Source organism: Taudactylus pleione, unplaced genomic scaffold (assembly GCF_031769625.1).
Source record: "Taudactylus pleione unplaced genomic scaffold, aTauple2 ptg002751l, whole genome shotgun sequence".
NCBI classification, from domain to species: domain Eukaryota; kingdom Metazoa; phylum Chordata; class Amphibia; order Anura; family Myobatrachidae; genus Taudactylus; species Taudactylus pleione.
The window spans coordinates 2,509,196-2,769,697 of NW_028287126.1; the positions used below are offsets into that span (position 1 = coordinate 2,509,196).

General features: G+C 52.6%; 1 protein-coding gene across 1 annotated transcript; it reads right to left on the reverse strand.

Annotated features, from left to right (window-relative positions):
• Positions 1-9,577: 9,577 nt before the first annotated feature.
• On the reverse strand, positions 9,578-128,407 carry CAMK2N1 (calcium/calmodulin dependent protein kinase II inhibitor 1). The gene is made up of 3 exons (XM_088466267.1): positions 128,306-128,407; positions 126,905-127,211; positions 9,578-13,935 (listed from the first exon to the last, which is right to left on the reverse strand). The coding sequence occupies exons 2-3, from the start codon at positions 127,089-127,091 to the stop codon at positions 13,868-13,870; spliced, it is 255 nt and encodes an 84-aa protein (XP_088322393.1). The 5' UTR covers positions 127,092-127,211; positions 128,306-128,407; the 3' UTR covers positions 9,578-13,867.
• Between the last annotated feature and the right edge of the window lie 132,095 nt (positions 128,408-260,502).

Consider the following 260,502-nt stretch of genomic DNA (forward strand, 5'->3'; position numbering starts at 1 on the left):
TTACTGCAGACACCCTTCTTGGCAAACTGGCCACAAGTTCCTGGATAACAGCAGCAGGAGGTATGTTCTGCCATTATTCCGCCTTATGTACAGTGACCACTGTGACACTGAGGAAGGTGGAGTCGGCCTAGAACGCAACCGTCACTCCAATTTGGCCCAGAGGTTCTCAATGGGGATAAGATCTGGTCTCTGAGCTGGTCAGTCCATCTGGGTTACCGAGTTTTCTGTATACATGCCACCACTGGGTGATATAATCAGACGTTATGGCCTGGTCTACCACTGCTAAGCAGATGATACACAACTGTACCTGTCCTTTGCTCCAGGTACTGAGAACCCTATAACAACCCTAGATGGCTGCCTAGCTGAGCTTCAGGAGTGGATGATGCCAGTTGGCTGTGCATGAACCCTGATAAAACAGAGGTCCTTATGATAGGTCACAGGATAGGGCTACAGCATAGCCAACCAACAGGACTTACACTTGGGGAATCTGAATTACAAAACATTGAACATGTGCGGAGTCTTGGTGTTGTCCTGGATGGTGGCCTCTGACACTTACACATCAGGTATCAGCCACAATCACAGCCTCATTCTTTCATCTGAGGAACATAGCCAGAATCAAGCACTTAATTCCCTCAGAAGATCTGCCTAACGTCATACATGCATTTATATCATCACGCCTAGACTACTGCAATGTGCTCTCTCTGCAAAAGAATTGCACCGCTTGCAGATGGTACAAAACGTAGCTGCCAGGCTATTAACCAACCAGCCCCTTTCCAGCCACATAACACCCATTCTCTACTCCCTTCACTGGCTGCCTGTCAGATGGCGAATTGCTTTCAAGATCGGCTTACTAACTTACAAAGCCCTACATGACCAGGGCCCAAGGTACCTGACGCAGCTTCTGTTCTCTTATTGTCCCAATCAATTACTGCGATCCATTGACGAAAAACTATTAACAGTACCTAGACTCTAGTTATGTGCGGTGAGGTCAATGGCTGGGGAGGCACATGTATAAAAACAGTTTTTCTATCAAAACTCTGGAGCAGGACAGGGAGCATGATAGGGGAGGAAGTATGACTGGTGAGGCTCTGCCTCCCCTGACCGCACGTCCCTGCTAGAATCTCACGGAATTCGTCTGGGCGTTGAGCTTTCAGCTTTGTGTCTCCGATACTATGGAACTCGCTTCCCAGCACAGTTCGAGAGGCCTCCACTTTAGAATCCTTCAAAAATAGACTAAAGACTCCCCTATTCACCCAGCATTTCACTATTGTCCCTTGTTAAGATTGTTTTGCATCTTTTGCTGTAAAGGCAAATGTAAAGCACTTGGGGCTCTATTTATTAACATTATTTTGACTATAATAAAGTGAAAAAGGATGTTTTGTGTAGTTATTACAGGGCAATTGTAGTAGAATTCGTAAAAATTCTACTCCAACCCCTAAGTATCACTTATTTTTAGTAAGCAATGGGAAATGTGATCCGACCAGAGTTACTAAAAATAAATTGCAAAAAAATATCGGGGAAAGCCCTGTGATAATAACGCCACCTGGAGGTGGCGTTATCGAGGGTCTCCCCCGGTTACCGGACTCCTGCCCTGCTCTAACGGGCAGAGCAGAGCCGGGAGTCGGTCCCTGTAATCAGCTGTGTGGTCTAAACAGACCGCAAGCTGATTACTGTAAAAAAAAATAAAAAAAAATTGTCAACATTTTTTTTACTTACCTGATTCCAGGGACCGGTGATCGGGGCTCTGGTGATGTCTCCCCTCCGGTCAGCTGGTCTCCCATAGTGCACTGCGGCCCGATCATCAGGTGATCGGGTCCCAGTGCAGTATGGGAGATCACCTGATCGGAGACATGGAAGACATCACCGGAGGCCCGGATCATGCAGGTAAGTGTAATTAAGGGAGGGGGGGGGTCGCGGAGGGTCCGCGATCACGGGGAGGTTGGGCTTAGCACCGGGGGCAGGGCTTAGCGCCGGGGGGTAACAGCGGCGGCCGGTCGGCGCATGCGTGAGCACTTTGACACGGTATTTTTTGCAAAAATACCGTGACTAGAGTGCGGAGGGGATTCGCAGGGACAGAGCTTTATCGCAAGCTCTGTCCCTGTAAGGGATTTGTAGTAAATCCCTGTGATATTGCCTGAATTCACAATGCGAATTCAGTCGATAATATCACACTACAATCTGCATTCAATTTGCGGATTGTAGTAAATAGAGCCCTTTAGGAGAAAAGGTAGTTTTTGTTTTACATTTCCTGCAATAAAATATACTATGGGCTCTATTTACTACAATCCGCATATTGAATGCGGATTGTAGTGTGATATTACCGAGTGAATTCGCATTGCAAATTCAGGCAATATCACAGGGATTTACTATAAATCCCTTGCAGGGACAGAGCTTGTGATAAAGCTCTGTCCCTGAGGATCCCATCCGCACTCTAGTCGCGGTATTTTCAAAAAAATACCGCGACTAAGAGCCCGCGCATGCGCCGACCCACCATTGCTGCTACCCCCACGATGCTAAGCCCCGCCCCCTGCGATCGCAGACCCCTGCAACCCCCCCTCCCTTCATTACACTTACCTGCATCCTCCTGGCCTCCGGTGATCTTCTCCGGGCTTCCCGATCAGGTGATCTCCCATACTGCACTGGGACCCGATCACCTGATGACCGGGCCACAGTGCACTATGGGAGACCAGCTGACCGGAGAGGATCAATCACCGGAGGCCCGATCACCGGTCCCTGGATTCAGGTAAGTAAAAAAAAATTTTTAATTTTTTTTTTCTTTTTTTTACAGCAATCAGCTTGCGGTCTGTTTAGACCACACAGCTGATTACTGGTACCGGCTCCCGCCTCTGCTCTCCCCGTTAGAGCCCGGTAACCGGGGGAGACCCTGGATAACACCACCTCCAGGTGGCGTTATTATCACAGGGCTTCCCCCGGTATTTTTTTACAATTTATTTTTAGTAACTCTGGTCGGATCACATTTCCCATTACAGTTATGGGAAATGCGATCTGCTTTACTAAAAATAAGTGATACTAAGGGTTGGAGTAGAATTTTACTAATTCTACTCCAATTGCCCTGTAATAACTACAGGTGAAACTAAAATAATGTGAAAAGGGTGTGAAAACACCCTTTTTCACTTTATTTTAGTAAAAATAATGTTAATATATAGAGCCCAAAATGACAAAGGATGAAAAAATTGTTATAACTTATTGCCGAAGGTTTCCTTTACCGTAACACTTGTGTAATAACATGCTTAGTATAATGCTAAGTTCTGCACTTAGTGTACGCCTTCCTGACGGTTCCCTTTACCGTAACACTTGTGTAATAACATGCTTAGTATAATTCTAAATTCTGCATTTAGTGTACGCCTTCCTGCCGGTTCCCTTTACCGTAACACTTGTGTAATAACATGCTTAGTATAATTCTAAGTTCTGCACTTAGTGTACGCCTTCCTGACGGTTCCCTTTACTGTAACACTTGCGTAATAACATGCTTAGTATAATTCTAAGTTCTGCACTTAGTGTACGCCTTCCTGCCTCCAGCATTCATCAAGTTGTACCTCAAAGTGCTTGCGTTACTTATAGGCAGCACCCGCCCCATGGTGACAGACCCCTACCACTCGATGTTGGGGGAAGAGGTTGTTAGAGTATAAAGTAAGTTCTGGATGGGGCTCTTGTAGATATATATTCGCACTGGCAGAGTTCCTAGAACAAGTATTGTTCAGGATGACAGTCGGAAGTCTCGACGCATTAAATAAAGACGATGAGAACTCAACTGTATCAACATTTTATTGCGATAAAAACAGCAGTAATATATAATAACCATTTCAAGTGCCTCTCCATCCCGACCCTCCCCGTACAGTTACACATTTTAACCCCTTCAACGGCATACGTTTGCCGCAAAACACATTTCAGAGGTACAGTACGAAAGAAAATAAATAAAGCGGAAATATAACGGCCAGACCCCAAAGGCGTGTAGCTGACTCTGTCCCTGCCCCCTCCTGCAATCATCCCCGGTAGATGTCTCTGTGCGTCGCTCCCGCGCAGTGTAAGAAATGAATGCGAGCACCAAAGTCTTTGGGAAAAGACTAAAAAAAAAAGTGCTCATCCTTCATTTTACCTTGTGCAATAATCGGTGCCATTTCCAAAGTATCTGGCAGGACTTTTCCAATTTAGGAATAACTTTATCCGTATAACAGGCCTGCTTAGACATAAAAAGCAGCCAGGAATAGTACAGTGAGTTCAAAAAGTTCCTCCGCAGTGTCTGTACGCTAAGTGTGCTTAAAGTAATAAAATAAAAAGTAGACAAAATAAAATAATAAACAATTGCGGGGAGACTTGCTTAGCGCACAGCCACTGCGGGGAGACTTGCTTAGCGCACAGTCACTTCGGGGAGACTTGCTTAGCGCACAGTCACTTCGGGGAGACTTGCTTAGTACACGGTCACTGCGGGGAGACTTGCTTAGTACACGGTCACTGCGGGGAGACTTGCTTAGTACACGGTCACTGCGGGGAGACTTGCTTAGTACACGGTCACTGCGGGGAGACTTGCTTAGTACACGGTCACTGCGGGGAGACTTGCTTAGTACACGGTCACTGCGGGGAGACTTGCTTAGTGCACGGTCACTGCGGGGAGACTTGCTTAGTACACGGTCACTGCGGGGAGACTTGCTTAGTACACGGTCACTGCGGGGAGACTTGCTTAGTACACGGTCACTGCGGGGAAACTTGCTTAGTGCACGGTCACTGCGGGGAAACTTGCTTAGTGCACGGTCACTGCGGGGAGACTTGCTTAGTACACGGTCACTGCGGGGAGACTTGCTTAGTACACGGTCACTGTGGGAAACTTGCTTAGTACACGGTCACTGCGGGGAGACTTGCTTAGTACACAGTCACTGCGGGGAGACTTGCTTAGTGCACAGTCACTGCGGGAAGACTTTCTCAGTGCACAGCAACTGTGGGGAGACTTGCTCAGTGTACACTCAATGGGGGGAAACTTGCTTAGCGCACAGTCACTGCGGGGAGACTTGCTTAGCGCACAGTCACTGCGAGGAGTCTTGCTTAGAACACAGTCACTGCGAGATTTGCTTAGCACACAGTCACTGCGGGGAGACTTGCTTAGCGCAGTCACTGCGAGGAGACTTGCTTAGCGCACAATCACTGCGGGGAGGCTTGCTTAGCGTACAGTCACTGCGGAGAGGCTTGCTTAGCGTACAGTCACTGCGGAGAGGCTTGCTTAAGCGCACAGTCACTGCAGGAAGGCTTGCTTAGCGTACAGTCACTGCAGGAATGCTTGCTCAGCATACACTCATTGCGTGGAGATTTGCTTAGCGCACAGTCCCTGCAGGGAGGCTTGCTCGGCATACACTCACTGTGGGGAGACTTGCTCAGCACACAGTCACTGCGGGGAGACTTGCTTAGTGCACAGTCACTGCGAGGAGGCTTGCTTAGCACACAGTCACTGCGGGGAGGCTTGCTCAGCACACAGTCACTGCGGGGAGGCTTGCTTAGTGCACAGTAACTGCGAGGAGGCTTGCTTAGCGCACAGTCATTGCGGGGAGGCTTGCTTAGCGCACAGTCACTGTGGGGAGACTTGCTTAGTGCACAGTCACTGCGAGGAGGCTTGCTTAGCGCACAGTCATTGCGGGGAGGCTTGCTTAGCGCACAGTCACTGCGGGGAGACTTGCTTAGTGCACAGTCACTGCGAGGAGGCTTGCTTAGCGCACAGTCATTGCGGGGAGGCTTGCTTAGCGCACAGTCACTGCGGGGAGACTTGCTTATCGAACAGTCACTGAGGGGAGGCTTGCTTAGCACACAGTCACTGCAGGGAGGCTTGCTTAGCGCAGTTACTGCGGGGAGGATTGCTTAGCGTACAGTCACTGCGGGGAGGCTTGCTTAGCGCACAGTCACTGCAGGGAGGCTTGCTCAGCACACAGTCACTGCGGGGAGGCTTGCTTAGTGCACAGTAACTGCGAGGAGGCTTGCTTAGCGCACAGTCATTGCGGGGAGGCTTGCTTAGCGCACAGTCACTGTGGGGAGACTTGCTTAGTGCACAGTCACTGCGAGGAGGCTTGCTTAGCGCACAGTCATTGCGGGGAGGCTTGCTTAGCGCACAGTCACTGCGGGGAGACTTGCTTAGTGCACAGTCACTGCGAGGAGGCTTGCTTAGCGCACAGTCATTGCGGGGAGGCTTGCTTAGCGCACAGTCACTGCGGGGAGGCTTGCTTAGTGCACAGTCACTGCGGGGAGGCTTGCTTAGTGCACAGTAACTGCGAGGAGGCTTGCTTAGCGCACAGTCATTGCGGGGAGGCTTGCTTAGCGCACAGTCACTGTGGGGAGACTTGCTTAGTGCACAGTCATTGCGGGGAGGCTTGCTTAGCGCACAGTCACTGCGGGGAGGCTTGCTTAGTGCACAGTAACTGCGAGGAGGCTTGCTTAGCGCACAGTCATTGCGGGGAGGCTTGCTTAGCGCACAGTCACTGTGGGGAGACTTGCTTAGTGCACAGTCACTGCGAGGAGGCTTGCTTAGCGCACAGTCATTGCGGGGAGGCTTGCTTAGCGCACAGTCACTGCGGGGAGACTTGCTTAGTGCACAGTCACTGCGAGGAGGCTTGCTTAGCGCACAGTCATTGCGGGGAGGCTTGCTTAGCGTGCAGTCACTGCGGGGGAGGCTTGCTTAGCGTACAGTCACTGCATGGAGACTTGCTTAGCGCACAGTCACTGCGGGGAGACTTGATTAGCGCTAAGTCACTGCGGGGAGGCTTGCTTAGCGCACAGTCACTGCGGGGAGGCTTGCTTAGCGCACAGTCACTGCGGATGGACTTTTTGAACGCACTGTACAATTTGTGTATGTAAGGGGTGACATCGGGAATAAAGATGGATGTGCAGAACTGAACATATGGAGACTATGAGGAGCCTAAGGGAATTATGTAATAGATTGTGAGCTGCAGCCGATGCAGGAACTCCTGCGAGTTTGCAGCTTGCAACCTATTACATAAGCCCCTACTTATTAAAATGAGAACAGTCTGGTTCAGGGGAGGAAGAGACGTCATAATAATTTCCCTTACAGCGCAGATTCTGGACGTCAAAGCTAATTGTGACTTAAATGGGAACCTACTGAAACCTTCCAGTGGCCACTCAATAAATGTCCCCCCATTCCTTAGAACTCACATTGTGCGCGCTTAATGCGGGGAGCAGATTCTATAACCCTTACAGCTGCGTGGTCGGCAGAACAACCTTCCGCCATGCTTTGTAATCATGAACTTGTTTCTTATTTTGAAATGTCATTTATAGGAATTATTGCCAAATTTGAAGCACATTGCTGACCTTGCTCAGAAGGATAATTTTCATAATTTCACCTTCTCAAAAATGTTTAAGAGATTAAAGAAACAGCCAATTAATATACCATCCACCCAATGCCGGCTTTCCTTTCTGAATCCCTCATAACAAGGTGCTTCCATTCCCGATATTTTAGTTATCGTGAGGCTGCTCAGGAATGAAGCTTAGCGTTAAATGGCTCCACCCTGCTTGTTGATATCACTAGCATAGCCCTAATAACATATTCGGCACGTGAAAACACGATATTGCAGATTTATTATATTTTAACAGATTTTACGAAAATTGTTTACAAATAAATAACACTTCAGAGTCTCTAATCAAGTGTTTGATAATTAAAAAAAAATTGATACAAGATGGCGGGAAAACACCACAGAAATGACATAATGGCGAGGAGGGAAATACACGTGAACGTGCCTCACTATCCTCTATGACAGTGCGCAAACATTGCTATTAAAGAGAGGGACTGCTCGGAAGGGATTAAAACAAGTATATGCCTTAGATAAGCTTTAGTCCATTTTATATGTAAAAACATTGTATATCACAAACACGTTCAAGAGTTAAGTAACACAGCTAACTTCTGTGGAAACACAAAGTATGCCTTCTTCTTAACCCTCACACAGTTACCCGCCATCTTTCTATTATTAGGTGGTTTACTAGCAGCCATTTTGTATAGTCGGTCAGTCACATAGCATCCATTTTGAAATCTTTGAAATCCCATAGTCTGTTACATAGCAGCCATTTTTGAAATCCTATTTCTTACACCATTGGTTGCTAAGTGACCATTTTTAAATCCTATTTCTTATACTGTTCATCACTCAGCAACCAATTAAAAATCTGATTTCTTATACAGTGTGTCACATAGCAGCCATTTTGAAATCCTGTGGGAGATGTATTACATCTTGGAGATAAAATGGAAAGAGATCTAAGCCTTGAAGAGACATGAAGTGGATGGAGATAAATTACCAACCAATCAGCTCCTAACTGTCACTTTACAGACTGTGTTTGAGGAATGACTGTTGGGAGCTGATTGGTTGGTCGTTTATCGCTCTCCACTTTATCACTTAGCAGAGCTTCATACCTCTGCCCGTGTTTGAAAAATATCAGCAGCTGATTGGTTGGTACTTTATCTCTATCCACTTCATCTCTCTCCAAGGCTTAGTACATAGGGGTCAAAGGGGGGTATTCATGAAAACTTGGAGATAAAGTACCAACCAATCAGCTCCTTACTGTTATTTTTCAAGCACAGCCTGTAAAATGACAGCTAGAAGCTGGTTGGTTGGTACTTTGGGGTCTATTTACTAAGCAGTATTAGGAGACAGAGTGAAAAGTGATAAGAAAGTGATAAGGTACCAGCCAATCAGATCCCAACTGTCATCTCACAGGCTGTGTTTGAAAGATGACAGTTGGGAGCTGATTGGCTGGCACCTTATCACTTTCTTATCACTTTTCACTCTGTCTCCTAACACTGCTTAGTAAATAGACCCCTTTATCTCTCTACAATCTTTGATACAGTACATCTCCCCAAAAGTACCAACCAATCAGCTCCATTTTGAAATCCCATTGCTCATACAGTTTGTCACATAGCAGCCATTTTGAAATCCTATTCCTTATACAGTTTGTAGCTTAGCGACCATTTTGAAATCCCATTGCTCATACAGTTTGTCACATAGCAGCCATTTTGAGGTCCTATTTCGTATACAGTTCATCACATAACAGCTATAATCGATTCCTGGCTATTTATTATTCGGGCCATCGCATAGCAACAGGTATTGGCCAAATACATGGCAGCCATTTTAAAAACATGACTATATTCGTCCACATAAGACTCTACCATAAGTGAGCAAGACTTAAAGGGGTCTATTCATGTAGCTGTGAAAATCCCTTTATCAGTGATAACACCTCATTCAGAGAAGGGGTTACTGTGGGGAAATCTCAGCTTTCCCCAGCGGTGCCCCAATTAGTGTAGCTATCACTTCTCCATACACTAGTATTGGGAGAGTGATTCATAGGAGCATGGCTTTCCTGTCACCATCTCAGGATGGCATAAGGAGACCGCCAGCAGCCAATCAGAAAAGCCTAGGGCATATGCTGGGTCACCTCCTCCTTACTGCCCGCTGCCCCAGTGCCCCCTCTCTGCCCCTACCCCCGCTGCTGCTATAGTAAGGTTGCCTGACATATGCATATGCCGTGTCACCTCCTTCTTACTGCCCGCTTCCCCAGTGCCCCCTCTCTCTGCCCCTACCCCCGCCGCTGCTATAGTAAGGTGACGACACATGCATACACCTCCTCCTGACTGCCCAATGCCCCCTCGCTCTGCTCCTACCCTTGCTGCTGCTATATATTTGTAAGGTGACCTGATATATGCATATGCCGAGTCACCTCCCCCTGACTGCCCCAGTGCCCCCTCGCTCTGCTCCTACTCCAGCAACTGACCTGACCAACCTGAGGACCCAAGGAGAAGACTGGATCGCCAGAGCCCTGGTTACCGGATCGCCGGGGGCCCTGGTTACTGGATCGCCGGAGCCCTGGTTACCGGATCGCCGGAGCCCTGGTTACCGGATCGCCGGGGGCCCTGGTTACCGGATCGCATCGCAGGAAGGGTAAGTATACATGAATTTCATATAAACATATATTTCTCATCAAAGTGATGCGTTATACAGTGCAACCTTTTCATCATTTTACATGAATAGACCCCACAATACCAATTTCTAACGGCAGGTTTGGGCCACCTAACGTTGGCCAGTTGTTATCTCCTGGTGAGCGGCTGGGAGGTGCAGTGTATTCAGAGCCACACGTTACTTACCCCTGATTAAAGCTTGGATAGGAATGCACCATTCAAAACAATAACAACAGTAATAATCGCAGCAAACTCCCAATTATCTACACAGATCCACTTATAAAATACGCCAGGAAATTCAGCACAACAGCCATATATTCCGGCATAAGTGGGATAACGCCTTTTTTTTCCAATTGATATAACAAATCTGTACCCACAGGACGTTTGCAAAAACCTGAGCCATGCAGATAACATATTCAGTGATATATAAAGTGCACGGGACGCCTGCACACAGAAGAGGCGGCCATTTTGTGAGCCGAACCGTTATTTATGGAAATTCAGTTCACCAGGACCAATGCGACAGTCAATAGATTCTAGCGACCAAGTAGGCAGAATCGCGGTTACTGCGAACAAAATGCCGCCATTGCGTGCGGGTGGCGGATACAGCTAACGGAAAATGGAACCAGCATTGTGAACACGTTAATACAGTCCTGTCTGCCTCATTCTCCAACAGAGTAAAAAGATAAAAGTACACGATCTAGATCGTTAAGGAAGAACGTAAGCGCGCCGGGTATTGTTATCCCCCGAAGCTCTGTATAACAGATATACACAAGACACAACTCAGAATAATTAAATCACAGACACAAAACGCTTTGTAGAAACCAGATAGCAATGAACGCTGGGCGAGAGCACTTTTTAGACTGTATCACCCTGACCATGCCATCCCCACGGGATCCGACCAACTCCAGAGCGAATCCAGCTATTCCTCTGACATAAGTCATATAGGGGGACATTTATCAAACCTAAAGAGGCCAATCAGATTCTAGCTATCATTTATCTAGTACATTTCATGAAATAGCTATAATGTGATTGGTTGTTATGGGCACAACACCACGGCTTGTCCTCTTTAGAGGGACTGATGAATCGTCCCCCCATAGTCCTTTACCACCACGTGCAAAATGTAAACAAAATCCGTCACAGACGTCAACAACCTATCGCCCACTAGCCACCGAGGAACTAAAAGTCTCAGCATGCTTATGCTTGCAAAGTTCCACGGTAGCTAGAGAACCCCAGGTTGTCTCCCTGTGCGCTACTGCAATGCATTCTGGGACTTTTCACACAGAAAATAGGAGGAAATTGGCATCAGGTCCCAGAATGCACTGGGAAGAATGTCAGCGCTGTGTCTAGAATAGCTGAACCTTTCTAGAACTGGTTGACTGGCTGTGGAGCTCCTGGATAAGTCTATGTAGAAATTTGGCACTCACTGTGGAAGAACTGGGGGCCACCTTCCCCCCCTCTATATTTATTTTTTTTATTACTATTTTTTTTTTTTTTTGCATGTAACCCGTTCAGCACCGATGCGCTAACGTCCCAGAAGTCAGTGGTATTGCCAAGTCAGGCCAAAGGGTGGAAGCAAACGTTGGGACCTTTACGATGAGCGCCGCGCGGTACCAGGGACACCCCTGTCCGTCAGCACGGAACCTTTAACTCTTTCCCTCGCCGAGACGGCGCCCCCACTTGGAGGGAATAGGTATAGGAGCTTATTGGACACACATACATACACACGCACACAAAATAAAAATATTTGTGAAAAAACACAATTCCCTGCCACAGGAAACGAAACAAAACAAAAAAAACCCCAAAAATAATACAATAATTTCTGTTCCTTTAAAAAAATACAAATGATAATCCTCTCTCCTTTAAGTTCCTTTTTTTTTTTTTTTTTACGTTTTAAACAAATAGTCGAGGAAAACGCCAATATTGCACGGCTAAAAATAATTCCATTCGATCAAAGAATGTCACATGTTAAAACGATATTTTTGCATGCAAAAGGTGCAGAGTTCATCACATATATATGTATATATAAATATATATATATGTATATCTTTTTTTTTTTTGCAAGATTAAATCATGTAAACAGTATTTAGGACACAGCGAGATGGACTGAGGGGGTCCGAGCTCTCTGTTAGGAATTCAGACGTATGTTGAAACAGCAATTTTTTTTTGTGTGTGTGTTTTTGTCCCAAAGAAAACTGGGCTAAGATTAAAATCCTTCGCCAGCCCGAGGAGGCAGTAATGGGATTATACACAGCCGCCTGATACACGTCAATCTTAGGACAACAAGGGTTGTGAGTGTACCCCGCTGTATAACACAGTGTTACTGGGAATCCCCAAAATGATATAGAGTCATACAGACTAGGTTTAAAGAGACACTAAAAACGGAAGACATGCCAGCCTACACTGCGGGGACTGTTAAAAGGTATTAAAATACATTTGCAAATATATGTATATAAATAGCCTCACAGGAGATAATATCTGCTATAAATGATTACTATCGTATCTAACTTACTGCAAGCTATTGTCTTCTTTTATCAGCCAATTTAGGCTCAGAAAGAAGAGCATCAGTGTGCGTCAGGAAGCAGAACGACTGCGGAAAAGCATCATATAAACTGACTATTTCTGCGTTAATGCAAGTGTATGGGAACATGGGACGTTGTCGAGATCAGTGTCCTGTTTTGGCCACACAAGCGGGTGTCACAATGGGATGCAAGCCCCCCATTCTTGTGCACACATCACATAATAATAGTCTTCTGACCGCTTTTGGGAAGATCTGATTGATTGCATCTGAATTAACATTGCTACTGTTATGGGCCCACATTCAAACGAATAGCAGCCCCAATTGCCCTGACATGGTCACGTGTTGGCACGTCGGGCGTGAATTTGATCGAGCCAGGTGCTAATTACCATCAGCCAATTTGTGCGTGCGCATATCCTGGTGTGCCTTGCTGCCGAAAAATCAACAGGCCGCAGCGATTGTGGGCCGGATGTTTTGTTCTTAAAACTTTTGCACTTATGTGTCAATATGTTATTTTTTTCAATGCGTCCCGTGTTCCTTAAACACTGCACGGCCCTACAGCTATCAATGCACCCTGACGTTCCTGTACAGCTGGAAGGCGGCAGCGTGCATAATCCTAATATATTATTTCACGTGTGCGACGTTCCAGCTGTCACAGAGAAGGCTATGGAATGGAATCGCGTTCCCTGCTGGCTGTCGGGAAAGTGACGCACTTGGGGATTCTCTGTCTCACCGTATCATGCAGCGCGACTAGCCCTGGATGGACACAGCAACGCCTTCCAAGCATGTAATCATTAAAGCAGTTACCTGAAGCCATATGGGGCGCATACGCTGATGCGTCTGCGATTTACGCAATTCACTTTATTATGACTGGCAAAGGGTATTTATGCCCAAATATATTTTGTAAAGTTCATGAATAATGAATATGGAGATAAAATGCCAGTGTCGTCCTCTTTTTTTAGTGATTTAGGAATAAAAGCTGACGGGTGACCCCCATAAGGGGCCCGGTAACTGTTAACCACCCCCCTTTCATTTACTAACAAAATAAATACGCCAGCAAGAAATAAAGCAACCTGCCGAAAATGTATGAAACAGCCCCTCCCCAATTATTACAGAAGATGAAAGGGGTACTTAGGACACCCCCCCCTCCCCTGAATCGGGAGCTCAGCCCTGCCTCGAGTTTGGTGTCTTCCTAATCAATGTTCGTTGTTTTTCTTGGTACGTTTATGAAATTCCCCATCGCTTATTGCTCCAACTTCCGAGACGGGCCTGAGCCCCCATTGGTGGAGTCTTCCTGTGGTCGGGGTTGTAATGAGTTGCGGTGTTACTGATGGCAGCCGGAGACCCAATTTATTGGATTCTTAATTTTGTTGCTTGATTCAGAAGATCCTTTGAAGGGTTTAGACCGCTGGAGGGGCCTTCTCCGACAGGTTAAGAACAGCTTCGATCCTCTCGTCTTCAATAACTACTAGAAACAAAAGGACAGAGTTAGGAGGCCGTTTCCTATCCCCCCGTGCAGGATTGCTGCGGTTAGCGTGGAAAATTGCCGCGCCTGTTGTACTGCGCCCTCTGCGCGGCTTTACCAGGGGCCCGATAATGACTGGGGAAATGTAGGCACATCTCATTCAGGTTTATTGTGACGCCATGTTTATGGATGAGGTACCCGTGTAGCAGACGTTACAGTAACACACATGAATAATTCACTCCGTCTCATTCCTGTGCTAATGACGTGCCAGTCAGGCCAGGCTGGCAGAGGAACGGAGGGGAGGGCATTCGGCATTCCTGGCCTAGGGCACAATTACAGCAACAGTTCACTTTTAGCTGGAGTTATTATTTATATCTACATCTAGATACCCTATAAAAAGGAAGAAGCCGCATTTCACAGGGATGAATATAAAACTTTAGCAATTACCGACGTTTCAAGACCTCTGTGGGTCTATATCTCGGGCGTATAAAGAAAAGACTCATAGAGGGCTTGAAGCGTCGCTAATTGCTAATACAGGTTTATATTAAATTCTATATCCATGGAGAGCTGCATCTTCTATAGGATATTTACATGCTGTTACTTCACTAGGAGGTCACACGAATATATGTATGTATGTATATATATGTGTGTGTGTGTATTTATATAAAATGCACTACGGCTTTTCTCCGTGACTGTGAATTTTAGGCAGGAGCTCTTACATCAAGGGCTTAATAGAATTCCAAGGCAACTTCTAATATGGGCAATAATTTACAGAGAGGTAGGTAATGAGAACAGGAGGGAGGAGGGCCCTGCTCAGTGTAAGGGGGAGGTGTAGAGCGCAGCTGGTGTGTAAGAGAGGTAAGTAATGAGAACAGGAGGGAGGAGGGCCCTGCTCAGTGTAAGGGAGAGGTGTAGAGTGCAGCTGGTGTGTAAGAGAGGTAGGTAATGAGAACAGGAGGGAGGAGGGCCCTGCTCAGTGTAAGGGGGAGGTGTAGAGTGCAGCTGGTATGTAACAGAGGTAAGTAATGAGAACAGGAGGGAGGAGGGCCCTGCTCAGTGTAAGGGGGAGGTGTAGAGTGCAGCTGGTGTGTAAGAGAGGTAAGCAATGAGAACAGGAGGGAGGAGGGCCCTGCTCAGTGTAAGGGGAAGGTGTAGAGCGCAGCTGGTGTGTAAGAGAGGTAGGTAATGAGAACAGGAGGGAGGAGGACCCTGCTCAGTGTAAGGGGGAGGTGTAGAGTGCAGCTGGTGTGTAAGAGAGGTAAGCAATGAGAACAGGAGGGAGGAGGGCCCTGCTCAGTGTAAGGGAGAGGTGTAGAGTGCAGCTGGTGTGTAAGAGAGGTAAGCAATGAGAACAGGAGGGAGGAGGGCCCTGCTCAGTGTAAGGGGGAGGTGTAGAGTGCAGCTGGTGTGTAAGAGAGGTAAGCAATGAGAACAGGAGGGAGGAGGGCCCTGCTCAGTGTAAGGGGGAGGTGTAGAGTGTAGCTGATGTGGAAGAGAGGTAAGCAATGAGAACAGGAGGGATGAGGGCCCTGCTCATGGAGCTGTTCAGCCGGGTCTTAGTTGGAGTCAGCTACAAGTCGGGGAGACGCTGACGTCCTGCTTGGAGTGGGTTTTAGTATAAAGTGGACTCACAGCTGAAGTGACTATAGGAGCGGGGTGGAACACTGAGCACTAACCAGAGTGAATATAAGGATAAGGATAATCATTAGTAGTAATGACAATAAGGAGGGGAAGGATAAGGAATCGGTATGATTTACCGCCGGTTCAAATCCCGATAGCGGCAGCCCCGACAAGGATGAAAATCCTGATCGTCCCTAAGGTAAGTATTCACTAACCTATTCTACCCCCTAACCCTAACCCTCCCTTAGGGGTGCCTAACCCTAACCTTCCCCCCCAGTGCCTAACCCTAATCCCCCCTCTAAGTGCCTAAACCTAACCCCCCTTCCCCGCCACCTAAGTCCCCGGGGGGCTGTCTAACCCTAAGTCTCCCCCGGGAGCCTTAAACCTAACCCCCGCCCGCTGCTGTCGGCGCTCGGCATCTCTTCGATCGGGATGCTGGGCGCCGGTCTCCCGACGTCGGTAAAATGACAGGCGTCTATATTTAGATACCTGTCATTTAACCCTCGCCAGGATTAAGGAGTCGGGAAGCCGGCTGTCGGGATTAGGTCCGCCGGCTTCCCGACTGCATACCATGGATAGTTGACCACAGGTGGACAATTGGGGGCCGATTCATAGTTTAATGTAACTCTGTTTTACAGACGGACCTGGCAATTCTCACACTTTGCATGCTGAGCACAAGCACCTACAGGTAATTCAGAGTCCTGCCGCATTCTAGTCACATGATTCAGAGCTGTCCGCATAAATGCCGCTGCCCAACCCCTGTGCGTCCCCCATCATTACTATCAGCGTCCATTTGTACAAGGCCTATACCTGAAGCCTGCAATGACGTCTACACGGCCATGAAACGCCCCCAGCCTGCGTGCGCACACCCACTGACACTCACTGGCCTCACCTCTGACTAGCCTATGATCAGACTGGGACTCACATGAGAAGGATAGACAGGATGGACATGTAGCTGTAATGGAACTACAAGAACTAGCATACCTTGCAAATCTGTATTCTTTCCACAATACCTGGAAATCTACAGGTGTCTCTAGAGTACACATAAACGTGCATACGCATGTATATAAACATGTTTACACACACAGGATACACATGTGTCATCTAGTGGTATGCATGTAAGTAACTGCAGGTTCAATGTTGTGGTACAGAGGAGTGTTTCAAGGGTATAGACAGGTAATGAATGGTTACAGGTAGCAGGTAATACATCAGCATTTACTGACGGCAGGAATAAGTACATATATTAGTATTTGTAGGGTGAAGGTGGTACTTATAGGTCAGTGATTATAGAGTGTAGGCAATACAGAGGGGTACACATAGGTCAGTGAGTGTAGGTATCAGGTAATACAGAGAGGTACACATAGGTCAGTGATTATAGGTAACAGGTAATGTAGAGAGGTACACATAGGTCAGTGATTATAGGTAACAGGTAATGTAGAGAGGTACACATAGGTCAGTAATTATAGGTAACAGGTAATGTAGAGAGGTACACATAGGTCAGTGATTATAGGTAACAGGTAATATAGAGAGGTACACATAGGTCAGTGATTATAGGTAACAGGTAATGTAGAGAGGTACACATAGGTCAGTGTTTATAGGTAACAGGTAATACAGAGGGTTACACATAGGTCAGTGATTATAGGTAACAGGTAATACAGAGGGGTACACATAGGTCAGTGATTATAGGTAACAGGTACTACAGAGGGGTACACATAGGTCAGTGATTATAGGTAACAGGTAATACAGAGAGGTACACATAGGTCAGTGATTATAGGTAACAGGTAATACAGAGAGGTACACATAGGTCAGTGATTATAGGTAACAGTTAATGTAGAGAGGTACACATAGGTCAGTGATTATAGGGAACAGGTAATGTAGAGAGGTACACATAGGTCAGTGATTATAGGTAACAGGTAATACAGAGGGGTACACATAGGTCAGTGATTATAGGTAACAGGTAATACAGAGGGGTACACATAGGTCAGTGATTATAGGTACCAGGTAATACAGAGGGGTACACATAGGTCAGTGATTATAGGTAACAGGTAATACAGAGGGGTACACATAGGTCAGTGATTATAGGTAACAGGTAATACATAGGGGTACACATAGGTCAGTGATTATAGGTAACAGGTAATGTAGAGAGGTACACATAGGTCAGTGATTATAGGTAACAGGTAATATAGAGAGGTACACATAGGTCAGTGATTATAGGTAACATGTAATGTAGAGAGGTACACATAGGTCAGTGATTATAGGTATCAGGTAATACAGAGGGGTACACATAGGTCAGTGATTATAGGTAACAGGTAATACAGAGAGGTACACATAGGTCAGTGATTATAGGTAACAGGTAATGTAGAGAGGTACACATAGGTCAGTGATTATAGGTAACAGGTAATGTAGAGAGGTACACATAGGTCAGTGATTATAGGTAACAGGTAATACAGAGGGGTACACATAGGTCAGTGATTATAGGTAACAGGTAATACAGAGGGGTACACATAGGTCAGTGATTATAGGTAACAGGTAATACAGAGGGGTACACATAGGTCAGTGATTATAGGTAACAGGTAATACAGAGGGGTAAACATAGGTCAGTGATTATAGGTATCAGGTAATACAGAGAGGTACACATAGGTCAGTGATTATAGGTAACAGGTAATGTAGAGAGGTACACATAGGTCAGTGATTATAGGTAACAGGTAATGTAGAGAGGTACACATAAGTCAGTGATTATAGGTAACAGGTAATGTAGAGAGGTACACATAGGTCAGTGATTATAGGTAACAGGTAATGTAGAGGAGTACACATAGGTCAGTGATTATAGGTAACAGGTAATACAGAGAGGTACACATAGGTCAGTGATTATAGGTAACAGGTAATACAGAGGGGTACAAATAGGCCAGTGATTATAGGTAACAGGTAATACAGAGGGGTACACATAGGTCAGTGATTATAGGTAACAGGTAATACAGAGGGGTACACATAGGTCAGTGATTATAGGTAACAGGTAATACAGAGGGGTACACAAAGGTCAGTGATTATAGGTAACAGGTAATGTAGAGAGGTACACATAGGTCAGTGATTATAGGTAACAGGTAATACAGAGGGGTACACATAGGTCAGTGGTTATAGTTAACAGGTAATACAGAGGTGTATACATAGGTCAGTGATTAAAGGTAACAGGTAATACAGAGGGGTACACATAGGTCAGTGATTATAGGTAACAGGTAATACAGAGGGGTACACATAGGTCAGTGATTATAGGTAACAGGTAATACAGAGGGGTACACATAGGTCAGTGATTATAGGTAACAGGTAATGTAGAGAGGTACACATAGCTCAGTGATTATATGTAACAGGTAATGTAGAGAGGTAAACATAGATCAGTGATTATAGGTAACAGGTAATACAGAGGGGTAAACATAGGTCAGTGATTATAGGTATCAGGTAATACAGAGAGGTACACATAGGTCAGTGATTATAGGTAACAGGTAATGTAGAGAGGTACACATAGGTCAGTGATTATAGGTAACAGGTAATGTAGAGAGGTACACATAGGTCAGTGATTATAGGTAACAGGTAATGTAGAGGAGTACACATAGGTCAGTGATTATAGGTAACAGGTAATACAGAGGGGTACACATAGGTCAGTGTTTATAGGTAACAGGTAATGTAGAGGAGTACACATAGGTCAGTGATTATAGGTAGCAGGTAATGTAGAGAGGTACACATAGGTCAGTGATTATAGGTAACAGGTAATGTAGAGAGGTACACATAGCTCAGTGATTATAGGTAACAGGTAATGTAGAGAGGTAAACATAGATCAGTGATTATAGGTAACAGGTAATGTAGAGAGGTACACATAGGTCAGTGATTATAGGTAACAGGTAATGTAGAGAGGTACACATAGGTCAGTGATTATAGGTAACAGGTAATGTAGAGGAGTACACATAGGTCAGTGATTATAGGTAACAGGTAATACAGAGGGGTACACATAGGTCAGTGGTTATAGGTAACAGGTAATACAGAGGGGTACACATAGGTCAGTGATTATAGGTAACAGGTAATACAGAGGTGTATACATAGGTCAGTGATTAAAGGTAACAGGTAATACAGAGGGGTACACATAGGTCAGTGATTATAGGTAACAGGTAATACAGAGGGGTACACATAGGTCAGTGATTATAGGTAACAGGTAATACAGAGGGGTACACATAGGTCAGTGATTATAGGTAACAGGTAATGTAGAGAGGTACACATAGCTCAGTGATTATATGTAACAGGTAATGTAGAGAGGTAAACATAGATCAGTGATTATAGGTAACAGGTAATACAGAGGGGTAAACATAGGTCAGTGATTATAGGTATCAGGTAATACAGAGAGGTACACATAGGTCAGTGATTATAGGTAACAGGTAATGTAGAGAGGTACACATAGGTCAGTGATTATAGGTAACAGGTAATGTAGAGAGGTACACATAGGTCAGTGATTATAGGTAACAGGTAATGTAGAGGAGTACACATAGGTCAGTGATTATAGGTAACAGGTAATACAGAGGGGTACACATAGGTCAGTGTTTATAGGTAACAGGTAATGTAGAGAGGTACACATAGGTCAGTGATTATAGGTAACAGGTAATGTAGAGGAGTACACATAGGTCAGTGATTATAGGTAACAGGTAATACAGAGGGGTACACATAGGTCAGTGTTTATAGGTAACAGGTAATGTAGAGGAGTACACATAGGTCAGTGATTATAGGTAGCAGGTAATGTAGAGAGGTACACATAGGTCAGTGATTATAGGTAACAGGTAATGTAGAGAGGTACACATAGCTCAGTGATTATAGGTAACAGGTAATGTAGAGAGGTAAACATAGATCAGTGATTATAGGTAACAGGTAATGTAGAGAGGTACACATAGGTCAGTGATTATAGGTAACAGGTAATGTAGAGAGGTACACATAGGTCAGTGATTATAGGTAACAGGTAATGTAGAGGAGTACACATAGGTCAGTGATTATAGGTAACAGGTAATACAGAGGGGTACACATAGGTCAGTGGTTATAGGTAACAGGTAATACAGAGGGGTACACATAGGTCAGTGATTATAGGTAACAGGTAATACAGAGGTGTATACATAGGTCAGTGATTAAAGGTAACAGGTAATACAGAGGGGTACACATAGGTCAGTGATTATAGGTAACAGGTAATACAGAGGGGTACACATAGGTCAGTGATTATAGGTAACAGGTAATACAGAGGGGTACACATAGGTCAGTGATTATAGGTAACAGGTAATGTAGAGAGGTACACATAGCTCAGTGATTATATGTAACAGGTAATGTAGAGAGGTAAACATAGATCAGTGATTATAGGTAACAGGTAATACAGAGGGGTAAACATAGGTCAGTGATTATAGGTATCAGGTAATACAGAGAGGTACACATAGGTCAGTGATTATAGGTAACAGGTAATGTAGAGAGGTACACATAGGTCAGTGATTATAGGTAACAGGTAATGTAGAGAGGTACACATAGGTCAGTGATTATAGGTAACAGGTAATGTAGAGGAGTACACATAGGTCAGTGATTATAGGTAACAGGTAATACAGAGGGGTACACATAGGTCAGTGTTTATAGGTAACAGGTAATGTAGAGGAGTACACATAGGTCAGTGATTATAGGTAACAGGTAATACAGAGGGGTACACATAGGTCAGTGTTTATAGGTAACAGGTAATGTAGAGAGGTACACATAGGTCAGTGATTATAGGTAACAGGTAATGTAGAGGAGTACACATAGGTCAGTGATTATAGGTAACAGGTAATACAGAGGGGTACACATAGGTCAGTGTTTATAGGTAACAGGTAATGTAGAGGAGTACACATAGGTCAGTGATTATAGGTAGCAGGTAATGTAGAGAGGTACACATAGGTCAGTGATTATAGGTAACAGGTAATGTAGAGAGGTACACATAGCTCAGTGATTATAGGTAACAGGTAATGTAGAGAGGTAAACATAGATCAGTGATTATAGGTAACAGGTAATGTAGAGAGGTACACATAGGTCAGTGATTATAGGTAACAGGTAATGTAGAGAGGTACACATAGGTCAGTGATTATAGGTAACAGGTAATGTAGAGGAGTACACATAGGTCAGTGATTATAGGTAACAGGTAATACAGAGGGGTACACATAGGTCAGTGGTTATAGGTAACAGGTAATACAGAGGGGTACACATAGGTCAGTGATTATAGGTAACAGGTAATACAGAGGTGTATACATAGGTCAGTGATTAAAGGTAACAGGTAATACAGAAGGGTACACATAGGTCAGTGATTATAGGTAACAGGTAATACAGAGGGGTACACATAGGTCAGTGATTATAGGTAACAGGTAATACAGAGGGGTACACATAGGTCAGTGATTATAGGTAACAGGTAATGTAGAGAGGTACACATAGCTCAGTGATTATATGTAACAGGTAATGTAGAGAGGTAAACATAGATCAGTGATTATAGGTAACAGGTAATACAGAGGGGTAAACATAGGTCAGTGATTATAGGTATCAGGTAATACAGAGAGGTACACATAGGTCAGTGATTATAGGTAACAGGTAATGTAGAGAGGTACACATAGGTCAGTGATTATAGGTAACAGGTAATGTAGAGAGGTACACATAGGTCAGTGATTATAGGTAACAGGTAATGTAGAGGAGTACACATAGGTCAGTGATTATAGGTAACAGGTAATACAGAGGGGTACACATAGGTCAGTGTTTATAGGTAACAGGTAATGTAGAGGAGTACACATAGGTCAGTGATTATAGGTAGCAGGTAATGTAGAGAGGTACACATAGGTCAGTGATTATAGGTAACAGGTAATGTAGAGAGGTACACATAGCTCAGTGATTATAGGTAACAGGTAATGTAGAGAGGTAAACATAGATCAGTGATTATAGGTAACAGGTAATGTAGAGGTACACATAGGTCAGTGATTATAGGTAACAGGTAATGTAGAGAGGTACACATAGGTCAGTGATTATAGGTAACAGGTAATGTAGAGAGGTAGACATAGGTCAGTGGTTATAGGTAACAGGTAATACATAGGGGTACACATAGGTCAGTGATTATAGGTAGCTGGTAATGTAGAGAGGTACACATAGGTCAGTGATTATAGGTAGCTGGTAATGTAGAGAGGTATACATAGGTCAGTGATTATAGGTAGCTGGTAATGTAGAGAGGTGCACATAGGTCAGTGATTATAGGTAACAGGTAATACAGAGAGGTACACATAGGTCAGTGATTATAGGTAACAGGTAATGTAGAGAGGTACACATAGGTCAGTGATTATAGGTAACAGGTAATATAGAGAGGTACACATAGGTCAGTGATTATAGGTAACAGGTAATATAGAGAGGTACACATAGGTCAGTGATTATAGGTAACAGGCAATGTAGAGAGGTACACATAGGTCAGTGATTATAGGAAACAGGTAATGTAGAGAGGTACACATAGGTCAGTGATTATATGTAACAGGTAATGTAGAGAGGTACACATAGGTCAGTGATTATAGGTAACAGGTAATGTAGAGAGGTACACATAGGTCAGTGGTTATAAGCATCAGGTGATGCAGAAGGGTACAGATAGCTCAGTGATATGATCTAGCCAGTGATGTAGAGGGGTACACATAGGTAATTTATTATAGCATGTAGGTGATGTAGAGGGGTACACATAGGTAATTTATTATAGGGTGTAGGTAATGTAGAGTGGTAGACATAGGATTTGCAACAAAGTATTAAAAAGTGAAAGTTAGATTTAGGATTGTTTAGTTTGTCCCATTACTTTTGGCCCCTTAAAAAGTGGGAGGCACATATAGAAACCGTTGTATTTCCTACACCGTTCCCCTAATTTGGATGTAAGTACCCTCAAATTAAATCTGAAAGTCTGCAGGTAAAGCACATCTTGTTTGTTTCATTTCAAAGCCATTGTGGTGGTGAATAGAGGTCAAAATATGAAAATTCTGTCATTGTCCCAATATTTATGCACCTGACTGTATAGGTAATTTATTATAAGGTGTAGGTGATGTAGGGGGGTACATATAGCTCATATATTATAGGGTGTAGGTGATGTAGAGGGGTACACAAAGGTAATTTATTTTAAGGTGTAGGTGATGTAGAGGGGTACATATAGATCACATATTATAGGGTGTAGGTGATGTAGAGGGGTACATATAGGTAATTCATTATAGGGTGTAGCTGATGTAGAGGGGTACACATAGGTAATTTATCATAGGGTGTAGGTGATGTAGAGGGGTACATATAGGTCATTTATTATAGGGTGTAGGTGATGCAGAGGGGTACACATAGGTAATTTATTATAGGGTGTAGGTGATGTAGAGGGGTACATATAGGTAATGTATTATAGGGTGTAGCTGATGTAGAGGGGTACATATAGGTAATGTATTATAGGGTGTAGGTGATGTAGAGGGGTACATATAGGTAATTTATCATAGGGTGTAGGTGATGTAGAGGGGTACACATAGGTAATGTATTATAGGGTGTAGGTGATGTAGAGGGGTACACATAGGTCATATATTATAGGGTGTAGGTGATGTAGAGGGGTACATATAGGTAATGTATTATAGGGTGTAGCTGATGCAGAGGGGTACATATAGGTCATTTATTATAGGGTGTTGGTGATGTAGAGTGGTACACATAGGTCATTTATTATAGGGTGTAGGTGATGTAGAGGGGTACATATAGGTCATTTATTATAGGGTGTAGGTGATGTAGAGGGGTACATATAGATAATGTATTATAGGGTGTAGCTGATGTAGATGGGTACATATAGGTAATTTATTATAGGGTGTAGGTGATGTAGAGGGGTACATATAGGTAATGTATTATAGGGTGTAGGTGACGTAGAGGGGTACACATAGGTAATTTATTATAGGGTGTAGGTGATGTAGAGGGGTACATATAGGTAATGTATTATAGGGTGTAGGTGATGTAGAGGGGTACATATAGGTAATTTATTATAGAGTGTAGGTGATGTAGAGGGGTACACATAGGTAATTTATTATAGGGTGTAGGTGATGTAGAGGGGTACATATAGGTAATGTATTATAGGGTGTAGCTGATGTAGAGGGGTACATATAGGTAATGTATTATAGGGTGTAGGTGATGTAGAGGGGTACATATAGGTAATTTATTATAGGGTGTAGGTGATGTAGAGGGGTACACATAGGTAATGTATTATAGGGTGTAGGTGATGTAGAGGGGTACATATAGGTAATGTATTATAGGGTGTAGCTGATGCAGAGGGGTACATATAGGTCATTTATTATAGGGTGTTGGTGATGTAGAGTGGTACACATAGGTCATTTATCATAGGGTGTAGGTGATGTAGAGGGGTACATATAAGTCATTTATTATAGGGTGTAGTTGATGTAGAGGGGTACATATAGATAATGTATTATAGGGTGTAGCTGATGTAGATGGGTACATATAGGTAATTTATTATAGGGTGTAGGTGATGTAGAGGGGTACATATAGGTAATGTATTATAGGGTGTAGGTGACGTAGAGGGGTACACATAGGTAATTTATTATAGGGTGTAGGTGATGTAGAGGGGTACATATAGGTAATGTATTATAGGGTGTAGGTGATGTAGAGGGGTACATATAGGTAATTTATTATAGAGTGTAGGTGATGTAGAGGGGTACACATAGGTAATTTATTATAGGGTGTAGGTGATGTAGAGGGGTACATATAGGTAATGTATTATAGGGTGTAGGTGATGTAGAGGGGTACACAGGTAATTTATTATAGGGTGTAGGTGATGTAGAGGGGTACATATAGGTAATTTATTATAGGGTGTAGGTGATGTAGAGGGGTACACATAGGTAATTTATTATAGTGTGTAGGTGATATAGAGGGGTACATATAGGTAATGTATTATAGGGTGTAGGTGATGTAGAGGGGTACATATAGGTAATGTATTATAGGGTGTAGGTGATGTAGAGGGGTACATATAGGTAATTTATTATAGGGTACAGGTGATGTAGAGGGGTACACATAGGTAATGTATTATAGGGTGTAGGTGATGTAGAGGGGTACACATAGGTAATGTATTATAGGGTGTAGCTGATGTAGAGGGGTACATATAGGTAATTTATTATAGGGTACAGGTGATGTAGAGGGGTACATAAAGGTAATGTATTATAGAGTGTAGCTGATGGAGAGGGGTACATATTGGTAATTTATTATAGGGTGTAGCTGATGGAGAGGGGTACATATAGGTAATTTATTATAGGGTATAGGTGATGTAGAGGGGTACATATAGGTAATGTATTATAGGGTGTAGGTGATGTAGAGGGGTACATATAGGTAATTTATTATAGGGTATAGGTGATGTAGAGGGGTACATATAGGAAATGTATTATAGAGTGTAGCTAATGGAGAGGGGTACATATAGGTCATTTATTATAGGGTGTAGCTGATGTAGAGGGGTACACATAGGTAATGTATTATAGAGTGTAGCTGATGGAGAGGGGTACATATCGGTAATTTATTATAGGGTGTAGGTGATGTAGAGGGGTACACATAGGTAATTTATTATAGGGTGTAGGTGATGTAGAGGGGCACATATAGGTAATTTATTATAGGGTGTAGCTGATGTAGAGGGGTACACATAGGTAATGTATTATAGAGTGTAGCTGATGGAGAGGGGTACATATCGGTAATTTATTATAGGGTGTAGGTGATGTAGAGGGGTACACATAGGTAATTTATTATAGGGTGTAGGTGATGTAGAGGGGCACATATAGGTAATTTATTATAGGGTGTAGCTGATGTAGAGGGGTACACATAGGTAATTTATTATAGGGTGTAGGTGATGTAGAGGGATACATATAGGATATTTTTTTATAGGGTGTGGGTGATGTAGAGGGGCACATATAGGTAATTTATTATAGGGTGTAGGTGATGTAGAGGGGTACATATAGGTAATTTATTATAGAGTGTAGGTGATGTAGAGGGGTACATATAGGTCATTTATTTTAGGGTGTAGGTGATGTAGAGGAGTACACATAGGTCATTTATTTTAGGGTGTGGGTGATGTAGAGGGGCACATATAGGTAATTTATTATAGGGTGTAGCTGATGTAGAGGGGTACATATAGGTCATTTATTTTAGGGTGTAGGTGATGTAGAGGAGTACACATAGGTCATTTATTTTAGGGTGTGGGTGATGTAGAGGGGCACATATAGGTAATTTATTATAGGGTGTAGCTGATGTAGAGGGGTACATATAGGTCATTTATTATAGGGTGTAGGTGATGTAGAGGGGTACATATAGGTCATTTATTATAGGGTGTAGGTGATGTAGAGGGGCACATATAGGTAATTTATTATAGTGTGTAGCTGATGTAGAGGGGTACACATAGGTAATTTATTATAGGGTGTAGCTGATGCAGAGGGGTACACATAGGTAATTTATTATAGCGTGTAGCGGATGTAGAGGGGTACACATAGGTAATTTATTATAGGGTGTAGGTGATGTAGAGGGGTACATATAGTTAATTTATTATAGGGTATAGGTGATGTAGAGGGGTACATATAGGTAATGTATTATAGGGTGTAGCTGATGTAGAGGGGTACACATAGGTAATTTATTATAGGGTGCAGGTGATGTAGAGGGGTACATATAGGTAATTTATTATAGAGTGTAGGTGATGTAGAGGGGTACATATAGGTCATTTATTATAGAGTGTAGGTGATGTAGAGGGGTACACATAGGTAATTTATTATAGGGTGTAGGTGATGTAGAGGGGTACATATAGGTAATTTATTATAGGGTGTGGGTGATGTAGAGGGGCACATATAGGTAATTTATTATAGGGTGTAGCTGATGTAGAGGGGTACATATAGGTCATTTATTATAGGGTGTAGCTGATGTAGAGGGGTACACATAGGTCATTTATTATAGGGTGTGGGTGATGTAGAGGGGCACATATAGGTAATTTATTATAGGGTGTAGCTGATGTAGAGGGGTACATATCGGTAATTTATTATAGGGTGTAGCTGATGTAGAGGGGTACATATAGGTCATTTATTATAGGGTGTAGGTGATGTAGAGGGGTACACATAGGTAATTCATTATAGGGTGTAGGTGATGTAGAGGGGTACACATAGGTCATTTATTATAGGGTGTAGCTGATGTAGAGGGGTACACATAGGTAATTTATTATAGGGTGTAGATGATGTAGAGGGGTACATATAGGTAATTTATTATAGGGTGTAGGTGATGAAGAGGGGTACACATAGGTCATTTCTTATAGGGTGTAGCTGATGTAGAGGGGTACACATAGGTAATTTATTATAGGGTGTAGCTGATGTAGAGGGGTACACATAGGTAATTTATTATAGGGTGTAGGTGATGTAGAGGGGTACATATAGTTAATTTATTATAGGGTGTAGGTGATGTAGAGGGGTACATATAGGTAATGTATTATAGGGTGTAGCTGATGAAGAGGGGTACATATAGGTAATGTATTATAGGGTGTAGGTGATGTAGAGGGGTACATATAGGTAATGTATTATAGGGTGTAGGTGACGTAGAGGGGTACACATAGGTAATATATTATAGGGTGTAGGTGATGTAGAGGGGTACATATAGGTAATGTATTATAGGGTGTAGGTGATGTAGAGGGGTACATATAGGTAATTTATTATAGAGTGTAGGTGATGTAGAGGGGTACACATAGGTAATTTATTATAGGGTGTAGGTGATGTAGAGGGGTACATATAGGTAATGTATTATAGGGTGTAGGTGATGTAGAGGGGTACACAGGTAATTTATTATAGGTTGTAGGTGATGTAGAGGGGTACATATAGGTAATTTATTATAGGGTGTAGGTGATGTAGAGGGGTACACATAGGTAATTTATTATAGTGTGTAGGTGATATAGAGGGGTACATATAGGTAATGTATTATAGGGTGTAGCTGATGTAGAGGGGTACATATAGGTAATTTATTATAGGGTACAGGTGATGTAGAGGGGTACATATAGGTAATGTATTATAGAGTGTAGCTGATGGAGAGGGGTACATATTGGTAATTTATTATAGGGTGTAGCTGATGGAGAGGGGTACATATAGGTAACTTATTATACGGTGTAGGTGATGTAGAGGGGTACATATTGGTAATTTATTATAGGGTGTAGCTGATGGAGAGAGGTACATATAGTTCATTTATTATAGGGTGTAGCTGATGTAGAGGGGTACATATAGGTAATTTATTATACGGTGTAGGTGATGTAGAGGGGTACATATAGGTAATTTATTATAGGGTATAGGTGATGTAGAGGGGTACATATAGGAAATGTATTATAGAGTGTAGCTAATGGAGAGGGGTACATATTGGTAATTTATTATAGGGTGTAGCTGATGGAGAGGGGTACATATAGGTCATTTATTATAGGGTGTAGCTGATGTAGAGGGGTACACATAGGTAATTTATTATACGGTGTAGGTGATGTAGAGGGGTACATATTGGTAATTTATTATAGGGTGTAGCTGATGTAGAGGGGTACACATAGGTCATTTATTATAGGGTGTAGGTGATGTAGAGGGGTACACATAGGTCATTTATTATAGGGTGTAGGTGATGTAGAGGGGTACATATAGGTAATTAATTATAGCGTGTAGGTGATGTAGAGGGGTACACATAGGTCATTTATTATAGGGTGTAGGTGATGTAGAGGGGTACACATAGGTAATTTATTATAGGGTGTAGGTGATGTAGAGGGGTACATATAGGTAATTTATTATAGAGTGTAGGTGATGTAGAGGGGTACATATAGGTCATTTATTTTAGGGTGTGGGTGATGTAGAGAGGCACATATAGGTAATTTATTATAGGGTGTAGCTGATGTAGAGGGGTACATATTGGTCATTTATTATAGGGTGTAGCTGATGTAGAGGGGTACACATAGGTAATTTATTATACGGTGTAGGTGATGTAGAGGGGTACACATAGGTCATTTATTATAGGGTGTAGGTGATGTAGAGGGGTACATATAGGTAATTTATTATAGCGTGTAGGTGATGTAGAGGGGTACATATAGGTAATTTATTATAGGGTGTAGGTGATGTAGAGGGGTACATATAGGTCATTTATTTTAGGGTGTAGGTGATGTAGAGGGGTACATATAGGTAATTTATTATAGGGTGTAGGTGATGTAGAGGGGTACATATAGGTAATTTATTATAGGGTGTAGGTGATGTAGAGGAACACATATAGGTAATTTATTATAGTGTGTAGCTGATGTAGAGGGGTACACATAGGTAGTTTATTATAGGGTGTAGCTGATGCAGAGGGGTACACATAGGTAATTTATTATAGCGTGTAGCTGATGTAGAGGGGTACACATAGGTAATTTATTATAGGGTGTAGGTGATGTAGAGGGGTACATATAGTTAATTTATTATAGGGTGTAGGTGATGTAGAGGGGTACATATAGGTAATGTATTATAGGGTGTCGCTGATGGAGAGGGGGTACATATTGGTAACTTATTATACGGTGTAGGTGATGTAGAGGGGTACATATAGGTAATGTATTATAGGGTGTAGGTGATGTAGAGGGGTACATTTAGGTCATTTATTATAGGGTGTAGGTGATGTAGAGGGGTACATATAGGTCATTTAATATAAGGTGTAGCTGATGTAGAGGGGTACACATAGGTCATTTATTATAGGGTGTAGGTGATGTAGAGGGGTACACATAGGTAATTTATTATAGGGTGTAGGTGATGTAGAGGGGCACATATAGGTAATTTATAATAGGGTGTAGCTGATGTAGAGGGGTACATATAGGTAATATATTATAGGGTGTAGGTGATGTAGAGGGGTACACATAGGTAATTTATTAGAGGATGTAGAGGGATACATATTGGTTATTTTTTTATAGGGTGTGGGTGATGTAGAGGGGTACATATAGGTAATTTATTATAGGGTGTAGGTGATGTAGAGGGGTACATATAGGTAATTTATTATAGAGTGTAGGTGATGTAGAGGGGTACATATAGGTCATTTATTTTAGGGTGTAGGTGATGTAGAGGGGTACACATAGGTCATTTATTATAGGGTGTGGGTGATGTAAAGGGGTACATATAGGTAATTTATTATAGGGTGTAGGTGATGTAGAGGGGCACATATAGGTATTTATTATAGTGTGTAGCTGATGTAGAGGGGTACACATAGGTAATTTATTATATGGTGTCGGTGATGTAGAGGGGTACACATAGGTAATTTATTATAGGGTGTAGGTGATGAAGAGGGGTACACATAGGTCATTTATTATAGGGTGTAGCTGATGTAGAGGGGTACACATAGATAATTTATTATAGGGTGTAGGTGATGTAGAGGGGTACACATAGGTCATTTATTATAGGGTGTAGCTGATGTAGAGGGGTACACATAGGTAATTTATTATAGGGTGTAGCTGATGGAGAGGGGTACACATAGGTAATTTATTATAGGGTGTAGGTGATGTAGAGGGGTACATATAGGTAATGTATTATAGGGTGTAGATGATGTAGAGGAGTACATATAGGTAATTTATTATAGAGTGTAGGTGATGTAGAGGGGTACATATAGGTAATTTATTATAGGGTGTAGGTGATGTAGAGGGGTACATATAGGTAATGTATTATAGGGTGTAGCTGATGTAGAGGAGTACATATAGGTAATTTATTATAGAGTGTAGGTGATGTAGAGGGGTACATATAGGTCATTTATTATAGAGTGTAGGTGATGTAGAGGGGTACACATAGGTAATTTATTATAGGGTGTAGGTGATGTAGAGGGGTACATATAGGTAATGTATTATAGGGTGTAGCTGATGTAGAGGGGTACATATAGGTAATTTATTATAGAGTGTAGGTGATGTAGAGGGGTACATATAGGTAATTTATTATAGGGTGTAGGTGATGTAGAGGGGTACATATAGATCATTTATTATAGGGTGTAGGTGATGTAGAGGGGTACATATAGGAAATTTATTATAGGGTGTAGGTGATGTAGAGGGGTACATATAGATACTGTATTATAGGGTGTAGGTGATGTAGAGGGGTACATATAGGTAATTTATTATAAGGTGTAGGTGATGTAGAGGGGTACATATAGATAATTTATTATAGGGTGTAGGTGGTGTAGAGGGGTAAATATAGGTAATGTATTATAGGGTGTAGCTGATGTAGAGGGGTACATATAGAACATTTATTATAGGGTGTAGGTGATGTAGAGGGGTACATATAGGTAATGTATTATAGGGTGTAGGTGATGTAGAGGGGTACACATAGGTAATTAATTATAGGGTGTAGGTGATGTAGAGGGGTACATATAGGTAATGTATTATAGGGTGTAGGTGATGTAGAGGAGTACATATAGGTAATGTATTATAGGGTGTAGGTGATGTAGAGGGGTACACATAGGTAATTTATTATAGGGTGTAGGTGATGTAGAGGGGTACATATAGGTAATGTATTATAGGGTGTAGGTGATGTAGAGGGGTACACATAGGTAATTTATTATAGGGTGTAGGTGATGTAGAGGGGAACACATAGGTAATGTATTATAGGGTGTAGGTGATGTAGAGGGGTACACATAGGTAATGTATTATAGGGTGTAGGTGATGTAGAGGGGTACATCCTCATTATTATTTTGCATCTGTCTAATACTAGGTAGAACCCTTACTGCTCCCAGGACAGCCTGGTATCTCGCTGGCATTGGACAGGAGAAGGTGGAGATGTTCCTCAGAGACTCAGGCCATGGTGACATGATGGCGTCACGCTGTTGCTGCAGAATTATGTTCCCAATCTCTAGTTCCCCCACATCCCAGCGGTGCCCTATTCATACCTGTGACTGTCATGTGCTGTGTGACATGTCGCGTTATCCTGCTGGAAGCAGCCATTATACAGACTGTGGCCATGGAGGCATTCACGTGGTCAGCAGCAATACTCAGGGCGGCTCTGGCAGTTCAATGATACTCAATATAGTATTTAGGGGACTAATGTGCCCCTAGGAACTATTCCCCCCTCTATTACACCACCACCACCGCCGGCTTTATCCACTTACAGAAAGTAACATGGATCCATTCCCCGCTCTATTACACCACCACCACCACCGGATTTATCCAGTTACTGAAAGTAACATGGATCCATTCCCCGCTCTATTACACCACCACCACCACCGGCTTTATCCGCTTACAGAAAGTAACATGGATCCATTCCCCGCTCTATTACACCACCACCACCACCGGCTTTATCCGCTTACAGAAAGTAACATGGATCCATTCCCCGCTCTATTACACCACCACCACCAGCTTTATCCACTTACAGAAAGTAACATGGATCCATTCCCCGCTCTATTACACCACCAACACCACCACCGGCTTTATCCACTTACAGAAAGTAACATGGATCCATTCCACGCTCTATTACATCACCACCACCACTGGCTTTATCCGCTTACAGAAAGTAACATGGATCCATTCCCCGCTCTATTACACCACCACCACCACCGGCTTTATCCGCTTACAGAAAGTAACATGGATCCATTCCCCGCTCTATTACACCACCACCACCACCGGCTTTATCCACTTACAGAAAGCAACATGGATCCATTCCCAGCTCTATTACACCACCACCACCATCAGCGGCTTTATCCACTTACAGAAAGCAACATGGATCCATTCCCAGCTCTATTACACCACCACCACCACCACCACCGGCTTTATCCGCTTACAGAAAGCAATATGGAACCATTCCCCGCTCTATAACACCAACACCACCACCGGCTTTATCCACTTACAGAAAGTAACATGGATCCATTCCCAGCTCTATTACACCACCACCATCACCGGATTTATCCACTTACAGAAAGCAACATGGATCCATTCCCAGCTCTATTACACCACCACCATCACCGGCTTTATCCACTTACAGAAAGCAACATGGATCCATTCCACGCTCTATTACACCACCACCACCACCGGCTTTACCCACTTACAGAAAGTAACATGGATCCATTCCCCGCTCTATTACATCACCACCACCACCACCGGCTTTATCCACTTACAGGAAGCAAAATGGATCCATTCCCCGCTCTATTACACCACCACCACCACCGGCTTTATCCACTTACAGGAAGCAAAATGGATCCATTCCCCGCTCTATTACACCACCACCAGCACCGGCTTTATCCACTTACAGGAAGCAAAATGGATCCATTCCCCGCTCTATTACACCACCTCCACCACCGCCTTTATCAGCTTACAAAAAGTAAAATGGATCCATTCCCCGCTCTATTACACCACCAACACCACCAGCAGCTTTATCCGCTTACAGAAAGCAACATGGATCCATTCCCCGCTCTATTACACCACCACCACCACCAGCTTTATCCGCTTACAGAAAGTAACATGGATCCATTCCCCGCTCTATTACACCACCACCACTGGCTTTATCCGCTTACAGAAAGTAACATGGATCCATTCCCCGCTCTATTACACCACCACCACCACCACCGGCTATATCCGCTTACAGGAAGCAAAATGGATCCATTCCCCGCTCTATTACACCACCACCACCACCGCCTTTATCAGCTTACAAAAAGTAAAATGGATCCATTCCCCGCTCTATTACACCAGCAACACCACCAGCAGCTTTATCCGCTTACAGAAAGCAACATGGATCCATTCCCCGCTCTATTACACCACTACCACCACCAGCTTTATCCGCTTACAGAAAGTAACATGGATCCATTCCCCGCTCTATTACACCACCACCACCGGCTTTATCCGCTTACAGAAAGTAACATGGATCCATTCCCCGCTCTATTACACCACCACCACCGGCTATATCCGCTTACAGGAAGCAAAATGGATCCATTCCCCGCTCTATTACACCACCACCACCACCGCCTTTATCAGCTTACAAAAAGTAAAATGGATCCATTCCCCGCTCTATTACACCACCAACACCACCAGCAGCTTTATCCGCTTACAGAAAGCAACATGGATCCATTCCCCGCTCTATTACACCACCAAGACCAGCTTTATCCGCTTACAGAAAGTAACATGGATCCATTCCCCGCTCTATTACACCACCACCACCGGCTTTATCCGCTTACAGAAAGTAACATGGATCCATTCCCTGCTCTATTACACCACCACCATCACCGGCTTTACCCACTTACAGAAAGTAACATGGATCCATTCCACGCTCTATTACACCACCACCACCACCGGCTTTACCCACTTACAGAAAGTAACATGGATCCATTCCCCGCTCTATTACACCACCACCACCACCGGCTTTATCCACTTACAGAAAGTAACATGGATCCATTCTCCGCTCTATTACACCACCACAACCATCGGCATTATCCACTAACAGAAAGCAACATGGATCCTTTCCCCGCTCTATTACACCACCACCACCACCAGCTTTATCCAATTACAGAAAGCAACATGGAACCTTTCCCCGCTCTATTACACCACCACCACCGGCTTTATCCGCTTACAGAAAGTAACATGGATCCATTCCCCGCTCTATTACACCACCACCACCACCGGCTTTACCCACTTACAGAAAGTAACATGGATTCATTCCCCGCTCTATTACACCACCACCACCACCGGCTTTATCCACTTACAGAAAGTAACATGGATCCATTCCCCGCTCTATTACACCACCACCACCACCGGCTTTATCCACTTACAGAAAGTAACATGGATCCATTCCCCGCTCTATTACACCACCACAACCATCGGCATTATCCACTAACAGAAAGCAACATGGATCCATTCCCCGCTGTATTACACCACCACCGCCACCACCACCAGCTTTATCCAATTACAGAAAGCAACATGGAACCATTCCCCGCTCTACTACACCACCACCACCGGCTTTATCCACTTACAGAAAGCAACATGGATCCATTCCCCGCTCTATTACACCACCTCCACCACCACCGGCTTTATCCACTTACAGAAAGTAACATGGATCCATTCCATGCTCTATTACACCACCACCACCGGCTTTATCCACTTACAGGAAGCAAAATGGATCCATTCCCATCTCTATTACACCACCACCACCGCCTTTATCAGCTTACAAAAAGTAAAATGGATCCACTCCCCGCTCTATTACACCACCAATACCACCAGCAGCTTTATCCGCTTACAGAAAGCAACATGGATCCTTTCACCGCTCTATTACACCACCACCACCACCAGCAGCTTTATCCGCTTACAGAAAGCAACATGGATCCATTCCCCGCTCTATTACACCACCACCAGCACCAGCTTTATCCGCTTACAGAAAGTAACATGGATCCATTCCCCGCTCTATTACACCACCACCACCACCACCGGCTTTATCCACTTACAGAAAGTAACATGGATCCATTCCCCTCTCTATTACACCACCACCACCACCGGCTTTATCCACTTACAGAAAGTAACATGGATCCATTCCCCGCTATATTACACCACCACCACCATCGGCATTATCCACTAACAGAAAGCAACATGGATCCATTCCCCGCTGTATTACACCACCACCGCCACCACCACCAGCTTTATCCAATTACAGAAAGCAACATGGATCCATTCCCCGCTCTATTACACCACCACCACCACCGGCTTTATCCACTTACAGAAAGTAACATGGAACCATTCCCCGCTCTACTACACCACCACCACCGGCTTTATCCACCTACAGAAAGCAACATGGATCCATTCCCTCCACTATTACACAACCACCACCGGCTTTATAAACTTACAGAAAGTAATATGGATCCATTCCCCACTCTATTGCACCACCACCACCACCGGCTTTATCCGCTTACAGAAAGCAACGTGGATCCATTCCCTGCCGTATTACACCTCCACCACTGGGTTTATCCGCTTACAGAAAGTAACATGGATCCATTCCCCGCTCTATTACACCACCACCACCGGCTTTATCCACTTACAGAAAGCAACATGGATCCATTCCCCGCTCTATTACACCACCACCACCACCACCGGCTTTATCCGATTACAGAAAGCAACATGGATCCATTCCACACTCTATTGCACCACCACCACCACCACCGGCTTTATCCACTTACAGAAAGCAACATGGATCCAATCCCCGCTCTATTACACCACCACTACCACCAGCATTAACCACTTACAGAAAGCAACATAGAACCATTCCCCGCTCTATTACACTACCACCACCACCGGCTTTATCCACATACAGAAAGCAACATAGAACCATTCCCCGCTCTATTACACCACCACGACCACCGGCTTTATCCGCTTACAGAAAGCAACATGGATCCATTCCCCGCCATATTACACCACCACCACTACCACCGGGTTTATCCACTTACAGAAAGCAACATGGATCCATTCCCCGCTCTATTACACCACCACGACCACCGGCTTTATCCGCTTACAGAAAGCAACATGGATCCATTCCCCGCCATATTACACCACCACCACTACCACCGGGTTTATCCACTTACAGAAAGCAACATGGATCCATTCCCCGCTCTATTACACCACCACCACCGGCTTTATCCACTTACAGAAAGCAACATGGAACCATTCCCTGCTCTATTACACCACCACCACCACCAGCTTTATCCGCTTACAGAAAGCAACATGGATCCATTCCCAGCTCTATTACAGCACCACCACCACCCGCTTTACCCACTTACAGAAAGCAACATGGATCCATTCCCAGCTCTATTACACCACCACCGGCTTTATCCACTTACAGAAAGTAACATGGATCCATTCCCCGCTGTATTACACCACCACAACCGGCTTTATCCGCTTACAGAAAGTAACATGGATCCATTCCCCGCTCTATTGTACCACCACCACCGGCTTTAACCACTTACAAAAACCAACATGGATCCATTCCCCGCTCTATTACACCACCACCTCCACCGGCTTTATCAGCTTACAGAAAGTAACATGGAACCATTACCCGCTCTATTACACCGCCACCACCACCACCGGCTTTATCCACCTACAGAAAGTAACATGGATCCAATCAAATCTCTATTACACCACCACCACCACCAGCTTTATCCACTTACAGAAAGCAACATGGATCCATTCCCAGCTCTATTACACCACCACCGGCTTTATCCACTTACTGAAAGCAACATGGATCCATTCCCAGCTCTATTACACCACCACCGGCTTTATCCACTTACAGAAAGTAACATGGATCCATTCCCCGCTCTATTGTACCACCACCACCGGCTTTATCCAATTACAGAACGTAACATGGATCCTTTCCCCGCTCTATTACACCACCACCACCGGCTTTATCCGCTTACAGAAAGTAACATGGATCCATTCCCAGCTCTATTACACCACCACCACCACCACCGGCTTTATCCACTTACAGAAAGTAACATGGATCCAATCAAAGCTCTATTACACCACCACCACCACCACCACCGGCTTTATACACTTACAGAAAGTAACATGGATCCATTCCCCGCTCTATTACACCACCAACACCGGCTTTATCCGCTTACAGAAAGTAACATGGTTCCATTCCCCGCTCTATTACACCACCACAACCGGCTTTATCAGCTTACAGAAAGTAACATGGATCCATTCCCCGCTCTATTGTACCACCACCACTGGCTTTACCCACTTACAGAAAGCAACATGGATCCATTCCCCGCTCTATTACACCACCATCACCGGCTTTATCCGCTTACAGAAAGTAACATGGTTCCATTCCCCGCTCTATTACACCACCACAACCGGCTTTATCAGCTTACAGAAAGTAACATGGATCCATTCCACGCTCTATTGTACCACCACCACTGGCTTTACCCACTTACAGAAAGCAACATGGATCCATTCCCCGCTCTACTACACCACCACCACCACCCGCTTTACCCACTTACAGAAAGTAACATGGAACCATTCCCCACTCTATTACACCACCACCACCACCGGCTTTATCCGCTTACAGAAAGCAATAGGGATCCATTCCCAGCTCTATTACACCACCACCACCACCAGCTTTATCCACTTACAGAAAGCAACATGGATCCATTCCCAGCTCTATTACACCACCACCGGCTTTATCCACTTACAGAAAGCAACATGGATCCATTCCCAGCTCTATTACACCACCACCGGCTTTATCCACTTACAGAAAGTAACATGGATCCATTCCCCGCTCTATTGTACCACCACCACCGGCTTTACCCACTTACAGAAAGCAACAAGGATCCATTCCCCGCTCTATTACACCACCACCACCACCGGCTTTATCAGCTTACAGAAAGTAACATGGAACCATTCCCCGCTCTATTACACCGCCACCACCACCACCGGCTTTATCCACTTACAGAAAGTAACATGGATCCAATCAAAGCTCTATTACACCACCACCACCAACAGCTTTATCCACTTACAGAAAGCAACATGGATCCATTCCCAGCACTATTACACCACCACCGGCGTTATCAACTTACTGAAAGCAACATGGATCCATTCCCAGCTCTATTACACCACCACCGGCTTTATCCACTTACAGAAAGTAACATGGATCCATTCCCCGCTCTATTACACCACCACAACCGGCTTTATCCGCTTACAGAAAGTAACATGGATCCATTCCCCGCTCTATTGTACCACCACCACCGGCTTTATCCTATTACAGAACGTAACATGGATCCTTTCCCCGCTCTATTACACCACCACCACCGGCTTTATCCGCTTACAGAAAGTAACATGGTCCATTCCCAGCTCTATTACACCACCACCACCACCGGCTTTATCCACTTACAGAAAGTAACATGGATCCAATCAAAGCTCTATTACACCACCACCACCACCGGCTTTATACACTTACAGAAAGTAACATGGATCCATTCCCCGCTCTATTACACCACCATCACCGGCTTTATCCGCTTACAGAAAGTAACATGGTTCCATTCCCCGCTCTATTACACCACCACAACCGGCTTTATCAGCTTACAGAAAGTAACATGGATCCATTCCCCGCTCTATTGTACCACCACCACTGGCTTTACCCACTTACAGAAAGCAACATGGATCCATTCCCAGCTCTATTACACCACCACCACCACCGGCTTTCTCCGCTCACAGAAAGTAAGATGGAACCATTCCCCGCTCTACTACACCACCACCACCACCACCGACTTTATCCACTTACAGTAAGCAACATGGAACCATTCCCCGCTCTATTACACCACCACCACCACCGGCTTTATCCACTTACAGAAAGTAAAATGGATCCATTCCCCGCTCTATTAATCTACCACCACCACCGGCTTTATCCACTTACAGAAAGCAACATGGATCAATTCCTCGCTCTATTACACCACCACCACGGGCTTTATCAACTTACAGAAAGTAACATGGATCCATTCCCCGCTCTATTACACGACCAACACCATTGGCTTTATCCAATTACAAAAAGTAACATGGATCAATTCCCTGCTCTATTACAACACCAGCACCACCAGCTTTATCCACTTACAGTAAGTAACATGGAACCATTCCCCGCTCTATTACACCACCACCATCACCACCGGCTTTATCCACTTACAGAAAGCAACATGGATCCATTCACCGCCGTATTACACCACCACCACTACCACCGGGTTTATCCGCTTACAGAAAGCAACATGAATCCATTCCCTGCTCTATTACACCACCACCACCACCACCGGCTTTATCCACTTACAGAAAGCAATATGGAACCATTCCCCGCTCTATTACACCACCACCACCGGCTTTATCCGCTTACAGAAAGCAACATGGATCCATTCCACACTCTAATACACCACCACCACCACCGGCTTTATCAACTTACAGAAAGTAACATGGATCCATTCCCCGCTCTATTAAACAACCACCACCACCGGCTTTATCCACTTACAGAAAGCAACATGGATCAATTCCCCGCTCTATTACACCACCACCGGCTTTATCCACTTACAGAAAGTAACATGGATCCATTCCCCGCTCTATTACACCACCACCACCACCACCGGCTTTATCCGCTTACAGAAAGTAACATGGATTCATTCCCCGCTCTATTACACAACGACCACCACCACCGGCTTTATCCGCTTACAGAAAGTAACATGGATCCATTCCACACTCTATTATACCACTACCACCGGCTTTATACACTTACAGAAAGCAACATGGATCCATTCCCTGATCTATTACACCACCACCACCACCGGCTTCATCCACTTACAGAAAGCAACATGGATCCATTCCCCGCACTATTGTACCACCACCACCGGCTTTACACACTTACAGAAAGCAACCTGGATCCATTCCCCGCTCTATTAAACTACCACCACCACCGGCTTTATCCGCTCACAGAAAGTAACATGGAACCATTCCACGCTCTACTACACCCACCACCACCGGCTTTATCCACTTACAGAAAGTAACATGGATCCATTCCCCGCTCTATTACACCACCACCACCACTGGCTTTATCCACTTACAGAAAGCAACATGGATCAATTCCCGGCTCTATTACGCCACCACCGGATTTATCCACTTACAGAAAGTAACATGGATCCATTCCCCGCTCTATTACACGACCACCACCATTGGCTTTATCCAATTACAGAAAGTAACATGGAACCATTCCCCGCTCTATTACACCACCACCACCACCGGCTTTATCCGCTTACAGAAAGTAACTTGGATCCATTCCCAGCTCTATTACACCACCACCACCACCGGCTTTATTCACTAACAGAAAGTAACATGGATCGATTCCCCGCTCTATTAAACCACCACCACCACCGGCTTTATCCACTTACAGAAAGCAACATGGATCCATTCCCAGCTCTATTGTACCACCACCACCAGCTTTACCCACTTACAGAATGCAACATGGATCCATTCACCGCTCTATTACACCACCACCACCACCGGCTTTATCCGCTTACAGAAAGTAACAAGGAACCATTCCCCGCTCTACTACACCACCACCACCACCACCACCGGCTTTATCCACTTACAGAAAGCAACAAGGAACCATTCCCGCCTCTATTACACCACCACCACCACTGGCTTTATCCACTTACAGAAGGTAACATGGATCCATTCCCCGCTCTATTAGACCACCACCACCACAACCGGCTTTATCCACTTACAGAAAGCAACATGGATCCATTCCCTGCTCTATTACACCACCACCACTGGCTTTATCCACTTACAGAAAGTAACACGGATCCATTCCCTGCTCTATTACACCACCACCACCATTGGCTTTATCCAATTACAGAAAGTAACATGGATCCATTCCCCGCTCTATTACACCACCACCACCACCACCACCAGCTTTATCCGCTGACAGAAAGCAACATGGATCCATCCCCACTCTATTACACGACCACCACCATTGGCTTTATCCAATTACAGAAAGTAACATGGATCCATTCCCTGCTCTATTACACCACCACCACCACTGGCATTATCCGCTTACTGAAAGTAACATGGATTCATTCCCCGCTCTATTACACCACCACCACCACCAGCAGCTTTATCCGCTTACAGAAAGCAACATGGATCCATTCCGCGCTCTATTACACCACCACCACCGCCGGCCCTATCCACTTACAGAAAGAAACATGGATCCATTCCCCGCTCTATTACACCACCACCACCACCAGCTTTATCCGCTTAGAGAAAGCAACATGGATCCATCCCAACTCTATTACACGACCACCACCATTGGCTTTATCCAATTACAGAAAGTAACATGGATCCATTCCCCGCTCTATTACACCAACACCACCGGCATTATCCGCTTACAGAAAGTAACATGGATTCATTCCCCGCTCTATTACACCACCACCACCACCACCAGCAGCTTTATCCGCTTACAGAAAGCAACATGGATCCATTCTGCGCTCTATTACACCACCACCACCGCCAGCTTTATCCACTTACAGAAAGAAACATGGATCCATTCCCCGCTCTATTACACCACCACCACCACCGGCTTTATCCACTTACTGAAAGCAACATGGATCTATTCCCCGCTCTATTGCACCACCACCACCGGCTTTATCCACTTACAGAAAGCAACATGGATCCATTACCAGCTCTATTACACCACCACCACCACCGGCTTTATCCGCTTACAGAAAGTTACATGGAACCATTCCCCGCTCTACTACAACAGCACCACCACCACCGGATTTATCCACTTACAGAGAGCAACATGGATCCATTTCCTGATCTATTACACCAGCACCACCATCTCCGGCTTTATCCACTTACAGAAAGCAACATGGATCCATTCCCCGCTCTATTACACAATCACCACCATCACCGGCGTTATCCACTTACAGAAAGCAACATGGAACCATTCCCAGCTCTAATACACCACCACCACCAGCTTTATCCGCTTACAGAAAGCAACATGGATCCATTCCGCGCTCTATTACACCACCACCACCACCGCTGGCTTTATCCACTTACAGAAAGCAACATGGATCCAGTCCCCGCTCTATTACACCACCACCACCACCATCTTTATCCACTTACAGAAAGTAATATGGATCCATTCCCTGCTCTATTACACCACCACCACCACCGGCTTTATCCACTTACAGAAAGTAACATGGAACCATTCCCCATTCTATTACACCACCACCACTACCGGCTTTACCCACTTACAGAAAGCAACATGGATCCAATCCCCGCTCTATTACACCACCACCACCACCGGCTTTATCCGCTTACAGAAAGTTACAAGGAACCATTCCCAGCTCTACTACACCAGCACCACCACCACGGGAATTATCCACTTACAGAGAGCAACATGGATCCATTCCCCGCTCTATTACACCACCACCACCATCACAGGCTTTATCCACTAACAGAAAGCAACATGGAACCATTCCCCGCTCTATTACACCACCACCAGCACCACCGGCTTTATCCACTTACAGAAAGAATCATGGATCCATTGCCCGCTCTATTACACCACCACCACCACCGGCTTTATCCACTTACAGAAAGCAACATGGATCCATTCCCCGCTCTATTACACCACCACCACCGGCTTCATCCACTTACAGAAAGCAACATGGATCCAGTCGCCGCTCTATTACACCACCACCACGACCAGCTTTATCCACTTACAGAAAGTAACATGGATCCATCCCCTGTTCTATTACACCACCACCACCACCGGCTTTATCCACTTACAGAAAGTAACATGGAACCATTCCCCGCTCTATTGCACCACCACCACCGGCTTTATCCACTTACAGAAAGCAACATGGAACCATTACCCGCTCTATTACACCACCACCACCACCGGCTTTATCCGCTTACAGAAAGTTACATGGAACCATTCCCCGCTCTACTACAACAGCACCACCACCACCGGATTTATCCACTTACAGAGAGTAACATGGATCCATTCCCTGATCTATTACACCACCACCACCATCTCCGGCTTTATCCACTTACAGAGAGCAACATGGATCCATTCCCCGCTCTATTACACAACAACCACCATCACCGGCTTTATCCACTTACAGAAAGCAACATGGAACCATTCCCTGCTCTAATACACTACCACCACCACCACCACCTTTATCCGCTTACAGAAAGCAACATGGATCCATTCCGCGGTCTATTACACCACCACCACCATCGCCGGCTTAATCCAATTACAGAAAGAAACATGGATCCATTCCCCGCTCTATTACACCACCACCACCACCGGCTTTATCCACTTACAGAAAGCAACATGGATCCATTCCCCGCTCTATTACACCACCGGCTTTATCCACTTACAGAAAGCAACATGGATCCATCCCCACTCTATTACACCACCACCACCGGTTTTATCCAATTACAGAAAGCAACATGGATCCAGTCCCCGCTCTATTACACCACCACCACCACCAGCTTTATCCACTTACAGAAAGAAACATGGATCCATTCCCTGCTCTATTACACCACCACCACCACCGGCTTTATCCACTTACAGAAAGTAACATGGAACCATTCCCCGCTCTATTACACCACCACCACTACCGGCTTTACCCACTTACAGAAAGCAACATAGATCCAATCCCCGCTCTATTACACCACCACCACCACCGGCTTTATCCGCTTACAGAAAGTTACAAGGAACCATTCCCCGCTGTACTACACCAGCACAACCACCACCGGAATTATCCACTTACAGAGAGCAACATGGATCCATTCCCCACTCTATTACACCACCACCACCATCACAGGCTTTATCCATTTACAGAAAGCAACATGGAACCATTCCCCGCTCTATTACACCACCACCACCACCACCGGCTTTATCCACTTACAGAAAGTAACATGGATCCATTCCCTGCTCTATTACACCACCACCCCCACTGGATTTATCCAGTTACAGAAAGTAACATGGATCCATTCCCCGCTCTATTACATCACCACCACCACTGGCTTTATCCGCTTACAGAAAGTAACATGGATCCATTCCCAGCTCTATTACACCACCACCACCGGCTTTATCCACTTACAGAAGGGAACATGGATCCATTCCCCGCTCTATTACACCACCATCTCCACCACCACTGGCATTATCCACTTACAGAAAGTAACATGGATCCATTCCCCGCTCTATTACACCACCACTACCATCACCAGCTTTATCCACTTACAGAAAGCAACATGGATCCATTCTCCGCTCTATTACACCACCATCACCGGCTTTATCCACTTACAGAAAGCAACATGGAACCAGTCCCCGCTCTATTACACCGCCACCTTCACCGGATTTATCCAGTTACAGAAAGTAACATGGATCCATTCCCCGATCTACTACATCACCACCACCACCACCGGCTTTATCCACTTACAGAAGGTAACATGGATCCATTCCCCTCTCTATTACACCACCACCACCACCACCGGCTTTATCCACTTACAGAAAGTAACATGGATCCATTCCCAGCTCTATTACATCACCACCACCACCAGCTTTATCCGCTTACAGAAAGCAACATGGATCCATTCCCCGCTCTATTACATCACCACCACCACCGGATTTATCCACTTACAGAAAGTAACATGGATCCATTCCCAGCTCTATTACATCACCACCACCACCACCACCGGCTTTATCCACTAACAGAAAGTAACATGGATCCATTCCCCGCTCTATTACAATACCATCACCGGCTTTATCCACTTACAGAAAGCAACATGGAACCAGTCCCCGCTCTATTACACCGCCACCATCACCGGATTTATCCATTTACAGAAAGTAACATGGATCCATTCCCCGCTCTACTACATCACCACCACCACCACCGGCTTTATCCACTTACAGAAGGTAACATGGATCCATTCCCCTCTCTATTACACCACCACCACCACCGGCTTTATCCACTTACAGAAAGTAACATGGATCCATTCCCAGCTCTATTACATCACCACCACCACCAGCTTTATCCGCTTACAGAAAGCAACATGGATCCATTCCCCGCTCTATTACACCACCACCACCACCACCGGATTTATCCAGTTACAGAAAGTAACATGGATCCATTCCCCGCTCTATTACATCAACACCACCACCATCACTGGCTTTATCCACTTACAGAAGGGAACATGGATCCATTCCCCGCTCTATTACACCCCCATCTCCACCTCCACTGGCTTTATCCATTTACAGAAAGTAACATGGATCCATTCCCCGCTCTATTACACCACCACCACCACCAGCTTTATCTGCTTACAGAAAGCAACATGTATCCATTCCCCGCTCTATTACACCACCACCACCACCACCACCAGCTTTATCCGCTTACAGAAAGTAACATGGATCCAATCCGCGCTCTATTACACCACCACCACCGGCTTTATCCACTTACAGAAGGGAAAATGGATCCATTCCCCGCTCTATTACACCAACACTACCATCACCGGCTTTATCCACTTACAGAAAGCAACATGGATCCATTCCCCGCTCTATTACACCACCACCACTACCGGCTATACCCACTTACAGAAAGCAACATGGATCCAATCCCCGCTCTATTACACCACCACCACCACCGGCTTTATCCGCTTACAGAAAGTTACAAGGAACCATTCCCCGCTGTACTACACCAGCACAACCACCACCGGAATTATCCACTTACAGAGAGCAACATGGATCCATTCCCCGCTCTATTACACCACCACCACCATCACAGGCTTTATCCATTTACAGAAAGCAACATGGAACCATTCCCCGCTCTATTACACCACCACCACCACCACCGGCTTTATCCACTTACAGAAAGTAACATGGATCCATTCCCTGCTCTATTACACCACCACCACCACCGGATTTATCCAGTTACAGAAAGTAACATGGATCCATTCCCCGCTCTATTACATCACCACCACCACTGGCTTTATCCGCTTACAGAAAGTAACATGGATCCATTCCCAGCTCTGTTACACCACCACCACCACCACCGGCTGTACCCACTTACAGAAGGGAACATGGATCCATTCCCCGCTCTATTACACCACCATCTCCACCACCACTGGCATTATCCACTTACAGAAAGTAACATGGATCCATTCCCCGCTCTATTACATCACCACCACCGGCTTTATCCACTTACAGAAGGGAACATGGATCCATTCCCCGCTCTATTACACCCCCATCTCCACCACCACTGGCTTTATCCACTTACAGAAAGTAACATGGATCCATTCCCCGCTCTATTACACCACCACCACCACTGGCTTTATCCACTTACAGAAAGCAACATGGATCAATTCCCGGCTCTATTACGCCACCACCGGATTTATCCACTTACAGAAAGTAACATGGATCCATTCCCCGCTCTATTACACGACCACCACCATTGGCTTTATCCAATTACAGAAAGTAACATGGAACCATTCCCCGCTCTATTACACCACCACCACCACCGGCTTTACCCACTTACAGAATGCAACATGGATCCATTCACCGCTCTATTACACCACCACCACCACCGGCTTTATCCGCTTACAGAAAGTAACATGGAACCATTCCCCGCTCTACTACACCACCACCACCACCACCACCGGCTTTATCCACTTACAGAAAGCAAAAAGGAACCATTCCCACCTCTATTACACCACCACCACCACTGGCTTTATCCACTTACAGAAGGTAACATGGATCCATTCCCCGCTCTATTAGACCACCACCACCACCACCGGCTTTATCCACTTACAGAAAGCAACATGGATCCATTCCCTGCTCTATTACACCACCACCACTGGCTTTATCCACTTACAGAAAGTAACACGGATCCATTCCCCGCTCTATTACACCACCACCACCACCACCAGCTTTATCCGCTTACAGAAAGCAACATGGATCCATCCCCACTCTATTACACGACCACCACCATTGGCTTTATCCAATTACAGAAAGTAACATGGATCCATTCCCCACTCTATTACACCACCACCACCACCAGCATTATCCGCTTACAGAAAGTAACATGGATTAATTCCCCGCTCTATTACACCACCACCACCACCACCAGCAGCTTTATCCACTTACAGAAAGCAACATGGATCCATTCCGCGCTCTATTACACCACCACCACCAGCAGCTTTATCCGCTTACAGAAAGCAACATGGATCCATTCCGCGCTCTATTACACCACCACCACCACAGGCCCTATCCACTTACAGAAAGAAACATGGATCCATTCCCCGCTCTATTACACCACCACCACCACCAGCTTTATCCGCTTAGAGAAAGCAACATGGATCCATCCCCACTCTATTACACGACCACCACCATTGGCTTTATCCAATTACAGAAAGTAACATGGATCCATTCCCCGCTCTATTACACCAACACCACCGGCTTTATCCACTTACAGAAAGAAACATGGATCCATTCCCCGCTCTATTACAACACCACCACCACCGGCTTTATCCACTTACAGAAAGCAACATGAATCCATCCCCACTCTATTACACCACCACCGGCTATATCCACTTACAGAAAGCAACATGGATCCAGAACCCGCTCTATTACACCACCACCACCTTTATCCACTTACAGAAAGTAACATTGATCCATTCCCCACTCTATTACACCACCACCACCACCACCACCGGCTTTATCCACTTACAGAAAGTAACATGGATGCATTCCCCACTCTATTACACCACCACCACCACCGGTTTTATCCGCTTACAGAAAGTAACATGGAACCATTCCCCGCTCTACTACTCCAGCACCACCACCACCGACTTTATCCACTTACAGAAAGCAACATGGATCCATTCCCTGCTCTATTGCACCACCACCACCGGCTTTATCCACTTACAGAAAGCAACATGGATCCATTCCCCGCTCTATTGCACCACCACCACCGGCTTTATCCACTTACAGAAAGCAACATGGATCCATTACCAGCTCTATTACACCACCACCACCACCGGCTTTATCCGCTTACAGAAAGTTACAAGGAACCATTCCCCGCTCTACTACAACAGCACCACCACCACCGGATATATCCACTTACAGAGAGCAACATGGATCCATTTCCTGATCTATTACACCACCACCACCATCTCCGGCTTTATCCACTTACAGAAAGCAACATGGATCCATTCCCCGCTCTATTACACAATCACCACCATCACCGGCGTTATCCACTTACAGAAAGCAACATGGAACCATTCCCTGCTCTAATACACCACCACCACCAGCTTTATCCGCTTACAGAAAGCAACATGGATCCATTCCGCGCTCTATTACACCACCACCACCACCGCCGGCTTTATCCACTTACAGAAAGCAACATGGATCCATCCCCACTCTATTACACCATCACCACCACCAGCTTTATCCACTTACAGAAAGTAATAAGGATCCAACCCCTGCTCTATTACACCACCACCACCACCAGCTTTATCCACTTACAGAAAATAATATGGATCCATTCCCTGCTCTAATACACCACCACCACCACCGGCTTTATCCACTTACAGAAAGTAACATGGAACCATTCCCCATTCTATTACACCACCACCAATACCGGCTTTAACCACTTACAGAAAGCAACATGGATCCAATCCCCGCTCTATTACACCACCACCACCACCGGCTTTATCCGCTTACAGAAAGTTACAAGGAACCATTTCCAGCTCTACTACACCAGCACCACCACCACGGGAATTATCCACTTACAGAGAGCAACATGGATCCATTCCCCGCTCTATTACACCACCATCACAGGCTTTATCCACTAACAGAAAGCAACATGGAACCATTCCCCGCTCTATTACACCACCACCAGCACTACCGGCTTTATCCACTTACAGAAAGAAACAAGGATCCATTCCCCGCTCTATTACACCACCACCACCACCGGCTTTTTCCACTTACAGAAAGCAACATGGATCCATTCCCCGCTCTATTACACCACCACCACCGGCTTTATCCACTTACAGAAAGCAACATGGATCCAGTCGCCGCTCTATTACACCACCACCACGACCAGCTTTATCCACTTACAGAAAGTAACATGGATCCATCCCCTGCTCTATTACACCACCACCACCACCACCGGCTTTATCCACTTACAGAAAGTAACATGGAACCATTCCCCGCTCTATTGCACCACCACCACCGGCTTTATCCACTTACAGAAAGCAACATGGATCCATTACCCGCTCTATTACACCACCACCACCACCGGCTTTATCCGCTTACAGAAAGTTACATGGAACCATTCCCCGCTCTACAACAACAGCACCACCACCACCGGATTTATCCACTTACAGAGAGCAACATGGATCCATTCCCTGATCTATAACACCACCACCACCATCTCCGGCTTTATCCACTTACAGAGAGCAACATGGATCCATTCCCCGCTCTATTACACAACAACCACCATCACCGGCTTTATCCACTTACAGAAAGCAACATGGAACCATTCCCTGCTCTAATACACTACCACCACCACCACCAGCTTTATCCGCTTACAGAAAGCAACATGGATCCATTCCGCGCTCTATTACACCACCACCACCACCGCCGGCTTTATCCAAATACAGAAAGAAACATGGATCCATTCCCCGCTCTATTACACCACCACCACCACCGGCTTTATCCACTTACAGAAAGCAACATGGATCCATTCCCCGCTCTATTACACCACCGGCTTTATCCACTTACAGAAAGCAACATGGATCCATCCCCACTCTATTACACCACCACCACCACCGGTTTTATCCACTTACAGAAAGCAACATGGATCCAGTCCCCGCTCTATTACACCACCACCACCACCAGCTTTATCCACTTACAGAAAGTAACATGGATCCATTCCCTGCTCTATTACACCACCACCACCGGCTTTATCCACTTACAGAACGTAACATGGAACCATTCCCCACTCTATTACACCACCACCACCACTACCGGCTTTACCCACTTACAGAAAGCAACATGGATCCAATCCCCGCTCTATTACACCACCACCACCACCGGCTTTATCCACTTACAGAAAGTTACAAGGAACCATTCCCCGCTGTACTACACCAGCACAACCACCACCGGAATTATCCACTTACAGAGAGCAACATGGATCCATTCCCCGCTCTATTACACCACCACCACCACCACCGGATTTATCCAGTTACAGAAAGTAACACGGATCCATTCCCCGCTCTATTACATCACCACCACCACCACCACCGGCTTTATCCACTTACAGAAGCTAACATGGATCCATTCCCCGCTCTATTACACCACCACCACCACCAGCTTTATCCACTTACAGAAAGTAACATGGATCTATTCCCCGCTCTATTACACCACCACCACCGGCTTTATCCGCTTACAGAAAGTAACATGGATCCATTCACCGCTCTATTACACCACCACCACCACCACCGGCTTTATCCACTTACAGAAAGTAACATGGATCTATTCCCCGCTCTATTACACCACCACCACCACCGGCTTTATCCACTTACAGAAAGCAACATGGATCCAGTCCCCGCTCTATTACACTACCACCACCACCGGCTTTATCCACTTACAGAAAGCAACATGGATCCATTCCCCGCACTATTACACCACCACCACCACCATCACCGGCTTTATCCACTTAGAGAAAGCAACATGGATCCATTCCCCGCTCTATTACACCACCTCCACTATCACCGGCTTTATCCACTTACAGATAGTAACATGGATCCATTCCCCGCACTATTACAACACCACCACCATCACCGGCTTTATCCACTTACAGAAAGCAACATGGAGCCATTCCCCGCTCTATTACACCACCTCCACCACCGACTTTACCCACTTACAGAAAGCAACATGGATCCATTCCCCGCTCTATTACAACACCACCACCACCGGCTTTATCCACTTACAGAAAGCAACATGAATCCATCCCCACTCTATTACACCACCACCGGCTATATCCACTTACAGAAAGCAACATGGATCCAGAACCCGCTCTATTACACCACCACCACCTTTATCCACTTACAGAAAGTAACATTGATCCATTCCCCACTCTATTACACCACCACCACCACCACCACCACCGGCTTTATCCACTTACAGAAAGTAACATGGATGCATTCCCCACTCTATTACACCACCACCACCACCGGCTTTATCCACTTACAGAAAGTAACATGGAACCATTCCCCGCTCTACTACTCCAGCACCACCACCACCGACTTTATCCACTTACAGAAAGCAACATGGATCCATTCCCCGCTCTATTACACCACCACCACCACCACCATCACCGGCTTTACCCACTTACAGAAAGCAACATGGATCCATTCCCCGCTCTATTACACCACCACCACCATCGGCTTTATCCGCTTACAGAAAGCTACAAGGAACCATTCCCCGCTCTACTACACCAGCACCACCACCACCACCGGATTTATCCACTTACAGAAAGCAACATGGATTCATTCCCCGCTCTATTACACCAACACCACCATCACCGGCTTTATCCACTTACAGAAAGCAACATGGATCCATTCCCCACTCTATTACACCACCACCACCATCACCGGCTTTATTCACTTACAGAAAGCAACATGGAACCATTCCCGGCTCTATTACACCACCACCACCGGATTTATCCACTTACAGAAAGCAACATGGATCCAGTCCCTGCTCTATTACACCACCACCACCAGCTTTATCCACTTACAGAAAGTAACATGGATCCATTCCCTGCTCTATTACACCACCACCACCGGCTTTATCCACTTACAGAAGCTAACATGGATCCATTCCCCGCTCTATTACACCACCACCACCGGCTTTATCCACTTACAGAAAGTAACATGGATCCATTCCCCGCTCTATTACACCACCACCACCGGCTTTATCCGCTTACAGAAAGTAACATGGATCCATTCCCCGCTCTATTACACCACCACCACCACCGGCTTTATCCACTTACAGAAAGCAACATGGATCCAGTCCCCACTCTATTACACTACCACCACCACCGGCTTTATCCACTTACAGAAAGCAACATGGATCCATTCCCCGCACTATTACACCACCACCACCATCACCGGCTTTATCCACTTACAGAAAGCAACATGGATCCATTCCCCGCTCTATTACACCACCACCACCACCGGCTTTATCCACTTACAGAAAGTTACAAGGAACCATTCCCCGCTGTACTACACCAGCACAACCACCACCGGAATTATCCACTTACAGAGAGCAACATGGATCCATTCCCCGCTCTATTACACCACCACCACCACCACCGGATTTATCCAGTTACAGAAAGTAACACGGATCCATTCCCCGCTCTATTACATCACCACCACCACCACCACCGGCTTTATCCACTTACAGAAGCTAACATGGATCCATTCCCCGCTCTATTACACCACCACCACCACCAGCTTTATCCACTTACAGAAAGTAACATGGATCTATTCCCCGCTCTATTACACCACCACCACCGGCTTTATCCGCTTACAGAAAGTAACATGGATCCATTCACCGCTCTATTACACCACCACCACCACCACCGGCTTTATCCACTTACAGAAAGTAACATGGATCTATTCCCCGCTCTATTACACCACCACCACCACCGGCTTTATCCACTTACAGAAAGCAACATGGATCCAGTCCCCGCTCTATTACACTACCACCACCACCGGCTTTATCCACTTACAGAAAGCAACATGGATCCATTTCCCGCACTATTACACCACCACCACCATCACCGGCTTTATCCACTTAGAGAAAGCAACATGGATCCATTCCCCGCTCTATTACACCACCTCCACTATCACCGGCTTTATCCACTTACAGATAGTAACATGGATCCATTCCCCGCACTATTACAACACCACCACCATCACCGGCTTTATCCACTTACAGAAAGCAACATGGAGCCATTCCCCGCTCTATTACACCACCTCCACCACCGACTTTACCCACTTACAGAAAGCAACATGGATCCATTCCCCGCTCTATTACAACACCACCACCACCGGCTTTATCCACTTACAGAAAGCAACATGAATCCATCCCCACTCTATTACACCACCACCGGCTATATCCACTTACAGAAAGCAACATGGATCCAGAACCCGCTCTATTACACCACCACCACCTTTATCCACTTACAGAAAGTAACATTGATCCATTCCCCACTCTATTACACCACCACCACCACCACCACCACCGGCTTTATCCACTTACAGAAAGTAACATGGATGCATTCCCCACTCTATTACACCACCACCACCACCGGCTTTATCCACTTACAGAAAGTAACATGGAACCATTCCCCGCTCTACTACTCCAGCACCACCACCACCGACTTTATCCACTTACAGAAAGCAACATGGATCCATTCCCCGCTCTATTACACCACCACCACCACCACCATCACCGGCTTTACCCACTTACAGAAAGCAACATGGATCCATTCCCCGCTCTATTACACCACCACCACCATCGGCTTTATCCGCTTACAGAAAGCTACAAGGAACCATTCCCCGCTCTACTACACCAGCACCACCACCACCGGATTTATCCACTTACAGAAAGCAACATGGATTCATTCCCCGCTCTATTACACCACCACCACCATCACCGGCTTTATCCACTTACAGAAAGCAACATGGATCCATTCCCCACTCTATTACACCACCACCACCATCACCGGCTTTATTCACTTACAGAAAGCAACATGGAACCATTCCCGGCTCTATTACACCACCACCACCGGCTTTATCCACTTACAGAAAGTAACATGGATCTATTCCCCGCTCTATTACACCACGAACACTGCCGACTTTATCCCCTTACAGAAAGCAACATGGATCCATGCCCACTCTATTACACCACCACCACCACCGGATTTATCCACTTACAGAAAGCAACATGGATCCAGTCCCTGCTCTATTACACCACCACCACCACCAGCTTTATCCACTTACAGAAAGTAACATGGATCCATTCCCTGCTCTATTACACCACCACCACCGGCTTTATCCACTTACAGAAGCTAACATGGATCCATTCCCCGCTCTATTACACCACCACCACCGGCTTTATCCACTTACAGAAAGTAACATGGATCCATTCCCCGCTCTATTACACCACCACCACCGGCTTTATCCGCTTACAGAAAGTAACATGGATCCATTCCCCGCTCTATTACACCACCACCACCACCGGCTTTATCCACTTACAGAAAGCAACATGGATCCAGTCCCCACTCTATTACACTACCACCACCACCGGCTTTATCCACTTACAGAAAGCAACATGGATCCATTCCCCGCACTATTACACCACCACCACCATCACCGGCTTTATCCACTTACAGAAAGAAACATGGATCCATTCCCCGCTCTATTACACCACCTCCACTATCACCGCCTTTATCCACTTACAGAAAGTAACATGGATCCATTCCCCGCACTATTACACCACCACCACCATCACCGGCTTTATCCACTTACAGAAAGCAACATGGACCCATTCCCCGCTCTATTACACCACCTCCACCACCGACTTTACCCACTTACAGAAAGCAACATGGATCCATTCCCCGCTCTATTACAACACCACCACCACCGGCTTTATCCACTTACAGAAAGCAACATGAATCCATCCCCACTCTATTACACCACCACCGGCTATATCCACTTACAGAAAGCAACATGGATCCAGAACCCGCTCTATTACACCACCACCACCTTTATCCACTTACAGAAAGTAACATTGATCCATTCCCCACTCTATTACACCACCACCACCACCACCGGCTTTATCCACTTACAGAAAGTAACATGGATGCATTCCCCACTCTATTACACCACCACCACCACCGGCTTTATCCGCTTACAGAAAGTAACATGGAACCATTCCCCGCTCTACTACTCCAGCACCACCACCACCGACTTTATCCACTTACAGAAAGCAACATGGATCCATTCCCTGCTCTATTACACCACCACCACCACCATCACCGGCTTTACCCACTTACAGAAAGCAACATGGATCCATTCCGCGCTCTATTACACAACCACCACCATCGGCTTTATCCGCTTACAGAAAGCTACAAGGAACCATTCCCCGCTCTACTACACCAGCACCACCACCACCGGATTTATCCACTTACAGAAAGCAACAAGGATTCATTCCCCGCTCTATTACACCACCACCACCATCACCGGCTTTATCCACTTATAGAAAGCAACATGGATCCATTCCCCACTCTATTACACCACCACCACCATCACCGGCTTTATTCACTTACAGAAAGCAACATGGAACCATTCCCGGCTCTATTACACCACCACCACCGGCTTTATCCACTTACAGAAAGTAACATGGATCTATTCCCCGCTCTATTACACCACGAACACCGCCGGCTTTATCCCCTTACAGAAAGCAACATGGATCCATTCCCCGCTCTATTACACCACCACCACCACCGGATTTATCCAGTTACAGAAAGTAACATGGATCCATTCCCCGCTCTACTACATCACCACCACAACCACCACCGGCTTTATCCACTTACAGAAGGTAACATGGATCCATTCCCCGTTCTATTACACCACCACCACCACCGGGTTTATCCACTTACAGAAAGTAACATGGATCCATTCCCAGCTCTATTACACCACCACCACCACCAGCTTTATCCACTTACAGAAAGCAACATGGATCCATTCTCCGCTCTATTACACCACCAACACCGGCTTTATCCACTTACAGAAAGCAACATGGAACCAGTCCCCGCTCTATTACACCGCCACCATCACCGGATTTATCCAGTTACAGAAAGTAACATGGATCCATTCCCCGCTCTACTACATCACCACCGGCTTTATCCATTTACAGAAGGTAACATGGATCCATTCCCCTCTCTATTACACCACCACCGGCTTTATCCATTTACAGAAAGCAACATGGATCCATTCCCCACTCTATTACACCACCACCACCACCGGATTTATCCACTTACAGAAAGTAACATGGATCCATTCCCAGCTCTATTACATCACCACCACCACCACCGGCTTTATCCACTAACAGAAAGTAACATGGATCCATTCCCCGCTCTATTACAATACCATCACCGGCTTTATCCACTTACAGGAAGCAACATGGAACCAGTCCCCGCTCTATTACACCGCCACCATCACCGGATTTATCCAGTTACAGAAAGTAACATGGATCCATTCCCCGCTCTACTACATCACCACCACCACCACCGGCTTTATCCACTTACAGAAGGTAACATGGATCCATTCCCCTCTCTATTACACCACCACCACCACCGGCTTTATCCACTTACAGAAAGTAACATGGATCCATTCCCCGCTCTATTACATCACCACCACCACCAGCTTTATCCGCTTACAGAAAGCAACATGGATCCATTCCCCGCTCTATTACACCACCACCACCACCGGATTAATCCAGTTACAGAAAGTAACATGGATCCATTCCCCGCTCTATTACATCACCACCACCACCACCACTGGCTTTATCCACTTACAGAAGGGAACATGGATCCATTCCCTGCTCTATTACACCACCACCACCGGCTTTATCCACTTACAGAAGCTAACATGGATCCATTCCCCGCTCTATTACACCACCACCACCGGCTTTATCCACTTACAGAAAGTAACATGGATCCATTCCCCGCTCTATTACACCACCACCACCGGCTTTATCCGCTTACAGAAAGTAACATGGATCCATTCCCCGCTCTATTACACCACCACCACCACCGGCTTTATCCACTTACAGAAAGCAACATGGATCCAGTCCCCACTCTATTACACTACCACCACCACCGGCTTTATCCACTTACAGAAAGCAACATGGATCCATTCCCCGCACTATTACACCACCACCACCATCACCGGCTTTATCCACTTACAGAAAGCAACATGGATCCATTCCCCGCTCTATTACACCACCACCACCACCGGCTTTATCCACTTACAGAAAGTTACAAGGAACCATTCCCCGCTGTACTACACCAGCACAACCACCACCGGAATTATCCACTTACAGAGAGCAACATGGATCCATTCCCCGCTCTATTACACCACCACCACCACCACCGGATTTATCCAGTTACAGAAAGTAACACGGATCCATTCCCCGCTCTATTACATCACCACCACCACCGGCTTTATCCACTTACAGAAGCTAACATGGATCCATTCCCCGCTCTATTACACCACCACCACCACCAGCTTTATCCACTTACAGAAAGTAACATGGATCTATTCCCCGCTCTATTACACCACCACCACCGGCTTTATCCGCTTACAGAAAGTAACATGGATCCATTCACCGCTCTATTACACCACCACCACCACCACCGGCTTTATCCACTTACAGAAAGTAACATGGATCTATTCCCCGCTCTATTACACCACCACCACCACCGGCTTTATCCACTTACAGAAAGCAACATGGATCCAGTCCCCGCTCTATTACACTACCACCACCACCGGCTTTATCCACTTACAGAAAGCAACATGGATCCATTCCCCGCACTATTACACCACCACCACCATCACCGGCTTTATCCACTTAGAGAAAGCAACATGGATCCATTCCCCGCTCTATTACACCACCTCCACTATCACCGGCTTTATCCACTTACAGATAGTAACATGGATCCATTCCCCGCACTATTACAACACCACCACCATCACCGGCTTTATCCACTTACAGAAAGCAACATGGAGCCATTCCCCGCTCTATTACACCACCTCCACCACCGACTTTACCCACTTACAGAAAGCAACATGGATCCATTCCCCGCTCTATTACAACACCACCACCACCGGCTTTATCCACTTACAGAAAGCAACATGAACCCATCCCCACTCTATTACACCACCACCGGCTATATCCACTTACAGAAAGCAACATGGATCCAGAACCCGCTCTATTACACCACCACCACCTTTATCCACTTACAGAAAGTAACATTGATCCATTCCCCACTCTATTACACCACCACCACCACCACCACCACCGGCTTTATCCACTTACAGAAAGTAACATGGATGCATTCCCCACTCTATTACACCACCACCACCACCGGCTTTATCCACTTACAGAAAGTAACATGGAACCATTCCCCGCTCTACTACTCCAGCACCACCACCACCGACTTTATCCACTTACAGAAAGCAACATGGATCCATTCCCCGCTCTATTACACCACCACCACCACCACCATCACCGGCTTTACCCACTTACAGAAAGCAACATGGATCCATTCCCCGCTCTATTACACCACCACCACCATCGGCTTTATCCGCTTACAGAAAGCTACAAGGAACCATTCCCCGCTCTACTACACCAGCACCACCACCACCGGATTTATCCACTTACAGAAAGCAACATGGATTCATTCCCCGCTCTATTACACCACCACCACCATCACCGGCTTTATCCACTTACAGAAAGCAACATGGATCCATTCCCCACTCTATTACACCACCACCACCATCACCGGCTTTATTCACTTACAGAAAGCAACATGGAACCATTCCCGGCTCTATTACACCACCACCACCGGCTTTATCCACTTACAGAAAGTAACATGGATCTATTCCCCGCTCTATTACACCACGAACACTGCCGGCTTTATCCCCTTACAGAAAGCAACATGGATCCATGCCCACTCTATTACACCACCACCACCACCGGATTTATCCACTTACAGAAAGCAACATGGATCCAGTCCCTGCTCTATTACACCACCACCACCACCAGCTTTATCCACTTACAGAAAGTAACATGGATCCATTCCCTGCTCTATTACACCACCACCACCGGCTTTATCCACTTACAGAAGCTAACATGGATCCATTCCCCGCTCTATTACACCACCACCACCGGCTTTATCCACTTACAGAAAGTAACATGGATCCATTCCCCGCTCTATTACACCACCACCACCGGCTTTATCCGCTTACAGAAAGTAACATGGATCCATTCCCCGCTCTATTACACCACCACCACCACCGGCTTTATCCACTTACAGAAAGCAACATGGATCCAGTCCCCACTCTATTACACTACCACCACCACCGGCTTTATCCACTTACAGAAAGCAACATGGATCCATTCCCCGCACTATTACACCACCACCACCATCACCGGCTTTATCCACTTACAGAAAGAAACATGGATCCATTCCCCGCTCTATTACACCACCTCCACTATCACCGCCTTTATCCACTTACAGAAAGTAACATGGATCCATTCCCCGCACTATTACACCACCACCACCATCACCGGCTTTATCCACTTACAGAAAGCAACATGGACCCATTCCCCGCTCTATTACACCACCTCCACCACCGACTTTACCCACTTACAGAAAGCAACATGGATCCATTCCCCGCTCTATTACAACACCACCACCACCGGCTTTATCCACTTACAGAAAGCAACATGAATCCATCCCCACTCTATTACACCACCACCGGCTATATCCACTTACAGAAAGCAACATGGATCCAGAACCCGCTCTATTACACCACCACCACCTTTATCCACTTACAGAAAGTAACATTGATCCATTCCCCACTCTATTACACCACCACCACCACCACCGGCTTTATCCACTTACAGAAAGTAACATGGATGCATTCCCCACTCTATTACACCACCACCACCACCGGCTTTATCCGCTTACAGAAAGTAACATGGAACCATTCCCCGCTCTACTACTCCAGCACCACCACCACCGACTTTATCCACTTACAGAAAGCAACATGGATCCATTCCCTGCTCTATTACACCACCACCACCACCATCACCGGCTTTACCCACTTACAGAAAGCAACATGGATCCATTCCGCGCTCTATTACACAACCACCACCATCGGCTTTATCCGCTTACAGAAAGCTACAAGGAACCATTCCCCGCTCTACTACACCAGCACCACCACCACCGGATTTATCCACTTACAGAAAGCAACAAGGATTCATTCCCCGCTCTATTACACCACCACCACCATCACCGGCTTTATCCACTTATAGAAAGCAACATGGATCCATTCCCCACTCTATTACACCACCACCACCATCACCGGCTTTATTCACTTACAGAAAGCAACATGGAACCATTCCCGGCTCTATTACACCACCACCACCGGCTTTATCCACTTACAGAAAGTAACATGGATCTATTCCCCGCTCTATTACACCACGAACACCGCCGGCTTTATCCCCTTACAGAAAGCAACATGGATCCATTCCCCGCTCTATTACACCACCACCACCACCGGATTTATCCAGTTACAGAAAGTAACATGGATCCATTCCCCGCTCTACTACATCACCACCACAACCACCACCGGCTTTATCCACTTACAGAAGGTAACATGGATCCATTCCCCGTTCTATTACACCACCACCACCACCGGGTTTATCCACTTACAGAAAGTAACATGGATCCATTCCCAGCTCTATTACACCACCACCACCACCAGCTTTATCCACTTACAGAAAGCAACATGGATCCATTCTCCGCTCTATTACACCACCAACACCGGCTTTATCCACTTACAGAAAGCAACATGGAACCAGTCCCCGCTCTATTACACCGCCACCATCACCGGATTTATCCAGTTACAGAAAGTAACATGGATCCATTCCCCGTTCTACTACATCACCACCACCACCACCGGCTTTATCCATTTACAGAAGGTAACATGGATCCATTCCCCTCTCTATTACACCACCACCACCACCGGCTTTATCCACTTACAGAAAGTAACATGGATCCATTCCCAGCTCTATTACATCACCACCACCACCAGCTTTATCCGCTTACAGAAAGCAACATGGATCCATTCCCCGCTCTATTACACCACCACCACCACCGGATTTATCCACTTACAGAAAGTAACATGGATCCATTCCCAACTCTATTACATCACCACCACCACCACCACCGGCTTTATCCACTAACAGAAAGTAACATGGATCCATTCCCCGCTCTATTACAATACCATCACCGGCTTTATCCACTTACAGAAAGCAACATGGAACCAGTCCCCGCTCTATTACACCACCACCACCACCGGCTTTATCCACTTACAGAAGGTAACATGGATCCATTCTCCTCTCTATTACACCACCACCACCACCGGCTTTATCCACTTACAGAAAGTAACATGGATCCATTCCCAGCTCTATTACATCACCACCACCACCAGCTTTATCCGCTTACAGAAAGCAACATGGATCCATTCCCCGCTCTATTACACCACCACCACCACCGGATTAATCCAGTTACAGAAAGTAACATGGAACCATTCCCCGCTCTATTACATCACCACCACCACCACCACTGGCTTTATCCACTTACAGAAGGGAACATGGATCCATTCCCCGCTCTATTACACCCCCATCTCCACCACCAGTGGCTTTATCCACTTACAGAAAGTAACATGGATCCATTCCCCGCTCTATTACACCACCACCACCACCAGCTTTATCTGCTTACAGAAAGCAACATGGATCCATTCCCCGCTCTATTACACCACCACCACCAGCTTTATCCGCTTACAGAAAGTAACATGGATCCATTCCCCGCTCTATTACACCACCACCACCAGCTTTATCCGCTTACAGAAAGTAACATGGATCCATTCCCCGCTCTATTACACCACCACCACCACCGGCTTTATCCACTTACAGAAGGGAACATGGATCCATTCCCCGCTCTATTACACCACCATCTCCACCACCACTGGCTTTATCCACTTACAGAAAGTAACATGGACCATTCCCCGCTCTATTACAACACCACTACCATCACCGGCTTTATCCACTTACAGAAAGCAACATGGATCCATTCTCCGCTCTATTACACCACCATCACCGGCTTTATCCACATACAGGAAGCAACATGGAACCAGTCCCCGCTCTATTACTCCGCCACCACCACCGGATTTATCCAGTTACAGAAAGTAACATGGATCCATTCCCCGCTCTACTACATCACCACCACCACCACCGGCTTTATCCACTTACAGAAGGTAACATGGATCCAGTCCCCGCTCTATTACACCACCACCACCACCGGCTTTATCCACTTACAGAAAGTAACATGGATCCATTCCCAGCTCTATTACACCACCACCACCACCAGCTTTATCCGCTTACAGAAAGCAACATGGATCCATTCCCCGCTCTATTACACCACCACCACCACCGGATTTATCCAGTTATAGAAAGTAACATGGATCCATTCCCCACTCTATTACATCACCACCACCGGCTTTATCCACTTACAGAAGGGAACATGGATCCATTCCCCACTCTATTACACCCCCATCTCCACCACCACTGGCTTTATCCACTTACAGAAAGTAACATGGATCCATTCCCCGCTCTATTACACCACCACCACCACCAGCTTTATCTGCATACAGAAAGTAACATGTATCCATTCCCCGCTCTACTACACCACCACCACCCACCAGCTTTATCCGCTTACAGAAAGCAACATGGATACATTCCGCGCTCTATTACACCACCACCACCACCGGCTTTATCCACTTACAGAAAGCAACATGGATCCATTCCCCGCTCTATTACACCACCACCACCACCGGCTTTATCCACTTACATAAAGTAACATGGATCCATTCCCCGCTCTGTTACACCACCACCACCACCACCGGCTTTATCCACTTACAGAAGCTAACATGGATCCATTCCCCGCTCTATTACACCACCACCACCACCGGCTTTATCCACTTACAGAAAGCAACATGGATCCAGTCCCCGTTCTATTACACCACCACCACCACCGGCTTTATCCACTTACAGAAAGTAACATGGATCCATTCCCCGCTCTATTACACCACCACCACCCACCAGCTTTATCCGCTTACAGAAAGCAACATGGATCCATTCCGCGCACTATTACACCACCACCACCGGCTTTATCCACTTACAGAAAGTAACATGGATCCATTCCACGCTCTATTACACCTCCACCACCGCCGGCTTTATCCACTTACAGAGAGCAACATGGATCCATTCCCTGCTCTATTACACCACCACCACCACCAGCTTTATCCACTTACAGAAAGTAATATGAATCCATTCCCTGCTCTATTACACCACCACCACCACCTGCTTTATCCACTTACAGAAAGTAACATGGAACCATTCCCCATTCTATTACACCACTACCACTACCGGCTTTACCCACTTACAGAAAGCAACATGGATCCATTCCCCGCTCTATTACACCACCACCACCACCGGCTTTATCCGCTTACAGAAAGTTACAAGGAACCATTCCCAGCTCTACTACACCAGCACCACCACCACGGGAATTATCCACTTACAGAGAGCAACATGGATCCATTCCCCGCTCTATCACACCACCACCACCATCACAGGCTTTATCCACTAACAGAAAGCAACATGGAACCATTCCCCGCTCTATTACACCACCACCAGCACTACCGGCTTTATCCACTTACAGAAAGAAACATGGAACCATTCCCCGCTCTATTGCACTACCACCACCGGCTTTATCCACTTACAGAAAGCAACATGGATCCATTACCCGCTCTATTACACCACCACCACCACCGGCTTTATCCGCTTACAGAAAGTTACATGGAACCATTCCCCGCTCTACAACAACAGCACCACCACCACCGGATTTATCCACTTACAGAGAGCAACATGGATCCTTTCCCTGATCTATTACACCACCACCACCATCTCCGGCTTTATCCACTTACAGAGAGCAACATGGATCCATTCCCCGCTCTATTACACAACAACCACCATCACCGGCTTTATCCACTTACAGAAAGCAACATGGAACCATTCCCTGCTCTAATACACTACCACCACCACCACCAGCTTTATCCGCTTACAGAAAGCAACATGGATCCATTCCGCGCTCTATTACACCACCACCACCACCGCCGGCTTTATCCAATTACAGAAAGAAACATGGATCCATTCCCTGCTCTATTACACCACCACCACCACCGGATTTATCCACTTACAGAAAGCAACATGGATCCATTCCCCGCTCTATTACACCACCGGCTTTATCCACTTACAGAAAGCAACATGGATCCATCCCCACTCTATTACACCACCACCACCGGTTTTATCCACTTACAGAAAGCAACATGGATCCAGTCCCCGCTCTATTACACCACCACCACCACCAGCTTTATCCACTTACAGAAAGTAACATGGATCCATTCCCTACTCTATTACACCACCACCACCACCACTGGCTTTATCCACTTACAGAAAGTAACATGGAACCATTCCCCGCTCTATTACACCACCACCACTACCGGCTTTACCCACTTACAGAAAGCAACATGGATCCAATCCCCGCTCTATTACACCACCACCACCACCGGCTTTATCCGCTTACAGAAAGTTACAAGGAACCATTCCCCGCTCTACAACAACAGCACCACCACCACCGGATTTATCCACTTACAGAGAGCAACATGGATCCTTTCCCTGATCTATTACACCACCACCACCATCTCCGGCTTTATCCACTTACAGAGAGCAACATGGATCCATTCCGCGCTCTATTACACCACCACCACCACCGCCGGCTTTATCCAATTACAGAAAGAAACATGGATCCATTCCCTGCTCTATTACACCACCACCACCACCGGCTTTATCCACTTACAGAAAGCAACATGGATCCATTCCCCGCTCTATTACACCACCGGCTTTATCCACTTACAGAAAGCAACATGGATCCATCCCCACTCTATTACACCACCACCACCGGTTTTATCCACTTACAGAAAGCAACATGGATCCAGTCCCCGCTCTATTACACCACCACCACCACCAGCTTTATCCACTTACAGAAAGTAACATGGATCCATTCCCTGCTCTATTACACCACCACCACCACCACTGGCTTTATCCACTTACAGAAAGTAACATGGAACCATTCCCCGCTCTATTACACCACCACCACTACCGGCTTTACCCACTTACAGAAAGCAACATGGATCCAATCCCCGCTCTATTACACCACCACCACCACCGGCTTTATCCGCTTACAGAAAGTTACAAGGAACCATTCCCCGCTGTACTACACCAGCACAACCACCACCGGAATTATCCACTTACAGAGAGCAACATGGATCCATTCCCCGCTCTATTACACCACTACCACCATCACAGGCTTTATCCATTTACAGAAAGCAACATGGAACCATTCCCCGCTCTATTACACCACCACCACCACCACCGGCTTTATCCACTTACAGAAAGTAACATGGATCCATTCCCTGCTCTATTACACCACCACCACCACCGGATTTATCCAGTTACAGAAAGTAACATGGATCCATTCCCAGCTCTATTACATCACCACCACCACCAGCTTTATCCGCTTACAGAAAGCAACATGGATCCATTCCCCGCTCTATTACACCACCACCACCACCGGATTAATCCAGTTACAGAAAGTAACATGGAACCATTCCCCGCTCTATTACATCACCACCACCACCACCACTGGCTTTATCCACTTACAGAAGGGAACATGGATCCATTCCCCGCTCTATTACACCCCCATCTCCACCACCAGTGGCTTTATCCACTTACAGAAAGTAACATGGATCCATTCCCCGCTCTATTACACCACCACCACCACCAGCTTTATCTGCTTACAGAAAGCAACATGGATCCATTCCCCGCTCTATTACACCACCACCACCAGCTTTATCCGCTTACAGAAAGTAACATGGATCCATTCCCCGCTCTATTACACCACCACCACCAGCTTTATCCGCTTACAGAAAGTAACATGGATCCATTCCCCGCTCTATTACACCACCACCACCACCGGCTTTATCCACTTACAGAAGGGAACATGGATCCATTCCCCGCTCTATTACACCACCATCTCCACCACCACTGGCTTTATCCACTTACAGAAAGTAACATGGACCATTCCCCGCTCTATTACAACACCACTACCATCACCGGCTTTATCCACTTACAGAAAGCAACATGGATCCATTCTCCGCTCTATTACACCACCATCACCGGCTTTATCCACATACAGGAAGCAACATGGAACCAGTCCCCGCTCTATTACTCCGCCACCACCACCGGATTTATCCAGTTACAGAAAGTAACATGGATCCATTCCCCGCTCTACTACATCACCACCACCACCACCGGCTTTATCCACTTACAGAAGGTAACATGGATCCAGTCCCCGCTCTATTACACCACCACCACCACCGGCTTTATCCACTTACAGAAAGTAACATGGATCCATTCCCAGCTCTATTACACCACCACCACCACCAGCTTTATCCGCTTACAGAAAGCAACATGGATCCATTCCCCGCTCTATTACACCACCACCACCACCGGATTTATCCAGTTATAGAAAGTAACATGGATCCATTCCCCACTCTATTACATCACCACCACCGGCTTTATCCACTTACAGAAGGGAACATGGATCCATTCCCCACTCTATTACACCCCCATCTCCACCACCACTGGCTTTATCCACTTACAGAAAGTAACATGGATCCATTCCCCGCTCTATTACACCACCACCACCACCAGCTTTATCTGCATACAGAAAGTAACATGTATCCATTCCCCGCTCTACTACACCACCACCACCCACCAGCTTTATCCGCTTACAGAAAGCAACATGGATACATTCCGCGCTCTATTACACCACCACCACCACCGGCTTTATCCACTTACAGAAAGCAACATGGATCCATTCCCCGCTCTATTACACCACCACCACCACCGGCTTTATCCACTTACATAAAGTAACATGGATCCATTCCCCGCTCTGTTACACCACCACCACCACCACCGGCTTTATCCACTTACAGAAGCTAACATGGATCCATTCCCCGCTCTATTACACCACCACCACCACCGGCTTTATCCACTTACAGAAAGCAACATGGATCCAGTCCCCGTTCTATTACACCACCACCACCACCGGCTTTATCCACTTACAGAAAGTAACATGGATCCATTCCCCGCTCTATTACACCACCACCACCCACCAGCTTTATCCGCTTACAGAAAGCAACATGGATCCATTCCGCGCACTATTACACCACCACCACCGGCTTTATCCACTTACAGAAAGTAACATGGATCCATTCCACGCTCTATTACACCTCCACCACCGCCGGCTTTATCCACTTACAGAGAGCAACATGGATCCATTCCCTGCTCTATTACACCACCACCACCACCAGCTTTATCCACTTACAGAAAGTAATATGAATCCATTCCCTGCTCTATTACACCACCACCACCACCTGCTTTATCCACTTACAGAAAGTAACATGGAACCATTCCCCATTCTATTACACCACTACCACTACCGGCTTTACCCACTTACAGAAAGCAACATGGATCCATTCCCCGCTCTATTACACCACCACCACCACCGGCTTTATCCGCTTACAGAAAGTTACAAGGAACCATTCCCAGCTCTACTACACCAGCACCACCACCACGGGAATTATCCACTTACAGAGAGCAACATGGATCCATTCCCCGCTCTATCACACCACCACCACCATCACAGGCTTTATCCACTAACAGAAAGCAACATGGAACCATTCCCCGCTCTATTACACCACCACCAGCACTACCGGCTTTATCCACTTACAGAAAGAAACATGGAACCATTCCCCGCTCTATTGCACTACCACCACCGGCTTTATCCACTTACAGAAAGCAACATGGATCCATTACCCGCTCTATTACACCACCACCACCACCGGCTTTATCCGCTTACAGAAAGTTACATGGAACCATTCCCCGCTCTACAACAACAGCACCACCACCACCGGATTTATCCACTTACAGAGAGCAACATGGATCCTTTCCCTGATCTATTACACCACCACCACCATCTCCGGCTTTATCCACTTACAGAGAGCAACATGGATCCATTCCCCGCTCTATTACACAACAACCACCATCACCGGCTTTATCCACTTACAGAAAGCAACATGGAACCATTCCCTGCTCTAATACACTACCACCACCACCACCAGCTTTATCCGCTTACAGAAAGCAACATGGATCCATTCCGCGCTCTATTACACCACCACCACCACCGCCGGCTTTATCCAATTACAGAAAGAAACATGGATCCATTCCCTGCTCTATTACACCACCACCACCACCGGATTTATCCACTTACAGAAAGCAACATGGATCCATTCCCCGCTCTATTACACCACCGGCTTTATCCACTTACAGAAAGCAACATGGATCCATCCCCACTCTATTACACCACCACCACCGGTTTTATCCACTTACAGAAAGCAACATGGATCCAGTCCCCGCTCTATTACACCACCACCACCACCAGCTTTATCCACTTACAGAAAGTAACATGGATCCATTCCCTACTCTATTACACCACCACCACCACCACTGGCTTTATCCACTTACAGAAAGTAACATGGAACCATTCCCCGCTCTATTACACCACCACCACTACCGGCTTTACCCACTTACAGAAAGCAACATGGATCCAATCCCCGCTCTATTACACCACCACCACCACCGGCTTTATCCGCTTACAGAAAGTTACAAGGAACCATTCCCCGCTCTACAACAACAGCACCACCACCACCGGATTTATCCACTTACAGAGAGCAACATGGATCCTTTCCCTGATCTATTACACCACCACCACCATCTCCGGCTTTATCCACTTACAGAGAGCAACATGGATCCATTCCGCGCTCTATTACACCACCACCACCACCGCCGGCTTTATCCAATTACAGAAAGAAACATGGATCCATTCCCTGCTCTATTACACCACCACCACCACCGGCTTTATCCACTTACAGAAAGCAACATGGATCCATTCCCCGCTCTATTACACCACCGGCTTTATCCACTTACAGAAAGCAACATGGATCCATCCCCACTCTATTACACCACCACCACCGGTTTTATCCACTTACAGAAAGCAACATGGATCCAGTCCCCGCTCTATTACACCACCACCACCACCAGCTTTATCCACTTACAGAAAGTAACATGGATCCATTCCCTGCTCTATTACACCACCACCACCACCACTGGCTTTATCCACTTACAGAAAGTAACATGGAACCATTCCCCGCTCTATTACACCACCACCACTACCGGCTTTACCCACTTACAGAAAGCAACATGGATCCAATCCCCGCTCTATTACACCACCACCACCACCGGCTTTATCCGCTTACAGAAAGTTACAAGGAACCATTCCCCGCTGTACTACACCAGCACAACCACCACCGGAATTATCCACTTACAGAGAGCAACATGGATCCATTCCCCGCTCTATTACACCACTACCACCATCACAGGCTTTATCCATTTACAGAAAGCAACATGGAACCATTCCCCGCTCTATTACACCACCACCACCACCACCGGCTTTATCCACTTACAGAAAGTAACATGGATCCATTCCCTGCTCTATTACACCACCACCACCACCGGATTTATCCAGTTACAGAAAGTAACATGGATCCATTCCCCGCTCTATTACATCACCACCACCACTGGCTTTATCCGCTTACAGAAAGTAACATGGATCCATTCCCAGCTCTATTACACCACCACCACCACCACCGGCTTTATCCATTAACAGAAGGGAACATGGATCCATTCCCCGCTCTATTACACCACCATATCCACCACCACTGGCATTATCCACTTACAGAAAGTAACATGGATCCATTCCCCGCTCTATTACACCACCACTACCATCACCGGCTTTATCCACTTACAGAAAGCAACATGGATCCATTCTCCGCTCTATTACACCACCATCACCGGCTTTATCCACTTACAGAAAGTAACATGGATCCATTCCCAGCTCTATTACATCACCACCACCACCAGCTTTATCCGCTTACAGAATGCAACATGGATCCATTCCCCGCTCTATTACACCACCACCACCACCACCGGATTTATCCACTTACAGAAAGTAACATGGATCCATTCCCAGCTCTATTACATCACCACCACCACCACCACCGGCTTTATTCACTAACAGAAAGTAACATGGATACATTCCCCGCTCTATTACAATACCATCACCGGCTTTATCCACTTACAGAAAGCAACATGGAACCAGTCCCCGCTCTATTGCACCGCCACCATCACCGGATTTATCCAGTTACAGAAAGTAACATGGATCCATTCCCCGCTCTACTACATCACCACCACCACCACCGGCTTTATCCACTTACAGAAGGTAACATGGATCCATTCCCCTCTCTATTACACCACCACCACCACCGGCTTTATCCACTTACAGAAAGTAACATGGATCCATTCCCAGCTCTATTACATCACCACCACCACCAGCTTTATCCGCTTACAGAAAGCAACATGGATCCATTCCCCGCTCTATTACACCACCACCACCACCGGATTTATCCAGTTACAGAAAGTAACATGGATCCATTCCCCGCTCTATTACATCACCACCACCACCACCACTGGCTTTATCCACTTACAGAAGGGAACATGGATCCATTCCCCGCTCTATTACACCCCCATCTCCACCACTACTGGCTTTATCCATTTACAGAAAGTAACATGGATCCATTCCCCGCTCTATTACACCACCACCACCACCACCAGCTTTATCTGCTTACAGAAAGCAACATGGATCCATTCCCCGCTCTATTACACCACCACCACCACCACCAGCTTTATCCGCTTACAGAAAGTAACATGGATCCATTCCCCGCTCTATTACACAACCACCACCACCACCGGCTTTATCCACTTACAGAAGGGAACATGGATCCATTCCCCACTCTATTACACCACCATCTCCACCACCACTGGCTTTATCCACTTACAGAAAGTAACATGGATCCATTCCCCGCTCTATTACACCACCACTACCATCACCGGCTTTATCCACTTACAGAAAGCAACATGGATCCATTCTCCGCTCTATTACACCACCATCACCGGCTTTATCCAGTTACAGAAAGTAACATGGATCCATTCCCAGCTCTATTACACCACCACCACCAGCTTTATCCGCTTACAGAAAGCAACATGGATCCATTCCCCGCTCTATTACACCACCACCACCACCACCGGATTTATCCAGTTACAGAAAGTAACATGGATCCATTCCCCGCTCTATTACATCACCACCACCGGCTTTATCCACTTACAGAAGGGAACATGGATCCATTCCCCGCTCTATTACATCCCCATCTCCAACACCACTGGCTTTATCCAGTTACAGAAAGTAACATGGATCCATTCCCCGCACTATTACACCACCACCACCACCAGTTTTATCTGCTTACAGGAAGTAACATGTATCCATTCCCCGCTCTACTACACCACCACCACCCACCAGCTTTATCCGCTTACAGAAAGCAACATGGATACTTTCCGCGCTCTATTACACCACCACCTCCACCAGCTTTATCCACTTACAGAAAGCAACATGGATCCATTCCCCGCTCTATTACACCACCACCACCACCGGCTTTATCCACTTACAGAAAGTAACATGGATCCATTCCCCGCTCTGTTACACCACCACCACCACCACCACCACCGGCTTTATCCACTTACAGAAGCTAACATGGATCCATTCCCCGCTCTATTACACCACCACCACCACCACCGGCTTTATCCACTTACAGAAAGCAACATGGATCCAGTCCCCGTTCTATTACAACACCACCACCACCGGCTTTATCCACTTACAGAAAGTAACATGGATCCATTCCCCGCTCTATTACAGCACCACCACCCACCAGCTTTATCCGCTTACAGAAAGCAACATGGATCCATTCCGCGCACTATTACAGCACCACCACCGGCTTTATCCACTTACAGAAAGTAACATGGATCCATTCCACGCTCTATTACACCACCACCACCGCCGGCTTTATCCACTTACAGAAAGTAACATGGATCCATTCCCCGCTCTTTTACACCACCACCACAACCGGCTTTATCCACTTACAGAAAGCAACATGGATCCAGTCCCCGCTCTATTACACTACCACCACCACCGGCTTTATCCACTTACAGAAAGCAACATGGATCCATTCCCCGCACTATTACACCACCAACACCATCACCGGCTTTATCCACTTACAGAAAGCAACATGGATCCATTCCCCGCTCTATTACACCACCACCACCACCGGATTTATCCAGTTACAGAAAGTAACATGGATCCATTCCCCACTCTATTACATCACCACCACCACCACCACCGGCTTTATCCACTAACAGAAGCTAACATGGATCCATTCACCGCTCTATTACACCACCACCACCGGCTTTATCCACTTACAGAAAGTAACATGGATCCATTCCCCGATCTATTACACCACCACCACCGGCTTTATCCGCTTACAGAAAGTAACATGGATCCATTCACCGCTCTATTACACCACCACCACCGGCTTTATCCACTTACAGAAAGTAACATGGATCCATTCCCCGCTCTATTACACCACCACCACCACCGGCTTTATCCACTTACAGAAAGCAACATGGATCCAGTCCCCGCTCTATTACACTACCACCACCACCGGCTTTATCCACTTACAAAAAGCAACATGGATCCATTCCCCGCACTATTACACCACCATCACCGGCTTTATCCACTTACAGAAAGCAACATGGATCCATTCCCCGCTCTATTACACCACCTCCACTATCACCGGCTTTATCCACTTACAGAAAGTAACATGGATCCATTCCCCGCACTATTACACCACCACCACCATCACCGGCTTTATCCACTTACAGAAAGCAACATGGAGCCATTCCCCGCTCTATTACACCACCTCCACCACCGACTTTACCCACTTACAGAAAGCAACATGGATCCATTCCCCGCTCTATTACAACACCACCACCACCGGCTTTATCCACTTACAGAAAGCAACATGAATCCATCCCCACTCTATTACACCACCACCGGCTATATCCACTTACAGAAAGCAACATGGATCCAGAACCCGCTCTATTACACCACCACCACCATCACCGGCTCTATCCACTTACAGAAAGCAACATGGAACCATTCCCGGCTCTATTACACCACCACCACCTCCACCATCACCGGCTTTATCCACTTACAGAAAGCAACATGGATCCATTCCCCGCTCTATTACATCACCACCACCACCACCACTGGCTTTATCCACTTACAGAAGGGAACATGGATCCATTCCCCGCTCTATTACACCCCCATCTCCACCACCACTGGCTTCATCCATTTACAGAAAGTAACATGGATCCATTCCCCGCTCTATTACACCACCACCACTACCACCAGCTTTATCTGCTTACAGAAAGCAACATGGATCCATTCCCCGCTCTTTTACACCACCACCACCACCACCACCAGCTTTATCCGCTTACAGAAAGTAACATGGATCCATTCCCCGCTCTATTACACCACCACCACCACCACCGGCTTTATCCACTTACAGAAGGGAACATGGATCCATTCCCCGCTCTATTACACCACCATCTCCACCACCACTGGCTTTATCCACTTACAGAAAGTAACATGGATCCATTCCCCACTCTATTACACCACCACTACCATCACCGGCTTTATCCACTTACAGAAAGCAACATGGATCCATTCTCCGCTCTATTACACCACCATCACCGGCTTTATCCAGTTACAGGAAGCAACATGGAACCAGTCCCCGCTCTATTACTCCGCCACCACCACCGGATTTATCCAGTTACAGAAAGTAACATGGATCCATTCCCCGCTCTACTCCATCACCACCACCACCACCGGCTTTATCCACTTACAGAAGGTAACATGGATCCAGTCCCCGCTCTATTACACCACCACCACCACCGGCTTTATCCACATAAAGTAACATGGATCCATTCCCAGCTCTATTACACCACCACCACCACCACCAGCTTTATCCGCTTACAGAAAGCAACATGGATCCATTCCCCGCTCTATTACACCACCACCACCACCACCGGATTTATCCAGTTACAGAAAGTAACATGGATCCATTCCCCGCTCTATTACATCACCACCACCGGCTTTATCCACTTACAGAAGGGAACATGGATCCATTCCCCGCTCTATTACACCCCCATCTCCACCACCACTGGCTTTATCCAGTTACAGAAAGTAACATGGATCCATTCCCCACACTATTACACCACCACCACCACCAGCTTTATCTGCTTACAGGAAGTAACATGTATCCATTCCCCGCTCTACTACACCACCACCACCCACCAGCTTTATCCGCTTACAGAAAGCAACATGGATACATTCCGCGCTCTATTACACCACCACCTCCACCGGCTTTATCCACTTACAGAAAGCAACATGGATCCATTCCCCGCTCTATTACACCACCACCACTACCGGCTTTATCCACTTACAGAAAGTAACATGGATCCATTCCCCGCTCTGTTACACCACCACCACCACCACCGGCTTTATCCACTTACAGAAGCTAACATGGATCCATTCCCCGCTCTATTACACCACCACCACCACCGGCTTTATCCACTTACAGAAAGCAACATGGATCCAGTGCCCGTTCTATTACAACACCACCACCACCGGCTTTATCCACTTACAGAAAGTAACATGGATCCATTCCCCGCTCTATTACAGCACCACCACCCACCAGCTTTATCCGCTTACAGAAAGCAACATGGATCCATTCCGCGCACTATTACACCACCACCACCGGCTTTATCCACTTACAGAAAGTAACATGGATCCATTCCACGCTCTATTACACCACCACCGCCGGCATTATCCACTTACAGAAAGTAACATGGATCCATTCCCCGCTCTATTACACCACCACCACCACCGCCTTTATCCACTTACAGAAAGTAACATGGATCCATTCCCCGCTCTTTTACACCACCACCACCACCGGCTTTATCCACTTACAGAAAGCAACATGGATCCAGTCCCCGCTCTATTACACTACCACCACCACCGGCTTTATCCACTTACAGAAAGCAACATGGATCCATTCCCCGCACTATTACACCACCAACACCATCACCGGCTTTATCCACTTACAGAAAGCAACATGGATCCATTCCCTGCTCTATTACACCACCACCACCGGATTTATCCAGTTACAGAAAGTAACATGGATCCATTCCCCGCTCTATTACATCACCACCACCACCACCACCGGCTTTATCCACTTACAGAAGCTAACATGGATCCATTCCCCGCTCTATTACACCATCACCACCGGCTTTATCCACTTACAGAAAGTAACATGGATCCATTCCCCGCTCTATTACACCACCACCACCGGCTTTATCCGCTTACAGAAAGTAACATGGATCCATTCACCGCTCTATTACACCACCACCACCACCACCGGCTTTATCCACTTACAGAAAGTAACATGGATCCATTCCCCGCTCTATTACACTACCACCACCACCGGCTTTATCCACTTACAGAAAGCAACATGGATCCATTCCCCGCACTATTACACCACCACCACCATCACCGGCTTTATCCACTTACAGAAAGCAACATGGATCCATTCCCCGCTCTATTACACCACCTCCACTATCACCGGCTTTATCCACTTACAGAAAGTAACATGGATCCATTCCCCGCACTATTACACCACCACCACCATCACCGGCTTTATCCACTTACAGAAAGCAACATGGAGCCATTCCCCGCTCTATTACACCACCTCCACCAACCACTTTACCCACTTACAGAAAGCAACATGGATCCATTCCCCGCTCTATTACAACACCACCACCACCGGCTTTATCCACTTACAGAAAGCAACATGAATCCATCCCCACTCTATTACACCACCACCGGCTATATCCACTTACAGAAAGCAACATGGATCCAGAACCCGCTCTATTACACCACCACCACCTTTATCCACTTACAGAAAGTAACATTGATCCATTCCCCACTCTATTACACCACCACCACCACCACCGGCTTTATCCACTTACAGAAAGTAACATGGATGCATTCCCCACTCTATTACACCACCACCACCGGCATTATCCGCTTACAGAAAGTAACATGGAACCATTCCCCGCTCTACTACTCCAGCACCACCACCACCGACTTTATCCACTTACAGAAAGCAACATGGATCCATTCCCCGCTCTATTACACCACCACCACCACCATCACCGGCTTTACCCACTTACAGAAAGCAACATGGATCCATTCCCCGCTCTATTACACAACCACCACCATCGGCTTTATCCGCTTACAGAAAGCTACAAGGAACCATTCCCGGCTCTATTACACCACCACCACCGGCTTTATCCACTTACAGAAAGTAACATGGATCTATTCCCCGCTCTATTACACCACGAACACCGCCGGCTTTATCCCCTTACAGAAAGCAACATGGATCCATTCCCCGCTCTATTACACCACCACCACCACCGGATTTATCCAGTTACAGAAAGTAACATGGATCCATTCCCCGCTCTACTACATCACCACCACGACCAGCTTTATCCACTTACAGAAGGTAACATGGATCCATTCCCCGCTCTATTACACCACCACCACCACCGGGTTTATCCACTTACAGAAAGTAACATGGATCCATTCCCAGCTCTATTACACCACCACCACCACCAGCTTTATCCACTTACAGAAAGCAACATGGATCCATTCTCCGCTCTATTACACCACCAACACCGGCTTTATCCACTTACAGAAAGCAACATGGAACCAGTCCCCGCTCTATTACACCGCCACCATCACCGGATTTATCCAGTTACAGAAAGTAACATGGATCCATTCCCCGCTCTACTACATCACCACCACCACCATCGGCTTTATCCATTTACAGAAGGTAACATGGATCCATTCCCCTCTCTATTACACCACCACCACCGGCTTTATCCACTTACAGAAAGTAACATTGATCCATTCCCAGCTCTATTACATCACCACCACCACCAGCTTTATCCGCTTACAGAAAGCAACATGGATCCATTCCCCGCTCTATTACACCACCACCACCACCGGATTTATCCACTTACAGAAAGTAACATGGATCCATTCCCAGCTCTATTACATCACCACCACCACCACCACCGGCTTTATCCACTAACAGAAAGTAACATGGATCCATTCCCCGCTCTATTACAATACCATCACCGGCTTTATCCACTTACAGAAAGCAACATAGAACCATTCCCCGCTCTATTGCACTACCACCACCGGCTTTATCCACTTACAGAAAGCAACATGGATCCATTACCCGCTCTATTACACCACCACCACCACCGGCTTTATCCGCTTACAGAAAGTTACATGGAACCATTCCCCGCTCTACAACAACAGCACCACCACCACCGGATTTATCCACTTACAGAGAGCAACATGGATCCTTTCCCTGATCTATTACACCACCACCACCATCTCCGGCTTTATCCACTTACAGAGAGCAACATGGATCCATTCCCCGCTCTATTACACAACAACCACCATCACCGGCTTTATCCACTTACAGAAAGCAACATGGAACCATTCCCTGCTCAAATACACTACCACCACCACCACCAGCTTTATCCGCTTACAGAAAGCAACATGGATCCATTCCGCGCTCTATTACACCACCACCACCACCGCCGGCTTTATCCAATTACAGAAAGAAACATGGATCCATTCCCTGCTCTATTACACCACCACCACCACCGGCCTTATCCACTTACAGAAAGCAACATGGATCCATTCCCCGCTCTATTACACCACCGGCTTTATCCACTTACAGAAAGCAACATGGATCCATCCCCACTCTATTACACCACCACCACCGGTTTTATCCACTTACAGAAAGCAACATGGATCCAGTCCCCGCTCTATTACACCACCACCACCACCAGCTTTATCCACTTACAGAAAGTAACATGGATCCATTCCCTGCTCTATTACACCACCACCACCACCACTGGCTTTATCCACTTACAGAAAGTAACATGGAACCATTCCCCGCTCTATTACACCACCACCACTACCGGCTTTACCCACTTACAGAAAGCAACATGGATCCAATCCCCGCTCTATTACACCACCACCGGATTTATCCATTTACAGAAAGCAACATGGAACCATTCCCCGCTCTATTACACCACCACCACCACCACTGGCTTTATCCACTTACAGAAAGTAACATGGATCCATTCCCTGCTCTATTACACCACCACCACCACCGGATTTATCCAGTTACAGAAAGTAACATGGATCCATTCGCCGCTCTATTACATCACCACCACCACTGGCTTTATCCGCTTACAGAAGGGAACATGGATCCATTCCCCGCTCTATTACACCACCATCTCCACCACCACCGGCATTATCCACTTACAGAAAGTAACATGGATCCATTCCCCGCTCTATTACACCACCACTACCATCACCGGCTTTATCCACTTACAGAAAGCAACATGGATCCATTCTCCGCTCTATTACACCACCATCACCGGCTTTATCCACTTACAGAAAGTAACATGGATCCATTCCCAGCTCTATTACATCACCACCACCACCAGCTTTATCCGCTTACAGAAAGCAACATGGATCCATTCCCCGCTCTATTACACCACCACCACCACCACCGGATTTATCCACTTACAGAAAGTAACATGGATCCATTCCCAGCTCTATTACATCACCACCACCACCACCACCGGCTTTATTCACTAACAGAAAGTAACATGGATACATTCCCCGCTCTATAACAATACCATCACCGGCTTTATCCACTTACAGAAAGCAACATGGAACCAGTGCCCGCTCTATTACACCGCCACCATCACCGGATTTATCCAGTTACAGAAAGTAACATGGATCCATTCCCCGCTCTACTACATCACCACCACCACCACCGGCTTTATCCACTTACAGAAGGTAACATGGATCCATTCCCCTCTCTATTACACCACCACCACCACCGGCTTTATCCACTTACAGAAAGTAACATGGATCCATTCCCAGCTCTATTACATCACCACCACCACCAGCTTTATCCGCTTACAGAAAGCAACATGGATCCATTCCCCGCTCTATTACACCACCACCACCACCACCGGATTTATCCAGTTACAGAAAGTAACATGGATCCATTCCCCGCTCTATTACATCACCACCACCACCACCACTGGCTTTATCCACTTACAGAAGGGAACATGGATCCATTCCCCGCTCTATTACACCCCCATCTCCACCACCACTGGCTTTATCCATTTACAGAAAGTAACATGGATCCATTCCCCGCTCTATTACACCACCACCACCACCACCAGCTTTATCTGCTTACAGAAAGCAACATGGATCCATTCCCCGCTCTATTACACCACCACCACCACCAGCAGCTTTATCCGCTTACAGAAAGTAACATGGATCCATTCCCCGCTCTATTACACAACCACCACCACCACCGGCTTTATCCACTTACAGAAGGGAACATGGATCCATTCCCCACTCTATTACACCACCATCTCCACCACCACTGGCTTTATCCACTTACAGAAAGTAACATGGATCCATTCCCCGCTCTATTACACCACCATCACCGGCTTTATCCAGTTACAGAAAGTAACATGGATCCATTCCCAGCTCTATTACACCACCACCACCACCACCACCAGCTTTATCCGCTTACAGAAAGCAACATGGATCCATTCCCCGCTCTATTACACCACCACCACCACCACCGGATTTATCCAGTTACAGAAAGTAACATGGATCCATTCCCCGCTCTATTACATCACCACCACCGGCTTTATCCACTTACAGAAGGGAACATGGATCCATTCCCCGCTCTATTACACCCCAATCTCCAACACCACTGGCTTTATCCAGTTACAGAAAGTAACATGGATCCATTCCCCGCACTATTACACCACCACTACCACCAGCTTTATCTGCTTACAGAAAGTAACATGTATCCATTCCCCGCTCTACTACACCACCACCACCCACCAGCTTTATCCGCTTACAGAAAGCAACATGGATACTTTCCGCGCTCTATTACACCACCACCTCCACCGGCTTTATCCACTTACAGAAAGCAACATGGATCCATTCCCCGCTCTATTACACCACCACCACCACCGGCTTTATCCACTTACAGAAAGTAACATGGATCCATTCCCCGCTCTGTTACACCACCACCACCACCACCACCACCACCGGCTTTATCCACTTACAGAAGCTAACATGGATCCATTCCCCGTTCTATTACAACACCACCACCACCGGCTTTATCCACTTACAGAAAGTAACATGGATCCATTCCCCGCTCTATTACAGCACCACCACCCACCAGCTTTATCCGCTTACAGAAAGCAACATGGATCCATTCCGCGCACTATTACAGCACCACCACCGGCTTTATCCACTTACAGAAAGTAACATGGATCCATTCCACGCTCTATTACACCACCACCACCGCCAGCTTTATCCACTTACAGAAAGTAACATGGATCCATTCCCCGCTCTATTACACCACCACCACCACCGGCTTTATCCACTTACAGAAAGTAACATGGATCCATTCCCCGCTCTTTTACACCACCACCACAACCGGCTTTATCCACTTACAGAAAGCAACATGGATCCAGTCCCCGCTCTATTACACTACCACCACCACCGGCTTTATCCACTTACAGAAAGCAACATGGATCCATTCCCCGCACTATTACACCACCAACACCATCACCGGCTTTATCCACTTACAGAAAGCAACATGGATCCATTCCCCGCTCTATTACACCACCACCACCACCACCGGATTTATCCAGTTACAGAAAGTAACATGGATCCATTCCCCGCTCTATTACATCACCACCACCGGCTTTATCCGCTTACAGAAAGTAACATGGATCCATTCACCGCTCTATTACACCACCACCACCGGCTTTATCCACTTACAGAAGCTAACATGGATCCATTCACCGCTCTATTACACCACCACCACCGGCTTTATCCACTTACAGAAAGTAACATGGATCCATTCCCCGATCTATTACACCACCACCACCGGCTTTATCCGCTTACAGAAAGTAACATGGATCCATTCACCGCTCTATTACACCACCACCACCGGCTTTATCCACTTACAGAAAGTAACATGGATCCATTCCCCGCTCTATTACACCACCACCACCACCGGCTTTATCCACTTACAGAAAGCAACATGGATCCAGTCCCCGCTCTATTACACTACCACCACCACCGGCTTTATCCACTTACAGAAAGCAACATGGATCCATTCCCCGCACTATTACACCACCATCACCGGCTTTATCCACTTACAGAAAGCAACATGGATCCATTCCCCGCTCTATTACACCACCTCCACTATCACCGGCTTTATCCACTTACAGAAAGTAACATGGATCCATTCCCCGCACTATTACACCACCACCACCATCACCGGCTTTATCCACTTACAGAAAGCAACATGGAGCCATTCCCCGCTCTATTACACCACCTCCACCACCGACTTTACCCACTTACAGAAAGCAACATGGATCCATTCCCCGCTCTATTACAACACCACCACCACCGGCTTTATCCACTTACAGAAAGCAACATGAATCCATCCCCACTCTATTACACCACCACCGGCTATATCCACTTACAGAAAGCAACATGGATCCAGAACCCGCTCTATTACACCACCACCACCATCACCGGCTCTATCCACTTACAGAAAGCAACATGGATCCATTCCCCGCTCTATTACATCACCACCACCACCACCACCACTGGCTTTATCCACTTACAGAAGGGAACATGGATCCATTCCCCGCTCTATTACACCCCCATCTCCACCACCACTGGCTTCATCCATTTACAGAAAGTAACATGGATCCATTCCCCGCTCTATTACACCACCACCACCACCACCAGCTTTATCTGCTTACAGAAAGCAACATTGATCCATTCCCCGCTCTATTACACCACCACCACCACCACCAGCTTTATCCGCTTACAGAAAGTAACATGGATCCATTCCCCGCTCTATTACACCACCACCACCACCACCGGCTTTATCCACTTACAGAAGGGAACATGGATCCATTCCCCGCTCTATTACACCACCATCTCCACCACCACTGGCTTTATCCACTTACAGAAAGTAACATGGATCCATTCCCCGCTCTATTACACCACCACTACCATCACCGGCTTTATCCACTTACAGAAAGCAACATGGATCCATTCTCCGCTCTATTACACCACCATCACCGGCTTTATCCACTTACAGGAAGCAACATGGAACCAGTCCCCGCTCTATTACTCCGCCACCACCACCGGATTTATCCAGTTACAGAAAGTAACATGGATCCATTCCCCGCTCTACTCCATCACCACCACCACCACCGGCTTTATCCACTTACAGAAGGTAACATGGATCCAGTCCCCGCTCTATTACACCACCACCACCACCGGCTTTATCCACTTACAGAAAGTAACATGGATCCATTCCCAGCTCTAATACACCACCACCACCACCACCAGCTTTATCCGCTTACAGAAAGCAACATGGATCCATTCCCCGCTCTATTACACCACCACCACCACCACCGGATTTATCCAGTTACAGAAAGTAACATGGATCCATTCCCCGCTCTATTACATCACCACCACCGGCTTTATCCACTTACAGAAGGGAACATGGATCCATTCCCCGCTCTATTACACCCCCATCTCCACCACCACTGGCTTTATCCAGTTACAGAAAGTAACATGGATCCATTCCCCGCACTATTACACCACCACCACCACCAGCTTTATCTGCTTACAGGAAGTAACATGTATCCATTCCCCGCTCTACTACACCACCACCACCCACCAGCTTTATCCGCTTACAGAAAGCAACATGGATACATTCCGCGCTCTATTACACCACCACCTCCACCGGCTTTATCCACTTACAGAAAGCAACATGGATCCATTCCCCGCTCTATTACACCACCACCACTACCGGCTTTATCCACTTACAGAAAGTAACATGGATCCATTCCCCGCTCTGTTACACCACCACCACCACCACCGGCTTTATCCACTTACAGAAGCTAACATGGATCCATTCCCCGCTCTATTACACCACCACCACCACCGGCTTTATCCACTTACAGAAAGCAACATGGATCCAGTGCCCGTTCTATTACAACACCACCACCACCGGCTTTATCCACTTACAGAAAGTAACATGGATCCATTCCACGCTCTATTACACCACCACCACCGCCGGCATTATCCACTTACAGAAAGTAACATGGATCCATTCCCCGCTCTATTACACCACCACCACCACCGGCTTTATCCACTTACAGAAAGTAACATGGATCCATTCCCCGCTCTTTTACACCACCACCACCACCGGCTTTATCCACTTACAGAAAGCAACATGGATCCAGTCCCCGCTCTATTACACTACCACCACCACCGGCTTTATCCACTTACAGAAAGCAACATGGATCCATTCCCCGCACTATTACACCACCAACACCATCACCGGCTTTATCCACTTACAGAAAGCAACATGGATCCATTCCCCGCTCTATTACACCACCACCACCACCACCGGATTTATCCAGTTACAGAAAGTAACATGGATCCATTCCCCGCTCTATTACATCACCACCACCACCACCACCGGCTTTATCCACTTACAGAAGCTAACATGGATCCATTCCCCGCTCTATTACACCACCACCACCGGCTTTATCCACTTACAGAAAGTAACATGGATCCATTCCCCGCTCTATTACACCACCACCACCGGCTTTATCCGCTTACAGAAAGTAACATGGATCCATTCACCGCTCTATTACACCACCACCACCGGCTTTATCCACTTACAGAAAGTAACATGGATCCATTCCCCGCTCTATTACACCACCACCACCGGCATTATACACTTACAACATGGATCCAGTCCCCGCTCTATTACACTACCACCACCACCGGCTTTATCCACTTACAGAAAGCAACATGGATCCATTCCCCGCACTATTACACCACCACCACCATCACCGGCTTTATCCACTTACAGAAAGCAACATGGATCCATTCCCCGCTCTATTACACCACCTCCACTATCACCGGCTTTATCCACTTACAGAAAGTAACATGGATCCATTCCCCGCACTATTACACCACCACCACCATCACCGGCTTTATCCACTTACAGAAAGCAACATGGAGCCATTCCCCGCTCTATTACACCACCTCCACCACCGACTTTACCCACTTACAGAAAGCAACATGGATCCATTCCCCGCTCTATTACAACACCACCACCACCGGCTTTATCCACTTACAGAAAGCAACATGAATCCATCCCCACTCTATTACACCACCACCGGCTATATCCACTTACAGAAAGCAACATGGATCCAGAACCCGCTCTATTACACCACCACCACCTTTATCCACTTACAGAAAGTAACATTGATCCATTCCCCACTCTATTACACCACCACCACCACCACCGGCTTTATCCACTTACAGAAAGTAACATGGATGCATTCCCCACTCTATTACACCACCACCACCGGCATTATCCGCTTACAGAAAGTAACATGGAACCATTCCCCGCTCTTCTACTCCAGCACCACCACCACCGACTTTATCCACTTACAGAAAGCAACATGGATCCATTCCCCGCTCTATTACACCACCACCACCACCATCACCGGCTTTACCCACTTACAGAAAGCAACATGGATCCATTCCCCGCTCTATTACACAACCACCACCATCGGCTTTATCCGCTTACAGAAAGCTACAAGGAACCATTCCCGGCTCTATTACACCACCACCACCGGCTTTATCCACTTACAGAAAGTAACATGGATCTATTCCCCGCTCTATTACACCACGAACACCGCCGGCTTTATCCCCTTACAGAAAGCAACATGGATCCATTCCCCGCTCTATTACACCACCACCACCACCGGATTTATCCAGTTACAGAAAGTAACATGGATCCATTCCCCGCTCTACTACATCACCACCACGACCAGCTTTATCCACTTACAGAAGGTAACATGGATCCATTCCCCGCTCTATTACACCACCACCACCGGGTTTATCCACTTACAGAAAGTAACATGGATCCATTCCCAGCTCTATTACACCACCACCACCACCAGCTTTATCCACTTACAGAAAGCAACATGGATCCATTCTCCGCTCTATTACACCACCAACACCGGCTTTATCCACTTACAGAAAGCAACATGGAACCAGTCCCCGCTCTATTACACCGCCACCATCACCGGATTTATCCAGTTACAGAAAGTAACATGGATCCATTCCCCGCTCTACTACATCACCACCACCACCACCGGCTTTATCCATTTACAGAAGGTAACATGGATCCATTCCCCTCTCTATTACACCACCACCACCGGCTTTATCCACTTACAGAAAGCAACATGGATCCATTCCCCGCTCTATTATACCACCACCACCACCACCGGATTTATCCAGTTACAGAAAGTAACATGGATCCATTCCCCGCTCTATTACATCACCACCACCGGCTTTATCCGCTTACAGAAAGTAACATGGATCCATTCACCGCTCTATTACACCACCACCACCGGCTTTATCCACTTACAGAAGCTAACATGGATCCATTCACCGCTCTATTACACCACCACCACCGGCTTTATCCACTTACAGAAAGTAACATGGATCCATTCCCCGATCTATTACACCACCACCACCGGCTTTATCCGCTTACAGAAAGTAACATGGATCCATTCACCGCTCTATTACACCACCACCACCGGCTTTATCCACTTACAGAAAGTAACATGGATCCATTCCCCGCTCTATTACACCACCACCACCACCGGCTTTATCCACTTACAGAAAGCAACATGGATCCAGTCCCCGCTCTATTACACTACCACCACCACCGGCTTTATCCACTTACAGAAAGCAACATGGATCCATTCCCCGCACTATTACACCACCATCACCGGCTTTATCCACTTACAGAAAGCAACATGGATCCATTCCCCGCTCTATTACACCACCTCCACTATCACCGGCTTTATCCACTTACAGAAAGTAACATGGATCCATTCCCCGCACTATTACACCACCACCACCATCACCGGCTTTATCCACTTACAGAAAGCAACATGGAGCCATTCCCCGCTCTATTACACCACCTCCACCACCGACTTTACCCACTTACAGAAAGCAACATGGATCCATTCCCCGCTCTATTACAACACCACCACCACCGGCTTTATCCACTTACAGAAAGCAACATGAATCCATTCCCCGCTCTATTACAACACCACCACCACCGGCTTTATCCACTTACAGAAAGCAACATGGATCCATTCCCCGCTCTATTATACCACCACCACCACCACCGGATTTATCCAGTTACAGAAAGTAACATGGATCCATTCCCCGCTCTATTACATCACCACCACCGGCTTTATCCGCTTACAGAAAGTAACATGGATCCATTCACCGCTCTATTACACCACCACCACCGGCTTTATCCACTTACAGAAGCTAACATGGATCCATTCACCGCTCTATTACACCACCACCACCGGCTTTATCCACTTACAGAAAGTAACATGGATCCATTCCCCGATCTATTACACCACCACCACCGGCTTTATCCGCTTACAGAAAGTAACATGGATCCATTCACCGCTCTATTACACCACCACCACCGGCTTTATCCACTTACAGAAAGTAACATGGATCCATTCCCCGCTCTATTACACCACCACCACCACCGGCTTTATCCACTTACAGAAAGCAACATGGATCCAGTCCCCGCTCTATTACACTACCACCACCACCGGCTTTATCCACTTACAGAAAGCAACATGGATCCATTCCCCGCACTATTACACCACCACCGGCTATATCCACTTACAGAAAGCAACATGGATCCAGAACCCGCTCTATTACACCACCACCACCATCACTGGCTCTATCCACTTACAGAAAGCAACATGGATCCATTCCCCGCTCTATTACATCACCACCACCACCACCACTGGCTTTATCCACTTACAGAAGGGAACATGGATCCATTACCCGCTCTATTACACCCCCATCTCCACCACCACTGGCTTCATCCATTTACAGAAAGTAACATGGATCCATTCCCCGCTCTATTACACCACCACCACCACCACCAGCTTTATCTGCTTACAGAAAGCAACATTGATCCATTCCCCGCTCTATTACACCACCACCACCACCACCAGCTTTATCCGCTTACAGAAAGTAACATGGATCCATTCCCCGCTCTATTACACCACCACCACCACCACCGGCTTTATCCACTTACAGAAGGGAACATGGATCCATTCCCCGCTCTATTACACCACCATCTCCACAACCACTGGCTTTATCCACTTACAGAAAGTAACATGGATCCATTCCCCACTCTATTACACCACCACTACCATCACCGGCTTTATCCACTTACAGAAAGCAACATGGATCCATTCTCCGCTCTATTACACCACCATCACCGGCTTTATCCACTTACAGGAAGCAACATGGAACCAGTCCCCGCTCTATTACTCCGCCACCACCACCGGATTTATCCAGTTACAGAAAGTAACATGGATCCATTCCCCGCTCTACTCCATCACCACCACCACCACCGGCTTTATCCACTTACAGAAGGTAACATGGATCCAGTCCCCGCTCTATTACACCACCACCACCACCGGCTTTATCCACTTACAGAAAGTAACATGGATCCATTCCCAGCTCTATTACACCACCACCACCACCACCAGCTTTATCCGCTTACAGAAAGCAACATGGATCCATTCCCCGCTCTATTACACCACCACCACCACCACCGGATTTATCCAGTTACAGAAAGTAACATGGATCCATTCCCCGCTCTATTACATCACCACCACCGGCTTTATCCACTTACAGAAGGGAACATGGATCCATTCCCGCTCTATTACACCCCCATCTCCACCACCACTGGCTTTATCCAGTTACAGAAAGTAACATGGATCCATTCCCCGCACTATTACACCACCACCACCACCAGCTTTATCTGCTTACAGGAAGTAACATGTATCCATTCCCCGCTCTACTACACCACCACCACCCACCAGCTTTATCCGCTTACAGAAAGCAACATGGATACATTCCGCGCTCTATTACACCACCACCTCCACCGGCTTTATCCACTTACAGAAAGCAACATGGATCCATTCCCCGCTCTATTACACCACCACCACTACCGGCTATATCCACTTACAGAAAGTAACATGGATCCATTCCCCGCTCTGTTACACCACCACCACCACCGGCTTTATCCACTTACAGAAGCTAACATGGATCCATTCCCCGCTCTATTACACCACCACCACCACCGGCTTTATCCACTTACAGAAAGCAACATGGATCCAGTGCCCGTTCTATTACAACACCACCACCACCGGCTTTATCCACTTACAGAAAGTAACATGGATCCATTCCACGCTCTATTACACCACCACCACCGCCGGCATTATCCACTTACAGAAAGTAACATGGATCCATTCCCCGCTCTATTACACCACCACCACCACCGGCTTTATCCACTTACAGAAAGTAACATGGATCCATTCCCCGCTCTTTTACACCACCACCACCACCGGCTTTATCCACTTACAGAAAGCAACATGGATCCAGTCCCCGCTCTATTACACTACCACCACCACCGGCTTTATCCACTTACAGAAAGCAACATGGATCCATTCCCCGCACTATTACACCACCAACACCATCACCGGCTTTATCCACTTACAGAAAGCAACATGGATCCATTCCCCGCTCTATTACACCACCACCACCACCACCGGATTTATCCAGTTACAGAAAGTAACATGGATCCATTCCCCGCTCTATTACATCACCACCACCACCACCACCGGCTTTATCCACTTACAGAAGCTAACATGGATCCATTCTCCGCTCTATTACACCACCACCACCGGCTTTATCCACTTACAGAAAGTAACATGGATCCATTCCCCGCTCTATTACACCACCACCACCGGCTTTATCCGCTTACAGAAAGTAACATGGATCCATTCACCGCTCTATTACACCACCACCACCACCACCGGCTTTATCCACTTACAGAAAGTAACATGGATCCATTCCCCGCTCTATTACACCACCACCACCACCGGCATTATACACTTACAACATGGATCCAGTCCCCGCTCTATTACACTACCACCACCACCGGCTTTATCCACTTACAGAAAGCAACATGGATCCATTCCCCGCACTATTACACCACCACCACCATCACCGGCTTTATCCACTTACAGAAAGCAACATGGATCCATTCCCCGCTCTATTACACCACCTCCACTATCACCGGCTTTATCCACTTACAGAAAGTAACATGGATCCATTCCCCGCACTATTACACCACCACCACCATCACCGGCTTTATCCACTTACAGAAAGCAACATGGAGCCATTCCCCGCTCTATTACACCACCTCCACCACCGACTTTACCCACTTACAGAAAGCAACATGGATCCATTCCCCGCTCTATTACAACACCACCACCACCGGCTTTATCCACTTACAGAAAGCAACATGAATCCATCCCCACTCTATTACACCACCACCGGCTATATCCACTTACAGAAAGCAACATGGATCCAGAACCCGCTCTATTACACCACCACCACCTTTATCCACTTACAGAAAGTAACATTGATCCATTCCCCACTCTATTACACCACCACCACCACCACCGGCTTTATCCACTTACAGAAAGTAACATGGATGCATTCCCCACTCTATTACACCACCACCACCGGCATTATCCGCTTACAGAAAGTAACATGGAACCATTCCCCGCTCTACTACTCCAGCACCACCACCACCGACTTTATCCACTTACAGAAAGCAACATGGATCCATTCCCCGCTCTATTACACCACCACCACCACCATCACCGGCTTTACCCACTTACAGAAAGCAACATGGATCCATTCCCCGCTCTATTACACAACCACCACCATCGGCTTTATTCGCTTACAGAAAGCTACAAGGAACCATTCCCGGCTCTATTACACCACCACCACCGGCTTTATCCACTTACAGAAAGTAACATGGATCTATTCCCCGCTCTATTACACCACGAACACCGCCGGCTTTATCCCCTTACAGAAAGCAACATGGATCCATTCCCCGCTCTATTACACCACCACCACCACCGGATTTATCCAGTTACAGAAAGTAACATGGATCCATTCCCCGCTCTACTACATCACCACCACGACCAGCTTTATCCACTTACAGAAGGTAACATGGATCCATTCCCCGCTCTATTACACCACCACCACCACCGGGTTTATCCACTTACAGAAAGTAACATGGATCCATTCCCAGCTCTATTACACCACCACCACCACCAGCTTTATCCACTTACAGAAAGCAACATGGATCCATTCTCCGCTCTATTACACCACCAACACCGGCTTTATCCACTTACAGAAAGCAACATGGAACCAGTCCCCGCTCTATTACACCGCCACCATCACCGGATTTATCCAGTTACAGAAAGTAACATGGATCCATTCCCCGCTCTACTACATCACCACCACCACCACCGGCTTTATCCATTTACAGAAGGTAACATGGATCCATTCCCCTCTCTATTACACCACCACCACCGGCTTTATCCACTTACAGAAAGTAACATTGATCCATTCCCAGCTCTATTACATCACCACCACCACCAGCTTTATCCGCTTACAGAAAGCAACATGGATCCATTCCCGGCTCTATTACACCACCACCACCACCGGATTTATCCACTTACAGAAAGTAACATGGATCCATTCCCAGCTCTATTACATCACCACCACCACCACCACCGGCTTTATCCACTAACAGAAAGTAACATGGATCCATTCCCCGCTCTATTACAATACCATCACCGGCTTTATCCACTTACAGAAAGCAACATGGAACCATTCCCCGCTCTATTGCACTACCACCACCGGCTTTATCCACTTACAGAAAGCAACATGGATCCATTACCCGCTCTATTACACCACCACCACCACCGGCTTTATCCGCTTACAGAAAGTTACATGGAACCATTCCCCGCTCTACAACAACAGCACCACCACCACCGGATTTATCCACTTACAGAGAGCAACATGGATCCTTTCCCTGATCTATTACACCACCACCACCATCTCCGGCTTTATCCACTTACAGAGAGCAACATGGATCCATTCCCCGCTCTATTACACAACAACCACCATCACCGGCTTTATCCACTTACAGAAAGCAACATGGAACCATTCCCTGCTCAAATACACTACCACCACCACCACCAGCTTTATCCGCTTACAGAAAGCAACATGGATCCATTCCGCGCTCTATTACACCACCACCACCACCGCCGGCTTTATCCAATTACAGAAAGAAACATGGATCCATTCCCTGCTCTATTACACCACCACCACCACCGGCTTTATCCACTTACAGAAAGCAACATGGATCCATTCCCCGCTCTATTACACCACCGGCTTTATCCACTTACAGAAAGCAACATGGATCCATCCCCACTCTATTACACCACCACCACCGGTTTTATCCACTTACAGAAAGCAACATGGATCCAGTCCCCGCTCTATTACACCACCACCACCACCAGCTTTATCCACTTACAGAAAGTAACATGGATCCATTCCCTGCTCTATTACACCACCACCACCACCACTGGCTTTATCCACTTACAGAAAGTAACATGGAACCATTCCCCGCTCTATTACACCACCACCACTACCGGCTTTACCCACTTACAGAAAGCAACATGGATCCAATCCCCGCTCTATTACACCACCACCACCACCGGATTTATCCATTTACAGAAAGCAACATGGAACCATTCCCCGCTCTATTACACCACCACCACCACCACCGGCTTTATCCACTTACAGAAAGTAACATGGATCCATTCCCTGCTCTATTACACCACCACCACCACCGGATTTATCCAGTTACAGAAAGTAACATGGATCCATTCCCCGCTCTATTACATCACCACCACCACTGGCGTTATCCGCTTACAGAAAGTAACATGGATCCATTCCCAGCTCTATTACACCACCACCACCACCACCGGCTTTATCCACTTACAGAAGGGAACATGGATCCATTCCCCGCTCTATTACACCACCATCTCCACCACCACCGGCATTATCCACTTACAGAAAGTAACATGGTTCCATTCCCCGCTCTATTACACCACCACTACCATCACCGGCTTTATCCACTTACAGAAAGCAACATGGATCCATTCTCCGCTCTATTACACCACCATCACCGGCTTTATCCACTTACAGAAAGTAACATGGATCCATTCCCAGCTCTATTACATCACCACCACCACCAGCTTTATCCGCTTACAGAAAGCAACATGGATCCATTCCCCGCTCTATTACACCACCACCACCACCACCGGATTTATCCACTTACAGAAAGTAACATGGATCCATTCCCAGCTCTATTACATCACCACCACCACCACCACCGGCTTTATTCACTAACAGAAAGTAACATGGATACATTCCCCGCTCTATTACAATACCATCACCGGCTTTATCCACTTACAGAAAGCAACATGGAACCAGTCCCCGCTCTATTACACCGCCACCATCACCGGATTTATCCAGTTACAGAAAGTAACATGGATCCATTCCCCGCTCTACTACATCACCACCACCACCACCGGCTTTATCCACTTACAGAAGGTAACATGGATCCATTCCCCTCTCTATTACACCACCACCACCACCGGCTTTATCCACTTACAGAAAGTAACATGGATCCATTCCCAGCTCTATTACATCACCACCACCACCAGCTTTATCCGCTTACAGAAAGCAACATGGATCCATTCCCCGCTCTATTACACCACCACCACCACCACCGGATTTATCCAGTTACAGAAAGTAACATGGATCCATTCCCCGCTCTATTACATCACCACCACCACCACCACTGGCTTTATCCACTTACAGAAGGGAACATGGATCCATTCCCCGCTCTATTACACCCCCATCTCCACCACCACTGGCTTTATCCATTTACAGAAAGTAACATGGATCCATTCCCCGCTCTATTACACCACCACCACCACCACCAGCTTTATCTGCTTACAGAAAGCAACATGGATCCATTCCCCGCTCTATTACACCACCACCACCACCACCAGCTTTATCCGCTTACAGAAAGTAACATGGATCCATTCCCCGCTCTATTACACAACCACCACCACCACCGGCTTTATCCACTTACAGAAGGCAACATGGATCCATTCCCCACTTTATTACACCACCATCTCCACCACCACTGGCTTTATCCACTTACAGAAAGTAACATGGATCCATTCCCCGCTCTATTACACCACCATCACCGGCTTTATCCAGTTACAGAAAGTAACATGGATCCATTCCCAGCTCTATTACACCACCACCACCACCACCACCAGCTTTATCCGCTTACAGAAAGCAACATGGATCCATTCCCCGCTCTATTACACCACCACCACCACCACCGGATTTATCCAGTTAGAGAAAGTAACATGGATCCATTCCCCGCTCTATTACATCACCACCACCGGCTTTATCCACTTACAGAAGGGAACATGGATCCATTCCCCGCTCTATTACACCCCCATCTCCAACACCACTGGCTTTATCCAGTTACAGAAAGTAACATGGATCCATTCCCCGCACTATTACACCACCACCACCACCAGCTTTATCTGCTTACAGAAAGTAACATGTATCCATTCCCCGCTCTACTACACCACCACCACCCACCAGCTTTATCCGCTTACAGAAAGCAACATGGATACTTTCCGCGCTCTATTACACCACCACCTCCACCGGCTTTATCCACTTACAGAAAGCAACATGGATCCATTCCCCGCTCTATTACACCACCACCACCACCGGCTTTATCCACTTACAGAAAGTAACATGGATCCATTCCCCGCTCTGTTACACCACCACCACCACCACCACCACCGGCTTTATCCACTTACAGAAGCTAACATGGATCCATTCCCCGTTCTATTACAACACCACCACAACCGGCTTTATCCACTTACAGAAAGTAACATGGATCCATTCCCCGCTCTATTACAGCACCACCACCCACCAGCTTTATCCGCTTACAGAAAGCAACATGGATCCATTCCGCGTACTATTACAGCACCACCACCGGCTTTATCCACTTACAGAAAGTAACATGGATCCATTCCACGCTCTATTACACCACCACCACCGCCAGCTTAATCCACTTACAGAAAGTAACATGGATCCATTCCCCGCTCTATTACACCACCACCACCACCGGCTTTATCCACTTACAGAAAGTAACATGGATCCATTCCCCGCTCTTTTACACCACTACCACAACCGGCTTTATCCACTTACAGAAAGCAACATGGATCCAGTCCCCGCTCTATTACACTACCACCACCACCGGCTTTATCCACTTACAGAAAGCAACATGGATCCATTCCCCGCACTATTACACCACCAACACCATCACCGGCTTTATCCACTTACAGAAAGCAACATGGATCCATTCCCCGCTCTATTACACCACCACCACCACCACCGGATTTATCCAGTTACAGAAAGTAACATGGATCCATTCCCCGCTCTATTACATCACCACCACCGGCTTTATCCACTTACAGAAAGTAACATGGATCCATTCACCGCTCTATTACACCACCACCACCGGCTTTATCCACTTACAGAAGCTAACATGGATCCATTCACCGCTCTATTACACCACCACCACCGGCTTTATCCACTTACAGAAAGTAACATGGATCCATTCCCCGATCTATTACAATACCACCACCGGCTTTATCCGCTTACAGAAATAACATGGATCCATTCACCGCTCTATTACACCACCACCACCGGCTTTATCCACTTACAGAAAGTAACATGGATCCATTCCCCGCTCTATTACACCACCACCACCACCGGCTTTATCCACTTACAGAAAGCAACATGGATCCAGTCCCCGCTCTATTACACTACCACCACCACCGGCTTTATCCACTTACAGAAAGCAACATGGATCCATTCCCCGCACTATTACACCACCATCACCGGCTTTATCCACTTACAGAAAGCAACATGGATCCATTCCCCGCTCTATTACACCACCTCCACTATCACCGGCTTTATCCACTTACAGAAAGTAACATGGATCCATTCCCCGCACTATTACACCACCACCACCATCACCGGCTTTATCCACTTACAGAAAGCAACATGGAGCCATTCCCCGCTCTATTACACCACCTCCACCACCGACTTTACCCACTTACAGAAAGCAACATGGATCCATTCCCCGCTCTATTACAACACCACCACCACCGGCTTTATCCACTTACAGAAAGCAACATGAATCCATCCCCACTCTATTACACCACCACCGGCTATATCCACTTACAGAAAGCAACATGGATCCAGAACCCGCTCTATTACACCACCACCACCATCACCGGCTCTATCCACTTACAGAAAGCAACATGGATCCATTCCCCGCTCTATTACATCACCACCACCACCACCACTGGCTTTATCCACTTACAGAAGGGAACATGGATCCATTCCCCGCTCTATTACACCCCCATCTCCACCACCACTGGCTTCATCCATTTACAGAAAGTAACATGGATCCATTCCCCGCTCTATTACACCACCACCACCACCACCAGCTTTATCTGCTTACAGAAAGCAACATTGATCCATTCCCCGCTCTATTACACCACCACCACCACAACACACTTTATCCGCTTACAGAAAGTAACATGGATCCATTCCCCGCTCTATTACACCACCACCACCACCACCGGCTTTATCCACTTACAGAAGGGAACATGGATCCATTCCCCGCTCTATTACACCACCATCTCCACCACCACTGGCTTTATCCACTTACAGAAAGTAACATGGATCCATTCCCCGCTCTATTACACCACCACTACCATCACCGGCTTTATCCACTTACAGAAAGCAACATGGATCCATTCTCCGCTCTATTACACCACCATCACCGGCTTTATCCACTTACAGGAAGCAACATGGAACCAGTCCCCGCTCTATTACTCCGCCACCACCACCGGATTTATCCAGTTACAGAAAGTAACATGGATCCATTCCCCGCTCTACTCCATCACCACCACCACCACCGGCTTTATCCACTTACAGAAGGTAACATGGATCCAGTCCCCGCTCTATTACACCACCACCACCACCGGCTTTATCCACTTACAGAAAGTAACATGGATCCATTCCCAGCTCTATTACACCACCACCACCACCACCAGCTTTATCCGCTTACAGAAAGCAACATGGATCCATTCTCCGCTCTATTACACCACCAACACCGGCTTTATCCACTTACAGAAAGCAACATGGAACCAGTCCCCGCTCTATTACACCGCCACCATCACCGGATTTATCCAGTTACAGAAAGTAACATGGATCCATTCCCCGCTCTACTACATCACCACCACCACCACCGGCTTTATCCATTTACAGAAGGTAACATGGATCCATTCCCCTCTCTATTACACCACCACCACCGGCTTTATCCACTTACAGAAAGTAACATTGATCCATTCCCAGCTCTATTACATCACCACCACCACCAGCTTTATCCGCTTACAGAAAGCAACATGGATCCATTCCCGGCTCTATTACACCACCACCACCACCGGATTTATCCACTTACAGAAAGTAACATGGATCCATTCCCAGCTCTATTACATCACCACCACCACCACCACCGGCTTTATCCACTAACAGAAAGTAACATGGATCCATTCCCCGCTCTATTACAATACCATCACCGGCTTTATCCACTTACAGAAAGCAACATGGAACCATTCCCCGCTCTATTGCACTACCACCACCGGCTTTATCCACTTACAGAAAGCAACATGGATCCATTACCCGCTCTATTACACCACCACCACCACCGGCTTTATCCGCTTACAGAAAGTTACATGGAACCATTCCCCGCTCTACAACAACAGCACCACCACCACCGGATTTATCCACTTACAGAGAGCAACATGGATCCTTTCCCTGATCTATTACACCACCACCACCATCTCCGGCTTTATCCACTTACAGAGAGCAACATGGATCCATTCCCCGCTCTATTACACAACAACCACCATCACCGGCTTTATCCACTTACAGAAAGCAACATGGAACCATTCCCTGCTCAAATACACTACCACCACCACCACCAGCTTTATCCGCTTACAGAAAGCAACATGGATCCATTCCGCGCTCTATTACACCACCACCACCACCGCCGGCTTTATCCAATTACAGAAAGAAACATGGATCCATTCCCTGCTCTATTACACCACCACCACCACCGGCTTTATCCACTTACAGAAAGCAACATGGATCCATTCCCCGCTCTATTACACCACCGGCTTTATCCACTTACAGAAAGCAACATGGATCCATCCCCACTCTATTACACCACCACCACCGGTTTTATCCACTTACAGAAAGCAACATGGATCCAGTCCCCGCTCTATTACACCACCACCACCACCAGCTTTATCCACTTACAGAAAGTAACATGGATCCATTCCCTGCTCTATTACACCACCACCACCACCACTGGCTTTATCCACTTACAGAAAGTAACATGGAACCATTCCCCGCTCTATTACACCACCACCACTACCGGCTTTACCCACTTACAGAAAGCAACATGGATCCAATCCCCGCTCTATTACACCACCACCACCACCGGATTTATCCATTTACAGAAAGCAACATGGAACCATTCCCCGCTCTATTACACCACCACCACCACCACCGGCTTTATCCACTTACAGAAAGTAACATGGATCCATTCCCTGCTCTATTACACCACCACCACCACCGGATTTATCCAGTTACAGAAAGTAACATGGATCCATTCCCCGCTCTATTACATCACCACCACCACTGGCGTTATCCGCTTACAGAAAGTAACATGGATCCATTCCCAGCTCTATTACACCACCACCACCACCACCGGCTTTATCCACTTACAGAAGGGAACATGGATCCATTCCCCGCTCTATTACACCACCATCTCCACCACCACCGGCATTATCCACTTACAGAAAGTAACATGGTTCCATTCCCCGCTCTATTACACCACCACTACCATCACCGGCTTTATCCACTTACAGAAAGCAACATGGATCCATTCTCCGCTCTATTACACCACCATCACCGGCTTTATCCACTTACAGAAAGTAACATGGATCCATTCCCAGCTCTATTACATCACCACCACCACCAGCTTTATCCGCTTACAGAAAGCAACATGGATCCATTCCCCGCTCTATTACACCACCACCACCACCACCGGATTTATCCACTTACAGAAAGTAACATGGATCCATTCCCAGCTCTATTACATCACCACCACCACCACCACCGGCTTTATTCACTAACAGAAAGTAACATGGATACATTCCCCGCTCTATTACAATACCATCACCGGCTTTATCCACTTACAGAAAGCAACATGGAACCAGTCCCCGCTCTATTACACCGCCACCATCACCGGATTTATCCAGTTACAGAAAGTAACATGGATCCATTCCCCGCTCTACTACATCACCACCACCACCACCGGCTTTATCCACTTACAGAAGGTAACATGGATCCATTCCCCTCTCTATTACACCACCACCACCACCGGCTTTATCCACTTACAGAAAGTAACATGGATCCATTCCCAGCTCTATTACATCACCACCACCACCAGCTTTATCCGCTTACAGAAAGCAACATGGATCCATTCCCCGCTCTATTACACCACCACCACCACCACCGGATTTATCCAGTTACAGAAAGTAACATGGATCCATTCCCCGCTCTATTACATCACCACCACCACCACCACTGGCTTTATCCACTTACAGAAGGGAACATGGATCCATTCCCCGCTCTATTACACCCCCATCTCCACCACCACTGGCTTTATCCATTTACAGAAAGTAACATGGATCCATTCCCCGCTCTATTACACCACCACCACCACCACCAGCTTTATCTGCTTACAGAAAGCAACATGGATCCATTCCCCGCTCTATTACACCACCACCACCACCAGCTTTATCCGCTTACAGAAAGTAACATGGATCCATTCCCCGCTCTATTACACAACCACCACCACCACCGGCTTTATCCACTTACAGAAGGCAACATGGATCCATTCCCCACTTTATTACACCACCATCTCCACCACCACTGGCTTTATCCACTTACAGAAAGTAACATGGATCCATTCCCCGCTCTATTACACCACCATCACCGGCTTTATCCAGTTACAGAAAGTAACATGGATCCATTCCCAGCTCTATTACACCACCACCACCACCACCACCAGCTTTATCCGCTTACAGAAAGCAACATGGATCCATTCCCCGCTCTATTACACCACCACCACCACCACCGGATTTATCCAGTTAGAGAAAGTAACATGGATCCATTCCCCGCTCTATTACATCACCACCACCGGCTTTATCCACTTACAGAAGGGAACATGGATCCATTCCCCGCTCTATTACACCCCCATCTCCAACACCACTGGCTTTATCCAGTTACAGAAAGTAACATGGATCCATTCCCCGCACTATTACACCACCACCACCACCAGCTTTATCTGCTTACAGAAAGTAACATGTATCCATTCCCCGCTCTACTACACCACCACCACCCACCAGCTTTATCCGCTTACAGAAAGCAACATGGATACTTTCCGCGCTCTATTACACCACCACCTCCACCGGCTTTATCCACTTACAGAAAGCAACATGGATCCATTCCCCGCTCTATTACACCACCACCACCACCGGCTTTATCCACTTACAGAAAGTAACATGGATCCATTCCCCGCTCTGTTACACCACCACCACCACCACCACCACCGGCTTTATCCACTTACAGAAGCTAACATGGATCCATTCCCCGTTCTATTACAACACCACCACAACCGGCTTTATCCACTTACAGAAAGTAACATGGATCCATTCCCCGCTCTATTACAGCACCACCACCCACCAGCTTTATCCGCTTACAGAAAGCAACATGGATCCATTCCGCGTACTATTACAGCACCACCACCGGCTTTATCCACTTACAGAAAGTAACATGGATCCATTCCACGCTCTATTACACCACCACCACCGCCAGCTTAATCCACTTACAGAAAGTAACATGGATCCATTCCCCGCTCTATTACACCACCACCACCACCGGCTTTATCCACTTACAGAAAGTAACATGGATCCATTCCCCGCTCTTTTACACCACTACCACAACCGGCTTTATCCACTTACAGAAAGCAACATGGATCCAGTCCCCGCTCTATTACACTACCACCACCACCGGCTTTATCCACTTACAGAAAGCAACATGGATCCATTCCCCGCACTATTACACCACCAACACCATCACCGGCTTTATCCACTTACAGAAAGCAACATGGATCCATTCCCCGCTCTATTACACCACCACCACCACCACCGGATTTATCCAGTTACAGAAAGTAACATGGATCCATTCCCCGCTCTATTACATCACCACCACCGGCTTTATCCACTTACAGAAAGTAACATGGATCCATTCACCGCTCTATTACACCACCACCACCGGCTTTATCCACTTACAGAAGCTAACATGGATCCATTCACCGCTCTATTACACCACCACCACCGGCTTTATCCACTTACAGAAAGTAACATGGATCCATTCCCCGATCTATTACAATACCACCACCGGCTTTATCCGCTTACAGAAATAACATGGATCCATTCACCGCTCTATTACACCACCACCACCGGCTTTATCCACTTACAGAAAGTAACATGGATCCATTCCCCGCTCTATTACACCACCACCACCACCGGCTTTATCCACTTACAGAAAGCAACATGGATCCAGTCCCCGCTCTATTACACTACCACCACCACCGGCTTTATCCACTTACAGAAAGCAACATGGATCCATTCCCCGCACTATTACACCACCATCACCGGCTTTATCCACTTACAGAAAGCAACATGGATCCATTCCCCGCTCTATTACACCACCTCCACTATCACCGGCTTTATCCACTTACAGAAAGTAACATGGATCCATTCCCCGCACTATTACACCACCACCACCATCACCGGCTTTATCCACTTACAGAAAGCAACATGGAGCCATTCCCCGCTCTATTACACCACCTCCACCACCGACTTTACCCACTTACAGAAAGCAACATGGATCCATTCCCCGCTCTATTACAACACCACCACCACCGGCTTTATCCACTTACAGAAAGCAACATGAATCCATCCCCACTCTATTACACCACCACCGGCTATATCCACTTACAGAAAGCAACATGGATCCAGAACCCGCTCTATTACACCACCACCACCATCACCGGCTCTATCCACTTACAGAAAGCAACATGGATCCATTCCCCGCTCTATTACATCACCACCACCACCACCACTGGCTTTATCCACTTACAGAAGGGAACATGGATCCATTCCCCGCTCTATTACACCCCCATCTCCACCACCACTGGCTTCATCCATTTACAGAAAGTAACATGGATCCATTCCCCGCTCTATTACACCACCACCACCACCACCAGCTTTATCTGCTTACAGAAAGCAACATTGATCCATTCCCCGCTCTATTACACCACCACCACCACAACACACTTTATCCGCTTACAGAAAGTAACATGGATCCATTCCCCGCTCTATTACACCACCACCACCACCACCGGCTTTATCCACTTACAGAAGGGAACATGGATCCATTCCCCGCTCTATTACACCACCATCTCCACCACCACTGGCTTTATCCACTTACAGAAAGTAACATGGATCCATTCCCCGCTCTATTACACCACCACTACCATCACCGGCTTTATCCACTTACAGAAAGCAACATGGATCCATTCTCCGCTCTATTACACCACCATCACCGGCTTTATCCACTTACAGGAAGCAACATGGAACCAGTCCCCGCTCTATTACTCCGCCACCACCACCGGATTTATCCAGTTACAGAAAGTAACATGGATCCATTCCCCGCTCTACTCCATCACCACCACCACCACCGGCTTTATCCACTTACAGAAGGTAACATGGATCCAGTCCCCGCTCTATTACACCACCACCACCACCGGCTTTATCCACTTACAGAAAGTAACATGGATCCATTCCCAGCTCTATTACACCACCACCACCACCACCAGCTTTATCCGCTTACAGAAAGCAACATGGATCCATTCCCCGCTCTATTACACCACCACCACCACCACCGGATATATCCAGTTACAGAAAGTAACATGGATCCATTCCCCGCTCTATTACACCACCACCGGCTTTATCCACTTACAGAAGGGAACATGGATCCATTCCCCGCTCTATTACACCCCCATCTCCACCACCACTGGCTTTATCCAGTTACAGAAAGTAACATGGATCCATTCCCTGCACTATTACACCACCACCACCACCAGCTTTATCTGCTTACAGGAAGTAACATGTATCCATTCCCCGCTCTACTACACCACCACCACCCACCAACTTTATCCGCTTACAGAAAGCAACATGGATACATTCCGCGCTCTATTACACCACCACCTCCACCGGCTTTATCCACTTACAGAAAGCAACATGGATCCATTCCCCGCTCTATTACACCACCACTACCGGCTTTATCCACTTACAGAAAGTAACATGGATCCATTCCCCGCTCTGTTACACCACCACCACCACCACCACCGGCTTTATCCACTTACAGAAGCTAACATGGATCCATTCCCCGCTCTATTACACCACCACCACCACCGGCTTTATCCACTTACAGAAAGCAACATGGATCCAGTGCCCGTTCTATTACAACACCACCACCACCGGCTTTATCCACTTACAGAAAGTAACATGGATCCATTCCACGCTCTATTACACCACCACCACCGCCGGCATTATCCACTTACAGAAAGTAACATGGATCCATTCCCCGCTCTATTACACCACCACCACCACCGGCTTTATCCACTTACAGAAAGTAACATGGATCCATTCCCCGCTCTTTTACACCACCACCACCACCGGCTTTATCCACTTACAGAAAGCAACATGGATCCAGTCCCCGCTCTATTACACTACCACCACCACCGGCTTTATCCACTTACAGAAAGCAACATGGATCCATTCCCAGCACTATTACACCACCAACACCATCACCGGCTTTATCCACTTACAGAAAGCAACATGGATCCATTCCCCGCTCTATTACACCACCACCACCACCACCGGATTTATCCAGTTACAGAAAGTAACATGGATCCATTCCCCGCTCTATTACATCACCACCACCACCACCACCGGCTTTATCCACTTACAGAAGCTAACATGGATCCATTCCCCGCTCTATTACACCACCACCACCGGCTTTATCCACTTACAGAAAGTAACATGGATCCATTCCCCGCTCTATTACATCACCACCACCGGCTTTATCCGCTTACAGAAAGTAACATGGATCCATTCACCGCTCTATTACACCACCACCACCACCACCGGCTTTATCCACTTACAGAAAGTAACATGGATCCATTCCCCGCTCTATTACACCACCACCACCACCGGCATTATACACTTACAACATGGATCCAGTCCCCGCTCTATTACACTACCACCACCACCGGCTTTATCCACTTACAGAAAGCAACATGGATCCATTCCCCACACTATTACACCACCACCACCATCACCGGCTTTATCCACTTACAGAAAGCAACATGGATCCATTCCCCGCTCTATTACACCACCTCCACTATCACCGGCTTTATCCACTTACAGAAAGTAACATGGATCCATTCCCAGCACTATTACACCACCACCACCATCACCGGCTTTATCCACTTACAGAAAGCAACATGGAGCCATTCCCCGCTCTATTACACCACCTCCACCACCGACTTTACCCACTTACAGAAAGCAACATGGATCCATTCCCCGCTCTATTACAACACCACCACCACCGGCTTTATCCACTTACAGAAAGCAACATGAATCCATCCCCACTCTATTACACCACCACCGGCTATATCCACTTACAGAAAGCAACATGGATCCAGAACCCGCTCTATTACACCACCACCACCTTTATCCACTTACAGAAAGTAACATTGATCCATTCCCCACTCTATTACACCACCGCCACCACCACCGGCTTTATCCACTTACAGAAAGTAACATGGATGCATTCCCCACTCTATTACACCACCACCACCGGCATTATCCGCTTACAGGAAGTAACATGGAACCATTCCCCGCTCTACTACTCCAGCACCACCACCACCGACTTTATCCACTTACAGAAAGCAACATGGATCCATTCCCCGCTCTATTACACCACCACCACCACCATCACCGGCTTTACCCACTTACAGAAAGCAACATGGATCCATTCCCCGCTCTATTACACAACCACCACCATCGGCTTTATCCGCTTACAGAAAGCTACAAGGAACCATTCCCGGCTCTATTACACCACCACCACCGGCTTTATCCACTTACAGAAAGTAACATGGATCTATTCCCCGCTCTATTACACCACGAACACCGCCGGCTTTATCCCCTTACAGAAAGCAACATGGATCCATTCCCCGCTCTATTACACCACCACCACCACCGGATTTATCCAGTTACAGAAAGTAACATGGATCCATTCCCCGCTCTACTACATCACCACCACGACCGGCATTATCCACTTACAGAAGGTAACATGGATCCATTCCCCGCTCTATTACACCACCACCACCACCGGGTTTATCCACTTACAGAAAGTAACATGGATCCATTCCCAGATCTATTACACCACCACCACCACCAGCTTTATCCACTTACAGAAAGCAACATGGATCCATTCTCCGCTCTATTACACCACCAACACCGGCTTTATCCACTTACAGAAAGCAACATGGAACCAGTCCCCGCTCTATTACACCGCCACCATCACCGGATTTATCCAGTTACAGAAAGTAACATGGATCCATTCCCCGCTCTACTACATCACCACCACCACCACCGGCTTTATCCATTTACAGAAGGTAACATGGATCCATTCCCCTCTCTATTACACCACCACCACCGGCTTTATCCACTTACAGAAAGTAACATTGATCCATTCCCAGCTCTATTACATCACCACCACCACCAGCTTTATCCGCTTACAGAAAGCAACATGGATCCATTCCCCGCTCTATTACACCACCACCACCACCGGATTTATCCACTTACAGAAAGTAACATGGATCCATTCCCAGCTCTATTACATCACCACCACCACCACCACCGGCTTTATCCACTAACAGAAAGTAACATGGATCCATTCCCCGCTCTATTACAATACCATCACCGGCTTTATCCACTTACAGAAAGCAACATGGAACCAGTCCCCGCTCTATTACACCGCCACCATCACCGGATTTACCCAGTTACAGAAAGTAACATGGGTCCATTCCCCGCTCTACTACATCACCACCACCACCACCGGCTTTATCCACTTACAGAAGGTAACATGGATCCATTCCCCTCTCTATTACACCACCACCACCACCGGCTTTATCCACTTACAGAAAGTAACATGGATCCATTCCCAGCTCTATTACATCACCACCACCACCAGCTTTATCCGCTTACAGAAAGCAACATGGATCCATTCCCCGCTCTATTACACCACCACCACCACCACCGGATTAATCCAGTTACAGAAAGTAACATGGATCCATTCCCCGCTCTATTACATCACCACCACCACCACCACTGGCTTTATCCACTTACAGAAGGGAACATGGATCCATTCCCCGCTCTATTACACCCCCATCTCCACCACCACTGGCTTTATCCACTTACAGAAAGTAACATGGATCCATTCCCCGCTCTATTACACCACCACCACCACCAGCTTTATCTGCTTACAGAAAGCAACATGGATCCATTCCCCGCTCTATTACACCACCACCACCACCACCAGCTTTATCCGCTTACAGAAAGTAACATGGATCCATTCCCCGCTCTATTACACCACCACCACCACCACCAGCTTTATCCGCTTACAGAAAGTAACATGGATCCATTCCCCGCTCTATTACACCACCACCACCACCGGCTTTATCCACTTACAGAAGGGAACATGGATCCATTCCCCGCTCTATTACACCACCATCTCCACCACCACTGGCTTTATCCACTTACAGAAAGTAACATGGATCCATTCCCCGCTCTATTACACCACCACTACCATCACCGGCTTTATCCACTTACAGAAAGCAACATGGATCCATTCTCCGCTCTATTACACCACCATCACCGGCTTTATCCACATACAGGAAGCAACATGGAACCAGTCCCCGCTCTATTACTCCGCCACCACCACCGCATTTATCCAGTTACAGAAAGTAACATGGATCCATTCCCCGCTCTACAACATCACCACCACCACCACCGGCTTTATCCACTTACAGAAGGTAACATGGATCCAGTCCCCGCTCTATTACACCACCACCACCACCGGCTTTATCCACTTACAGAAAGTAACATGGATCCATTCCCAGCTCTATTACACCACCACCACCACCAGCTTTATCCGCTTACAGAAAGCAACAAGGATCCATTCCCCGCTCTATTACACCACCACCACCACCGGATTTATCCAGTTATAGAAAGTAACATGGATCCATTCCCCGCTCTATTACATCACCACCACCGGCTTTATCCACTTACAGAAGGGAATATGGATCCATTCCCCGCTCTATTACACCCCCATCTCCACCACCACTGGCTTTATCCACTTACAGAAAGTAACATGGATCCATTCCCCGCTCTATTACACCACCACCACCACCAGCTTTATCTGCATACAGAAAGTAACATGTATCCATTCCCCGCTCTACTACACCACCACCACCCACCAGCTTTATCCGCTTACAGAAAGCAACATGGATACATTCCGCGCTCTATTACACCACCACCACCACCGGCTTTATCCACTTACAGAAAGCAACATGGATCCATTCCCCGCTCTATTACACCACCACCACCACCGGCTTTATCCACTTACATAAAGTAACATGGATCCATTCCCCGCTCTGTTACACCACCACCACCACCACCACCGGCTTTATCCACTTACAGAAGCTAACATGGATCTATTCCCCGCTCTATTACACAACCACCACCACCGGCTTTATCCACTTACAGAAAGCAACATGGATCCAGTCCCCGTTCTATTACACCACCACCACCACCGGCTTTATCCACTTACAGAAAGTAACATGGATGCATTCCCCGCTCTATTACACCACCACCACCCACCATCTTTATCCGCTTACAGAAAGCAACATGGATCCATTCCGCGCACTATTACACCACCACCACCGGCTTTATCCACTTACAGAAAGTAACATGGATCCATTCCACGCTCTATTACACCTCCACCACCGCCGGCTTTATCCACTTACAGAAAGTAACATGGATCCATTCCCCGCTCTATTACTCCGCCACCACCACCGGATTTATCCAGTTACAGAAAGTAACATGGATCCATTCCCCGCTCTATTACACCACCTCCACTATCACCGGCTTTATCCACTTACAGAAAGTAACATGGATCTATTCCCCGCTCTATTACACCACCAACACCACCGGCTTTATCCCCTTACAGAAAGCAACATGGATCCATTCCCCGCTCTATTACACCACCACCACCACCGGATTTATCCAGTTACAGAAAGTAACATGGATCCATTCCCCGCTCTACTACATCACCACCACCACCACCACCGGCTTTATCCACTTACAGAAAGTAACATGGATCCATTCCCAGCTCTATTACACCACCACCACCACCAGCTTTATCCACTTACAGAAAGCAACATGGATCCATTCCCCGCTCTATTACACCACCACCACCACCACCGGATTTATCCAGTTACAGAAAGTAACATGGATCCATTCCCCGCTCTATTACACCACCACCGGCTTTATGCACTTACAGAAGGCAACATGGATCCATTCCCCGCTCTATTACATCACCACCACCACCACCACCACCGGCTTTATCCACTTACAGAAGGGAACATTGATCCATTCCCCGCTCTATTACACCCCCATCTCCACCACCACCGGCTTTATCTGCTTACAGAAAGCAACATGGATCCATTCCCCGCTCTATTACACCACCACCACCACCACTGGCTTTATCCGCTTACAGAAAGTAACATGGATCCATTCCCCGCTCTATAACACCACCACCACCGGCTTTATCCACTTACAGAAAGTAACATGGATCCATTCCCCGCTCTATTACACCACCACCACCACCGGCTTTATCCACTTACAGAAAGCAACATGGATCCATTCCCCGCACTATTACACCACCACCACCATCACCGGCTTTATCCACTTACAGAAAGCAACATGGATCCATTCCCCGCTCTATTACACCACAACCACCATCACCGGCTCTATCCACTTACAGAAAGCAACATGGAACCATTCCCGGCTCTATTACACCACCACCACCTCCACCATCACCGGCTTTATCCACTTACAGAAAGCAACATGGATCCATTCCCCGCACTATTACACCACCACCACCATCACCGGCTTTACCCACTTACAGAAAGCAACGTGGATCCATTCCCCGCTCTATTACAACACCACCACCACCGGCTTTATCCACTTACAGAAAGCAACATGGATCCAGTCCCCGCTCTATTACATCACCATCACCTTTATCCACTTACAGAAAGTAAAATTGATCCATTCCCCACTCTATTACACCACCACCACCACCACCGGCTTTATCCACTTACAGAAAGTAACATGGATGCATTCCCCACTCTATTACCCCACCACCACCACCGGCTTTATCCGCTTACAGAAAGTAACATGGAACCATTCCCCGCTCTACTACACCAGCACAACCACCACCGACTTTATCCACTTACAGAAAGCAACATGGATCCATTCCCCGCTCTATTACACCACCACCACCACCATCACCGGCTTTACCCACTTACAGAAAGCAACATGGATCCATTCCCTGCTCTATTACACCACCACCACCATCGGCTTTATCCGCTTACAGAAAGCTACAAGGAACCATTCCCCGCTCTACTACACCAGCACCACCACCACCGGATTTATCCACTTACAGAAAGCAACATGGATCCATTCCCCGCTCTATTACACCACCACCACCATCACCGGCTTTATCCACTTACAGAAAGCAACATGGATCCATTCCCCGCTCTATTACACCACCACCACCATCACCGGCTCTATCCACTTACAGAAAGCAACATGGAACCATTGCCGGCTCTATTACACCACCACCACCACCACCACCACCGGCTTTATCCACTTACAGAAAGTAACATGGATCAATTCCCCGCTCTATTACACCACCAACACCACCGGCTTTATCCCCTTACAGAAAGCAACATGGATCCATTCCCCGCTCTATTACACCACCACCACCACCGGATTTATCCAGTTACAGAAAGTAACATGGATCCATTCCCCGCTCTACTACATCACCACCACCACCACCACCGGCTTTATCCACTTACAGAAGGTAACATGGATCCATTCCCCGCTCTATTACACCACCACCACCACCGGCTTAATCCACTTACAGAAAGTAACATGGATCCATTCCCAGCTCAATTACATCACCACCACCACCGGATTTATCCAGTTACAGAAAATAACATGGATCCATTCCCCGCTCTATTACACCACCACCGGCTTTATGCACTTACAGAAGGGAACATGGATCCATTCCCCGCCCTATTACATCACCACTACCACCACCACCACCGGCTTTATCCACTTACAGAAGGGAACATGGATCCATTCCCTGCTCTATTACACCCCCATCTCCACCACCACCGGCTTTATCTGCTTACAGAAAGCAACATGGATCCATTCCCCGCTCTATTTCACCACCACCACCACCAGCTTTATCCGCTTACAGAAAGCAACATGGATCCATTCCCCGCTCTATTACACAACCACCACCACTCGCTTTATCCGCTTACGGAAAGCAACATGGATCCATTCCGCGCTCTATTCCACCACCACCAGCTTTATCCACTTACAGAAAGCAACATGGATCCATTCCCCGCTCTATTACACCACCACCACCGGCTTTATCCACTTACAGAAAGTAACATGGATCCATTCCCTGCTCTATTACACCACCACCACCGGCTTTATCGACTTACAGAAAGCAACATGGATCCATTCCCCGCTCTATTACACCACCACCACCACCGGATTTTTTCAGTTACAGAAAGTAACATGGATCCATTCCCCGCTCTATTACATCACCACCACCACCACCACCGGCTTTATCCACTTACAGAAGCTAACATGGATCCATTCCCCGCTCTATTACATCACCACCACCACCGGCTTTATCCACTTACAGAAAGTAACATGGATCCATTCCCCGCTCTATTACACCACCACCACCACCACCGGCTTTATCCGCTTACAGAAAGTAACATGGATCCATTCCCCGCTCTATTACACCACCACCACCAGCAGCTTTATCCGCTTACAGAAAGCAACATGGATCCATTCCCCGCTCTATTACACCACCACCACCGGATTTATCCAGTTACAGAAAGTAACATGGATCCATTCCCCGCTCTATTACATCACCACCACCACCGGCTTTATCCACTTACAGAAGCTAACATGGATCCATTCCTCGCTCTATTACACCACCACCACCACCGGCTTTATCCACTTACAGAAAGTAACATGGATCCATTCCCCGCTCTATTACACCACCACCACCACCACCGGCTTTATCCGCTTACAGAAAGTAACATGGATCCATTCCCCGCTCTATTACACCACCACCACCCACCAGCTTTATCCGCTTACAGAAAGCAACATGGATCCATTCCACGCTCTATTACACCACCACCACCGCCGGCTTTATCCACTTACAGAAAGTAACATGGATCCATTCCCTGCTCTACTACACCACCACCACCGGCTTTATCCACTTACAGAAAGCAACATGGATCCATTCCCCGCTCTATTACACCACCACCACCGGATTTATACAGTTACAGAAAGTAACATGGATCCATTCCCCGCTCTATTACATCACCACCACCACCGGCTTTATCCACTTACAGAAGCTAACATGGATCCATTCCCTGCTCTATTACACCACCACCACCGGCTTTATCCACTTACAGAAAGCAACATGGATCCATTCCCCGCTCCATTACACCACCACCACCACCACCGGATTTATTCAGTTACAGAAAGTAACATGGATCCATTCCCTGCTCTATTACATCACCACCACCACCACCACCACCACCGGCTTTATCCACTTACAGAAGCTAACATGGATCCATTCCCCGCTCTATTACATCACCACCACCACCGGCTTTATCCACTTACAGAAAGTAACATGGATCCATTCCCCGCTCTATTACACCACCACCACCACCACCGGCTTTATCCGCTTACAGAAAGTAACATGGATCCATTCCCCGCTCTATTACACCACCACCACCAGCAGCTTTATCCGCTTACAGAAAGCAACATGGATCCATTCCACGCTCTATTACACCACCACCACCACCGGATTTATCCAGTTACAGAAAGTAACATGGATCCATTCCCCGCTCTATTACATCACCACCACCACCGGCTTTATCCACTTACAGAAGCTAACATGGATCCTTTCCCCGCTCTATTACACCACCACCACCACCGGCTTTATCCACTTACAGAAAGTAACATGGATCCATTCCCCGCTCTATTACACCACCACCACCACCACCGGCTTTATCCGCTTACAGAAAGTAACATGGATCCATTCCCCGCTCTATTACACCACCACCACCCACCAGCTTTATCCACTTACAGAAAGCAACATGGATCCATTCCGCGCTCTATTACACCACCACCACCGCCGGCTTTATCCACTTACAGAAAGCAACATGGATCCATTCCCCGCTCTTTTACACCACCACCACCGGATTTATACAGTTACAGAAAGTAACATGGATCCATTCCCCGCTCTATTACATCACCACCACCACCACCGGCTTTATCCACTTACAGAAGCTAACATGGATCCATTCCCCGCTCTATTACACCACCACCACCACCGGCTTTATCCACTTACAGAAAGTAACATGGATCCATTCTGCGCTCTATTACACCACCACCAACACCCGCTTTATCCACTTACAGAAAGCAACATGGATCCATTCCCCGCTCCATTACACCACCACCACCACCGGCTCTATCCACTTACAGAAAGTAACATGGATCCATTCCCCGCTCTATTACACCACCACCACCACCACCACCGGCTTTATCCACTTACAGAAAGCAACATGGATCCAGTCCCTGCTCTATTACACCACCACCACCACCGGCTTTATCCACTTACAGAAAGCAACATGGATCCATTCCCCGCACTATTACACAACCACCACCATCACCGGCTTTATCCACTTACAGAAAGCAACATGGATCCATTCCCCGCTCCATTACACCACCACCGGCTTTATCCACTTACAGAAAGCAACATGGATCTATCCCCACTCTATTACACCACCACCACCGGCTTTATCCACTTACAGAAAGTAACATGGATCCATTCCCCGCTCTATTACACCACCACCACCACCAGCTTTATCCACTTACAGAAAGCAACATGGATCCATTCCCAACTCTATTACACCACCACCGGCTATATCCGCTTACAGAAAGCAACATGGATGCATTCCCCCCTCTATTACATCACCACCACCACCACCGGCTATATCCGCTTACAGGAAGCAACATGGATCCATTCCCCGATCTATTACACCAGCACCACCACCACCGGCTTTATCCACTTACAGAAAGTAACATGGATCCATTCCCCGCTCTTTTACACCACCACCACCACCGGCTTTATCCACTTTCAGACAGCAAAATGGATCCATTCCTCGCTCTATTACACCACCACCACCACCGGCTTTATACACTTACAGAAAGCAATATGGATCCATTCCCCGCTCTATTACATCAACACCACCACCGGCTTTATCCACTTACAGAAAGCAATATGGATCCATTCCCTGCTCTATTACACCACCACCACCACCACCGGCTTTATCCACTTACAGAAAGCAACAAATTGTGAACCTGCTATTTCCGCCCTTGTGACTATATCTCCTCAGACGAAATATAAGGTTATTTGGTTATGTGAGTTACTATCAGTGTCGCCTTCCTGTCAGCCTGAACCAGTCTATTAATTTCCTCCGAGCTTTACCATGAACAAGGCATTCTCACCCACAGAACTGTAACCTATAGAGCACAAGTTCTGAAACTCTGCCCTCAGGACCCCAAACAGTGCATGTTTTCCAGGTCACCTCACAGAATCACATGTGAAATAATTAGCTCCACCTGTGGACCTTTAAAATGTGTCTGACAGTAATGAATAAGGTAATGTTGGGGGAGAGATATTGGTCAGAGAATATAGTTAGCAGGCAGTCTAGAGGGGTACACACAGGTCAGTGATTATAGGTAGCAGGTAATACATAGGGGTACACATAGGTCAATAATTATAGATAACAGCTAATACAGTGGGGTACACATAGGTCAGTGATTACAGGTAGCAGGTAATACATAGGGGTACACATAGGTCAGTGATTATAGGGAGCAGGTAATACAGAGGGGTACACATAGGTCAGTGATTATAGGTAAAAGGTAATGTAGAGAGGTACACATAGGTCAGTGATTATAGGTAACAGGTAATGTAGAGGGGTACACATAGGTCAGTGATTATAGGTAACAAGTAATATAGAGAGGTACACATAGGTCAGTGATTATAGGTAACAGGTAATGTAGAGAGGTACACATAGGTCAGTGATTATAGGTAACAAGTAATATAGAGAGGTACACATAGGTCAGTGATTATAGGTAACAGGTAATACAGAGGGGTACACATAGGTCAGTGATTATAGGTAACAGGTAATACAGAGGGGTACACATAGGTCAGTGATTACAGGTAGCAGGTAATATAGAGAGGTACACATAGGTCAGTGATTATAGGTAACAGGTAATGTAGAGGGGTACACATAGGTCAGTGATTATAGGTAACAGGTAATGTAGAGGGGTACACATAGGTCAGTGATTATAGGTAACAGGTAATACAGAGGGGTACACATAGGTCAGTGATTAAAGGTATCAGGTAATACAGAGAGGTACACATAGGTCAGTGATTATAGGTAACAGGTAATGTAGAGAGGTACACATAGGTCAGTGATTATAGGTATCAGGTAATACAGAGGGGTACACATAGGTCAGTGATTACAGGTAACAGGTAATACAAAGGGGTACACATAGGTTAGTGACTACAGGGAGCAGGTAATACAGAGAGGTACACATAGGTCAGTGATTATAGGTAACAGGTAATGTAGAGAGGTACACATAGGTCAGTGATTATAGGTAACAGGTAATACAGAGGGGTACACATAGGTCAGTGATTATAGGTAACAGGTAATACAGAGGGGTACACATAGGTCAGTGATTATAGGTAACAGGTAATGTAGAGAGGTACACATAGGTCAGTGATTATAGGTAACAGGTAATACAGAGGGGTACACATAGGTCAGTGATTATAGGTAACAGGTAATACAGAGGGGTACACATAGGTCAGTAATTATAGGTAACAGGTAATGTAGAGGGGTACACATAGGTCAGTGATTATAGGTAACAGGTAATACAGAGGGGTACACAAAGGTCAGTGATTTTAGGTAAAAGGTAATGTATAGAGGTACACATAGGTCAGTGATTATAGGTATCAGGTAATACAGAGAGGTACACATAGGTCAGTGATTATAGGTAGCAGGTAATGTAGAGAGGTACACATAGGTCAGTGATTATAGGTAACAGGTAATGAAGAGAGGTACACATAGGTCAGTGATTATAGGTAACAGGTAATGTAGAGAGGTACACATAGGTCAGTGATTATAGGTCAGGTAATGTAGAGAGGTACACATAGGTCAGTGATTATATGTAACAGGTAATGTAGAGAGGTACACATAGGTCAGTGATTATAGGTAACAGGTAATACAGAGGAGTACACATAGGTAAGTGATTATAGGTAACAGGTAATGTAGAGAGGTACACATAGGTCAGTGATTATATGTAACAGGTAATGTAGAGAGGTACACATAGGTCAGTGATTATAGGTAACAGGTAATACAGAGGAGTACACATAGGTAAGTGATTATAGGTAACAGGTAATGTAGAGAGGTACACATAGGTCAGTGATTATAGGTAGCAGGTAATACAGAGGGGTACACATAGGTCAGTGATTATAGGTAACAGGTAATACAGAGGGGTACACATAGGTCAGTGATTATAGGTAACAGGTAATGTAGAGAGGTACACATAGGTCAGTGATTATAGGTAACAGCTAATACAGAGGGGTACACATAGGTCAGTGATTATAGGTAACAGCTAATACAGAGGAGTACACATAGGTCAGTGATTATAGGTAACAAGTAATACAGAGAGGTACACATAGGTCAGTGATTATAGGTAACAAGTAATGAAGAGATGTACACATAGGTCAGTGATTATAGGTAACAGGTAATGTAGAGATGTACACATAAGTCAGTGATTATAGGTAACAGGTAATGTAGAGATGTACACATAAGTCAGTGATTATAGGTAACAGGTAATACAGAGAGGTACACATAGGTCAGTGATTATAGGTAACAGGTAATGTAGAGATGTACACATAGGTCAGTGATTATAGGTAACAGGTAATTGGGAGAGATACACATAGGTCAGTGATTATAGGTAACAGGTAATACAGAGGGGTACACATAGGTCAGGGATTATAGGTAACAGGTAATACAGAGGGGTACACATAGGTCAGTGATTATAGGTAACAGGTAATACAGAGGGGTACACATAGGTCAGTGATTATAGGTAACAGGTAATACAGAGGGGTAAACATAGGTCAGTGATTATAGGTAACATGTAATTCAGAGGGGTACATATAGGTCAGTGATTATAGGTAACAGGTAATGTAGAGGGGTACACATAAGTCAGTGATTATAGGTAACAGGTAACACAGAGGGGTACTTATAGGTCAGTGATTATAGGTAACAGGTAATACAGAGAGGTACACATAGGTCAGTGATTATAGGTAACAGGTAATGTAGAGGGGTACACATAGGTCAGTGATTATAGGTAACAGCTAATACAGAGGGGTACACATAGGTCAGTGATTATAGGGAGCAGGTAATACAGAGGGGTACACATAGGTCAGTGATTATAGGTAACAGGTAATGTAGAGAGCTACACATAGGTCAGTGATTATAGATAACCGTAATACACAGGGGTACACATAGGTCAGTGATTATAGGTAACAGGTAATGTAGAGAGGTACACATAGGTCAGTGATTAAAGGTAACAGGTAATACACAGGAGTACACATAGGTCAGTGATTAAAGGTAACAGGAAATACAGAGGGGTACACCTAGGTCTGTGATTATAGGTAACAGGTAATGTAGAGGGGTACATATAGGTCAGTGATTATAGGTAACAGGTAATGTAGAGAGGTACACATAGGTCAGTGATTATAGGTAACAGATAATGTAGAGAGGTACACATAGGTCAGTGATTATAGGTAACAGGTAATGTAGAGAGGTACACATAGGTCAGTGATTATAGGTAACAGTTAATATAGAGAAGTACACATAGGTTAGTAATTATAGGTAGCAGGTAATACAGAGGAGTACACATAGGTCAGTGATTATAGATAACAGGTAATACAGAGGGGTAAACATAGGTTAGTGATTATAGGTAACAGGTAATACAAGGTGTACACATAGGTCAGTGATTATAGGTAACAGGTAATACAGACGGGTAAACATAGGTTAGTGATTATAGGTAACAGGTAATACAAGGTGTACACATAGGTCAGTGATTATAGGTAACAGGTAATGTAGAGAGGTACACATAGGTCAGTGATTATAGGTAACAGGTAATGTAGAGAGGTACACATATGTCAGTGATTATAGGTAACAGGTAATACAGAGGGGTACACATAGGTCAGTGATTATAGGTAACAGGTAACACAGAGGGGTACACATAGGTCAGTGATTATAGGTAACAGGTAATGTAGAGAGGTACACATAGGTCAGTGATTATAGGTAACAGGTAATGTAGAGAGGTACACATAGGTCAGTGATTATAGGTAACAGGTAATACAGAGGAGTACACATAGGTCAGTGATTATAGGTAACAGGTAATACAGAGGGGTACACATAGGTCAGTGATTATAAGTAACAGGTAATACAGAGTGGTACACATAGGTCAGTGATTATAGGTAACAGGTAATACAGAGGGGTAAACATAGGTTAGTGATTATAGGTAACAGGTAATACAAGGTGTACACATAGGTCAGTGATTATAGGTAATAGGTAATGTAGATGGGTACACATAAGTCAGTGATTATAGGTAACAGGTAATACAGAGGGGTACACATAGGTCAGTGATTATAGGTAACAGGTAATACAGAGGGGTACACATAGGTCAGTGATTATAGGTAACAGGTAATACAGAGGGGTACACATAGTTCAGTGATTATAGGTAACAGGTAATACAGAGGGGTACACAGAGGTCAGTGATTATAGGTAACAGGTAATGTAGAGATGTACACATAGGTCAGTGATTATAGGTAGCAGGTAATGTAGAGAGGTACACATAGGTCAGTGATTATAGGTAACAGGTAATGTAGAGAGGTACACATAGGTCAGTGATTATAGGTAGCAGGTAATGTAGAGAGGTACACATAGGTCAGTGATTATAGGTAGCAGGTAATGTAGAGAGGTACACATAGGTCAGTGATTATAGGTAACAGGTAATGTAGAGAGGTACACATAGGTCAGTGATTATAGGTAACAGGTAATGTAGAGAGCTACACATAGGTCAGTGATTATAGATAACCGTAATACACAGGGGTACACATAGGTCAGTGATTATAGGTAACAGGTAATGTAGAGAGGTACACATAGGTCAGTGATTAAAGGTAACAGGTAATACACAGGAGTACACATAGGTCAGTGATTAAAGGTAACAGGAAATACAGAGGGGTACACCTAGGTCTGTGATTATAGGTAACAGGTAATGTAGAGGGGTACATATAGGTCAGTGATTATAGGTAACAGGTAATGTAGAGAGGTACACATAGGTCAGTGAATATAGGTAACAGATAATGTAGAGAGGTACACATAGGTCAGTGATTATAGGTAACAGGTAATGTAGAGAGGTACACATAGGTCAGTGATTATAGGTAACAGTTAATATAGAGAAGTACACATAGGTTAGTAATTATAGGTAGCAGGTAATACAGAGGAGTACACATAGGTCAGTGATTATAGGTAACAGGTAATACAGAGGGGTAAACATAGGTTAGTGATTATAGGTAACAGGTAATACAAGGTGTACACATAGGTCAGTGATTATAGGTAACAGGTAATACAGACGGGTAAACATAGGTTAGTGATTATAGGTAACAGGTAAAACAAGGTGTACACATAGGTCAGTGATTATAGGTAACAGGTAATGTAGAGAGGTACACATAGGTCAGTGATTATAGGTAACAGGTAATGTAGAGAGGTACACATATGTCAGTGATTATAGGTAACAGGTAATACAGAGGGGTACACATAGGTCAGTGATTATAGGTAACAGGTAACACAGAGGGGTACACATAGGTCAGTGATTATAGGTAACAGGTAATGTAGAGAGGTACACATAGGTCAGTGATTATAGGTAACAGGTAATGTAGAGAGGTACACATAGGTCAGTGATTATAGGTAACAGGTAATACAGAGGAGTTCACATAGGTCAGTGATTATAGGTAACAGGTAATACAGAGTGGTACACATAGGTCAGTGATTATAGGTAACAGGTAATACAGAGGGGTAAACATAGGTTAGTGATTATAGGTAACAGGTAATACAAGGTGTACACATAGGTCAGTGATTATAGGTAATAGGTAATGTAGATGGGTACACATAAGTCAGTGATTATAGGTAACAGGTAATACAGAGGGGTACACATAGGTCAGTGATTATAGGTAACAGGTAATACAGAGGGGTACACATAGGTCAGTGATTATAGGTAACAGGTAATACAGAGGGGTACACATAGTTCAGTGATTATAGGTAACAGGTAATACAGAGGGGTACACAGAGGTCAGTGATTATAGGTAACAGGTAATGTAGAGATGTACACATAGGTCAGTGATTATAGGTAGCAGGTAATGTAGAGAGGTACACATAGGTCAGTGATTATAGGTAACAGGTAATGTAGAGAGGTACACATAGGTCAGTGATTATAGGTAGCAGGTAATGTAGAGAGGTACACATAGGTCAGTGATTATAGGTAGCAGGTAATGTAGAGAGGTACACATAGGTCAGTGATTATAGGTAAAAGGTAATGTAGAGAGGTACACAAAGGTTAGTGATTATAAGTAGCAGCTAATACAGAGGAGTACACACAGGTCAGTGGTTATAGAGAGCAGGTAATGTAGGGGTTACACACAGGTCAGTGGTTATAGAGTGCAGGTAATGTAGGGGTTACACACAGGTCAGTGGTTATAGAGAGCAGGTAATGTAGGGGTTACACACAGGTCAGTGGTTTTAGAGTGCAGGTAATGTAGGGGTTACACACAGGTCAGTGGTTATAGGGTGCAGGTAATGTAGGGGTTACACACAGGTCAGTGGTTATAGGGTGCAGGTAATGTAGGGGTTACACACAGGTCAGTGGTTATAGGGTGCAGGTAATGTAGGGTTACACACAGGTCAGTGGTTATAGAGTGCAGGTAATGTAGGGACTACACACAGGTCAGTGGTTATAGGGTGCAGGTAATGTAGGGGTTACACACAGGTCAGTGGTTATAGAGTGCAGGTAATGTAGGGGTTACACACAGGTCTGTGGTTATAGAGTGCAGGTAATGTAGGGGTTACACACAGGTCAGTGGTTATAGAGTGCAGGTAATGTAGGGGTTACACACAGGTCAGTGGTTATAGGGTGCAGGTAATGTAGGGTTTACACACAGGTCAGTGGTTATAGAGAGTAGGTAATGTAGGGGTTACACACAGGTCAGTGGTTATAGAGTGCAGGTAATGTAGGGGTTACACACAGGTCTGTGGTTATAGAGTGCAGGTAATGTAGGGGTTACACACAGGTCAGTGGTTATAGAGAGTAGGTAATGTAGGGGGTACACACAGGTCAGTGGTTATAGGGTGCAGGTAATGTAGGGGTTACACACAGGTCAGTGGTTATAGAGTGCAGGTAATGTAGGGGTTACACACAGGTCAGTGGTTATAGGGTGCAGGTAATGTAGGGGTTACACACAGGTCAGTGGTTATAGAGAGTAGGTAATGTAGGGGGTACACACAGGTCAGTGGTTATAGAGAGTAGGTAATGTAGGGGTTACACACAGGTCAGTGGTTATAGAGAGTAGGTAATGTAGGGGTTACACACAGGTCAGTGGTTATAGGGTGCAGGTAATGTAGGGGTTACACACAGGCCAGTGGTTATATGGTGCAGGTAATGAAGGGGTTACACACAGGTCAGTGGTTATAGAGAGCAGGTAATGTAGGGGATACACACAGGTCAGTGGTTATAGAGTGCAGGTAATGTAGGGGTTACACACAGGTCAGTGGTTATAGGGTGCAGGTAATGTAGGGGTTACACACAGGTCTGTGGTTATAGACAGCAGGTAATGTAGGGGTTACACACAGGTCAGTGGTTATAGGGTGCAGGTAATGTAGGGTTACACACAGGTCAGTGGTTATAGAGAGCAGGTAATGTAGGGTTACACACAGGTCAGTGGTTATAGAGTGCAGGTAATGTAGGGGTTACACACAGGTCAGTGGTTATAGAGAGCAGGTAATGTAGGGGTTACACACAGGTCAGTGGTTATAGGGTGCAGGTAATGTAGGGGGTACACACAGGTCAGTGGTTATAGGGTGCAGGTAATGTAGGGGTTACACACAGGTCAGTGGTTATAGAGAGTAGGTAATGTAGGGGGTACACACAGGTCAGTGGTTATAGAGTGCAGGTAATGTAGGGGTTACACACAGGTCAGTGGTTATAGGGTGCAGGTAATGTAGGGGTTACACACAGGTCAGTGGTTATAAAGTGCAGGTAATGTAGGGGGTACACACAGGGCAGTGGTTATAGGGTGCAGGTAATGTAGGGGGTACACACAGGTCAGTGGTTATAGGGTGCAGGTAATGTAGGGGTTACACACAGGTCAGTGGTTATAGAGAGTAGGTAATGTAGGGGGTACACACAGGTCAGTGGTTATAGAGTGCAGGTAATGTAGGGGTTACACACAGGTCAGTGGTTATAGGGTGCAGGTAATGTAGGGGTTACACACAGGTCAGTGGTTATAAAGTGCAGGTAATGTAGGGGGTACACACAGGGCAGTGGTTATAGGGTGCAGGTAATGTAGGGGGTACACACAGGTCAGTGGTTATAGGGTGCAGGTAATGTAGGGGTTACACACAGGTCAGTGGTTATAGGGTGCAGGTAATGTAGGGGTTACACACAGGTCAGTGGTTATAGGGTGCAGGTAATGTAGGGGTTACACACAGGTCAGTGGTTATAGGGTGCAGGTAATGTAGGGACTACACACAGGTCAGTGGTTATAGGGTGCAGGTAATGTAGGGACTACACACAGGTCAGTGGTTATAGGGTGCAGGTAATGTAGGGACTACACACAGGTAAGTGGTTATAGGGTGCAGGTAATGTAGGGAGTACACACAGGTCAGTGGTTATAGAGAGCAGGTAATGTAGGGGTTACACACAGGTCAGTGGTTATAGAGAGCAGGTAATGTAGGGGTACACACAGGTCAGTGGTTATATGGTGCAGATAATGTAGGGGTTACACAGGTCAGTGGTTATAGGGTGCAAGTAATGTAGGGAGTACACACAGGTCAGTGGTTATAGAGAGCAGGTAATGTAGGGGTTACACACGTCAGTGGTTATAGGGTGCAGGTAATGTAGGGGTTACACACAAGTCAGTGGTTACAGAGAGCAGGTAATGTAGGGGTTACACACAGGTCAGTGGTTACAGAGAGCAGGTAATGTAGGGGTTACACACAGGTCAGTGGTTATAGATTGCAGGTAATGTAAGGGTTACACACAGGTCAGTGGTTATAGAGTGCAGGTAATGTAGGGGGTACACACAGGTCAGTGGTTATAGGGTGCAGGTAATGTAGGGGTTACACACGGGTCAGTGTTTATAGAGTGCAGGTAATGTAGGGGTTACACACAGGTCAGTGGTTATAGGGTGCAGGTAATGTAGGGGTTACACACAGGTCAGTGGTTATAGGGTGCAGGTAATGTAGGGGTTACACACAGGTCAGTGGTTATAGGGTGCAGGTAATGTAGGGGTTACACACAGGTCAGTGGTTATAGAGTGCAGGTAATGTATGGGGTACACACAGGTCAGAGGTTATATGGTGAAGGTAATGTAGGGGGTACACACAGGTCAGTGGTTATAGGGAGCAGGTAATGTAGGGGGTACACACAGGTCAGTGGTTATATGGTGAAGGTAATGGTTGAGGGTTACACACATGGAGCAGCAGATGATGTAGGGGCTACATACAGGGTACAGCACGTGATCTTGGAAGGTTACACACTGGGTGCAACAGGTGATGCTGGGGGGACATATAGGCAGCAGGTGATGTAAAGGGGTACACACAGGATGTAGCAAGTGATGTAGGGGTACACACAGGGTACAACAGGTTATGCAGAGGGGTACACAGGGTACAGGTGATGTTGCGGAATTCATACAATGCAGGTGATGTGGTAGGTACACATAGGCAGCAGGTGATGTATGGGAGTTCAAACAGTGCAACAGGTTATGTGAGTAAGGGCTATACAGAGTGCAGCAGGTGATGTAGAGGGGTACACATAGGGTGCAGCAGGTGATGTGGAGGGGTACACGCAGGGTGCAGCAGGTGATGTGGAGGGGTACACGCAGGGTGCATCAGGTGATGTAGAGGGGTACACACAGGGTGCAGCAGGTGATGTGGAGGGGTACACACAGGGTGCAGCAGGTGATGTGGAGGGGTACACATAGGGTGCAGCAGGTGATGTGGAGGGGTACACACAGGGTGCAGCAGGTGATGTAGAGGGGTACACACAGGTAAGTGGTTATAGGGTGCAGGTAATGTAGGGGTTACACACAGGTCAGTGGTTATAGGGTGAAGGTAATGTAGGGGTTACACACAGGTCAGTGGTTATAGGGTGCAGGTAATGTAGGGACTACACACAGGTCAGTGGTTATAGGGTGCAGGTAATGTAGGGACTACACACAGGTCAGTGGTTATAGGGTGCAGGTAATGTAGGGACTACACACAGGTAAGTGGTTATAGGGTGCAGGTAATGTAGGGAGTACACACAGGTCAGTGGTTATAGAGAGCAGGTAATGTAGGGGTTACACACAGGTCAGTGGTTATAGAGAGCAGGTAATGTAGGGGTACACACAGGTCAGTGGTTATATGGTGCAGATAATGTAGGGGTTACACAGGTCAGTGGTTATAGAGAGCAGGTAATGTAGGGGTTACACACAGGTCAGTGGTTATAGGGTGCAAGTAATGTAGGGAGTACACACAGGTCAGTGGTTATAGAGAGCAGGTAATGTAGGGGTTACACACGTCAGTGGTTATAGGGTGCAGGTAATGTAGGGGTTACACACAAGTCAGTGGTTACAGAGAGCAGGTAATGTAGGGGGTACACACAGGGCAGTGGTTATAGGGTGCAGGTAATGTAGGGGTTACACACAGGTCAGTGGTTACAGAGAGCAGGTAATGTAGGGGTTACACACAGGTCAGTGGTTATAGATTGCAGGTAATGTAAGGGTTACACACAGGTCAGTGGTTATAGAGTGCAGGTAATGTAGGGGGTACACACAGGTCAGTGGTTATAGGGTGCAGGTAATGTAGGGGTTACACACGGGTCAGTGTTTATAGAGTGCAGGTAATGTAGGGGTTACACACAGGTCAGTGGTTATAGGGTGCAGGTAATGTAGGGGTTACACACAGGTCAGTGGTTATAGGGTGCAGGTAATGTAGGGGTTACACACAGGTCAGTGGTTATAGGGTGCAGGTAATGTAGGGGTTACACACAGGTCAGTGGTTATAGAGTGCAGGTAATGTAGGGGGTACACACAGGTCAGAGGTTATATGGTGAAGGTAATGTAGGGGGTACACACAGGTCAGTGGTTATAGGGTGCAGGTAATGTAGGGGGTACACACAGGTCAGTGGTTATATGGTGAAGGTAATGGTTGAGGGTTACACACATGGAGCAGCAGATGATGTAGGGGCTACATACAGGGTACAGCAGGTGATCTTGGAAGGTTACACACTGGGTGCAACAGGTGATGCTGGGGGGACATATAGGCAGCAGGTGATGTAAAGGGGTACACACAGGATGTAGCAAGTGATGTAGGGGTACACACAGGGTACAACAGGTTATGCAGAGGGGTACACAGGGTACAGGTGATGTTGCGGAATTCATACAATGCAGGTGATGTGGTAGGTACACATAGGCAGCAGGTGATGTATGGGAGTTCAAACAGTGCAACAGGTTATGTGAGTAAGGGCTACACAGAGTGCAGCAGGTGATGTGGAGGGGTACACACAGGGTGCAGCAGGTGATGTAGAGGGGTACACACAGGGTGCAGCAGGTGATGTGGAGGGGTACACACAGGGTGCAGCAGGTGATGTGGAGGGGTACACACAGGGTGCAGCAGGTGATGTGGAGGGGTACACACAGGGTGCAGCAGGTGATGTGGAGGGGTACACACGGTGCAGCAGGTGATGTGGAGGGGTACACACGGTGCAGCAGGTGATGTGGAGGGGTACACGCAGGGTGCATCAGGTGATGTAGAGGGGTACACACAGGGTGCAGCAGGTGATGTGGAGGGGTACACACGGTGCAGCAGGTGATGTGGAGGGGTATACACAGGGTGCAGCAGGTGATGTGGAGGGGTACACATAGGGTGCAGCAGGTGATGTGGAGGGGTACACACAGGGTGCAGCAGGTGATGTGGAGGGGTACACATAGGGTGCAGCAGGTGATGTAGAGGGGTACACACAGGGTGCAGCAGGTGATGTGGAGGGGTACACACGGTGCAGCAGGTGATGTGGAGGGGTACACACAGGGTGCAGCAGGTGATGTGGAGGGGTATACACAGGGTGCAGCAGGTGATGTAGAGGGGTACACACAGGGTGCAGCAGGTGATGTGGAGGGGGATAGATGATGTAGTGGTACTCACACTCACCTCTCTTGCTGCGGCCGATCTGGCCGAGTTTGGGGGGTCTCTTGCCGCCCCCCTGCCCGGAGCTGCCGTAGAAGTTGCCGGTGTCCTGGAGGCGGCATGTGAGGGGAATCTGTCCGGCCATGTCCCCCCCTCCGTCCGCGTAATGCCCCCGCTGCTCGGCCTCACTGAACGGCAGCACCTCGGACATGGTGGCGCTGGGATTCCGGGAACAAGGACACCGATCACAGCCCACTCCGGAGGACGCTGATCACTCGCCGGGTGGGAGACCCCCGATCACATCCTCGGCTGGGGGAGCAAAGAGCGGTATCTGCGGGGACAGCAGAGCCCGGGGGTCAGTGACTGGAGGGGTAAGAACAGTCTGGGGGTCAGTGACGGGGGGGGGACAGTCTGGGGGTCAGTGACGGGGGGGGGGACAGTCTGGGGGTCAGTGACGGGGGGGGGGGGACAGTCTGGGGGTCAGTGACGGGGGGGGGGACAGTCTGGGGGTCAGTGACGGGGGGGGGGGACAGTCTGGGGGTCAGTGACGGGGGGGGACAGTCTGGGGGTCAGTGACGGGGGGGGTTGGCAGGACAGCACGGGTGTCAGTAATGTAAGGGGGGGGGGTCAGTGACTGTGGGGAGGGGGATGACTGTGAGGAGGGGACATACAGCACAGCCCGGGGGTCAGTGACTGAGGGTAGAGGAGGACACAGCAGAGCCCGGGGGTCCGTGAATGGGGTGGTGGGAGGGGGACAGCACAGCCCAGGTTTCAGTGATGAGGGGTTGGGGGATACGATACAGCACAGCCATGGGTTCAGTGGCCGAGGAGAGGGGAAAGGGAATAGCACAGTCTAGGGGTCAGTGACTGGGGAGGGGGACAGCACAGCCAGGGGGTCAGGGGCTGAGGAGGGGGGTAGAGCACAGCCTGAAGGTCAGTAAGGGGGGGGAATTGGGCAGCACAGACCAGGGTTCAGGGCACAGCAGGAGAATTAGTGACTGGGGGGGGGGGGTTGTAGACAGGACACCTGTGTGAAGGAGGAGGGGAGGATACTAGGGGGCTCTGAGTGAGGGAGGGATTGCAGAGACAGGTGGGGTGGGAGAGAAGTGTGTGTGTGTGGGGGGGGGGGGGCGTTAAAGAGGGGAGAGGGGTTCGCCAAAGCTGTCAGGAGCAGGGGCTGCTGCTGGGGAGAGAGGGGGGTCTCTGGCTGCAATGTGAGCTGGCAGAGGGGGATACCTGAGACCCCGGACAGGGGGTAGATAAGGGATGCGGACAGCATCGGTGTATGTTACGGGGGGTTTGATCCCGGCAGGGGGCAGATGAGGGGCGCAAGCAGCAGCTGTGTATGTGGGGGGTACACAGGAAGGGGCTGTGTGTTGGGTGGGGGGTACATGAAGGGTACAGGGGACGGCAGAGAGAACCTACCAGAGGGAGAGAGCGGCGCGGAGACGGCAGATGCTGCTGCTGGGAGCGGAGAGACAGAGGCAGGAGGAGGGGGAGTGACAGAGACAGAGAGGGGGCAGGAGGAGGCTCTATCTGGGGGAGAGGATGGGAGGATGATGCTGCTGCTGTGTGCGGGCTGGAAATAGGGGTCTCTGTGCTGTGTATCCCAACATTCCTACATCATGATGTGTGTGGCGGGGGAGGGGGTGTGATATGGGGCAGGGGGTACATAGAGCCCTCCACCCTCCATACACCTGCTGCAGAATAGGTAGGGGGATATACAGTGCAGGGTTGTCTTAACAGCAGTGTGGGCCCTGGGCAAATGTAAATGGTCAATAAAATTAAACCCTCCTGCATGGCCATCAGACCTCCCACACATGCAGAGAGTCTCTGTCTGACTGGTCTGAAGACGGCGGATTACGTGAAACTGGGACTGAGGTGAGTACTTGCGGCTGAAGGGGGTAGGCTGGTGGGCCCCTACAAGCTTCGGGCCCTTGGGCAACTGCCCAACAAGCCCAATGGAAGAGATGGCCCTGATACAGTGCTGTGTGAGTGATATTCTCTACATCTGTGGCTGTGATATACAGCTGGGGGGGGACGTGTGCTTACCTTGGTGTTGATAAGAGATGAGCTAAGTGTCAGTTTTGTGTAGCATGTAGGTATATAGGGTATATGTGTGTGTAGTATGTAGGTATATAGGGTATGTGTGTGTTTAGTATGTAAATATATAGGGTATATGTGTGTGTAGTATGTAGGTATATAGGGTATATGTGTGTAGTATGTAGATATATAGGGTATGTGTATGTAGTATGTAGGTATATAGGGTATGTGTGTGTATGTAGGTATATAGTAGGGGTGAGCGGGTTCGGATTTCTGAAAACCGAGCCCCCCCAATCCAAGTGAGGCTCGACTTTTCCCGCCTGACTCGGATCTGAAATCGAGGCAAAACGTCATCATCCCGCCTTCCGGGTCTCGCGGATTTTGGATCCTATATAAGGTACCCCCGTCGGCGCCATTTTCTCACTCGGCTGTGGACAGTGAAGAGGGAGAGTGGGAGTTATGGCTGGCTGGGCTGTGTAGTGTAGTGCAGTGTAGTGTTGTGCTGTGCTGCGCTGTGCTGCTGTTGTCCATAGGGGCTGTGTCCACTCCTCCAAAGTCCATAGGGGCTGGCTGGACTGTGTTGTGCAGTCAGTTGTCCATAGGGGCTGTGTCCACTCCAAAGTCCTGTGCAGTGTCCCAGTTCTAAAGGGGTGCTGTAGTGTTGTCCAAGGGGTGCTCTGTCCATCAGGGGTGCTCCCCCCAAGTGCAAAAAAAATATATATTTTTTTCTGTGTTTGTGAATTGTGTGCACAGTAGCCGCACGTGCATCAACAAAGTAGTGCCAAGCGTGCGCCTGTGTCATAAGTAAAGGGCCGGCTGGCTTGACCGTTAAAGGGTGCTGTAACCCCCAAAGTGCACTCCAAACAAAATAAAAAATATTTTCTGTGTTTGTGAATTGTGTGCACTGTGGCTGCACGTGCATCAACAAAGGAGCAGCGCCAAGCGTGCGCCTGTGTCCCATAAGTAAAGGGCCGGCTGGCTTGTACGTTAAAGGGTGCTGTAACCCCCAAAGAAACACTACAAACAAAATAAAAAAATATTTTCTGTGTTTGTGAATTGTGTGCACTGTGGCTGCACGTGCATCAACAAAGGAGCAGCGCCAAGCGTGCGCCTGTGTCCCATAAGTAAAGGGCCGGCTGGCTTGTACGTTAAAGGGTGCTGTAACCCCCAAAGAAACACTCCAAACAAAATAAAAAATTATTTTCTGTGTTTGTGAATTGTCTGCACTGTGGCTGCACGTGCATCAACGAAGGAGCAGCGCCAAGCGTGCGCCTGTGTCCCATAAGTAAAGAGCCGGCTAGCTCATTTCTTAAAAGGTGGTGTAACCCACAAAGTGCACTACTCTCCTGCAAAAATAAAAAAAAAATTTCTGTGTTTGTGTGCGCCTTAGCCGCACGTATATATCAAATCAATATAACATAAATGATGGACCAAACTTTCTCCGATAAAAATAAAATAGGGAAAGATCAAGAACCACTTCCTCCTAGTGCTGAAGCTGCTGCCACTAGTCATGACATAGACGATAACATGCCATCAACGTTGTCTGCCAAGGCCGATGCCCAATGTCATAGTAGAGGGCACATACAATCCCAAATGACAAAGTTCAGGAAAATGACCTTAAAAATTTTTTTAAATCATCTGAAGAGAAACGTAAATTTGCCAATATGCCATTTATGACACGGAGTAGCAAGGAACGGCTAAGGTCTTTCCCTATGTTCATGACTAGTGGTTCAGCTTCACATGACGATGGAAGCCCTCCTCCCGCTAAAAAAATCAAACGAGTTAAGCTGGCAAAAGCACAGCGAATAACTGTGCGTTCTAAGAAGATATCACAAATCCCCAAGGAGAGTCCAAGTGTGGTGGCGGTTGCGATGCCTGACCTTCCTAGCACTGGACGAGAAGAGGTGGCTCTTTCCACCATTTGCACACCCCCTGCAAGTGCTGAAAGGAGCACCCACAGTCCACTTGCTGATATGCAAATTGAAGATGTCACTGTTGAAGTACAACAGGATGAGGATACTGGTGTAGCTGGCGCTGAGGAGGAAGTTGGCGAGGAGGATTCTGATGGTGATGTGGTTTGTTTAAATCAGGCTTCGGGGGAGACAGTTGTTGCCTGTGGGATGAAAAAGCCCATCACGGTCATGCCTGGGCAGAAGACCAAACATTCCACCTCTTTGGCCTGGCAATATTTCTATCCAAATCCGGACAACAACTGTCTTGCCATATGTACCATATGTAAAGGTGAAATAAGTAGGGGTAGGGATTTTAACCACCTAGGAACATCCTCCCTTATACGGCACCTGCAGCGCGTTCATAAAAAGTTACTGTCAAGTTGAGAAACTTTGGCTAAGACCGTAAGCAGTCCAGGGACACCTAAATCCCGTTGTCCTGTTGTATCCAAGCGCCTGCAAACCACACCGTCAACTCCCTCCTCGTCAATTTCCTCCTTAGTCAGGATCGGAAGTAGTCCTTCAGGCCATGTCTCTAGCATGACTGACTCTCCTATCCGGGATTCCTCCGGAGGATCTTGCATTGCTACGCCTGTTGCTGCTGCTGGGAGTCGTTCATCATCCCAGAGAGGAAGTAGGAACACCACTACTTTTACTAAACAATTGACCCTCCAACAGTTCTTAGCGAGGAGGATGAAGTACGACAGCAGTCATCCTGAAGCAAAACGTATAACTGAGGCCTTGACTGCTATGTTAGTGTTAGACGTGCATCCGGTATCCGCCATTAGTGCAGTGGGATTTAGACAATTGATGGAGGTAGTGTGTCCCCGGTTCCAAATCCCGTCTAGATTCCACTTCACTAGGCAGGCGATACCGAGACTGTACAGAAACGTCAGAAAAAGTGTCCTCAGTGTCCTGAAAAATGCGATTGTACCCAATGTCCACTTAACCACGGACATGTGGACAAGTCGAACAGGGCAGACTAAGAACTATATGACTGTGACATCTCACTGGGTAGATGTATCACCTTACGCAGCAACAACAGCAGCGTCACCAGTAGCAGCATCTCAGAAACGCCAGCTCGTTCCAAGGCAGGCTACGCTGTGTATCACCAGTTTCAGTAAGAGGTACACCGCCGACAACCTCTTAGAGAAACTGAGGGAAATCATCGCCCAGTGGCTTACCCCACTTAGACTCTCCTGGGGATTTGTGATATCTGACAACGCCACCAATATTGTGCGGGCATTACATCTGGACAAATTCCAGCACGTCCCATGTTTTGCTCACACAATAAACTTGGTGGTGCAGAATTTTCTGAAAAGCAACAGGGGCGTGCAGGAGACGCTTTGGGTGGCCCGAAAAATTTCTGGCCACTTTCGCCATTCAGCGACTGCGTGCCGAAGACTGGAGCGCCAGCAAACACTCTTGAACCTGCCCCGCCATCACCTGAAGCAAGAGGTTGTGACACGGTGGAACTCAACCCTCTATATGCTTCAGAGGATGGAGGAGCAGCAAAAGGCCATTCAAGCCTATACATCCACCTATGACATAGGCAAAGGAGGGGGTATGCACCTGACTCAAGCGCAGTGGAGAATGATTTCCGTGTTGTGCAAAGTTCTCCAACCCTTCGAACTTGCCACACGTGAAGTCAGTTCAGACACTGCCAGCTTGAGTCAGGTCATTCCCCTCATCAGGCTTTTGCAGAAGCAGCTGGAGAAAGTGAAGGCGGAGCTAAGACGGAGCGATTCCGCTCGGCATGTGGGACTTGTGGATGAAGCCCTTCATTCGCTTTGCCAGGATTCCAGGGAGGTCAATCTGTTGAAATCAGACCACTACATTTTGGCCACCGTGCTCGATCCTAGGTTTAAAGCCTATGTGGTGTCTCTTTTTCTGGCCGACACAAGTCTGCAGAGGTGCAAAGACCTGCTGGTGAAAACACTGTCAGCTGAAGCGGAACGTGACACGTCAACAGCTCCTTCATTTTCTCCCGCAACTGGGGCTGCCAGGAAAAAACTTAGGTATCCTAAACAACCCGCTGGCGGTGATGCAGGTCAGGCAGGACCAAGTTTGGACATCTGGTCCGGACTGAAGGACCTGGCAACAATTTCTGACATGTCTACTGTCACTGCATATGATACTGTCACCATTAACAGAATGGTGGAGGATTACATCGGTGACAGCATCCAAGTAGGCATGTCAGACAGTCTGTACTTGTGCTGGCAGGAAAAAGAGGCAATTTGGAGGCCCCTGTACAAACTGGCTCTATTTTACCTGAGTTGCCCCCCCTCCAGTGTGCACTCCGAAAGAGTGTTTAGTGCAGCCGGGAACCTTGTCAGCGAAAGGCGTAGGAGGTTGCTTCCACAAAGGAGAAGATGATGTTCATAAAAATGAATTACCAACTCTTTCAGGGAGACCAGCCTCCAGAACGTACAGAGGGACCTGTGGTGGTGGATTCCAGTGGGGACGAGTTAATAGTCTGTGAGGATGAGGATGTACACAACACTGAAGAGGGTGAGGAATTGGTGGATGAGGAGGATGAGGACGAGCCGTAGAGCCAGTTTGTGCAGGGACAGATTAATTGCCAGCTTGTTTTGTGGGGGCCCAAACGAACCAATAATTTCAGCCACAGTCGTGTGGCAGACCCTGGCGCTGAAATGATTGGTTTGTTAAAGTGTGCATGTCCTGTTTATACAACTTAAGGGTGGGTGGGAGGGCCCAAGGACAATTCCATCTTGCACCTCTTTTTTTTCTTTGCATTATGTACAGTTTGGGGCCTAGTTTTTCAAACTGCCATCCTGTCTGCCACTGCAGTGTCACTCCTAGATGGGCCACGTGTTTGTGCCGCCCACTCGTGTCGCTTAGCATAGTCATCCAGCTACCTCGGTGCAACCTTTTGGATATAAAAACACTATTGTGAGGTGTGAGGTGTTCAGAATAGACTGGAAATGAGTGGAAATTAAGGTTATTGAGGTTAATAATAGCATAGGAGCAGAAAAACCCACAAATTCTGTGATTTTAGCTGTTTTTATTCTTTTTAAAAAAAAAATACAGAACCTAAACACAAAACCCAGAACCCAAAACACGGAAGGGTGGTTTTGGCAAAACCAATCCAGATCCAAAACACGAAGAAACATCCAAAACCAAAACACAAAATATGAAAAGTGGCCGGTGCACACCCCTAATATATACCCTATATACCTACATACTACACACAAATATACCCTATATACCTCCATACCACACACATATATACCCTATATACCTACATACCACACACATATATACCCTATATACCTACATACCACACACACATATACCCTATATACCTACATACTACACACACATATACCCTATATACACATACATACTACACACACATACCCTATATACTACACACAAACACACACATATACCCTATATACCTACATACTACACACACATATAACCTATATACTTACATACTATGCACATACCCTATATACCTACATACTACACACATATACCTACTATATATACTACACTATACTACACATACTACCTACCTATATACCTACATACTACACACATATACCCTACATACTATACATACTACACACACATACCCTATATACCTATATACTACACACATACCCTATATACCTATATACTACACACATACCCTATATGTGTGTATGTATATAGGGTATGTGTGTGTATATGTATATAAGGTATGTGTGTAGTATGTAAGGTGTGTATATGTATATAGGGTATGTGTGTGTAGTATATAAGGTGTGTATATGTATATAGGGTATGTGGGTGTAGTATGTAAGGTGTGTATATGTATATAGGGTATGTGGGTGTAGTATGTAGTGTGTGGATATGTATATATGGTATGTGTGTGTAGTATGTATGGTGTGTGTATATGTATATAGGGTATGTGTGTGTAGTATATAAGGTGTGTATATGTATATAGGGTATGTGGGTGTAGTATGTAGTGTGTGGATATGTATATATGGTATGTGTGTGTAGTATGTATGGTGTGTGTATATGTATATAGGGTATGTGTGTGTAGTATATAAGGTGTGTGTATATGTATATAGGGTATGTGTGTGTAGTATATAAGTTGTGTGTATATTTATATAGAGTATGTGGGGGTAGTATATAAGGTGTGTGTATATGTATATAGGGTATGTGGGTGTAGTATGTAAGGTGTGTGTATATGTATATAGGGTATGTGTGTGTAGTATGGTGTGTGTATATGTATCTAGGGTATGTGTGTAGTATGTAAGGTGTGTGTATATGTATATAGGGTATGTGTGTGTAGTATGTATGGTGTGTTTATATGTATATAGGGTATGTGGGTGTAGTATGTATGGTGTGTGTATATGTATGTAGGGTATGTGTGTGTAGTGTGTAAGGTGTGTGTATATGTATATAGGGTATGTGTAGTATATAAGGTGTGTGTATATGTATATAGGGTATGTGTGTGTAGTATATAAGGTGTGTGTATATGTATATAGGGTATGTGTGTAGTATATAAGGTGTGTGTATATGTATATAGGGTATGTGTGTGTAGTATATAAGGTGTGTGTATATGTATATAGGCTATGTGTGTGTAGTATATAAGGTGTGTGTATATGTATATAGGCTATGTGTGTGTATTATATAAGGTGTGTGTATATGTATATAGGGTATGTGGGTGTAGTATGTAAGGTGTGTGTATATGTATATAGGGTATGTGTGTGTAGTATGGTGTGTGTATATGTATCTAGGGTATGTGTGTGTAGTATGGTGTGTGTATATGTATCTAGGGTATGTGTGTAGTATGTAAGGTGTGTGTATATGTATATAGGGTATGTGTGTGTAGTATGGTGTGTGTATATGTATATAGGGTATGTGTGTGTAGTATGGTGTGTGTATATGTATATAGGGTATGTGTGTGTAGTATATAAGGTGTGTGTATGTATATAGGGTATGTGTGTGTAGTATATAAGTTGCGTATGTATATAGGATATGTGTGTGTAGTATGTAAGGTGTGTGTATATGTATATAGAGTAGGTGGGTACTACGTAAGGTGTGTGTATGTATATAGGGTATGTGTGTGTAGTATGTAAGGTGTGTGTATGTATATAGGGTATGTGTGTGTAGTATGTAAGGTGTGTGTATGTATACAGGGTATGTGTGTGTAGTATGTAAGGTGTGTGTATATGTATATAGGGTATGTGTGTGTAGTATGTAAGGTGTGTGTATGTATATAGGGTATGTGTGTGTAGTATATAAGGTGTGTGTATATGTATATAGAGTATGTGGGTGTAGTATGTAAGGTGTGTGTATGTATATAGGGTATGTGTGAGTAGTATGTAAGGTGTGTGTATATGTCTATAGGGTATGTGTGAGTAGTATGTATGGTGTGTGTATATGTATATAGGGTATGTGTGTGTAGTATGTAAGGTGTGCGTATGTATATAGGGTATGTGTGAGTAGTATGTATGGTGTGTGTATGTATATAGGGTATGTGTGAGTAGTATGTATGGTGTGTGTATGTATATAGGGTATGTGTGTGTATATGTATATTGGGTATGTGTGTGTATATGTATATAGGGTATGTGTGAGTACTATGTAAGGTGTGTGTATATGTATATAGGGTATGTGTGCGTATATGTATATAGGGTATGTGTGTGTAGTATGTAAGGTGTGTGTATATGTCTATAGGGTAAGTGTGTGTAGTATATAAGGTGTGTGTATATGTCTATAGGGTATGTATGTGTAGTATGTATGGTGTGTATATATATAAGGTATGTATGTGTAGTATGTATGGTGTGTATGTATATAGGGTATGTGGGTGTAGTATGTAAGGTGTGTGTATATGTATATAGGGTATGTGTGTGTAGTATGGTGTGTGTATATGTATCTAGGGTATGTGTGTAGTATGTAAGGTGTGTATATGTATATAGGGTATGTGTGTGTAGTATATAAGGTGTGTGTGTATATGTCTATAGGGTATGTGGGTGTAGTATGTATGGTGTGTGTATATGTATATAGGGTATCTGGGTGTAGTATGTAAGGTGTGTGTATATGTATATAGGGTATGTGTGTGTAGTATGGTGTGTGTATATGTATATAGGGTATGTGTGTGTAGTATGGTGTGTGTATATGTATATAGGGTATGTGTGTGTAGTATATAAGGTGTGTGTATGTATATAGGGTATGTGTGTGTAGTATATAAGGTGCGTATGTATATAGGATATGTGTGTGTAGTATGTAAGGTGTGTATATGTATATAGAGTATGTGGGTGTAGTATGTAAGGTGTGTGTATATGTATATAGGGTATGTGTGTGTAGTATGTAAGGTGTGTGTATGTACATAGGGTATGTGGGTGTAGTATGTAAGGTGTGTGTATATGTATATAGAGTATGTGGGTGTAGTATGTAAGGTTTGCGTATGTATATAGGGTATGTGTGAGTAGTATGTAAGGTGTGTGTATATGTCTATAGGGTATGTGTGAGTAGTATGTATGGTGTGTGTATGTATATAGGGTATGTGTGAGTAGTATGTATGGTGTGTGTATGTATATAGGGTATGTGTGTGTATATGTATATAGGGTATGTATGTGTATATGTATATAGGGTATTTGTGAGTAGTATGTAAGGTGTGTGTATATGTCTATAGGGTAAGTGTGTGTAGTATGTATGGTGTGTATGTATATAGGGTATGTGTGTGTAGTATGTATATAGGGTATGTATGTGTAGTATGTATGGTGTGTATGTATATAGGGTATGTGTGTGTAGTATGTAAGGTGTGTGTATATGTCTATAGGGTATGTGGGTGTAGTATATAAGGTGTGTGTATGTATATAGGGTATGTGTGAGTAGTATGTAAGGTGTGTATATGTCTATAGGGTATGTGTGTGTAGTATATAAGGTGTGTGTATATGTCTATAGGGTATGTGTGTGTAGTATAGTATGTGTATGTACAGTAAATAGGGTATTTGGGTGTAGTATGTAAGTTGTGTGTGTATATATATATATATATATATATATATATATATATATTATGGATGTGCGCCGGACCATTTTTGCCGGATTTGGATTTGGTTCTAATTCGTCGTCCGGCTTTGGATTTGGATTTGGATTTGCCAAACTGCGGTGACTGGCTTTGGATTTGGATTTGGATTTTTTTACAAAAATTGACACTGGGGCGTGTGATGGGAGTGTCACAGGGCGTGTCTGGGAGTGTTACGGGGCGTGTCTGGGAGTGTCACTGGGTTGTGTCAAGGGGGCGTGTCTGGGAGTGTAACGGGGGCATGTCTGGGTGTGTCATGGGGCGTGTGATGGGAGTGTCACAGGGACATGTGTGGGTGTGTCACGGGGCATGTCTGGAAGTGTCACAGGGACACGTCTGGGTGTGTCACGGGGGCATGTTTGGGGTGTCACAGGGGCATGTCTGGAAGTGTCACAGGGACACGTCTGGGTGTGTCACGGGGGCATGTTTGGGGTGTCACAGGAGCATGTCTGGAAGTGTCACGGGGACATGTCTGGGTGTGTCATGGGGGGCGTGTGATGCGAGTATCACCTGGGTGTGTCACGGGGGGACGTGTCTGGGAGTGTCACGGGGGCGTGTCTGGGTGTGCCATGGGGCGTGTGATGGGAGTGTCACAGGGACATGTCTGGGTGTGTCACGGGGGCGTGTCTGGGAATGTCACAGGGGTGTGTCTGGGAATGTCATGGGGGCGTGTCTCGGAGTGTCACGGGGGCATATCTGGGTGTGTCATGGGGGCGTTTGATGGGTGTGTCACAGGGACATGTCTGGGTGTGTCATGGGGGCGTTTGATGGGTGTGTCACAGGGACATATCTGGGTGTGTCATGGGGGCGTGTCTGGGAATGTCACAGGGGTGTGTCTGGGAATGTCACGGGGGCGTGTCTGGGAGTGTCACGGGGGCGTGTCTGGGAAATCTGCTGCATTCCCAATCACAAATCACTGCTTAGATGCCATGTTTAGTAGGATTAGAGGAGATATCTAGAGTAGACCCTACAGAGTATATTTACTAAGCTGTATACCCCTAGGTCTAGGCGCAACCGATATTGCATCAATGTTGGTGTGTTTACAAACACCATGGCAAATGCACAGAGCACGCGGCCTGAAAATGGGAGTCTCAGCACCTGTACCCCCTCTCCCCCCACTGCACAAGGGAGCACAGAGGGGAGGCTGAGATTAGCATTTACATCAGATCTGCTGTATACCCTGCATATCTCTGATATATAAACTATAGCAGCACAGCACAGTATGATGCAGCGGCCTGTACTGGCCTGTATGCTCATATGCTTTATACCCTGCATATCTCTGATACATAAACTATAGCAGCACAGCACAGTATGATGCAGCGACCTGTACTGGCCTGTATGCTCATATGCTATATACCCTGCATATCTCTGATACATAAACTATAGCAGTACAGCACAGTATGACGCAGCGACCTGTACTGGTCTGTATGCTCATATGCTGTATACCCTGCATATCTCTGATACATAAACTATAGCAGCACAGCACAGTATGACGCAGCAACCTGTACTGGCCTGTATGCTCATATGCTGTATACCCTGCAAATCTCTGATACATAAACTATAGCAGCACAGCACAGTATGACGCAGCGACCTGTACTGGCCTGTATGCTCATATGCTGTATACCCTGCATATCTCTGATACATAAACTATAGCAGCATAGCACAGTATGACGCAGCGACCTGTACTGGCCTGTATGCTCATATGCTGTATACCCTGCATATCTCTGATACATAAACTATAGCAGCATAGCACAGTATGACGCAGCGACCTGTATTGGCCTGTATGCTCATATGCTGTATACCCTGCATATCTCTGATACATAAACTATAGCAGCACAGCACAGTATGACGCAGCGACCTGTACTGGCCTGTATGCTCATATGCTATATACCCTGCATATCTCTGATACATAAACTATAGCAGCACAGTATGACGCAGCAACCTGTACTGGCCTGTATGTTCATATGCTGTATACCCTGCATATCTCTGATACATAAACTATAGCAGCACAGCACAGTATGACGCAGCGACCTGTACTGGCCTGTATGCTCATATGCTGTATACCCTGCATATCTCTGATACATAAACTATAGCAGCATAGCACAGTATGATGCAGCAACCTGTACTGGCCTGTATGCTCATATGCTGTGTACCCTGCATATCTCTGATACATAAACTATAGCAGCACAGCACAGTATGACGCAGCAACCTGTACTGGCCTGTATGCTCATATGCTGTATACCCTGCATATCTCTGATACATAAACTATAGCAGCACAGTATGATGCAGCGGGCTGTACTGGCCTGTATGCTCATATGCTGTATACCCTGCATATCTCTGATACATAAACTATAGCAGCACAGCACAGTATGACGCAGCGGGCTGTACTGGCCTGTATGCTCATATGCTGTATGGATCCTGTACACAATAAATGTGAGGGGGGGTGGGAGAGATGGTCACATGAGACATTTCATAGCGTTGGAAGCTGTGCAACCCCCTAACCGTACATAGGGCCTAATTCAGAGCCGCTCGTAAGCGGCCGCTCGTTCCCACTGAGCGATGTTCGCACAACTGCGCATGCGTACGGTTTGTAATTCGCATGTGCGAACCAGTCAGCGTGGCCGAAATTCGTTTGTTCGCTAAACAGCGAATGCCTGCTATTTTGAGTGACAGGAGGAGGCGTATGTGGGTGGTAACAGGGGAAGGTGCTTGAAAACGGGGAGTGGAGATCCGAACGCAGGCGTGCTTAAAGGTCAAAACGGGCGTTTTATGGGTGTGCATAATTAATACAGCAGCGTCATTGACCACGTCACTGGGTTATTTTATAGCCAGAACTGCTCGCAAGATTGTGGTAGCAAAAACCAACCACAAGAATAGTGAGCAGTTCAGACGCTGGTCGATGTACTCGATTAATCTAATAAATAGCGGACATGACGTAGGATGCGAGCGGCCAGGGGGCGTAGTTTTCAAAAAAACGACCGCAAGTTTTGTTCGCTCGTTCAGACCTAGAGGCGTGAACAGACCGCAAAGAGCGAACGGTTCATTTGAATAGCCACCCCTATTTTCTGGACGAGCGAGCGCTAATTGCATCCGGCTCTGAATCAGGCCCATACTCTTATATATGTGACCTGTATGGCGATAACTGATATGTACCCCGGTATAGTGACACTATGGCGATTCCATCTCTTACACTCGTTGTGTATGTGTGGTGTGTGTCTGAGAGGATGCTGGCAGAGCCTGGTAGATAGTGTGTGCAGTCTTGCATAACAGCTCTGCAATGCTTGAGATCCACACAACACACGCTCTGCATTACAGCTCACTGCACAGCATCTGGCATAACAGCTCTGCAGTGTGTGTGTGTGTGTGGGGGGGTGACTTCATTTCTATGCCTGGGGGGTGGCATGCGTGGTGGCGGTGCAGGAAGAAGGGGTAAATCTTACTGGCCCCAAAATTTGACCGCCATCTTTACACCGATTGTTTTTCAATGTGCTGTGCCGCTGTGTGCGTAGCAGAATGGAGATTTGCATCAAGATGTTCTGGCAGAGCCAAAGACATGTGCCGCACTGTGACGCAACTGGTTTGCTAATATCACCCCCTTCCCGAGGTTTTATTTGCCACTGGCGTCAGACACGAGAGAGCAGCACGGGTCACTGATTGCAAACATTGCCCGATTACATCGCTGGATAAAGCCTGGTAATTCTATTGTTAATCCCTTTAACCCTGTTATTCCTGCACGTGACGCGGGGATTCCGCAGGAGAGACGGACACTACGGCAGAACCTCCATCATCGTGCGAGGGGGGTGGAGATTGTCACACGACACACATTCATTACGCTTCTGTTGTCTGCGAGAATCTCACCCGGGGCGGGCGTGTCGGACCCTCCGTGGGTGTAGTGTTACTGCCAGACCTGTTGGGAGCTACTGTGACTTATTCTGGTCCTTTCAGCTGGTCGGGAGCGTAAATGGTGGGGAAATAAGTGTTGTGAATTTATGGAATATATCCAACACCTGCTGTTATATAGGTTTTATCAATTCCTTGTTCCTTTCAAACCACCTGGAAAAAGGTGTAAGCACCAGCGTCTATCAAGACCAAAGCCCCCAACTCTCACGGGTAGTAATCCCTTCCCGGCGCCGCACGCTTTTCACCGATGCTTGTCAGACTCTGACGAAGCTGAAACTTCGATACGCATTAGGGGTGTGGCCTAGTGACGACCTTACAAGCACCTTTTCTCTCTTTAGTGTTTCGGGCAATGGTGAATAGCTTGCGGCCCTGGTATTTACAACCTGGTGACTTGTATTTTTGGTACAAATTACACCGTGGGGGTGAGGGTTATTAAATGTTTTGAAACATAATAGATGAGACAGGTGTTTCAGCACAGGTGGCTGCAATCATAAATTAAGAGGGAAGTCCAGGAGCAGAGCATTTTGTACCTAATGGAACGGGTCATGTTGGAGGGTCTGCAAATGGCATTAATCCGCGGCACTCCAGCCTGTGCTATGTGACCCAACCACTTAAATAAAAAATAAAATAAGCTTTGCTCTGCATCATTCCACTCAAATTTTGTCAGTTTATCCCCCAGGTGCCCCTAGTCAGTATGCTGGGGTGGGGTTCTGTCTCTTTAAGCCAGTGAGCCAGCACTTATTTTAAACCCATGGAGAGAAGCATAATGTATATTTAAAATCTACTGTATGTGATACCTGGAGCCAAATGGCACAGAGCAATACTCATATTTCTGAGAGTCAGTGTAGGGACTGACCAGGAGGGACGAATGATTGCAATACTATGGGACTAACATCCTCTAGAATTAAATGAAGTACAGTTTGGAACATAATGGTGAGTGCAGAGTTTGTATGATGTATGTATATATATATATATATATATATATATATACATATATATAAATGATTATATATATATATATACATACACACACACACACAGGCTTGCCGACTTTCTGGCTGCCCTTTCCGGGAGGGAGCAGCCAGATCGGCATGACAGGGGGCGTGGCCAGCACAAGGAGGCGGGGCTGGCCAGATTACAAGTATTTGTTGGCGGGGCGGGGGCTGGGCCACGCGATCGCGTAATTTCAGCCCCGCTACACAATGCAGATATTACAGGCACTGTAAAGCAGGGGGCGGGGGTAAAATGACGCAATTCCCCCCCCCCCTCTCTGCAGGGGTTTCAAAGGTAATTACGGGGGTAATAGGAGGGGTGGGCGGCAGCCGGTAGAATTGCTTGCCTTCCTGGGAAGTCGGGTGCGGCACTCGATGTTCGGGGGGCTCCCGACCAAATCGGGAGGGTAGGCAAGTATGTATGTATATATATACACACACACACACCATGCTCCCTATATCTGTGGGTCTGAGCCAGGACTGAAATAGAAGACATTCACCCCGACTACCACCCAAATAAACACCTAGCGTGTCCATCTGACCTCCAGATATAACAGGAGATCAGCGGTCACAGGTACAGGTAGCTATGTATCTAGGTAACCACCAATATTGGCACTCCCTGTGTGTATGTGGGGGTAGCAGCGTGGGGGCCTCGGCTGTATACTGCTGTGATTGCACATAATGCACAAAGAAACGGGCGGAACTAGCGGCAGTGCAGCCGGGGCCTTGCATCGGGGCCCGCTGTGGGGCAGGGGCCCATGGCCGCCTGCATCCGACAGAACCGCTGCACGCCGACCAGGTCTCTATTACTGAAATGGTTGCAGCCGGAGCCGGCCCGCTTCGGCCGCTTTGGCTCCACCAACATAACAGCCACCCGCCGCGGTCCGGCCCCTTGTTATGACACGGCGCGCGTGATGTCATGCGCTTCGTGTCATAACAAGGGGCCGGGCTGCCGGAAAGAGAGAATCAAGAGGAGCCGCGGAGAAGAAGCAGCCAAGGTAGGTGGCTGGGGGGGAGGCAAGGCTGAGGCACACTCTGGGGCTGGGGGGGAAGGCAAGGCTGAGACACACTCTGGGGTTGGGGGGAAAGCAAGGCTGAGAGACACTCTGGGGCTGGGGGGAGGCAAGGCTGAGAGACACTGGGGCTGGGGGGGAAGGCAAGGCTGAGACACACTCTGGGGTTGGGGGGAAGGCAAGGCTGAGGCACACTCTGGGGTTGGGGTGGAGGCAAGGCTGGGAGACACTCTGGGGTTGGGGGGAAGGCAAGGCTGAGACACTCTGGGGCTGGGGGGGAGGCAAGGCTGAGGCACACTCTGGGGCTGGGGGGGAGGCAAGGCTGAGACACTCTGGGGTTGGGGAGGATGCAAGGCTGAGACACACTCTGGGGCTGAGGGGGGAGGCAAGGCTGAGACACTCTGGGGCTGGGGGGGAGGCAAGGCTGAGACACACTCTGGGGTTGGGGTGAAGGCAAGGCTGAGACACACTCTGGGGTTGGGGGGGAGGCAAGGCTGAGAGACACTCTGAGGTTGGGGGGGAAGGCAAGGCTGAGGTACACTCGGGCTGGGGGGGGAAGGCAAGGCTGAGACACACTTTGGGGCTGGGGGGGAAGGCAAGGCTGAGACACACTCTGCGGCGGGGGGAGGCAAGGCTGAGGTACACTCTGGGGCTGGGGGGGAAGGCAAGGCTGAGACACACTCTGGGGTTGGGGAGGATGCAAGGCTGAGACACACTGTGGGGCTGAGGGGGGAGGCAAGGCTGAGACACACTCTGGGGCTGGGGGGGAGGCAAGGCTGAGACACACTCTGGGGATGAGGGGGGAGGCAAGGCTGAGACACACACTGGGGCTGGGGGGGAAGGCAAGGCTGAGACACACACTGGGACTGAGGGGGGAGGCAAGGCTGAGACACCGTCTGGGGTTGGGGGGGAAGGCAAGGCTGAGGTACACTCGGGCTGGGGGGGGAAGGCAAGGCTGAGACACACTTTGGGGCTGGGGGGGAAGGCAAGGCTGAGACACACTCTGGGGCTGGGGGGGAGGCAAGGCTGAGGTACACTCTGGGGCTGGGGGAAAGGCAAGGCTGAGACACACTCTGGGGTTGGGGAGGATGCAAGGCTGAGACACACTGTGGGGCTGAGGGGGGAGGCAAGGCTGAGACACACTCTGGGGCTGGGGGGGAGGCAAGGCTGAGACACACTCTGGGGATGAGGGGGGAGGCAAGGCTGAGACATACACTGGGGCTGGGGGGGAAGGCAAGGCTGAGACACACACTGGGACTGAGGGGGGAGGCAAGGCTGAGACACCGTCTGGGGTTGGGGAGGATGCAAGGCTGAGACACTCTGGGGCTGAGGGGGGTGGCAAGGCTGAGACACACTCTGGGGCTGAGGGGGGAGGCAAGGCTGAGACACACTCTGGGGCTGGGGGGAGGCAAGGCTGAGACACACTCTGGGGCTGAGGGGGGAGGCAAGGCTGAGACACACTCGGGCTGAGGGGGGAGGCAAGGCTGAGACACACACTGGGGCTGAGGGGGGAGGCAAGGCTGAGACACACTCTGGGGCTGAGGGGGGAGGCAAGGCTGAGACACACTCTGGGGCTGGGGGGGAAGGCAAGGCTGAGACACACTCTGGGGCTGAGGGGGGAGGCAAGGCTGAGACACACTCTGGGGCTGAGGGGGGAGGCAAGGCTGAGACACACTCTGGGGTTGGGGGGAAGGCAAGGCTGAGACACACTCGGGTTGGGGAGGATGCAAGGCTGAGACACACTATGGGGCTGAGGGGGGAGGCAAGGCTGAGACACACACTGGGGCTGGGGGGGAGGCAAGGCTGAGACACACTCTGGGACTGAGGGGGAAGGCAAGGCTGAGACACACTCTGGGGTTGGGGAAGAGGCAAGGCTGAGGCACACTCTGGGGTTGGGGAGGATGCAAGGCTGAGGCACACTCTGGGGTTGGGGAGGTTGCAAGGCTGAGAGACACTCTGGGACTGAGGGGGGAGGCAAGGCTGAGGCACACTCTGGGGTTGGGGAGGATGCAAGGCTGAGGCACATTCTGGGGCTGAGGGGGGAGGGAAGGCTGAGGCACACTCTGGGTCTGGGGGGGAAGGCAAGGCTGAGACACACACTGGGGCTGGGGGCGGAGGGAAGGCTGAGACACTCTGGGTCTGGGGGGGAAGGCAAGGCTGAGACACACACGGGCTGGGGGGGAAGGAAGGCTGAGATACACTCTGGGGTTGGGGAGGATGCAAGGCTGAGGCACACTCTGGGGCTGAGGGGGGAGGGAAGGCTGAGGCACACTCGGGCTGGGGGGAGGCAAGGCTGAGACACACACTGGGGCTGAGGGGGGAGGCAAGGCTGAGGCACACTGTGGGTCTTGGGGGTAAAAAAAAGGCTGACACGCTGGGGCTGGGAAACATGCTGGAGGGGAGAATGATGCTGACACACCGTTGGGCTGGGGGAGAATGAGGCTGACACAGCGGGGGAATGGTGCTGAGAGACACACTGGGTCTAAGGGAATGGGGCTGAGACACTAGGCCGGGGGAAATGGGGCTGAGACATACTGGAGCTGGGAGAATGAGGCTGAGAGCTACAGGTGGGCCTGGGGATTTAGAGACGCAGGGGGGCCTGGAGACAGACCAGGAGACCTGGAGATGGAGAGACATGGAGCTCGGGAGAGAGACACAGGGAGCCTGGAGAACCACAGGGGTGCATGAGGATGGAGAGATGTAAGAGGGTCTGGAGTAACACGGGGGCCTGGAGAGACACAGAAATTATTTGATCAGGGAAATTCACATTTTGCCCTGCACAAAAACTTCTGTTACTATAAATTATCTGGTTATGATGATTGGTTATATTTTCTATGTAAACAGGCATCTTCCAGACAGTGTGATCTACATGAATAGTGTATACCAGCTGAAGACGCTGCTCAGTGAGGCTTACATTCTCCATGGCAGAGAAACCACCATATACTGTAGGTAAGAAAAGACTTCCAAACTGCCTGTACCAAGTGCAGAGGGATGGACGGTGAATCATTCACCAAGATTTCTGTTGCCGACCCTGCTCCCCTCAGCGGCTTGCAAAAGCACTTCCAGGCCCAAAAAGGAGGGAGAATACCACCCCTCATCAACAGACCCGCCCCCATAAGGGCTGCTTCTAGAATTTTCCCAGGCTGGTTTTCCATCCCAATCTGCCCCTGGCGGGTGGGTTTGCGGTGTAAATTGTGATAAAAAGGCTGGCAACAGGCGGGGGGGTTGTGGTGTAAATTGTGATAAAAAGGCTGGCAGCAGGCGGGGGGGTTGCGGTGTGAGGTGGTGAAAACACAAAAATGGGCAGCAGGAGTCAGGACAGACTGGATTTAATGACTGGGGGGCTGGTGAAAAAATGTTGGGGTGCCAGGAATGGGCGGGGGGGCCCAAAGCATATTCTTGCACCTGGGCCCACCACTCTCTAGTACCGCCACTGCAAAGAAAGTATAAGAGAAACTGACCGGTGAGTGCGCGGCTCCCCAGCGTCTGACATAAGAGATCGGCCCCTCTGAATCCAGCAATCCTGGTACTACAGCCAAAGAGCAAAAAGGTGCAGGTGTACATTCTACCTGTATTCTCTATGGGGCCCATACATCAGCAATCCTGGTACTACAGCCAAAGAGCAAAAAGGTGCAGGTACATTCTACCTGTATTCTCTATGGGGCCCATACATCAGCAATCCTGGTACTACAGCCAAAGAGCAAAAAGGTGCAGGTACATTCTACCTGTATTCTCTATGGGGCCCGTACATCACCAATCAATTGGGGCAATTCTGCACTTTGCAGATTATGTCAACCAGGGCCGGATTGGCCATCTGGTATTTGCGAGAAGGGCTGATGGTCTCTGGGCTGGTTCTAGAAGGGCGAAAGTGCCCCCACCGTCCAATCAATGCCGCCAGATACAGGGTATTAGCTTCAGGGGTGGCGGCAGTGGGCTGGATAGAGAGGGGGCGGGCTGTGAGGCCAGGCCCCCATGACTTGCGGCACAACCCCATGAAACTAAACCACGCCCCCATTGTACGGGCGGGCTGCCAAGGCTGATGTACAGCCCCAGTCCGTCCCTCTTGTCAACATACTGTATGGGGCTCACCAATTGCAGATTCCAACCAGAAAGTGATCAGTGTTGGTAAATCACATGGTCCAACATGTTGGATTTCACCGACCAATCGTCGCTGTAGGTTGCTAGTGTATGGTGCCGATTTTCAGACTGTTACTAGTAAAATAGGCACTTTAATGATTTGCAGATCTGATCTTTGGATGAAAATGTTCAGGAAATTACTGAAACTAGCTGTAACGTACGGGCGCAGATCGCTGGTTTTGAGAATTGTTAAATCGGGGGGGATAAAATGCAGAATTTGTGAATACTTATCATCTGAACATGCACAGCGCGAAAATCCGCACAGGATGTAAGAAGAGATTCGCAGCCTGTAAGCGTACTGCCTCCTGCGTGTCCGAGCCTGACTGGTGGGTTAATGGTAGAGACATTATGAAATCATTGGCACTCATTCAGAGGCGCTTGCAAAATGCAAGCGCTCCTTCTGAATGTGGGCGGCGGCTTGTATTTAGAAGTGCGGCCTCCTGGTCGCTAGCTCAGCTGTGGGTTACCACCCACAGCTTTAGCGACCGACCAGGTTGATGGTCGCGATGGTCAAGACCATCGCGACCATCGGGGCTTGCGACGAGACCCTAAGGTTGGGTCTCAGCAACCGCAAGCCCCAGGGAGCTTCCTGCTCTGATTGAGCAGGAAGCACCCCACTGACATCACTGCTGATGTCAGTGCGGCCGCCCACAAAACGGCAGGCGTTCCTTAAGAAACTGTCAATCAACATCGACAGCCGCCCCTTTTGTAGTGAGCTCCGGAGTGAGAGAATTTCTCTCTTGCTCCGGGGCTTGCGCACGCGCTTGCGAGCGGGTCTGAATGAAGTCCATTGTGTGTTTGTTTTAGACAGGGAAAGAGATCCCGGGGCTGGTTCCCCCGTTGCCGTCAGGAGCAGGTTTTCCCTGCAGGACCCAGCGTTGTGCAGGGTGACGCTGCTGCGAGTCACATGTAAATAAACAGTGTGATTGTGGGGTTTTCCATGAGCGCTAAGCCGGGGACCTCCCCAGACTGACAGATCGGTGACAGGCCAGGCCGGCTTACACACGTCTCATGCACAAACACATCCTGGTCCAAGGGCTGCAAGCTGAGTAGCTCAGCCACACAGCTGGCACCGCCTCTCCCTTCCCTACCAGACCCCTTCGGTGCCAGAGGACGCAGGGATTAGCTGTTATGTCTGGCACAGTAACCGGTTGTGTCTCAGCGCCGGACAATCTTCCTGGACAGGACTGGCGCTGGGGCGTAGGGAGCTAGTGGCTAGGGAATGTCTCAGTCAGGGAACAAGATTGTGATTGACAGCTCTGCCTCCCAAGAGATCCTGCAGCAGCCACATGCTACACTGCACTGATAGAAGCAAGAGCAAATACATATCTCATTTATATAGCTACTGCTATACAGACACTCTCTGTATACTCTTTTTATTATTAATAGAACAAATAAATATGTAAATATAAATAATGTGTTCTACTGAGCTGAAATATATATATATATATATATATATATTATATATATAAACACCATAGTTTCTATACACTTTGGGAATATGGCCTGCAACTGTGTATATTGGTAACACCATGCTACACGCAGGGGGGGCAGATGTGCAGAGATGTAGATTTGGGAGGGGGGGTCCAAACTGAAATCTAAATTGCAAAGTAATAATAAAGCTGTCCAGCATTTGTGAGCTACATGCAAAAGCAGCCAGTATTTACCCTGCATGCAAAATAAATGTATGTATTTGCTCCCCTTGCATTGCAACATGGTTTGTCCGGGTTCACAGTTACCTGCTATATCTTACTCTATTCCCAAAGCTGATTCAGCAAGGATCACTTTGCTAATACGCACACAATCGGCCGATTATTGCGTTCTGTGTATGCAGCGCTGCGATCGCGGTGACTACGCAGAGCCATTGCTGAGTGATCGACCGGAAGTGTCATTTGCGGGTGGTGACAGAGAGGCCGTCATCGAAACGCAGGCGTGCCAGTGCGTTTCAATGCCGTTGCATGGGCGTGCATAAATTAGTCACTGCGAGGGCATACACAGCTTCAGCTCCCATAGTGTGCGATCATGTTAGCAATTTCTGAGTAAAGTCAGAGCTTGTGCAAGTGTGCGTGAGGCACCGATGGTACTCCATGTGTCCGATGGTTTCGCTATCCTAAGTATAACGGATGTGTGTAAGGTAAAGTGGGCGTCCTTATGTAGTGCTGCGGTCGACATAGCCAGCACAATGCATTAGCATATGATTGCGGTGAGACTGCGTAATTCGCTATTACAATCCGTACTGAACCAGGCCCTATGTCCACGATGCTCTGCAGCAATCTGTTGGAGGGAAGGGCTTCCCCAGCTAGTCCTGCAGTGACTGACAGGCTTGTAGACTTGCTTTGCAGTCTGAAGGGTGGATTCATACGCAGGTGTGTGACCGATGAGGTCACAGACTCACAGTATCTCACATGCCTGCAGGCACTGATGTGGTGGGGGGCAGTGAGAGATCTATGGACTGGAAGGGGCAGTGAGAGAGCTGTGGAGAGGGGCAGTGAGAGAGCTGTGGAGGGGGGCAGTGAGAGAGCTGTGGAGGGGGGCAGAGAGAGAGCTATGGAGGGGCAGTGGGAGAGCTGTGGAAGGGGCAGTGAGAGAGCTGTGGAGAGGGCAATAACAGGTCTGTAGAGTGGAGGGGGCAGCGAGAGATCTATGGACTGGAAGGGGCAGTTAGAGCTGTGGAAGGGGTAGTAAGAGAACTATGGACTGGAAGGGGCAGTGAGAGAGCTGTGGAGGGGACAGTGAGAGAGCTGTGGAGAGGGCAGTGAGAGAGCTGTGGAGGGGGGCAGTGAGAGAGCTGTGGAGGGGGCAGTGAGAGAGCTGTGGAGAGGGCAGTGAGAGAGCTGTGGCGGGGGGCAGTGAGAGAGCTGTGGAGGGGCAGTGAGAGAGCTGTGGAGGGGGCAGTGAGAGAGCTGTGGAGGGGGGCAGTGAGAGAGCTGTGGAGGGGGCAGTGAGAGAGCTGTGGAGAGGGCAGTGAGAGAGCTGTGGAGAGGGCAGTGAGAGAGCTGTGGAGGGGGGCAGTGAGAGAGCTGTGGAGGGGCCAGTGAGAGAGCTGTGGAGGGGGCAGTGAGAGAGCTGTGGAGAGGGCAGTGAGAGAGCTGTGGAGAGGGCAGTGAGAGAGCTGTGGAGGGGGGCAGTGAGAGAGCTGTGGAGGGGGCAGTGAGAGAGCTGTGGAGAGGGGCAGTGAGAGAGCTGTGGAGGGGGGCAGTGAGAGAGCTGTGGAGGGGGGCAGTGAGAGAGCTGTGGAGGCGGGCAGTGAGAGCAGTGAGAGAGCTGTGGAGGGGGGCAGTGAGAGAGCTGTGGAGGGGGCAGTGAGAGAGCTGTGGAGGGGGGCAGTGAGAGAGCTGTGGAGGGAGGCAGTGAGAGCAGTGAGCGAGCTGTGGAGGGGGCAGTGAGAGCAGTGAGAGAGCTGTGGAGGGGGGCAGTGAGAGAGCTGTGGAGGGGGGCTGTGAGGGCAGTGAGAGAGCTGTGGAGGGGGCAGAGAGAGAGCTGAGGAGAGGGCAGTGAGAGAGCTGTGGAGGGGGCAGTGAGAGAGCTGTGGTGGGGCAGTGAGAGAGCTGTGGAGGGGGGCAGTGAGAGAGCTGTGGATGGGGGCAGTGAGAGAGCAGTGGAGGGGGCAGTGAGAGAGCTGTGGAGGGGGCAGTGAGAGAGCTGTGGAAGGGGCAGTGAGAGAGCTGTGGAGGGGGGCAGTGAGAGAGCTGTGGAGGGGCAGTGAGAGTTGTGGAGGGGGGCAGTGAGAGAGCTGTGGAGGGGGGCAGTGAGAGAGCTGTGGAGGCGGTAGTGAGAGAGCTGTGGAGGGGGGCAGTGAGAGCAGTGAGAGAGCTGTGGAGGGGGGCAGTGAGAGAGCTGTGGAGGGGGGCAGTGAGAGAGCTGTGGAGGGGGCAGGGAGAGAGCTGTGGAGGGGGGCAGTGAGAGAGCTGTGGAGGGGGGTAGTGAGAGAGCTGTGGAGGGGACAGTGAGAGAGCTGTGGAGGGGGCAGCGAGAGAGCTGTGGAGGGGGGCAGTGAGAGAGCTGTGGAGAGAGCAGTGAGAGAGCAGTGGAGGGGGCAGTGAGAGAGCTGTGGAGGGGGCAGTGAGAGAGCTGTGGAGGGGGGCAGAGAGAGAGCTGTGGAGGGGGGCAGTGAGAGAGCTGTGGAGGGGGGCAGAGAGAGAGCTATGGAGGGGCAGTGAGAGAGCTGTGGATGGGGCAGTGAGAGAGCTGTGGAGAGGGCAATAACAGGTCTGTAGAGTGGAGGGGGCAGCGAGAGATCTATGGACTGGAAGGGGCAGTTAGAGCTGTGGAAGGGGTAGTAAGAGATCTATGGACTGGAAGGGGCAGTGAGAGAGCTGTGGAGGGGACAGTGAGAGAGCTGTGGAGGGGGCAGTGAGAGAGCTGTGGAGGGGGCAGTGAGAGAGCTGTGGAGAGAGCAGTGAGAGAGCTGTGGAAGGGGCAGTGAGAGAGCTGTGGAGGGGGGCAGGGAGGGCAGTGAGAGAGCTGTGGATAGGGGCAGTGAGGGCAGAGAGAGAGCTGTGGAGGGGGGCAGTGAGAGAGCTGTGGAGGGGGGCAGTGAGAGCAGTGAGAGAGCTGTGGAGGGGGGCAGTGAGAGAGCTGTGGAGGGGGCAGTGAGAGAGCTGTGGAGGGGGCAGGGAGAGAGCTGTGGAGGGGGGCAGTGAGAGAGCTGTGGAGGGGGGTAGTGAGAGAGCAGTGGAGGGGGCAGCGAGAGAGCTGTGGAGGGGGCAGCGAGAGAGCTGTGGAGGGGGGCAGTGAGAGAGGTGTGGAGAGAGCAGTGAGAGAGCAGTGGAGGGGGCAGTGAGAGAGCTGTGGAGGGGGCAGTGAGAGAGCTGTGGAGGGGGGCAGAGAGAGAGCTGTGGAGGGGGGCAGTGAGAGAACTGTGGAGGGGGGCAGAGAGAGAGCTGTGGAGGGGCAGTGAGAGAGCTGTGGAAGGGGCAGTGAGAGAGCTGTGGAGAGGGCAAAAACAGGTCTGTAGAGTGGAGGGGGCAGCGAGAGATCTATGGACTGGAAGGGGCAGTTAGAGCTGTGGAAGGGGTAGTAAGAGATCTATGGACTGGAAGGGGCAGTGAGAGAGCTGTGGAGGGGACAGTGAGAGAGCTGTGGACGGGGCAGTGAGAGAGCTGTGGAGGGGGCAGTGAGAGAGCTGTGGAGGGGGCAGTGAGAGAGCTGTGGAGGTGGCAGTGAGAGAGCTGTGGAGAGAGCAGTGAGAGAGCTGTGGAAGGGGCAGTGAGAGAGCTGTGGAGGGGGGCAGTGAGGGCAGTGAGAGAGCTGTGGATAGAGGCAGTGAGAGCAGAGAGAGAGCTGTGGAGGGGGGCAGTGAGAGAGCTATGGAAGGAGCAGTGAGAGAGCTGTGGAGGGGGGCAGTGAGTGAGCTGTGGAGGGGGCAGTGAGGGCAGTGAGAGAGTTGTGGAGGGGGTAGTGAGAGAGCTGTGGAGGGGGCAGTGAGAGAGCTGTGGAGGGGCAGTGAGAGAGCTGTGGAGGGGGCAGTGAGAGAGCTGTGGAGGGGGCAGTGAGAGAGCTGTGGAGAGGGGCAGTGAGAGAGCTCTGGAGGGGGCAGTGAGAGAGCTGTGGAAGGGGCAGTGAGAGAGCTGTGGAGGGGGGCAGTGAGTGAGCTGTGGAGGGGGCAGTGAGGGCAGTGAGAGAGTTGTGGAGGGGGTAGTGAGAGAGCTGTGGAGGGGGTAGTGAGAGAGCTGTGGAGGGGCAGTGAGAGAGCTGTGGAGGGGGCAGTGAGAGAGCTGTGGAGGGGGCAGTGAGAGAGCTGTGGAGAGGGGCAGTGAGAGAGCTCTGGAGGGGGCAGTGAGAGAGCTGTGGAAGGGGCAGTGAGAGAGCTGTGGAGGGGCAGTGAGAGAGCTGTGGAGGGGCAGTAAGAGAGCTGTGGAGGGGGGCAGTGAGGGCAGTGAGAGAGCTGTGGAGGGGGGCAGTGAGAGCTGTGGAGGGGGGCAGAGAGAGAGCTATGGAGGGGCAGTGAGAGAGCTGTGGAAGGGGCAGTGAGAGAGCTGTGGAGAGGGCAATAACAGGTCTGAAGAGTGGAGGGGCAGCGAGAGATCTATGGACTGGAAGGGACAGTTAGAGCTGTGGAAGGGGTAGTAAGAGATCTATGGACTGGAAGGGGCAGTGAAAGAGCTGTGGAGAGAGCAGTGAGAGAGCTGTGGAAGGGGCAGTGAGAGAGCTGTGGAGGGGGGCAGTGAGGGCAGTGAGAGAGCTATGGAGAGGAGCAGTGAGGGCAGAGCGAGAGCTGTGGAGGGGGGCAGTGAGAGAGCTGGGGAAGGGGCAGTGAGAGAGCTGTGGAGGGGGGCAGTGAGAGAGCTGTGGAGGGAGCAGTGAGAGAGCTGTGGAGAGGGGCAGTGAGAGAGCTCTGGAGGGGGCAGTGAGAGAGCTGTGGAAGGGGCAGTGAGAGAGCTGTGGAGGGGCAGTGAGAGAGCTGTGGAGGGGCAGTAAGAGAGCTGTGGAGGGGGGCAGTGAGGGCAGTGAGAGAGCTGTGGAGGGGGGCAGTGAGAGCTGTGGAGGGGGGCAGAGAGAGAGCTATGGAGGGGCAGTGAGAGAGCTGTGGAAGGGGCAGTGAGAGAGCTGTGGAGAGGGCAATAACAGGTCTGAAGAGTGGAGGGGCAGCGAGAGATCTATGGACTGGAAGGGACAGTTAGAGCTGTGGAAGGGGTAGTAAGAGATCTATGGACTGGAAGGGGCAGTGAAAGAGCTGTGGAGAGAGCAGTGAGAGAGCTGTGGAAGGGGCAGTGAGAGAGCTGTGGAGGGGGGCAGTGAGGGCAGTGAGAGAGCTATGGAGAGGAGCAGTGAGGGCAGAGCGAGAGCTGTGGAGGGGGGCAGTGAGAGAGCTGGGGAAGGGGCAGTGAGAGAGCTGTGGAGGGGGGCAGTGAGAGAGCTGTGGAGGGGGCAGTGAGAGAGCTGTGGAGGGGGCAGTGAGAGAGCTGTGGAGGGGGCAGTGAGAGAGCTGTGGAGAGGGCAGTGAGAGAGCTGTGGAGGGGCAGTGAGAGAGCTGTGGAGGGGGCAGTGAGAGAGCTGTGGAGGGGCAGTGAGAGAGCTGTGGAGGGGGCAGTGAGAGAGCTGTGGAGGGGGCAGTGAGAGAGCTGTGGAGAGGGCAGTGAGAGAGCTGTGGAGGGGCAGTGAGAGAGCTGTGGAGGGGGCAGTGAGAGAGCTGTGGAGGGGCAGTGATAGAGCTGTGGAGGGGGCAGTGAGAGAGCTGTGGAGGGGGCAGTGAGAGAGCTGTGGAGGGGGCAGTGAGGGCAGTGAGAGAGCTGTGGAGAGGGGCAGTGAGAGAGCTGTGGAGGGGGCAGTGAAAGAGATGTGGAGGGGGCAGTGAGAGAGCTGTGGAAGAGGCAGTGAGAGAGCTGTGGAGGGGCAGTGAGAGAGCTGTGGAGGGGCAGTGAGAGAGCTGTGGAGGGGGGCAGTGAGGGCAGTGAGAGAGCTTTGGAGGGGGCAGTGAGAGAGCTGTGGAGGGGGGCAGTGAGAGAGCTGTGGAGTGGGCAGTGAGAGAGCTGTGGAGGGGGGGCAGTGAGAGAGCTGTGGAGGGGGCAGTGAGAGCTGTGGAGGGGGGCAGTGAGAGATCTGTGGAGGGAGGCAGGTAGAGCAGTGAGCGAGCTGTGGAGGGGGCAGTGAGAGCAGTGAGAGAGCTGTGGAGGGGGGCAGTGAGAGAGCTGTGGAGGGGGGCTGTGAGGGCAGTGAGAGAGCTGTGGAGAGGGCAGTGAGAGAGCTGTGGAGGGGGCAGTGAGAGAGCTGTGGTGGGCAGTGAGAGAGCTGTGGAGGGGGGCAGTGAGAGAGCTGTGGAGGGGGCAGTGAGAGAGCTGTGGAGGGGGGCAGTGAGAGAGCTGTGGAGGGGCAGTGAGAGTTGTGGAGGGGGGCAGTGAGAGAGCTGTGGAGGGGGGCAGTGAGAGAGCTGTGGAGGCGGTAGTGAGAGAGCTGTGGAGGGGGGCAGTGAGAGCAGTGAGAGAGCTGTGGAGGGGGGCAGTGAGAGAGCTGTGGAGGGTGCAGGGAGAGAGCTTTGGAGGGGGGCAGTGAGAGAGCTGTGGAGGGGGGTAGTGAGAGAGCTGTGGAGGGGGCAGTGAGAGAGCTGTGGAGGGGGCAGTGAGAGAGCTGTGGAGGGGGGCAGTGAGAGAGCTGTGGAGAGAGCAGTGAGAGAGCAGAGGAGGGGGCAATGAGAGAGCTGTGGAGGGGGCAGTGAGAGAGCTGTGGTGGGGGGCAGAGAGAGAGCTGTGGAGGGGGTCAGTGAGAGAGCTGTGGAGGGGGTCAGTGAGAGAGCTGTGGAGGGGTGCAGAGAGAGAGCTATGGAGGGGCAGTGAGAGAGCTGTGGAAGGGGCAGTGAGAGAGCTGTGGAGAGGGAAATAACAGGTCTGTAGAGTGGAGGGGGCAGCGAGAGATCTATGGACTGGAAGGGGCAGTTAGAGCTGTGGAAGGGGTAGTAAGAGATCTATGGACTGGAAGGGGCAGTGAGAGAGCTGTGGAGGGGGCAGTGAGAGAGCTGTGGAGCGGGCAGTGAGAGAGCTGTGGAGGGGGCAGTGAGAGAGCTGTGGAGAGAGCAGTGAGAGAGTTGTGGAAGGGGCAGTGAGAGAGCTGTGGAGGGGGGCAGTGAGGGCAGTGAGAGAGCTGTGGATAGGGGCAGTGAGGGCAGAGAGAGAGCTGTGGAGGGGGGCAGTGAGAGAGCTATGGAAGGAGCAGTGAGAGAGCTGTGGAGGGGGGCAGTGAGTGAGCTGTGGAGGGGGCAGTGAGGGATGTGAGAGAGCTGTGGAGGGGGCAGTGAGAGAGCTGTGGAGGGGGCAGTGAGAGAGCTGTGGAGGGGCAGTGAGAGAGCTGTGGAGGGGGCAGTGAGAGAGCTGTGAAGGGGGCAGTGAGAGAGCTGTGGAGGGGGCAGTGAGAGAGCTGTGGAGGGGGCAGTGAGAGAGCTCTGGAGGGGGCAGTGAGAGAGCTGTGGAAGGGGCAGTGAGAGAGCTGTGGAGGGGCAGTGAGAGAGCTGTGGAGGGGCAGTGAGAGAGCTGTGGAGGGTGGCAGTGAGGGCAGTGAGAGAGCTGTGGAGGGGGGCAGTGAGAGAGCTGTGGAGGGGGGCAGAGAGAGAGCTATGGAGGGGCAGTGAGAGAGCTGTGGAAGAGGCAGAGAGAGAGCTGTGGAGAGGGCAATAACAGGTCTGTAGAGTGGAGGGGCAGCGAGAGATCTATGGACTGGAAGGGGCAGTTAGAGCTGTGGAAGGGGTAGTAAGAGATCTATGGACTGGAAGGGGCAGTGAGACAGCTGTGGAGAGAGCAGTGAGAGAGCTGTGGAAGGGGCAGTGAGAGAGCTGTGGAGGGGGGCAGTGAGAGAGCTGTGGAGAGGGGCAGTGAGGGCAGAGAGAGAGCTGTGGAGGGGGGCAGTGAGAGAGCTGGGGAAGGGGCAGTGAGAGAGCTGTGGAGGGGGGCAGTGAGAGAGCTGTGGAGGGGGCAGTGAGAGTGCTGTGGAGGGGGCAGTGAGAGAGCTGTGGAGAGGGCAGTGAGAGAGCTGTGGAGGGGGCAGTGAGAGAGCTGTGGAGGGGGCAGTGAGAGAGCTGTGGAGTGGCTGTGATAGAGCTGTGGAGGGGGCAGTGAGAGAGCTGTGGAGGGGGCAGTGAGAGAGCTGTGGAGGGGGCAGTGAGGGCAGTGAGAGAGCTGTGGAGAGTGGCAGTGAGAGAGCTGTGGAGGGGCAGTGAGAGAGCTGTGGAGGGGCAGAGAGAGCTGTGGAAGGGGCAGTGAGAGAGCTGTGGAGGGGCAGTGAGAGAGCTGTGGAGGGGTGCAGTGAGAGAGCTTTGGAGGGGACAGTGAGAGAGCTGTGGAGGGGGGCAGTGAGAGCAGTGAGAGAGCTGTGGAGGGGGGCAGTGAGTGAGCTGTGGAGGGGGCAGTGAGAGAGCTGTGGAGAGGGGTAGAGAGTGAGCTGTGGAGGGGGCAGTGAGAGAGCTGTGGAGGGGGGCAGTGAGAGAGCTGTGGAAGGGGCAGTGAGAGAGCTGTGGAGGGGGGCAGTGAGAGAGCTGTGGAAGGGACAGTGAGAGAGCTGTGGAGGGGGGGCAGTGAGAGAGCTGTGGAGGGGGCAGTGAGAGAGCTGTGGAGGGGGGCAGTGAGAGAGGTGTGGAAGGGGCAGTGAGAGAGCTGTGGAGGGGGGCAGTGAGAGAGGTGTGGAAGGGGCAGTGAGAGAGCTGTGGAGGGGGGCAGTGAGGGCAGTGAGAGAGCTGTGGAGGGGGCAGTGAGGGCAGTGAGAGAGCTGTGGAGGGGGCAGTTAGGGCAGTGAGAGAGCTGTGGAAGGGGCAGTGAGAGAGCTGTGGAGGGGGGCAGTGAGAGAGCTGTGGAGGGGGCAGTGAGAGAGCTTTGGAGAGGGCAGTGAGAGAGCTGTGGAGGGGCAGTGGGAGAGCTGTGGAGGGGGGTAGTGAGAGAGCTGTGGAGGGGGCAGTGAGAGAGCTGTGCAGGGGGGCAGTGAGAGAGTTGTGGAGAGGGCAGTGAGAGAGCTGTGGAGAGGGCAGTGAGAGAGCTGTGGAGGGGCAGTGAGAGAGCTGGGGGGCAGTGAGGGCAGTGAGAGAGCTGTGGAGGGGGCAGTGAGAGAGCTGTGGAGGGGGGTAGTGAGAGAGCTGTGGAGGGGGCAGTGAGAGAGCTGTGGAGGGGGGCAGTGAGAGAGCTGTGGAGAGGGCAGTGAGAGAGCTGTGGAGGGGGCAGTGAGAGAGCTGTGGAGAGGGCAGTGAGAGAGCTGTGGAGGGGGCAGTGAGAGAGCTGTGGATGGGGCAGTGAGAGAGCTGTGGAGAGGGCAGTGAGAGAGCTGTGGAGGGGGGCAGTGAGAGAGCTGTGGAGGGGGCAGTGAGAGAGCTGTGGAGAGGGGCAGTGAAAGAGCTGTGGAGGGGGGTAGTGAGAGAGCTGTGGAGGGGGCAGTGAGAGAGCTGTGGAGGGGGGCAGTGAGAGAGCTGTGGAGGGGGGCAGTGAGAGCTGTGGAGGGGGGCAGTGAGAGAGCTGTGGAGGGGGCAGTGAGAGAGCTGTGGAGTGGGGCAGTGAGAGAGCTGTGGAGGGGGGCAGTGAGAGCAGTGAGAGAGCTGTGGAGGGGGGCAGTGAGTGAGCTGTGGAGGGGGCAGTGAGAGAGCTGTGGAGGGGGGTAGAGAGTGAGCTGTGGAGGGGGCAGTGAGAGAGCTGTGGAGGGGGGCAGTGAGAGAGCTGTGGAAGGGGCAGTGAGAGAGCTGTGGAGGGGGGCAGTGAGAGAGCTGTGGAAGGGACAGTGAGAGAGCTGTGGAGGGGGGTAGTGAGAGAGCTGTGGAGGGGGGCAGTGAGAAAGCTGTGGAGGGGGCAGTGAGAGAGCTGTGGAGGGGGCAGTGAGAGAGCTGTGGAGTGGCTGTGATAGAGCTGTGGAGGGGGGCAGTGAGAGAGCTGTGGAGGGGGCAGTGAGAGAGCTGTGGAGTGGCTGTGGTAGAGCTGTGGAGGGGGCAGTGAGAGAGCTGTGGAGGGGGCAGTGAGAGAGCTGTGGAGGGGGCAGTGAGGGCAGTGAGAGAGCTGTGGAGAGTGGCAGTGAGAGAGCTGTGGAGGGGCAGTGAGAGAGCTGTGGAGGGGCAGTGAGAGAGCTGTGGAAGGGGCAGTGAGAGAGCTGTGGAGGGGCAGTGAGAGAGCTGTGGAGGGGTGCAGTGAGAGAGCTTTGGAGGGGACAGTGAGAGAGCTGTGGAGGGGGGCAGTGAGAGCAGTGAGAGAGCTGTGGAGGGGGGCAGTGAGTGAGCTGTGGAGGGGGCAGTGAGAGAGCTGTGGAGAGGGGTAGAGAGTGAGCTGTGGAGGGGGCAGTGAGAGAGCTGTGGAGGGGGGCAGTGAGAGAGCTGTGGAAGGGGCAGTGAGAGAGCTGTGGAGGGGGGCAGTGAGAGAGCTGTGGAGGGGGGCAGTGAGAGAGCTGTGGAAGGGACAGTGAGATAGCTGTGGAGGGGGGCAGTGAGAGAGCTGTGGAGGGGGCAGTGAGAGAGCTGTGGAGGGGGGCAGTGAGAGAGGTGTGGAAGGGGCAGTGAGAGAGCTGTGGAGGGGGGCAGTGAGAGAGCTGTGGAGGGGGCAGTTAGGGCAGTGAGAGAGCTGTGGAGGGGGCAGTTAGGGCAGTGAGAGAGCTGTGGAAGGGGCAGTGAGAGAGCTGTGGAGGGGGGCAGTGAGAGAGCTGTGGAAGGGGCAGTGAGAGAGCTGTGGAGGGGGCAGTGACAGAGCTTTGGAGAGGGCAGTGAGAGAGCTGTGGAGGGGCAGTGGGAGAGCTGTGGAGGGGGGTAGTGAGAGAGCTGTGGAGGGGGCAGTGAGAGAGCTGTGCAGGGGGGCAGTGAGAGAGTTGTGGAGAGGGCAGTGAGAGAGCTGTGGAGAGGGCAGTGAGAGAGCTGTGGAGAGGGCAGTGAGAGAGTTGGGGGGCAGTGAGGGCAGTGAGAGAGCTGTGGAGGGGGCAGTGAGAGAGCTGTGGAGGGGGGTAGTGAGAGAGCTGTGGAGGGGTCAGTGAGAGAGCTGTGGAGGGGGGCAGTGAGAGAGCTGTGGAGAGGGCAGTGAGAGAGCTGTGGAGGGGGCAGTGAGAGAGCTGTGGAGAGGGCAGTGAGAGAGCTGTGGAGGGGGCAGTGAGAGAGCTGTGGAGGGGGCAGTGAGAGAGCTGTGGAGAGGGCAGTGAGAGAGCTGTGGAGGGGGGCAGTGAGAGAGCTGTGGAGGGGGCAGTGAGAGAGCTGTGGAGAGGGGCAGTGAAAGAGTTGTGGAGGGGGGTAGTGAGAGAGCTGTGGAGGGGGCAGTGAGAGAGCTGTGGAGGGGGGCAGTGAGAGAGCTGTGGAGGGGGGCAGTGAGAGCTGTGGAGGGGGGCAGTGAGAGAGCTGTGGAGGGGGCAGTGAGAGAGCTGTGGAGGGGGCAGTGAGAGAGCTGTGGAGTGGGGCAGTGAGAGAGCTGTGGAGGGGGGCAGTGAGAGCAGTGAGAGAGCTGTGGAGGGGGGTAGTGAGTGAGCTGTGGAGGGGGGCAGTGAGAGAGCTGTGGAAGGGGCAGTGAGAGAGCTGTGGAGGGGGGCAGTGAGAGAGCTGTGGAAGGGACAGTGAGAGAGCTGTGGAGGGGGGTAGTGAGAGAGCTGTGGAGTGGGCAGTGAGAAAGCTGTGGAGGGGGCAGCGAGAGAGCTGTGGAGGTGGGCAGTGAGAGAGCAGTGAGAGAGCTGTGGAGGGGGCAGTGAGAGAGCTGTGGAGGGGGCAGTGAGAGAGCTGTGGAGAGAGCAGTGAGAGAGCTGTGGAGGGGGGCAGTGAGAGAGCTGTGGAGGGGGGTAGTGAGAGAGCTGTGGAGGGGGGCAGTGAGAGCAGTGAGAGAGCTGTGGAGGGGGGCAGTGAGAGAGCTGTGGAGGGGGCAGTGAGAGAGCTGTGGAGGGGGGCAGTGAGGGCAGTGAGAGAGCTGTGGAGGGGGGCAGTGAGAGAGCTGTGGAGGGGGGCAGTGAGAGCAGTGAGAGAGCTGTGGAGGGGGCAGTGAGAGAGCTGTGGAGGGGGTAGTGAGAGATCTGTGGAGGGGGGCAGTGAGAGAGCTGTGGAGGGGGGCTGTGAGGGCAGTGAGAGAGCTGTGGAGAGGGCAGTGAGAGAGCTGTGGAGGGGGGCTGTGAGGGCAGTGAGAGAGCTGTGGAGAGGGCAGTGAGAGAGCTGTGGAGGGGGCAGTGAGAGAGCTGTGGTGGGGGCAGTGAGAGAGCTGTGGAGGGGGGCAGTGAGAGAGCTGTGGAGAGGGGCAGTGAGAGAGCTGTGGAGGGGCAGTGAGAGAGCTGTGGAGGGGCAGTGAGAGAGCTGTGGAGGGGGGCAGTGAGGGCAGTGAAAGAGCTGTGGAGGGGGGCAGTGAGAGAGCTGTGGAGGGGGGCAGAGAGAGAGCTATGGAGGGGCAGTGAGAGAGCTGTGGAAGGGGCAGTGAGAGAGCTGTGGAGAGGACAATAACAGGTCTGTAGAGTGGAGGGGCAGCGAGAGATCTATGGACTGGAAGGGGCAGTTAGAGCTGTGGAAGGGGTAGTAAGAGATCTATGGACTGGATGGGGCAGTGAGAGAGCTGTGGAGAGAGCAGTGAGAGAGCTGTGGAAGGGGCAGTGAGAGAGCTGTGGAGGGGGGCAGTGAGAGAGCTGTGGAGAGGGGCAGTGAGGGCAGAGAGAGAGCTGTGGAGGGGGGCAGTGAGAGAGCTGGGGAAGGGGCAGTGAGAGAGCTGTGGAGGGGGCAGTGAGAGAGCTGTGGAGAGGGCAGTGAGAGAGCTGTGGAGGGGGCAGTGAGAGAGCTGTGGAGGGGGCAGTGAGAGAGCTGTGGAGGGGCAGTGATAGAGCTGTGGAGGGGGCAGTGAGAGAGCTGCGGAGGGGGCAGTGAGAGAGCTGTGGAGGGGGCAGTGAGGGCAGTGAGAGAGCTGTGGAGAGGGGCAGTGAGAGAGCTGTGGAGGGGGCAGTGAGAGAGCTGTGGAGGGGCAGTGAGAGAGCTGTGGAAGGGGCAGTGAGAGAGCTGTGGAGGGGCAGTGAGAGAGCTGTGGAGGGGCAGTGAGAGAGCTGTGGAGGGGGCAGTGAGGGCAGTGAGAGAGCTTTGGAGGGGACAGTGAGAGAGCTGTGGAGGGGAGCAGTGAGAGCAGTGAGAGAGCTGTGGAGGGGGGCAGTGAGTGATCTGTGGAGGGGGCAGTGAGAGAGCTGTGGAGGGGGGTAGAGAGTGAGCTGTGGAGGGGGCAGTGAGAGAGCTGTGAAGGGGGGCAGTGAGAGAGCTGTGGAAGGGGCAGTGAGAGAGCTGTGGAGGGGGGCAGTGAGAGAGCTGTGGAAGGGACAGTGAGAGAGCTGTGGAGGGGGGCAGTGAGAGAGCTGTGGAGGGGCAGTGAGAGAGCTGTGGAGGGGGGCAGTGAGAGAGCTGTGGAAGGGGCAGTAAGAGAGCTGTGGAGGGGGGCAGTGAGGGCAGTGAGAGAGCTGTGGAGGGGGCAGTGAGGGCAGTGAGAGAGCTGTGGAGGGGGCAGTTAGGGCAGTGAGAGAGCTGTGGAAGTGGCAGTGAGAGAGCTGTGGAGGGGGGCAGTGAGAGAGCTGTGGAAGGGACAGTGAGAGAGCTGTGGAGAGGGCAGTGAGAGAGCTGTGGAGGGGGCAGTGAGAGAGCTGTGGAAGGGGCAGCGAGAGATCTATGGACTGGAAGGGGCAGTTAGAGCTGTGGAAGGGGTAGTAAGAGATCTATGGACTGGAAGGGGCAGTGAGAGAGCTGTGGAGAGAGCAGTGAGAGAGCTGTGGAAGGGGCAGTGAGAGAGCTGTGGAGGGGGGCAATGAGAGAGCTGTGGAGAGGGGCAGTGAGGGCAGAGAGAGAGCTGTGGAGGGGGGCAGTGAGAGAGCTGGGGAAGGGGCAGTGAGAGAGCTGTGGAGGGGGCAGTGAGAGAGCTGTGGAGAGGGAAGTGAGAGAGCTGTGGAGGGGGCAGTGAGAGAGCTGTGGAGGGGGCAGTGAGAGAGCTGTGGAGGGGCAGTGATAGAGCTGTGGAGGGGGCAGTGAGAGAGCTGTGGAGGGGGCAGTGAGAGAGCTTTGGAGGGGACAGTGAGAGAGCTGTGGAGGGGGGCAGTGAGAGCAGTGAGAGAGCTGTGGAGGGGGGCAGTGAGTGATCTGTGGAGGGGGCAGTGAGAGAGCTGTGGAGGGGGGTAGAGAGTGAGCTGTGGAGGGGGCAGTGAGAGAGCTGTGGAGGGGGGCAGTGAGAGAGCTGTGGAAGGGGCAGTGAGAGAGCTGTGGAGGGGGGCAGTGAGAGAGCTGTGGAAAGGACAGTGAGAGAGCTGTGGAGGGGGGCAGTGAGAGAGCTGTGGAGGGGCAGTGAGAGAGCTGTGGAGGGGGGCAGTGAGAGAGCTGTGGAAGGGGCAGTGAGAGAGCTGTGGAGGGGGGCAGTGAGGGCAGTGAGAGAGCTGTGGAGGGGGCAGTGAGGGCAGTGAGAGAGCTGTGGAGGGGGCAGTTAGGGCAGTGAGAGAGCTGTGGAAGGGGCAGTGAGAGAGCTGTGGAGGGGGGCAGTGAGAGAGCTGTGGAAGGGACAGTGAGAGAGCTGTGGAGAGGGCAGTGAGAGAGCTGTGGAGGGGGCAGTGAGAGAGCTGTGGAAGGGGCAGTGAGAGAGCTGTGGAGGGGGCAGTGAGAGAGCTGTGGAGGGGGCAGTGAGAAAGCTTTGGAGAGGGCAGTGAGAGAGCTGTGGAGGGGCAGTGGGAGAGCTGTGGAGGGGGGTAGTGAGAGAGCTGTGGAGGGGGCAGTGAGAGCTGTGGAGGGGGGCAGTGAGAGAGCTGTGGAGAGGGCAGTGAGAGAGCTGTGGAGAGGGCAGTGAGAGAGCTGTGGAGGGGCAGAGAGAGCTGGGGGGCAGTGAGGGCAGTGAGAGAGCTGTGGAGGGGGCAGTGAGAGAGCTGTGGAGGGGGGTAGTGAGAGAGCTGTGGAGGGGGCAGTGATAGAGCTGTGGAGGGGGGCAGTGAGAGAGCTGTGGAGAGGGCAGTGAGAGAGCTGTGGAGGGGGCAGTGAGAGAGCTGTGGAGGGGGGCAGTGAGAGAGCTGTGGAGGGGGCAGTGAGAGAGCTGTGGAGGGGGCAGTGAGAGAGCTGTGGAGGGGGCAGTGAGAGAGCTGTGGAGGGGGCAGTGAGAGAGCTGTGGAGGGGGCAGTGAGGGCAGTGAGAGAGCTGTGGAGAGGGGCAGTGAGAGAGCTGTGGAGGGGGCAGTGAGAGAGCTGTGGAGGGGCAGTGAGAGAGCTGTGGAAGGGGCAGTGAGAGAGCTGTGGAGGGGCAGTGAGAGAGCTGTGGAGTGGTGCAGTGAGAGAGCTTTGGAGGGGACAGTGAGAGAGCTGTGGAGGGTGGCAGTGAGAGCAGTGAGAGAGCTGTGGAGGGGGGCAGTGAGTGAGCTGTGGAGGGGGCAGTGAGAGAGCTGTGGAGAGGGGTAGAGAGTGAGCTGTGGAGGGGGCAGTGAGAGAGCTGTGGAGGGGGGCAGTGAGAGAGCTGTGGAAGGGGCAGTGAGAGAGCTGTGGAGGGGGGCAGTGAGAGAGCTGTGGAAGGGACAGTGAGAGAGCTGTGGAGGGGGGCAGTGAGAGAGCTGTGGAGGGGGCAGTGAGAGAGCTGTGGAGGGGGGCAGTGAGAGAGGTGTGGAAGGGGCAGTGAGACAGCTGTGGAGGGGGGCAGTGAGGGCAGTGAGAGAGCTGTGGAGGGGGCAGTTAGGGCAGTGAGAGAGCTGTGGAGGGGGCAGTTAGGGCAGTGAGAGAGCTGTGGAAGGGGCAGTGAGAGAGCTGTGGAGGGGGGCAGTGAGAGAGCTGTGGAAGGGGCAGTGAGAGAGCTGTGGAGGGGGCAGTGAGAGAGCTGTGGAGGGGGCAGTGAGGGCAGTGAGAGAGCTGTGGAGAGGGGCAGTGAGAGAGCTGTGGAGGGGGCAGTGAGAGAGCTGTGGAGGGGCAGTGAGAGAGCTGTGGAAGGGGCAGTGAGAGAGCTGTGGAGGGGCAGTGAGAGAGCTGTGGAGTGGTGCAGTGAGAGAGCTTTGGAGGGGACAGTGAGAGAGCTGTGGAGGGGGGCAGTGAGAGCAGTGAGAGAGCTGTGGAGGGGGGCAGTGAGTGAGCTGTGGAGGGGGCAGTGAGAGAGCTGTGGAGAGGGGTAGAGAGTGAGCTGTGGAGGGGGCAGTGAGAGAGCTGTGGAGGGGGGCAGTGAGAGAGCTGTGGAAGGGGCAGTGAGAGAGCTGTGGAGGGGGGCAGTGAGAGAGCTGTGGAAGGGACAGTGAGAGAGCTGTGGAGGGGGGCAGTGAGAGAGCTGTGGAGGGGGCAGTGAGAGAGCTGTGGAGGGGGGCAGTGAGAGAGGTGTGGAAGGGGCAGTGAGACAGCTGTGGAGGGGGGCAGTGAGGGCAGTGAGAGAGCTGTGGAGGGGGCAGTTAGGGCAGTGAGAGAGCTGTGGAGGGGGCAGTTAGGGCAGTGAGAGAGCTGTGGAAGGGGCAGTGAGAGAGCTGTGGAGGGGGGCAGTGAGAGAGCTGTGGAAGGGACAGTGAGAGAGCTGTGGAGAGGGCAGTGAGAGAGCTGTGGAGGGGGCAGTGAGAGAGCTGTGGAAGGGGCAGTGAGAGAGCTGTGGAGGGGGCAGTGAGAGAGCTGTGGAGGGGGCAGTGAGAGAGCTTTGGAGAGGGCAGTGAGAGAGCTGTGGAGGGGCAGTGGGAGAGCTGTGGAGGGGGGTAGTGAGAGAGCTGTGGAGGGGGCAGTGAGAGAGCTGTGCAGGGGGGCAGTGAGAGAGTTGTGGAGAGGGCAGTGAGAGAGCTGTGGAGAGGGCAGTGAGAGAGCTGTGGAGGGGCAGTGAGAGAGCTGGGGGGCAGTGAGGGCAGTGAGAGAGCTGTGGAGGGGGCAGTGAGAGAGCTGTGGAGTGGGGTAGTGAGAGAGCTGTGGAGGGGGCAGTGAGAGAGCTGTGGAGGGGGGCAGTGAGAGAGCTGTGGAGAGGGCAGTGAGAGAGCTGTGGAGGGGGCAGTGAGAGAGCTGTGGAGAGGGCAGTGAGAGAGCTGTGGAGGGGGCAGTGAGAGAGCTGTGGAGGGGGCAGTGAGAGAGCTGTGGAGAGGGCAGTGAGAGAGCTGTGGAGGGGGGCAGTGAGAGAGCTGTGGAGGGGGCAGTGAGAGCAGTGAGAGAGCTGTGGAGGGGGGCAGTGAGTGAGCTGTGGAGGGGGCAGTGAGAGAGCTGTGGAGGGGGGTAGAGAGTGAGCTGTGGAGGGGGCAGTGAGAGAGCTGTGGAGGGGGGCAGTGAGAGAGCTGTGGAAGGGGCAGTGAGAGAGCTGTGGAGGGGGGCAGTGAGAGAGCTGTGGAAGGGACAGTGAGAGAGCTGTGGAGGGGGGTAGTGAGAGAGCTGTGGAGTGGGCAGTGAGAAAGCTGTGGAGGGGGCAGCAAGAGAGCTGTGGAGGTGGGCAGTGAGAGAGCAGTGAGAGAGCTGTGGAGGGGGCAGTGAGAGAGCTGTGGAGGGGGCAGTGAGAGAGCTGTGGAGGCGGCAGTGAGAGAGCTGTGGAGAGAGCAGTGAGAGAGCTGTGGAGGAGGGCAGTGAGAGAGCTGTGGAGGGGGGTAGTGAGAGAGCTGTGGAGGGGGGAAGTGAGAGAGCTGTGGAGGGGGGCAGTGAGAGCAGTGAGAGAGCTGTGGAGGGGGGCAGTGAGAGAGCTGTGGAGGGGGCAGTGAGAGAGCTGTGGAGGGGGGCAGTGAGGGCAGTGAGAGAGCTGTGGAGGGGGGCAGTGAGAGAGCTGTGGAGGGGGGCAGTGAGAGCAGTGAGAGAGCTGTGGAGGGGGCAGTGAGAGAGCTGTGGAGGGGGGTAGTGAGAGATCTGTGGAGGGGGGCAGTGAGAGAGCTGTGGAGGGGGGCTGTGAGGGCAGTGAGAGAGCTGTGGAGAGGGCAGTGAGAGAGCTGTGGAGGGGGGCTGTGAGGGCAGTGAGAGAGCTGTGGAGAGGGCAGTGAGAGAGCTGTGGAGGGGGCAGTGAGAGAGCTGTGGTGGGGGCAGTGAGAGAGCTGTGGAGGGGGGCAGTGAGAGAGCTGTGGAGAGGGGCAGTGAGAGAGCTGTGGAGGGGCAGTGAGAGAGCTGTGGAGGGGCAGTGAGAGAGCTGTGGAGGGGGGCAGGGAGGGCAGTGAAAGAGCTGTGGAGGGGGGCAGTGAGAGAGCTGTGGAGGGGGGCAGAGAGAGAGCTATGGAGGGGCAGTGAGAGAGCTGTGGAAGGGGCAGTGAGTGAGCTGTGGAGAGGGCAATAACAGGTCTGTAGAGTGGAGGGGCAGCGAGAGATCTATGGACTGGAAGGGGCAGTTAGAGCTGTGGAAGGGGTAGTAAGAGATCTATGGACTGGAAGGGGCAGTGAGAGAGCTGTGGAGAGAGCAGTGAGAGAGCTGTGGAAGGGGCAGTGAGAGAGCTGTGGAGGGGGGCAGTGAGAGAGCTGTGGAGAGGGGCAGTGAGGGCAGAGAGAGAGCTGTGGAGGGGGGCAGTGAGAGAGCTGGGGAAGGGGCAGTGAGAGAGCTGTGGAGGGGGCAGTGAGAGAGCTGTGGAGAGGGCAGTGAGAGAGCTGTGGAGGGGGCAGTGAGAGAGCTGTGGAGGGGGCAGTGAGAGAGCTGTGGAGGGGCAGTGATAGAGCTGTGGAGGGGGCAGTGAGAGAGCTGTGGAGGGGGCAGTGAGAGAGCTGTGGAGGGGGCAGTGAGGGCAGTGAGAGAGCTGTGGAGAGGGGCAGTGAGAGAGCTGTGGAGGGGGCAGTGAGAGAGCTGTGGAGGGGCAGTGAGAGAGCTGTGGAAGGGGCAGTGAGAGAGCTGTGGAGGGGCAGTGAGAGAGCTGTGGAGGGGCAGTGAGAGAGCTGTGGAGGGGGGCAGTGAGGGCAGTGAGAGAGCTTTGGAGGGGACAGTGAGAGAGCTGTGGAGGGGGGCAGTGAGAGCAGTGAGAGAGCTGTGGAGGGGGGCAGTGAGTGATATGTGGAGGGGGCAGTGAGAGAGCTGTGGAGGGGGGTAGAGAGTGAGCTGTGGAGGGGGCAGTGAGAGAGCTGTGGAGGGGGGCAGTGAGAGAGCTGTGGAAGGCGCAGTGAGAGAGCTGTGGAGGGGGGCAGTGAGAGAGCTGTGGAAGGGACAGTGAGAGAGCTGTGGAGGGGGGCAGTGAGAGAGCTGTGGAGGGGCAGTGAGAGAGCTGTGGAGGGGGGCAGTGAGAGAGCTGTGGAAGGGGCAGTGAGAGAGCTGTGGAGGGGGGCAGTGAGGGCAGTGAGAGAGCTGTGGAGGGGGCAGTGAGGGCAGTGAGAGAGCTGTGGAAGGGGCAGTTAGGGCAGGGAGAGAGCTGTGGAAGGGGCAGTGAGAGAGCTGTGGAGGGGGGCAGTGAGAGAGCTGTGGAAGGGACAGTGAGAGAGCTGTGGAGAGGGCAGTGAGAGAGCTGTGGAGGGGGCAGTGAGAGAGCTGTGGAAGGGGCAGTGAGAGAGCTGTGGAGGGGGCAGTGAGAGAGCTGTGGAGTGGGCAGTGAGAAAGCTTTGGAGAGGGCAGTGAGAGAGCAGGGGAGGGGCAGTGGGAGAGCTGTGGAGGGGGGTAGTGAGAGAGCTGTGGAGGGGGCAGTGAGAGAGCTGTGGAGGGGGGCAGTGAGAGAGCTGTGGAGAGGGCAGTGAGAGAGCTGTGGAGGGGCAGTGAGAGAGCTGGCGGGCAGTGAGGGCAGTGAGAGAGCTGTGGAGGGGGCAGTGAGAGAGCTGTGGAGGGGGGTAGTGAGAGAGCTGTGGAGGGGGCAGTGATAGAGCTGTGGAGGGGGGCAGTGAGAGAGCTGTGGAGAGGGCAGAGAGAGAGCTGTGGAGGGGGCAGTGAGAGAGCTGTGGAGAGGGCAGTGAGAGAGCTGTGGAGGGGGCAGTGAGAGAGCTGTGGAGAGGGCAGTGAGAGAGCTGTGGAGGGGGGCAGTGAGAGAGCTGTGGAGGGGGCAGTGAGAGAGCTGTGGAGAGGGGCAGTGAGAGAGCTGTAGAGGGGGCAGTGAGAGAGCTGTGGAGGGGGGCAGTGAGAGAGCTGTGGAGGGGGGCAGTGAGAGAGCTGTGGAGGGGGGCAGTGAGAGCTGTGGAGGGGGGCAGTGAGAGAGCTGTGGAGGGGGCAGTGAGAGAGCTGTGGAGGGGGCAGTGAGAGAGCTGTGGAGGGGGCAGTGAGAGAGCTGTGGAGTGGGGCAGTGAGAGAGCTGTGGAGGGGGGCAGTGAGAGCAGTGAGAGAGCTGTGGAGGGGGGCAGTAAGTGAGCTGTGGAGGGGGCAGTGAGAGAGCTGTGGAGGGGGGTAGAGAGTGAGCTGTGGAGGGGGCAGTGAGAGAGCTGTGGAGGGGGGCAGTGAGAGAGCTGTGGAAGGGGCAGTGAGAGAGCTGTGGAGGGGGGCAGTGAGAGAGCTGTGGAAGGGACAGTGAGAGAGCTGTGGAGGGGGGCAGTGAGAGAGCTGTGGAGGGGCAGTGATAGAGCTGTGGAGGGGGCAGTGAGAGAGCTGTGGAGGGGGCAGTGAGAGAGCTGTGGAGGGGGCAGTGAGGGCAGTGAGAGAGCTGTGGAGAGGGGCAGTGAGAGAGCTGTGGAGGGGGCAGTGAGAGAGCTGTGGAGGGGCAGTGAGAGAGCTGTGGAAGGGGCAGTGAGAGAGCTGTGGAGGGGCAGTGAGAGAGCTGTGGAGGGGCAGTGAGAGAGCTGTGGAGGGGGGCAGTGAGGGCAGTGAGAGAGCTTTGGAGGGGACAGTGAGAGAGCTGTGGAGGGGGGCAGTGAGAGCAGTGAGAGAGCTGTTGAGGGGGGCAGTGAGTGATCTGTGGAGGGGGCAGTGAGAGAGCTGTGGAGGGGGGTAGAGAGTGAGCTGTGGAGGGGGCAGTGAGAGAGCTGTGGATGGGGGCAGGGAGAGAGCTGTGGAAGGGGCAGTGAGGGAGCTGTGGAGGGGGGCAGTGAGAGAGCTGTGGAAGGGACAGTGAGAGAGCTGTGGAGGGGGGCAGTGAGAGAGCTGTGGAGGGGCAGTGAGAGCTGTGGAGGGGGGCAGTGAGAGAGCTGTGGAAGGGGCAGTGAGAGAGCTGTGGAGGGGGGCAGTGAGGGCAGTGAGAGAGCTGTGGAGGGGGCAGTGAGGGCAGTGAGAGAGCTGTGGAGGGGGCAGTTAGGGCAGTGAGAGAGCTGTGGAAGGGGCAGTGAGAGAGCTGTGGAGGGGGGCAGTGAGAGAGCTGTGGAAGGGACAGTGAGAGAGCTGTGGAGGGGCAGTGAGAGCTGTGGAGGGGGGCAGTGAGAGAGCTGTGGAAGGGGCAGTGAGAGAGCTGTGGAGGGGGGCAGTGAGGGCAGTGAGAGAGCTGTGGAGGGGGCAGTGAGGGCAGTGAGAGAGCTGTGGAGGGGGCAGTTAGGGCAGTGAGAGAGCTGTGGAAGGGGCAGTGAGAGAGCTGTGGAGGGGGGCAGTGAGAGAGCTGTGGAAGGGACAGTGAGAGAGCTGTGGAGAGGGCAGTGAGAGAGCTGTGGAGGGGGCAGTGAGAGAGCTGTGGAAGGGGCAGTGAGAGAGCTGTGGAGGGGGCAGTGAGAGTGCTGTGGAGGGGGCAGTGAGAAAGCTTTGGAGAGGGCAGTGAGAGAGCTGTGGAGGGGCAGTGGGAGAGCTGTGGAGGGGGGTAGTGAGAGAGCTGTGGAGGGGGCAGTGAGAGAGCTGTGGAGGGGGGCAGTGAGAGAGCTGTGGAGACGGCAGTGAGAGAGCTGTGGAGAGGGCAGTGAGAGAGCTGTGGAGGGGCAGTGAGAGCAGTGAGAGAGCTGTGGATTGGGCAGTGAGAGAGCTGTGGATGGGGGTAGTGAGAGAGCTGTGGAGGGGGCAGTGATAGAGCTGTGGAGGGGGGCAGTGAGAGAGCTGTGGAGAGGGCAGTGAGAGAGCTGTGGAGGGGGCAGAGAGAGAGCTGTGGAGAGGGCAGTGAGAGAGCTGTGGAGGGGGCAGTGAGAGAGCTGTGGAGATGGCAGTGAGAGAGCTGTGGAGAGGGCAGTGAGAGAGCTGTGGAGGGGGCAGTGAGAGAGCTGTGGAGGGGGCAGTGAGAGAGCTGTGGAGAGGGGCAGTGAGAGAGCTGTGGAGGAGGCAGTGAGAGAGCTGTGGAGGGGGGCAGTGAGAGAGCTGTGGAGGGGGCAGTGAGAGCTGTGGAGGGGGGCAGTGAGAGAGCTGTGGAGGGGGCAGTGAGAGAGCTGTGGAGGGGGCAGTGAGAGAGCTGTGGAGTGGGGCAGTGAGAGAGCTGTGGAGGGGGGCAGTGAGAGCAGTGAGAGAGCTGTGGAGGGGGGCAGTGAGTGAGCTGTGGAGGGGGCAGTGAGGGCAGTGAGAGAGCTGTGGAGAGGGGCAGTGAGAGAGCTGTGGAGGGGGCAGTGAGAGAGCTGTGGAGGGGCAGTGAGAGAGCTGTGGAAGGGGCAGTGAGAGAGCTGTGGAGGGGCAGTGAGAGAGCTGTGGAGGGGCAGTGAGAGAGCTGTGGAGGGGGGGCAGTGAGGGCAGTGAGAGAGCTGTGGAGGGGGGCAGTGAGAGAGCTGTGGAGGGGGCAGTGAGGGCAGTGAGAGAGCTGTGGAGAGGGGCAGTGAGAGAGCTGTGGAGGGGGCAGTGAGAGAGCTGTGGAGGGGCAGTGAGAGAGCTGTGGAAGGGGCAGTGAGAGAGCTGTGGAGGGGCAGTGAGAGAGCTGTGGAGGGGCAGTGAGAGAGCTGTGGAGGGGGGCAGTGAGAGAGCTTTGGAGGGGACAGTGAGAGAGCTGTGGAGGGGGGCAGTGAGAGCAGTGAGAGAGCTGTTGAGGGGGGCAGTGAGTGATCTGTGGAGGGGGCAGTGAGAGAGCTGTGGAGGGGGGTAGAGAGTGAGCTGTGGAGGGGGCAGTGAGAGAGCTGTGGAGGGGGGCAGGGAGAGAGCTGTGGAAGGGGCAGTGAGAGAGCTGTGAGGGGGTCAGTGAGAGAGCTGTGGAAGGGACAGTGAGAGAGCTGTGGAGGGGGGCAGTGAGAGAGCTGTGGAGGGGCAGTGAGAGAGCTGTGGAGGGGGGCAGTGAGAGAGCTGTGGAAGGGGCAGTGAGAGAGCTGTGGAGGGGGGCAGTGAGGGCAGTGAGAGAGCTGTGGAGGGGGGCAGTGAGGGCAGTGAGAGAGCTGTGGAGGGGGCAGTTAGGGCAGTGAGAGAGCTGTGGAAGGGGCAGTGAGAGAGCTGTGGAGGGGGGCAGTGAGAGAGCTGTGGAAGGGACAGTGAGAGAGCTGTGGAGAGGGCAGTGAGAGAGCTGTGGAGGGGGCAGTGAGAGAGCTGTGGAAGGGGAAGTGAGAGAGCTGTGGAGGGGGCAGTGAGAGTGCTGTGGAGGGGGCAGTGAGAAAGCTTTGGAGAGGGCAGTGAGAGAGCTGTGGAGGGGCAGTGGGAGAGCTGTGGAGGGGGGTAGTGAGAGAGCTGTGGAGGGGGCAGTGAGAGAGCTGTGGAGGGGGGCAGTGAGAGAGCTGTGGAGAGGGCAGTGAGAGAGCTGTGGAGAGGGCAGTGAGAGAGCTGTGGAGGGGCGGTGAGAGCAGTGAGAGAGCTGTGGATTGGGCAGTGAGAGAGCTGTGGATGGGGGGTAGTGAGAGAGCTGTGGAGGGGGCAGTGATAGAGCTGTGGAGGGGGGCAGTGAGAGAGCTGTGGAGAGGGCAGTGAGAGAGCTGTGGAGGGGGCAGTGAGAGAGCTGTGGAGAGGGCAGTGAGAGAGCTGTGGAGGGGGCAGTGAGAGAGCTGTGGAGTGGGGTAGTGAGAGAGCTGTGGAGGGGGGCAGTGAGAGAGCTGTGGAGGGGGGGCAGTGAGAGAGCTGTGGAGAGGGCAGTGAGAGAGCTGTGGAGGGGGCAGTGAGAGAGCTGTGGAGAGGGCAGTGAGAGAGCTGTGGAGGGGGCAGTGAGAGAGCTGTGGAGGGGGCAGTGAGAGAGCTGTGGAGAGGGCAGTGAGAGAGCTGTGGAGGGGGGGCAGTGAGAGAGCTGTGGAGGGGGCAGTGAGAGCAGTGAGAGAGCTGTGGAGGGGGGCAGTGAGTGAGCTGTGGAGGGGGCAGTGAGAGAGCTGTGGAGGGGGGTAGAGAGTGAGCTGTGGAGGGGGCAGTGAGAGAGCTGTGGAGGGGGGGCAGTGAGAGAGCTGTGGATGGGGCAGTGAGAGAGCTGTGGAGGGGGGGCAGTGAGAGAGCTGTGGAAGGGACAGTGAGAGAGCTGTGGAGGGGGGTAGTGAGAGAGCTGTGGAGTGGGCAGTGAGAAAGCTGTGGAGGGGGCAGCAAGAGAGCTGTGGAGGTGGGCAGTGAGAGAGCAGTGAGAGAGCTGTGGAGGGGGCAGTGAGAGAGCTGTGGAGGGGGCAGTGAGAGAGCTGTGGAGGCGGCAGTGAGAGAGCTGTGGAGAGAGCAGTGAGAGAGCTGTGGAGGAGGGCAGTGAGAGAGCTGTGGAGGGGGGGTAGTGAGAGAGCTGTGGAGGGGGGAAGTGAGAGAGCTGTGGAGGGGGGCAGTGAGAGCAGTGAGAGAGCTGTGGAGGGGGGCAGTGAGAGAGCTGTGGAGGGGGCAGTGAGAGAGCTGTGGAGGGGGGGCAGTGAGGGCAGTGAGAGAGCTGTGGAGGGGGGCAGTGAGAGAGCTGTGGAGGGGGGCAGTGAGAGCAGTGAGAGAGCTGTGGAGGGGGGCAGTGAGAGAGCTGTGGAGGGGGCAGTGAGAGATCTGTGGAGGGGGGCAGTGAGAGAGCTGTGGAGGGGGGGCTGTGAGGGCAGTGAGAGAGCTGTGGAGAGGGCAGTGAGAGAGCTGTGGAGGGGGGCTGTGAGGGCAGTGAGAGAGCTGTGGAGAGGGGCAGTGAGAGAGCTGTGGAGGGGGCAGTGAGAGAGCTGTGGTGGGGGCAGTGAGAGAGCTGTGGAGGGGGGGCAGTGAGAGAGCTGTGGAGAGGGGCAGTGAGAGAGCTGTGGAGGGGCAGTGAGAGAGCTGTGGAGGGGCAGTGAGAGAGCTGTGGAGGGGGGCAGGGAGGGCAGTGAAAGAGCTGTGGAGGGGGGCAGTGAGAGAGCTGTGGAGGGGGGCAGAGAGAGAGCTATGGAGGGGGCAGTGAGAGAGCTGTGGAAGGGGCAGTGAGTGAGCTGTGGAGAGGGCAATAACAGGTCTGTAGAGTGGAGGGGCAGCGAGAGATCTATGGACTGGAAGGGGCAGTTAGAGCTGTGGAAGGGGTAGTAAGAGATCTATGGACTGGAAGGGGCAGTGAGAGAGCTGTGGAGAGAGCAGTGAGAGAGCTGTGGAAGGGGCAGTGAGAGAGCTGTGGAGGGGGGGCAGTGAGAGAGCTGTGGAGAGGGGCAGTGAGGGCAGAGAGAGAGCTGTGGAGGGGGGCAGTGAGAGAGCTGGGGAAGGGGCAGTGAGAGAGCTGTGGAGGGGGCAGTGAGAGAGCTGTGGAGAGGGCAGTGAGAGAGCTGTGGAGGGGGCAGTGAGAGAGCTGTGGAGGGGGCAGTGAGAGAGCTGTGGAGGGGCAGTGATAGAGCTGTGGAGGGGGCAGTGAGAGAGCTGTGGAGGGGGCAGTGAGAGAGCTGTGGAGGGGGCAGTGAGGGCAGTGAGAGAGCTGTGGAGAGGGGCAGTGAGAGAGCTGTGGAGGGGGCAGTGAGAGAGCTGTGGAGGGGCAGTGAGAGAGCTGTGGAAGGGGCAGTGAGAGAGCTGTGGAGGGGCAGTGAGAGAGCTGTGGAGGGGCAGTGAGAGAGCTGTGGAGGGGGGCAGTGAGGGCAGTGAGAGAGCTTTGGAGGGGACAGTGAGAGAGCTGTGGAGGGGGGCAGTGAGAGCAGTGAGAGAGCTGTGGAGGGGGGCAGTGAGTGATATGTGGAGGGGGCAGTGAGAGAGCTGTGGAGGGGGGTAGAGAGTGAGCTGTGGAGGGGGCAGTGAGAGAGCTGTGGAGGGGGGCAGTGAGAGAGCTGTGGAAGGCGCAGTGAGAGAGCTGTGGAGGGGGGCAGTGAGAGAGCTGTGGAAGGGACAGTGAGAGAGCTGTGGAGGGGGGCAGTGAGAGAGCTGTGGAGGGGCAGTGAGAGAGCTGTGGAGGGGGGCAGTGAGAGAGCTGTGGAAGGGGCAGTGAGAGAGCTGTGGAGGGGGGCAGTGAGGGGCAGTGAGAGAGCTGTGGAGGGGGCAGTGAGGGCAGTGAGAGAGCTGTGGAAGGGGCAGTTAGGGCAGGGAGAGAGCTGTGGAAGGGGCAGTGAGAGAGCTGTGGAGGGGGGCAGTGAGAGAGCTGTGGAAGGGACAGTGAGAGAGCTGTGGAGAGGGCAGTGAGAGAGCTGTGGAGGGGGCAGTGAGAGAGCTGTGGAAGGGGCAGTGAGAGAGCTGTGGAGGGGGCAGTGAGAGAGCTGTGGAGTGGGCAGTGAGAAAGCTTTGGAGAGGGCAGTGAGAGAGCAGGGGAGGGGCAGTGGGAGAGCTGTGGAGGGGGGTAGTGAGAGAGCTGTGGAGGGGGGCAGTGAGAGAGCTGTGGAGGGGGGGCAGTGAGAGAGCTGTGGAGAGGGCAGTGAGAGAGCTGTGGAGGGGCAGTGAGAGAGCTGGCGGGCAGTGAGGGCAGTGAGAGAGCTGTGGAGGGGGCAGTGAGAGAGCTGTGGAGGGGGGTAGTGAGAGAGCTGTGGAGGGGGCAGTGATAGAGCTGTGGAGGGGGGCAGTGAGAGAGCTGTGGAGAGGGCAGAGAGAGAGCTGTGGAGGGGGCAGTGAGAGAGCTGTGGAGAGGGCAGTGAGAGAGCTGTGGAGGGGGCAGTGAGAGAGCTGTGGAGAGGGCAGTGAGAGAGCTGTGGAGGGGGGCAGTGAGAGAGCTGTGGAGGGGGCAGTGAGAGAGCTGTGGAGAGGGGCAGTGAGAGAGCTGTAGAGGGGGCAGTGAGAGAGCTGTGGAGGGGGGCAGTGAGAGAGCTGTGGAGGGGGGCAGTGAGAGCTGTGGAGGGGGGCAGTGAGAGAGCTGTGGAGGGGGCAGTGAGAGAGCTGTGGAGGGGGCAGTGAGAGAGCTGTGGAGGGGGCAGTGAGAGAGCTGTGGAGTGGGGCAGTGAGAGAGCTGTGGAGGGGGGCAGTGAGAGCAGTGAGAGAGCTGTGGAGGGGGGCAGTAAGTGAGCTGTGGAGGGGGCAGTGAGAGAGCTGTGGAGGGGGGTAGAGAGTGAGCTGTGGAGGGGGCAGTGAGAGAGCTGTGGAGGGGGGCAGTGAGAGAGCTGTGGAAGGGGCAGTGAGAGAGCTGTGGAGGGGGGCAGTGAGAGAGCTGTGGAAGGGACAGTGAGAGAGCTGTGGAGGGGGGCAGTGAGAGAGCTGTGGAGGGGCAGTGATAGAGCTGTGGAGGGGGCAGTGAGAGAGCTGTGGAGGGGGCAGTGAGAGAGCTGTGGAGGGGGCAGTGAGGGCAGTGAGAGAGCTGTGGAGAGGGGCAGTGAGAGAGCTGTGGAGGGGGCAGTGAGAGAGCTGTGGAGGGGCAGTGAGAGAGCTGTGGAAGGGGCAGTGAGAGAGCTGTGGAGGGGCAGTGAGAGAGCTGTGGAGGGGCAGTGAGAGAGCTGTGGAGGGGGGCAGTGAGGGCAGTGAGAGAGCTTTGGAGGGGACAGTGAGAGAGCTGTGGAGGGGGGCAGTGAGAGCAGTGAGAGAGCTGTTGAGGGGGGCAGTGAGTGATCTGTGGAGGGGGCAGTGAGAGAGCTGTGGAGGGGGGTAGAGAGTGAGCTGTGGAGGGGGCAGTGAGAGAGCTGTGGATGGGGGCAGGGAGAGAGCTGTGGAAGGGGCAGTGAGGGAGCTGTGGAGGGGGGCAGTGAGAGAGCTGTGGAAGGGACAGTGAGAGAGCTGTGGAGGGGGGCAGTGAGAGAGCTGTGGAGGGGCAGTGAGAGCTGTGGAGGGGGGCAGTGAGAGAGCTGTGGAAGGGGCAGTGAGAGAGCTGTGGAGGGGGGCAGTGAGGGCAGTGAGAGAGCTGTGGAGGGGGCAGTGAGGGCAGTGAGAGAGCTGTGGAGGGGGCAGTTAGGGCAGTGAGAGAGCTGTGGAAGGGGCAGTGAGAGAGCTGTGGAGGGGGGCAGTGAGAGAGCTGTGGAAGGGACAGTGAGAGAGCTGTGGAGAGGGCAGTGAGAGAGCTGTGGAGGGGGCAGTGAGAGAGCTGTGGAAGGGGCAGTGAGAGAGCTGTGGAGGGGGCAGTGAGAGTGCTGTGGAGGGGGCAGTGAGAAAGCTTTGGAGAGGGCAGTGAGAGAGCTGTGGAGGGGCAGTGGGAGAGCTGTGGAGGGGGGTAGTGAGAGAGCTGTGGAGGGGGCAGTGAGAGAGCTGTGGAGGGGGGCAGTGAGAGAGCTGTACAGACGGCAGTGAGAGAGCTGTGGAGAGGGCAGTGAGAGAGCTGTGGAGGGGCAGTGAGAGCAGTGAGAGAGCTGTGGATTGGGCAGTGAGAGAGCTGTGGATGGGGGTAGTGAGAGAGCTGTGGAGGGGGCAGTGATAGAGCTGTGGAGGGGGGCAGTGAGAGAGCTGTGGAGAGGGCAGTGAGAGAGCTGTGGAGGGGGCAGAGAGAGAGCTGTGGAGAGGGCAGTGAGAGAGCTGTGGAGGGGGCAGTGAGAGAGCTGTGGAGATGGCAGTGAGAGGCTGTGGAGAGGGCAGTGAGAGAGCTGTGGAGGGGGCAGTGAGAGAGCTGTGGAGGGGGCAGTGAGAGAGCTGTGGAGAGGGGCAGTGAGCGAGCTGTGGAGGAGGCAGTGAGAGAGCTGTGGAGGGGGGCAGTGAGAGAGCTGTGGAGGGGGCAGTGAGAGCTGTGGAGGGGGGCAGTGAGAGAGCTGTGGAGGGGGCAGTGAGAGAGCTGTGGAGGGGGCAGTGAGAGAGCTGTGGAGTGGGGCAGTGAGAGAGCTGTGGAGGGGGGCAGTGAGAGCAGTGAGAGAGCTGTGGAGGGGGGCAGTGAGTGAGCTGTGGAGGGGGCAGTGAGGGCAGTGAGAGAGCTGTGGAGAGGGGCAGTGAGAGAGCTGTGGAGGGGGCAGTGAGAGAGCTGTGGAGGGGCAGTGAGAGAGCTGTGGAAGGGGCAGTGAGAGAGCTGTGGAGGGGCAGTGAGAGAGCTGTGGAGGGGCAGTGAGAGAGCTGTGGAGGGGGGCAGTGAGGGCAGTGAGAGAGCTGTGGAGGGGGGCAGTGAGAGAGCTGTGGAGGGGGCAGTGAGGGCAGTGAGAGAGCTGTGGAGAGGGGCAGTGAGAGAGCTGTGGAGGGGGCAGTGAGAGAGCTGTGGAGGGGCAGTGAGAGAGCTGTGGAAGGGGCAGTGAGAGAGCTGTGGAGGGGCAGTGAGAGAGCTGTGGAGGGGCAGTGAGAGAGCTGTGGAGGGGGGCAGTGAGAGAGCTTTGGAGGGGACAGTGAGAGAGCTGTGGAGGGGGGCAGTGAGAGCAGTGAGAGAGCTGTTGAGGGGGGCAGTGAGTGATCTGTGGAGGGGCAGTGAGAGAGCTGTGGAGGGGGGTAGAGAGTGAGCTGTGGAGGGGGCAGTGAGAGAGCTGTGGAGGGGGCAGGGAGAGAGCTGTGGAAGGGGCAGTGAGAGAGCTGTGGAGGGGGTCAGTGAGAGAGCTGTGGAAGGGACAGTGAGAGAGCTGTGGAGGGGGGCAGTGAGAGAGCTGTGGAGGGGCAGTGAGAGAGCTGTGGAGGGGGGCAGTGAGAGAGCTGTGGAAGGGGCAGTGAGAGAGCTGTGGAGGGGGGCAGTGAGGGCAGTGAGAGAGCTGTGGAGGGGGCAGTGAGGGCAGTGAGAGAGCTGTGGAGGGGGCAGTTAGGGCAGTGAGAGAGCTGTGGAAGGGGCAGTGAGAGAGCTGTGGAGGGGGGCAGTGAGAGAGCTGTGGAAGGGACAGTGAGAGAGCTGTGGAGAGGGCAGTGAGAGAGCTGTGGAGGGGGCAGTGAGAGAGCTGTGGAAGGGGAAGTGAGAGAGCTGTGGAGGGGGCAGTGAGAGTGCTGTGGAGGGGGCAGTGAGAAAGCTTTGGAGAGGGCAGTGAGAGAGCTGTGGAGGGGCAGTGGGAGAGCTGTGGAGGGGGGTAGTGAGAGAGCTGTGGAGGGGGCAGTGAGAGAGCTGTGGAGGGGGGCAGTGAGAGAGCTGTGGAGAGGGCAGTGAGAGAGCTGTGGAGAGGGCAGTGAGAGAGCTGTGGAGGGGCGGTGAGAGCAGTGAGAGAGCTGTGGATTGGGCAGTGAGAGAGCTGTGGATGGGGGTAGTGAGAGAGCTGTGGAGGGGGCAGTGATAGAGCTGTGGAGGGGGGCAGTGAGAGAGCTGTGGAGAGGGCAGTGAGAGAGCTGTGGAGGGGGCAGTGAGAGAGCTGTGGAGAGGGCAGTGAGAGAGCTGTGGAGGGGCAGTGAGAGAGCTGTGGAGGGGGGCAGTGAGAGAGCTGTGGAAGGGGCAGTGAGAGAGCTGTGGAGGGGGGCAGTGAGGGCAGTGAGAGAGCTGTGGAGGGGGCAGTGAGGGCAGTGAGAGAGCTGTGGAAGGGGCAGTTAGGGCAGGGAGAGAGCTGTGGAAGGGGCAGTGAGAGAGCTGTGGAGGGGGGCAGTGAGAGAGCTGTGGAAGGGACAGTGAGAGAGCTGTGGAGAGGGCAGTGAGAGAGCTGTGGAGGGGGCAGTGAGAGAGCTGTGGAAGGGGCAGTGAGAGAGCTGTGGAGGGGGCAGTGAGAGAGCTGTGGAGTGGGCAGTGAGAAAGCTTTGGAGAGGGCAGTGAGAGAGCAGGGGAGGGGCAGTGGGAGAGCTGTGGAGGGGGGTAGTGAGAGAGCTGTGGAGGGGGCAGTGAGAGAGCTGTGGAGGGGGGCAGTGAGAGAGCTGTGGAGAGGGCAGTGAGAGAGCTGTGGAGGGGCAGTGAGAGAGCTGGCGGGCAGTGAGGGCAGTGAGAGAGCTGTGGAGGGGGCAGTGAGAGAGCTGTGGAGGGGGGTAGTGAGAGAGCTGTGGAGGGGGCAGTGATAGAGCTGTGGAGGGGGGCAGTGAGAGAGCTGTGGAGAGGGCAGAGAGAGAGCTGTGGAGGGGGCAGTGAGAGAGCTGTGGAGAGGGCAGTGAGAGAGCTGTGGAGGGGGCAGTGAGAGAGCTGTGGAGAGGGCAGTGAGAGAGCTGTGGAGGGGGGCAGTGAGAGAGCTGTGGAGGGGGCAGTGAGAGAGCTGTGGAGAGGGGCAGTGAGAGAGCTGTAGAGGGGGCAGTGAGAGAGCTGTGGAGGGGGGCAGTGAGAGAGCTGTGGAGGGGGGCAGTGAGAGCTGTGGAGGGGGGCAGTGAGAGAGCTGTGGAGGGGGCAGTGAGAGAGCTGTGGAGGGGGCAGTGAGAGAGCTGTGGAGGGGGCAGTGAGAGAGCTGTGGAGTGGGGCAGTGAGAGAGCTGTGGAGGGGGGCAGTGAGAGCAGTGAGAGAGCTGTGGAGGGGGGCAGTAAGTGAGCTGTGGAGGGGGCAGTGAGAGAGCTGTGGAGGGGGGTAGAGAGTGAGCTGTGGAGGGGGCAGTGAGAGAGCTGTGGAGGGGGGCAGTGAGAGAGCTGTGGAAGGGGCAGTGAGAGAGCTGTGGAGGGGGGCAGTGAGAGAGCTGTGGAAGGGACAGTGAGAGAGCTGTGGAGGGGGGCAGTGAGAGAGCTGTGGAGGGGCAGTGATAGAGCTGTGGAGGGGGCAGTGAGAGAGCTGTGGAGGGGGCAGTGAGAGAGCTGTGGAGGGGGCAGTGAGGGCAGTGAGAGAGCTGTGGAGAGGGGCAGTGAGAGAGCTGTGGAGGGGGCAGTGAGAGAGCTGTGGAGGGGCAGTGAGAGAGCTGTGGAAGGGGCAGTGAGAGAGCTGTGGAGGGGCAGTGAGAGAGCTGTGGAGGGGCAGTGAGAGAGCTGTGGAGGGGGGCAGTGAGGGCAGTGAGAGAGCTTTGGAGGGGACAGTGAGAGAGCTGTGGAGGGGGGCAGTGAGAGCAGTGAGAGAGCTGTTGAGGGGGGCAGTGAGTGATCTGTGGAGGGGGCAGTGAGAGAGCTGTGGAGGGGGGTAGAGAGTGAGCTGTGGAGGGGGCAGTGAGAGAGCTGTGGATGGGGGCAGGGAGAGAGCTGTGGAAGGGGCAGTGAGGGAGCTGTGGAGGGGGGCAGTGAGAGAGCTGTGGAAGGGACAGTGAGAGAGCTGTGGAGGGGGGCAGTGAGAGAGCTGTGGAGGGGCAGTGAGAGCTGTGGAGGGGGGCAGTGAGAGAGCTGTGGAAGGGGCAGTGAGAGAGCTGTGGAGGGGGGCAGTGAGGGCAGTGAGAGAGCTGTGGAGGGGGCAGTGAGGGCAGTGAGAGAGCTGTGGAGGGGGCAGTTAGGGCAGTGAGAGAGCTGTGGAAGGGGCAGTGAGAGAGCTGTGGAGGGGGGCAGTGAGAGAGCTGTGGAAGGGACAGTGAGAGAGCTGTGGAGAGGGCAGTGAGAGAGCTGTGGAGGGGGCAGTGAGAGAGCTGTGGAAGGGGCAGTGAGAGAGCTGTGGAGGGGGGCAGTGAGAGTGCTGTGGAGGGGGCAGTGAGAAAGCTTTGGAGAGGGCAGTGAGAGAGCTGTGGAGGGGCAGTGGGAGAGCTGTGGAGGGGGGTAGTGAGAGAGCTGTGGAGGGGGCAGTGAGAGAGCTGTGGAGGGGGGCAGTGAGAGAGCTGTAGAGACGGCAGTGAGAGAGCTGTGGAGAGGGCAGTGAGAGAGCTGTGGAGGGGCAGTGAGAGCAGTGAGAGAGCTGTGGATTGGGCAGTGAGAGAGCTGTGGATGGGGGTAGTGAGAGAGCTGTGGAGGGGGCAGTGATAGAGCTGTGGAGGGGGGCAGTGAGAGAGCTGTGGAGAGGGCAGTGAGAGAGCTGTGGAGGGGGCAGAGAGAGAGCTGTGGAGAGGGCAGTGAGAGAGCTGTGGAGGGGGCAGTGAGAGAGCTGTGGAGATGGCAGTGAGAGAGCTGTGGAGAGGGCAGTGAGAGAGCTGTGGAGGGGGCAGTGAGAGAGCTGTGGAGGGGGCAGTGAGAGAGCTGTGGAGAGGGGCAGTGAGAGAGCTGTGGAGGAGGCAGTGAGAGAGCTGTGGAGGGGGGCAGTGAGAGAGCTGTGGAGGGGGCAGTGAGAGCTGTGGAGGGGGGCAGTGAGAGAGCTGTGGAGGGGGCAGTGAGAGAGCTGTGGAGGGGGCAGTGAGAGAGCTGTGGAGTGGGGCAGTGAGAGAGCTGTGGAGGGGGGCAGTGAGAGCAGTGAGAGAGCTGTGGAGGGGGGCAGTGAGTGAGCTGTGGAGGGGGCAGTGAGGGCAGTGAGAGAGCTGTGGAGAGGGGCAGTGAGAGAGCTGTGGAGGGGGGCAGTGAGAGAGCTGTGGAGGGGCAGTGAGAGAGCTGTGGAAGGGGCAGTGAGAGAGCTGTGGAGGGGCAGTGAGAGAGCTGTGGAGGGGCAGTGAGAGAGCTGTGGAGGGGGGCAGTGAGGGCAGTGAGAGAGCTGTGGAGGGGGGCAGTGAGAGAGCTGTGGAGGGGGCAGTGAGGGCAGTGAGAGAGCTGTGGAGAGGGGCAGTGAGAGAGCTGTGGAGGGGGCAGTGAGAGAGCTGTGGAGGGGCAGTGAGAGAGCTGTGGAAGGGGCAGTGAGAGAGCTGTGGAGGGGCAGTGAGAGAGCTGTGGAGGGGCAGTGAGAGAGCTGTGGAGGGGGGCAGTGAGAGAGCTTTGGAGGGGACAGTGAGAGAGCTGTGGAGGGGGGCAGTGAGAGCAGTGAGTGATCTGTGGAGGGGCAGTGAGAGAGCTGTGGAGGGGGGTAGAGAGTGAGCTGTGGAGGGGGCAGTGAGAGAGCTGTGGAGGGGGCAGGGAGAGAGCTGTGGAAGGGGCAGTGAGAGAGCTGTGGAGGGGGTCAGTGAGAGAGCTGTGGAAGGGACAGTGAGAGAGCTGTGGAGGGGGGCAGTGAGAGAGCTGTGGAGGGGCAGTGAGAGAGCTGTGGAGGGGGGCAGTGAGAGAGCTGTGGAAGGGGCAGTGAGAGAGCTGTGGAGGGGGGCAGTGAGGGCAGTGAGAGAGCTGTGGAGGGGGCAGTGAGGGCAGTGAGAGAGCTGTGGAGGGGACAGTTAGGGCAGTGAGAGAGCTGTGGAAGGGGCAGTGAGAGAGCTGTGGAGGGGGGCAGTGAGAGAGCTGTGGAAGGGACAGTGAGAGAGCTGTGGAGAGGGCAGTGAGAGAGCTGTGGAGGGGGCAGTGAGAGAGCTGTGGAAGGGGAAGTGAGAGAGCTGTGGAGGGGGCAGTGAGAGTGCTGTGGAGGGGGCAGTGAGAAAGCTTTGGAGAGGGCAGTGAGAGAGCTGTGGAGGGGCAGTGGGAGAGCTGTGGAGGGGGGTAGTGAGAGAGCTGTGGAGGGGGCAGTGAGAGAGCTGTGGAGGGGGGCAGTGAGAGAGCTGTGGAGAGGGCAGTGAGAGAGCTGTGGAGAGGGCAGTGAGAGAGCTGTGGAGGGGCGGTGAGAGCAGTGAGAGAGCTGTGGATTGGGCAGTGAGAGAGCTGTGGATGGGGGTAGTGAGAGAGCTGTGGATGGGGGTAGTGAGAGAGCTGTGGAGGGGGCAGTGATAGAGCTGTGGAGGGGGGCAGTGAGAGAGCTGTGGAGAGGGCAGTGAGAGAGCTGTGGAGGGGGCAGTGAGAGAGCTGTGGAGAGGGCAGTGAGAGAGCTGTGGAGGGGGCAGTGAGAGAGCTGTGGAGATGGCAGTGAGAGAGCTGTGGAGAGGGCAGTGAGAGAGCTGTGGAGGGGGGCAGTGAGAGAGCTGTGGAGGGGGCAGTGAGAGAGCTGTGGAGAGGGGCAGTGAGAGAGCTGTGGAGGAGGCAGTGAGAGAGCTGTGGAGGGGGGCAGTGAGAGAGCTGTGGAGGGGGGCAGTGAGAGCTGTGGAGGGGGGCAGTGAGAGAGCTGTGGAGGGGGCAGTGAGAGAGCTGTGGAGGGGGCAGTGAGAGAGCTGTGGAGTGGGGCAGTGAGAGAGCTGTGGAGGGGGGCAGTGAGAGCAGTGAGAGAGCTGTGGAGGGGGGCAGTGAGTGAGCTGTGGAGGGGGCAGTGAGAGAGCTGTGGAGGGGGGGTAGAGAGTGAGCTGTGGAGGGGGCAGTGAGAGAGCTGTGGAGGGGGGCAGTGAGAGAGCTGTGGAAGGGGCAGTGAGAGAGCTGTGGAGGGGGGCAGTGAGAGAGCCGTGGAAGGGACAGTGAGAGAGCTGTGGAGGGGGGCAGTGAGAGAGCTGTGGAGGGGGGTAGTGAGAGAGCTGTGGAGGGGGCAGTGAGAAAGCTGTGGAGGGGGCAGCGAGAGAGCTGTGGAGGTGGGCAGTGAGAGAGCAGTGAGAGAGCTGTGGAGGGGGCAGTGAGAGAGCTGTGGAGGGGCCAGTGAGAGAGCTGTGGAGGGGGAAGTGAGAGAGCTGTGGAGGGGGCAGTGAGAGAGCTGTGGAGGGGGGCAGTGAGAGAGCTGTGGAGGGGGGCAGTGAGAGAGCTGTGGAGGGGGGCAATGAGAGAGCTGTGGAGGGGGGCAGTGAGGGCAGTGAGAGAGCTGTGGAGGGGGGCAGTGAGAGAGCTGTGGAGGGGGGCAGTGAGAGCAGTGAGAGAGCTGTGGAGGGGGCAGTGAGAGAGCTGTGAAGAGGGGCAGTGAGGGCAGAGAGAGAGCTGTGGAGGGGGGCAGTGAGAGAGCTGGGGAAGGGGCAGTGAGAGAGCTGTGGAGGGGGCAGTGAGAGTGCTGTGGAGGGGGGCAGTGAGAGAGCTGTGGAGAGGGCAGTGAGAGAGCTGTGGAGGGGGCAGTGAGAGAGCTGTGGAGGGGGCAGTGAGAGAGCTGTGGAGGGGCAGTGATAGAGCTGTGGAGGGGGCAGTGAGAGAGCTGTGGAGGGGGCAGTGAGAGAGTTGTGGAGGGGGCAGTGAGGGCAGTGAGAGAGCTGTGGAGAGGGGCAGTGAGAGAGCTGTTTGAGGGGGCAGTGAGAGAGCTGTGGAGGGGCAGTGAGAGAGCTGTGGAAGGGGCAGTGAGAGAGCTGTGGAGGGGCAGTGAGAGAGCTGTGGAGGGGCAGTGAGACAGCTGTGGAGGGGGGCAGTGAGGGCAGTGAGAGAGCTTTGGAGGGGACAGTGAGAGAGCTGTGGAGGGGGCAGTGAGAGCAGTGAGAGAGCTGTGGAGGGGGGCAGTGAGTGAGCTGTGGAGGGGGCAGTGAGAGAGCTGTGGAGGGGGGTAGAGAGTGAGCTGTGGAGGGGGCAGTGTGAGAGCTGTGGAGGGGGGCAGTGAGAGAGCTGTGGAAGGGGCAGTGAGAGAGCTGTGGAGGGGGGCAGTGAGAGAGCTGTGGAAGGGACAGTGAGAGAGCTGTGGAGGGGGGCAGTGAGAGAGCTGTGGAGGGGGCAGTGAGAGAGCTGTGGAGGGGGGCAGTGAGAGAGCTGTGGAAGGGGCACTGAGAGAGCTGTGGAGGGGGGCAGTGAGGGCAGTGAGATAGCTGTGGAGGGGGCAGTTAGGGCAGTGAGAGAGCTGTGGAGGGGGCAGTTAGGGCAGTGAGAGAGCTGTGGAAGGGGCAGTGAGAGAGCTGTGGAGGGGGGCAGTGAGAGAGCTGTGGAAGGGACAGTGAGAGAGCTGTGGAGAGGGCAGTGAGAGAGCTGTGGAGGGGGCAGTGAGAGAGCTGTGGAAGGGGCAGTGAGAGAGCTGTGGAGGGGGCAGTGAGAGAGCTGTGGAGAGGGCAATAACAGGTCTGTTGAGTGGAGGGGCAGCGAGAGATCTATGGACTGGAAGGGGCAGTTAGAGCTGTGGAAGGGGTAGTAAGAGATCTATGGACTGGAAGAGGCAGTGAGAGAGCTGTGGAGAGAGCAGTGAGAGAGCTGTGGAAGGGGCAGTGAGAGAGCTGTGGAGGGGGGCAGTGAGAGAGCTGTGGAGAGGGGCAGTGAGGGCAGAGAGAGAGCGGTGGAGGGGGGCAGTGAGAGAGCTGGGGAAGGGGCAGTGAGAGAGCTGTGGAGGGGGGCAGTGAGAGAGCTGTGGAGGGGTGCAGTGAGAGAGCTGTGGAGAGGGCAGTGAGAGAGCTGTGGAGGGGGCAGTGAGAGAGCTGGAGGGGGCAGTGAGAGAGCTGTGGAGGGGGCAGTGATAGAGCTGTGGAGGGGGGCAGTGAGAGAGCTGTGGAGGGGGCAGTGAGAGAGCTGTGGAGGGGGCAGTGAGGGCAGTGAGATAGCTGTGGAGAGGGGCAGTGAGAGAGCTGTGGAGGGGGCAGTGAGAGAGCTGTGGAGGGGCAGTGAGAGAGCTGTGGAAGGGGGCAGTGAGAGAGCTGTGGAGGGGCAGTGAGAGAGCTGTGGAGGGGCAGTGAGAGAGCTGTGGAGGGGGGGCAGTGAGGGCAGTGATAGAGCTTTGGATGGGACAGTGAGAGAGCTGTGGAGGGGGGCAGTGAGAGCAGTGAGAGAGCTGTGGAGGGGGGCAGTGAGTGATCTGTGGAGGGGGCAGTGAGAGAGCTGTGGAGGGGCAGTGAGAGAGCTGTGGAGGGGCAGTGAGAGAGCTGTGGAGGGGGGCAGCGAGAGAGCTTTGGAGGGGACAGTGAGAGAGCTGTGGAGGGGGGCAGTGAGAGCAGTGAGAGAGCTGTTGAGGGGGCAGTGAGTGATCTGTGGAGGGGCAGTGAGAGAGCTGTGGAGGGGGGTAGAGAGTGAGCTGTGGAGGGGGCAGTGAGAGAGCTGTGGAGGGGGGCAGGGAGAGAGCTGTGGAAGGGGCAGTGAGAGAGCTGTGGAGGGGGTCAGTGAGAGAGCTGTGGAAGGGACAGTGAGAGAGCTGTGGAGGGGGGCAGTGAGAGAGCTGTGGAGGGGCAGTGAGAGAGCTGTGGAGGGGGGCAGTGAGAGAGCTGTGGAAGGGGCAGTGAGAGAGCTGTGGAGGGGGGCAGTGAGGGCAGTGAGAGAGCTGTGGAGGGGGGCAGTGAGGGCAGTGAGAGAGCTGTGGAGGGGGCAGTTAGGGCAGTGAGAGAGCTGTGGAAGGGGCAGTGAGAGAGCTGTGGAGGGGGGCAGTGAGAGAGCTGTGGAAGGGGACAGTGAGAGAGCTGTGGAGAGGGCAGTGAGAGAGCTGTGGAGGGGGCAGTGAGAGAGCTGTGGAAGGGGCAGTGAGAGAGCTGTGGAGGGGGCAAGTGAGAGTGCTGTGGAGGGGGCAGTGAGAAAGCTTTGAGAGCTCAGTGAGAGAGCTGTGGAGGGGCAGTGGGAGAGCTGTGGAGGGGGGTAGTGAGAGAGCTGTGGAGGGGGCAGTGAGAGAGCTGTGGAGGGGGGCAGTGAGAGAGCTGTGGAGAGGGCAGTGAGAGAGCTGTGGAGAGGGCAGTGAGAGAGCTGTGGAGGGGCGGTGAGAGCAGTGAGAGAGCTGTGGATTGGGCAGTGAGAGAGCTGTGGATGGGGGTAGTGAGAGAGCTGTGGAGGGGGCATTGGTAGAGCTGGGGAGGGGGGCAGTGAGAGAGCTGTGGAGAGGGCAGTGAGAGAGCTGTGGAGGGGGCAGTGAGAGAGCTGTGGAGAGGGCAGTGAGAGAGCTGTGGAGGGGGCAGTGAGAGAGCTGTGGAGATGGCAGTGAGAGAGCTGTGGAGAGGGCAGTGAGAGAGCTGTGGAGGGGGGCAGTGAGAGAGCTGTGGAGGGGGCAGTGAGAGAGCTGTGGAGAGGGGCAGTGAGAGAGCTGTGGAGGAGGCAGTGAGAGAGCTGTGGAGGGGGGCAGTGAGAGAGCTGTGGGAGGGGGGCAGTGAGAGCTGTGGGAGGGGGGCAGTGAGAGAGCTGTGGAGGGGGCAGTGAGAGAGCTGTGGAGGGGGCAGTGAGAGAGCTGTGGAGTGGGGCAGTGAGAGAGCTGTGGAGGGGGGCAGTGAGAGCAGTGAGAGAGCTGTGGAGGGGGGCAGTGAGTGAGCTGTGGAGGGGGCAGTGAGAGAGCTGTGGAGGGGGGTAGAGAGTGAGCTGTGGAGGGGGCAGTGAGAGAGCTGTGGAGGGGGGCAGTGAGAGAGCTGTGGAAGGGGCAGTGAGAGAGCTGTGGAGGGGGGCAGTGAGAGAGCCGTGGAAGGGACAGTGAGAGAGCTGTGGAGGGGGGCAGTGAGAGAGCTGTGGAGGGGGGGTAGTGAGAGAGCTGTGGAGGGGGCAGTGAGAAAGCTGTGGAGGGGGCAGTGAGAGAGCTGTGGAGGTGGGCAGTGAGAGAGCAGTGAGAGAGCTGTGGAGGGGGCAGTGAGAGAGCTGTGGAGGGGCCAGTGAGAGAGCTGTGGAGGGGGAAGTGAGAGAGCTGTGGAGGGGGCAGTGAGAGAGCTGTGGAGGGGGGCAGTGAGAGAGCTGTGGAGGGGGGCAGTGAGAGAGCTGTGGAGGGGGGCAATGAGAGAGCTGTGGAGGGGGGCAGTGAGGGCAGTGAGAGAGCTGTGGAGGGGGGCAGTGAGAGAGCTGTGGAGGGGGGCAGTGAGAGCAGTGAGAGAGCTGTGGAGGGGGCAGTGAGAGAGCTGTGAAGAGGGGCAGTGAGGGCAGAGAGAGAGCTGTGGAGGGGGGCAGTGAGAGAGCTGGGGAAGGGGCAGTGAGAGAGCTGTGGAGGGGGCAGTGAGAGAGCTGTGGAGGGGGCAGTGAGAGAGCTGTGGAGAGGGCAGTGAGAGAGCTGTGGAGGGGGCAGTGAGAGAGCTGTGGAGGGGGCAGTGAGAGAGCTGTGGAGGGGCAGTGATAGAGCTGTGGAGGGGGCAGTGAGAGAGCTGTGGAGGGGGCAGTGAGAGAGTTGTGGAGGGGGCAGTGAGGGCAGTGAGAGAGCTGTGGAGAGGGGCAGTGAGAGAGCTGTTTGAGGGGGCAGTGAGAGAGCTGTGGAGGGGCAGTGAGAGAGCTGTGGAAGGGGCAGTGAGAGAGCTGTGGAGGGGCAGTGAGAGAGCTGTGGAGGGGCAGTGAGACAGCTGTGGAGGGGGGCAGTGAGGGCAGTGAGAGAGCTTTGGAGGGGACAGTGAGAGAGCTGTGGAGGGGGCAGTGAGAGCAGTGAGAGAGCTGTGGAGGGGGGCAGTGAGTGAGCTGTGGAGGGGGCAGTGAGAGAGCTGTGGAGGGGGGTAGAGAGTGAGCTGTGGAGGGGGCAGTGTGAGAGCTGTGGAGGGGGGCAGTGAGAGAGCTGTGGAAGGGGCAGTGAGAGAGCTGTGGAGGGGGGCAGTGAGAGAGCTGTGGAAGGGACAGTGAGAGAGCTGTGGAGGGGGGCAGTGAGAGAGCTGTGGAGGGGGCAGTGAGAGAGCTGTGGAGGGGGGCAGTGAGAGAGCTGTGGAAGGGGCACTGAGAGAGCTGTGGAGGGGGGCAGTGAGGGCAGTGAGATAGCTGTGGAGGGGGCAGTTAGGGCAGTGAGAGAGCTGTGGAGGGGGCAGTTAGGGCAGTGAGAGAGCTGTGGAAGGGGCAGTGAGAGAGCTGTGGAGGGGGGCAGTGAGAGAGCTGTGGAAGGGACAGTGAGAGAGCTGTGGAGAGGGCAGTGAGAGAGCTGTGGAGGGGGCAGTGAGAGAGCTGTGGAAGGGGCAGTGAGAGAGCTGTGGAGGGGGCAGTGAGAGAGCTGTGGAGAGGGCAATAACAGGTCTGTAGAGTGGAGGGGCAGCGAGAGATCTATGGACTGGAAGGGGCAGTTAGAGCTGTGGAAGGGGTAGTAAGAGATCTATGGACTGGAAGGGGCAGTGAGAGAGCTGTGGAGAGAGCAGTGAGAGAGCTGTGGAAGGGGCAGTGAGAGAGCTGTGGAGGGGGGCAGTGAGAGAGCTGTGGAGAGGGGCAGTGAGGGCAGAGAGAGAGCGGTGGAGGGGGGCAGTGAGAGAGCTGGGGAAGGGGCAGTGAGAGAGCTGTGGAGGGGGGCAGTGAGAGAGCTGTGGAGGGGTGCAGTGAGAGAGCTGTGGAGAGGGCAGTGAGAGAGCTGTGGAGGGGGCAGTGAGAGAGCTGTGGAGGGGGCAGTGAGAGAGCTGTGGAGGGGCAGTGATAGAGCTGTGGAGGGGGCAGTGAGAGAGCTGTGGAGGGGGCAGTGAGAGAGCTGTGGAGGGGGCAGTGAGGGCAGTGAGATAGCTGTGGAGAGGGGCAGTGAGAGAGCTGTGGAGGGGGCAGTGAGAGAGCTGTGGAGGGGCAGTGAGAGAGCTGTGGAAGGGGCAGTGAGAGAGCTGTGGGGGGCAGTGAGAGAGCTGTGGAGGGGCAGTGAGAGAGCTGTGGAGGGGGGCAGTGAGGGCAGTGATAGAGCTTTGGATGGGACAGTGAGAGAGCTGTGGAGGGGGGCAGTGAGAGCAGTGAGAGAGCTGTGGAGGGGGGCAGTGAGTGATCTGTGGAGGGGGCAGTGAGAGAGCTGTGGAGGGGGGTAGAGAGTGAGCTGTGGAGGGGGCAGTGAGAGAGCTGTGGAAGGGGGCAGTGAGAGAGCTGTGGAAGGGGCAGTGAGAGAGCTGTGGAGGGGGGGCAGTGAGAGAGCTGTGGAAGGGACAGTGAGAGAGCTGTGGAGGGGGGCAGTCAGAGAGCTGTGGAGGGGCAGTGAGAGAGCTGTGGAGGGGGGCAGTGAGAGAGCTGTGGAAGGGGCAGTGAGAGAGCTGTGAAAGGGGGCAGTGAGGGCAGTGAGAGAGCTGTGGAGGGGGCAGTGAGGGCAGTGAGAGAGCTGTGGAGGGGGCAGTTAGGGCAGTGAGAGAGCTGTGGAAGGGGCAGTGAGAGAGCTGTGGAGGGGGGCAGTGAGAGAGCTGTGGAAGGGACAGTGAGAGAGCTGTGGAGAGGGCAGTGAGAGAGCTGTGGAGGGGGCAGTGAGAGAGCTGTGGAAGGGGCAGTGAGAGAGCTGTGGAGGGGGCAGTGAGAGAGCTGTGGAGGGGGCAGTGAGAAAGCTTTAGAGAGGGCAGTGAGAGAGCTGTGGAGGGGCAGTGGGAGAGCTGTGGAGGGGGGGTAGTGAGAGAGCTGTGGAGGGGGCAGTGAGAGAGTTGTGGAGGGGGGCAGTGAGAGAGCTGTGGAGAGGGCAGTGAGAGAGCTGTGGAGAGGGCAGTGAGAGAGCTGTGGAGGGGCAGTGAGAGAGCTTGGGGGCAGTGAGGGCAGTGAGAGAGCTGTGGAGGGGGCAGTGAGAGAGCTGTGGAGGGGGGTAGTGAGAGAGCTGTGGAGGGGGCAGTGATAGAGCTGTGGAGGGGGGCAGTGAGAGAGCTGTGGAGAGGGCAGTGAGAGAGCTGTGGAGGGGGCAGTGAGAGAGCTGTGGAGAGGGCAGTGAGAGAGCTGTGGAGGGGGCAGTGAGAGAGCTGTGGAGAGGGGCAGTGAGAGAGCTGTGTAGGGGGCAGTGAGAGAGCTGTGGAGGGGGGCAGTGAGAGAGATGTGGAGGTGGGCAGTGAGAGCTGTGGAGGGGGGCAGTGAGAGAGCTGTGGAGGGGGGCAGTGAGAGAGCTGTGGAGGGGGCAGTGAGAGAGCTGTGGAGTGGGGCAGTGAGAGAGCTGTGGAGAGGGGCAGTGAGACCAGTGAGAGAGCTGTGGAGGGGGGCAGTGAGTGAGCTGTGGAGGGGGCAGTGAGACAGCTGTGGAGGGGGGTAGAGAGTGAGCTGTGGAGGGGGCAGTGAGAGAGCTGTGGAGGGGGGCAGTGAGAGAGGTGTGGAAGGGGCAGTGAGAGAGCTGTGGAGGGGGGCAGTGAGAGAGCTGTGGAAGGGACAGTGAGAGAGCTGTGGAGGGGGGGAAGTGAGAGAGCTGTGGAGGGGGGTAGTGAGAGAGCTGTGGAGGGGGCAGTGAGAAAGCTGTGGAGGGGGCAGCGAGAGAGCTGTGGAGGTGGGCAGTGAGAGAGCAGTGAGAGAGCTGTGGAGGGGGGCAGTGAGAGAGCTGTGGAGGGGGCAGTGAGAGAGCTGTGGAGGGGGAAGTGAGAGAGCTGTGGAGGGGGCAGTGAGAGAACTGTGGAGAGAGCAGTGAGAGAGCTGTGGAGGGGGGCAGTGAGAGAGCTGTGGAGGGGGGCAGTGAGAGAGCTGTGGAGGGGGGCAGTGAGAGCAGTGAGAGAGCTGTGGAGGGGGGGCAGTGAGAGAGCTGTGGAGGGGGCAGTGAGAGAGCTGTGGAGGGGGGCAGTGATGGCAGTGAGAGAGCTGTGGAGGGGGGCAGTGAGAGAGCTGTGGAGGGGGGCAGTGAAAGCAATGAGAGAGCTGTGGAGGGGGCAGTGAGAGAGCTGTGGAGAGGGGCAGTGAGGGCAGAGAGAGAGCTGTGGAGGGGGGCAGTGAGAGAGCTGGGGAAGGGGCAGTGAGAGAGCTGTGGAGGGGGCAGTGAGAGAGCTGTGGAGGGGGCAGTGAGAGAGCTGTGGAGAGGGCAGTGAGACAGCTGTGGAGGGGGCAGTGAGAGAGCTGTGGAGGGGGCAGTGAGATAGCTGTGGAGGGGCAGTGATAGAGCTGTGGAGGGGGCAGTGAGAGAGCTGTGGAGGGGGCAGTGAGAGAGTTGTGGAGGGGGCAGTGAGGGCAGTGAGAGAGCTGTGGAGAGCGGCAGTGAGAGAGCTGTGCAGGGGGCAGTGAGAGAGCTGTGGAGGGGCAGTGAGAGAGCTGTGGAAGGGGCAGTGAGAGAGCTGTGGAGGGGCAGTGAGAGAGCTGTGGAGGGGCAGTGAGAGAGCTGTGGAGGGGGGCAGTGAGAGCAGTGAGAGAGCTTTGGAGGGGACAGTGAGAGAGCTGTGGAGGGGGGCAGTGAGAGCAGTGAGAGAGCTGTGGAGGGGGGCAGTGAGTGAGCTGTGGAGGGGGCAGTGAGAGAGCTGTGGAGGGGGGTAGAAAGTGAGCTGTGGAGGGGGCAGTGAGAGAGCTGTGGAGGGGTGCACTGAGAGAGCTGTGGAAGGGGCAGTGAGAGAGCTGTGGAGGGGGGCAGTGAGAGAGCTGTGGAAGGGAGAGTGAGAGAGCTGTGGAGGGGGGCAGTGAGAGAGCTGTGGAGGGGGCAGTGAGAGAGCTGTGGAGGGGGGCAGTGAGAGATCTGTGGAAGGGGCAGTGAGAGAGCTGTGGAGGGGGGCAGTGAGGGCAGTGAGAGAGCTGTGGAGGGGGCAGTTAGGGCAGTGAGAGAGCTGTGGAGGGGGCAGTTAGGGCAGTGAGAGAGCTGTGGAAGGGGCAGTGAGAGAGCTGTGGAGGGGGGCAGTGAGAGAGCTGTGGAAGGGACAGTGAGAGAGCTGTGGAGAGGGCAGTGAGAGAGCTGTGGAGGGGGCAGTGAGAGAGCTGTGGAAGGGGCAGTGAGAGAGCTGTGGAGGGGGCAGTGAGAAAGCTTTGGGGAGGGCAGTGAGAGAGCTGTGGAGGGGCAGTGGGAGAGCTGTGGAGGGGGGTAGTGAGAGAGCTGTGGAGGGGGCAGTGAGAGAGCTGTGGAGGGGGGCAGTGAGAGAGCTGTGGAGAGGGCAGTGAGAGAGCTGTGGAGAGGGCAGTGAGAGAGCTGTGGAGGGGCAGTGAGAGAGCTGGGGGGCAGTGAGGGCAGTGAGAGAGCTGTGGAGGGGGCAGTGAGAGAGCTGTGGAGGGGGGTAGTGAGAGAGCTGTGGAGGGGGCAGTGAGAGAGCTGTGGAGGGGGGCAGTGAGAGAGCTGTGGAGGGGGAAGTGACAGAGCTGTGGAGGGGGCAGTGAGAGAGCTGTGGAGAGGGCAGTGAGAGAGCTGTGGAGGGGGCAGTGAGAGAGCTGTGGAGAGGGCAGTGAGAGAGCTGTGGAGAGGGCAGTGAGAGAGCTGTGGAGGGGGGGCAGTGAGAGAGCTGTGGAGGGGGCAGTGAGAGAGCTGTGGAGAGGGGCAGTGAGAGAGCTGTGGAGGGGGCAGTGAGAGAGCTGTGGAGGGGGGCAGTGAGAGAGCTGTGGAGGGGGGCAGTGAGAGCTGTGGAGGGGGCAGTGAGAGAGCTGTGGAGGGGGCAGTGAGAGAGCTGTGGAGTGGGGCAGTGAGAGAGCTGTGGAGGGGGGCAGTGAGAGCAGTGAGAGAGCTGTGGAGGGGGGCAGTGAGTGAGCTGTGGAGGGGGCAGTGAGAGAGCTGTGGAGGGGGGTAGAGATTGAGCTGTGGAGGGGGCAGTGAGAGAGCTGTGGAGGGTGGCAGTGAGAGAGCTGTGGAAGGGGCAGTGAGAGAGCTGTGGAGGGGGGCAGTGAGAGAGCTGTGGAAGAGACAGTGAGAGAGCTGTGGAGGGGGGCAGTGAGAGAGCTGTGGAGGGGGGTAGAGAGAGAGCTGTGGAGGGGGCAGTGAGAAAGCTGTGGAGGGGGCAGCGAGAGAGCTGTGGAGTTGGGCAGTGAGAGAGCAGTGAGAGAGCTGTGGAGGGGGCAGTGAGAGAGCTGTGGAGGGGGCAGTGAGAGACCTGTGGAGGGGGAACCGAGAGAGCTGTGGAGGGGGCAGTGAGAGAGCTGTGGAGAGAGCAGTGAGAGAGCTGTGGAGGGGGGCAGTGAGAGAGCTGTGGAGGGGGGCAGTGAGAGCAGTGAGAGAGCTGTGGATGGGGGCAGTGAGAGAGCTGTGGAGGGGGGCAGTGAGAGCAGTGAGAGAGCTGAGAAGGGGGCAGTGAGAGAGCTGTGGAGGGGGCAGTGAGAGATCTGTGGAGGGGGCAGTGAGAGAGCTGTGGAGGGGGGCTGTGAGGGCAGTGAGAGAGCTGTGGAGAGGGCAGTGAGAGAGCTGTGGAGGGGGGCTGTGAGGGCAGTGAGAGAGCTGTGGAGAGAGTGAGGGCAGTGAGAGAGCTGTGGAGGGGGCAGTGAGAGAGCTGTGGTGGGGGCAGTGAGAGAGCTGTGGAGGGGGGCAGTGAGAGAGCTGTGGAGAGGGGCAGTGAGAGAGCTGTGGAGGGGGCAGTGAGAGAGCTGTGGAGAGGGGCAGTGAGAGAGCTGTGGAGGGGGCAGTGAGAGAGCTGTGGAGGGGGCAGTGAGAGAGCTGTGGAAGTGGCAGTGAGAGAGCTGTGGAGGGGGGCAGTGAGAGAGCTGTGGAGGGGCAGTGAGAGTTGTGGAGGGGGGCAGTGAGAGAGCTGTGGAGAGAGGCAGTGAGAGTTGTGGAGGGGGGCAGTGAGAGAGCTGTGGAGGGGGGGCAGTGAGAGAGCTGTGGAGGGGGGTAGTGAGAGAGCTGTGGAGGGGGCAGTGAGAGAGCTGTGGAGGGGACAGTGAGAGAGCTGTGGAGGGGGGGCAGTGAGAGAGCTGTGGAGGGGGGCAGTGAGAGAGCTGTGGAGGTGGGGCAATGAGAGAGCTGTGGAGGCGGGGCAGTGAGAGAGCTGTGGAGGGGGGGCAGTGAGAGAGCTGTGGAGGGGGCCAGTGAGAGAGCTGTGGAGGGGCAGTGAGAGAGCTGTGGAGGTGGGCAGTGAGAGAGCTGTGGAGGGGGGCAGTGAGAGAGCTGTGGAGGGGGGCAGTGAGAGAGCTGTGGAGGGGGGTAGTGAGAGAGCTGTGGAGGGGGCAGCGAGAGAGCTGTGGAGGGGGCAGCGAGAGAGCTGTGGAAGTGGCAGTGAGAGAGCTGTGGAGGGGGGCAGTGAGAGAGCTGTGGAGGGGCAGTGAGAGTTGTGGAGGGGGGCAGTGAGAGAGCTGTGAGAGGGGCAGTGAGAGTTGTGGAGGGGGGCAGTGAGAGAGCTGTGGAGGGGGGCAGTGAGAGAGCTGTGGAGGGGGTAGTGAGAGAGCTGTGGAGGGGGCAGTGAGAGAGCTGTGGAGGGGACAGTGAGAGAGCTGTGGAGGGGGGCAGTGAGAGAGCTGTGGAGGGGGGCAGTGAGAGAGCTGTGCAGGGGGCAGTGAGAGAGCTGTGGAGGCGGGGCAGTGAGAGAGCTGTGGAGGGGGGCAGTGAGAGAGCTGTGGAGGGGGCCAGTGAGAGAGCTGTGGAGGGGCAGTGAGAGAGCTGTGGAGGTGGGCAGTGAGAGAGCTGTGGAGGGGGGCAGTGAGAGAGCTGTGGAGGGGGGGCAGTGAGAGAGCTGTGGAGGGGGGTAGTGAGAGAGCTGTGGAGGGGGCAGCGAGAGAGCTGTGGAGGGGGCAGCGAGAGAGCTGTGGAGGGGGCAGCGAGAGAGCTGTGGAGGGGGCAGTGAGAGAGCTGTGGAGAGGGCAGTGAGAGAGCTGTGGATAGGGCAGTGAGAGAGCTGTGGATGGGGCAGTGAGAGAGCTGTGGAGGGGGCAGTGAGAGAGCTGCGGAGGGGGGAAGTGAGAGCTGTGGAGGGGGCCGAGAGAGAGCTGTGGAGGGGGGCAGTGAGAGAGCTGTGGAGGGGGGCAGTGAGAGCAGTGAGAGAGCTGTGGAGGGGGGCAGTGAGTGAGCTGTGGAGGGGGCAGTGAGAGAGCTGTGGAGGGGGGTAGAGAGTGAGCTGTGGAGGGGGCAGTGAGAGAGCTGTGGAGGGGGGTAGTGAGAGAGCTGTGGAAGGGGCAGTGAGAGAGCTGTGGAGGGGGGCAGTGAGAGAGCTGTGGAAGGGACAGTGAGAGAGCTGTGGAGGGGGGTAGTGAGAGAGCTGTGGAGGGGGCAGTGAGAAAGCTGTGGAGGGGCAGCGAGAGAGCTGTGGAGGTGGGCAGTGAGAGAGCAGTGAGAGAGCTGTGGAGGGGGCAGTGAGAGAGCTGTGGAGGTGGCAGTGAGAGAGCTGTGGAGGGGGAAGTGAGAGAGCTGTGGAGGGGGCATTGAGAGAGCTGTGGAGAGAGCAGTGAGAGAGCTGTGGAGGGGGGCAGTGAGAGAGCTGTGGAGGGGGGTAGTGAGAGAGCTGTGGAGGGGGGCAGTGAGAGAGCTGTGGAGGGGGGCAGTGAGAGAGCTGTGGAGTGGGCAGTGAGAGAGCTGTGGAAGGGGGCAGTGAGGGCAGTGAGAGAGCTGTGGAGGGGGGCAGTGAGAGAGCTGTGGAGGGGGGCAGTGAGAGCAGTGAGAGAGCTGTGGAGGGGGCAGTGAGAGAGCTGTGGAGGGGGCAGTGAGAGATCTGTGGAGGGGGGCAGTGAGAGAGCTGTGGAGGGGGGCTGTGAGGGCAGTGAGAGAGCTGTGGAGAGGGCAGTGAGAGTGCTGTGGAGGGGGGCTGTGAGGGCAGTGAGAGAGCTGTGGAGAGGGCAGTGAGAGAGCTGTGGAGGGGGCAGTGAGAGAGCTGTGGAGGGGGCAGTGAGAGAGCTGTGGTGGGGGCAGTGAGAGAGCTGTGGTGGGGGGCAGTGAGAGAGCTGTGGAGGGGCAGTGAGAGAGCTGTGGAGGGGCAGTGAGAGAGCTGTGGAGGGGGGCAGTGAGGGCAGTGAAAGAGCTGTGGAGGGGGGCAGTGAGAGAGCTGTGGAGGGGGGCAGAGAGAGAGCTATGGAGGGGCAGTGAGAGAGCTGTGGAAGGGGCAGTGAGAGAGCTGTGGAGAGGGCAATAACAGGTCTGTAGAGTGGAGGGGCAGCGAGAGATCTATGGACTGGAAGGGGCAGTTAGAGCTGTGGAAGGGGTAGTAAGAGATCTATGGACTGGAAGGGGCAGTGAGAGAGCTGTGGAGAGAGCAGTGAGAGAGCTGTGGAAGGGGCAGTGAGAGAGCTGTGGAGGGGGGCAGTGAGAGAGCTGTGGAGAGAGGCAGTGAGGGCAGAGAGAGAGCTGTGGAGGGGGGCAGTGAGAGAGCTGGGGAAGGGGCAGTGAGAGAGCTGTGGAGGGGGGCAGTGAGAGAGCTGTGGAGGGGGCAGTGAGAGAGCTGTGGAGAGGGCAGTGAGAGAGCTGTGGAGGCGGCAGTGAGAGAGCTGTGGAGGGGCAGTGATAGAGCTGTGGAGGGGGCAGTGAGAGAGCTGTAGAGGGGGCAGTGAGGGCAGTGAGAGAGCTGTGGAGAGGGGCAGTGAGAGAGCTGTGGAGGGGGCAGTGAGAGAGCTGTGGAGGGGCAGTGAGAGAGCTGTGGAAGGGGCAGTGAGAGAGCTGTGGAGGGGCAGTGAGAGAGCTGTGGAGGGGCAGTGAGAGAGCTGTGGAGGGGGGCAGTGAGGGCAGTGAGAGAGCTTTGGAGGGGACAGTGAGAGAGCTGTGGAGGGGGGCAGTGAGAGCAGTGAGAGAGCTGTGGAGGGGGGCAGTGAGTGATCTGTGGAGGGGGCAGTGAGAGAGCTGTGGAGGGGGGTAGAGAGTGAGCTGTGGAGGGGGCAGTGAGAGAGCTGTGGAGGTGGGCAGTGAGAGAGCTGTGGAAGGGGCAGTGAGAGAGCTGTGGAGGGGGGCAGTGAGAGAGCTGTGGAGGGGGGCAGTGAGAGAGCTGTGGAGGGGGGCAGTGAGAGAGCTGTGGATGGGCAGTGAGAGAGCTGTGGAGGGGGGCAGTGAGAGAGCTGTGGAAGGGGCAGTGAGAGAGCTGTGGAGGGGGGCAGTGAGAGAGCTGTGGAGGGGGGCAGTGAGAGCAGTGAGAGAGCTGTGGAGGGGCAGTTAGGGCAGTGAGAGAGCTGTGGAGGGGGCAGTTAGGGCAGTGAGAGAGCTGTGAAAGGGGCAGTGAGAGAGCTGTGGAGGGGGGCAGTGAGAGAGCTGTGGAAGGGACAGTGAGAGAGCTGTGGAGAGGGCAGTGAGAGAGCTGTGGAGGGGGCAGTGAGAGAGCTGTGGAAGGGGCAGTGAGAGAGCTGTGGAGGGGGCAGTGAGAAAGCTTTGGAGAGGGCAGTGAGAGAGCTGTGGAGGGGCAGTGGGAGAGCTGTGGAGGGGGGTAGTGAGAGAGCTGTGGAGGGGGCAGTGAGAGAGCTGTGGAGGGGGGCAGTGAGAGAGCTGTGGAGAGGGCAGTGAGAGAGCTGTGGAGAGGGCAGTGAGAGAGCTGTGGAGGGGCAGTGAGAGAGCTGGGGGGCAGTGAGGGCAGTGAGAGAGCTGTGGAGGGGGCAGTGAGAGAGCTGTGGAGGGGGGTAGTGAGAGAGCTGTGGAGGGGGGCAGTGAGAGAGCTGTGGAGGGGGGCAGTGAGAGAGCTGTGGAGAGGGCAGTGAGAGAGCTGTGGAGGGGGCAGTGAGAGAGCTGTGGAGAGGGCAGTGAGAGAGCTGTGGAGGGGGCAGTGAGAGAGTTGTGGAGAGGGGCAGTGGCAGTGAGAGAGCTGTGGAGGGGGCAGTGAGAGAGCTGTGGAGGGGGGCAGTGAGAGAGCTGTGGAGGGGGGCAGTGAGAGCTGTGGAGGGGCGCAGTGGAGAGAGCTGTGGAGGGGGCAGTGAGAGAGCTGTGGAGGGGGCAGTGAGAGAGCTGTGGAGTGGGGCAGTGAGAGAGCTGTGGAGGGGGGCAGTGAGAGCAGTGAGAGAGCTGTGGAGGGGGGCAGTGAGTGAGCTGTGGAGGGGGGCAGTGAGAGAGCTGTGGAGGGGGGTAGAGAGTGAGCTGTGGAGGGGGCAGTGAGAGAGCTGTGGAGGGTGGCAGTGAGAGAGCTGTGGAGGGGTGCAGTGAGAGAGCTGTGGAGAGGGCAGTGAGAGAGCTGTGGAGGGGGCAGTGAGAGAGCTGTGGAGGGGGCAGTGAGAGAGCTGTGGAGGGGCAGTGATAGAGCTGTGGAGGGGGCAGTGAGAGAGCTGTGGAGGGGGCAGTGAGAGAGCTGTGGAGGGGGCAGTGAGGGCAGTGAGATAGCTGTGGAGAGGGGCAGTGAGAGAGCTGTGGAGGGGGCAGTGAGAGAGCTGTGGAGGGGCAGTGAGAGAGCTGTGGAAGGGGCAGTGAGAGAGCTGTGGAGGGGCAGTGAGAGAGCTGTGGAGGGGCAGTGAGAGAGCTGTGGAGGGGGGCAGTGAGGGCAGTGATAGAGCTTTGGATGGGACAGTGAGAGAGCTGTGGAGGGGGGCAGTGAGAGCAGTGAGAGAGCTGTGGACGGGGGCAGTGAGTGATCTGTGGAGGGGGCAGTGAGAGAGCTGTGGAGGGGGGTAGAGAGTGAGCTGTGGAGGGGGCAGTGAGAGAGCTGTGGAGGGGGGCAGTGAGAGAGCTGTGGAAGGGGCAGTGAGAGAGCTGTGGAGGGGGGCAGTGAGAGAGCTGTGGAAGGGACAGTGAGAGAGCTGTGGAGGGGGGCAGTCAGAGAGCTGTGGAGGGGCAGTGAGAGAGCTGTGGAGGGGGGCAGTGAGAGAGCTGTGGAAGGGGCAGTGAGAGAGCTGTGAAAGGGGGCAGTGAGTGCAGTGAGAGAGCTGTGGAGGGGGCAGTGAGGGCAGTGAGAGAGAGATGTGGAGGGGGCAGTTAGGGCAGTGAGAGAGCTGTGGAAGGGGCAGTGAGAGAGCTGTGGAGGGGGGCAGTGAGAGAGCTGTGGAAGGGACAGTGAGAGAGCTGTGGAGAGGGCAGTGAGAGAGCTGTGGAGGGGGCAGTGAGAGAGCTGTGGAAGGGGCAGTGAGAGAGCTGTGGAGGGGGCAGTGAGAGAGCTGTGGAGGGGGCAGTGAGAAAGCTTTGGAGAGGGGCAGTGAGAGAGCTGTGGAGGGGCAGTGGGAGAGCTGTGGAGGGGGGTAGTGAGAGAGCTGTGGAGGGGGCAGTGAGAGAGTTGTGGAGGGGGGCAGTGAGAGAGCTGTGGAGAGGGCAGTGAGAGAGCTGTGGAGAGGGCAGTGAGAGAGCTGTGGAGGGGCAGGGAGAGAGCTGGGGGGCAGTGAGGGCAGAGAGAGAGCTGTGGAGGGGGCAGTGAGAGAGCTGTGGAGGGGGGGTAGTGAGAGAGCTGTGGAGGGGGCAGTGATAGAGCTGTGGAGGGGGGCAGTGAGAGAGCTGTGGAGAGGGCAGTGAGAGAGCTGTGGAGGGGGCAGTGAGAGAGCTGTGGAGAGGGCAGTGAGAGAGCTGTGGAGGGGGCAGTGAGAGAGCTGTGGAGAGGGGCAGTGAGAGAGCTGTGGAGGGGGCAGTGAGAGAGCTGTGGAGGGGGGCAGTGAGAGAGATGTGGAGGTGGGCAGTGAGAGCTGTGGAGGGGGGCAGTGAGAGAGCTGTGGAGGGGGCAGAGAGAGAGCTGTGGAGGGGGCAGTGAGAGAGCTGTGGAGTGGGGCAGTGAGAGAGCTGTGGAGAGGGGCAGTGAGACCAGTGAGGGAGCTGTGGAGGGGGGCAGTGAGTGAGCTGTGGAGGGGGCAGTGAGACAGCTGTGGAGGGGGGGTAGAGAGTGATCTGTGGAGGGGGCAGTGAGAGAGCTGTGGAGGGGGGCAGTGAGAGAGGTGTGGAAGGGGCAGTGAGAGAGCTGTGGAGGGGGGCAGTGAGAGAGCTGTGGAAGGGACAGTGAGAGAGCTGTGGAGGGGGGAAGTGAGAGAGCTGTGGAGGGGGGTAGTGAGAGAGCTGTGGAGGGGGCAGTGAGAAAGCTGTGGAGGGGGCAGCGAGAGAGCTGTGGAGGTGGGCAGTGAGAGAGCAGTGAGAGAGCTGTGGAGGGGGCAGTGAGAGAGCTGTGGAGGGGGCAGTGAGAGAGCTGTGGAGGGGGAAGTGAGAGAGCTGTGGAGGGGGGCAGTGAGAGAGCTGTGGAGAGAGCAGTGAGAGAGCTGTGGAGGGGGGCAGTGAGAGAGCTGTGGAGGGGGGGCAGTGAGAGAGCTGTGGAGGGGGGCAGTGAGAGCAGTGAGAGAGCTGTGGAGGGGGGCAGTGAGAGAGCTGTGGAGGGGGCAGTGAGAGAGCTGTGGAGGGGGGCAGTGATGGCAGTGAGAGAGCTGTGGAGGGGGGCAGTGAGAGAGCTGTGGAGGGGGGCAGTGAGAGCAATGAGAGAGCTGTGGAGGGGGCAGTGAGAGAGCTGTGGAGAGGGGCAGTGAGGGCAGAGAGAGAGCTGTGGAGGGGGGCAGTGAGAGAGCTGGGGAAGGGGCAGTGAGAGAGCTGTGGAGGGGGCAGTGAGAGAGCTGTGGAGGGGGCAGTGAGAGAGCTGTGGAGAGGGCAGTGAGAGAGCTGTGGAGGGGGCAGTGAGAGAGCTGTGGAGGGGGCAGTGAGATAGCTGTGGAGGGGCAGTGATAGAGCTGTGGAGGGGGCAGTGAGAGAGCTGTGGAGGGGGCAGTGAGAGAGTTGTGGAGGGGGCAGTGAGGGCAGTGAGAGAGCTGTGGAGAGCAGCAGTGAGAGAGCTGTGCAGGGGGCAGTGAGAGAGCTGTGGAGGGGCAGTGAGAGAGCTGTGGAAGGGGCAGTGAGAGAGCTGTGGGGGGGCAGTGAGAGAGCTGTGGAGGGGCAGTGAGAGAGCTGTGGAGGGGGGCAGTGAGAGCAGTGAGAGAGCTTTGGAGGGGACAGTGAGAGAGCTGTGGAGGGGGGCAGTGAGAGCAGTGAGAGAGCTGTGGAGGGGGGCAGTGAGTGAGCTGTGGAGGGGGCAGTGAGAGAGCTGTGGAGGGGGGTAGAAAGTGAGCTGTGGAGGGGGCAGTGAGAGAGCTGTGGAGGGGTGCACTGAGAGAGCTGTGGAAGGGGCAGTGAGAGAGCTGTGGAGGGGGGCAGTGAGAGAGCTGTGGAAGGGAGAGTGAGAGAGCTGTGGAGGGGGGGCAGTGAGAGAGCTGTGGAGGGGGCAGTGAGAGAGCTGTGGAGGGGGGCAGTGAGAGATCTGTGGAAGGGGCAGTGAGAGAGCTGTGGAGGGGGGCAGTGAGGGCAGTGAGAGAGCTGTGGAGGGGGCAGTTAGGGCAGTGAGAGAGCTGTGGAGGGGGCAGTTAGGGCAGTGAGAGAGCTGTGGAAGGGGCAGTGAGAGAGCTGTGGAGGGGGGCAGTGAGAGAGCTGTGGAAGGGACAGTGAGAGAGCTGTGGAGAGGGCAGTGAGAGAGCTGTGGAGGGGGCAGTGAGAGAGCTGTGGAAGGGGCAGTGAGAGAGCTGTGGAGGGGGCAGTGAGAAAGCTTTGGAGAGGGCAGTGAGAGAGCTGTGGAGGGGCAGTGGGAGAGCTGTGGAGGGGGGTAGTGAGAGAGCTGTGGAGGGGGCAGTGAGAGAGCTGTGGAGGGGGGCAGTGAGAGAGCTGTGGAGAGGGCAGTGAGAGAGCTGTGGAGAGGGCAGTGAGAGAGCTGTGGAGGGGCAGTGAGAGAGCTGGGGGGCAGTGAGGGCAGTGAGAGAGCTGTGGAGGGGGCAGTGAGAGAGCTGTGGAGGGGGGTAGTGAGAGAGCTGTGGAGGGGGCAGTGAGAGAGCTGTGGAGGGGGGCAGTGAGAGAGCTGTGGAGGGGGCAGTGAGAGAGCTGTGGAGGGGGCAGTGAGAGAGCTGTGGAGAGGGCAGTGAGAGAGCTGTGGAGGGGGCAGTGAGAGAGCTGTGGAGAGGGCAGTGAGAGAGCTGTGGAGAGGGCAGTGAGAGAGCTGTGGAGGGGGCAGTGAGAGAGCTGTGGAGGGGGCAGTGGGAGAGAGCTGTGGAGAGGGGCAGTGAGAGAGCTGTGGAGGGGGCAGTGAGAGAGCTGTGGAGGGGGGCAGTGAGAGAGCTGTGGAGGGGGGCAGTGAGAGCTGTGGAGGGGGGCAGTGAGAGAGCTGTGGAGGGGGCAGTGAGAGAGCTGTGGAGGGGGCAGTGAGAGAGCTGTGGAGTGGGGCAGTGAGAGAGCTGTGGAGGGGGGCAGTGAGAGCAGTGAGAGAGCTGTGGAGGGGGGCAGTGAGTGAGCTGTGGAGGGGGCAGTGAGAGAGCTGTGGAGGGGGGGTAGAGATTGAGCTGTGGAGGGGGCAGTGAGAGAGCTGTGGAGGGTGGCAGTGAGAGAGCTGTGAAAGGGGCAGTGAGAGAGCTGTGGAGGGGGGCAGTGAGAGAGCTGTGGAAGAGACAGTGAGAGAGCTGTGGAGGGGGGCAGTGAGAGAGCTGTGGAGGGGGGTAGAGAGAGAGCTGTGGAGGGGGCAGTGAGAAAGCTGTGGAGGGGGGCAGCGAGAGAGCTGTGGAGTTGGGCAGTGAGAGAGCAGTGAGAGAGCTGTGGAGGGGGCAGTGAGAGAGCTGTGGAGGGGGCAGTGAGAGACCTGTGGAGGGGGAAGCGAGAGAGCTGTGGAGGGGGCAGTGAGAGAGCTGTGGAGAGAGCAGTGAGAGAGCTGTGGAGGGGGGCAGTGAGAGAGCTGTGGAGGGGGGCAGTGAGAGCAGTGAGAGAGCTGTGGAGGGGGGGCAGTGAGAGAGCTGTGGAGGGGGGCAGTGAGAGCAGTGAGAGAGCTGAGAAGGGGGCAGTGAGAGAGCTGTGGAGGGGGCAGTGAGAGATCTGTGGAGGGGGCAGTGAGAGAGCTGTGGAGGGGGGCTGTGAGGGCAGTGAGAGAGCTGTGGAGAGGGCAGTGAGAGAGCTGTGGAGGGGGGCTGTGAGGGCAGTGAGAGAGCTGTGGAGAGAGTGAGGGCAGTGAGAGAGCTGTGGAGGGGGCAGTGAGAGAGCTGTGGTGGGGGCAGTGAGAGAGCTGTGGAGGGGGGCAGTGAGAGAGCTGTGGAGAGGGGCAGTGAGAGAGCTGTGGAGGGGGCAGTGAGAGAGCTGTGGAGGGGGCAGTGAGAGAGCTGTGGAAGTGGCAGTGAGAGAGCTGTGGAGGGGGGCAGTGAGAGAGCTGTGGAGGGGCAGTGAGAGTTGTGGAGGGGGGCAGTGAGAGAGCTGTGGAGAGGGGCAGTGAGAGTTGTGGAGGGGGGCAGTGAGAGAGCTGTGGAGGGGGGCAGTGAGAGAGCTGTGGAGTGGGTAGTGAGAGAGCTGTGGAGGGGGCAGTGAGAGAGCTGTGGAGGGGACAGTGAGAGAGCTGTGGAGGGGGGCAGTGAGAGAGCTGTGGAGGGGGGCAGTGAGAGAGCTGTGGAGGTGGGGCAGTGAGAGAGCTGTGGAGGCGGGGCAGTGAGAGAGCTGTGGAGGGGGGGCAGTGAGAGAGCTGTGAAGGGGGCCAGTGAGAGAGCTGTGGAGGGGCAGTGAGAGAGCTGTGGAGGTGGGCAGTGAGAGAGCTGTGGAGGGGGGGCAGTGAGAGAGCTGTGGAGGGGGGCAGTGAGAGAGCTGTGGAGGGGGGTAGTGAGAGAGCTGTGGAGGGGGCAGTGAGAGAGCTGTGGAGGGGGCAGCGAGAGAGCTGTGGAAGTGGCAGTGAGAGAGCTGTGGAGGGGGGCAGTGAGAGAGCTGTGGAGGGGCAGTGAGAGTTGTGGAGGGGGGCAGTGAGAGAGCTGTGGAGAGGGGCAGTGAGAGTTGTGGAGGGGGGCAGTGAGAGAGCTGTGGAGGGGGGCAGTGAGAGAGCTGTGGAGGGGGTAGTGAGAGAGCTGTGGAGGGGGCAGTGAGAGAGCTGTGGAGGGGACAGTGAGAGAGCTGTGGAGGGGGGCAGTGAGAGAGCTGTGGAGGGGGGTCAGTGAGAGAGCTGTGCAGGGGGCAGTGAGAGAGCTGTGGAGGCGGGGCAGTGAGAGAGCTGTGGAGGGGGGCAGTGAGAGACCTGTGGAGGGGGCCAGTGAGAGAGCTGTGGAGGGGCAGTGAGAGAGCTGTGGAGGTGGGCAGTGAGAGAGCTGTGGAGGGGGGCAGTGAGAGAGCTGTGGAGGGGGGCAGTGAGAGAGCTGTGGAGGGGGGTAGTGAGAGAGCTGTGGAGGGGGCAGCGAGAGAGCTGTGGAGGGGGCAGCGAGAGAGCTGTGGAGGGGGCAGTGAAAGAGCTGTGGAGGGGGCAGTGAGAGAGCTGTGGAGAGGGCAGTGAGAGAGCTGTGGATGGGGCAGTGAGAGAGCTGTGGAGGGGGCAGTGAGAGAGCTGCGGAGGGGGGAAGTGAGAGCTGTGGAGGGGGCCGAGAGAGAGCTGTGGAGGGGGGCAGTGAGAGAGCTGTGGAGGGGGGCAGTGAGAGCAGTGAGAGAGCTGTGGAGGGGGGGCAGTGAGTGAGCTGTGGAGGGGGCAGTGAGAGAGCTGTGGAGGGGGGTAGAGAGTGAGCTGTGGAGGGGGCAGTGAGAGAGCTGTGGAGGGGGGTAGTGAGAGAGCTGTGGAAGGGGCAGTGAGAGAGCTGTGGAGGGGGGCAGTGAGAGAGCTGTGGAAGGGACAGTGAGAGAGCTGTGGAGGGGGGTAGTGAGAGAGCTGTGGAGGGGGCAGTGAGAAAGCTGTGGAGGGGCAGCGAGAGAGCTGTGGAGGTGGGCAGTGAGAGAGCAGTGAGAGAGCTGTGGAGGGGGCAGTGAGAGAGCTGTGGAGGTGGCAGTGAGAGAGCTGTGGAGGGGGAAGTGAGAGAGCTGTGGAGGGGGCATTGAGAGAGCTGTGGAGAGAGCAGTGAGAGAGCTGTGGAGGGGGGCAGTGAGAGAGCTGTGGAGGGGGGTAGTGAGAGAGCTGTGGAGGGGGGCAGTGAGAGAGCTGTGGAGGGGGGCAGTGAGAGCAGTGAGAGAGCTGTGGAGGGGGGCAGTGAGAGAGCTGTGGAGTGGGCAGTGAGAGAGCTGTGGAAGGGGGCAGTGAGGGCAGTGAGAGAGCTGTGGAGGGGGGCAGTGAGAGAGCTGTGGAGGGGGGCAGTGAGAGCAGTGAGAGAGCTGTGGAGGGGGCAGTGAGAGAGCTGTGGAGGGGGCAGTGAGAGATCTGTGGAGGGGGGCAGTGAGAGAGCTGTGGAGGGGGGCTGTGAGGGCAGTGAGAGAGCTGTGGAGAGGGCAGTGAGAGTGCTGTGGAGGGGGGCTGTGAGGGCAGTGAGAGAGCTGTGGAGAGGGCAGTGAGAGAGCTGTGGAGGGGGCAGTGAGAGAGCTGTGGAGGGGGCAGTGAGAGAGCTGTGGTGGGGGCAGTGAGAGAGCTGTGGTGGGGGGCAGTGAGAGAGCTGTGGAGGGGCAGTGAGAGAGCTGTGGAGGGGCAGTGAGAGAGCTGTGGAGGGGGGCAGTGAGGGCAGTGAAAGAGCTGTGGAGGGGGGCAGTGAGAGAGCTGTGGAGGGGGGCAGAGAGAGAGCTATGGAGGGGCAGTGAGAGAGCTGTGGAAGGGGCAGTGAGAGAGCTGTGGAGAGGGCAATAACAGGTCTGTAGAGTGGAGGGGCAGCGAGAGATCTATGGACTGGAAGGGGCAGTTAGAGCAGTGGAAGGGGTAGTAAGAGATCTATGGACTGGAAGGGGCAGTGAGAGAGCTGTGGAGAGAGCAGTGAGAGAGCTGTGGAAGGGGCAGTGAGAGAGCTGTGGAGGGGGGCAGTGAGAGAGCTGTGGAGAGAGGCAGTGAGGGCAGAGAGAGAGCTGTGGAGGGGGGCAGTGAGAGAGCTGGGGAAGGGGCAGTGAGAGAGCTGTGGAGGGGGGCAGTGAGAGAGCTGTGGAGGGGGCAGTGAGAGAGCTGTGGAGAGGGCAGTGAGAGAGCTGTGGAGGCGGCAGTGAGAGAGCTGTGGAGGGGCAGTGATAGAGCTGTGGAGGGGGCAGTGAGAGAGCTGTGGAGGGGGCAGTGAGAGAGCTGTGGAGGGGGCAGTGAGGGCAGTGAGAGAGCTGTGGAGAGGGGCAGTGAGAGAGCTGTGGAGGGGGCAGTGAGAGAGCTGTGGAGGGGCAGTGAGAGAGCTGTGGAAGGGGCAGTGAGAGAGCTGTGGAGGGGCAGTGAGAGAGCTGTGGAGGGGCAGTGAGAGAGCTGTGGAGGGGGGCAGTGAGGGCAGTGAGAGAGCTTTGGAGGGGACAGTGAGAGAGCTGTGGAGGGGGGCAGTGAGAGCAGTGAGAGAGCTGTGGAGGGGGGCAGTGAGTGATCTGTGGAGGGGGCAGTGAGAGAGCTGTGGAGGGGGGTAGAGAGTGAGCTGTGGAGGGGGCAGTGAGAGAGCTGTGGAGGTGGGCAGTGAGAGAGCTGTGGAAGGGGCAGTGAGAGAGCTGTGGAGGGGGGCAGTGAGAGAGCTGTGGAAGGGACAGTGAGAGAGCTGTGGAGGGGGGCAGTGAGAGAGCTGTGGAGGGGCAGTGAGAGAGCTGTGGAGGGGGGCAGTGAGAGAGCTGTGGAAGGGGCAGTGAGAGAGCTGTGGAGGGGGGCAGTGAGAGAGCTGTGGAGGGGGGCAGTGAGAGCAGTGAGAGAGCTGTGGAGGGGGCAGTTAGGGCAGTGAGAGAGCTGTGGAGGGGGCAGTTAGGGCAGTGAGAGAGCTGTGGAAGGGGCAGTGAGAGAGCTGTGGAGGGGGGCAGTGAGAGAGCTGTGGAAGGGACAGTGAGAGAGCTGTGGAGAGGGCAGTGAGAGAGCTGTGGAGGGGGCAGTGAGAGAGCTGTGGAAGGGGCAGTGAGAGAGCTGTGGAGGGGGCAGTGAGAAAGCTTTGGAGAGGGCAGTGAGAGAGCTGTGGAGGGGCAGTGGGAGAGCTGTGGAGGGGGGTAGTGAGAGAGCTGTGGAGGGGGCAGTGAGAGAGCTGTGGAGGGGGGCAGTGAGAGAGCTGTGGAGAGGGCAGTGAGAGAGCTGTGGAGAGGGCAGTGAGAGAGCTGTGGAGGGGCAGTGAGAGAGCTGGGGGGCAGTGAGGGCAGTGAGAGAGCTGTGGAGGGGGCAGTGAGAGAGCTGTGGAGGGGGGTAGTGAGAGAGCTGTGGAGGGGGCAGTGAGAGAGCTGTGGAGGGGGGCAGTGAGAGAGCTGTGGAGAGGGCAGTGAGAGAGCTGTGGAGGGGGCAGTGAGAGAGCTGTGGAGAGGGCAGTGAGAGAGCTGTGGAGGGGGCAGTGAGAGAGTTGTGGAGAGGGGCAGTGAGAGAGCTGTGGAGGGGGCAGTGAGAGAGCTGTGGAGGGGGGCAGTGAGAGAGCTGTGGAGGGGGGCAGTGAGAGCTGTGGAGGGGCGCAGTGAGAGAGCTGTGGAGGGGGCAGTGAGAGAGCTGTGGAGGGGGCAGTGAGAGAGCTGTGGAGTGGGGCAGTGAGAGAGCTGTGGAGGGGGGCAGTGAGAGCAGTGAGAGAGCTGTGGAGGGGGGCAGTGAGTGAGCTGTGGAGGGGGCAGTGAGAGAGCTGTGGAGGGGGGTAGAGAGTGAGCTGTGGAGGGGGCAGTGAGAGAGCTGTGGAGGGTGGCAGTGAGAGAGCTGTGGAAGGGGCAGTGAGAGAGCTGTGGAGGGGGGCAGTGAGAGAGCTGTGGAAGAGACAGTGAGAGAGCTGTGGAGGGGGGCAGTGAGAGAGCTGTGGAGGGGGGTAGTGAGAGAGCTGTGGAGGAGGCAGTGAGAAAGCTGTGGAGGGGGCAGCGAGAGAGCTGTGGAGGTGGGCAGTGAGAGAGCAGTGAGAGAGCTGTGGAGGGGGCAGTGAGAGAGCTGTGGAGGGGGCAGTGAGAGACCTGTGGAGGGGGAAGCGAGAGAGCTGTGGAGGGGGCAGTGAGAGAGCTGTGGAGAGTGCAGTGAGAGAGCTGTGGAGGGGGGCAGTGAGAGAGCTGTGGAGGGGGGCAGTGAGAGCAGTGAGAGAGCTGTGGAGGGGGGCAGTGAGAGAGCTGTGGAGGGGGCAGTGAGAGAGCTGTGGAGGGGGGCAGTGAGGGCAGTGAGAGAGCTGTGGAGGGGGGCAGTGAGAGAGCTGTGGAGGGGGGCAGTGAGAGCAGTGAGAGAGCTGAGGAGGGGGCAGGGAGAGAGCTGTGGAGGGGGCAGTGAGAGATCTGTGGAGGGGGCAGTGAGAGAGCTGTGGAGGGGGGCTGTGAGGGCAGTGAGAGAGCTGTGGAGAGGGCAGTGAGAGAGCTGTGGAGGGGGGCTGTGAGGGCAGTGAGAGAGCTGTGGAGAGGGCAGTGAGAGAGCTGTGGAGGGGGCAGTGAGAGAGCTGTGGTGGGGGCAGTGAGAGAGCTGTGCAGGGGGGCAGTGAGAGAGCTGTGGAGAGGGGCAGTGAGAGCTGTGGAGGGGGCAGTGAGAGAGCTGTGGAGGGGGCAGTGAGAGAGCTGTGGAAGTGGCAGTGAGAGAGCTGTGGAGGGGGGCAGTGAGAGAGCTGTGGAGGGGCAGTGAGAGTTGTGGAGGGGGGCAGTGAGAGAGCTGTGGAGAGGGGCAGTGAGAGTTGTGGAGGGGGGCAGTGAGAGAGCTGTGGAGGGGGGCAGTGAGAGAGCTGTGGAGGGGGTAGTGAGAGAGCTGTGGAGGGGGGCAGTGAGAGAGCTGTGGAGGGGACAGTGAGAGAGCTGTGGAGGGGGGCAGTGAGAGAGCTGTGGAGGGGGGCAGTGAGAGAGCTGTGCAGGGGGCAGTGAGAGAGCTGTGGAGGCGGGGCAGTGAGAGAGCTGTGGAGGGGGGCAGTGAGAGAGCTGTGGAGAGGGCAGTGAGAGAGCTGCGGAGGGGGGAAGTGAGAGCTGTGGAGGGGGCAGAGAGAGAGCTGTGGAGGGGGGCAGTGAGAGAGCTGTGGAGGTGGGCAGTGAGAGCAGTGAGAGAGCTGTGGAGGGGGGCAGTGAGTGAGCTGTGGAGGGGGCAGTGAGAGAGCTGTGGAGGGGGGTAGAGAGTGAGCTGTGGAGGGGGCAGTGAGAGAGCTGTGGAGGGGGGCAGTGAGAGAGCTGTGGAAGGGGCAGTGAGAGAGCTGTGGAGGGGGGCAGTGAGAGAGCTGTGGAAGGGACAGTGAGAGAGCTGTGGAGGGGGGTAGTGAGAGAGCTGTGGAGGGGGCAGTGAGAAAGCTGTGGAGGGGCAGCGAGAGAGCTGTGGAGGTGGGCAGTGAGAGAGCAGTGAGAGAGCTGTGGAGGGGGCAGTGAGAGAGCTGTGGAGGTGGCAGTTAGGGCAGTGAGAGAGCTGTGGAAGGGGCAGTGAGAGAGCTGTGGAGAGGGCAGTGAGGGCAGTGAGAGAGCTGTGGAGGGGGCAGTTAGGGCAGTGAGAGAGCTGTGGAAGGAGCAGTGAGAGAGCTGTGGAGGGGGGCAGTGAGAGAGCTGTGGAAGGGACAGTGAGAGAGCTGTGGAGAGGGCAGTGAGAGAGCTGTGGAGGGGGCAGTGAGAGAGCTGTGGAAGGGGCAGTGAGAGAGCTGTGGAGGGGGCAGTGAGAGAGCTGTGGAGGGGGCAGTGAGAAAGCTTTGGAGAGGGTAGTGAGAGAGCTGTGGAGGGGCAGTGGGAGAGCTGTGGAGGGGGGTAGTGAGAGAGCTGTGGAGGGGGCAGTGATAGAGCTGTGGAGGGGGGCAGTGAGAGAGCTGAGGAGAGGGCAGTGAGAGAGCTGTGGAGGGGGCAGTGAGAGAGCTGTGGAGAGGGCAGTGAGAGAGCTGTGGAGGGGGCAGTGAGAGAGCTGTGGAGAGGGCAGTGAGAGAGCTGTGGAGAGGGCAGTGAGAGAGCTGTGGAGGGGGGCAGTGAGAGAGCTGTGGAGGGGCAGTGAGAGAGCTGTGGAGAGGGGCAGTGAGAGAGCTGTGGAGGGGGCAGTGAGAGAGCTGTGGAGGGGGGCAGTGAGAGCTGTGGAGGGGGGCAGTGAGAGAGCTGTGGAGGGGGCAGTGAGAGAGCTGTGGAGGGGGCAGTGAGAGAGCTGTGGAGGGGGCAGTGAGAGAGCTGTGGAGAGGGGCAGTGAGGGCAGAGAGAGAGCTGTGGAGGGGGGCAGTGAGAGAGCTGGGGAAGGGGCAGTGAGAGAGCTGTGGAGGGGGCAGTGAGAGAGCTGTGGAGGGGGCAGCGAGAGAGCTGTGGAGGTGGGCAGTGAGAGAGCAGTGAGAGAGCTGTGGAGGGGGCAGTGAGAGAGCTGTGGAGGGGGCAGTGAGAGACCTGTGGAGGGGGAAGCGAGAGAGCTGTGGAGGGGGCAGTGAGAGAGCTGTGGAGAGAGCAGTGAGAGAGCTGTGGAGGGGGGCAGTGAGAGAGCTGTGGAGGGGGGCAGTGAGAGCAGTGAGAGAGCTGTGGAGGGGGGCAGTGAGAGAGCTGTGGAGGGGGCAGTGAGAGAGCTGTGGAGGGGGGCAGTGAGGGCAGTGAGAGAGCTGTGGAGGGGGGCAGTGAGAGAGCTGTGGAGGGGGGCAGTGAGAGCAGTGAGAGAGCTGAGGAGGGGGCAGGGAGAGAGCTGTGGAGGGGGCAGTGAGAGATCTGTGGAGGGGGCAGTGAGAGAGCTGTGGAGGGGGGCTGTGAGGGCAGTGAGAGAGCTGTGGAGAGGGCAGTGAGAGAGCTGTGGAGGGGGGCTGTGAGGGCAGTGAGAGAGCTGTGGAGAGGGCAGTGAGAGAGCTGTGGAGGGGGCAGTGAGAGAGCTGTGGTGGGGGCAGTGAGAGAGCTGTGCAGGGGGGCAGTGAGAGAGCTGTGGAGAGGGGCAGTGAGAGCTGTGGAGGGGGCAGTGAGAGAGCTGTGGAGGGGGCAGTGAGAGAGCTGTGGAAGTGGCAGTGAGAGAGCTGTGGAGGGGGGCAGTGAGAGAGCTGTGGAGGGGCAGTGAGAGTTGTGGAGGGGGGCAGTGAGAGAGCTGTGGAGAGGGGCAGTGAGAGTTGTGGAGGGGGGCAGTGAGAGAGCTGTGGAGGGGGGCAGTGAGAGAGCTGTGGAGGGGGTAGTGAGAGAGCTGTGGAGGGGGGCAGTGAGAGAGCTGTGGAGGGGACAGTGAGAGAGCTGTGGAGGGGGGCAGTGAGAGAGCTGTGGAGGGGGGCAGTGAGAGAGCTGTGCAGGGGGCAGTGAGAGAGCTGTGGAGGCAGGGCAGTGAGAGAGCTGTGGAGGGGGGGCAGTGAGAGAGCTGTGGAGAGGGCAGTGAGAGAGCTGCGGAGGGGGGAAGTGAGAGCTGTGGAGGGGGCAGAGAGAGAGCTGTGGAGGGGGGCAGTGAGAGAGCTGTGGAGGTGGGCAGTGAGAGCAGTGAGAGAGCTGTGGAGGGGGGCAGTGAGTGAGCTGTGGAGGGGGCAGTGAGAGAGCTGTGGAGGGGGGTAGAGAGTGAGCTGTGGAGGGGGCAGTGAGAGAGCTGTGGAGGGGGGCAGTGAGAGAGCTGTGGAATGGGCAGTGAGAGAGCTGTGGAGGGGGGCAGTGAGAGAGCTGTGGAAGGGACAGTGAGAGAGCTGTGGAGGGGGGTAGTGAGAGAGCTGTGGAGGGGGCAGTGAGAAAGCTGTGGAGGGGCAGCGAGAGAGCTGTGGAGGTGGGCAGTGAGAGAGCAGTGAGAGAGCTGTGGAGGGGGCAGTGAGAGAGCTGTGGAGGTGGCAGTTAGGGCAGTGAGAGAGCTGTGGAAGGGGCAGTGAGAGAGCTGTGGAGAGGGCAGTGAGGGCAGTGAGAGAGCTGTGGAGGGGGCAGTTAGGGCAGTGAGAGAGCTGTGGAAGGGGCAGTGAGAGAGCTGTGGAGGGGGGCAGTGAGAGAGCTGTGGAAGGGACAGTGAGAGAGCTGTGGAGAGGGCAGTGAGGGAGCTGTGGAGGGGGCAGTGAGAGAGCTGTGGAAGGGGCAGTGAGAGAGCTGTGGAGGGGGCAGTGAGAGAGCTGTGGAGGGGGCAGTGAGAAAGCTTTGGAGAGGGTAGTGAGAGAGCTGTGGAGGGGCAGTGGGAGAGCTGTGGAGGGGGGGTAGTGAGAGAGCTGTGGAGGGGGCAGTGAGAGAGCTGTGGAGGGGGGCAGTGAGAGAGCTGTGGAGAGGGCAGTGAGAGAGCTGTGGAGAGGGCAGTGAGAGAGCTGTGGAGGGGCAGTGAGAGAGCTGGGGGGCAGTGAGGGCAGTGAGAGAGCTGTGGAGGGGGCAGTGAGAGAGCTGTGGAGGGGGGTAGTGAGAGAGCTGTGGAGGGGGCAGTGATAGAGCTGTGGAGGGGGGCAGTGAGAGAGCTGAGGAGAGGGCAGTGAGAGAGCTGTGGAGGGGGCAGTGAGAGAGCTGTGGAGAGGGCAGTGAGAGAGCTGTGGAGGGGGCAGTGAGAGAGCTGTGGAGAGGGCAGTGAGAGAGCTGTGGAGAGGGCAGTGAGAGAGCTGTGGAGGGGGGCAGTGAGAGAGCTGTGGAGGGGCAGTGAGAGAGCTGTGGAGAGGGGCAGTGAGAGAGCTGTGGAGGGGGCAGTGAGAGAGCTGTGGAGGGGGGCAGTGAGAGCTGTGGAGGGGGGCAGTGAGAGAGCTGTGGAGGGGGCAGTGAGAGAGCTGTGGAGGGGGCAGTGAGAGAGCTGTGGAGGGGGCAGTGAGAGAGCTGTGGAGAGGGGCAGTGAGGGCAGAGAGAGAGCTGTGGAGGGGGGCAGTGAGAGAGCTGGGGAAGGGGCAGTGAGAGAGCTGTGGAGGGGGCAGTGAGAGAGCTGTGGAGTGGGGCAGTGAGAGTGCTGTGGAGGGGGGCAGTGAGAGCAGTGAGAGAGCTGTGGAGGGGGGCAGTGAGTGAGCTGTGGAGGGGGCAGTGAGAGAGCTGTGGAGGGGGGTAGAGAGTGAGCTGTGGAGGGGCAGTGAGAGAGCTGTGGAGGGGGGCAGTGAGAGAGCTGTGGAAGGGGCAGTGAGAGAGCTGTGGAGGGGGGCAGTGAGAGAGCTGTGAAAGGGACAGTGAGAGACCTGTGGAGGGGGGCAGTGAGAGAGCTGTGGAGGGGGGTAGTGAGAGAGCTGTGGAGGGGCAGTGAGAAAGCTGTGGAGGGGGCAGCGAGAGAGCTGTGGAGGTGGGCAGTGAGAGAGCAGTGAGAGAGCTGTGGAGGGGGCAGTGAGAGAGCTGTGGAGGGGGCAGTGAGAGAGCTGTGGAGGCAGAAGTGAGAGAGCTGTGGAGGGGGCAGTGAGAGAGCTGTGGAGAGAGCAGTGAGAGAGCTGTGGAGGGGGGCAGTGAGAGAGCTGTGGAGGGGGGCAGTGAGAGAGCTGTGGAGGGGGGCAGAATGAGAGCTGTGGAGGGGGGCAGTGAGAGCAGTGAAAGAGCTGTGGAGGGGGGCAGTGAGAGAGCTGTGGAGGGGGCAGTGAGAGAGCTGTGGAGGGGGGCAGTGAGGGCAGTGAGAGAGCTGTGGAGGGGGTCAGTGAGAGAGCTGTGGAGGGGGGCAGTGAGAGCAGTGAGAGAGCTGTGGAGGGGGCAGTGAGAGAGCTGTGGAGAGGGGCAGTGAGGGCAGAGAGAGAGCTGTGGAGGGGGGCAGTGAGAGAGCTGGGGAAGGGGCAGTGAGAGAGCTGTGGAGGGGGCAGTGAGAGAGCTGTGGAGGGGGCAGTGAGAGAGCTGTGGAGAGGGCAGTGAGAGAGCTGTGGAGGGGGCAGTGAGAGAGCTGTGGAGGGGGCAGTGAGAGAGCTGTGGAGGGGCAGTGATAGATCTGTGGAGGGGCAGTGATAGATCTGTGGAGGGGGCAGTGAGAGAGCTGTGGAGGGGGCAGTGAGAGAGCTGTGGAGGGGGCAGTGAGGGCAGTGAGAGAGCTTTGGATGGGACAGTGAGAGAGCTGTGGAGGGGGGCAGTGAGAGCAGTGAGAGAGCTGTGGAGGGGGGCAGTGAGAGAGCTGTGGAGGGGGCAGTGAGAGAGCTGTGGAGGGGGGTAGAGAGTGAGCTGTGGAGGGGGCAGTGAGAGAGCTGTGGAGGGGGGCAGTGAGAGAGCTGTGGAAGGGGCAGTGAGAGAGCTGTGGAGGGGGCAGTGAGAGAGCTGTGGAAGGGACAGTGAGAGAGCTGTGGAGGGGGGCAGTGAGAGAGCTGTGGAGGGGGCAGTGAGAGAGCTGTGGAGGTGGGCAGTGAGAGAGCTGTGGAAGGGGCAGTGAGAGAGCTGTGGAGGGGGGCAGTGAGGGCAGTGAGAGAGCTGTGGAGGGGGCAGTTAGGGCAGTGAGAGAGCTGTGGAGGGGGCAGTTAGGGCAGTGAGAGAGCTGTGGAAGGGGCAGTGAGAGAGCTGTGGAGGGGGGCAGTGAGAGAGCTGTGGAAGGGACAGTGAGAGAGCTGTGGAGAGGGCAGTGAGAGAGCTGTGGAGGGGGCAGTGAGAGAGCTGTGGAGGGGGCAGTGAGAGAGCTGTGGAGGGGGCAGTGAGAAAGCTTTGGAGAGGGCAGTGAGAGAGCTGTGGAGGGGCAGTGGGAGAGCTGTGGAGGGGGGTAGTGAGAGAGCTGTGGAGGGGGCAGTGAGAGAGCTGTGGAGGGGGGCAGTGAGAGAGCTGTGGAGAGGGCAGTGAGAGAGCTGTGGAGAGGGCAGTGAGAGAGCTGTGGAGGGGCAGTGAGAGAGCTGGGGGGCAGTGAGGGCAGTGAGAGAGCTGTGGAGGGGGAAGTGAGAGAGCTGTGGAGGGGGGTAGTGAGAGAGCTGTGGAGGGGGCAGTGAGAGAGCTGTGGAGGGGGGCAGTGAGAGAGCTGTGGAGAGGGCAGTGAGAGAGCTGTGGAGGGGGCAGTGAGAGAGCTGTGGAGAGGGCAGTGAGAGAGCTGTGGAGGGGGCAGTGAGAGAGCTGTGGAGAGGGCAGTGAGAGAGCTGTGGAGGGGGGCAGTGAGAGAGCTGTGGAGGGGGCAGTGAGAGAGCTGCGGAGAGGGGCAGTGAGAGAGCTGTGGAGGGGGCAGTGAGAGAGCTGTGGAGGGGGGCAGTGAGAGAGCTGTGGAGGGGGCAGTGAGAGCTGTGGAGGGGGGCAGTGAGAGAGCTGTGGAGGGGGCAGTGAGAGAGCTGTGGAAGGGGCAGTGAGAGAGCTGTGGAGTGGGGCAGTGAGAGAGCTGTGGAGGGGGGCAGTGAGAGCAGTGAGTGAGCTGTGGAGGGGGGCAGTGAGTGAGCTGTGGAGGGGGCAGTGAGAGAGCTGTGGAGGGGGGTAGAGAGTGAGCTGTGGAGGGGGCAGTGAGAGAGCTGTGGAGGGGGGCAGTGAGAGAGCTGTGGAAGGGGCAGTGAGAGAGCTGTGGAGGGGGGCAGTGAGAGAGCTGTGGAAGGGACAGTGAGAGAGCTGTGGAGGGGGGCAGTGAGAGAGCTGTGGAGGGGGGTAGTGAGAGAGCTGTGGAGGGGCAGTGAGAAAGCTGTGGAGGGGGCAGTGAGAGAGCTGTGGAGGTGGGCAGTGAGAGAGAAGTGAGAGAGCTGTGGAGGGGGCAGTGAGAGAGCTGTGGAGGGGGAAGTGAGAGAGCTGTGGAGGGGGCAGTGAGAGAGCTGTGGAGAGAGCAGTGAGAGAGCTGTGGAGGGGGGCAGTGAGAGAGCTGTGGAGGGGGGCAGTGAGAGAGCTGTGGAGGGGGGCAGTGAGAGAGCTGTGGAGGGGGGCAGTGAGAGAGCTGTGGAGAGGGCAGTGAGAGAGCTGTGGAGGGGGCAGTGAGAGAGCTGTGGAGAGGGCAGTGAGAGAGCTGTGGAGGGGGCAGTGAGAGAGCTGTGGAGAGGGCAGTGAGAGAGCTGTGGAGGGGGGCAGTGAGAGAGCTGTGGAGGGGGCAGTGAGAGAGCTGAGAAGACGGGCAGTGAGAGAGCTGTGGAGGGGGCAGTGAGAGAGCTGTGGAGGGGGGCAGTGAGAGCTGTGGAGGGGGGCAGTGAGAGAGCTGTGGAGAGGGCAGTGAGAGAGCTGTGGAGGGGGCAGTGAGAGAGCTGTGGAGAGGGCAGTGAGAGAGCTGTGGAGGGGGCAGTGAGAGAGCTGTGGAGAGGGCAGTGAGAGAGCTGTGGAGGGGGGCAGTGAGAGAGCTGTGGAGGGGGCAGTGAGAGAGCTGCGGAGAGGGGCAGTGAGAGAGCTGTGGAGGGGGCAGTGAGAGAGCTGTGGAGGGGGGGCAGTGAGAGAGCTGTGGAGGGGGCAGTGAGAGCTGTGGAGGGGGGCAGTGAGAGAGCTGTGGAGGGGGCAGTGAGAGAGCTGTGGAAGGGGCAGTGAGAGAGCTGTGGAGTGGGGCAGTGAGAGAGCTGTGGAGGGGGGCAGTGAGAGCAGTGAGTGAGCTGTGGAGGGGGGCAGTGAGTGAGCTGTGGAGGGGGCAGTGAGAGAGCTGTGGAGGGGGGTAGAGAGTGAGCTGTGGAGGGGGCAGTGAGAGAGCTGTGGAGGGGGGCAGTGAGAGAGCTGTGGAAGGGGCAGTGAGAGAGCTGTGGAGGGGGGCAGTGAGAGAGCTGTGGAAGGGACAGTGAGAGAGCTGTGGAGGGGGGCAGTGAGAGAGCTGTGGAGGGGGGTAGTGAGAGAGCTGTGGAGGGGGCAGTGAGAAAGCTGTGGAGGGGGCAGTGAGAGAGCTGTGGAGGTGGGCAGTGAGAGAGAAGTGAGAGAGCTGTGGAGGGGGCAGTGAGAGAGCTGTGGAGGGGGAAGTGAGAGAGCTGTGGAGGGGGCAGTGAGAGAGCTGTGGAGAGAGCAGTGAGAGAGCTGTGGAGGGGGGGCAGTGAGAGAGCTGTGGAGGGGGGCAGTGAGAGAGCTGTGGAGGGGGGCAGTGAGAGAGCTGTGGAGGGGGGCAGTGAGAGAGCTGTGGAGAGGGCAGTGAGAGAGCTGTGGAGGGGGCAGTGAGAGAGCTGTGGAGAGGGCAGTGAGAGAGCTGTGGAGGGGGCAGTGAGAGAGCTGTGGAGAGGGCAGTGAGAGAGCTGTGGAGGGGGGCAGTGAGAGAGCTGTGGAGGGGGCAGTGAGAGAGCTGAGAAGAGGGGCAGTGAGAGAGCTGTGGAGGGGGCAGTGAGAGAGCTGTGGAGGGGGGCAGTGAGAGAGCTGTGGAGGGGGGCAGTGAGAGCTGTGGAGGGGGGCAGTGAGAGAGCTGTGGAGGGGGCAGTGAGAGAGCTGTGGAGGGGGCAGTGAGAGAGCTGTGGAGTGGGGCAGTGAGAGAGCTGTGGAGGGGGGCAGTGAGAGCAGTGAGTGAGCTGTGGAGGGGGGCAGTGAGTGAGCTGTGGAGGGGGCAGTGAGAGAGCTGTGGAGGGGGGTAGAGAGTGAGCTGTGGAGGGGGCAGTGAGAGAGCTGTGGAGGGGGGCAGTGAGAGAGCTGTGGAAGGGGCAGTGAGAGAGCTGTGGAAGGGGCAGTGAGAGAGCTGTGGAGGGGGGCAGTGAGAGAGCTGTGGAAGGGACAGTGAGAGAGCTGTGGAGGGGGGCAGTGAGAGAGCTGTGGAGGGGGGTAGTGAGAGAGCTGTGGAGGGGTCAGTGAGAAAGCTGTGGAGGGGGCAGCGAGAGAGTTGTGGAGGTGGGCAGTACGAGAGCAGTGAGAGAGCTGTGGAGGGGGCAGTGAGAGAGCTGTGGAGGGGGAAGTGAGAGAGCTGTGGAGGGGGGCAGTGAGAGAGCTGTGGAGAGAGCAGTGAGAGAGCTGTGGAGGGGGGCAGTGAGAGAGCTGTGGAGGGGGGCAGTGAGAGAGCTGTGGAGGGGGGCAGTGAGAGCAGTGAGAGAGCTGTGGAGGGGGGCAGTGAGAGAGCTGTGGAGAGGGCAGTGATAGAGCTGTGGAGGGGGGCAGTGAGGGCAGTGAGAGAGCTGTGGAGGGGGGCAGTGAGAGAGCTGTGGAGGGGGGCAGTGAAAGCAGTGAGAGAGCTGTGGAGGGGGCAGTGAGAGAGCTGTGGAGGGGGTAGTGAGAGATCTGTGGAGGGGGCAGTGAGAGAGCTGTGGAGGGGGGCTGTGAGGGCAGTGAGAGAGCTGTGGAGAGGGCAGTGAGAGAGCTGTGGAGGGGGGCTGTGAGGGCAGTAAGAGAGCTGTGGAGAGGGCAGTGAGAGAGCTGTGGGGGGGCAGTGAGAGCTGTGGAGGGGGCAGAGAGAGAGCTGTGGAGGGGGAAATGAGAGATCTGTGGAGGGGGCAGTGAGAGAGCTGTGGAGAGAGCAGTGAGAGAGCTGTGGAGGGAGACAGTGAGAGAGCTATGGAGGGGGCAGTGAGAGAGCTGTGGAGGGGGGCAGTGAGAGAGCTGTGGAGGGGGGGCTGTGAGGCAAGTGAGAGAGCTGTGGAGGGGGGCAGTGAGAGAGCTGTGGAGGGGGCAGTGAGAGAGCTGTGGAGGGGGCAGTGAGAGAGCTGTGGAGGGGGTAGTGGGAGAGCTGTGGAGGGGGCAGTGAGAGAGCTGTGGAGGGGCAGTGAGAGAGCTGTGGTGGGGGCAGTGAGAGAGCTGTGGAGGGGGGCAGTGAGAGAGATGTGGAGGGGGGCAGTGAGAGAGATGTGGAGGGGCAGTGAGAGAGCTGTGGAAGGGGCAATGAGAGAGCTGTGGAGGGGGGCAGTGAGAGAGCTGTGGAGGGGGCAGTGAGAGAGCTGTGGAGGGGCAGTGAGAGTTGTGAGGGGGGCAGTGAGAGAGCTGTGGAGGGGGGCAGTGAGAGAGCTGTGGAGGGGGTAGTGAGAGAGCTGTGGGAGGGGGGCAGTGAGAGAGCTGTGGAGGGGGACAGTGAGAGAGCTGTGGAGGGGGGGCAGTGAGAGAGCTGTGGAGGGGGCCAGTGAGAGAGCTGTGCAGGGGGCAGTGAGAGAGCTGTGGAGGTGGGCAGTGAGAGAGCTGTGGAGGGGGGCAGGGAGAGAGCTGTGGAGGGGGCAGCGAGAGAGCTGTGGAGGGGGCAGCGAGAGAGCTGTGGAGGGGGCAGCGAGAGAGCTGTGGAGGGGGCAGTGAGAGAGCTGTGGAGAGTGTAGTGAGAGAGCTGTGGAGTGGGCAGTGAGAGAGCTGTGGAGGGGGGCAGTGAGAGCTGTGGAGGGGGCAGTGAGAGAGCTGTGGAAGGGGCAGTGAGAGAGCTGTGGAGGGGGGGCAGTGAGAGAGCTGTGGAGGGGCAGTGAGAGTTGTGGAGGGGGGCAGTGAGAGAGCTGTGGAGAGGGGCAGTGAGAGAGCAGTGGAGGGGGTAGTGAGAGAGCTGTGGAGGGGGGCAGTGAGAGCGCTGTGGAGGGGGCAGTGAGAGAGCTGTGGAGGGGGGTAGTGAGAGAGCTGTGGAGGGGGCAGCGAGAGAGCTGTGGAGGGGCAGCGAGAGAGCTGTGGAGGGGGCAGTGAGAGAGCTGTGGAGAGAGCAGTGAGAGAGCTGTGGAGGGGGCAGTGAGAGATCTGTGGAGGGGGCAGTGAGAGAGCTGTGGGGGGGGCAGTGAGAGCTGTGGAGGGGACAGAGAGAGAGCTGTGGAGGGGGAAATGAGAGAGCTGTGGAGGGGGCAGTGAGAGAGCTGTGGAGAGAGCAGTGAGAGAGCTGTGGAGGGGGACAGTGAGAGAGCTGTGGAGGGGGCAGTGAGAGAGCTGTGGAGGGGGGCAGTGAGAGAGCTGTGGAGGGGGGCTGTGAGGGCAGTGAGAGAGCTGTGGAGGGGGCAGTGAGAGAGCTGTGGAGGGGGCAGTGAGAGAGCTGTGGAGGGGGGCAGTGAGAGAGCTGTGGAGGGGCAGTGAGAGTTGTGGAGGGGGGCAGTGAGAGAGCTGTGGAGAGGGGCAGTGAGAGAGCTGTGGAGGGGGGTAGTGAGAGAGCTGTGGAGGGGGGCAGTGAGAGAGCTGTGGAGGGGACAGTGAGAGAGCTGTGGAGGGGGGCAGTGAGAGAGCTGTGCAGGGGGCAGTGAGAGAGCTGTGGAGGCGGGGCAGTGAGAGAGCTGAGGAGGGGGGGCAGTGAGAGAGCTGTGGAGGGGGGGCAGTGAGAGAGCTGTGGAAGGGGGGCAGTGAGAGAGCTGTGGAAGGGGGGCAGTGAGAGAGCTGAGGAGGGGCAGTGAGAGAGCTGTGGAGGGGGGCAGTGAGAGAGCTGTGGAGGGGGGTAGGGAGAGAGCTGTGGAGGGGGGCAGCGAGAGAGCTGTGGAGGGGGCAGCGAGAGAGCTGTGGAGGGGGACAGTGAGAGAGCTGTGGAGAGGGCAGTGAGAGAGCTGTGGAGGGGGGGCAGTGAGAGCTGTGGAGGGGGCAGAGAGAGAGCTGTGGAGGGGAAAATGAGAGATCTGTGGAGGGGGCAGTGAGAGAGCTGTGGAGAGAGCAGTGAGAGAGCTGTGGAGGGGGACAGTGAGAGAGCTGTGGAGGGGGCAGTGAGAGAGCTGTGGAGGGGGGCAGTGAGAGAGCTGTGGAGGGGGGCTGTGAGGGCAAGTGAGAGAGCTGTGGAGGGGGGCAGTGAGAGAGCTGTGGAGGGGGGCAGTGAGAGAGCTGTGGAGGGGGCAGTGAGAGCAGTGAGAGAGATGTGGAGGGGGCAGTGAGAGAGCTGTGGAAGGGGCAATGAGAGAGCTGTGGAGGGGGGCAGTGAGAGTTGTGGAGGGGGGCAGTGAGAGAGCTGTGGAGGGGGGCAGTGAGAGAGCTGTGGAGGGGGTAGTGAGAGAGCTGTGGAGGGGGGCAGTGAGAGAGCTTCGGAGGGGGGGAGTGAGAGAGCTGTGGAGGGGACAGTGAGAGAGCTGTGGAGGCAGGCAGTGAGAGAGCTGTGGAGGGGGGCAGTGAGAGAGCTGTAGAGGGGGCAGTGAGAGAGCTGTGGAGGGGGGGCAGTGAGAGAACTGTGGAGGGGGCCAGTGAGAGAGCTGTGGAGGGGCAGTGAGAGAGCTGTGGAGGGGGGCAGTGAGAGAGCTGTGGAGGGGGCAGTGATAGAGCTGTGGAGGGGGTAGTGAGAGAGCTGTGGAGGGGGCAGTGAGAGAGCGGTGGAGGGGGCAGTGAGAGAGCTGTGGTGGGGACAGTGAGAAAGCTGTGGAGTGGGCAGTGAGAGAGCTGTGGAGGGGGTAGTGAGAGAGCTGTGGAGGGGGGCAGTGAGAGCAGTGAGAGAGCTGTGGAGGGGGGCAGTGAGAGAGCTGTGGAGGGGGGGCAGTGAGAGAGCTGTGGAGGGGGCAGTGAGAGAGCTGTGGAGGGGGGCAGTGAGAGAGCTGTGGAAGGGGGTAGTGAGAGAGATGTGGAGGGGGCAGTGAGAGAGCTGTGGAGGGGGCAGCGAGAGAGCTGTGGAGGGGGGCAGTGAGAGAGCTGTGGAGAGAGCAGTGAGAGAGCTGTGGAGGGGGCAGTGAGAGAGCTGTGGAGGGGGCAGTGAGAGAGCTGTGGAGGGGGCAGTGAGAGCTGTGGAGGGGGCAGTGAGAGAGCTGTGGAGGGGGAAATGAGAGAGCTGTGGAGGGGGGCAGTGAGAGAGATGTGGAGGGGGGCAGTGAGAGAGGTGTGGAGGGGGGCAGTGAGAGAGCTGTGGAGGGGGCAGTGAGAGAGCTGTGGAGGGGGGCAGTGAGAGAGCTATGGAGGGGGGCAGTGAGAGAGCTGTGGAGGGGTGCAGTGAGATAGCTGTGGAGGGGGGCAGTGAGAGAACTGTGGAGGGGGGCAGTGAGAGAGCTGTGGAGTGGACAGTGAGAGAGCTGTGGAGGGGGCAGTGAGAGAGCTGTGGAGGGGGGCAGTGAGAGAGCTGTGGAGGGGGCAGAGAGAGAGCTGTGGAGGGGGCAGTAAGAGAGCTGTGGAGGGGGGCAGTGAGGGCAGTGAAAGAGCTGTGGAGGGGGCAGTGAGAGAGCTGTGGAGGGGGCAGCGAGAGAGCTGTGGAGGGGTGAGCGAGAGAGCTGTGAGAGCGGGCAGCGAGAAAGCTGTGGAGGGGGCAGTGAGAGAGCTGTGGAGAGAGCAGTGAGAGAGCTGTGGAGGGGCAGTGAGAGAGCTGTGGAGGGGGCAGTGAGAGAGCTGTGGAGGGGGGCAGTGAGAGCTGTGGATGGGGCAGAGAGAGAGCTGTGGAGGGGGAAATGAGAGATCTGTGGAGGGGGCAGTGAGAGAGCTGTGGAGAGATCAGTGAGAGAGCTGTGGAGGGGGACAGTGAGAGAGCTGTGGAGGGGGCAGTGAGAGAGCTGTGGAGGGGGGCAGTGAGAGAGCTATGGAGGGGGCAGTGAGAGCAGTGAGAGAGCTGTGGTGGGGGCAGTGAGAGAGCTTCGGAGGGGGGGAGGGAGAGAGCTGTGGAGGGGACAGTGAGAGAGCTGTGGAGGGGGGCAGTGAGAGAGCTGTGGAGGGGGGCAGTGAGAGAGCTGTAGAGGGGGCAGTGAGAGAGCTGTGGAGGGGGGGCAGTGAGAGAACTGTGGAGGGGGCCAGTGAGAGAGCTGTGGAGGGGCAGTGAGAGAGCTGTGGAGGGGGGCAGTGAGAGAGCTGTGGAGGGGGCAGTGATAGAGCTGTGGAGGGGGTAGTGAGAGAGCTGTGGAGGGGGCAGTGAGAGAGCTGTGGAGGGGGCAGTGAGAGAGCTGTGGTGGGGACAGTGAGAAAGCTGTGGAGGGGGCAGTGAGAGAGCTGTGGAGGGGGTAGTGAGAGAGCTGTGGAGGGGGGCAGTGAGAGCAGTGAGAGAGCTGTGGAGGGGGGCAGTGAGAGAGCTGTGGAGGGGGCAGTGAGAGAGCTGTGGAGGGGGCAGTGAGAGAGCTGTGGAGGGGGGCAGTGAGAGAGCTGTGGAAGGGGGTAGTGAGAGAGATGTGGAGGGGGCAGTGAGAGAGCTGTGGAGGGGGCAGCGAGAGAGCTGTGGAGGGGGGCAGTGAGAGAGCTGTGGAGAGAGCAGTGAGAGAGCTGTGGAGGGGGCAGTGAGAGAGCTGTGGAGGGGGGCAGTGAGAGAGCTGTGGAGGGGGGCAGTGAGAGCTGTGGAGGGGGCAGTGAGAGAGCTGTGGAGGGGGAAATGAGAGAGCTGTGGAGGGGGGCAGTGAGAGAGATGTGGAGGGGGGCAGTGAGAGAGGTGTGGAGGGGGGCAGTGAGAAAGCTGTGGAGGGGGCAGTGAGAGAGCTGTGGAGGGGGGCAGTGAGAGAGCTATGGAGGGGGGCAGTGAGAGAGCTGTGGAGGGGTGCAGTGAGAGAGCTGTGGAGGGGGGCAGTGAGAGAACTGTGGAGGGGGGCAGTGAGAGAGCAGTGGAGTGGACAGTGAGAGAGCTGTGGAGGGGGCAGTGAGAGAGCTGTGGAGGGGGCAGTGAGAGAGCTGTGGAGGGGGCAGTGAGAGAGCTGTGGAGGGGGCAGTGAGAGAGCTGTAGAGGGGGGCAGTGAGGGCAGTGAAAGAGCTGTGGAGGGGGCAGTGAGAGAGCTGTGGAGGGGGCAGCGAGAGAGCTGTGGAGGGGTGAGCGAGAGAGCTGAGGAGCGGGCAGCGAGAGAGCTGTGGAGGGGCAGTGAGAGAGCTGTGGAGAGAGCAGTGAGAGAGCTGTGGAGGGGGCAGTGAGAGAGCTGTGGAGGGGGCAGTGAGAGAGCTGTGGAGGGGGGCAGTGAGAGCTGTGGATGGGCAGAGAGAGAGCTGTGGAGGGGGAAATGAGAGATCTGTGGAGGGGGCAGTGAGACAGCTGTGGAGAGATCAGTGAGAGAGCTGTGGAGGGGGACAGTGAGAGAGCTGTGGAGGGGGCAGTGAGAGAGCTGTGGAGGGGGGCAGTGAGAGAGCTATGGAGGGGGCAGTGAGAGCAGTGAGAGAGCTGTGGTGGGGGCAGTGAGAGAGCTGTGGAGGGGGTAGTGAGAGAGCTATGGAGGGGGGCAGTGAGAGAGCTGTGAGGGGCAGTGAGAGAGCTGTGGAGGGGGGGCAGTGAGAGAGCTGTGGAGGGGGGCAGTGAGAGAGCTGTGGAGGGGGCAGTGAGAGAGCTGTGGAGGGGGCAGTGAGAGAGCTGTGGAGGGGGGCAGTGAAGGCAGTGAGAGAGCTGTGGAGGGGGCAGTGAGAGAGCTGTGGAGGGGGGGCAGTGAGAGAGCTGTGGATTGGAAGGGGCAGTGAGAGAGCTGTGGAGGGGACAGTGAGAGAGCTGTGGAGGGGGGCAGTGAGAGAGCTGTGGAGGGGGGCAGTGAGAGAGCTGTGGAGGGGGGCAGTGAGAGAGCTGTGGAGGGGGTAGTGAGAGAGCTGTGGAGGGGGGCAGTGAGAGAGCTGTGGACTGGAAGGGGCAGTGAGAGAGCTGTGGAGGGACAGTGAGAGAGCTGTGGAGGGGGCAGGTGAGAGAGCTGTGGAGGGGGCAGTGAGAGAGCTGTGGAGGGGGCAGTGAGAGAGCTGTGGAGGGGGGCAGTGAGAGAGCTGTGGAGGGGGGTCTGTGAGAGAGCTGTGGAGGGGGGCAGTGAGAGAGCTGTGGATGGGGCAGTGAGAGAGCTGTGGAGGGGGCAGTGAGAGAGCTGTGGAGGGGGCAGTGAGAGAGCTGTGGAGGGGGGCAGTGAGAGCAGTGAGAGAGCTGTGGAGAGGGGCAGTGAGAGAGCTGTGGAGGGGGAAATGAGAGAGCTGTGGAGTGGGGCAGTGAGAGAGCTGTGGAGGGGGGCAGAGATAGAGCTGTGGAGGGGGGCAGTGAGAGAGCTGTGGATGGGGCAGCGAGAGAGCTGTGGAGGGGGGCAGCGAGAGAGCTGTGGAGGTGGGCAGTGAGAGAGCTGTGGAGAGAGCAGTGAGAGAGCTGTGGAGGGGGCAGTGAGAGAGCTGTGGAGGGGTCAGTGAGAGAGCTGTGGAGGGGGGAAATGAGAGAGCTGTGGAGGGGGCAGTGAGAGAGCTGTGGAGAGAGCAGTGAGAGAGCTGTGGAGGGGGGCAGTGAGAGAGCTGTGGAGGGGGGCAGTGAGAGAGCTGTGGAGGGGGGCAGTGAGAGCAGTGAGAGAGCTGTGGAGGGGGGCAGTGAGAGAGCTGTGGAGGGGGCAGTGAGAGAGCTGTGGAGGGGGGCAGTGAGGGCAGTGAGAGAGCTGTGGAGGGGGCAGTGAGAGAGCTGTGGAGGGGTGCAGTGAGAGAGCTGTGGAGGGGGGCAGTGAGAGCAGTGAGAGAGCTGTGGAGGGGGCAGTGAGAGAGCTGTGGAGGGGGGCAGTGAGAGAGCTGTGGAGGGGGGCAGTGACAGAGGTGTGGAACGGGGGCTGTGAGGGCAGTGAGAAAGCTGTGGAGAGGGCAGTGAGTGAGCTGTGGAGGGGGCAGTGAGAGAGCTGTGGTGGGGGCAGTGGCAGTGAGAGAGCTGTGGTGGGGGCAGTGAGAGAGCTGTGGTGGGGGCAGTGAGAGAGCTGTGGAGGGGGGCAGTGAGAGAGCTGTGGAGGGGGGCAGTGAGAGAGCTGTGGAGGGGGCAGTGAGAGAGCTGTGGAAGGGGCAGTGAGAGAGCTGTTGAGGGGGCAGTGAGAGAGCTGTGGAGGGGCAGTGAGAGTTGTGGAGGGGGGCAGTGAGAGAGCTGTGGAGGGGGGCAGTGAGAGAGCTGTGGAGGGGGTAGTGAGAGAGCTGTGGAGGGGGGCAGTGAGAGCAGTGAGAGAGCTGTGGAGGGGGGCAGTGAGAGAGCTGTGGAGGGTGGCAGTGAGAGAGCTGTGGAGGGGGCAGTGAGAGAGCTGTGGAGGGGGGCAGTGAGAGAGCTGTGGAGGGGGGCAGTGAGAGCTGTGGAGGGGGCAATGAGAGAGCTGTGGAGGGGGAAATGAGAGAGCTGTGGAGGGGGCAGTGAGAGAGCTGTGGAGAGAGCAGTGAGAGAGCTGTGGAGGGGGGAGAGTGAGAGAGCTGTGGAGGGGCAGTGAGAGAGCTGTGGAGGGGGGCAGTGAGAGAGCTGTGGAGGGGGGCTGTGAGGGCAGTGAGAGAGCTGTGGAGGGGGCAGTGAGAGAGCTGTGGAGGGGGCAGTGAGAGAGCTGTGGTGGGGGCAGTGAGAGAGCTGTGGAGGGGGGCAGTGAGAGAGATGTGGAGGGGGCAGTGAGAGAGCTGTGGTGGGGGCAGTGAGAGAGCTGTGGAGGGGGGCAGTGAGAGGGATGTGGAGGGGGCAGTGAGAGAGCTGTGGAGGGGCAGTGAGAGAGCTGTGGAAGGGGCAGTGAGAGAGCTGTGGAGGGGGGCAGTGAGAGTTGTGGAGGGAGGCAGTGAGAGAGCTGTGGAGGGGGGCAGTGAGAGAGCTGTGGAGGGGGTAGTGAGAGAGCTGTGGAGGGGGGCAGTGAGAGAGCTGTGGAGGGGTGGAGTGAGAGAGCTGAGGAGGGGACAGTGAGAGAGCTGTGGAGGGGGGCAGTGAGAGAGCTGTGGAAGGGGGCAGTGAGAGAGCTGTAGAGGGGGCAGTGAGAGAGCTGTGGAGGGGGGGCAGTGAGAGAGCTGTGGAGGGGGCCAGTGAGAGAGCTGTGGAGGGGCAGTAAGAGAGCTGTGGAGGGGGGCAGTGAGAGAGCTGTGGAGGGGGCAGTGAGAGAGCTGTGGAGGGGGTAGTGAGAGAGCTGTGGAGGGGGCAGTGAGAGAGCTGTGGAGGGGGCAGTGAGAGAGCTGTGGTGGGGACAGTGAGAGAGCTGTGGAGGGGGCAGTGAGAGTGCTGTGGAGGGGGTAGTGAGAGAGCTGTGGAGGGGGGCAGTGAGAGCAGTGAGAGAGCTGTGGAGGGGGGCAGTGAGAGAGCTGTGGAGGGGGGCAGTGAGACAGCTGTGGAGGGGGCAGTGAGAGAGCTGTGGAGGGGGGCAGTGAGAGAGCTGTGGAAGGGGGTAGTGAGAGAGCTGTGGAGGGGGGCAGTGAGAGAGCTGTGGAGGGGGGCAGCGAGAGAGCTGTGGAGGGGGGCAGTGAGAGAGCTGTGGAGAGAGCAGTGAGAGAGCTGTGGAGGGGGCAGTGAGAGAGCTGTGGAGGGGGGCAGTGAGAGCTGTGGAGGGGGCAGTGAGAGAGCTGTGGAGGGGGAAATGAGAGAGCTGTGGAGGGGGGCTGTGAGAGAGATGTGGAGGGGGGCAGTGAGAGAGGTGTGGAGGGGGGCAGTGAGAGAGCTGTGGAGGGGGCAGTGAGAGAGCTGTGGAGGGGGGCAGTGAGAGAGCTATGGAGGGGGGCAGTGAGACAGCTGTGGAGGGGTGCAGTGAGAGAGCTGTGGAGGGGGGCAGTGAGAGAACTGTGGAGGGGGGCAGTGAGAGAGCTGTGGAGTGGACAGTGAGAGAGCTGTGGAGGGGGCAGTGAGAGAGCTGTGGAGGGGGGCAGTGAGAGAGCTGTGGAGGGGGCAGTGAGAGAGCTGTGGAGGGGGCAGTGAGAGAGCTGTGGAGGGGGGCAGTGAGAGAGCTGTGGAGGGGGGCAGTGAGGGCAGTGAAAGAGCTGTGGAGGGGGGCAGTGAGGGCAGTGAGAGAGTTTTGGAGGGGGCAGTGAGAGAGCTGTGGAGGGGGGCAGTGAGAGAGCTGTGGATTGGAAGGGGCAGTGAGAGAGCTGTGGAGGGGACAGTGAGAGAGCTGTGGAGGGGGGCAGTGAGAGAGCTGTGGAGGGGGCAGTGAGAGAGCTGTGGAGGGGGGCAGTGAGAGAGCTGTGGAGGGTGTAGTGAGAGAGCTGTGGAGGGGGGCAGTGAGAGAGCTGTGGACTGGAAGGGGCAGTGAGAGAGCTGTGGAGGGGACAGTGAGAGAGCTGTGGAGGGGGCAGTGAGAGAGCTGTGGAGGGGGCAGTGAGAGAGCTGTGGAGGGGGGCAGTGAGAGAGCTGTGGAGGGGGTAGTGAGAGAGCTGTGGAGGGTGGCAGTGAGAGAGCTGTGGAGGGGGCAGTGAGAGAGCTGTGGAGGGGGTCTGTGAGAGAGCTGTGGAGGGGGGCAGTGAGAGAGCTGTGGATGGGGCAGTGAGAGAGCTGTGGAGGGGGCAGTGAGAGAGCTGTGGAGGGGGCAGTGAGAAAGCTGTGGAAGGGGGCAGTGAGAGCAGTGAGAGAGCTGTGGAGAGGGGCAGTGAGAGAGCTGTGGAGGGGGAAATGAGAGAGCTGTGGAGGGGGGCAGTGAGAGAGCTGTGGAGGGGGGCAGTGAGAGAGCTGTGGAGGGGGGCAGTGAGAGAGCTGTGGATGGGGCAGTGAGAGAGCTGTGGAGGGGGCAGTGAGAGAGCTGTGGAAGGGGCAGTGAGAGAGCTGTGGAGGGGGGCAGTGAGAGAGCTGTGGAGGGGGGCAGTGAGAGCAGTGAGAGAGCTGTGGAGGGGGCAGTGAGAGAGCTGTGGAGGGGGCAGTGAGAGAGCTGTGGAGGGGCAGTGAGAGAGCTGTGGAGGGGGGCAGTGAGAGAGCTGTGGAGGGGGGCAGTGAGAGAGCTGTGGAGGGGGGCAGTGATAGAGCTGTGGAGGGGGGCAGTGAGAGCTGTGAGAGAGCTGTGGAGAGGGGCAGTGAGAGAGCTGTGGAGGGGTTCAGTGAGAGAGCGGTGGAGGGGCAGTGAGAGAGCTGTGGAGGGGGGCAGTGAGAGAGCTGTGGAGGGGGGCAGTGAGGGCAGTGAGAGAGCTGTGGAGAGGGGCAGTGAGAGAGCTGTGGAGGGGGCAGTGAGAGAGCTGTGGAGGGGGGCAGTGAGAGAGCTGTGGAGGGGGCAGTGAGAGAGCTGTGGAGGGGGGCAGTGAGAGCAGTGAGAGAGCTGTGGAGGGGGGCAGTGAGAGAGCTGTGGAGGGGGGCAGTGAGGGCAGTTAGAGAGCTGTGGAGGGGGGCAGTGAATGCGGTTAGAGAGCTGTGGAGGGGGGCAGTGAGGGCAGTGAGAGAGCTGTGGAGGGGGCAGTGAGAGCAGTGAGAGAGCTGTGGAGGGGGGCAGTGAGAGCAGTGAGAGAGCTGTGGAGGGGGGCAGTGAGAGAGCTGTGGAGGCGGGCAGTGAGGGCAGTGAGAGAGCTGTGGAGGGGGGCAGTGAGGGAGCTGTGGAGGGGGGCAGTGAGGGCAGTGAGAGAGCTGTGGAGGGGGGCAGTGAGAGAGCTGTGGAGGGGGGCAGTGAGGGCGGTTAGAGAGCTGTGGAGGGGGGCAGTGAGGGCAGTGAGAGAGCTGTGGAGGGGGCAGTGAGAGCAGTGAGAGAGCTGTGGAGGGGGGCAGTGAGAGCAGTGAGAGAGCTGTGGAGGGGGGCAGTGAGAGAGCTGTGGAGGGGGGCAGTGAGGGCAGTGAGAGAGCTGTGGAGGGGGGCAGTGAGGGAGCTGTGGAGGGGGGCTGTGAGGGCAGTGAGAGAGCTGTGGAGGGGGCAGTGAGAGAGCTGTGGAGGGGGCAGTGAGAGAGCTGTGGTGGGGGCAGTGAGAGAGCTGTGGAGGGGGGCAGTGAGAGAGATGTGGAGGGGGGCAGTGAGAGAGCTGTGGAGGGGGGCAGTGAGAGAGCTGTGGAGGGGGTAGTGAGAGAGCTGTGGAGGGGGCAGTGAGAGAGCTGTGGAGGGGGCAGTGAGAGAGCTGTGGTGGGGACAGTGAGAGAGCTGTGGAGGGGGCAGTGAGAGTGCTGTGGAGGGGGTAGTGAGAGAGCTGTGGAGGGGGGCAGTGAGAGCAGTGAGAGAGCTGTGGAGGGGGGCAGTGAGACAGCTGTGGAGGGGGCAGTGAGAGAGCTGTGGAGGGGGGCAGTGAGAGAGCTGTGGAAGGGGGTAGTGAGAGAGCTGTGGAGGGGGCAGTGAGAGAGCTGTGGAGGGGGCAGCGAGAGAGCTGTGGAGGGGGGCAGTGAGAGAGCTGTGGAGAGAGCAGTGAGAGAGCTGTGGAGGGGGCAGTGAGAGAGCTGTGGAGGGGGCAGTGAGAGAGCTGTGGAGGGGGGCAGTGAGAGCTGTGGAGGGGGCAGTGAGAGAGCTGTGGAGGGGGAAATGAGAGAGCTGTGGAGGGGGGCTGTGAGAGAGATGTGGAGGGGGGCAGTGAGAGAGGTGTGGAGGGGGGCAGTGAGAGAGCTGTGGAGGGGGCAGTGAGAGAGCTGTGGAGGGGGGCAGTGAGAGAGCTATGGAGGGGGGCAGTGAGAGAGCTGTGGAGGGGTGCAGTGAGAGAGCTGTGGAGGGGGGCAGTGAGAGAACTGTGGAGGGGGGCAGTGAGAGAGCTGTGGAGTGGACAGTGAGAGAGCTGTGGAGGGGGCAGTGAGAGAGCTGTGGAGGGGGGCAGTGAGAGAGCTGTGGAGGGGGCAGTGAGAGAGCTGTGGAGGGGGCAGTGAGAGAGCTGTGGAGGGGGACAGTGAGAGAGCTGTGGAGGGGGGCAGTGAGGGCAGTGAAAGAGCTGTGGAGGGGGGCAGTGAGGGCAGTGAGAGAGTTTTGGAGGGGGCAGTGAGAGAGCTGTGGAGGGGGGCAGTGAGAGAGCTGTGGATTGGAAGGGGCAGTGAGAGAGCTGTGGAGGGGGCAGTGAGAGCAGTGAGAGAGCTGTGGAGGGGGGCAGTGAGAGCAGTGAGAGAGCTGTGGAGGGGGGCAGTGAGAGAGCTGTGGAGGGGGGCAGTGAGGGCAGTGAGAGAGCTGTGGAGGGGGGCAGTGAGGGAGCTGTGGAGGGGGGCAGTGAGGGCAGTGAGAGAGCTGTGGAGGGGGGCAGTGAGAGAGCTGTGGAGGGGGGCAGTGAGGGCGGTTAGAGAGCTGTGGAGGGGGGCAGTGAGGGCAGTGAGAGAGCTGTGGAGGGGGCAGTGAGAGCAGTGAGAGAGCTGTGGAGGGGGGCAGTGAGAGCAGTGAGAGAGCTGTGGAGGGGGGCAGTGAGAGAGCTGTGGAGGGGGGCAGTGAGGGCAGTGAGAGAGCTGTGGAGGGGGGCAGTGAGGGAGCTGTGGAGGGGGGCTGTGAGGACAGTGAGAGAGCTGTGGAGGGGGCAGTGAGAGAGCTGTGGAGGGGGCAGTGAGAGAGCTGTGGTGGGGGCAGTGAGAGAGCTGTGGAGGGGGGCAGTGAGAGAGATGTGGAGGGGGGCAGTGAGAGAGCTGTGGAGGGGGGCAGTGAGAGAGCTGTGGAGGGGGTAGTGAGAGAGCTGTGGAGGGGGCAGTGAGAGAGCTGTGGAGGGGGCAGTGAGAGAGCTGTGGTGGGGACAGTGAGAGAGCTGTGGAGGGGGCAGTGAGAGTGCTGTGGAGGGGGTAGTGAGAGAGCTGTGGAGGGGGGCAGTGAGAGCAGTGAGAGAGCTGTGGAGGGGGGCAGTGAGACAGCTGTGGAGGGGGCAGTGAGAGAGCTGTGGAGGGGGGCAGTGAGAGAGCTGTGGAAGGGGGTAGTGAGAGAGCTGTGGAGGGGGCAGTGAGAGAGCTGTGGAGGGGGCAGCGAGAGAGCTGTGGAGGGGGGCAGTGAGAGAGCTGTGGAGAGAGCAGTGAGAGAGCTGTGGAGGGGGCAGTGAGAGAGCTGTGGAGGGGGCAGTGAGAGAGCTGTGGAGGGGGGCAGTGAGAGCTGTGGAGGGGGCAGTGAGAGAGCTGTGGAGGGGGAAATGAGAGAGCTGTGGAGGGGGGCTGTGAGAGAGATGTGGAGGGGGGCAGTGAGAGAGGTGTGGAGGGGGGCAGTGAGAGAGCTGTGGAGGGGGCAGTGAGAGAGCTGTGGAGGGGGGCAGTGAGAGAGCTATGGAGGGGGGCAGTGAGAGAGCTGTGGAGGGGTGCAGTGAGAGAGCTGTGGAGGGGGGCAGTGAGAGAACTGTGGAGGGGGGCAGTGAGAGAGCTGTGGAGTGGACAGTGAGAGAGCTGTGGAGGGGGCAGTGAGAGAGCTGTGGAGGGGGGCAGTGAGAGAGCTGTGGAGGGGGCAGTGAGAGAGCTGTGGAGGGGGCAGTGAGAGAGCTGTGGAGGGGGACAGTGAGAGAGCTGTGGAGGGGGGCAGTGAGGGCAGTGAAAGAGCTGTGGAGGGGGGCAGTGAGGGCAGTGAGAGAGTTTTGGAGGGGGCAGTGAGAGAGCTGTGGAGGGGGGCAGTGAGAGAGCTGTGGATTGGAAGGGGCAGTGAGAGAGCTGTGGAGGGGACAGTGAGAGAGCTGTGGAGGGGGGCAGTGAAAGAGCTGTGGAGGGGGCAGTGAGAGAGCTGTGGAGGGGGGCAGTGAGAGAGCTGTGGAGGGTGTAGTGAGAGAGCTGTGGAGGGGGGCAGTGAGAGAGCTGTGGACTGGAAGGGGCAGTGAGAGCTGTGGAGGGGACAGTGAGAGAGCTGTGGAGGGGGCAGTGAGAGAGCTGTGGAGGGGGCAGTGAGAGAGCTGTGGAGGGGGGCAGTGAGAGAGCTGTGGAGGGGGTAGTGAGAGAGCTGTGGAGGGTGGCAGTGAGAGAGCTGTGGAGGGGGCAGTGAGAGAGCTGTGGAGGGGGTCTGTGAGAGAGCTGTGGAGGGGGGCAGTGAGAGAGCTGTGGATGGGGCAGTGAGAGAGCTGTGGAGGGGGCAGTGAGAGAGCTGTGGAGGGGGCAGTGAGAAAGCTGTGGAAGGGGGCAGTGAGAGCAGTGAGAGAGCTGTGGAGAGGGGCAGTGAGAGAGCTGTGGAGGGGGAAATGAGAGAGCTGTGGAGGGGGGCAGTGAGAGAGCTGTGGAGGGGGGCAGTGAGAGAGCTGTGGAGGGGGGCAGTGAGAGAGCTGTGGATGGGGCAGTGAGAGAGCTGTGGAGGGGGCAGTGAGAGAGCTGTGGAAGGGGCAGTGAGAGAGCTGTGGAGGGGGGCAGTGAGAGAGCTGTGGAGGGGGGCAGTGAGAGCAGTGAGAGAGCTGTGGAGGGGGCAGTGAGAGAGCTGTGGAGGGGGCAGTGAGAGAGCTGTGGAGGGGCAGTGAGAGAGCTGTGGAGGGGGGCAGTGAGAGCTGTGGAGGGGGGCAGTGAGAGAGCTGTGGAGGGGGGCAGTGATAGAGCTGTGGAGGGGGGCAGTGAGAGCTGTGAGAGAGCTGTGGAGAGGGGCAGTGAGAGAGCTGTGGAGGGGTTCAGTGAGAGAGCGGTGGAGGGGCAGTGAGAGAGCTGTGGAGGGGGGCAGTGAGAGAGCTGTGGAGGGGGGCAGTGAGGGCAGTGAGAGAGCTGTGGAGAGGGGCAGTGAGAGAGCTGTGGAGGGGGCAGTGAGAGAGCTGTGGAGGGGGGCAGTGAGAGAGCTGTGGAGGGGGCAGTGAGAGAGCTGTGGAGGGGGGCAGTGAGAGCAGTGAGAGAGCTGTGGAGGGGGGCAGTGAGAGAGCTGTGGAGGGGGGCAGTGAGGGCAGTTAGAGAGCTGTGGAGGGGGGCAGTGAATGCGGTTAGAGAGCTGTGGAGGGGGGCAGTGAGGGCAGTGAGAGAGCTGTGGAGGGGGCAGTGAGAGCAGTGAGAGAGCTGTGGAGGGGGGCAGTGAGAGCAGTGAGAGAGCTGTGGAGGGGGGCAGTGAGAGAGCTGTGGAGGGGGGCAGTGAGGGCAGTGAGAGAGCTGTGGAGGGGGGCAGTGAGGGAGCTGTGGAGGGGGGCAGTGAGGGCAGTGAGAGAGCTGTGGAGGGGGGCAGTGAGAGAGCTGTGGAGGGGGGCAGTGAGGGCAGTTAGAGAGCTGTGGAGGGGGGCAGTGAATGCAGTTAGAGAGCTGTGGAGGGGGGCAGTGAGGGCAGTGAGAGAGCTGTGGAGGGGGCAGTGAGGGAGCTGTGGAGGTGTTTTTCTTTCACTTTATATATCTTTTGTTATCTGTTATAAGGACTTTTGCTTTGTATCTGATTCATATTTTTATTATATAAAATAAGTGTGTTTTTTTTTCTATAGCCCCCCTGCACTGGCTGATTATGTTCTTAGGACCACCTAACTAGGAGAGTGGGGCCCAGGATCAACATTTGTCAGGGGACCCTAAATTCTTCTGTGTGGCCCTGATACGGCCCATATTCCTTCCAGCACACTGATCTGCCTGTCTGAGGACAGGGGTACATTGTATATAATGGTATTGAACAGGACCCTTAAGGATTTCAACGGATGACCGAGTTCAAGCTGTAAGGTCACTAGCCAGCCCCAATATCGGCACACACTGATCGCCACGGCTGTGGACCAAAGCTCACGTTGCATTGAACACCCCTGAGTGCACTTCTTCAGGTTATTATACTGTATATTAATATTACAGTGCACAAATACATGACCGATTGATAAATAGGCCCCTTTGTCTTGGATTGAATACACCAGAGACAGCCGCAGAACATTATGCACTTCATCCTGTCCAGCCACATCGCATAATGTTTTTGAATTGGATCTTCCTTTTCTCAAAAATAGACGTTTTATGATGAATCCGCTCATTTAGAGTCCGTAAGAATAGCCCCTCGGGTGGTAGCGTAGGAGCGACGCCTCCCATGAATCTAGGTCACATACGATACTATAACATTTCTTTGTCTGGTGACATGAAAGTTAATAATACATAGCTCAGACAGTGACGGAAGTTTTGAATCTATCTACAGCTGAAAAGCAAAGTGTTCCAGATCCGTGCGCAATTGTTTATGCTGAGGGGCTTCTCATCGTCCTCCTGCGCAGTCTATTCTCCTCGCCGGTGATATGCGCGCTGCATGACGCAATGTGACATCCCACTCATTCCGTCTGACAAATATTTACAATGATGCTCCTTAAGGCTGAAATGTAAAGTATCATTATTGTGACAATCAATTTTCCATTGAACAAAAAAATTTTCAAAAAATTAAACGTGTACCATCTCTACACAAGGTGTACTGAAGGGGCGTAATTGGGCTGTAATGAGATGTTTGCATGTAGTCAGGGCACAGCGAGGGCACATCGCGCATCCGTGATAGGGTTGGCATAAGTGCGCCCTGATAATAATGACAGACATGAAACTAAGCATTCGATACAGGCGGCCTGGTTGCAGAGAGGCGTGCAACTCTACGTATGGGTGAATATTCGCATTTACGCGCAACGGTGAAGCCCCTACACCTGAGTAATGTTCGGGCACAGAGTTTGGATGGGAGCGCCGTACAATGGGTTCTCATCTGAGCAGGTTGGAAGCCTCCTATCTAATATATAGAGAAGTGACGCGTAATTTAGCCAACCTGGTGCAATGCGAAACGGAAGCCGTAGCGTTAAAGGGCCTTATTCAGAGTTCGACGCAACTCCAAATGCAGGTGGATCTGGCAGATGTCTGCAACCTGTGCATGTTCTGCAGAACGCAATCGCAGGCCGTGACATCATACGTCTTGAGACATGAAGCGCGCAACTGCGCAGTCTTCCGGATGCTCCTTCACTGAGGCAGCAATACATAACCAAGATGGCTGCCGTTGGTTCTTTAGTGCATGCCCGGCACCCTCTTGCCACTGTGAATCTTGCACAGACGTGTCCCATGTAGCCAGGGGCGTATCTATAATGCAGGGGGGCCCCGCACCGCACACCCTGCACCCATAGCATACTTACCTCTCCGGAGTCCCATGTTGGAGCGGGGGTCTGCGCGCTAAAAACGACTGGAAAATGGCCGCCATGGACATTTTCCCGTCGTTTGCCCATGCGCAGTACAGGGAAAATGGCCGCCGCGGCCATTTTCCCGGTGACCTGTGCATACTCTATAGACTCTGGGCGCACTCTAGTGCCCAGAGTCTATAACTCTGGCGCTGGCCGCGCACAGCTTAGTGCGCTGCCGGCCGCCGGACAGAGAGGAGGGGGCCTGTGTCAGAGACTGCACACGGGCCCCCTCCTCTCTAGAAACGCCCCTGGATATCCTACATTATATGCTCATTGCCATCGATTTATACAAGCCCCACTACACACATACAGTCTAGCGTTAGAGGCTGTTTACATCAAATGCTTATTATTTTACCTAAATAATACGCGTTTACGCTCCTATAACTACCATCTCTGAAAACATTGATTGGCTGTAAACCGTCTATGGAGATTGAGGCTGTGGTGTGAACAGTTGACATTCAGAATGTCAACACCAAAATGTCGACAGGTCAAGGGCGTATTTATAATAGGTGCAGGATGGGCCCCTGGGTCCGGGAGGGGGCCCACACCACACACCCTGCACTCATACTTTTTAATACTTACCTCTCCAAAGTCCCACGTCGGTTGGAGCAGCGCTACACAAAATGGCCATTTTCCAGGTGTTTTGCACCTGCGCTGTAAGCAAATCGCCGGGAAAATGTTGCGGCAGCCTGAGACCTGCGCATTAGACTCTGGCACAGACTTGTGCCCGGAGTCTACTGCTGCTGTCAGTGCGCTGACGGCCGCCGGGGAGAGAGGAGGGGGCCCCGGACGGGGAATGCACACGGGCCCCCTCCTCTCTTAATACGCCCCTGCGACAGGTTGTGAATGTCGACAGTCCCGCACCATAATGTCAACAGTTTTATTTTTTGTATATTTTAGCCTAATCCTAACCCTAAAAATAACATTAAATATTCTGTCAACATTCTGTTGCCGACATGTTAAATAGCGACATTTGTGAAAGTCTTGTTGATCTTATGCCAATGTCAACAATCTGTCTGTGATAAAAGCGGGCCCGAGTTCCACGGCCGGATGTTCCGGTGCAGGAAGACGTTACAAAAGCCAGTAAGAGGATATTTTATCTCTCAGCACTAAATAAAGGAAACTCTTCTATAAACTCTTCCTCCCCCGGGGACTGTACTACATTTCCTGGCAATACGCTCGGTTTATTACCATATATATAGAATTTACACTTTGTAATACCATTTCTTTCTTTTGCGCCTGTCGCACAATCAGGTTAAATTCCTTCTTGTTCCTAAAATAATCTTTATGCAGCGATTGCCGTTTACTTGGAGATCGGCGGAGGCTGCGGGCAGGTCCTTTTTTTTGTGCTTCAATATGGGTATTGGATTTCTTTATTCCGCTTGCTAGCATATGAGATGGCATTACCTTAGGACAGCCGCGGCTCTCTCCCGGGATGATATAGGATCTCTGGTATGCGGCTGGCGATTCGCCAGGAAAGTTCTCCAGCGACGTTCCACAGAGGCTTTAATCTTTCCAGATGATACGCGCTGAACTGGGAACCTCCGCGGTTTAAAATGACCTCTCTTTGCGATTTGCAGCTGGTGTACACATGACTGGAGTCACACGAGGAAAAATTTGCGCACCCGTCAAAATATAGCGGAATATTTATAAAAACGTCCCCGATTGTGGCAATAAGTCAGAATCGTTACTTTCGGGGTTTTTGTTTCCCGTAAAATGCATTTTTTTCACATGCGCAGGAAACATTCTTCCACATCCGTACCCTTGATGACGGACACCTATTTTGGCTTAGGAAGGGAGGCGGGATGGTACCCAATGCGGCCAATGTACAGTAGGGGCGTATTAGCACAAAATGCGTCCAAAGCTGATGATTTGCGGTTGCTCGACCAAATGCGTATGAATTCCTCCCACACATGCAAATTCTAGAATAATGTATTTATATTATTACAGTGATATCACCGTAGCGCCGCAGAAATAAAGCATGCTTACTAATGGTCTTTTATGGCGGAAAGCGACAGATGTGCGCAATGATTTGGGATTAATAAAACTGTAATTTTGTCTTTGAGTCTTGGGGCCTGATTCAGCAAGGATAGCAATTGCTAAGCTGCACACAGGCTATAGATATATGATGTATGTACGCAGGCTATAGATATATGATGTATGTAGGCAGGCTATAGATATATGATGTATGTAGGCAGGCTATAGATATATGATGTACGCAGGCTATAGATATATGATGTATGCACGCAGGCTATAGATATATGATGTATACATACAGGCTATAGATATATGATGTATTCAGGCAGGCTATAGATATAATGTATGCACGCAGGCTATAGATATGATGTATGCATGCAGGCTATAGATATAATGTATGCACGCAGGCTATAGGTATATGATGTATACACACAGGCTATAGATATATGATGTATTCAGGCAGGCTATAGATATAATGTATGCACGCAGGCTATAGATATGATGTATGCATGCAGGCTATAGGTATAATGTATGCACGCAGGCTATAGATATATGATGTATACATACAGGCTATAGATATATGATGTATTCAGGCAGGCTATAGATATAATGTATGCACGCAGGCTATAGATACGATGTATGCATGCAGGCTATAGATATAATGTATGCACGCAGGCTATAGGTATATGATGTATACACACAGGCTATAGATATATGATGTATGCACGCAGGCTATAGATGTCATGTATGCACACAGGCTATAGATATAATGTATGCACGCAGGCTATAGATATAGATAAATGATGTATGGGCCTGATTCACAGCCGGACGCTCTGACCAGAGCGCTCGCTCTGAATCAGGGCCCTCCTACCTAAAAATGGAGCGGCCTCCTGGCCACTCGCATAGCTGTGGGTGACCACCCACAGCTTATGCGAGCGGCCAAAAAGATGGTCGCGATGGTCAAGACCATCGCAACCATCGGGCTTGTGACGAGACCCTGCGGTAGGGTCTCGCTGCCGCAAGCCCAGGAGTGCTTTTGGCTCTATCAGAGCCAAAAGCACTCCCACTGACATCACTAGTGATGTCAGTGGGGCCGGCCCCAGACGGTTGGCGTTCCCATGGGAACGCCTCCGTCTGGACAAGAACACCCCGGCACGCCCACCAAAGGGGGCGTGCTGTCACTCACCATCGACAGCACGCCCCCTTTGGTGCGAGACCCATAGCGACAGCTTGGCTGTCGCTATGCGGGTCTCGCGCATGCGCACGATGGAGCTCCCTCGTGATATATGATATATGATACAGATATATGATGTATACACACAGGCTAAAGATATGATACATGCATGCAGGCTATAGATATATGATGTATGCACGCAGGCTATAGATATAATGTATGCACGCAGGCTATAGATATATGATGTATACACACAGGCTATAGATATATGATGTATGCACGCAGGCTACAGGCATATGATGTATGCACGCAGGCTACAGATATATGATGTATACACGCAGGCTATAGATATGATGTATGCATGCAGGCTATAGATATATGATGTATGCACGCAGGCTATAGATATATGATGTATGCACACAGGCTATAGATATATGATGTATGCACACAGGCTATAGATATATGATGTATGCACGCAGGCTATAGATATATGATGTATGCACGCAGGCTATAGATATATGATGTATGCACACAGGCTATAGATATATGATGTATGCACGCAGGCTATAGATATATGATGTATACACACAGGCTATAGATATATGATGTATGCACACAGGCTACAGGCATATGATGTATGCACGCAGGCTACAGATATATGATGTATACACGCAGGCTATAGATATGATGTATGCATGCAGGCTATAGATATATGATGTATGCACGCAGGCTATAGATATATGATGTATGCACACAGGCTATAGATATATGATGTATGCACGCAGGCTATAGATATATGATGTATGCACGCAGGCTATAGATATATGATGTATGCACACAGGCTATAGATATATGATGTATGCACGCAGGCTATAGATATATGATGTATACACACAGGCTATAGATATATGATGTATGCACACAGGCTATAGATATATGATGTATGCACGCAGGCTATAGAGATAATGTATGCATGCAGGCAGCTTTGCAATTGCGATCCTTGCAGATATGGTAATGCAGCAGGCATCACGCCTCCTGTGCATTACTTATACGAGCTGCGTTGTCCAACGCAGCATCGGATACTCTGCAGGAACATCGGCTGGGTAAGAGACCAATGGGGGAACCACTATAAGGGGAACTACTGGGGGCACTGTATAAGGGGAACTACTGGGGGCACTGTACAGTATGAGGGGCACTACTGGGGGCACTGCATAGGGGGACCATTACAGGGAGCACTGTATAAGGGGCACTACTGGGGGGAGGGGGTTCTTTAATAAATCATGCTGGCTGTATTAATTTGTCTTCTGCATTCATGTATTTTAGTGATAGAGGTGTGTGTGTCTGTGTGTGTCTGTGTGTCAGTCAGTGTGTGTGTGTGTGTCTGTGTGTGTGTGTCAGTCAGTGTGTGTGTCAGTCAGTGTGTGTGTGTCTCTCTGTGTGTGTGTGTCAGTCAGTGTGTGTGTCTCTGTGTGTGTCAGTCAGTGTGTGTGTCTGTCAGTCAGTGTGTGTGTCTGTGTGTGTGTGTATCAGTCAGTGTGTGTGTCAGTGTGTGTCTGTGTGTGTACCCCGTCATAGGCTTAGTATATTTTACTGTAGTGATCCTAAATCCTGTGTAATTTGTGGCTAGATGTATTTTCATTGGGTCAGTAACCAAAGATTTGGAAACCCCCCTATCAAAATCCTGCGTTTGCCACTGTTTTCGCATTTGCAAACTTTTCGCTCCCTTCACCCGAATGTGGCGCTCTTTGTATATGTGATATGTGAAGCATGAAAATGGTAACTGAGAGATATACCAGCCTTTATATACAGTAATAATATACTATGACTTACCACACTCTCTCTGTCACTGATGATGCAGGCTGTAGTTATTACCACACTCTCTCTCTGTCACTGGTGATGCAGGCTGTAGTTATTACCACACTGTCTCTCTGTCACTGATGATGCCGGCTGTAGTTATTACCACACTCTCTCTCTGTCACTGATGATGCAGGCTGTAGTTATTACCACACTGTCTCTGTGTCACTGATGGTGCAGGCTGTAGTTATTACCACACTCTCTCTCTGTCACTGGTGATGCAGGCTGTAGTTATCACCACACCGTCTCTCTGTCACTGATGATGCAGGCTGTAGTTATTACCACACTCTCTCTCTGTCACTGATGATGCAGGCTGTAGTTATTACCACACTGTCTCTCTGTCACTGATGGTGCAGGCTGTAGTTATTACCACACTGTCTCTCGGTCACTGATGATGCAGGCTGTAGTACTTACCACACTGTCTCTCTGTTACTGATTATGCAGGCTGTAGTTATTACCACACTGTCTCTCTGTCGCTGATGATGCAGGCTGCAGTTATTACCACACTGTCTCTCTGTCGCTGATGATGCAGGCTGTAGTTATTACCACCCTGTCTCTCTGTCACTGATGATGCTGGCTGTAGTTATTACCACACTGTCTCTCTGTCACTGATGGTGCAGGCTGTAGTTATTACCACACTGTCTCTCTGTCGCTGATGATGCAGGCTGTAGTTATTACCACACTGTCTCTCTGTCACTGATGATGCAGGCTGTAGTTATTACCACACTGTCTCTCTGTCGCTGATGATGCAGGCTGTAGTTATTACTACACTGTCTGTCACTGATGATGCAGGCTGTAGTTATTACCACACTGTTTCTCTGTCACTGATGATGCAGGCTGTAGTTATTACCACACTCTCTCTCTGTCACTGATGATGCAGGCTGTAGTTATTACCACACTGTCTCTCTGTCACTGATTATGCAGGCTGTAGTTATTACCACACTGTCTCTCTGTCGCTGGTGATGCCGGCTGTAGTTATTACTACACTGTCTGTCACTGATGATGCAGGCTGTAGTTATTACCACACTGTCTCTCTGTCACTGATGATGCAGGCTGTAGTTATTACCACACTCTCTCTCTGTCACTGATGATGCAGGCTGTAGTTATTACCACACTGTCACTCTGTCACTGATGATGCAGGCTGTAGTTATTACCACACTGTCACTCGGTCACTGATGATGCAGGCTGTAGTTATTACCACACTGTCTCTGTCACTGATGCAGGCAGTAGTTATTACCACACTGTCTCTCTGTCACTGATGATGCAGGCTGTAGTTATTACCACACTGTCTCTCTGTCACTGATGATGCAGGCTGTAATTATTACCACACTGTCTCTCTGTCACGGATGATTCAGGCTGTAGTTCTTACCACACTGTCACTCGGTCACTGATGATGCAGGCTGTAGTTATTACCACACTGTCTCTGTCACTGATGATGCAGGCTGTAGTTATTACCACACTGTCTCTGTCACTGATGCAGGCAGTAGTTATTACCACACTGTCTCTCTGTCACTGATGATGCAGGCTGTAATTATTACCACACTCTCTCTCTGTCACTGATGATGCAGGCTGTAGTTATTACCACACTGTCACTCGGTCACTGATGATGCAGGCTGTAGTTATTACCACACTGTCTCTGTCACTGATGCAGGCAGTAGTTATTACCACACTGTCTCTCTGTCACTGATGATGCAGGCTGTAGTTATTACCACACTGTCTCTCTGTCACTGATGATGCAGGCTGTAAATATTACCACACTGTCTCTCTGTCACGGATGATTCAGGCTGTAGTTCTTGTCTGACGTCTCTTGCATGGTCTTCTTGATGACAGAGCTATGGATGCCTCAGGGGTAGGAGGGATGGTGTCTGCAGCCAGTCAACCTCAGCCCCTCATCACCTTCCTCAAATTCAGCCTCTCATCACCATCCTCAGCCCAGAAGCACCAATCACCTTCCTCCGTCCCCAGCCCCCATCACCTTCTGTACCAGCCCCCATCACCTTCTCTGCCCCCAGTCCCTGTCACCTTCATCTGCCCCTTCACCTTCCTCTGTCTCCAGCACCCATCATCTTCCCCTACCCCAGACCCTTTTCTTCTACCATGCCCTATCCCCTCAACACCGCAGCGGCGCAGCCTGCCTGACGTGAGGCGATGTGACCTATGACATCACGGCGTCGCGTTGCTCACTTAAAGGTCAGGCCTGGGCCGCAGCTGAGCCACCTGGAAGAGTCCAGCACTGCCTGGGCACGGCCCTGTTTTGTGCTCATCCGGTCCTCAAGGCCCCTCTGGACCTCAGATGTACCCTTAGTCCCCCCTTGTCGCCGGCCTGCCTGTACCCTAAAAGAAATGGGTAATAGTTTAGCAGTGTATAATTGGGCAACATGAAAGGGTTTTGGGGTTTTACATTGTGTCCAATGGCTGTTACTTTTGCATTTCTCTATACCAATGGAAAGATGATAGAAAGCAAGTTTTTGGGGCAAAATAAATGCTGCAATTAAATTAGGGGTATATAAAGTGGGTGCGAGCACATTACGGTGTCATTTTAGGGTTCTTGAACCTGCTGCAGCCACCTGCAATCCCCAAAACATTTGTAGCGTCCATACAGCCCCCCAAAATACCTATTTTAACCCCATTTTCCAACACTTTTTTTAAAATTTTCACACCAAAAATGACATAACTATTAGGGGGAATTAAGTAAAATAAAAAATGATTAATGCCTAATTAGTCATTAGGGGGAGGGGGGTACCTGAGGGGTTCTGAAGTCCACACAAAACGCGGCTTTTCGCAGCTAATGGAATCCGGCCCTATGTATCAAAGCCACAGGATGTCAGTGCTATCTAAATAAAAGATTATTATTATTATATTACAACTACCTATCTGAAGGTGGAATATCCATATAATTTAACTAACTTAAAAATGATCGTGTAATGAACAGAAATTGTAAGGCACGCGGTGCAGCCCCCTTCCCTCTGTTACTCAGATACCCAGCAGAGCAATCACTTTAAATAACGTCTGTACTGTACGGTTATCATTAATAACTGAGCTGCGATATAGAAGCAGAACAAGACTCATAGCAGCGCTAATCAGAACATTAACAAGAGGAAACCCTGCAGCATTGGCTACACACCGAACCAGGCAGCAGCTATCGAAGGATGAAAACTGGTTCTGCGCAGAAACAGTTCAGGTATGCGATTTAGACCCTATGTACTAAGCTGTGGATGGCGATAAGGGGCCTGATTCGCTACGGATCCAGACTGCGATTACGCCCGCAGGTCTGCTGAACATCGAGCCCTCACGCACAATTCTGACCTGTCTCAGAAACTGGTCGTCGCATGCAGAGCATTCACGCTGCGTATGCCGTCGCAGTGGCTAATTTATGCGCGCCCATGCAAGGGCGTTCAAACGGACAGGCACACCTGCGTTCCTCCGCCCCCCCCTCAAATGATGATGTGCCAACGATGGCTTTGTATCTGCGTAGGTGATCATAGCGTGATCGCAATTCTGACTTGCGCATAAGCGGTACGCACCATCGGCCGATATACGTGCGCTGTTGTAGTTCTGATCCATTATAAATGTTTTATTGCACGCTCATGCTGCCAGTTGTCATCTCTCCCTTAGCATGACACGGGGGGGGCGCAGGGTCCCCGTTCAGTCACTACAATGTTGCAGGACGTGCCGTACTGTGCAGTGCGATGTAGTTGATGAAAGCCAACGTCTGATTGGTTGCTATGATTCTAGAGTAGATTCACTACATATATCTTGTATTTTAGGATACAGCTGAAGAATAATATGTAAAACTCATTTAGATGGAGATGACCCTGTTAGACCCTTCAGCATCACCTATTCACATCATCGCATCAGCATGTCAACAGTCATTAGGGTATATTTACTAAAGCGAGAGTCTTTACAAGTGGAGATGTTGCCCATAGCAACCAGTCAGTTTCTAGCTATTATCTCCTAGAAGGTGCTAGTTAAATGTTAAGTAGAATCTGATTGGTTTCCCCCGCCCCCACCTCCCCCTAGCACCTAACCCTTCCCAGTGGCGTGTAACTCTAACCATCAGCGATCTGTGAATGGCGACATTTCATTGCAGATGTCGCCATTTTGAACATGTCGACATTCTAAGTATGTCGACATGGCGACTGACGAAATTGACATCGCGGTGTCAACCTTATGAGTGGTGTCGACCATGTGACCAGACACCCTGCGCCGCACCTACTGTATTTCAGTCATTTGTAAGCAGTTACCTGCAATTTACGGGTATGCGCTCCACAGTGTCCTGCTGTGTGAGAAATCCTCTCTCTGCAAACTTATTTTTAGCATGACTCCTGGGTCGAGCTGATGTATTTCTGTAGCACAGGTCGAAGCAGTCTGTGACTCTTAAGCTGCCGGGGGAACTACAAGTCTCAGCATGCCCTGCTAAAACTTAGTAAGGCATGTGGTTAGCCTAGATCCATAATAGTTGAATTTAAGGTGTTATATCACCACCTAGTGTCCAATGCAGCTCTCCGGGCAAGAGTTGTGTTTCGGCGCTGGTTCATGCGATTTATTTCACGTGTATCACGGATATGAATATATTTTATTTCTTGGCTTGTTTCTAAGCATTGAAGATTATATCTAATATAAAATCAGAGATGACATCGGTTCCTTGTTATCCCCCCCCATCAGTCTTTTTGGTTATTGTGTGTTGTATAAAATTAGAATGATACTGAAGCCTGTGGATTATGTAGAATTTGCATAGTTATAACTTATTATACATTGTCTAGTGCATACTCTCATTATTTTTCCAAGAAGAATATTTACAGACATATAACCGACCGGCTTCTGACATAAAAGGCGGCTCAGAATCGTAGATGTAAAAAGTGCCCAAATTGCCATCAAACGTAACGAATGTTCTTATGAAAAGTGTCAAACGACACAGTATTTGTCAGCTCTGTGTTACAGGAATGGCAGCGGCCTGGGGTATCCAGCTGGGCGAAGGAACGGAGAGATATATTATCTATACTCACCGGATCTATCACCATCTAGGCGGGATGTACTAAGGATTGCATCCGCGATGTCGTACATACCGCCTATTACAAGATATTGCCGGTATGTAACTAGAAAATCTCCCGGTAAGAGCTGTCCTTTGCGATAGAGAGACTTCCGGGTTTATGACGCAGTAGGCCCTCTGTCGTCCTGCGCAGAAGGACACTCGCACCGCGTGGGAAGCCGAGAGGGATCCAGTTAGATCCCTACCAGTGGCCGTCACGATAAGAACCCACTGGGACAAAGCACAGGAATACATCGCATTCTGGTGCTTAGTACATATGGAAAATGCTGTAAAACCCTTGAAAACAGCATTTTTCAGCTTGGCACATCTGCCCTCTGTCTCCCTGGCTCTAACTCAATCTTTCATAGACAGAGTTTATAACATTCCCACAGAAGTGACTGACCTGACAGCTCCATCTCTGCTGACAAGACGACATATAACCCTCCCCCTCATTCTTCTGCCATTGGCTCTGACACCACCAAAGTCCACTGTGTTTGCTCATCGCTGAACATATCCTGTATCTATGGGCGATTCCAAGTCATACACACAAGGCTATTACTAGGGAAGTGCCACCCAGGGATCAGGGGTGTACTATTCATGCCCTTATGGCACCTACATTTGGCTCCCGGGTGTCTGAAACGGAACCCTGCAGCCTAAAGAGCCGTCGCAGAGCTACTCGGCGCATCATTAGGATGTTTATTTCTTCCCATATAAGAGTCCTTACAACGACAAGTACGTAGAGGGGGGTGCTAGGAACGGCATAGATTGCAAGGTGATGCGCTTTAGACCCTTTACATACAATAACGGCACACATTACATCGGAGGTAATACCACCATGGTCTCTTTAGTAAACAATCTATGTGCATGCTCTGTGCCCGGCTCTGGGACATGAGCTGATATACACAAGCTACGTGCATGCTCTGTGCTCTGCTCTGGGACATGAGCTGATATACACAAGCTATGTGCATGCTCTGTCCTTGGCTCTGGGACATGAGCTGATATACACAAGCTACGTGCATGCTCTGTGCTCGGCTCTGGGACATGAGCTGATATACACAAGCTACGTGCATGCTCTGTGCTCGGCTCTGGGACATGAGCTGATATACACAAGCTACGTGCATGCTCTGTGCTCGGCTCTGGGACATAAGCTGATATACACAAGCTACGTGCATGCTCTGTGCTCGGCTCTGGGACATGAGCTGATATACACAAGCTACGTGCATGCTCCGTGCTCGGCTCTGGGACATGAGCTGATATACACAAGCTACGTGCATGCTCTGTGCTCGGCTCTGGGACATGAGCTGATATACACAAGCTACGTGCATGCTCTGTGCCCGGCTCTGGGACATGAGCTGATATACACAAGCTACGTGCATGCTCTGTGCCAGGCTCTGGGACATGAGCTGATATACACAAGCTACGTGCATACTCTGTGCCCGGCTCTGGGACATGAGCTGATATACACAAGCTACGTGCATGCTCTGTGCCAGGCTCTGGGACATGAGCTGATATACACAAGCTACGTGCATACTCTGTGCCCGGCTCTGGGACATAAGCTGATATACACAAGCTACGTGCATGCTCTGTGCCAGGCTCTGGGACATGAGCTGATATACACAAGCTACGTGCATGCTCTGTGCTCGGCTCTGGGACATAATCTGATATACACAAGCTACGTGCATGCTCTGTGCTGGGCTCTGGGACATGAGCTGATATACACAAGCTACGTGCATGCTCTGTGCTCGGCTCTGGGACATGATCTGATATATACAAGCTACGTGCATGCTCTGTGCTCGGCTCTGGGACATGAGCTGATATACACAAGCTGTGTGCATGCTCTGTGCTCGGCTCTGGGACATAAGCTGATATACACAAGCTGTGTGCATGCTCTGTGCTCGGCTCTGGGACATGAGCTGATATACACAAGCTACGTGCATGCTCTGTGCTCGGCTCTGGGACATGAGCTGCTACGTGCATGCTCTGTGCTCGGCTCTGGGACATGAGCTGATATACACAAGATACGTGCATGCTCTGTGCTCGGCTCTGGGACATGAGCTGATATACACAAGCTACGTGCATGCTCTGTGCTCGGCTCTGGGACATGAGCTGATATACACAAGCTACGTGCATGCTCTGTGCTCGGCTCTGGGACATGAGCTGATATACACAAGCTACGTGCATGCTCTGTGCTCGGCTCTGGGACATGAGCTGATATACACAAGCTACGTGCATGCTCTGTGCTCGGCTCTGGGACATGAGCTGATATACACAAGCTACGTGCATGCTCTGTGCTCGGCTCTGGGACATGAGCTGATATACACAAGCTACGTGCATGCTCTGTGCTCGGCTCTGGGACATGAGCTGATGTACACAAGCTGTGTGCATGCTCTGTGTGGAAGGCTGTGCTGGGATCACGAGTTTGATCCCAGCATCAGCCGCCGTGTAGGGGCAGGCAGAAGGGATGTGTCCTCTGCGGGACACATCCGTTGCCGGCGCTGGGACAGTAATGTCCCTAGCATCGGTGCAGACACCGCGGGCACCTGGTGAAGGGACCGCCTGGTCCCTTTCACCAGTGCCGGCGGTACTGTGGCGCCGGGAGAAGCTTGGCTCCGGGCGCAAGCTCAGCGGAGCTTGGCGCCCGGCAGCCAAGAAGCGGCGGGTAGCCGGCGCTGGGAGAGAGTACCTGCTCCCAGTGCCGGTCAGGCGTTGGGCGCGGTGCACTGTGCGGCGGGCGTTTGGCTCTGGCCGCGAGCCAAACCTGGCTCGCGGGCCAGCAGCCAATCAGAGGCGGACGCGACGAGCCAATCGCGGCTCGCCGCGTCATAGCCCCGCCCACTCGCGCCGTCTCGTATTAGACGGCGCAGAGCGGGAAAAGGGAGTTCGGCGGCGGAGAGGGAGGAGAGAAGACCTCCCGAAGAGCAGCAGTTCGGCGCGTCAACAGGGGCGGCGGCCACGGAAGAGGCCAGAAGACGCCGCTGTCAAGAAAGAAGAAGACAGGCGGCGCCGGCTGGAAGAAAGGAAGAAGAGGCGGCGCCGCTGGCCAGGACGGGCCAGCGGCCGAAGAATGCGGCTGAGGACCGGAGAGGACTGCGGGGGAGGAAAGTAAAAGAGCGTCACGAATATCCCCCCCCGCAGCCTCTTCCAACGTAGCAGGTAGGCCCTCCGTGAGGCCCACCATATACCCCCCTCCCTAGACCGCCAGGATTGTCGGGCGCTAGGCCCGTGGAGTATTGTCGGGCACTAGGCCCGTGGGCAATTAGTCGGGCACAAGGCCCGGGGGACAGTAGCGGGCATTAGGCCCTATAAAAGGATTGGCCCTTAATAAGGTGTGAGTGGCCTGGGTACTAGGCCCAGGCCACTAAATGATCGAGTAGGCGGGCACCAGGCCCGTGGCCATAAATCAGGCGTAGGCCTGTACCCATACAGGAGGGCACTAGGCCCTATATCTGAGCCCCAATAAAAGTGGTCTGGACATTAGGCCCAGGCCACTACCAGAGCCCACCGTTAGGCAGGCCACTAGGCCTGAGCTGCAAAATAGAGCGGGACTCTGGGCAGTAGGCCCAAGTCCCTTGAGTACCCCGCAGTAGGCAGGCATAAGCCCTGAGCCGCTGGTAAGATCCTGGGCGTTAGGTCCAGGGCCCTGAGCCCATTAGGTAGCCCCCGCATAGATGATTAGAGGTGTGAGCAGTGGTGGAGAGCTGTACGGCTTCCACCCATGAGGTAGTGGTTTCCCCAGTCACCGAGAAGAGGAGCTGGCCAGCTCTGGATAGGTAGCAGACATTTAAAGGGACAGCACTGTGTTTTGCTCTTGTGTATTTAGTCTGTGTTTGGTGTTCCGTGCAGGGCAAATGTTTAGTTTTTGTTATATCTGTCGCACTACACACACTGTAGGTTGAGGGTGATGCCGTTTTAGTATGTGTAGTTGCTTGACATAGGTTTAGGCCCTGCACGGCAGTGTTGTGTATCTCCTTACAGGGACCTGTAGGCGAGTGAGCGGACGAAGAGCAAGAGTGGACACGGTGAGGAATATCTGTGTGTACTGTCTCTCCCTGTTTGTCACTATCTATCTCCTTCCTTCTGGGCGGACGGTGAACCTTGCAACCCGGTGCAAGGACGGATCTTCACCTGGTGCGTGAGTACCGATAGGTGAAAATTCGGGATCTGAGGCCAAAAGTGCCAATGATGATCTTCACTTAAAACCTGAATTTATCCCCCGGTTCGGTAGGGCGCGTCGGTCGACGTGAGGAAGGACGGTACTCACCTCGTCTCCTTCCCCCTAGGTCATCGTGTCCGTGTTCTATTCGGAGGTTCCAGGACCGTCTGCTCAACACACGGCCTGAAGGTGAGAGGGTGCGACGCAAGGTAAGTAACAGACGTACACCTGCACGGCAGCAGGCATTGCACCGCACCCGCCCCTCACATCTGTGCTCGGCTCGGGGACATGAGCTGATATACACAAGCTACGTGCATGCTCTGTGCTAGGCTCTGGGACATAATCTGATATACACAAGCTACGTGCATGCTCTGTGCTCGGCTCTGGGACATGAGCTGATATACACAAGCTACGTGCATGCTCTGTGCTCGGCTCTGGGACATGAGATGATATACACAAGCTACGTGCATGCTCTGTGCTGGGCTCTGGGACATGAGCTGATATACACAAGCTACGTGCATGCTCTGTGCTCGGCTCTGGGACATGAGCTGATATACACAAGCTACGTGCATGCTCTGTGCTCGGCTCTGGGACATGAGATGATATACACAAGCTACGTGCATGCTCTGTGCTCGGCTCTATGACATGAGCTGATATACACAAGCTACGTGCATGCTCTGTGTTGGGCTCTGGGACATGAGCTGATATACACAAGCTACGTGCATGCTCTGTGCTGGGCTCTGGGACATGAGCTGATATACACAAGCTACGTGCATGCTCTGTGCTCGGCTCTGGGACATGAGCTGATATACACAAGCTATGTGCATGCTCTGTGCTCGGCTCTGGGACATGAGCTGATATACACAAGCTACGTGCATGCTCTGTGCTCGGCTCTGGGACATGAGCTGATATACACAAGCTACGTGCATGCTCTGTGCTCGGCTCTGGGACATGAGCTGATATACACAAGCTATGTGCATGCTCTGTGCTCGGCTCTGGGACATGAGATGATATACACAAGCTACGTGCATGCTCTGTGCTTGGCTCTGGGACATGAGCTGATATACACACTACTACAGGAGCATAACTACGGGGGCACTACTACAGGGGCATAACTATGGGGCACTACTACAGGGGCATAACTATGGGGGCACTACTACAGGGGCATAACTATGGGGGCACTACTACAGGGGCATAACTATGGGGACACTGCTGCAGGGGCATAACTATGGGGACACTGCTGCAGGGGCATAACTATGGGGGCACTGCTACAGGGGCATAACTATGGAGGCACTACTACAGGGGCATAACTATGGGGGCACTGCTACAGGGGCATAACTATGGGGGCACTGCTACAGGGGCATAACTATGGGGGCACTGCTACAGGGGCATAACTATGGAGGCAATGCTACAGGGGCATAACTATGGAGGCAATGCTACAGGGGCATAACTATGGGGGCACTGCTACAGGGGCATAACTATGGGGGAAGTGCTACAGGGGCATAAGTATGGGGGCAATACTACAGGGGCATAACAATGGGGGCAATACTACAGGGGCATAACTATGGGGGCACTGCTACAGGGGCATAACTATGGGGGCACTACTACAGGGGCATAACTATGGAGGCACTGCTACAGGGGCATAACTATGGGGGCACTGCTACAGGGGCATAACTATGGAGGCAATGCTACAGGGGCATAACTATGGAGGCAATGCTACAGGGGCATAACTATGGGGGCACTGCTACAGGGGCATAACTATGGGGGAAGTGCTACAGGGGCAATACTACAGGGGCATAACAATGGGGGCAATACTACAGGGGCATAACTATGGGGGCACTGCTACAGGGGCATAACTATGGGGGCACTACTACAGGGGCATAACTATGGAGGCACTACTACAGGGGCATAACTATGGGGGCACTGCTACAGGGGCATAACTATGGGGGCACTACTACAGGGGCATAACTATGGGGGCACTGCTACAGGGGCATAACTATGGGGGTACTGCTACAGGGGCATTATATGGGGGCACTGCTACAGGGGCATAACTATGGGGGCACTGCTACAGGGGCATTATATGGGGGCACTACTATATAATTTCCTTCCTTTCAAATCAGGGGGGTACCGTCGGCGTATCTAAATATATTTTGGGGTAAAAGGTAAAAAAAGTTCCCTGACCCATTCTAGAAGATAATAGGTAGAATCTGATTGGTTGCTATGGGCAACATCTCCACTTCTAATAATGCTCACTTTAGTAAATATACCCCTCACCCTTTACCATCCATAGCACTCTTCCTCCTCTCGCATGCCTCTTCCTAAGATCAGTCTCTCATTATCCTCTCTCTTCCTCCTCACATGCCTCTTCCTTCGATCGCTCTCTCATTATCCCCTTTCCTCTCTCTTCCTCCTCTCACATGCCTCTTCCTTCGATCACTCTCTCTAATTATCCCCTTTCCCCTCTCTTCCTCCTCTCACATGCCTCTTACTCCGATCACTCTCTCATTATCCCCTTTCCCCTCTCTCTTCCTCCTCTCACATGCCTCTTCCTCCGATCGCTCTCTCATTGTCCCCTCTCTTCCTCCTCTCACATGCCTCTTCCTCCGATCGCTCTCTCATTGTCCCCTCTCTTCCTCCTCTCACATGCCTCTTCCTCCGATCGCTCTCTCATTATCCCCTTTCCCCTCTCTCTTCCTCCTCTCACATGCCTCTTCCTCCGATCGCTCTCATTATCCCCTCTTTCCCCTCTCTTCCTCCTCTCACATGCCTCTTCCTCCGATCCCTCTCTCATTATCCCCTTTCCCCTCTCTTCCTCCTCTCACAAGCCTCTTCCTCCGATCCCTCTCTCATTATCCCCTTTCCCCTCTCTCTTCCTCCTCTCACATGCCTCTTCCTCCGATCGCTCTCTCATTGTCCCCTCTCTTCCTCCTCTCACATGCCTCTTCCTCCGATCGCTCTCTCATTGTCCCCTCTCTTCCTCCTCTCACATGCCTCTTCCTCCGATCGCTCTCTCATTATCCCCTTTCCTCTCTCTTCCTCCTCTCACATGCCTTCCTCCAATCGCTATCTCATTATCCCCTTTCCCCTCTCTTTCTCCTCTCACATACATGCCTCTTCCTCCGATCGCTCTCTTTCCCCTCTCTTCCTCCTCTCACATGCCTCTTCCTCCGATCGCTCTCTCATTATCCCCTTTCCCCTCTCTCTTCCTCCTCTCACATGCCTCTTCCTCCGATCGCTCTCTCATTATCCCCTCTTCCTCCTCTCACATGCCTCTTCCTCCGATCACTCTCTCATTATCCCCTTTCCCCTCTCTCTTCCTCCTCTCACATGCCTCTTCCTCCGATCGCTCTCTCTCATGATCCCCTTTCCTCTCTCTCTTCCTCCTCTCACATGCCTCTTCCTCCGATCGCTCTCTCATTATCCCCTTTCCTCTCTCTTCCTCCTCTCACATGCCTCTTCCTCCGATCGCTCTCTCATTATCCCCTCTTTCCACTCTCTCTTCCTCCTCTCACATGCCTCTTCCTCCGATCGCTCTCATTATCCCCTCTTCCTCCTCTCACATGGCTCTTCCTCCGATCGCTCTCTCATTATCCCCTTTCCTCTCTTCCTCCTCTCACATGCCTCTTCCTCCGATCTCTCTCATTATCCCCTTTCCCCTCTTTCTCCTCTCACATACATGACTCTTCCTCCGATCGCTCTCTCATTATCCTCTTTCCCCTCTCTTCCTCCTCACATGCCTCTTCCTCCGATCGCTCTCTCATTATCCCTTCCCCTCTCTTCCTCCTCACATGCCTCTTCCTCCGATCGCTCTCTCATTATCCCCTCTCTTCCTCCTCTCACATACATGCCTCTTCCTCCGATCGCTCTCTCATTATCCCCTCTTTCCCCTCTCTTCCTCCTCTCACATGCCTCTTCCTCCCATCACTCTCTCATTATCCCCTCTCTTCCTCCTCTCACATGCCTCTTCCTCCGATCCCTCTCTCATTATCCCCTTTCCCCTCTCTCTTCCTCCTCTCACATGCCTCTTCCTCTGATCGCTCTGTCATTGTCCCCTCTCTTCCTCCTCTCACATGCCTCTTCCTCCGATCGCTCTCTCATTATCCCCTCTTCCTCCTCTCACATGCCTCTTCCGCCGATCGCTCTCTCATTATCCCCTTTCCCCTCTCCCTCTTCTCACATGCCTCTTCCTTCGATCACTCTCTCATTATCCTCTTTCCTCTCTCTTCCTCCTCTCACATGCCTCTTCCTCCGATCCCTCTCATTATCCCCTTTTCCCCTCTCTCTTCCTCCTCACATGCCTCTTCCTCCGATTCCTCTCATTATCCCCTTTCCCCTCTCTCTTCCTCCTCTCACATGCCTCTTCCTCCGATTGCTCTCTCATTATCCCCTCTTTCCCTCCTCTCACATGCCTCTTCCTCCGATTGCTCTCTCATTATCCCATCTTTCCCCTCTCTCTTCCTCCTCTCACGTGCCTCTTCCTCCAATCGCTCTCTCATTATCCCCTCTCTTCCTCCTCTCACATGCCTCTTCCTCCGATCACTCTATCATTATCCCCTCTTTCCCCTCTCTTCCCTCTCACATGCCTCTTCCTCCAATCGCTCTCTCATTATCCCCTCTTTCCCCTCTCTTCCTCCTCTCACATGCCTCTTCCTTCCAAGGCTCTCCCATTTTTCTCCCTCTCTTCCCACATCTTCCTCCCATCTTTCCCTCTGAACTCCGCCCTAGCTGACCACGCTGTGTATAGGTCACAGCTGAGGAGAGGCAGATCTTATATGGGGAGGGCCTTCTCCGGTGTGGGGGGCAGCGGAGCTGTGCGCGTCCCCTCCATTTGGCTGTCTGGTCACACTGATTCAGTGCCTGTGAGAGTGGGATCGGGGCCGGCTGCACTGCTTGTTGTTCCCTAGCAGCCACTATGAGTTCTGAGGGGGGACGGGGGTCTCCCCTCCACTCTAGTATGCAGATGCTAGACGGACACTTAGCCTGCTTAATCCACATATAGATTTTATCTCTCAGTGCAGACGCCACGTAATACCAGGGTTACTTACTGCTGTAACTGCAACATTTAATTAGGGCATCCCGGATTAGAAGGCAGCTAGTTCAATACATACGATTCCTCGATGGGAGATTGATAGGACTTTGCTATAGAAGGCCTCCTTAACGTTCCATATCTCACATTCGCCATGTTATGACGTTTCCAGCCATGACCAGTTTCCTTTTTGTATTAGCTCTTTGTAGGACTCAGATATTGTAAAGGGACAAACTAATGGTCGCAGTCGGCGCCATCTCAGATCGGGCCAGGGGTCTGACTCTTCTCCCTATTCGGTTAGGTGGATACTGTAAAAATAATGATGGCATTGACGCATTCACAATATGTCGTGATGGCGTGTAGCCATTACAAGGCAACTATTCAATGGTTAATACGCATGCACAGTGGTCCCCGTAGTGTTCTCGCTAGGCTGTTTTAGCAGGGCACTGCGCCCTGCCCTTATGGCGGCACCCCGCTGAAACACTGCCAGCCAAGTGCCATCCCTACGCATGGGGGTGCGGGGAAGGGGCACTGACACAATCACCGTCGTGTGCATAGACACCGTGTACACGGCCTCTGTTCACACTGCAGGGAGAGATTTGGGGCTGCCCAGCATTTCCGCTGGTGCTGGCCGCGCCCCTTACAGTGATGAAAAGGGGTCACTTCTTAAGGATACGCCCCCTTGGGTGACCTCACCACTCACAAGTGCGATAGTGCCCTTTTACCCACAGAAGCCCTGCCCCCTTCCAGCCCTAGAGTGAACACTACCAGTGTCTACACGTTGGCTTACCTTACTGTACTGCTACCTGCCTGTGCCCCTACACCTTGGTGTACCTTACCGCTACCTGCCTGTACCCCTACACCTTGGCTTACCTTACCGCTACCTGCCTGTACCCCTACACCTTGGCTTACCCTACTGTACCACTACCTGCCTGTACCCCTACATCTTGGCTTACCTTACCGATACCTGCCTGTACCCCTACATCTTGGCTTACCTTACTGCTACCTGCCTGTACCCCTACATCTTGGCTTACCTTACCGCTACCTGCCTGTACCCCTACACCTTGGCTTACCTTACCACTACCTGCCTGTGCCCCTACATCTTGGCTGGCCTTACCGCTACCTGCCTGTGCCCCTACACCATGGCTTACCTTACCACTACCTGCCTGTACCCCTACATCTTGGCTTACCTTACCGCTACATGTCTGCACCCCTACATCTTGGCTTACCTTACCGCTACCTGCCTGTGCCCCTACACCTTGGCTTACCTTACCACTACCTGCCTGTACCCCTACACCTTGGCTTACCTTACTGCTACCTGCCTGCACCCCTACACCTTAGCTGGCCTTACTGCTACCTGCCTGTACCCCTACACCTTGGCTTACCTTACCGCTACCTGCCTGTACCCCTACACCTTGGCTTACCTTACTGCTACCTGCCTGCACCCCTACACCTTGGCTGGCCTTACCGATACCTGCCTGCGCCCCTACACCTTGGCTGGCCTTACCGCTACCTGCCTGTGCCCCTACACCTTGGCTGGCCTTACCGTTACCTGCCTGTGCCCCTTGACCCCGGCTCGCCTTACTGTACTGCTACTTTGCCTGTGACCCTGACCTTGGACGGCCGAATTACATTATTGCCTTCGGAGCTTGCTAACTCGAAACTACCACACTGTCACCACCAGGGGGCTGCCAGAGGACGCGACAGCCTGCAGACTCCAGACAAGGAAGCCCATCCTATCTTGTGCGAGATCTTGGTGCCTGGACCCTGCCAGCATACTATCCACATACTGATACTGTCCTGTATGAGAAACGCCCACCCTCACAGGTTCATGGGCAGCTTCACTGGACCCTTATACTAGGTACACACTGGCCGATGTGTCGCCTGATCCGCCGGATCGGACAATGTATCGCCTAGTGTGTACACAGCTCACAGAGGGGATCTCCCATATTTGGAAGAATGTCGGAAACCAGGGCAGCAACATCCAGTTTTCTTGAACTCCACCCAAAACTGAACGGTTTCCCTGTGTCGCTGGCGGCCTGGTTCAGTCACACACAATGCCGGTATTAACGGAGTTCAGGGATATTTTATTGCTGCGCGTACGTGAAAATAGAGAGCTCCTATGGCGCGTGTGTCGCATGGCGTACGCACAAAGAAGCGGTCTCAGAAATGTCTTGGCAAAGGGTCGGGCAGTGACTGGGAGGTGGCTAAACACCGACATGGCGATGACTCACCTTACGGGCGCGTCAGTGAAAGCAGCCGAGTGCGCACACAGCCGCAGGTATAGGAGGCAGCAGTCAGATGGAAAATAAGCCCCTGGTGCAAGTTTCCATGGCGTGACCAATGGATTTCCTAATGACGCACCAGACGGTATTACAGCACCTGCAGACGCTGAAAGTGGGCATCTCAGTACTGGCACATTCATACGCACGGATGTACACTAGGGGAGGGGTTTGTAGCGGCATTTGCATAAATCTGCAGGAGGAAGACCACCGAAAAGGCTCAGCCGCGCCCGCATCCTCCTCCAAATCGTCCTCCTCTGAATCAGGCGCTGTAAATGGAATCTTATTCCTACTCATAAATCCCTGACCTCACCTAACCCAGGTGGCGTTCTGTGCGGACGCGCGACCACGTGTATGCTGTATACACAGCAGCCTTTCCTACACAGTAACTTTTATCTTAGGCCCTCATTCAGAGCCGCTCGTTAGCGGCAGTACGCTCGTTCCGAGCGATGTTTGCACATCTGCGCATGCGTACGCTTTTTAGTACGCATGCGCGAACCAGTCAGTGCGGCCGAAAATCGTTTGTACGCTATATAGCGAGTGCCTGCTATTTTGAGTGACAGAATGAGGCGTATGTGGGTGGTAACAGGGGAAGGTGCTTGAAAATGGGGAGTGGAGATCCGAACGCAGGCGTGCTTAAAGGTCAAAACGGGCGTTTTATGGGTGTGTATATTTAAAACAGCAGCGTCAATGACCACGTCACTGGGTTATTTTAGAGCCAGAACTGCTCGCAAAATTGTGGTAGCAAACACCAACCACAAGAATAGCGAGCAGTTCATACGCTGGTCGATGTACTCGATTAATCTAATAAATAGCGGACATGACGTATGGTGCGAGCGGCCAGGGGGCGTTTTTAACAAATAAACGAGCGTATGTTTTGCTCGTTCGTTCAGACTTAGAGGTGTGAACAGACTGCAATGTGCGTACGGATCATTTGAATAGCCACCCCTTGTTTTTAAACGAACGACCGCAAATAGCGAACGGCTCTGAATGAGGGCCTTAGGCTTTAGAAAGTAAACAAGATAATGAAGTAAAACAAATTACAGCTTTCAAAAGGTCAGAATAAGAGCTAAAGATTCTGATACGAATATGTCACCAGTCACCACTAGGTGTCACTGCAGCCACATAAGTCAGGCAACGGAGAAGGCTCTACATGCATACCGCAGTAAACGTGTGTGTGTGTGAGTGATATATATATGTGTATGCACGAGGGGTGAAACCAAACCTGACAGGAAAATGGATGCAACAGGTGAGTCCCAATGTATGAATTTGTAAGCGAAGATGACGGCCAACCCCAGGGGTGTGAGCAATTCTGGCAGGAGCAGTTGGGGAGATCCCGAGGGCTCCTCGCTGATTGTTAAAAATCGATGGTCGCCGGCTATCCACAAACATCGATGTTAACTAAGAATGGTTTTTGCCATCGATGGAGGTGATCCAATGGTTCACTGCCCGGCCAGTATTAAAACAGGGATGACCATCGGTGGATGAAACCATCGATGGTCCACAGCCAATGGTCACATACCATGTCATCCATCCATGGTTAACCTACCGATGGCCATCCCTAGTGTGGATTACCAAGTGCAGGGCCGGCCCTGGGCTTAGACAAACTAAGCAAATGCCTTGGGGCATCCAAGCCTGCCTGGGGCCGGTGGAGGTTTGGTGCAGGCACAGCTGAGGCACATGCTGCCGGCTGGGCAGAGACTCTGGAAGCTGCTACTGCCACTGCACAGTGCCCACAATTAGAGCACAGCTGACAGCCCCGATCAGACCTGGCAGCAGCAAACAGTGAGCGGGCAGCAGCAGAACAGTCGACGGCAGTTTGAGGGGGCGGAGCACCTGTACGGTGGCCAATGGTTAGCCCCGGGCCGGCTCTGAGACGTCACACAATCAGAATGAGTTTCTGCGCATGGGCAGAGGCTCATTAATGACTTTAAGTGATGGTCACGGAGAGCCGCTGCGGAGCTCACAGTAGTGAGTCACACCTCACGGCCCAGGGCTCCGCCTCCAGCAACCATCACGCACAGCTGTGGCCTGCCAACCTGATACGGGAAAAGCGGGTCCATCGCCCGTGGCTTGCAGGCTGCGCTCAAGTAAAGTAAGTTTGGACCTGGGAGAGGGCTGTGCTGCTCACTGATGGGAGAGGGGGGCTCTGCTGGAATAGAGGTGGTGGGTGCCGGGTGAGGGCCCCTTCCGTGAGGCCACGTCCCTTTTTAGGATCCCATGGGGAGGGGGGGCACTACCCAAAATCTTGCCTAGGGCACAAATTTGGCTAGGGCAGGCTCTGCCCACATGAGAGCACTTATGGTGCGTACACACTGGGCTATTAAAATGGACGACTGAACAATAACGATATCGTTAACGTTCAGTCGTCCATTTTATCGTACAAAACAAAGAGCCCATTATATCTACATATAAACGTACCCTTTGTACCTATAATTATTTTCCGTTACAGAAGGAAGTGCTGTTAATTGACAAGAGAACGGAGGTCAGAGAACTATCACCCTCTCACGGATATTTCAGCCTGAACCTATGTGACTGCACAACCCACGTTACTCACAATATCACATGGAGGCACAACACACAGGGGATTTCTATACTACTTCCAAATTCACCTTCTGTCATTTTATATTGGGGGAAGCAGGACCATAGAGTGTAAGCTCTTACGGCTGGGCACTGCGCCGCCCGATGCTTCGGAGGAGAAGCTTTCCGTGGTCCTAGGTGTAAGGATTATTTGTGGCTACATAAACACGTCAGACAGTGGTCGGTTGAAAGTACCCAGTACATGGAACAAACGTGTAATGTTACTTTTCTTCACAGAGGCCGCGGTTTCCGATATCTTATAGAAAATACATCTGACTTTTACATCCAGGGACTGACTAAACTATACATACAGGTGCGTCTTTGTACACTGACTAAACTATACATACAGGTGCGTCTTTGTACACTGACTAACTATACATACAGGTGCGCCTTTGTACACTGACCAACTATACATACAGGTGCGTCTTTGTACACTGACTAACTATACATGACAGATGCGCCTTTGTACACTGACTAACTATACATACAGGTGCGTCTTTGTACACTGACTAACTATACATACAGGTGCGTCTTTGTACACTGACTAACATTACATACAGGTGCGTCTTTGTACACTGACTAACATTACATACAGGTGCGTCTTTGTACACTAACTAACTATACATACAGATGCGTCTTTGTACACTGACTAACTATACATACAGGTGCGTCTTTGTACACTGACTAACTATACATACAGGTGCGTCTTTGTACACTGACTAACTATACATATGCGTCTTTGTACACTGACTAACTATACATACAGGTGCGCCTTTGTACACTGACCA

Coding starts and splice junctions, on each gene's coding strand:
- CAMK2N1 (XM_088466267.1), bottom strand. CDS start 127,091: ATGTCCGAGGTGCTGCCGTTCAGTGAGGCCGAGCAGCGGGGGCATTAC. Junction 13,936..126,904: donor GATCGGCCGCAGCAAGAGAG/GTGAGTGTGAGT, acceptor TTTTGTTTCTAG/TAGTTATTGAAGACGAGAGG.